Below are 288,358 nucleotides of genomic sequence, written 5' to 3' on the forward strand. Positions count from 1 at the left end.
TTGATATTGAGAGAAATAGAGTGGGAGTAGAAATTGTAAATAATCGACACATTTGATCAAATCGTCATTAGACCAACTCACACTCCCCCCCCCTTACTTTATTTTTAAATGCTAGCGGGTATGATGCCCATAGAGGCCTCAAGGGGCGTTTTAGATAAAGGGGGCGGGAATGGACCCTTTAATTTAAATTTTAGTTTTAAAAATACGAAAAACTTTCTCATTGGTTGATTTATCTTGGGAAGGTAAGGGTTACCTTTCTCAAAATAGTTAAAAACCTTCCCTGGAATAAAGAAGCTTCGCTGTAAAAATAAAACCATATCGGTTTGTCAGTTGGCGGGGCTATTATGTGTTCCACATCAATATAAGGGATGTTTCCAAACTGTAAGAGAGCAAATTCTTAATTTTAAAGAAATGTTTTTACCTAATTTTATAAATGACGCACATTTTTTATACATAGAAAAATTAAAGTCTTATAATAAAACAAGGATGACAACATCTAATAAAGCGAAGATCAATAATCAGACAAAGGGACAAACGGACATTAACCGTAAGAAGAAATGATACATCTATAATAATGTGTCTAATTAAAATGGGAATCGCATTTTTAAAAGTTGCTTAAAGAAGGTGTATCAACTTTTTTTTATGGCTAGCCGGTTCTTTTAGTAAGTAGTAGATGTAAAATTTGTCATAGAATTCAGATATGCAATCGGTTTTTTTTGTAGACCTCTTATTTTTAAAGTAATTTAAGTTTTTTAAAAAAATAATTAAGTCGGTTTTAAGGTACTAAAACGCAACAAAATAAAAGAAGAAAATGGCCAGTAAGAACAAAAATAGTAAGATCTTTAATTTGACACCTTACTTTTAAAATTCTGTTGAGTAATTATTGAAAAAATCTATTTTTTTAACCTCAGTTTAATAAAAACTTTAGACCTAAATATTTTCTCAAACAGACATAAAAAACATGGGTTCATATATACCTTTAGAATCAGAAAAATATTACGAATCCATTGTAAGCAAAATTGAAAAAAAGTAAAAAAATAAAAAAATATAAAAATGGCCAATTGTATTTTTTGTTCTGGCAACACTATCGTCTTCCCTTTTTTACCCCCTCTTTACCCCCTCTATACCCCCTTTCCATTTTTATACCCAATTCAAAAGTTAAGACGTTGCCTGTACAATATAATATGATATTTTCATATAATTCCTTTTATTGTAGTTTATATACTATATTGTAAACTTTTTTTTTCAATTTTGCTTACAATGGATTCGTAATATTTTTCTGATTCTAAAGGTATATATGAACCCATATTTTTTTACTTGTGAAATGATAAAATTGAGTTCAAAGTTTTTATTCTCGTGGGTTTAAAAAAATCGATTTTTTCAATAATTACCTGACAGAATTGAAAAAGTAAGGTGTCAAATTAAAGATCTTACTATTTTTGTTCATAATAGCCATTTTCTTTCTTTTTTTTGTTGCATTTTAGTACCTTAAAATCGACTTAATTTTTTTTTAAAACTTAAATTACTTAAAAAATAAGAGGTCTACAAAAAAAACGATTGCATATCTGAATTCTATGAAAAATTTTACATCTACTACTTACTAAAAGGACCGGCTAGCTATAAAAAAAAAGTTGATACAACTTCTTTGAAGATAATACCTCGTTGTTGTAGGAATCCTCATATAAGTTTTGAATACAATACTTTTACAATTTCATTCTTTAAGAAGGTGGAGGAGGGAAAAAGGAAAACGTCAGAATTATGTGAATTTCTATTTGGATGTGAAAAATAAAATATATCATGTTTACCAACACATAGACGACATCGACAAAGGAAAAGTCGTCAAAAAGTCAGTAAAAATCTCGCAGGAGAGAGAAATCAAAAGTCTGAATACCGTAAAAAATCAATGTGTGTATATGTAAAAAAGTTAACTGTGATAAAAAAGTGTTAAAAGTTAAATTGTTAAAAAATTGTGAATTATTTTGTTATTTGTTATGAATGAAACTTATCCACCAATGGCGAAAATCTACGCGAATTTAAGGTTAGTTATTCCTTTATACATTTTATCCAATAAAAAAGTTCCTTTTGTTTCTTATAATATTGTTGAATACTAGTTACTTCGTCCGAAGGGAGGACCTGGGAGGTCAGTAAAATAGCCTAAAACCATTCATGGACATAGCTTCTAAAGTAGAGAAGCACAAAAGTAATCAAGGATGGTCAATCAGACAAAGTTAACAAGGATGACAACATCCATAAAAGCGAAGCACTGAAACGGTAGGACAAACACTTCTATAGAGTCAGAACTGAATAATCAGAATACAAATGTATAATAGCCGAAGCAAAATTGTAATTACATTTGTTGAAAAACTGCTTGATACAGGATAATGTTTTTGGACATACTTACATTTTTAGGACTTTATTATAGAGTTGCTTCACTTATAATATTGTAGTTTGCTGTCCCAGGAATCAGTATAAGAAAAATAAGACCAATCGGATAATTAGGTCACATAAAAATTTGTTGTTAAAAAAGGAAAAAAATCAACATGTTTAAAATGGACGTACGGACATTCTGGTAATGGTTATAGAGTAATTATAAAAAGATAATGTACCATCAATATTATAAAAAAATGCTAACGAAACTCAGCAGACAGACAGACAAGAAAATAATATAGTGGATGGTCGTTTGAACAGGGAATCATAACCAAAAATTATAGCATTCTTAAATAGCAGCCGAGAAAATCAAACTTGCTTTAGAGCGTTACTGACGGACTGACTGTCGGACGGACAGAAAGAGTATATTATAGAAAAGCTTTAATATTACACAAATTTTGATGTTAAGGTTTCGTGAATATTGAAAATTTTTAATCTTTCAATTTATTCTAACCAACAGAAAATCCATACATCGATATAAATTGATAAAAAAATATAATGTTTTTTAGGCCAGTTGATTATGGTTTGGAGGGGGAGGAAACTTATGATGAGGAGGAGTGGGTGTCCTACACCCCTCCCCCTCCCCCACACTGCTATCCGGAGTACGCCTCGGCTATAGATTATAGGTAGGTCATAGGTAGATAGTTAGATAGGTAGATAGATAGACAGATTAGAGTAAAACAATAGAGGATTAAATAACTTTACCCCATGGACCCTGTGCCGACTTTCAATTGGGTCTTTGAATATCAACCAAAAGCGTCGGGAATAAGCCGAGTAAAGCTAGTAAAAAATTCTGACTTAGATTATGACATAAAAAAATTAACCAATGAGAGGCCACTATAAATTTTACCATTGGTCAATTACAATGTATACTGGCCTCTCATTGGTTAATTTTTTTTTACGTCACAATCTAAGTCAGCCACTTTTACTAGCTTCATATTTATAGATTTATTGATGGACATTTCTATAATACAAAGTAGAATGATGTCCGTCTGTCCGTCCGTCTGTCTGTCTGTTTGTCCGTCCCTTAAGATCTCGGTAACCATTGAACCGATCGGATTCTACTCTTCAGGGAATATACCTACTGGTCTTGTGGTGGTTTTAGGCTATTTTATTAGGGGGTGGGACACCCCCAACCCCCCCAAAAATGAAAAAATTAACCCTTAAATTTTTTTTTATTTTAATTTTTTAAAATTTATGGGTGCATCATCAGAGGTAATTATTTTTTTCTTTAATTACCTCTTGGGGCAAAGCCCCTAGAGGCTAGGGGCGAAGCCGCTAGTGAATATATATTTGAATATAGAAATAGACAGAATGATATAATGTGGTCGAAATTATTGGACACTGCTAGTTTGTACCATCCAATCAAGATTTATTAAAAGTACCCAAAGTTCCCAAAGCTAAGAGACGTGTTTACAAAACTTTGGGGATCAATATGTGTTACATTCTAATGTCCTCTCCTTCCAATTGTTAGAGAGTAAAATAAGGGACATTTATATGCTACATCTAGTACCCAAAGTTTTATTAAGTTGTATTCATTCGTTGGCTTTGAGTACTGTTTTTTGGTACTGATTAGCAGTGTAAAAACTTTTTCAATATACATAAGGGGTTTAATTGTTTTTCGTCATTGGAGGAGTACAGTGTAATAGTATTCATATCATTGTTTTATCCCTTAAGATCTTTGAGTAAAAGATAATCGTTTTGCAATTAAAACTTTTCCTAAAATTTATATACATAAGAAGGTAGATATATCATATACTATTTATTTGTTCAAATACTCGCCTACGTAATTCTTATAAGATTCTTATATTCAAATCATCTTAAATATACTTATGACGCATTTCTTTTAGTAGCGAAGCTGCTCTATACTTTACGTTGTCTGTCCGTCAGTTAGTATGTTTGTCCGTAACGCTATTGGGGAAATTTGACTTCCTCGGTTGTTATTTAAGAGCCATTGTTCTTGGGAGGGTGGTAATACCCTATCAAAATAGTTATAAACCTTGCCAGGACATATGATAAGCAACACTGGAAAGAAGAACCATATCGGTTAAGCAGTTAGCGAGATCTTTTATACACACAGACAGACAGACACAGAATATGATTTTTATAGTTACATACATAGATTCAGACATAGTGAGGGAGGTAAATCAGAACACAATTTTGATAATTATTGTCCTTGTTTATGTAATATTACATATCAAATTTGTAAAGTGGCTCCTAAACACCAAAAATCTTTGAAAAAAATCGTCTTTGAAGACATGAATTGGCTCCCAAAATTCTGGGATTATATATGTAAATTTGCTTATAATCTTTACTATAATACATATGAGATTCGATATTGGGAGCCAGAAAAAAATAGGAGCCGACTCGCGAATTTTGTATGAACTAGATAAAATCATAAAATGTATAATTCGTCAAAAAGTTAATAAAAATTTTTCCAAAAACTAAGTGCGTAAAAATATTAATAATTTTCTTAAGTATCATAGTACTATAATTTCAAAGAAAACCTGAAAGCTCTTATATGAACGTAATAGGATGTGTATCAATCTATCAGTATAGAAGAATCTTACTAACCGCTGAACCTATATGGTGCTCCTTTACAGTAAAGTTTCACATATGTCCAAGGAAGGTTTATAGATATTTTGGAGGATGGTAACGTTAACCCTTAATCAATCAACCAATCAAAGTTCAATAAAAGTCCCCAGTTGTTGATCCAACAAATAAGAAAGGGTTATTATAAAACTTTAAGGACTAGTGTAATAAACTCCCGGTATTTTATGTCACATTTTTAAGTCGACTATATAGAGCGGATTAGTTAAATGTGTATTATTTAGGATAAGCGGTTACTCCCCTAGATGCCTCTAGAAACACTAAAGGGAGGGGGTGTGGGGGGGATTAATCCTTCATTCTTAAATAAAAAATTGACTTTTTAGGGGGTCCTTTGGGCTATTTCCCTTGGGAAGGTAAGCTTCCCTCCCCAAAAATAGTTATACATACACCTTTCCTGGACCTATTTATAAGATGCTGTAAGGTGGGGTTAGCGAGAACCTTATCCATAAACAAACACAAAGACAGAAAGACATTTTGTTGCGTTCATTCATTTAAGGGATACAAAAAAATCGCCAAACCTCTTCTGTTAAAAAATCTCGAAACCTTTCCCCAAAAAATAATTTTGAGTTTATTACCTTCCTTCTTGATTAAAGGATTTAAAAATAATTGAGACCGAAAAATTGTAGTGATCCTCTAATTGTTATATAAAATAGAGTGTTTTATTGACAGTAGCTGCAAAAAAAGTCATCATTATATTTATCAGCATAAATTTTGAAATGAAATTATATAAGGTCATGTATGCAGTCTTATGTCTAAGTTTATTTAAAAACTTGGTAGTTTTTAGCATTCCGATAGACCAACGGACCAATTAGATTACATTCTGAATGCTCAATGGTATAAAGAACCTTCACAAAAATACCAGCCTTTTATTTTGAATATAACCTGAGAAATTCACGTATTTCTTACAGACATATTATAGAGTAGCTTCGCTACTTATAAAAGAGAAAAAACAAAATGCAAATATTAGAAAAAATAAAACAATAAATTCTTTTGGGTATTATGTGGATATGTCCAAAGTTGTTAAAACAAAGTTTAAATATATATTTAGTAGCGCAGCTACTTTATAATTAGGGTATTAACTTTTTATGTATGTAAGTCTGCCAGTTTTGAGGAGAGTTGTGATTTTCTCGGCTTTTATTTGAGTTAGACAAGATAAATTTTTTAGTAATGATTCCCTGTAAACGACTTACTTGATTGGTCGATCTGTTTGTCATGCTTTTTATAACTTACGACCCCTGATCATCTGCTCAAAACCTGCATTACTACTTTACATAAAAGGATGTTATTAAAACATTCACTTCTATTAAAACTACTTTGGCGCATTTGGACTTTGATAGCGCATCTACAAATACTTGCTAAAAAAGTAAAAGTTGGGTTTTAAAAAGGGATTAAAATCAGGAACTTAAAGGGATAAGACGTTAAATGTAATATATAAATATTGTAAAATATCCTTCCTGTAGTTTATTTAATGGCTGAAAAGTTTGGACACCACTAGTTTGAACTAGCCAATCATTAAAAGTAACAAAAGTTTTTAATATAACGAATAAAAGAATGAGTTTTTAACCAGAGAGGTAGATTCTTAAAAAACTTTTTGGCACACATCCTCACCAAAATTAGTGAGGCTCGCAAAAAATTATGAAAAATCCTCCAAATCGTATAAAAAATCTACAAAAATTAAAAAAAAAACATAAAAGGGTTATTAACATAATATTCTTTTAATTTATTTTATTTCTATTTTGATAAATCAATTTCCCCCCTTCCCTGGATTAAAAGGAAGAGAGAGAGAGAGAGATAGAGAGAAAGAGAGAGAGAGAGAGAGAGAGAGAGAGAGAGAGTGGTCAATATTTAAGAGTATTTAAAGGCCCCTTACAGAGTTAGATATTTAAATATTTTAGGATTTTTAGCGATTTATCTGTTTATCATTCTATAATCTTTTATAGCTAGTGCCTATAAAAATTACGCTATACTGGCCCACCATTGGTCAATTAATTTGTATGTTGGCCTGCCATTGGTAATTTACTCTGTGCATTGGCCTATGATTGGTAATTTGTATTATATGACGTCATTTTTTCATAGGCATTACATGGAGCTTCATCTTCTATCAATATCTGTAAAATTATCTATCTAATAGTGGGAACTTTTGTTTTCATTTTATCATTATATCTATATTGTCATAAAAATAGCATAAAACCTCCCTGGAGAGTACAACCCTGGAATTATCAAAACTTTATAAAATAGTTCAAATTATTATCTATCTATTGTTCTCAGTCTTTCAGCAAAAATTGGGTTATCAAAGTCATTGATTTAAAGGGCCAAAAGAAAAGAATAGTTATTTCTCGCTTCGTATTATAAACGACTTTCCGCGGATATAGAATGTACAATTATAAGATTAACACCAGTTTTTTAGCCCCTAGGTGCCGTGGGCACGGGCTACAAAAACTAGTGTTAATCTTATGATTGTACATTTTTATATTCGTAGAAAGCTGGATATAATACGATGCTAGACATAGTTTTTTCGTATGGATGAGAACCGGTTCCTGTCCACCGGATTCGAATGAATACGAGAAATCATTTTCCGAATTTTTTTCTTTCTCTCTCTCTTTCATCATAAAGGTTAACTTCCAATAAAGCAAAAATATTCTGTATACGATCTATATATAGACAAATTGCAAATATATAACAAACCCTCAAATAGCACGATTTTTGACTAAAAGTCTTGAGTCAAAGAGAGTACAACTTTGCAAAGTCAGGCTATTATTAATATTAGCTGTATTGCTTGGACACCATGTAACAGAGTACAACATCGCAAAGTAAGGCTATTATTTTAATTATTAGCTGTATAGTTGGGACACCATATAACAGAGTACAACTTTGCAAAGTCAGGCCATCATTAATGCAGTTGGCTTTACACATATTTGGCAGTGGCCAAGTTGAAATTTTCAGAGCCATTTTTTTAAAGCAGTGACAAGAAAATTCTACATAGCGATCCTTTTTGGCTTAAAGTGTTTTTATGTTAAAATTAATCTCAACGAAGTATATAAATTTTTCCTGTGGATAGCAAAAAACCCTCGGAGCCAACAAAAAAGGAATCGATTCTATTACTTACTTTATTTTTCGTAAAACAATGTCTATAATACGATACAATACACGATTTTTCTGTATGGGTCGGAACCATTTATAATCCAAATTAAACGGTTTCGGATCCATACTGGAAATAAAATAGCCACCTTTAAAACAACTAGCAATTTTTTTTTGGATCGACTTGGCCACTGTAATAGTCAGTGTATCTTATGTACATACATAAAAAGCTGCCTTGTGTTTTTATGCCTTGATAGGGTTAGGGGGAAGGTTACCCAAACCCCCTAGCCCCCTGGGGTCGGGCGATGGGGCAGGGGGGTATGTGGGTAGAGGCCAGACATTAAAAAACTCGCAGACTCACCCACACACACACACACACACAAACACATACACACACAGACACATACACACACACAAAAATACTCATAATAATTTGGTGGGTTGGGTATGTTTTTTCTGGTGCATAAAGTCTCTATTAATGTTATTACTTCTTATTTGCTATAAGTTAGCTTTGTGAATGGCATGTTGATAATATTTCAATTTTTACCTCTTTCATGTATTACTATTATATCATTCTTTAAGCTTTAATACTTGTTAGCGTTCATTTTCTACTACTTATGTATATAATTGTCCTTGTTAAAAGCGAAGCTTTTCTATAATTAGGGTCGGTCCGTCCGTCCGTCCGTCCGTACGTCCGTCCGTCCGTCCGTCCGAGATAGATAGCTTTTATTCGTTAATTTAGGCATGTTAGAATTGTCCTATCGATTTCAAACTTTGCATGATGATTCCTGTAGTAGTTGGGTACGATTTAGAAAGCGTAGCAACTCTATAATCATTACCAGAATGTCCGTACGTCCATTTTAAACATGTTGATTTTTCTACTTTTTTAACAACAAATTTTTAAGTGTTTTAATTATCCGTTTGATCTGATTTTTGGTATATTGATTCCTGGGACAACAAAGAAAAATATTATAAGCGAAGCAACTCTATAATCAAGTCCCAAAATGTAAGTATGTCCATAAACATTATCCTGTTTTTAAGCAGTTTTTCAACAAATTTACCTACAATTTTGATTCGACATTTATACATTTATGTTCCGATTTTTCAGTTCAGATACTATACAAGTGTTAATGTCCGTTTGTCCTACCCTTTCAGTGCTTCGCTTTTATGGATGTTGTCATCCTTGTTTTTACACAACTCCTTCTTAACTTGCAGACGAACATACAAACACAAAAACACAAAATTCTTATACTTTTGCCATTTGCCCAATAATCTCCCTCTACCTTCCTCTCTCTCTCTTTCTTACTCTCTTTTTCTATCTCTCTCTCTTTTTCCTTCTGTCTAGGCCAAAAATTAAGGCCATAGATTTTTAAAAGCGAAGCTTTTCTATAATTAGGGTCGGTCCGTCCGTACGTCCGTCTGAGATAGTTAGCTTTTATTCGTTAATTTCGGCATGTTAGAATTGTCCTATTGATTTCAAACTTTGCATGGGGATTCCTGTAGTAGTTAGGTACGATTTAGAAAGCGTAGCAACTCTATAATCATTACCAGAATGTCCGTACGTCCATTTTAAACATGTTGATTTTTCTACTTTTTTAACAACAAATTTTTATGTGATCTAATTATCCGTTTGATCTGATTTTTGGTAAGTTGATTTCTAGGACAACAAAGAACAATATTTTAAGCGAAACAACTCTATAATCAAGCCCTAAAGATGTAAGTATGTCCGTAAACATTATTCTGTATCAAGCAGTTTTTCAACAAATTTACTTACAATTTTGCTTCGACTCTTGTACTTTTTGATTATTCAGTTCAGAAACTATACAAGTGTTAATGTCCGTTTGCCTTACCGTTTCAGTGTTTCGCTTTTATGGATGTTGTCATCTTAGTTACATTTTTATTTATTTTCCTAAGTTTTTCTGAAATTTCAGCATTTAAAAAGAACATTTTAGTTTTTATTCATTTAATTAAAAAAAAAGTATACATTTATGCAAAAGCATAAAAACACACACAAATAACCAAATAATTTTAAATAAAATCAGAGATCTGAAGGGATGAGACAATGGACGATAATTTGATATTCATCCTAAATGATGATCACCATAATAACCCCATCTTCAGATTAAAATTGTTGGTTTGAACACCATTAGTTTGAAAACAACCAACCAAATTCAATAAAAGTACCCAAGTGTTAGAGCCAACGACGTGGTTATAAAACTTTGGGTACCAGTGTAATTTACATATCCCCTTACTCCCTGCAGAAAATCTAACTCTTGCTTAAGGCAGACATCTAGCCAAAACCCACACACTTACACACACACACACACTCAAACACACACACACACTCAAACACACACACAAACACACACACACACACACAGACATACTTGCTTAACAACCCTACATGCCAAAAAAACCTAGAAAATTAGGACAAAAAATAGGCTAGATATTTTTCACAATAATTTTTTAAAAATTTAAATAAAGTAAATATTTTTGGGAGTGGTTAATTTAGTAACATACAACTTTCCTAGATAAAAAAGCTTTACTGTAAAGGAGAACCATATTGGTTCAGTGGTAATTTATGATTTTGTTGTCAAACATACTTCCTGTTACTTTTAATATATGGATTGATATGTTATTTATTTATCCCTGAATCAAAGAGGTTTGGCCTTTTGCATGATGAGTTTGTATGAGTGTCTGTTTGTCTGTCTGTTTTTTTTTGTATGTGTGTCTCTATGTTTGATTATGTAGAATAATGCAGAATTTTGTGTATTTTTACCATATGTATGATATTTTTAAGTAGCGTAGCTATTCTATAAATAAGATACAGCAGTACGTCCGTCCGTAGGTCAAAATGGATTTTTAATTTGTAAAAACATAATTGCTTAAATCTAAAAGTTCATCTACATCAAAATATGTGTATAATAGAAGTTGAAAAAAGTGTATAAATAAATAGATAGATATATCATAAGTTAAATATATAAAAAAGATAGAAAATTAGATAAATAGATATGTAGATAGATAGAGAGATTGATAATTACCTAACCCCAAAGATAGATAGATAGATAATTAGCTAGCTAGATAGATAATAGCTTAGATAGATAGACAGACATACATTAGATAAAGACTAATGAAGTATAAATTTGCTAAGGGTTATGGGGTCATGGTGAAATTTTTTCCTTTTTTTTTACAATTCTTGTTTTTTATATTGACTACCAATTTCCTAGTAGATTAAGAGATTTTTGTAAAAATAAACCTCTTTTTTGATATATAATGTATATTAAATAGAGTCAGAGAAAATAACAGATTGTAGATAAATAGATAGATGAAAGAAAGAGAGAGTGAGAGAGTGAGAGAGAGAGAGAGTGGGGAGGTGGTCTCAAAGTGGGTGCAAATTGAATTTAAAGGATTTTACTTTTTGGCTAAGGTGCATTTTTTAAAGACCTTAAAATTGGTAAAAAAGAAAAGGGGATTTTTGACGTTTCAACATTTCAACCCTAAAAATATACATCAAATTATTTTCAGAAAGGTCCTAATTTAAATATGGGCAGGGTTTAAGCTATACTTCTTAGGGGAAAGGTCAATCTTTATAAGAAATATTAGGTGTTTGGGGAAAATATCAGATAAAAAAATTAGGTTATATGTTGTTTTGGGAAAAACATCTGTAAAAAAATATACAAGGTATTTTCATTTGCCAATAGATAACGCGGTGACTATTGTTTCAAATACTCAGGGATACAGGGATGAGCCAGTGGAAGCTAAATTAGGCTTTCCATATTAATAGCGTTAGAGGATATATAGGGAGAGAGAATTACGCAATAGGTTTTTTTTTGAAATTAGGAGATTTTCTTTTTATCGTTGGAAGATTGTTTCTTGGTTTAAAAATGAATTTTGGATAAAAAACTATAATGTAAAACACATGTTAATGAAATTTTAAAACACTACAGTGTTTTTCTTAAGTGATGTAGCCTTAATACATTTGTCCCCTAAAAGGTTTGTCTTCTAGTATGTTTGTCGCAATAGTACGTTCGTTTGTCGGTGTACCGTTTTTCTAAAACACGTATTTTCATGACATGGATATGACAGTGGATGATTAATTGATGTGCAACTATCCTAATGATTAACATAATTCCCCTGTTGATTAAAATTAATGTTGGAAAGAGAATGTGTTTCTAAAAACTTTGGGGACCAGTATGATTTACAACCCATTATCCCCTCCCACCCTTGTAAACATAAAAACAGAACACATGAAACAATAGAAAAAATTAGAATTTTAGGGTTCTTTTAAGTTTAAATACATTCTTTAAGGTGGAAAATGGAAGAAAAATAGATAAGTGAGAGAGAGAGAGAGAGAGAGAGAGAGAGAGAGAGAGAGAGAGAGAGAGAGAGAGAGAGAGAGAGAGAGAGAGAGAGAGAGAGAGAGAGAGAGAGAGAGTGGTCAATTCAATATTTCAGAGTATTTAAAGGCCCCTTACTTAGAAAGAGAAAGAGAAAAAGAGAAAATTTATGAATATAATCAAGAAAAAAAAAGAAAATTTAATTTTGCTAAGTATTTGATTTTTTTGTAGATAAAACAAGGTTTCCTTTCTAAGCTTTCACATTCAAAACAATGACAATTATATCCATAATCAGCGCAGCAATAACTAGTTAATCTAATTTTCAAACATATCAACGAAAGTAAATTTGAATTGTGATTGGAAGGCATTTTCCCTCAAATCCCATTTGGACCACTAACGAACTTTTCAAAGAAGAAAACAATTATTATTGTTAGTTATGTTAGGTAAGGTGAAGTTTAAAAGGGCCCTGCAGGAATAGTATCTCGTAGGGATAGAAACCCTTAGAAATAGATAGAACAGGAGCTAGAAATATTTTTTCCTTCAAAATAATTGGGGGGATTAGTAGTCAAGAACATCTTTACTAAACCATCGCACAAAAAAGCACAATGAAGGGCTTGCTCAAAATTTGGAGTAGCATTAAAAGAATTTCCTTTTTATGTAAGTTGTACAGTAACATCGCTATAAATGAAAATCAAAATTAAAAACAGTGACTCTGTAAAAAAAAGTGGATTTAAAAAAACGACATTGTCATTTTTAAAACATATTGTGCCTTCAGTGCATATTTAATATTTATATACAATTTTAATTTGAACATACTCGTATTTCCAGTTTGGCTCCGAATACTATTAATTTCCGCTGGCTTAGAACCGGTTCTGAGTCATGATGAAAAATCGTGTATCGTATCGTATTATAGATATTTTTTACAAATAATAAAAAATCATTAAAAGCATTAATGATGTTAAAAAAATTACTCCATCTTTAGATTAAAATTGTTGGTTGAAAAGTCTGGACACTAATGGTTAAGAACCAACCAATCAATAAAAGTTTAGGGCCTCAAATATACGTAGTTGTAAAACTTTGGGTACCAGTGTAATATACATTCGAATGTCCTCTTCCAACCTAGATACAATATTAGTTATTTCTCGCATTATAAACAGATTTTTGCGGATATAGAATGTACAATTATAAGATTAAAACCAGTTTATTAGCCCCGAAGTGCCGAATGCACGGGCTAAAAAAAACTGGTTTCAATTTTATAATTTTACATTTTTATATTCGTAGAAAGCTGGATATAATACGATGCTAGACATAGTTTTTTCGTATGGATGAGAACCGGTTCCTATCCACCGGATTCGAATGAATACGAGAAATATATTTATTCTTTTTAAAAGCGAAGCTTTTCTATAATTAGGGTCGGTCCGTCCGTACGTCCGTCCGTCCGTCCGTCCGTCCGTCCGTCCGTCCGTCCGTCCGTAACGGATAGCTTTTTTCGTTAATTTAGACATGTTAGAATTGTCCTATCGATTTCAAATTTTGCATGGTGATTCCTTTAGTAGTTAGGTACGATTTAGAAAGCGTAGTAACTCTATAATCATTACCAAAATGTCCGGACGTCCATTTTAAACATGTTGATTTTTTTAACTTTTTAAAATAGTTTTTTTTCGTTAATTTAGGCATGTTAGTATTGTCCTATCGATTTCAAATTTTGCATGGTGATTCCTGTAATAGTTAGGTACGAGTTAGAAAGCGTAGCAACTCTATAATCATTACCAGAATGTCCGTACGTCCATTTTAAACATGTTGATTTTTTTTACATTTTTAACAACAAATTTGTATGTGACCTAATTATTTGATTGGTCTGATTTTTGGTATACTGATTCCTGGGACAACAAAGTACAATATTATAAGCGAAGCAACTCTATAATCAAGTCCTAAAAATGTAAGTATGTCCATAATCATTATCCTGTATCAAGCAGTTTTTCAACAAATTTACTTATAATTTTGCTTTGACTCTTATACATTCGCATTCTGATTATTCAGTTCTGACATTACACAAGTGTTAATGTCCGTTTGTCCTACCGTTTTAGAGCTTCGCTTTTATGGATGTTGTCATCCTTGTTTTTTTAACAATTTGGTTACATGTCTTTTACTAATTTTGAAATATTTTTAACAAAAGGGTTAAATTGCTGATTTTTAAAAATTTACAAAAGAAAAAAATATTTCATAATAATCTCCCGGTATTATTTTAAAAAGTCCTTAGCCTGGAATTTTAAATAAACATCTTTTCTTAAAATTTATTTCAGAAGTTCAGCTTCTATATTACAGAACAACCAGTATTCTACGCAAAGACGTCCATGGGGGGGGGGGGGGTAAAGGGGTGATCACCCCTTCCCAAAATTTTGGATTTTCAAATTTTACCCCCCCCCCCCCCAAATAGAAAAGCTTCCCTCTATGATATAATGATTACCCCCCCCCCTCCCCAAATTTTTATTTTCAAATTTTTACCCCCCCCCCCAAATGAAAAAGCTTGGACGCCCCTGATTCTACGGTTTTATTTGTGATTCCTTACTTGAGATATATAATAATGCTGCTATACATGATTTTTCAGTATGGGGCCGTTTCTAATCCGACGGATATTATTCGGTTTCAAAGCCATACTGGAAAATATTTTAGATGTACTTTGTAATTTACTAAAACAAAGTATGTCATGTGAATATTGAAATCACTTTTTTTAGACAGATATCCAGAAAGATAGACAGGATTAGATAGATATATAATGGTAACAATAGATAGATATTTGGGAATAAAATGTCATTTTTTATATATTCATTATTTGTGAAAATTATACAAGTACAATAAAAACCAAAGGTCTCATAGATAAGGGTGACAGCTACCCAGTAGCTTAAAAATGTTCAAATTCAAATGGTTTATGAGTATATCAAAAAGTATACAACTAGAATACATCCTGTAAAAATTAATTAATAATTAGTGTTAGAAAAATATCTTTTTTAAACACTACAGAAGTATATTTTGTATTGTTCAGAATTTATGCTGTACGAAAAAGGCAATAAATTTGCGTGTCATCTATACGTTTAAATATCTTTTTAATAGATAAAAATCAAATTTGTAGAGTTTCTTCGCTTCCACGAATGTACTCTTTAGAAATTCGACATTGAATTTTGAAAACTTATAATTAGCACTTGAAATAAAATTTTCGCCTGAATCTCTATTTAGACGTGCAACTGCTCTATAACCAGGTTTTTCCGTACGTTTGTCTACCCGACGACAGTAAAATGACTTGTAATCTAAAATACTTTCCTTAAGGAGAGAGACAACAGTCAAATAGCTTAAAACCTTCCTGGGGCCTATTTGAAGATTTCCAAAAATAGAAACTCCATCGGTTCAATGGTTGATGAGATCTAAGCGGACAAACAAAAATCTTACTACTTTATATAATTGACTAGCGGCTTCGCCCCTAGAGGCCTCTAGTGGCACTTTAAATGTTTTTGTTTGTTAAAGTCTCTACGATAATTCTTTATGTTACGTTGAAGTCTCCCAGATATTAAAAAAAATTTAAATTTTTTTGTCATTTCTCTTGGGAGGGTGGTGGTACCCTCCCTCAAAATAGTTAAAAACCTTCCCGGGACATATGAGAATCTACCCTGTTAAGGAGAACCCGATCGGTTCAGCGGTTAGCGAGAATCTTCGGTACACACAGTCAAACAGACAAACATACTGTTACTTTAGTATAAGGATAGATTTTCAAACTATAAGGACATCAATTACCTAAGATAAAATGAGTTAACTAATAAAAAAACACATTTTGTGTTTTATTGACAACTACTAAAAAAGAAATTTGTCATCCTTGATTTTAAGAAAATTACAAAATAAGGAAAAGTGTATTTTTTTCGTGTTACTAGTAATTATATCAAAACTACATGGTTTAAGGAAAGGACAATGTAATATCTATTTTTATCTAAAACGTTTTGATTAATCTATTTCTTTTCTAATCTAATAAAGTCATATTAGGTACAGGGTAGATCCGCAGGGTTAGGCTTCATTAGGAATGAGAGAAAAAAACTCCCCCTCCATCCTTATTTTCAATTTCAATGCTCATTAGGCAACAAAGTTTTAGATATATAGTACGATTCTATCAATTCAAATTCTGTAATAGTTATTTCTCGCATCGTATTATAAAGAGCTCTACGCGTATATAAAATGTACAATTATAATATTAAAAACAGAATTTTAGCCCCGAGATGGCAAAGGCTAAAAAAACTGGTTTTAATCTAAATTTTATGTATATTCGTAGAAAACTGAATATAATACGAATATAATATAATAATGCTGGACATAGTTTTTTCGTATGGATGAGAACCGGTTCTAATCCAGCTGATTTTAATCAGTTTCGTAGCTATAGTTGAAAAAAGTATTATTGTCTTATAAAAGTACTAATTCTAATTTGAATATTTTATATGTATATTGTGAAAATGAAATTTAATTGCGATTTTGTCTTTTTCACATGATTTTAGACGTACACAAAAATAAACATACACACATAAAGGTTAATTTATTTTTATTTCCGACGGGAAAATAGCCTGAAACCTAACCCAATAACAACTCTACGCTTGCCTGATATAAGTAATTATTCGATCAAGGTGTTTTATAAATCTTAAATTTGATATAAGGGCAAAAATGTAATTTCTTAAAATACGAACTCTAAGACACATTGTACTATAGAAAGTAGTAAGGTGTTTTTTTTTCTGTAACAAGATATAATAAACTATTGAACCAATTGAGTTAGGAAGCTTCACATATGTCTGAGGTTGTTTTAAACTATTTTAGTTAGTAGTTCATAAATTACAATTACTATATAAAGGGTGTGCAAAAAAATGCGGACATTTTTAAAATTGAAATTGCGCGGCTTGTGTTAATAGTAGAAAATTCTTATGCATATCGTTAGAACCGTTATGAACTCTAGTTTTTGGAAATATAAGAACGGATCCTGTGCTACGTATAGTTAGGGAGCTACGTGGTGAAATGTTCCTATTGCCTTAAAACTTGAATTGCGAGTAAACCAGATAATTAAAAAAATATTGAAAAAAAATAAACCTATTTTTAAAGCTTTTTAAATATTTGTATTTATTTGTCATACAAATCTTCTAATTGAATATGAAAAAATCTACGAATATTTGTACTGAAATCATTCTTTTACAATGGATCCTTCAACAAGGTATCAAATAAAAGTTGAGATTGAAACTTTTATGAATAAGTACCCTGGAGCAAGCATAAGAGAGTTTAGACAATTTTCATAACGGTTCTAACGATATGCATAAGAATTTTCTACTATTAACACAAGCCGCGCAATTTCAATTTTAAAAATGTCCGCATTTTTTTGCACACCCTTTCATAGAATTGAAATTTTATTTTATCTTTTACAACTATTTCTTATTGATCGATCAATCTTTCATAAAAAATAGGATTGCAGTTAATCTCATTGATTTTGTCGGACGGACATACCTACCACATATTAGGTAGCTGCGCTAATAAAACTGGGAAATGAATTATAAATCAAATTAAGTAGGAAGGGAAAGAGGGCTAGAGAATAAAACAAGATCTAAGACTAATCAAAATTACGAAACCAAAAAATGTAATTATGTCTAAAATATTCACAGTTTTCTTTCTAATACGGGGGGCCAATGGTTAATTATTTTTCATATGCCCAATCCCAGTGGGGGTTATATAACTGTGGTGCCTGAACCCTGCATGGCTACCCAGTACACAATATAACCTAACCCAGACTGACTAAAAGTAGTAAACAAACAAAGTGTGAAGTTGTCTATTTTTTGTTTTTCAGTGCTATAATTTTCAAAAAAAACTCACGACCTACTGACAAAATAAGCTATGGAAATGCTAGCTACTTTGTTAAATAAATGAAAGTAAGAATGTCAAAATAGTGTCTTTGTAAATTTAAGCGAAGCTCCTTTAAAAGCTTTGTATTGTAAATAGGCGTTGGGTAATGGGTTCGAATCTCGGTAACAAAGACGTTTAAAGTTGTTCCTATTGCTGCCATGTCAGATGCGTGACATTGATATAAATAGTAGGGGGGGATGCCTCGCTCAAAATAGGAGCAACATATTACCATGAACAGTTAGGACTTCAAGACATAGGTCGTACAATTAATAGGTTAGCTACTGCGACAGTTGAATGTTAAAGCCTTTGGAGCTCCTATAATTATCTGGCCCTACGTTGTTATCAACCTTATTGTAGATAGTATGTCAAAAGTGTATTGGTTCTTTATTCTAAGATTTTTTGGAGGATTAATTCTTCTCTGTAATTATTTTTACATATTTTACTCTAATTCAATACATTGTGCTTTTATCTATATCTGTCATATGTTATTGCTTAATGCTTGAATTAAAATGACTTATAGCTTCGCTCTCTGTGGATATAACTGTCCTGTGTATCCTAAAATCAACTCTATAAGCTAAGTGTACGTGGTCGCACGTACTCAGTTCAGGAAAAGAGGGATAATACAATGGACAATAATTAAAAATGCCTGCCATGACTACTTTTATTTCGACAGAATTGAGGTTGATAAAGTAATTTGGATGATAACAACTATGGAAGGGATGGGGACATTGGACTGAAAATTACACTGAGCTGGATCTTTAAATCATTTCAATGGTGCGCCAAATCGGGGTGCGCCGAATTTCAGCCAATCACAGCGCGGCATTTCGTATAATGCTGTGCTCTCATTGGTGGAAAGTTGGCTCACTCCGATTTGGCGCACCATTGAAATGATTTAAAGATCCAGCTCTGGTACCCAAAAGGTTTATCTTTTACGTTGGTTTAAAATCTTTGGATACTTTCATTGATTTTTAATTGGTAAGTTCTAAACTAGTATTTTGCAAAGTTCTTAACTAATTTTTTTGTAATTTTGTTAACAATCATTGGGAATGTATTGAATATGAATTTATCGTCCTTTGTCTTATCCATTAGGATCCCTGCACCCATGACAAAATGGGAGAAAGAAAGTATTGTAGATTGAGAATTTTGAAATCCCCGAAATATTGAGGAAAGACTAATTTGATATCCATTTATCTATCCCTTCATCCATACATGTAGAGTAGATGGATGGAAAACGTATATATTGCATTATTGGACGAGTTTCCTAGGCGATTTAATATTATTTCAACGAAAAAAAATCTTCCCCCTTATATTTGATGAAATTAGTAAATAATGGGGAAATTTTTTTAGCAATTTTTCATGGAGGTAGTTGACAATGGACAATATGATTGTATATAGTGGTGATATTATCAAAATTATTCATTATTTGTAAAAAAGAATCTAGTTTTGGTTTAAAATCAACAAGATGACTCTAGCATAACTTTATTTAGGATAATTGCTATCCGTTATTAGTAAATGGACGGACGGACAGACATTGAAATACGATTGATTTTAAATATTGTCACTAATCACCTTCCCAGTTATTACACTAGTCCCCAAAGTTTTATAATAACGTTTTCTTATTCGTTGGCTTAACAACTGTGGGGTATAGAATTTTGATTGGTTGGTTATTTAAGTTGAGTGTTCAAACGTTTCAACCACTAATTTCAATCTACAGAAGGGATAATTTTATGTTTATGTACTTCAATTTATCGGCCATTAACTTATCCCTTTTTATCCGTGGTGGTTACTAATGCAGCAGACAAGAAGAGGGTTATAAACATCGTGGTTTCTTTTTTATTGCCCCACAGATTTTAAATCTAAAGGGATATATATTTTCTCTTATTATAGTAGTTCAGTTGCTTTTTAAAAGTGAAGCTTTTCTATAATTAGGGTAGGTCCGTCCGTACGTCCGTCCGTAACGGATAGCTCTTTTTGTTAATTTAGGCATGTTAAAATTGTCCTATTGATTTCAAACTTTGCATGATGATTCCTTTAGGAGCTAGGTACTAGTTAGAAAGCGAAGCAACTCTATTATATATTTATGTTTTTAAAATTTTTATGTGATAAAATTATCCAATTGGTCTGATGTTTGGAATACTGATTTCTAGGTCAACAAAGTACATTGTTATAAGTGAAGCATCTCTATAATCAAGTCCTAAAAATGTAAGTATGTCCTTAATCAAAATCCTGTATTTAAGCAGTTTTTAAGCTGATTTACGTACAATTTTGTTAAGTTCGACTTTTTTACATTTATATTCTGATTATTCAGTTCTGACTCTATTCAAGTGTTATGTTCGTGTGTCCCACCGTTTTAGAGCTTCGCTTTTATGGATGTTGTCATCCTTGTTTTAATCCTTGGAGTGTCTGTCCATTTGTTATTAGAATTGTCAACGCTACAGCTTTTAACATTTTGAAATCACTACTTGAAACCTAAATAAGAATAAATAGAGTTTTGGGCAGGTGTCATAAATTATTCTTATACATTTGTTTATTAAAACAGTAAGCAAGGAAGTTAAAGAAATGCTTTAAGTAAATGTTGACCACGGTCAGATGGACGTACGGACATACACTACTTATAGAGTAGCTGCTATATTACTAAAATGTTAAAAATAAAAAACCCTGATTTTTTATTATCCTAAAAAAAAACTTGTGAACAGGATACATACGTGTGTACATAGTTTTTCCTTTATTTATTCTCTTTAATTTGCCAAAAATTGTTCTTTTATTTTAAGATATAAAACTGCTAAAATATGGTTGTTTCTTTTTCTAAAAAAAACTATTGTGACCTTTATTTATGGGGAAAAAAATGTTTATCTAAAAAATAGTTCTTTTAAGTTAAGTAATGAAAGTTTTTCAAATATAGGTCAAGAAAACCATAAGAAAATAATTTTTATTAAATCCTGTAATATAAAGTAGCTAGTTTTTTTATGTAGCGAAAGATTTCGATAACTACTTAACCGATTGATTTCTCTATTTTATAGAAGCTTCTTATATGTCCCTGGATGGTTTATGGCTATTCTATTTTAAAATCTGAGTTTGGTTTTAGGCTATTTTCCAACTTTTCATAGGATCAGAAATAATTCATCATCCATTGTCTTATCCATGTATTCAATTCATATTGACATGAGACTAAAGAAAATTAAATGAAATTACATATTATTATCTTAGTGAGAGAAAACAGATAAAAATATGATAAAAGTTTAATAAATACATGTTTAAACACACTTCATACTTATGTATCATAATAAATGTGCGCCCCTAGCATCTAGGGAAGTAAAATAACTAATACAATCCAAAAACTTAAATTTAAATATTTTACTTAAACGAATTCGAGACCTATGTAAAGCTTTATAAATACGGTTCAGTGGTTAATGATATCTCAACGAAAAAAATTAATATGAAATGATATGTTGATCTATCTATCTCTATATTAATATATCCAGTTAATTATATGTCTTTTCTATTTTCTGCCTTTCTATCAGTTTGTCTATTGTCTGTCTGTCTGTTTTCATACTTTCTGTCTGACCGTTATAAAACAGTAAAAGTGTCGAACTATGACGTCAGAAAAAATTAACAATTAACCAATAAGAAGCCAGTATTCACAGTGGTAAAATATATAGCGGCCTCTCATTGGTTAATTGGTAATTTTTTTCTGACGTCATAGTTCGACACTTTTACTGTTTTCGACCGTTATAGCCAACCAAAAATTGCCAATAATACAAAATATGCGATAAAAAAGGGTAGAAAAAAATATTTTTATAATTAGAATTGACAACCATTTAATTGCTTTTTAATATGGTGTTAATACATTGGAGCTTATAATCAGAAATAGCAAGTACTGGTTTTTTATTTTGATAAGTAAGTAAAATTAGTAGAGCAGCAATAGCAACATTTATGTCTGTTCTTTTTAAAAAGTTTTTATCCATCATAATTTGTCCATTAACATATGCAGAACGGCTGATCTTGCAAACTTTCAAAAAGCAGTTTCATAGTATATTCTTTTTAATAAAGTAGTTTATTTTTGTTCTTGTAATGGTTTTATGCTATTTTGTTGCCTTCTCTACCTTTTCAAATACAAAGCCCCAAGAGCCTAAGGGCGCAGCCACTAGTTATCAAGAAAGGTAATATTGATACATAGATAGATGTATAGACATCATTAATGTAGAAAAAGGGTTTAGACGGGCGTAGCAAAAATTTTAAAATGTTGGACACAAAAAAGAGGGGAGAGAACAAAATATTTTTGATAAAATCAAAACTTTTGAAGTTTGTAATTGCAGAGATTTTTGGTCTTTTTCCATTTTTTCATTTCTTTGTTATAATCTTTCTCCTTCTCTCTTTTTGTCTCTCTCGCTCATGTCTCTCTCTATTTCTATCTTTCTCTCTATTTCTCTCTTTTTTTCTCTTTTTTTTTCTCTCTTTTTCTCTCTCTTTTTTTCTATCTTTTTTTGCTCTCTTTTTCTCTCTCTTTTTTTCTCTCTTTATTCTCTCTTTTTCTCTCTCTTTTTTCTATCTTTTTTTCTCTCTCTTTCTCTCTTTTTTCTCTCTCTTCTTTTCTATTTCTCTCCCTCTCTTTAAAAGGATGTCTAATGATCGTCTATTAATTGGAAAAAATACCGTTTTATTAAGTGCGATATAATAACTATGCATTGTTGATTGAATCTTAGTTCAACTTTCAACTATTCTTATTCATCCGTTTTACCGTTACGGCCTTAACAAATTGTCAAGAAAGACCTTCCTTCGAAGTTTTGACTAGGTCCAAATATTCTAAAATGAAAAGTTTCTTGAATGGCATTGAAATTTAGTCCGACTCTCTCACGACAGAGGAGCAAAAAATGGTGCATTTTTGGGAGCGAAGCTAATCTAGAAGTAGAGTAAGTCAGTATTTACGTCTGGCATACTATAAATTACCAAATATTTTAAATGTAAATAAAAGGGATTAGACAATAAAAATTATTATTTTGACTAGTATTTCATAAATATTTCCTTATTAATTTTGACTTTTTATGATCAATGAATTTGTTCAATTATAATTGCAGCGCTACTTATGAAATTGTTTATCTTTGTTAAAATATAATATGACTTGTATTTGGAGAGAGAAGAGATAAAAAGATAGATAGATAATCAAGTCTAAACATGCCAATAGCAAAAAATGATGTTGAAAAAAAACTTTTAATAAGGGGAATGTAATTCAAAAAGGGTTACTTTAGGGGATTAAAAAACAGGGAAAGTTTCAAGGACAATTATATTCATAGAAAGAATAATTATTATGAAATAAATGTTTGAATAACATATAGTAGCACATCTATTGCAAGCGTGTATGTTTGAGTATTAGATCATACAGTTGTTTGTGTGTATGTGACAGTATGAGAGTGCTGTACTTTGTTAACATTTTCATTAGGTATTTAAAGTTAGATAGATTGTTTCTTTGAATCGGTGGAAAAGTTAAAACACTGTTTATTTGCACAACTCAATCAAGATTCAATGAAAGTCCTTAAAATGTTTTAGGCTAACGAATGCGATAATATAAAATACAGTCCAAATGCCCTCTACCTTCGCACAGTGGTCCTCAAGGCAAAAGAAGTTTGACAAAACCTACCATAAAAACGGACTATATGGCCATCAAATATACACATTGGAGGGCCAGGAACTGATTTTCTTAAAGTCATAGCTGTTCCTTCTTGGGGTTTATTCCATTTTAAAGTTAACAGACCAAATTTCCTAAAAAATCAAGGTTGTTTGTCGCGATTTTGTTGCTTTGGATTCAAACCTATATAACTTTGGCTGTATGAAAGACTCATGAAAGCTAAACCTACCATTAGAAAGCCTATTGAATGACAATTTCAAACATAGCTTTAAATTTTTTGTAGCTTTCTTACTTTTTGCTCTACAAGGAAAATTGTAACCAAAGGGAGAAAATTTATTGATAAATCTATTCTCAGAATGGCTTTCACTAGGGTATTTTGATATAAATTTTTCAGGATTTTTCTTATGTTCAGTGATTCTTTTGATGACAAATGCAAAAAATACACTTTCATACATTTAATTTGGTATATTTGCATTTTTTCTACCTTGTGCCAAAAATTTTTTATAAAAATTATAAGTTGGTGTATATTTTTTTGTCCAAAATTGTACATAAATTTCAGGAATAAATATTAAGAACCATCAATTGCTACATTTTACATGTGTAGTTTTAAATTTCCTATATTTATGGTTGTGTAGGAGCCTCAAAAATGCTAAACCTACCATTGTAAAGCTTGTTGAACACTCTATCCAAATAAATCTACGCCTTTAAAAAAAAATTGACATAAAAGGCTTGCACAGGATTTATGTTAGGTGTAATAAATTTCACCAAAAATGTTTTCTTTCCTACAAAATTTGGAGTAGAAGGGAGGTTACAAACCAGTGATAGTTATCACATGTCCTGTTTCAACACCAATCTATGGAGGGGGTGTGCCCCCCCCCCCCAAAAAAAAAGGGTGCAGGGCTTAGGTTCCCCCCCCCCTTTCCCCACCTACAAAGGGAGGGGGGTAACATTTTGATAGTTGAAAATAATGCAAAATTTTAAAATTAAAAAAATTTTTTTTTTTCAAAACTCAACAAGATATAATATACCCCCCATCTGGACCCCCTCCCCTATCCCATATCTATGGGGAATAATTCACAGTTGGGGGAGAGGGGGGGGGGGGTGTAAAAAGTGCATGAAGAGTCATCATCATTGCCTCTTAGGCCATGCACAATGGTTCTCCAATCTTCCTTTGATTGGGCACGTTTTGAGGCAATGCTGAAAGATGGAATTTTTAAATCTTTTAGTTCACTTAAAGGGACTGTAAATGTAAATTTTTCTCATCTTAATATCAAATCTTAACATTATCTCATTCATAATATCTCACAGATAGAGCAAAATGTGCTTTTGTTTGGTTAAGAAACGGCTTTTTCCGACGATTATTATAAGGTACAGGGAAAGGAAGAAATTATAAGTATTATATAAAATGTGCATTAAATTCTTTTTTTCTCCCATTATAGCTAAAATTAAACTTTTTCACATAGTTCTTGATTTTTCCTAACAGTTAAGCTAACTTTTAACATAATCCTTGCTTTAAACCAATGTATAGTTACTTAGAAATTGATGAAATAAGCAATATTTTTTATTGAAAACCAAATACAATAACAAAGCTAGAAACTGTTTTTTTTTAGTATCCAATTAACTTTAGATGGCCCATCTCACGCCCACCATTAATTACAAAATTTGTAAATAATAAAGATGCAATATTTCTTTATAAACAGTCTGATAAAAGTGTAAACTAATTCTCCAAAGTGGGTTGTTTATAGTCCAACACAATAAAAAGGATATTATCACTTCAAATAATCTCTGAGATTAACATTAACAACCCTTTGTAAACAGTAAGGTATTTTTTTGTCAATAATACGAACTTAAAATAAATCTTTATTACTTAATTTCTACGTTATTACAGCATGAATTACCAATTTTATGTCATAAAATAAATGCTTAACAGTAAGTAAATAGTTTAAAGTATATGTTTTAAATATCCCTACAAACATTTTAATAAAGAAAAAAGTTCAGATTTTCCCTGTTTTTCCAGTTTTCCCTCCCAAAATACCAAAAAATCAAGGCTTAAATCCTTGATATTTTTGTTAATACGACGTTTTTAGTTGATCAGTTTATTGAAAGGTGCTTAGAAAATGTTAAGATTTGATAATATGATGAGAAATTTTTACCTTTACACTCCCTTTAAGAGTTCCCTCCTCCAGGTTGTTTTTGGTCTACCTGGTTTCCTCTTTCCTATTTGGGGGTTCTAAGTCAAGGCCTGGATTTATCATCATGCCCTCTCCTTAGTGTGTGCCCCAACCATCACCATTTCCTCTGTTTTATTGTCAGTTTAATGTCTGACATGTCACTGTGCTCTAGAAGCTCAGCATTAGTGATCTTATTTGGCCAAAAGATCTAGTGGATTCTCCTGAGACGTTTATTGATATATGTCTGTAGCTTGGAGACCACTGCTGTGTTTAGGAACTAAGTTTCAGCCCCATACAGCAAAACAGAGAGAACATCTTAACTTGGTCTTTATGGAGATGTTGTTGGAATTCCAAATTTTGTTCAGGCTGGCAAAGGCTGTCCTAGATTTGTTAATTCTAGCTTTAACATCTGTTAAAGTGCATCCAGCTTCATCAATTTTACTTCCAAGATACTCAAAACAATCTACATCCTCAAGAATTTGGTCTCCATTAGTAATTGGTTCTTGGGAATTTGCATTTAATTTGAGTATTTTGGTTTTAGGAACATTAATTTCTAGTCCAATTTTCTTGGAAGTTTCAGCTATCATGTTAGTCCTTCTTTGCATTTGACTTCTATTGCTTGTTAACAAAGCAATATCATCAGCAAAGTCCAAAACTCCTAAATATTTTGGATTGCCAAATAGCTCCCAGCAAATGCCATCATTACTTTCACAGTTCTTCATGATCCAGTCAATGGCAAGGAGGAAAAGGAAGGGAGAAAGAAGGCATCCTTGTCTGACGCCTGTTACAATCTCAAAAAAGGTTGATAGTTTACCTTTATACATTACATTTCCACCTTCTTAATGAAAGATAGCTTTAATGATATTGATTATCTTTACAGGAATGCCATAGTGTCGGCAGATTTTCCAGATAGATCTTCTGTCTAAAGAATCAAATGCTTTTTTGTAGTCAATGAAGTTTACAAAGAGCTCAGAGTTCCATTCCTTGGATTGCTCTATGATGATTCTTAAAGAGGTTACCTGATCAATATTGGAACGGTTTAGTCTAAATCCAGCCTGATTAGGTCTTAGCTTTTCATTAACCTTTTTCTTTATTATATTAAGAAGAATCTTACTAAGGATACGGCTAGGTACTGAAAGAAGCATTATCCCTCTGTAGTTTCCACATTGGGTCAAGTGTCCTTTTTTGGCTAATAATGAGATATGTCCATTCTTCCAGTCCTCTGGGCATAACTCATCATTCCATATCTATGTGATCAAAGGTAGGAATGCCTCAGCTGATGTATCTAGGTCTGCTTTTATGACCTCAGCTGGTATGTTATCAGGTCCAGTGGCCTTGTTATTTTTCAAATTTTTAATGGCCTCTTTGATTTCCAATAGATTTAGCGCTTGACAGTCAATGTCAAGTGCATCTAAGGGTGGAATCTCAGTTTCTTCTTCTGGAACTGGAAGATTTAGCAGTTCAGTGAAGTGCTCTGCCCATCTATTTGGAATATCTTCATCAGTTTTAAGGAGTGAACCATCCTTGTCCCTGATGTGTGATCCTGATTTGTGTACTTTACCTGCAATGCTCTTAGTAATCTAATAGACCTCTTTCATTCTATTTTGATTAGCAGCATTTTCTGCTCGCATAGCAAGGTTTTCCAAGTGTTCTTTTTTGTCAATTCTGACACTTCTTTGGATTTCCCTGCTGAGCATCTTATACAGGTCTTTATCTTCTGGAAAGTTTATAGAAAGTGTCTTTTGTCTTACATCTCTTCTTTGGTCCATGAGATCAATGGATCTTTTAGTGATCCACGGCTTTTGGTTAGCCTTTTTGAAACCTAATTATTCTTGGCTAGTATCATTATAAACTTTTTTGATACTTTGCCCAATATCTTCAACTCCATCTTCCTCTTGAAGAGTCAACAACTCAAATCTGTTCTTTTGAGTGAGCTTAAACTCTTGTAGCTTTTCAGAGTTTTGACGGGTTGTTAAATTATATTTCTTCCTGGGGTTAGGGTTTGAGTCCTGCTTTTTAAATCTAAGCCGAACTTTAGAAGATAGAAAATAATAGTCTGAATGGTCCTCTTTCAACCCTGACATCAAGGAGAGAACCTTTTATACATCTAGATATACAGATGTGGTCTATCTGTTTAAAGGTTCTTTGATCTGGTGATCTCCAGGTGGCAGTATGAATCTTCTTGTGTTTAAAGATGGTTCCACCAATGACAAGTTTGTTTTCAGTACAAAAACTTACAAGTCTATCACCATTGTCATTTTCCTTGCCATTTCTTAAGCCTAGGCCATATTTGCCCATGACTTCTTCTAAATTCTCATTATTACTCCCCTCTTGAGCATTGAAATCTCCTAGGAGCATGGTCAGGTCCTTTTCTTTATGACCATTCTTAAATACAGAGTCAAGCTGGTCATAAAATTCGTTTTTGACCTCTGTATCTGCTTGTTCTGTAAGAGCATATGCTACTATAATTCTCAGATTGATGTTTATATCTGAGGATTTGAAGTAAGCCTCCATGATTCTTGGACCATGGGGTTGGTAACTGATCATGGCCTGCTCTGCTTGCTTGGTCAGCATAAGAGCCACCCCTTGCTTATGTCCTAGATTCTCATTCATATGGCCTGAGTAACGTATTTTCAAGCCAGAATGATGTTTAAACTCTCCATTATTTGTCCACCTTGATTCGGTAGCCAGGATATCAACCCTGGCTTTAAGCATTTCTCAGCAAATGTTTTCTTTCTGGCCTGACTGAAACATTGTCCAAACATTCCAGGTGCAAATCTTTGCTGGTCTGTGGGAATTCAGAATCATCTGCCTGACTAGTCCTTTAGCAGTTTCCCAGCCAAACATCATATTGTTGTTTCCAACCTCTACTTCATCCCTAGCCCAAAGTTAAATTGGTCTTTACTTTGTGCAGATTGAACGTGAGCAGGTTTTTTTCTATGGAAGGATTGTTAGCCCCACCCAAACCCCCTGAACTGGGGGAAGTTACCAGAATTTAGAAGGGGAAGAGTTAAAAAAGATGAAAAAAATTCCCAGAGATGTCTAAGGAGGTGGGGGAAGAGGTTGAAATCACCCCCCCCCCCCCAATTTTTAAAAAAAGATATATGGCAGATAATACCCCCCCACCCCATAAAAGTGTTACCCCTGGGGTAAATATATTTTAGGAAAATAAAATAAATTTCAGCACTTTTCATGCACTTTTTACACCCCCCCCCCCCTCTCCCCCAACTGTGAATTATTCTCCATAGATATGGGGTAGGGGAGGGGGGCCGGGGGGGGGGGGGGAATGTTATATCTTGTTGATTTTTGAAAAAAATTATTTCTTTAAATTTTGCATTATTTTCAACTATCAAAATGTTACCCCCCTCCCTTTTTAGGGGGGGAAAGGGGGAGGGGCACCTAAGCCCTGCACCATTTTTTTTTTTGGGGGGGGGGGGCACACCCCCTCCATAGATTGGTGTTGAAACAGGACATGTGATAACTATTTCTGGTTTGTAACCTCCCTTCTACTCCAAATTTTGTAGGAAAGAAAACATTTTTGGTGAAATTTATTACACCTAACATAAATCCTGTGCAAGCCTTTTAAGTCAATTTTTTTTTTAAAGTCGTAGATTTATTTGGATAGAGTGTTCAACATGCTTTACAATGGTAGGTTTAGCATTTTTGAGGCTCCTACACAACCATAAATATAGGAAATTTAAAACTACACATGTAAAATGTAGCAATTTTTAATATTTATTCCTGAAATTTATTTACAATTTTGGACAAAAAAATATACACCAACTTATAATTTTTATAAAAAATTTTTGGCTCAAGGTAGAAAAAATGCAAATATACCAAATTAAATGTATGAAAGTGTATTTTTTGCATTTGTCATCAAAAGAATCACTGAACATAAGAAAAATCCTGAAAAATTTACATCAAAATACCCTAGTGAAAGCCTTTCTGAGAATAGATTTATCAATAAATTTTCTCCCTTTGGTTACAATTTTCCTTGTAGAGCAAAAAGTAAGAAAGCTACAAAAAATTTAAAGCTATGTCTGAAATTGTCATTCAATAGGCTTTCCAATGGTAGGTTTAGCTTTCATGAGTCTTTCATACAGCCAAAGTTATATAGGTTTGAATCCAAAGCAACAAAATCGCGACAAACAACCTTGATTTTTTAGGGAATTTGGTCTGTTAACTTTAAAATGGAATAAACCCCAAGAAGGAACAGCTATGATTTTAAAAAAATCAGTTCCTGGCCCTCCAATGTGTATATTTGATGGCCATATAGTCCGTTTTTATGGTAGGTTTTGTCAAACTTCTTTTGCCTTGAGGACCACTGTAGCTTCCTTGTAGCGTTGTAATAAAGTTACCTACGGATAAAACCTAGTTATAGAGTAGCTGCGCTACTAAAAAAGGATCATTTTTTTAAATTAGCCTGAAAAAAATGCTTGAGGCGACAAAAACTGTTGGGAAAAAGTTGTGCTAATCAAAATAATTTAGTCAACAATTACATTTAAATATTCATTTTTGAATGCATAGCTATTCTATAACTAATTTGTGGTATGTCCGTACGTTTTCAATATCGTTATAAGATTATATATTTGTTATTTCTGTATTACAGTGAATTGTTATTTTTTGTGATAATCATGGAAATAATTCTCCTTATTTTTTCTTTTCTATTTCTTTCTCTTCCTCCATTAAAATCTCTTTATTTAAAATAAGTAAAACAATAATAGATTTATTATTACTTATCTTACACCATGCTATCATGTTCTAAAGTAAAACTTGTAGCGGGCTGAAATAACGATCCCCTCCCTCCACCCTCTCTACCCCATTCCTCCTCTCCTATTATATAAACTAATAAATAGACCATTAAATAATAGTGGAAATATCAACCTAACTAAATTGACCACAATTTTCCCCCTGACATAACATCCACGTATATTCTACATCCACTGTGACAATGTCCTAAACCTACCTTTATTCGGAGGAGGGGGGGGGGGGGGGGGGGGATGAAAATTCCTATTTTGGCTTTTAGCAAGATAATTATAAACGTCTCTTTGTGTTTGGAACTGAAAGAATGAGATTTATGCACCAAATTATAGAAAAGCTTCGATTTTAGAAATTCTCTCTGTCTTTCTGTCTCTCTCTCTGTCTCTCTCTCTCTCTCTCTGTCTCTGTCTCTCTCTCTGTGTTTGTGTGTCTCTCTCTCTCTTTCTCTGTCTCTCTCTGTCTGTTTATCTATCTATCTTTCTATCTATCTATCTATCTATCTATCTATCTATCTATCTATCTATCTATCTATCTATCTATCTATCTTTCTATCTATCTATCTATCTATTTATCTATCTATCTATCTATCTATCTATCTATCTATCTATCTATCTTTCTATCTATCTATCTATCTATCTATCTATCTATCTATCTATCTATCTATCTATCTATCTATCTATCTATCTATCTATCTATCTATCTATCTATCTATCTATCTATCTATCTATCTATCTATCTATCTATCTATCTATCTATCTCTCTTTCTCTCTCTCTCTCTCTCTCTCTCTCTCTCTCTCTCTCTCTGTCTCTCTCTCTCTCTCTCTCTCTCTCTCTCTCTCTCTTTCAGTCAACCCTATTAAACTGTTAAAATCGCATTTGTAAAATTAGATTGATTTTATCACAAAATTCCATAGAATTAGTTACCCGGAAAATTGATAGATTCATTCACAAATTGTTAGTGATAGACAGGGATAAGACAATGAACAATAAATTGATGTACATCTCAAGAAATAGGAAGTAAAGATATCGGTTAAAAAGTGTGGACACTGCTAGATTGTAACAACCAATCAAGTACCCTGCTTTTTAAATTAACCAAGAAATTATCGTGTTTATAAAACTTTGGGCACCAGTATAACTTTCAATTCAATGTCCCATCCCTCCCGGCCCTGGAAATATAGCAACAATGGATCTTACACCAGATTATCATGTGCTCTAATAAAGTGAAACGTGTAGCTGGCTAGAATAAGGATTCCCCTCTTTACCCCCTCCCCCCCAGCTAGATGAACGAACTGACCAATAAGTTATGTCCATGTTAGAAACATGTATTGACGATTATTTTTCCCCTGCCATAATATCCACGTTTGTTCTATAATCCTTTAGAACAACTAGATTAGAACGTCCAAGACCTAAAAGTCAGTAGTAAAAAACAGACACTACTTAAAAATAAGATATCAAAATGGTTTTTTACTCATTATTTCTTTGTTTTTTAGGTAAGGTTTATTATTTTGAAGAAAGTTTGTGAACTGTGGAGAATGTAAACCTAAAAACGATTATTGAGGTATAAATAACTAGAACCATCAAAAGAAAGAAAAGGAGAACGAGAGAGAGAGAGAGAGAGAGAGAGAGGAGAGAGAGAGAGAGAGAGAGAGAGAGAGAGAGAGAGAGAGAGAGAGAGAGAGAGAGAGAGAGAGAGAGAGAGAGAGAGAGAGAGAGAGAGAGAGAGAGAGAGAGAGAGAGAGAGAGAGAGAGAGAGAGAGAGTAAGAGTGAAAAAATGACAATGAGAGATCATTTTATTTTCTGATTATTTTCAATTTGACACATTTTCAGTGAAAATTTCGATTTCATTGCCTGTTTCATTAATATATATATAAAATTAGTTTGACAATTTGTCAAGTAAGCGCCTAACTAATATATGTATAATTGTGAATTAAGGTTCTAGGACAAACGAAGGGATGACAAACGTCAGAGGACAAACGCAGGAGTGTCTAAAATATTAAGTTGATTAAATATTTCTATACAGGTTAGGTTAAGATATCAATATACAAAAAGCCCCCCGCAGTGGTAAGCTGTTTGTCACTCCTGCGTTTGTCCTAGGGCCCTTTTTACACTAATGGTTAACCTCTATGTTCTAGGGAGGACATTAAAAATATTAGGACCACTGGGATAGCCTAATTGGTTCAGTGGTTAGCGATATCTGAATTAAAGAATATACAAATAAATCTCACATAATGTTTTTTATGCCTACATAACTCGGATTTTAATAATTGCAAAATTGCTTATGAACATTTCAAAATTTATTTAAATAATTTGGTCAAAATACGTTAATAGATACAAATAATATAAAATTTTAATTTCATAAAGAAGAATATGTTTATATTAAAACAAGAATAATTATAACCATAGGTATTGTTGCAATAAAACACAATATATTTGATGAAAAAGATCAATAAAGTCAATTTATATTATCAATTTATACCTTGTTTGTCCATATACTTTAATTGAGAAAAAAGAAAGGCCTACAACCATTTCAAATTCATGTGAAGCTTTCCTAATACTGGGATGTTAATTATTGCTGAAACTAACAAGATCGTAATGGACAAACAGAAAACCTTGCTACTTAATCTATATAACTAGCGGCTTAACTTTAGCTAGCGTACACAAATGGACATACGAACATTCCCCAGCTATAGAGTAGCTACTCTCATAACAAATGTGCATCTAATATATGCTTTGTAAAACTGTCCTTCTTTATAAACTCAAGTAGTGGCTTGATTGACGGGTTTAAAGGTACTTCAAATTATTCATAAAATAAATCTATCTATATAATTCCAATTTTTTATCTATTTTTCTATTTATCTATCTATTCCTCTATCCATCCATCCATCCACCTATCCATCCAACTATCTATTTATCCATCCATCCATCCATCCATCCATCAATCCATCCATCCATCCATCCATCCATCCATCCATCCATCCATCCATCCATCCATCCATCCATCCATCCATCCATCCATCCATCCATCCATCCATCCATCCATCCATCCATCCATCCATCCATCCATCCATCCATCCATCCATCCATCCATCCATCCATCCATCCATCCATTCATCCATCCATCCATCCATCCATCTATCCATCCATCCATCCATCCATCCATCCATCCATCCATCCATCCATCCATCCATCCATCCATCCATCCATCCATCCATCCATCCATCCATCCATCCATCCATCCATCCATCCATCCATCCATCCATCCATCCATCCATCCATCCATCCATCCATCCATCCATCCATCCATCCATTCATCCATCCATCCATCCATCCATTCATCCATCCATCTATCCATCCAACCATTTATCTATCCATCCATCCATCTATCTATTTAAAATGATTGACAGAAAAGTACTTGAGACAAACAAATAACTATTTTTTATTCATAAAAATACAATACATACAATTATGCAGCTTCAGTTTTTATTGTATGCATTTTTACTAGCGAAGCTACACTATAACAAGGGTTAGTGTGTTAATTTTACCCCTTTATCGAAGGATCTCACTAACCGCTGAACCGATATGGTTCTCATTTACAAAGGTACGCTAAAGCGTTATTAAAATTAGTCGATCAAGCCGTAACCTAGATAATAAAGAACACACATTCACAAAGGAATATACGAGGTGAGATAAAAATCGCGTCGTCTTAAACTTTCAAAGATTTTTTTATGTCCACCAAAAATGAATCAGATAACGCGAAAAAAAAGAGAAGAAAAAACAAGGATGACAACATCAATCATTAGCGAAGTACAGAAATATAAAAATGAACTTTTATTTGTTTTGACTTTAAATCTTTCAGTAATTTTATTAAAACATAATTGGTTGGTTCAAACTAGCAGTGTTTAAATTTTTCTACCAATCTACAGTGTTAGGTACATCATCATTGGGGATGTACATCAATTTTTTGTACATTATTTTATACCATTAGAAAACCTACACTTTTCAATTTGGATTGCTGAATTTAAAGATGGACAAAAAAATAAATGTTTTACATAAAAAATGCTTAGGTATTTTTAACAGGAATCTTTTAAATTACATTTCTTTCTAAACTTTATTGACGTACGGACAGACAATGTGAATGAAAGAGAAGCTTCCCTGACAAAGATAAAGAGAGTGAACGCGTAACTATTTTGACCGCAGAGATTATTTTTTTCCAAAAGGGATATTTCATCTGAAAAAAAAATTCTGCCTCCATCTGTGTTACTTTAAAAAAAATAATTATGTCGTTATTTCGATAATAAGTCAGCTATGAACATTTCTATAATCGACATTAGATCTTTTCATGAAAATACCCTTTTTCGAATTTCAATCTTCTGCTAACCTAAAAAGTTACTTTAGGGGCCTAGAAATATATGTACAAAATTTCAGCTCTCTATCTCTACTGGCGACCTAGCGCCAGGCATGTAAAATATCAACAGATAACGGTAGCACGGCGGTTTTAACAATATCTCAGTAATGTGCAGGTTTTCAGCTCTTCTGCATATTTCAATTTAAACACATAAGGCCAAAGATATTTTATCCAAAAAATCTTTTGTCAAAGTCTACTCTAGACCTAGCGCCAGTCAGTTTTCTAAAATCATGCATTTTATACCTGTGAAAAATGAAATCGCCAGCGCTAGGTGTAGAGTAGACTTTGACAAAAGATTTTTGGGATATCATATCTTAGGCCTTACGTGTTTAAGTTGAAATATGCAGAACACCTAAATTCACCTTCCAAGCCATTCTATAAGCATTTTAATTTTTTTTGTTGAAAAAACGGGATTTCAAAACTGCCTTTTGAAAAGGCCTAAAAAATATCTTTTTTTGTACCTTTTTTCACTGTATATAGTTACAACTTATTAAGATATTTCCTCAGTTAAAAAAAAATTGGCGCTTCCAGCACCAAAACCGGCAAAAACAGGCAGTTAAACTTCTGAACCCCTACTTAACCCCCTGACAGACCCCCCCCTCTATCTCGGCTCCTGTTACAGATAGAGACGTAAAACTTTTTTTCTGGTTGTTCATGTGTATTTTTAAAGAATTACTTTTCTAGTCATAGCGGTCAGACCGCTCCTTATCCGCTTTTTAGCGTCAAGCCGCTAAATATTAAAACAGCTGTAGAGCGGCCAAATTTAAAGCTAAGAAAACCAAATTTTATGACAAACTATTATTTTTTATAATAAAAAAATACCTTTTTTGACCATCGCCGAAAAACGACATATAACGGAAACTGGCACTTTTGGCGGTGAACGGCAGTTGGCGGCGCTAAATAATATTTTTATCTGTTTATAGTTACAACTTATTAAGATATTATTCTCAGTTTTAAAAAATTGGCGCTTCTAGCACCCAAACCGGCAAAAACAGGCATTTAAACTTCTGTATCCCTACTTAACCCCATAACGGCCAATTTTAAAGCTAAGAAAACCAAATTTTATGACAAACTATTATTTTTTAACGGCCAATTTTAAAGCTAAGAAACCCAAATTTTATGACAAACTATTATTTTTTATAATAAAAAAATACCTTTTTTGACCATCGCCGAAAAACAACAAATAACGGAAACCGGCAATTTTGGCGGTGAACGGCGGTTGGCGTCGCTAAATAATATTTTTATCTGTTTATAGTTACAACTTATTAAGATATTATTCTCAGTTTTAAAAAATTGGCGCTTCCAGCACCCAAACCGGCAAAAACAGGCATTTAAACTTCTGTATCCCTACTTAACCCCATAACAGACCCCCCTCTATCTCGGCTCCTATTACAGATAGAGACATAAAACTTTTTTCTGTTGGTTCATGTGTATTTTTAGAGAAAATTACTTTTTCTAGTCATAGCAGTCAGACTGCTCCTTATCCGCTTTTTAGCAGCCAGCCGCTAAATATTAACCCTTACAGACTTTTGTGTATAAGGTAGAAACCTAAAATTTTTTTGGTGAATAGATATCAATGAACTTCTAAGAAAAGTGGTGTTATGACCGTTTGACCGCTCCCTGACCGACTTTATGACCGATTTTTGTCCGGCTTTTACTACAGACATATATCATGAATATCGTGGCTTCTATTACAGCTAGAGACCTATAATTTTTTTGGTAAACCCTTGAGCAATAATAAACAGATAAAAATATTAATATGTGCCGCCAACCGCCGTTTTACCGCCGTAACCGCCGAAAATGGCGGTTTCCGTTATTTGCCGTTTTTCGGCGATGATCAGAAAAAGTAATTTTTTTGTTATGAAAAATAAAAGTTCGTCCAAAAATTTGGTCATCCTAGCTGCAAAATTGGCCGCTCTACAGCTGTTTTAAAATTTAGCGGCTGGCCGCTAAAAAGCGGCTAAGGAGCGGTCTGACTGCTATGACTAGAAAAAGTAATTTTCTCTAAAAATACACATGAACCACTAGAAATTTTTTTTACATCTTTATCTGTACCAGGAGCCGAGATAGAGGGGGGGGCTGTCAGGGGGTTAAGTAGGGGTTCAGAAGTTTAACTGCCTGTTTTTGCCGGTTTTGGTGCTGGAAGCGCCAATTTTTTTTTAACTGAGAATAATATCTTAATAAGTTGTAACTATATACAGTGAAAAAAGGGACAAAAAAAGCCCCCCCCCCCCCAATCTATTAAGGTGGGAATTGGGGCCCGATCTGTAAGGGTTAAAAAAGCTGTAGAGTGGCCAATTTTAAAGCTAGGAAAACCAAATTTTATGACTAGCAATTATTTTTCATAACAAAAAAATGCTTTTTCTGACCATCGCCAAAAAACGACAAATAACGGAAACCGCCAATTTGGCGGTAAAATGGCGGTTGGCGGTGCCAATTAATATTTTTTATCTTTTTATGATCACAATAAAAGACTACATACAAAAATTGGCTGATTAAGGTTTGGAAAGGGTCAAGACAGTTAATTGTTTAAACTAATGTAATAGATTTTTATTTTAGTCAGATGCCAGACGCAGACAATTAAAAAAAGTAACATTTAGAAATATTATCAATTTGTCTACAAAGGGTTAACAACAAAATCAAAATATACAAATCTTTTTATTAAAATCATCAAGATGATCTTCTCTATAAATTTTATTTGTAAAGCATTGATATTTTTATCAAATAAAATGACAATGATGACAACATTAATAAGTGATTAAATACAGACAAAAAATAGGATGACAACATCCATAAAGACAAAGCTCTAAGATCAGAAGTAAGGACAACTCTCTTGTAATTACTTTTGTAATATTTAATCAACCTTAGTAAAAAATAAGATGAAAATTAGGTGTTCATGTATGATCCAGCAGGATATAGTCCTCCTAGTCTTCAAATAACTTTGAATGGCTCCAGTAGATTTATTTTTTTACTCATAGACTTAAAATTGTAAAATTAAGCTTATCTTACATGCCTACATGACATATTAAATTTTTTTTAAAATTAGCTGTTGTTTCCAGCTGACCGCAGCCAGTGGCGGCAGTCCATGAAAGCTTCAAATCAATTAAATTTTTTGATAAATATATATTAATTCTTGAGTAATAATAAACTTCCGTGAATAGTAAGGCCATGACCGTTTGGCCACTCCTTGACCGATTTTTAACTGATTTTTTATTTCCTACCTATAGTTTTGCTGTTTTTAAGCTGCCAGTAGCGGAATTCTAAAACAGCTCTAGACCAGCCAATTTTTGTATGTAGTCTTTATTGTGATCATAAACAGATAAAACTAGCGCCGCCAACCGCCGTTTTACCGCTGAAATTGGCGGTTTCAGTTATTTGTCGTTTTTTGGCGATGGTCAGAAAAAGCATTTTTTTGTTATGAAAAATAATTGCTCGTCATAAAATTTGGTTTTCCTAGCTTTAAAATTGGCTGCTCTACAGCTTTTTTAATATTTAGCGGCTGGCTGCTAAAAAGCGGATAAGGAGCATTCTGACCGCTATGACTAGAAAAAGTAATTTTCTCTAAAAATACACATGAACCAACAGAAAAAAGTTTTACGTCTCTATCTGTAACAGGAGCTGAGATAGAGGGGGGTCTGTTATGGGGTTATGTAGGGATACAGAAGTTTAACTGCCTGTTTTTGCCGGTTTTGGTGCTGGAAGCGCCAATTTTTTTTTTAACTGAGAATAATATCCTAATAAGTTGTAACTATAAACAGATAAAAATATTATTTTGTGCCGCCAACCGCCGTTTTACAGCCAAAATTGGCGGTTTCTGTTATATGTCGTTTTTCGGCGATGGTCAAAAAAGGTATTTTTTTACTATAAAAAATAATAGTTTGTCATAAAATTTGGTTTTCTTAGCTTTAAAATTGGCCGCTCTACAGCTGTTTTAATATTTAGCGACTGGCCGCTAAAAAGCGGATAAGGAGTGGTCTGACCGTTATGACTAGAAAAAGCAATTCTGTAAAAATACACATGAACAACCAGAAAAAAGTTTTACGTCTCTATCTGTAACAGGAGCCGAGATAGAGGGGGGGTCTGTCAGGGGGTTAAGTAGGGGTTCAGAAGTTTAACTGCCTGTTTTTGCGGGTTTTGGTGCTGGAAGCGCCAATTTTTTTTTAACTGAGAATAATATCTTAATAAGTTGTAACTATATACAGTGAAAAAAGGGACAAAAAAAGATATTTTTTAGGCCTTTTCAAAAGGCAGTTTTGAAATCCCGTTATTTCAAAAAAAAAATTAAAATGCTTAGAGAATGGCTTGGAAGGTGAATTTAGGTGTTCTGCATATTTCAACTTAAACACATAAGGCCTAAGATATGATATCCCAAAAATCTACACCTAGCGCTGGTGATTTCATTTTTCACAGGTATAAAATGCATGATTTTAGAAAACTGACTGGCGCTAGGTCTAGAGTAGACTTTGACAAAAGATTTTTTGGATATAATATCTTTGGCCTTATGTGTTAAAATTGAAATATGCAGAAGAGCTGAAAACCTGCACATTACTGAGATATTGTTAAAACCACCGTGCTACCGTTATCTGTTGATATTTTACATGCCTGGCGCTAGGTCGCCAGTAGAGATAGAGAGCTGAAATTTTGTACATATATTTCTAGGCCCCTAAAGTAACTTTTTAGGTTAGCAGAAGATTGAAATTCGAAAAAGGGTATTTTCATGAAAAGATCTAATCGACATAAAACATTTACATTTTATATCGACGACAGAATATTATCTATTTTTACAAGAAAAAGATTTTTTTTTAAAATAAGCCCTTCCCAGATTTTTTTTTACATCTTATATGATGCATCTTTTTTTGAAGGGATCTAAAGATTTAAGACAGTGCATGGTAAATTAATATAAGTCCCTAATGATAATAAACAAAATGAACCCTTTGTATATTAAAACTACTGGTTGAACAGTTTGGCCCCTTCAAGTTTGGGACCAACCAACTAAAGTACCAAAAGTTTTTAATCCAACGAATAAAATGTGTATTAAACCCTGTGTGACATTTTAATTTACAGTCCAATGAATAAATGTATTTTAATGTTTAATGTCTCCTCCCTCCCTTATTTTTAAAAAACGGACAATTTTTAAAAGCGAAGCTTTTCTATAATTAGGGTCGGTCCGTCCGTCCGTAACGGATAGCTTTTTTCGTTAATTTAGGCATGTTAGAATTGTTCTATCGATTTCAAACTTTGCATGGTGATTCCTTTAATAGTTAAGTATGATTTAGAAAGCGTAGCAACTCTATAATCATTACCAGAATGTCCGTACGTCCATTTGAAACATGTGGATTTTTTAATTTTTAACAACAAATCTTAATGGGATCTAATAATCCGATTGATCTGATTTTTGGTATATTGACTTCTGGGACAACAAAGTATACTGTTATAAGCGAAGCAACTCTATAATCAAGTCCTAAAAATGGAAGTATGTCCATATACATTATCCTGTATCAAGCAGTTTTTCAACACATTTACTTACAATTTTGCTTCAAATCGTATACATTTATATTCTGATTATTCAGTTCTGACACTATAGAAGTGTCAATGTTCGTTTGTCTTACCGTTTCAGTGCTTTGCTTTTATGGATGTTGTCATCCTTGTTTCCATAAATAGCGCATCTACAACAAAATAACACATTTTTTTAGAAAATAGGAAAAAGACCACAAAATGTCTTCTGTAAATTGCATGATATTTAAAGTTTTAATAGTGAAATGCCTTTGCAGTTACAGTTACAAATTCAAACCAAATCATAAAAGTATTCTAATTTGTTGGCTAGGGTCTTTGAACTATCGGGGCTAACAAAACAGTTACTATTCCTCTAACATAAAGTAACTGGCTTTAAAGATTATGAAAGAAGGTGTATCAACTTTTTCACTTTTTATTTAAGATAGCTAGCCGGTTCTTTTAGTAAGTAGTAGATGTAAAATTTTTCATAGAATTCAGATATGCAATCGTTTTTTTGTAGACCTCTTATTTTTTAAGTAATTTAAGTTTTTTTAAAATTAATTAAGTCGGTTTTAAGGTACTAAAACGCAACAAAATAAAAGAAGAAAATTGCCAGTATGAACAAAAATAGTAAGATCTTTAATTTGACACCTTACTTTTAAAATTATGTTGAGTAATTATTGAAAAAATCAATTTTTTTAACCTTGGTTTAATCAAAACTTTGAAGTAAAATATAATCTTCCACAGGCAAAAAAAATATGGGTTCATATATAACTTTAGAATCAGAAAAATATTATAAATCCATTGTAAGCTAAATTGAAAAAGTTTTATAAAACTATAATAAAAAATTTAAGTTTATTTTTAGAATCATAATTTTCGGCTTTAAAGGGTTGAACAACTTGAAAACTTGAAACTTGAAATAAACCTAAATAAATATACATACAATGTAACAGATATTTTTTAAACACAAGAAACAATAAAGCATTTTTAACTGCATTGTTTTGAATTTTATAAACAGATTGAAGCATATTTGTTCATAATTTTTCGTTCTTTACATGTTATGTAAGTATCACTATATTCATTGTAGTATCTATTGTATATATTCTATGAACATTATCCTTTTTTTTGTCAATTCTATTGGTTGAGGTTTTGAGGTTAAGCTTCCCGATTTGTCAATTTTTGAGACTTGTGATTGGCTAGTTTAATAGTTACAATTAAGTGTTACCTGTAAAAAATAATACGTTAGGCCATTTTTATTATTTTTATTTTTTTACTTTTTTCAATTTTGCTTACAATGGATTCGTAATATTTTTCTGATTCTAAAGGTATATATGAACCCATATTTTTTATGCCTGTGAGAGATTATATTTTACTTCAAAGTTTTGATTAAACCGAGGTTAAAAAAATTGATTTCTTCAATAATTACTCAACAGAATTTTAAAAGTAAGGTGTCAAATTAAAGATCTTACTATTTTTGTTCATACTGGCCATTTTCTTCTTTTATTTTGTTGCGTTTTAGTACCTTAAAACCGACTTAATTATTTTTTTAAAAAACTTAAATTACTTAAAAAATAAGAGGTCTACAAAAAAAACCGATTGCATATCTGAATTCTATGAAAAATTTTACATCTACTACTTACTAAAAGAACCGGCTAGCTATCTTAAATAAAAAGTGAAAAAGTTGATACGCCATCTTTTCAAATAAAATAGGTTTTAAATTGTTAGGAAAATTTCATACAAAAATTGAATTTTTAATAGCTTTACTCTTTTAAAGCATCCAAAAAATAATTTCCCCCCCCCCCTCCCCCCAACCCAATAATATCCCCCTCCCCCAAAATGGCCAAAAATACGAAACTGTGTGCGTCCAACGAAAAAGTGAAAACGGGTTGATTTTTGGAACGGGTTTTGCACTTTTGACTGCGTTCGTGTATTTGTGTGTGTGTGTGTGTGTGTGACGTGTGTGTATGTTTGTGTGTGTGTGTGTGTATATGTTTGTGTGTGTGTGTCCGTCTGTCTGTGTGTCTGCATTTACACATATACACTCCTAAAAAGGGAAAAGCGCTCCATGTATGTATGTATGGGTTTTGATGTTTTGACTAAAAAGATTTTAAAAATATAAATATTGATAAGTGGTCATAACTATTGTATTAAATAAAAGCGGCCATGTCTGACCCATCATCGACATATTCTTGCTCTATTGGCATTGTCATTAAAATATGGTCTTGACTGACATACTACCGACAATTATGTACAAAAAAAATTGCATTCATAACTATGAAATTCTAAAAATGACTTTAAATTAAAGGAGGTTATGACATGTTATCAGTATCATTTTCACTATCGACTAAATGGATTTTTGTATAAGGTGGCCATTGCTAACTATTATTTACACAATTTTATTGAAATGATACAAGCAGCTGCGCTCCTAGCCTAGGGTATTTTTAAAAGGGTCGGTCCGTCCGTCCGTCACGTATAGCTTTTTTCGTTAATTTAGACATGTTAGAATTGTCCTATCGATTTAAAATTTTGCATGGTGATTCCTTTAGTAGTTAGGTACGATTTAGAAAGCGTAGCAACTCTATAATCATTACCAAAATGTCCGTACGTTCATTTTAAACATGATGATTTTTTTACTTTTTTAAATAGCTTTTTTCGTTTTTAAAAGCTAAGCGAAGCTTTTCTATAATTAGGGTCGGTCCGTCCGTCCGTACGTCCGTCACGGATAGCTTTTTCCGTTAATTTGGGCATGTTAGAATTGTCCAATCGATTTCAAATTTTGCATGGTGATGTTAGGTACGAGTTAGAAAGCGTAGCAACTCTATAATCATTACCAGAATGTCCGTACGTCCATTTTTAACATGTTGATTTTTTTTACATTTTTAACAATAAATTTGTATGTGACCTAATTATCCGATTGGTCTGATTTTTGGTATACTGATTCCGGGGACAACAAAGTACAATATTATAAGCGAAGCAACTCTATAATCAAGTCTTAAAAATGTAAATATGTCCATAATCATTATCCTGTATCAAGCAGTTTTTCAACAAATTTACTTACAATTTTGCTTTGACTCTTAGACATTCGCATTCTGATTATTTAGTTCTGACCCTATACAAGTGTTAATGTCCGTTTGTCCTACCGTTTCAGAGCTTCGCTTTTATGGATGTTGTCATCCTTGTTTATTTAGAAATAAATGAATAAAAAAAATACTGAGACCTGTAACAAGCTTCTCTAAAATAAAGAATTAAACCGGTAAAGTAGTTATGGAGATTTTAACGGACAGACTAAAAACCTTACTACTTTTTATTGCAGAACAAGCGACATTGCCTATATCTTGTCTATATTCAAAGGGGTTAGGAATAGCCTAAAGCCATATCAGTCCTTAAATTTAAAGATAAAACAGTCTAAATCCATCCTAGTACCTATCTAAAGCTTCCCAAAATTTGATAACACAATCACTTTAGTAGTTATTGAACTCTTAACCCTTACAGATCGGGCCCCAATTCCCACCTTAATAGATCGGGGGGGGGGTCATATTGACCCCCCCCTCTATCTCAGCTTCTGTTACAGATAAAGACGTAAAATTTTTTTCTGGTGGTTCATGTGTATTTTTAGAAAAAATTACTTTTTCTAGTCATAGCGGCCAGGCCGCTCCTTAGCCGCTTTTTAGCGGCCAGCCGCTAAATTTTAAAACAGCTGTAGAGCGGCCAATTTTGCAGCTAGGATGACCAAATTTTAGGACGAACTTTTATTTTTCATAACAAAAAAATTACTTTTTCTGATCATCGCCGAAAAACGGCAAATAACGGAAACCGCCATTTTCGGCGGTTACGGCGGTAAAACGGCGGTTGGCGGCGCCAATTAATATTTTTATCTGTTTATTGTTCCTCAAGAATTTACCAAAAAAAATTTTAGGTCTCTAGCTGCAATAGAAGCCATGATATTCAGGATATATGTCTGTAGTAAAAGCCGGACAAAAATCGGTCATAAAGTCAGTCAGGGTGCGGTCAAACGGTCATAACACCACTTTTCTCATAAGGTCATTGATATCTTAGTATTCACCAAAAAAATATAGGTTTCTACCTTATACACAAAAGTATTTAGAATTTTTTAAAATTTTGGTGCTACCCAACCGACTTTGACCGGACACCACGACCGACACAGACCAGATATCCTAATAAAATCAACTCTTGCCGACGCATAATTACTAAACTTAAAAAGTCATGAAGTCACAGCTCTCCATCTTACCTACAAAAAAAATGACATTGAAAAAACTAGAGGGGGGGGGGTCAATATGACCCCCCCCCCCCCGATCTGTAAGGGTTAAGCTCCAAACAAGGAATCCTATTACGGGATATTTGAAATGGACTAAAAAACCAAAACTCGAATTGATTAAAACTGCTAAAAAATGAATTATGTAAAAGTGAAAGAAAAAAGAAAGGGAATGCAATTTTAAACTAGGTCCCAGGAATAAAGGAATATACAGCATAAAAAAAACAACCTTTTTCATGAAATAAATCATACTTGAATTAGTGCAGCTACTTTATGATTAGTTTATGACTGTCCCAAACAGTATTTCAGGGAAATAAATAAAGAGCAATGTACTTTATAAACAAAAAGAAAGTAACCAATAAAGGTACGGCCCTGCAGTGTTTAGAAAAAAATTAAATTAGGGGTAGGGATTTCATAAGTTTACCTTTATGTATGCGTTTTATAAAGTAAGGACATCCAAGCTTTTTAGTTTTTTTTTGTTTGGGGGATGTAAGGGGAAATCTTATGTACTTTCAAACTTTTCTTTGGGTGGAGGTTAACAACCCTTTACCTCCCTCCCCCTTTAAACACACTAATTTATTTAGGAGTTACCTTTCCTTACCTCCCTGGGCAAGGTACCGGACTACCATCCAAAAAAACCCACTCAATCATTTTTCAATTAAACTTTAGATAGATATGAGAGAGAGAGAGAGAGAGAGAGAGAGAGAGAGAGAGAGAGAGAGAGAGAGAGAGAGAGAGAGAGAGAGAGAGAGAGAGAGAGAGAGAGAGAGAGAGAGAGAGAGAGAGAGAGAGAGAGAGAGAGAGAGAGAGAGAGAGAGAGATAGAGATAGAGATGAATAGATATTAGTTGGAGAGGAACTGCTAAAATTTGTCTTATAAATTTGTTTCATTTATCCAAAAGTTTCAATTATTTTGCTAGACATACAGGGATTTCAAAGGATAAGACAATGGACGACCCCTAAATTACAAAAGTTGGACTCTGCTAGTTTGTACGATCCAATCAAGATTTAACAAATTATGACTAAATTAAGAATAAGATGATGTGTTTGTTTACATAACATATCATAGTAAAAAGATAATTAGGGAAAATAGATAGATAGATAAAGTGATTATTAGTTTAAAAGTTAGACTTCAAAAGAAATTTTTAATTACGGACGGACAGACAGACCTTACTTATAGAAAAGCTTCTCTTAATATACACAGAAAATACAGACTTTTCGATGGAAATAGGATAAACATTTAGATATATAGACAAACTTCTAAATTGAAATATTTTTAATTTGGATTTGGATGTTGCTCGATGATACTCGAAGCTGGCTAAAATAACGATACCCCCCATCCACCCGTTTTACCCTCATACCTTCCCCTTTTGGAGGAACGAACTGACCAACAAATGAGGTCCATATTAGCAAGCTAAATAGACTACTAATTTCCCTTTTCAATATATTAGATTATATCCTATATACATTAACTTATATAGACAATTGGATAAATGAAACACATCAAATTTCTATCTCCTTCAAGATGTATAATAAAGGGCGGATTTCTCAAAAAAAAACGAAGAAAAAATTAAAGCAAATTTTCCCCCTTCCTTTTGTCCCTTTATCATTATCGCTCATTCTCTCTCTCTCTCTCTCTCTCTTTCTCTCTCTCTTTCTCTCTCTCTCTCTCTCTCTCTCTCTCTCTCTCTCTCTCTCTCTCTCTCTCTTTCTCTCTCTCTTTCTCTCTCTCTCTCTCTCTCTCTCTCTCTCTCTCTCTCCCCCCTCTTTCTATTATTCGTGGTCTTTTAAGCGGTTTTTCTCGCCTTGAGCTATGAACAAGAAAATTAGTTTAAGATGGATTGGTTAGCATTTTCGTTCCTCTTCCTTGCTATCTATCTATCTTTATATGTCTATCTAGATATCTATCTATCATATATTTGCATAAGAAATTCCATTTTTCAATGTTTTCTATAAGATTGTCTAAATACTTGTAACTTGTTGATTATCTATTTTATTTACTTATTTCTATCAATTTGACCCTTTAATTGTAGGTTTTTTTGCATAGACAATTTCTCTTAAGAGGTGGAGGTACCCTCTCCCCTGTAATGTAAACCTTGAACATCGGTTCAGTGGTTAGCGAGATACTTCAGTACACAAAGACAGGCTGATATACTTTTACTTTTATAGAGGCCTCTATAGTGGCACTTTAAATGTTTTTTTATATATATTAAAATATGTCTGTTGCGTTGAACTCTCTTTGTAAAATTGAGAAACGAAATTTTTTTGTGATTTCTCTTGGGAGGGTGGTGGTACCCTCCCTCAAAATAGTTATAAGCCTTCCCGGGACCTATGAAAAGCTACCCTGTTAAGGAGAACCCGATCGGTTCAGCGGTTAGTGAGATCCTTCGGTACAAACAAACAAACAAAAACACATCCTGTTACTTTATTTTAAGGATAAGTCAGCCATTCCATGTTTTTACCCACAAATTAGCTGCCATTAAATCACCTCAATTTATAAAGCAGCTTTTTATCGTTCAGATAACAACTGCTAAGCTCTGACAGCTTTATTGGCCCTAGTAATAGGGTTTATTTTGCAAAATTGATATTTTTAGGAATTTTTATATGTTATTTTTTCTTTAGTTTAGCTTGAAGAATATATATTTAAATAATAAATCTTTTTCTTAATTTCTAAGATTGATGATAATTACAATTGGCTTGAGTTTAATTTCAGATAATGGATTTATTATTACTTGGATCTTACACCAGATTAGCATCATAGCATGTACTCTAATCAAGGTTATATTTGTAGCTGGCTATAATAACAATCATCCCCATCCACCCCTCCCCTTCTTTGAATGAACGAACTGACCAATAAATGATATCTATGTTAGTAACCTAAATTGACGAAATTTTTTCCCGTCATTATATCCATGTATATTCTTTAACCATTTTTCAGATAGATAATAAGAAAATTATGTAATCCTATTATATATTTAGCAAGTTTTTTTTCTGTAGCGAAAGATCTCACTTACCGCTTTTCTGATATGGTTCTCCTTTACATGCAGCTTCATATAGCTTTAGGTCCATGGAAGGTTTATTTATATTTTAGGGAAGAGTATTTCTTTTCTTATGCATAACCAATATAAAAAGAAGGGCAATTATTTTATGGTAGTGATGTTTGAGATGCTCTCCTATATAAATTGTACCTATATATTACAGGAATCATCTTGCATAGTTTGAAAAACAGATCTATAGTATAGATGTATATACAGACAACTACCTCCCTTCATTTTTCAAAGACCTCTTTCGTCTGCTTCTAAACTATTTTCTGCTACTTGGCTGTGTTAATATAAGCGACACCATTGGTTGATTTTTAATGACCCAATAGAAAGATTGCGCAAGTTGGTTGCGATGGGGAGATACAGTTATTTAACCCTTTCTCCCTCTAGTGTTTTACTCCAATGTCTGAAATAAATAAGACGATTTTAACCTGACTAACTTATGTTAAATGAACGTACCTAAATATAGAAAAGCTTCGCTCAAGATAATACAATAGAATCGCTAAAGTGTCCAATTTAAAAATTTCAACAGAAAATATAAAATTTTTATAACATTTGTTGTTATTTTAAAGCGATATGTTCTCAAAATAAAACATTTTTTACCCTTATCTTCAACCCATATCTCATTTTATATAAACAGGGGTTTTTATACTTCTCAAACAAGATTTAATCTTAGTTAATTTAGTCCATAAGTAGCGCAGCAATAACGAGAATATTATCTGATAAGACCTTAGTTCAGAACAGTAAATTGTTGTACAGTAATAATATCTTCTTGAGACTAAAGAGCTTAGAACCTTCCCTCAAACGATGCTAAAATTTCCTCAAAATTGGGGAATGCTCCTTTTAGCCGTTTAAGATGTTTTAGAGAACACACACACAAAATTTAAAATTTTATAGCATAGGATATAAGCGTTTTCGTACATATAGAGCCCTGTTATAGTTTGCTCTAAAAAAATAAAGCCAAAATAATTTTTTACCCTTTTGATCTGACTCTTTTATTCTCTCTCTATCCCTCTCTCTCTCTCTCTCTCTCTCTCTCTCTCTCTCTCTCTCTCTCTCTCTCTCTCTCTCTCTCTCTCTCTCTCCCTTCTCTTTTAAAACCTCTTTATAAACCCTTCTAAATATGATGATAGAGTTTAACTTAAAGTCAAGAAAATAAAACATTATGATAACCTGTTTTACCCCATCCCTTATCCTCTACCCCACTTTTGCTTTCATTACAAAATTCTTCCATCCTAACTTAACAACGCTACTCAATACTGTGGCTCACCAAATTTACACATAAGGTGACGTTAACATGGGAAATACATATAATTAATTATGAAAATAATATATCCAAGTGCGTCTGTCGATAAAAAGAGAAAGACACAATAAATCATTTAGCTCTTTATTTTTAATTTTTTAAGTTTAAAAATATTGTACTCGGCTATTCCTTGGCCGATTTAGGCTTTTAATCATATCCTGGCCGAGACAAATTTAGACCGTTGACTAATCAAAAATCGGTTCAGTTAGAGGGATACCCAACGTCTCAATTTATTGCTACCAAAAGTCTTATAACTACGTTGCAATTATATAAAAACCCGTAAATTGAGTTTAATCAAAGGAGTATACTACATATTTCAATCACGCCCCCATCCCGTGATACAGCGTGGAATTAATTTGTCATCGACCAAATATGATATACCCTTTTTGATTTCTACCCCAACCCACCTCCCGAAAAAATCCGCCGCTAATGCATTATGCTATTTTTTCACCTTTAAAAAAAGGCTTGATTATAAAGAAATGGACTGGGTATAAAAAAGCAATTAATAAAAGAGCAAAAAAGCGTTGTGTATCGTCGTCTTATTACTACACTTTATGACTAAAAAGTTGAAAGGGCAAACAGAAACACTTTCAAAGCAAAAAAATTTACTTTTTAGAAAATTGTTATTTAAAATTTAAATATAGATATTTTTTGTGTAGTAAGACTTTTAAATTTTTTGCTTTGCCATACCCATTTCTAAATTATAAATTGTTAAATCAAAAAATCGAGAGAGAAAGGAGAAAGAGAGAGTTTAGTTGTAAAGGGGGGGGGGGGAGTAACTGCACCATGATTTGAAAAATGGGTTAAAAGATTTTCAAGGCAGTAGAGGGGGTTTTCAAATAAAGGTTTGTTCTAAAGTTATCCATTAATCCTGATGTATTAATAAAATAACAGTTTGAGGTGTTCTGCTTCTCTACTGTTACAATAATGTGAAAAAAGGCTTTTAGGACCACTTTTAGAGTGACTTTGCAAGTGTTTCTTGCATTTTTAATAGTAAAAGGGGTGACTTTATATAGATCTTGAGAGATAGATAGATAGATACATTTTTGATAAAATAGACGAATTCATAGTTAGATGGTTAGATTTTATAAAAACATATAAGGATTTTATAGCTAGATCAAATATAATCGAATCCTCTTGTAGATATATAATAGACGATGGGTTTATTATTACTTGGATCTTACACCAGATTATTATGTACTCTTATAAAGTAGAACTTGTAGCTGGATAAAATAACGAACCCAATTTATTCCATACCCTCCCCTCCTACCGGGTGAATGAACTGACCAGTAAATTATGTCAATGTTAGGTACCTAAATTGACGACAATTTTTACCCTGTCATAATATCCACGTATATTCTATATCCATTATAAACATATAGTTTTGAAAATACATTGAATGTTTTTAAATTTGGGATAAGAACGTTCTTGTAAAAAAAGCTGCATTTAAAATTTTGATTCATTTCACAACAAATCCAAGGCGTTTTTAAGGTAAAGAAAAGGGGTCAGAAGCTTATTAAATATTGGGCCTAAAAACAAAGGGGACGAGACGATTTTTTGAGGGGGTGTAAGGGGTATAAAATGCCCCCCATTGATTCTTTTATTATGTATGAAAAAAGAAGTAGATTAACTTTCATAAGATTTAAAACAAATATTTTGGATTTTTTACAATATTTTTTGACCTCAAAGACCTTTAATTAGTGGGGACCTTTTCAAACTAATTTTTTTTTTTACAAAAGAAGTAGAATGTCTGTCTGTTTTTACCTAAAGATCTCGCCAACCACTGGACCTTATCGGGTATTCTTTAGAATTAAGTGTCTAATAGATCCTAAATCTATTTTAACTTATAAAATAAATAGAAATCAAAATCTTTGCTATTATGAAAAGTAATATATATCTTAATGTTTCTTATTTTTTCAAAACACTTTTTAATGATCCCCAATGCTAACCCTTGCCTAAAACTGCAATGACTCTACGAAAAATAAACAATACTTTTTTTTCTTCCCCTTATTTTAACACCTTATTTTAAGGGGGTTATTTTGATCAGCGCAGCTACTCTATAATTAGGACTTAGACTTGGACGTACACTCACAGAGACTAGTACACAAACGATTATTGCATAAGTGTTTGTTTTCTAAACAAATGTCTAAGTATATGTAGATGTATAATCTAGACAACTATCTGGCCCAAGTGGTTGAGACCCTTTTCGTCTAGCATACTGCTTTCTGGTATTTTTTTAGGGATAAGGCTGTTTTTATATTTCAAACGCTATTTTCTGCTCACAAAGACCCAATACAAAATCGACACAGGGTTCCCACCCCCATGGAAAGTTGCCCGTTTATTCTATTACTTTAATCTTATCTACAAGCTTTTAAAATTATTTTTATGTTCTAGTTTAGTGATTTTAAATTTAAGGGTATTACAGTTGGCTGTTATTTTGTTAGTTACACAACCTATGAACATAACTGTTCTTGTTATAAACATACAATTAACCCTTTTTTATCCCCCTACCCCCTTGTTTCCCCTCCCCCTAATTCTAAAAAAACATTTAACATTTTGGCATCTCAAGTCAACGTTTTTTTTCTCTCATCTAACTCTTTTTCTGGGTCATGGCTTTAGATGGAGGTAAAAAGATTGTAAATAATTTTTTGGAAAGTTCATCTTTACATATAATAGTAATAAGATGTCTGTCCGTCCGTCTGTCTGTCTGTATCGAAGGATCTTGCGAACAGCTGGGCCGATATGGTTCGCCTTTACAGTGAATCTTCTCAATGGTCCAGTAAAGGTTTATAACTATTTGACGGAAGGGTTCCTAGAAAAAATACCCACCTTTAGAAAAAAGTATGTTAAATATTTCTTTTTTAAAACTAATATTAAAGAGGAGGGTCGACCCTACACCCCCCCCCTCTCGCATAGCCGCTAGTAATTCAAAAAGTTCTGTATTTGCCCCTCCCTTTTTCCCTGCATTTTTTCCCGGCCCTCCTGGGGCATTTTTGATTATTTTTTTTGATATTTGCTTTTTTAATAATGGCCAAAAAAAGGGTTTAGGGGCTTTGGTTTTAATTTTGGATTTTTGGGCCTTATTTTATTGGTTGATGATTTTTTTTGTATTTTATAAAATGCCTTTTAGTGTAATATAAATAGTAGTCAGTTTTTTTTGTCAGAAGCATAAGATCTCGGAAACTGCTGGTCCGAATTGATTTTACTTTTGCTAGTTTTAGGCTATTTTCATGATTAACTAATCCATCCCTAAGTGGCTAGGGGCGAAGCAAATTTTTAAATTCATATCGACTTCTTTCAATAATGTTTGATATGTTAAATTATAATATGGGGGGGTTGGCTACATTATAAAAACGGAGATTTTTACTTGGGGGTGGGGGGGGGGGGGTCAGGTATATTCTCCTATTTGTTATGGGTTTTGACCCAACCCCCCAAACATAAAACTTTGGGCACCAGTGTTATATTCAGTCCAATTTCCCCTCCCTCCCTGAGATAGATAGATAGATAGATAGATATATAGATAGATAGATAGATAGATATATAGATAGATAGATAGATAGATAGATAGATAGATAGATAGATAGATAGATAGATAGATAGATAGATAGATATATAGATAGTAGTTAAGTCAACAAAACGCAAAAGGCTAAAAAGAAAATATTGACACAAAAAAATACAAACACAAGAAAAGAAAAAAACATAGAGAGCGAAGCTTATGAGATATTGAAATGGATTTAGTAAAAGATGTTGCACATAATGATAATACTTTATTTCATAATTATAATACGTAACAAATAAACAGACATATGTATTACTGTGATATTTTAGAGATGCTACGATTTTTTATATAAGTTTCATCGCCTCCCTAAAAGTAAACTAAAAAACTTCCTGATTTTGGCGTTAAAGTCAATCTATCTATCTATCTATCTATCTATTTATCTAATCTAATCTATATGTGTCTGACTGTCTATCTATCTATTTATGTGGTTGTCTATTTATTTAAATAATTTAATTTTTTGCCATAACTAACCCAACGTGAAAAATCTGGAAATTTGCCAATCCACTTGTATATAAGCTGGTTCTAAAACATAAATCATCAAACTATGACTATTTAATTACAGCTCCAAACAATCTACAGCAATACTGTCACTCTACTGCTATGAAATAAATTTAGAAATTTTGTGAAATTTGATAAAATTTGCTTCATTTTAAAAGTACAGACTTAAAGATTTTTTTGTCTCCTCTTTTATTGGTGCAATTTTGGCATTTAGAAGTCAGTCAGGCATTTTAGAAATGGACTTTTTAACCAATTTTTGTTTTAATATAAAAAATATTAATGATAACAAAAATGTATCCTAAAAATTGTAGATTAAAAACCACGAAACCTCTTTTAGAAAAAATTTTTGTCTGTCTGTTAAGATATCGCTAACCCCTGAACCGATTAAGTTCTCTAAAAGATCTCTGAAAGATATTCAGATTGTGTGGACTGATAGAGAGAAATATATTTCCTTATATGAAAGTAACAGTAAGTCTATGTGTACGTTTGTCTGTGTTTAGACTCTAACCTTAACAGGGGAGCTTCATCACGGTCCAGAGAAGGTTTATAACCAGAAATCGGCTCGAGAAGGGTGTAGATGCTAGTGGATTAAGAAAATAAAATATCCTTTATAAAAGTAACAGGATCTGTGTATGTCTGTAAAGAGGAGTCTCGCTAACCGCTCAACTGATACGGTGCTCCTTAACAATGTAACTTCTTATTGGTCTTGGGAAGATTTATAACCATTTTGCTAGAGGGTATCTCGACCAACCTCTGAAATGGGGATGTAGCCTCTAGGAGATTAATAGATCAATACATCTATAATACAAAGTAGAACGATGTCTGTCTGTCCGTCTGTCTGTCTGTCTGTCTGTCCCTTAAGATCTCGGTAACCACTGAACCGATCGGATTCTACTCTTCAGGGTATATACCTATTGGTCCTGTGGTGGTTTTAAGCTATTTTCTTGGGGGGTGGGACACCCCCAACCCCCCAAAAACAAAAAAATCCCCCCTACCATTTTTTTCTTTTTCTTAAGATTTCCTTGGTCCTTTAACGAATTTCGACTTAATTTTTTTTATCACCTCTGGGGGCAAAGCCCCTAGAGGCTAGGGGCAAAGCTGCTAGTAAATATATAAAGTTAGAAATATTGATATGTAGTAACCTACAAAATACTTTTAAAACAACTTTTACAAAAGAAAGCTTTTACTTTCAAGAGAGGAAAAGTGAATGTGTGTGTGTGTGTGGGGGGGGGGAGGGGTGTGTTTGTTTGTGTGTGTGTGTTTATTAGTGTAAGTGAGTGTTATAGACATTGTTAGAAGCGAAGCTACTCTCTTATTTATTAGTCTGTCTGCAAAAAATCAAATCAGTTTTCATGAGCAAGAGTTTAGATAGCCTAAAACCTGCTCAGTTGAGCCTGGCCTATAGGAATGTTGTTATCCTTGTTTGTAATTTTGTTAATGCTGCACAACAATGTATATAATGATTCTTGATATTATATTATATTAGCAAACTACTTTTGAGGGTCGGGAAAGAAAATAAGAATTATTGGAGTCCGCTTTTTAATGTTTCTTTTTCTCTTTTAAAACTTACGTTTGGAGGTATAAAACCCCTCTTATAGTGCAAAAGTTGGTCATAATGGCGACAAAATTAGAAGACGAAGAAATTCGCTCAATGTGACGTCATAAAAATGAGGGATTATCCATCTCTTTTTAGTTCCCACTCCTCCTTTCCTCATCCCTCATTTTTATGACGTTTTATTTTTTTGCGTGACTTTCTTCGTATTTCAAAATTACATCACATAAATATTATTATCATAAATTAAAAATATCAGTCTTGTACACTTTAATTGAAACTCAGATATTTGATAGAGATCAATAAAGAAGAAAATGTTGTTAATAATGAAACAAAAAGAAATATCATTATATAAAAGTAACATGATGTCTTCTTTTTCTGTCTTACTGTCTGTCTGTAGAGAAATATCTTTCTAACTGTTGGACGGACCATTACGGCCCTCCTTTACAGTGAAGCTTCTTATAGGTTCTGATTATGAAAAGATCTTTCAAAACAAGTTTGAGGAAGGGCAAAAAACTTAAACCCCTATTTTTGAATAAAATGCCTACAGAGGCCTCTATGGTCGTAGCCGCTAATACTATACATATTATAATAAAGGTCTGAACAAAAGTAAAAGTTATATATTATTTTTTCTTAGAGGGAAAAAACCGCAATAATACTTGTGGGGGGTAAAATGTCACAGGGGAAAATAATTGCAAAAAAAGGGGAGGATTTGTCTAGAGAGGAACTTTCTCGCTCTTGGGAAATATTTTTTTTGCCAAGGTCATTTCTTAACACCACTATGTGTGCAGACAATCAGTACTGTGCGACCACAAGTCTTTAGATAGATAATTAGATATCTTGATGGCAAGATAGAAAATAGAATTACAAGGATGACAACATCTATAATGCGAAGCTTAATATATCATAGTGACACCCATTCGAAAATTAACAAATGTAAAGTAATAACGCTTTTACTATTAAACACGATTTAAAAGTCCAAACGAAAATTGCGTAAATCTATCCTAAAACTAAGTAAATAAATTTGTACCTGTTCAAAAAATCAAAAAAAATCCTCCTGTTAAAAATGGACATACATGCCTATAAGCTATAGTTTTAAGCTATCCGTAACAGACTGAGGGACGTAATAACGGACCAAAAGCAAATGTAGAAACGCTTCGCCTTTAAAAATAGTCCATGAAACCAATACGTTTTAAGGTTCATTAAGATCTCGAAAACGGCTTGACCAAAGAAAGAATTGTTAAATATAATATAAGGTAAATGCCCCATAGTGATTTTTTGGCCTCCGTGGGGTCGGGAATAGGTTAAGCGAAGGGAGAGTGGAGGTGGGGGGGGGGGGGGGGGACGTTTTTTGCAGCTTTTTGAGGATTACACAGTTACAGGTTGGAAAATAAGAAGAATAAATATACTGTATACAACGGGTACTTCGAGGGAGGGGACAAGAGACAGTAAATTATTCAGGTATTCAAGTTTTATTAACAAATTCAATCATTCGTTGTTTACAAAAACTTAATTGTTCAAATAGCTGTGTCCTAATGTTTTAATTGACAGAGGGGTTAATTTTGATAATCTGATCTTTTATTGTATTATCAACTTATTTCCACTATATGGAATGAAAAAGTAGTAATGTTTAGTGATTTTTGAGAACTAAATCTTGACACCCTTATGGCAATATGTTTAGGATTTAACATTATTATCTCTCTCGTTCTATACCTTTCATTTTCACCCATACTCTCTCTCTCTCTCTCTCTCTCTCTCTCTCTCTCTCTCTCTCTCTCTCTCTCTCTCTCTCTCTCTCTTTCTTTCTTTCTCTTATCTATTTTCATTTTCAATGACCTTGTCTTCTTTTCCTGGCGAATATCATTCCAGGAGGAAAATATTTCAAATAAACAATAATAACTTCATGTCCGTACGTCAGTAATTAATTTTTTCGGGTAGAAACTTTAATTACTCCACTGCTATTTTATATAGGCTGTTTTATTGTTGGTCATAACATATATTGTGGTGGTTATTTTTATGAAGATCCACGAGAAGCTTTACTGTAAAGAAGAAGCATATCGGTCCAGCGTTTTCATGGTACTTACACACACACCCAGATAGACAGACTCATAGACATCATGTTACTTGAATATAAATATTATTTATCTAGATAGCTATCAATATGTGTTAAAAACACTTGCTATACCCCAACAATAACTCTAAAACGTCCTTGACTTGTCTAGTAGCAAAAAAAGACAAAAACATTTTTTTGGCAAAAAAAGTATTCCCCATGCTTTCTCATTTTTTCTCATGTCTCTCTCTGTCTCTCTCTCTTTTCTCTCTCTTTTTCTCTCCATGTCTCTTTCTTTCTTTAATTTCTTTTCTTTGGAATCGGCTGCGCCATTATCATCTATGGGAAGGGCAGTAAAATAGCCTGAAACTAACCCAAGACTTTAATATAAATATAAGACAATCACGGGACCTCTGTGAAGCTTCCATAAAATGGTGAACTCAATCGGTTCAGTAGATGTCAGGATATTGACAAAAAAAGACAAATTCTTTCTGTAATAGGATAGATAAATCTAAAATCTATCTTTCTATCTATTTTTTAGTAGCGAAGCTACTCTATAATTCACTTTGTCCGTCCGTCCGTCAGTCCGTCAGTCCGTCCGTCAGTCCGTCAGTCCGTAACGCTATGGGGGAAATGGGATTTACTCAGCTCCTATAAAAGATAAAAGGCTGAAATTTTTTGACAACATTCCCATCATTAAGGAGCACAATTAAGTATAAAACATCGATGGCGCTAGGACCGCTTTTTAGCAAGTTTTAGGCTATTTTTGTATTTTTCACATTTTTCTCATTTTTCTTCATATCTTCAGTGTTTATGGTGCGATTTTCAAAATTTTTTCAGTTATAGATATATAAATTAAATTTCCAGTCGTTTCAAGAAAACAACTATGACGGTCAGACTGCCTTTAAACAGGTTTTAGGCTATTTTTGTATTTTTTACATTTTCTCCATATCTTTGATGTTTATGGTCAGATTTTCAAAAAAAATTTAGTTATAGATATCAAAATTAAATTTCCTGTCCTTTAAAGAAAACAACTATGGACGTCAGACTGCCTTTCAGCAGGTTTTAGGCTATTTTTGTATTTTTCACATTTTTCTCCATATCTTTGGTGTTTATTGTACGATTTCCAAAAAATTTTCAGTTATACATATCAAAATTAAATTTCCTGTTGTTTAAAGAAAACAACCATGACGGTCAGACTTCCTTTTTGCAGGTTTTTGGCTATTTTCATATTCTTTACATTTTCCCCCATATCTTTGGTGTTTTTGGTTCAATTTTAAAACTTTTTTGGGATATCAGTATCAAAATAATTTTTCCCATTGTTATGAGCATCTTTTATGTAATTTACTTTGACCGTCATCATTTACAAAATAAAACAGGGTTTCGTGTTTATTTTCTCCAATAAATCAATTAATAAATACACTTCAAATCTACTTGTACATATTACCATCCATGATTTTATTTTTTGTGCTTCGCTACTTATGGATGTTGTCATCCTTGTTATAATTCATATCTATCAAAAAACAATTTCCTACCTAAAGATCTATATAACTTTCCATCTATATATCAAGTATTTTTATAAATGTATAAACCTCTAAATAAATAGCCTAAAACCGACAGACGTACAGACCAAGTAAGATATATACTTGATTATTGTTGACATGAGAAATCTTGATCAGATTATCTTTAATTCGAAAAAAACCTATATGTGATTTTCAGCTGTCGTTGGGGCCAACACTTTGTACTTAGTTGAATTGGCGAACTTTTATCTGCCCCCCAAATATAATTTTATATTTATTTTGCTTGTTGGCTGTAACTTATTCCTGAACATACATGAAGAATTATGGAGTAGTTTCGCTACTAAAAATTTCTCTTGTTCAAACGAGTGAACAAAATTGCATTAAAAGCAATTGATACAAATTTTTAGCCCTTTCACATCAAATAAACAAGGGTAAGCAGATCTAAAGGTAGCGCAGCAACAATAGAATTCAGAATTTAAGCTAACATTGGACTTTGGTGTAATAGTTGGGAGTGGGACACACAGTTGTTCAAGGACTTTGAGTACTCTTGATGGATTTTAAATGGTTGATTCTTAGTTAGGAGTGTTTAAACTTTTGAACAATAAATTTAATCTACTGAAGGGGTAATTTTATCATCATTTTAGGTGTATATCAATTTATTTTGCACTGCCTTATTCCTTTAGATCCCATATTCTGACGAAAAATTACGCCATATTGGCTTACCATTAGTCAATTGAAATGTATATTGGCCTCCTATTGGTAATTTAGTCTGTATATTGGCCTATTATTGGTCAAATTCTAGCTGCTAAAACTTGTTACACTTTGGAGTATTTATAGAAAAGCGTTGCTTTGGGAAATAGGGTAGCTCGTTTACGCAATTACACACACTCACACATTTAATACTTTTTTAGTAAACTTAGGGATGGGTTTTATAATGGAGGGAGGGGACATTGGACTATAAATCATACTGGACCCCAGAATTTTATAAACACGTTTTTTCATTCGCTGGCTTTGGGTATATTTATCAAATTTTGTTACACATTCAGTGTCCAAATGTAAAGGTGGTTAGTTTTGTTTGTCGTTATTTTTCTTCTATTATCTTATCCCTTTAAGTTCTGGGTTTTAAGTTGTTTTGTGACAGTAGCTGGCCAACATATTAAAAAGCTTACTGTTATACTGAAGCATAAAATATCCATAGAAACCTTAATTTTGTAAATATAGCAGTTTTTTTGGTATAAAACTTCACAAATTGTTATTTTATATGGGAAGATTTTTGGGGGATGGAAAAGGGTTATATTAGAAGCATTTTTGATTGTTAAGTTGATGAAAGTTAAGTGCTGTTAAGTCCGGTTGCCTTGTATAAATATTTTATAGACAATCAATCCTTTTATTTATAGTTAATAAATTCTATTTCTATTTCTATTTACATTCCAAAATTGTAAAGATCTAACGGAATATGCATTGGGACAATACATTGATACATAATTATATCCCCAAAGATGATGCACAAAACTATCCCTTTCGGTAGATTAAAAATATTGGTTGAAAAGTTTAGACACGACTAACCAATCAAAATGCAATAAAAGTACCCAAAGATATACATTATACAAGTTTTGGTACCCTCCTGTAAGTTATAGAGAAGCTGCACATATATAGAATGTCATCAAAATGTCCAAATTTCATGGTGAATTCAACCAATTTTTATAGACCCAAAAAAACTACCCTTTTCAATATCCTTTTTAAAGCCTTAAAATTGGAAAATGGAATAGTTAAATAACAAAAAAACTGGCCAATATTTAAAAAGATTTCGAACATAATACTTCTTGACATAACCAGCCCCTGTATTGGGCAGAAAAATAGCCTGAAACCTTCTTGGTAGCTATTTTAAGCTTTTCTTAAATAGAGATCACAATCGGTTAGGTAGTTGGCGAGATTGGACAAAATATAAAAAAAAAAGTTTTAGGGTAGTTTATCACTTTTTTGCGAATACTATCAGTAAATATTTGAACATATCAATTTAAAGCACTTATGAACAAAGTATATAGTAGCTGCGCTACTAATGTGCTCTTTTTAGACAAACTTACTTATTCTTTTATCATTGTCCAAAAAAAGTGTCATATGGTTTTTTTCGGCAAAGGTTTTGGGATGTTAAAAATCATACTTTGACAGTATGATTTAATGAAGTCAAAACTGTTTTTGTACAGTCATACTGCAGTTTTTATGTCACTCTAGAAACCACCCTTTAAATTCGCAACAGTAGTTTTAGTGTATAAAATTTTATGTGGGAAATTTTTTGAAATAAAAAATTAACAGAAAATTTATTTTTTAGCAGAAATGTATATTTTTAAACAAATAATAGAATATGTTAAACAAATATTTCATGTATGTTTTTTGACATTTCAGGTAAGACGTTTTACTGTACATACATTGAAAGATTTTAGAATATTAGCTAAACAAAGACTTCATTTTTGAAAAAGGATTTTTGCCCAGGTAAGAAATAATTAAATGGAAGGTGTCGTCAACAAATATAAAAATACCTTTGTTTGTCATCATCATCATCGCCATTTATCTCTTCTTTCCAGAGCATGGGCCACGCACAATGGTTCTCTATTTATCTTTGAATTGGGCCTTAGTAGAGGCTGCACTAAAAGATGATAAATTCTCATCTCTCAGTTCATCCAGGAATTCCCTCCTCCAGGTTGTTTTTGGTCTACCTGGTTTCCTCTTTCCCGTGAAGGGCCCTTTGTTTGTAGATATCTAAAATAAATTAAATTTTTTTTAAAATCCGGAACACAGTTAAAGTGTCGGATTGATTATGACGTAAAAAAATAGCCAATGAGAGTCCACTATAAATTTTACCATTGGTCAATAATAGCCTCTCATTGGCTAATTTTTTTTTACGTCATAATCAGTCCGACACTTTTACTGTGTTCAAAATCCGTCAATAAACAAGGTATTACAATACATTTGGAACTTAAATAAATTGAAATTAATAAGATAGGGAGATAGCTTGTTTATTTCTGTAGATCGAGTTAAGTTAGGATATATTTGGGTAAAGGCCCCGCAGGTGTGAAGCATAGGAAAAAAACTAACCCCGCCATTATTTTCAATAGATTAAAATAAGAGGAGGATGTTATCGATGCTCCATTGCCCCTTTGTGTGAAAGCACAATACTTTAAATTAAAAAAATGACTGCCCCAAATTTAAATCTTTATTAGTACCAAAATTCTAATTGTTGTTAATAAAATAGTGCATTTGGTTAATTTACAGACCTAAAACTCCCCAGACTTTATTAATACCCACCCCTGGGGTTGATTTTGAGGAGTGTGGGGATAATTGAACACCCTCCCCTGTCAAATTGTCTGGAAGCTACCCCTCTTGTAAAAAAATACTCCAAAATATCCCCTTTCTCTTTATAAGCCCATAAAATGATTTTTCTTTCTTTTAGCTGTGGCCAAAATCTACACCACACACCCACACACACACACACACACGCGCACACACACTGGCCACGTAATAAAAAAAACTACCCTTGCAATAAAACCACACACACACACACACACAGGCTGCATTTGCGTAGCCGGGCTTCGAAAATGCACCCACAAACGCACACACACTCCCAAACACACATACAGACGCATAACCCTTTGATTGCATGCACCGCGCATCGCGAAGCGCTCTTTTTTCCAACCCCATCCCCTTTTTTTTCACCATACATCCCCCACCCCTAAGTCACCCTTACACTACAGACATTTTTTGGTATTTATAGATTTCTAAAAATCACGCAACCTACGCGGCTTTAAATTCCGTACTATTTATGGGTTTTAAAGGCCAGAAAACGCATTTTTTTACATTGATTCATGTTTTAGGTAGCTCAACTAAAATTAGGGTAAAGGGTACTTATGTAAAAACTGCGTTAGGATCTAAATACATACATAAAACATATCTTATTAGTAATTTTTTTGCTGTTTTAAATTTTAAAAATATTTTCATTGATTTTCTATTTTTAGCAAATTTTAAGTATTGAAACCTCAAAATTTACTAAACCATCATGGTTTAATACTTAACTGCTATTCTTTATAATTGTAAGTTCCCCTGAAATTGGTTTAGCCATTTCCGAGATATTTTGGTACAAACAAAACAAGTTTACTACTCAATATTATTTTGATAAATTTTAAAATATTTTTCAAGAGCATTTTTTCAGTGGTTTAGATACTGAGGATAGACAAAAACCTGCCCAATCCTAGTACCTATGTATAAGAATTTTAGGATTCAAAATATTTAACCTTCTTCTTACATGCAGTATTACTGTACTACAATTTTCTGTTATTTTTTCTAAAATTTTGTTAGCTTGTTATTGCTTCGCTATAATTATTAGTGCAAAAAGTATTAGTGACTTCGCCCCTAGAGATTTTTTGGATGGGTGGAATTTTTTTTGAGTGTGTGGGGGGGGGGTGATGAACCATCACTGGACCCTAAGACACACAACCTTGTAGTTTGAGCGGTTACCGAGATTTTAAGGTCATATTACATTGGGAGTGTGGAGATACCCTCCCCAAAAATAGCAAAAGACCTTTCCTGTACCTATAAGAAGTTTTACTATAAAGGAGAACCATGTCGGTTCAGTGGTTAGCGAGATCTTTTGCTACAGACAAAAATACTTAAAAATACTTACTACTTTATATAATTGGATTTCAGCTTATTATTTAATTTTTTTTATTAATTTTAACCAAAATATTTCATTTATTTTTTATTAATCAATTGTGTATCTTTTAAATTTTAAAATTATAAACAAAGACATTAAGATTAAACATTCATTAGAGTACAGTCAAAGACGGACGGACGGACGGACGGACAGACAGACAGACAGACGCTTATAAACAACACTCAGGTTCACGCAACCCTTTCTTATACATCTTTGCCTAAGTTGCGTGTGCGTGCGTGTCTTTGCTGTATAGACATGCATACACACACACACACACACACACAGTATTTTTTCCTTGCTGATTTCCCCTTGAACTCTAAAAAGAGAGAGAAAGAAAGAGGGTTAAAATGCGAGAGAAAGAGGAGCTTTTTTCAAGCCCCGTGTAGACAGGAAAAAGATTTTAGAGATAGGGCCGCAAAAAAGGAGACGTGGATGTTAAAAAAGTAAGGGGGGGGGGTCGGGCTTGTTTTACTTTAACCCTATCCTTACCCCTTCCCTTCTTTCTCTTTTTTTTAAGTAACAATACACGTAGCCAAAAAAGTTGGAATAGTGAGGGACGATTCAATTTAAAGAGAAAGAAACCCACACACTTACACACACACACACACACACACACACACACATACACACACACAGGGTCTATTTGAAGTGTGGGGGAGGGGTAGACAAGGTAGAAAAAAGGGGGGAGGAAGTTTCTGTGTGCAGCTTTTTTACGTGCAGTCTAGCGGCCTTATAACTATCTCTGCACTCACACACACACACACACACTCACACACATAAAAACACACATACACGCAAAATACATTAAACACTTTACTTTTAGGAAAAATATAGTATCTAAAGGTGGTTCTTTTTAGTTACATCCCAAACCTTAAAAACCTTTTTTTCATTAAAGTGACATTAAAAAAACACTAATTTGCTATTATAGCAATATTATATAAGCGAATTAAAGAAAGAGAGTTTTAAAGTATGTGTGTGTATGTGTTGAGCTATTAAGAGGAGGCCTATCTCCCACCCCTCCCACTCTCTCTCTCTCTATAAATCCCGGAGGTAAATTTGCCCGTGGGTCGGGGCGTACACATAACCTGCCCCTGGGTACGTGTCCCCCCCCCCCCTCCTCCCCACACCCTCTGTCTCTTTTTTTTTCTACCTCTAGCAAAAAATAGAGAGACAAGAAGAGCTAAAAGTAAGCTAGTCAACTTCAGACCTTGTATTGCAACTGCAAAAAAAAATCAACAATTTTTTTCTGAAAAAAAAAATCTTCGAAAAACTTTGTCAAAAATTCACCATAATTGATTTGAAAATGTTAATTTATTTGAATAGTGTTTGATAAACAATTTTAACATAATGTCAGTGATTTTTATAAACTATTATCATAGCAAATAAACTTAATTTGATCATAAAACAATTTTAAAAGTGAAAATTTAATTTAAAAAAAAACTTTGATGGTCCAAAGTGGTCCCTCTCCAATGTTGGGACTCAATCCCGGGCTCCGGGGGATGGGTGTCGATCACCCCCTGCACAGCATGCTGCCAGGGTTCCCCCCGGTCATGACAACCGCGGGTGGGGGGCCGCCCGGCTCCCCCCAGCTGAACCTTCCAGGACCCCCGTCCTCGACTCCAAATATGTGGCCCTTTATCTGGTCACAAATTACAAAGTAAGTAAATAAAAAAACTTAACTTACGGCCTAAAACCGGTTTTCATAATGATCAAATTGGCAAATTAGTGAATTTACGCCTCTCTTCAATGCAAAATTACATAAAAAATACCGAAAAAACCACATGTTTGATTTTTTCCACTTATTTTTCAATGACAATGCGAAAATTTTGTGTTATCTTTTTATGCTGAAAGGCCTGACGTCATTTATGTTTAAAGTCCAAAGCATACTTTTGTTAAAAACTGCTTGAAGAAGCGTAGCAATTCTACAATTGTAATGCAATTTGGACGTAAATTTTAAATGCTGAAAGAATATCTTTTGATATATTATGTTTTGATATGCTTAATATTTATAACAAAGTTATAGTGGCTGCGGTTCTTTGGATTTCAGCTTACTTGTATACATTCGCAATTGATAAGAGAAAAATACAAAAAAATATTTTATATAAATTGAATTTTAAAGTTGGTAATATATTGAATGTTTATAAAATAAGTTTAAATAACTAGTTTGTTCTACCATGTAGTTTTTAAAATCATATTCTCTTAAATGCATCTCTTACTAGATGGAAAAATAGACTACCTAACAAACAATTTTAATACTGTTTAATAAACTAAATCTTTAAAACAATAATATTTAATGATTGACAGTTACCAATTCAAAGCTGTTTTACTGCTTTAAATATATGGCATCTGGCCGCTTTTTCAATATAAAAATATTGCTGCTTTTTAGCGGCTGCTAAGCCATGCAAGTTTTAATATCATTTAATAAAAATTTCTTTGATATGTAAACTAATAGCAATTAAATAAATAAATAGGTCTGGAAATTAATTAACACTTGTATAAAGGAAATCATAGATAATTAGTTACTTTAAATTTAGATTTTTAGGTTAAGTTATTAATATTTTTATCTTTTTTCATATAAATAAATATAGCTGTTAACAACTTAAATTAAGGGAGGGAGGGGACATTAGTCTGTTTATTATACTAGTCACCAAAGTTTTATAATAACGTGTTCTTATTGAATGGCTTAACAACTTTGGGGATAATTTTTGATTTGTTGGTTCATTAAGTGTCCAAACGTTTGAACCACATAATATTCTACAGATAGGATATTTTGGTGTATAATCATTGGTGAAGTACATCAATTCATCGGCCATTGACTTATCCCTTTAGATCCCTAGATAACTAGTTATTTTATCGCTACTTATTGACATAATTGTCTTTTTTTAAAGCGAAGCTTTTCTATAATAAGGGTCGGTCCGTCCGTCCGTCCGAGATAGTTAGCTTTTATTCGTTAATTTAGGCATGTTAGAATTGTCCTATCGATTTCAAACTTTGCATGGTGATTCCTGTAGTAGTTAGGTACGATTTAGAAAGCGTAGCAACTCTATAATCGTTACCAGAATGTCCGTACGTCCATTTTAAACATGTTGATTTTTTTTACTTTTTTAATAATATTATTTTATGTGATAAAATCATCCGATTGATCTGATTTTTTTATTACTGATTCCTATAACAATAAGGTACAATATTATGAGCGAAGCATCTCTATAATCAAGTATCAAAATTACAGTATGTCCTTAAACAGAATTCTGTATTTAAGATGTTTTGCAACAAATTTACGTATAATTTTGTCAAACCTTATATTTTCATATTTTGTATATTCAGTTCTGACACTCAACAAAAGTTAATGTTCGTCTGTCATGTCGTTTCAGAGCTTCGATTTATGGATGTTGTCATCCTTGTTTAAAAGTAAATTTATACTGTAAAATTGGTGAATGAAAGTGTAGACTATCATTAGCGCTGTAATTTCTAAATTTTTACAATACTTTTTCTTATTCTGTACTTTTATTTGTCAATAGCGTAGCTACTCTATAATTAGGTTATTTACGTCACTTTTTTGGTGTAAGGTTTGGTAAATTAGGTTCAACCGCATTGTGTACAAAGTATAGTGCTCTGTATGCAATAGTTGTACATTTGTTTGACTTATCTAAACTTTTTAAATGGCATTTAGCTATATTTATACTGTATTTTAGTTTACTGTTCCTTTTTAGTTATTATTATTGTTATTGTTACTGCGCTACTTTTTAAAATAATCATTCTTGATTATTTAACCTGTTTGTCCGTCTGGCTGTCAGTCTGTGAGGGTTAATAACAATTACCAATGGTTATATATTATCACACACAATATAATCAATGAAAAAAAAATCATTTGAAAATCATCAAAATAAAATTAGTGAATTTTTTGTATGGGATAAATAGATGGATAAATAATTGATGGATAGATTGATATTTTGAAAGAGGAAAATTGATTTTTATAGCATGTCTTTATGTATTAATAAAACAATTTATGAATATTCTTAAATAATCATAAGAATTTTTTAAAAAAACAATTAAGATAATACTATATATCTTTGTTTTCATTAACTTAACTATGTAATTAATTTTCTATATATCCTTTTATATATGTCTATCTATCTTTATATCAAATTATCTATCGAAAGGGTGTTAAAAACTGAAGGTTTTGGTCCTAAAGTTATTAATTTTCTAATTCATGCTTATTTAAGGACAAGAGATAAAATATTTATCTAACTCTATATCAATCTAATTATTCATCTATCTATTTAACTGTCTAGTTATCAAGTTATCTACCTATTTAAATATCTATCTATCAATTTATCTATCTATCTAATAATAAATCTATCAATTTATCTATCTATCTATCTAATTATCTATCTAACCATCTATCTATCCTATAGGAACTGTCAACCAATGGCAGATTATCCCCCCACCTCCCAATGGCTAAGGTTATTATGATTTCAATTTCTTTTAAAAATAGCATAAAGCTTGAATGCAGCAACAATACAAAGTTATTGGTTTGGTAATTTCTAAAAACAAAATTAGCAATCATTAAATAAAAAAAATATTGTGTTATGCATAAGAAAAAGTATTTTTTGACTTCCTAGAATTTAATAATGTAATACTTATTTTTGTATTTTTTGTAATGTTTCACTTTTTTTCTAATTACAAAAGAAGTCAAATATTTGACTTTAATACGCATTCGACATTAAGTAAAAGTAAATTCAACGCTTTTACAGGAAGCATGATTATGTCCATAATAAGCGCAGCAATTAAAAGTTGCTTTATTGATCTTAAATGATAAGTAAAATGTATTGAAACTCATAATTTGGACAAAAGAATTTACTTCATCTGCAATGTTTCAAAATTTGGACGTATAGAAAGACATATTTACAGGATAGCTACGCTTTCAAATAAGCCAGACACACATACTTGATTTAATATGTATATATAAATAGCATAAAAACTATATAGCAAAAAAAGTCACATTCTCTTTAGCTTCTATTGGGAAACAAAATCAACCCCTCCAAAAAAGGGCTTTTTAAATGTAAGCAAAACGAAGATTTTGTCGACATTTAAGTCTTTTGTTGATATAATTAATGCATAAAGATTACCAAACGTTGTGGGGGCGGGGGGAGATTATTTTATAAAGAACTTTCAAGATATTGCGACGATAAAAAGTGGTAAAACAACTTGTATGTTGTACTTGAACTTAATTAAAAGGGAAAGCTAAAAGATAAGGAACAGAAAGTGAGAGAGAGAGAGAGAGAGAGAGAGATTAAGCAAAACTAAATTGTTTATTAATTATTAATTTAGATATTTCAACCTTATCAATTATAGCTATTTAAACTTTTTTCTATTTTTGTATAATTTTATAATTTGTACAAAATTCTATTTGTTTGTGATTTATAATTGTTTTTGTGTGTTCATTTATATCTCTTAAATGTCCTTAGTTGAAATAAAATCGAAAGTAATATCAAAAAAAGGAATCTTTTCTATTTATTAAAACAGGGAAATTTATCCAACCCGTTTTTTGCTCTAATTTTTCATATGACAATACATAGCCCCGTTTTTTTTTCTCACCCCTATTTAAATACAGCAAAAAATGGTGTTCTAACAATCTTGAAAATAAATTTAATAAAACAAGAGCATGTCTGTTGTAGGAATATATAGATTTTAAAATCCATTTGGTCATACATGCCATATCAAGTGATTTATTGGCAATGCCTTCCAAAACTTAACATCCTTCATTTATGAGTTACGTTTTATATTCAAGCTATTGATTTTGGAAGAGCTTTTATGTACTCGAATAAACATTGCAATTTGGCTCGAACGTTCCTAAAAAAAAACTTTGAACAATAGTGTGAAGTATTAACTTACACTTACACCACTTTTTGTAATAATTTTATAAGCGTAGCTACTTTAAATTTGCGTCTGTACGTCTTGTCGTTCATCTATGTAATTATTAGGGAGTGAGAGGCAGAAGTGCCTAAAGTTTTATAGCCACGTTATCTTATTCATTGGCTCAAAAAATTGTGGATACTCTACTTAAATTTTGATTGGTTCGAAAATAGTAGTATTCAAACTTTTAAACAATAAAATGTAATCTACAAAAGGGGTGATTTTGCTCATAAGTATTGTAGATATATTTCAATTCATTTTCATATTGTTATAGTATACTCATTGAGTCAACTTAGCCTTCTTAAGCATTATATCAAATCAAGAACTCTTATCATTTCGCATTGCTTCGCTACTTGTGCATATAATTGTCCTTGTTAAAAAATCCTTAAAAAAACTGTATATTGATATATTACATGTGTTGTTAGATATTTAACCCATTTATTTTTGGTCCTTTTTATATATATATAGATAAATAGTATTATAGAAAAAAGTAAAAGTTATTGGAAAACTATTTTTTTGCATGGCTTCGAAACCGATTAATATCCGCTGGATTAGAACCGGTTTTCAAAATCGTGACAAGCATCGAATTACAGACAAATTTTCCTTTTGGAAAGCTGTTTATAAAACGATGCTATACGTGCCACATGAAGGAAATGTCTAACGGACGTACGTACATATAGAGTAGCTGCGTTGAAAGCATTTGGCAATAAATTATAAATATCTTTATATTGATGTTAAAATTAGTTTGGAAAATATGTCGAGTTTTAAATTAGAAAAATGGCAAATTATAATGTTTTCATAAATATCTCTTTTGATTTGATTTTTAAACAAGGAAGAAAAGTGCCCAATTTGCACCACTTCTGATTCCTGTGCAGACGTCATAAAAATGAGGGATTCTCCATCTCTTTTTTAGAGGTTTTCTTTCCCACTTCTCCTCTAATCTCCCTCATTTTTATGACGTCACAGGAATCAAAAGTGGTACAAAAGTGGTGCAGATTGGGCTTTGTCATTAATTCAGGGTCTTATTTTTACGGTATATATACGAAAATGTATAAAACAAAGAGTTTTAAAGAAGCAAGAATTGTTAAACTTTTAGATGAATTACTTTAGTGTACCTACGTCCACTGAAAAGTGTATTTAGGAGTAGCTTCGCTACTTGTAAAAAAATTGTCATGGTATATGCATTTGTACTTTTTCAGACCAAGCAATTTTGGATTTTGACGAAAATGTGAAAAATTGCACGGACTTTGAAGTACTTAACGCAGTTATCTTAGTTATTTTTTACTTTTTGTATTCAATCCATTCGAATGATGGCAAAAATTACTTTCTATTTCGCTTAGTCTTACTTATATTTTTACTGTAATTTCATAAAAAAAACTTTATTTCATTATAAGTTTAGTCGATGATGTGTAAGCTATGATATATCTTATATTTATTATACAAAGTAGCTTGACGTCTGTCCGTCTGTCCGTCCGTCTTTCTGTCCGTTCCTTAAGATCTCGGTAACCACTGAATTGATTGGATTCTTCTCTTCAGGGCATATACCTACTGGATCTGTGGTAGTTTTAGGCTATTTTCTTGGGGGGTGGGACACCAAAAATAAGAGGGAGGCTAGGGGCGAAGCCGCAAGTATTTCTATGTAGTAGATATGAATAATGATAAAACCATGGTATTTCGATAATATGTCAGCTATGGTCAGCCATTATATTATCCCTAATCCTTGTGGCATAAATAAATTTCCTAGTTTATGATTATATTAACAATAAAAAATATGATTGACATATTAAAATTAAAATGTCATTTAAAATTATAGATAATTTTTTTTTACAATATTAAGTCTGCCATTTTATTTACTGTTTGTTCAATTTGAATTTTTAAAATTGAATATTTTTTTCCAGTATCGCTTTGAAACCGATCACTATCCGGTGGAATAGAACCGGCTCTCAGCCATACCAAAAAATTATGTATAGCATCGTATTATATCCAGTTTTATAGGAATATAAAAATGTACAATCATAAGATTAAAGCAAGGTTTTTAGCCAGTGCATTCGGCATCTCTCGGGGCAAAAAAATCTGGTTTTAATCTTATAATTGTTGATTTTTATATCCGCGGAAAGCTGGTTATAATACGATGCGATAAATAACTATTCTTGTATTGATAATCATTATTGAGACAAAATGTAATTTTTTTCAGAATTTTATTTTTAATGGAAAGGTTAAAAGTTTTGAAACATTAAAATGTATTTTTTTTCTACAACTAAAAAAAATTAGCTTAATGAACGTTTATCTGACTGGTTATTGCTGCGCTACGTATGACCATTACTGAACCATCCTTGTTCTGAAAACAAATTATTATTTAAACAGTGCCAACAAATTAATTTGGCAATTAATAAAAATACATTCGTTTTTTATTTCTGTAATTATAATTAAATTTAATTAAATGTTTTGTAAGCTTTTGATGATTTCCGATTGATTTGCTTGTCTAAACTTATTTTTCCTTATATTTTTCCGCTAGTTAAAATGTCATTTAAAGATTGGATTTTTAAAAATAATAGTTATTTCTCGCATCGTATTAAAAACAGCTTTCCGCGGATATAGAATGTACAATTATTAGATTAAAACCAGTTTTTTAGCCCGTGCCTTCGGCACCTCGGGGCTGGGACTGGTTTTAATCTTATGATTGTATATTTTTATATTCGTAGAAAGCTGGATATAATACGATGCTAGACATAGTTTTTTTCGTATGGATGAAAACCAGTTCCTATCCACCGGATTCGAATGAATACGAGAAAACTAATTCTGTGCTATTTATGAACATATAATCCAAAATTCTCATATTTTTAAATACCCTAATAAACCCTTATTAATTTTTGGATTAAGACTTTCAGGCGAAAGTAATATGCTGCGATTAAATAACATTAATATGTAAACTTGTATACTTCTTTCTATCTATCTATCCATCTTTATGTCTATCTTTTTTTCTATATTTTTCTGTCTATCTATCTTTATACCTATCTACTTATCTGTCTATCTTTCTAGTTTTCTACTTTTTAAATATCTATCTAAATGACTCTCTATTTATCTACCTTTTATCTATCTATCTGAAAACAAATAACTTCTAAATGATTAGGTTCCATCAATGGAATTAAATCTGTTGTTTTTCTTTTAATCCTTAATAGTTTGGGGGGGGGGGGGAGATTGGTGATTTTTTATCATACTGTTTAGGGGGGGGGGGGTATTTCATTGATAATTCTTTTATTTTATGTGTTTTTCAGAATCAAATCAATGAGTTTTATTTATCTACATATTCTATTTGTCTTTCCAGTATGGCTTCAAAACCGATTAGTATCCGCTGGATTATAACCAGTTCTCAGCCATATTGAAAAATCATTTATAGCATTGTTTGTTTTACAAAAAATTTTCCACGAATATTAAAAAAAGTTGAGATTAATACCAATTTTGTTAGCTCGGGCCTTCGACCCCTCGGGGCTAACAATACTGGTTTTAATAATCTTATAATTTTTAAGTTAATATCCGCGGAAAGCTGTCTATAATACGATGAAATACACTTTTCTTATCAGCAATATGTTCTTTTTTACTGTATTTATAAGGAATTGTACGAAAAGATAAAAATAACAATACTTTAAGTATCTTAATTTTATTAAATGATTAATTTAACTAGCAGAAAAGTTAAAAACACATCGTTCTATTACTCGCGTATTGGATTTACTGAAAAGAAGTATTATTTAATAATGTTAATAGTGGGGGAAGGAGGGGGGCATCTCCCCACCCCTTAAATGTTTTATCAACCGCACAGCTATGGTTAAGTAATTGTAAATAATACACCTTAATTAATAAATAAAAGAGAATAGAAACATGTTTATAAGTTTTAATATCTTTCTAATTCCTTAATCAATATTATCAAAATCGTGTGTCCTCCACCCCCCCCCCCCCCCCCACTTCCCAGTTTTATAATTTGCGGGGGTGCGGGGTTAATAGGCCTTAATCCTCCCCCCCCCCTTAATCTTACATATTTCACATAATATAAAAGATTTTTTTTCCACAAAACTGATGCTTAACAATAGTTTCATGAAAACATATTTTGTTTATCAATTAATCTATTAATTTTTAAATTCATCAATATGTTTGTAGGTTTGTCTATCTATCTATCTATCTATCTATCTATCTATCTATCTATCTATCTATCTATCTATCTATCTATCTATCTATCTATCTATCTATCTATCTATCTATCTATCTATCTATCTATCTATCTATCTATCTATCTATCTATCTATCTATCTATCTATCTATCTATCTATCTATCTATCTATCTATCTATCTATCTATCTATCTTTCTTTCTTTCTTTCTATCTATCTATCTATCTATCTATCTATCTATCTATCTATCTATCTATCTATCTATCTATCTATCTATCTATCTATCTATCTATCTATCTATCTATCTATCTATCTATCTATCTATCTATCTATCTATCTATCTATCTATCTATCTATCTATCTATCTATCTATCTATCTATCTATCTATCTATCTATCTATCTATCTATCTATCTATCTATCTCTATATCTATCTATCTATCTATCTATCTATCTATCTATCTATCTATCTATCTATCTATCTATCTATCTATCTATCTATCTATCAATTAATCCATAAGTATATATATAGAACAGAGGAAAAGAACTACCTATTTATTTATGTTTAAAATTTAGCATAATAACCGTGGCTAAAATTATACAAAGCCTTTATTTAGTTTTTTTTTGTATGTTGGTACAAAACTGTCTAACTATTACTGCTAGGTCAGGCGCGTGACAATATAGAATTATGATAAAATGTCGTGCAATAAAAGAGTTTGTTGTTTGGTGGGTGTTTCTTAATTTGGATGTTATCTTAATTGTTGGCTAAAAAACTTTGATTGATTGGTTCCAAACTTGGAGTGTTAAAAATTTTCAACTAATAATTTAATCTACAGAAGCGGTTATTTTGTTAATCATAATCGACCATTGTCTTAACCCTTCAGATTTAAGTTTGGAATGCAAAGGATTGGTTGTTTGGTTGGGTGTTACTGTTCCACGGGAGCACCGATTAAAATTTGATGCCTGGAAAAATTATTCAAACATTGATTTGCTACGTTCAATTGTTACAATGTTTCATATCTTAACAAGGATGAAAATATTAATATGTGGCTCAGCAAAAAAATATTTCAGTATTTTTTTCGCTCAGTGTGTCGTGTTGATCATTGTAACCCTTCAATTTTGAATGTTGAAAATAGCAGAAAAAGCTTTGTTTCAGTATCAACAGTATTGGAATGTTTTTTTTTTAACAACGTTAGCTCAAGGACTTAGGGAACTTTTCTTGATTTTGATTTTGGGTACTTTTCTTGATTTCGATCCAAACTAGTAGTTTCCAAACTTATCAACTAATAATCACAATCTTCAGAAGGGGTAATTTTACTTAACATCAATTTGTCGTCCATTTCCATTGTCTTATCCCTTAGAATCCCTGGTATCAACGGACAAACAAAACAAGCTAAAGAGTAGCTATGCAACCATTACGCATAAAACCAATATATAGTTTAAATATATTGAATATATTATCCAAGTATCGTCATTTTGGGGATTAAGTGATTTCGCTTTTTCTAAACTGATTTTAAATTATGCTTTTTAATTTTAATTGTTATTATGTAGCAAATAACTGCCTGGTTTTTTTTTTATAAAGTAGCGAAGCTACTTCGTTATTTATCTATCGTTAATAGACCTTTATCTGATATTACATTTTTAATTACACCCATGGATTTAAAGGAATAAGACAATGGCCGATAAATTGATATACATCTCCAATAATAACACACAAAATTACCCCTTCTTTAGATTACAATTAGTGGTTGAAAACGTTTTGATACTAAAATTTATGAACCAACTATTTAAAATTCAATTAAAGGTCCCAAAGTTATTAAACCAACGAATATGAAAACTATAAAACTTTGGGGACAAACGTAATAAACAGCCCATTGTCCTCCCCTGCCTGAGCGAAGGTGCTCAAATATTTATCCGCCTGTTTAATACAATTTTAGCAATTAAACCAGGTTGACATAGTTTTGATAAATGCTACTCTGATAATGATAGTAAAATTTCAATTAAACTTTCATTATTGTATTTTTCTCTATCATGTTATAACATTTCTTTTAAATTCTATAAAATAATTTTTACTCAATCCATCAACCATGCTATTGAAATATCAAATTGATTACGCTTTATAAAGTGAATAATAACAAGAAAGATTATGTTCATAAATTAGAGCAGCAATAAATGTAATTAAAATTTATTCCAACCGATGTTTTTAATAGACATTGATCATGAACACATCGAGCAAATTTAAGATTTTTTTTCTTGTCATAAAACCAGCAGACCAAACACAAACCAATAGTAGGGTAGCTTCGCTATTAAAAATTTAATTTAAGGGGGAAATTGGGGTCAGCAAAGGGGGAACAAATTTAAAATCAGTTCGCAGATTTTTATATGAATTATTAATGGACAAAAAATGGTAATTTTTATGAATTGAAATTTTATTAATTTTCACTCCTTCCCGCCTTTCATAATTTATAACCAAAGTAAAACGATTATGAATTGTGGTTTTTATGTACATTAAGATCTAGGAAATGACAATGAAATTCTTAAAAATCAGCCCAGTAATTTTTAAAGATGACAAAACTAAAAAAATCCAACCCTTTCGCGGTTTTTTTGTGTACATTTTATAGTCATGTAGATTTTATATGTTGCCTGAAAATGACAGGATGCAACTGTACTTAAAGGTTGAAAAAATAAATAATATAATAAGTTTAAAATAAAAATTGAGCAATTGAGCTTTAAAATTTGTCAATCCTTAAGTAATATAATGATAGGTATTGCTATACAAACCAAATTTTTATTAACCTTATGGTATAAAAACTCACTAATGCAGCTAAAACGTTGCAACAGGCTTAAAAAATGCGCCAGTCTACAAAAGGGTATGGCATGCAGTAATGGGGGGGGGGGGAGGGATCGGGTTTGCTTAATGAGAAAAGAGTTGACTTAACTCAAAAGTTGTCCTAAAATGCAACCAAAATCGTGACTCCATAGACCACAGACAATCAACCCTTTGATGTCACTACTTTTGTGTTTAAGTTCTAACTATTTTAAGTATGTTCAAATTATTTACCATCTGCTACTACTATTTACAAATATAAGATATTTTAACGTCTCTAGAATAACGAAGTCTGGTTCAATTACATACGATTACCCTTCTAAAGCCTGAGAAAACTTTTGAAAATTTACCTTCGACTGTTTCACTTTTCGGCTGTTTTTCGAGAGCATATAAAATATGATGAATTAAGCCTTTTTAGCCCCTCCATACGTCAAGGCCATAAAAAATGCCTTGCCTATTTTTATACAACCCTTTTTTCATACTTACCATTCCTTCCCTTTTTCTTTGTTAGTTTTCTACCAACTAATAAAGGCTCATTTTTAGTTAGATTGCGATAAAAAAGAAACCTCTCTACCCTTCCTTTATTCTCCCCATTTGTATTTGTAAAAAACGCATCTAAATCCATATATTTAGCCCAATAAACCCTTTTCTATTCCTACCATCATTTTGTGTGAAGCGCTTAAAATTGGTAGAAAATTGACCATTTTTCTGACTGTACAAGCAAATATTCTCTGTAGTTGCTTTATTCCGTGCGTCTGTAGTTTAGATTTATGGTGAAATTATTAGGGAGGAATGGTATATTAGGCTGTTCATTGACTAAACAACTTTGGTGACTTTTATTGAATTTTGATTGATTGGTTCATTAAGTAAAAATCTAAACGTTTCAACAACTAATTGTAATCTACAGAAGGGTAATTGTGTGTATCATGATTGGAGATGTACGTCAATGTGTAAGCCTTTTTCGTATACCTGTAGTTCCCTGTAAAAAATCCTTTAGAGACAGGACTATGGCACTTTAATTAATCTACATACCTTTTATTCCTTAGAAATCATAACAAATATGTTTAAACTAGTATTACAAAAATCATACAATTTTAATCTAAAACCTTTTTAAAAATCACAATATTTGATGAAAAACTGCCTATATATATGAAATGTATGAAAACTGCCCTATTTATGGAAATAATTATCCTAGTTTTTTCTAATCTCAAGTCCATCTTAAAAATGCCGCCTTGGGTTGTTTAACTTTTGATATAAAAAAATGTAGTTGATTAAAGAAAAGGGTATTTTTAGGGTTTAAGTTTTTTTTGCGTAAAATAATATGTATTTTATGATAAAAATTAAAATTATTGTTTAACGAAGTACGAAAAATATTTTAGCTCTTCCTAAAATTATGACGTAAAAAAATATAAACGTTGCCTGTCCGTCTAGCTTTAGATCTCGCCAACCGCTCTATTAGGCTCTATTTTTCAGGGAATATACCAAATGGTCATACTTAGGTTTTAGCCTATTTTCTTTGGTGGCTTAAACACCCTCTTCATCCAAAACAAATAATCCCTAGAGACTAAAATTATAATAATCAATTAATAACCTAACATTAATAGAAAAAAAAATAAAATTACTTACAGACAAACCTACCCTATAAGTTTTAATGTGGTTTTGCTACGATTTATAAAAAAAATGCCTAAAATATGCAAGAAATAGGTAAAAATTTTGGCAGTTTTTCCAAAATTTATCTAAGTTCGTGACTCTTGATAATGGAACTTTTGTTTTTAGCATTTTTAAGAGTTCATACGTTGTAACTTAAAAAGATACGTCTCCACTTTTTGTCAGCGGTACGACAAGAGACGTTAAAAAAACTGCATTGGCCTACAAAATTTCAATTTATTGCTTTTAAAGTTTTTTTAATACTTTCAAATAAAGGTTATGTAATTAAAGGGTTGGTTGTTTATTGTATTGGGAATATATATTCAACTGTGTACTAAGAATTCTTATTCAGCGGTTTTGTATGGCTTCTTTTGTTTTTATTTTTTAGCTAAATTTGGTTATAGATACTATTGCTGATAGTCAATAAACTTTTAGGTCTTTTATATTATTTTCTTTTCAAAATTTAAATCTAATTTATTTTATTTTTTGTAGGTAAGTTGTGTTTAAAGCTAAAGCGATAACCTGTATCATCTGATCTTGGTGATGTTTTCATAACATAATTTGGACATAAATAAAAATAAAAAAATCAGAAGCTTTTGGAACTTTTATTAGACTAAAAGTTTACTAATTCAAAAATCGTGTTTTTTTTTGTAGATCGCACTTTCTTAGGATTGCTATTTTTGACTAAACTTAGCATATCTTAAACTACTTTTATTATTCTTTCTTTCCAATTTATCAAATTTTTAAGTATTTTTCTTTTAAATTTGCATTACATAATTTGTATAATAAGCAATATTGCATGTTAAAAAAATATTGGCTTTATTAAACAAAGGATTTTTTCCGTGATAAAAAGCGCATTTTAGAAGTGTAGTTCTATACATTTGTGTATGTGTTTCTTATGTAACAAAATACAACTGTTTCTTGCTGTATTATACTAAACTATTGTTTTAGTAAAAATTTAGTTATCTTGTTATTGCTGCGCTAAAGAAAAATGAATGGATATGAAGATAAATAGAAAAAAAAGAGGAAAAGCAAAGAATATTTCTGCTTAGAACAATCAATCAATCAACATGGCCTCATTTTTTTGTGGGGTGGGGGAAGATGGTCTCCCCTCCCCCACTCCCAAAATCCTAAATTATGTCCTCTCCCCCCCCCCTCCCGTTGAATTAGTTAAATAGACAAAATTTGACCAATCAAATATTTTTATAACACTGCTTTCTGTTGTAGACTTAACATATCTCAATAAAGATAGCCTAAAACTTGACAAAGACTAGGTAACACTTTCTTTATAAGTGTATACCTAAAGGTTAATATCCGTTATAGAGATATTACTAGACAAACAAACATAGGAGCAGAAACTGTGTATTCTATCTATTTTTGTCTATTGCTGTATAATGTGGCTTGGACAGTAAAATCCCTTTAATGGCTTAGTGGTCCAAATACCCCCCCCCCATATTTTAAATATTTAATTGTCCATCACCTTTAGTAGGTTCAAAGCCTTCCAGGCAAGTCTAAACCTTATTTAACCTAACCTAACCTAAGATTATGGTGTATATTACTGAACTTTATAAGTAACAAATATAAGAGGGATAAGAGTTTGTGGGGGGGGGGTTATGGTTCAATACTTATTTGAGGGATTTTGCCGTCTGGGCAGTATATTCAATTTATTTCGTCTGCAGTTGTCTGCAATTCTCATTTATATCGAGGAGTTTGTGGATATGACAATGAAAGATATTCTAATCCTGTTTCTGTTCAGAGACGTTTCTATATCTAAATTAATATGTGGATATCAATCAATTTATCCATTTGTCTGTTCATATATTGATCTGCAATTGATCTATTTATACCAATTTATCTGTCCACCTTTTATACCTTTTTCTGTATCTATCTGTTTCTTAATTAATCAGTTTGTTAATTTATCTTTTATTCATTTATTTATCCATCTAAATTTGATATTATCTATTTAACTCTTAATACATATATATTATATACTACATCTATACATATGTCTATCAAATAAAGCATATCTTCCTATCTTGCACTTTAATTCTCAATCTATTTATCTATCTATCTACCTTTTATAACATCATAAAAGACCATAATATCACTGCAAAGTATTAGTCTGTAGGATCAGACATTTTTTAATGATCACCACTGCAATCAAAGTGTATATAATACATGTTTTTTTATTTTCTTTAAAAGCGCAGCTACTTTAAAACTCAAGAATGCACGTACGTCCGTACAACTGAAACTAAGCACAATAAATAATTGATTGCCTTTTAATATCTTGAAACAGCGTATAGTATAAGTGGTCAATAAAAATGACGTCAATAACCAAAGATAGGCCAGTATACAATTTACCATTTGTCAATCAAATGTATACTGGCCTATTATTGGTCATTTGTATTGCATGACGTCATTTTTATTGTTTGATATATAAATAGATGGATGATTATGAATGGATGGACCTTTAGATAGACATGAAGCTAGACATACAAATCATTGAAGACGAGACTTCTACCATCAAAATAACAATTGCAACTGCAATTAAAAATATACTGAGATAGAAAATAGATAGATAGTGAGACATCTAGATGGAAAACGACGAGACTTTTTTTCATTACAATTGCAATGAAAATAATTTATTGTTTTGCCCTAAAAAAATAATCATTTGTTATGACTTATAAGAATGATTTATTTTTTATGAAAAATTATTCATTGATAAAACTAAAAGAATAATTTTTTGACGGACTTTCTTAAAGTTTTATAAATTATTCTTCTTAAATTAAAAGTCTTCATAGTATTTTGTCCTAAAACTTTACTTTATTGCTAGAGTTTTATTGTTGTACTTCTTATGGTAAAATTTGTGCTTGTTCTCTAAAATTGTATTATAGAAATAAGGATCTTCTATGTTGTTTCTTATTATTTTATGTGTGTGAGTGTTTTCGTGTGTGTGTGTGATTGTGTGTGTGTGCAATAATGCGATAGAGGGGGTTTCCCGTTTTCACAGACAGAAAAGATGCAATTTTAAATTTTGCGTGACAAGTTAGCGTTCATTCACCCCTTTTTAAATCAGCTTTTATCCTAACCCTTCCCTTTTGATGTACAAAGTTTTAACCCCTTCTCTTTATTAACTTGCAATTAAATCGCAGTACGGTTGTGCAGAGGTCGGACCGCGCCAAAAATTTGCACGTACCGGAACGCCTAACCTTGCAGAGCGAAAATTGTGTGTGTTTATAGAGAGAGGAGGGAGGGGGGAGTTTATTGAACCGTCGCTCTGCAATGCGAAACCGTGCAAAGCTGCTATAGAAAAGAGAGGGGAAGAGGGCAAAACTTTTTGCGCTCTACGCGGAAGAATTAAATTTACATTTAAGTAGGAATTGAGGGGGTGGGGGTGAGGGCAATTGAACTTTTTGCGTGAAGTCTGCACAGTCAATGACCTCGAAAGAATTGCAACACACACACAGACATCCCGACCCCTAGGGGCTCTCAGTGGCGGCACGGTACAACTTGAATTTGCACGCTTTCGCACACACACACACACACTTGAATTTTAGCGAAGGTCGGGACATCCCATTTCTCTCTCTCTCACTGTCTGACAGATTTTGCACAATGAAAGGGGTATCAAGGGGGAATATACCGTAACTTGCAATAAAATTTGCAAAGGGGTTTTCCCAACATTTGTGGGGAATACCTCTGTCTGGCAAAAATGCACAAACTCACAAAATTTTCACAGTGATGTTGCAAATTTTGGGATTTTGCGGATTTTTTCTACAATTTTACATGTCTTGTTTTACAATACATGATTTTATGTTTTGTTTTAGTTATTTTTAATGAATTTTAAAATTCTTGGCTTCTATACTAAAGTTTTTATAAAGAATTTATAATCTTTTTATCATATTTGATTTTGAATTTCAAATAAAATAAGTAGATAAATATATATTTATACTTTTTTATTGTTTTATTGTTTTAAAAGCGTTAAAGGCAATTATAATATTGAGTTGACTAACAGATGTAGTAAATCATAGAATAGTAAAGCTGCGATTATAAAATCTAAATAAAATAAAACAACAAATTATATAAAACCAAAAAAAAACTTGGTACAACAACTGCAAAACAGGTTTATAATATTCCAACATTTTTTGCTGTAATCAAATAAAAAGTTGGAGGGCGAAAAAGGGATTAAATAAATTTTGAATGGCAATGGGATAAAAAGCAAGAGTGTGTGTGTGTGTGTGTGTGAGAGAGAGAGAGAGAGAGAGAGAGAGAGAGAGAGAGAGAGAGAGCAAAAAATTTTAGAGATAAAAGTGGTTTTAAACAACTTTTTTAAACTTTTTGCAGTTTTTCTAATTTTGCCGCCGCTGCCGCTAAATATGTTATTATTATCTTTTCTGTTGGTAAAACGGCTTAAATTATAGACAATCACTTGGGGAGCGAAGCTTATCTATAAAACTAGGGTATGTTCGTCCATCCATCCAGTGGTTCTTTTCAAGAATTTTAGGATAAATTAATTTATCATTATTTGTTTATCAAAGGATTTTAAGAAAAAAAAATGTCGTGCAATCAAAGGTTTTCTTTTCAGTTATGCGTCAACAGTCCAAAAGAACAACTTGACGGGCATACCCACTGACAAAGTATATTTAGAGTTGCTGCGCTACTTGATAACAAATTGTCTACTATGCATCTGGTTGCGATGTCACGAAATGTTTTAAAAATCATAAAAAGGGCTAAAAATATAGATAAATAGAAAAGAAATAGAGACAAAAAATATAGATTTTAGTAAAGTAGAGGTTAAAACTATAAATCAAAGAAAAAAACTAAAATATTAATTAAATAGCACTACGATAGAAAAGTTTTTTTTCCAGAAATAAAATGTAAAATGTAAAAACCCTTGAGCGCTAAAAATTATAGACCATTTTTTTGCTTACTGAAGAAATATTTAAACGGTTTAATGTATATGCTACATTTTTAGACCAAAGTGGTTGGTTGTCTGTCTGTCCTGTAAGATCTCTAAAATGTTTAGAGTCGCTTTCTATTGATTTAATCTTTAGTTTTTTTTTACAGATTTAGGATATTTTACCAAATAATTTGTAAACAATTTTCTCGTATTTATTCGAAACCGGTGGATAGGAACCGGTTCTCATCCATACGAAAAACTATGTCTAGCATCGTATTATATCCAGCTTCTACGAATATAGAAATGTACAATCATAAGATTAAAACTAGTTTTAATCTCATAATTGTACATTCTATATCTGCGGAAAGCCGTTTATAATACGATGCGAGAAATAACTATTCAACTTCATTTATTTTTAAGAAAATTTATTCTTGATTTAACATTTCTTGTTGTGTTTTTGCCATAAAAAGTGCCCGCCCGCCAAAAACATAACAAATCCACTTTTTGCGACCATGGTTCGTTTATCAGTGAGTAAAGGGAATCTTTAATATTGCCAAAAAAGTTTTTGGGTATAGCTTTAAGTAGTAATTTTTTTTAAAATGCAGAGATCTTAAGGGATAAGATAATTACAGAGAATTGATATTAATCCCCAATGATGATTACCCAAGTTATCCCTGTTTTAAATTAAAAGTATTGAAAAGTTTCAACACTACTAGTTTTAAACTGAACAATCAAAACTCAATAAAAGTACCCAAAGTTTTAAGTGGTCAAAATATTAATAAGCCAGTTTAATGTATAGGCCAATGTCCCCTCCCTACTTGATTAAATGCCATATGGTCAGCATTTACATTCTCTCTTAATCCCTGATATTTTTGAGCAAAAGTTAAAAAGAAATAGGATGGGTTAGGTTGTTGTTTCAGGGATGGGACAATGAATGAATAATAAATTTCCCTCCAACCTCTAATAATATGCCAATTTTGACTTTCGTAGCTGACAAATAGTAAGAGGAAAGCATGAGTTGTGGAATAATTTTTCTCGTATTCAATCGAATCCGGTGGATAAGAACCGGTTCTCATCCATACGAAAAAACTATGTCTAGCATAGTATTATATCCAGCTTTCTACAAACATAAAAATGTACAATCATAAGACTAAAGAAAGTTTTATTAGCCCGTGCCTTAGGCACCTCAGAGCTAAAAAAAACTGGTTTTAACCTTATAATTGTACATTCTATATCCGCGGAAAGCTGATTATAATACGATGCGAAAAATAACTATAACATCATTTTCCTGCCCCTCCCTGGAAAATAGCAAAAGCTGTTATTTAAAAGATTTTCAGTGTTTCTATATTTCAAATAAACAATTATTAGTCGATTAAATGACAACGAAAAAAGTGGCTTTAGCTGACATTTTTAAACATTGCTTGCTAAGAGCGCTGTCGTCTAATATTAGCACGTCAATAATGACCAATAGTTATGACAGCTAGAATCAATTATAACGCTATTTTGATAATGGCATTTAAACTTTATTTACACAAAAATTTAAAACACATTTTGCTAAAAATGAAAATTAGTTACATTGTTCGGACACTGCAATGTTTTTATATCAAAACTTGAGTTATAAGTTTTTGCTGGTTTGCTATATTTTGCTGCTTTTTAGACGGTTTTTGAACTTAATTTTGATGTAATGTAACAATCTATTAGCAGTCAAGTATTAGCAGAAAATTTAGGGTAACTATTTGATTTTTAATATCCTTAAACCCGCTAAGGTTAGGTTCGTTGACTATGGGTTTAGGTCAAGCAAGGTTATGTGCAACGTTTATCTATCCATTTCATATTCAGTTTGCTATGCATGTATTATGTCTATTCCTTAGTCTATCAATCTATCAACTTACATCCTACCTATCTTTCTCTCTATCTGTCTTCTATTATATCTACTTACTTTTAATATATCTGTTAATTTGTATAACTATTATATTCTATTTAAAACGTTTAAATGAATCACTTTTATAGAAAATATCTAAGGCAAAAGTAAGTATAGATTGTTGCTATAATTGATAAAATTCATTAAAAGTTGGCTTTAGAAAAGCTGTGCTTTGTAAAGAATGTTTTGAAGGGGGTTATTGTTTCCTTGTGGGCCAAATCACTCAATGAAATTGGAGGGGGGGGGGGGGAGTTAAACATCCACCCTGTGAAATATCCCAAAACCTGCCTTTGAAATATTCTAAACTTCTGGAGCGATCTGTCCAGCTGTTTACGAGAATTAGACCAACATACTTACTACTTTAGAACAGGCGTTAGAAAATAATATTATAGTTATTTAAGAAAGAGATACAAAAAAAAATTATCCATCAGACAGACATAAAAATCCGTTTTTTTGTGAAAAAGTATCAAAAATGAAAAGTGGGCGTATAAAAAAGGATTGTATATGTATAGATTTATAAATAAAATCAATAAAAACTGAATTAATTTATAAACATAAAACTGCATTTACAATTACAATTACATACAAGCGCGTAGCTGTTGTATATTTTGTTTGTGGACGTTTGTCATTTTGTTCTAAAATATTGGAAGAGATGGAGAGTAAATTATACTGGTACCCAAAGTTTTTATAAACGTGTTATTTCTCATTCGTTGGCCTAAAAACTTTTTGAACTTTATCAATGATTGGGTTGTATAAACTAGCAGACTCCACACTTTTCCACAAATAATTTTAATCAATTATTTGTCCTAATACATAATACTTTGTCTTATCCCGTGAGATCCCTGTTAGCATTAAATATATTATTGACAACATTTTATGTATGTTGTCATCCTTGTTTTATAAATCTATCTATGTTTCCAATTCTTTGAAAACTCTACAGCTCAAGTGTACAATACGATAACAAAAAATAATATCTCGGAAATGATTACACCAAATTAAACTTCGTTTTCAGGAAAACTTATGTTGGGTCTTTGGTAAGTTTCAAGCAATTTTTTTGGTTTGGTAGATTTCTTGCATAATACTGTAAATTACACTGGTACCCAAAGTTTTATGAGCAACCAATAATTTTAATAAACAGAAGGGGTAATCTTGTTTATTATTATTGGGGGAGAACATCAATTTATCGTCCATGTCTAAACTATTGAGATTCCTTTTCAAATATGATAAAAGATTTGTCTATTTATGTACCTTTAAAGATAAAAATTCCAACTAAACGGTTTTAGCATTTATATCAAATATTAATGAAATGAAACATGGAATATATTTGTTTTTTAATATCCCCCAAAATACACATATCCATATCTAGACACCGTGTCAGACCCAAAAAACTTCTGTTTTCTGCGATTTACCCCTTTTTTGATAATACCATATTCAGGGGTAGATATTTTTATAATAGCGGCCACGCCCTTAGGTTTTAAGAGCTCTGTATTTAAAAGAAGAAGGAGGGAGTAAAAAAATAGCTTAAAACCATCACACAAATAGTTCTTAAATGTAGAAGTAGGAGGCAATTATTTTCATAGATTTGAGATGTAATAATCCATTTTCTGGATATATTATAGGATTTATAGCTATATTATAATTTACTCTATTTTCCTTTTTATTGCTGCGGTATTTATGGAGATAAAAAATATTTACCCTTTATTTTTTTTTGTATAATTGTAAATTGTAACCCCTCGCGTGCCAAAACTTTTTATTCCATTTCTGTTCAAAATAAATATACAAAAAATGCTGAGGGAGGGGGGAGGGGAGAGGTGGGTAAGAGAGATAGATAGATGGACAGAGAATGAAAGAAAGAGAAAAAAAGAGAAAATTCTGTTTATCTATTTGTCTTTTACATTTATCCTTTTTTAAATTCTCTTTTTTTCTCTTCGATTGCTATTTTTCATCATTTTTCTCTTCTAAATTTTTATGTGTCTTTATTTTTTTCTTCTCTCTCTCTCTAACCTAGCCAATTTGGATCAATATATATTTATATCTGGACATTTTTACAATTTCATGAAAACCATACAAATATATAGAGATTATAAATGATATAATGAGAACAGCTAGATATATTATCTACCGGAATGAATGGGTTCTATATCTTAGGGAAGCTTCACATAGATCCCATGGTGGTTTTAGGCTATTTCATTTCCAGATTTAAGCTGTTTTTCTAGATTGTAGGGTCGCAGCTGCTAGTTCAAATATATATACAAATTATAATTATTTTTTATAGAGACTTACTAATTTATGTAATATCTTACTTTGCTGTCAATCCTTTAAATTTAAAAGAAATTTTTTAACTTATTTACCACCTCAATTATAGCATGTAAAAGTAGGAGATCAAACGTAGAAAATAGGGAATAAGATCTTTTTTTATTTAATAAAATATTCCTTTTACTATTTTATTCTCTTCTTATTGATTTTTTTTACATTTTACGCATTTTTTTCCGAAAAAAAATCAGAAATTTTTGAGAATACTTTTAATAGAAGTGTTTAGATTGACAAAAAAGTTGTTTTAACGAACGTACATAAGCTATTTATAGAGTAGCCTCGCTTTAAAAATAAATTATTTTATCCTTAAAATTTGAATTGAAAATGTAAGTAAGTTAATCAATCTTAAAAAACGTAGGATCACTGTCAAATGACATAAAGGACAAGAAATTGTAAAATTTTTTAGCGTTGTAGCTACTCTTTAATTGAGTTATATGTCCGTACTTACATTAAGTTACTTACTAATTAACATATCTGTTAATATAATAGTTTATATCTCATCGTATTATGGACAGTTTTCCGCGGATGTTAAAATAATTTTTTAAATTTTTTTTTAATTTTCGTGGAAAATTGTCTGTAATACGATTCTGTACATGATTTTTCAGTATGGTTGACAAGCGGTTCTTATTTAGCGGATATTAATCGGTTTCGAATCGAGTATTAAAAATTAAATGCATATGAATATAATTTAAAGTAAATCATAGAAACTTCATACCAATGTTTTTTTTACCACTAAACTTCTTTTATCTTATTTTTTTCTAAAATATTTGAGGATTTGTTATTGCTTTGCTACTTTTGGTTACAATACTCCTAGTTCTAATTTTAATCTGACTTTGATTGAGTCCAAAAAGCTGGAAATCTTTATTAAAGATTATAATCTTATTCATTTCAATTTATACAAAAAAAACTTCATTTCACATAAAAAAGATATCTTGATCTTTGCTAAAATTGACTTAAAATTGACAGAAATGTTCCATTTTATATCTTTATTTAAGAAATATGGACAGTTTTTTTTAAAGTTATGTTACCAACCATTAGAATATTATTTAGGTTCAGTAACATCCAACTGACAAATAACCCCTTTGATTGCAAAAAATTTGTATGGAATTCCTAACAGTGCATGGTAATAAGTTTAACCCGCTTCTGGGCCATAGCATTTCCCCTTCCTTACTTATAGCGCAAAACACTAGATATGCCATAAGTAGATACAATATTACGTCTCTAAAATGAAGCGGTTATCAAAAAGCTATAGCCATTTTTTTAACAAATTAAATAACATTGTACACGGACATCTTATTTTATTAAGGACCTGCATTCCAAAAAAAGGAGATATTTATAGAGTTGATTTTTTTCATGAAGGCTTTTAAAAACATTACATGAATTAAAAAATTTAAATATGTCAGTTTTTTTAGGAATTTCATTATTAAAAAAATTGTATACCTAGTTGATTATTCAAAAAAAAAATTAAATTAGTAAATTTTTTTATTTTGTTTGAAGTAAAATTTGAATTTGAATGGTACTTCAAAACTAAAATTTGCCCCTTTCCCCTCCTCCTAGATTATGTATATTACTTATCAACCACCCCCCTCTTTCTCCACTAAAAAATTCATTTTTTCAAACTCTAGTTCATAGATTAAGCTTTTTTCAATATGTATGCATAAGTAAGTTGGGTGCTGGACAAAATTACCCACCAAAAAAATTTTATTTCTGTTGCCATTTTGACATTCTTTCATTTTGTTGCTCGTATTCATTCGAATCCGGTGGATAGGAACCGGTTCTCATCCATACGAAAAACTATGTCTAGCATCGTATTATATCCAGCTTTCTACAAATATAAAAATGTACAATCATACGATTAAAACCAGTTTTTTTAGCCGGTGCCTTCGGCACCTCGGGTCTAAAAAAAAGGTTTTAATCTTATAATTGTACATTCTATAACCGCGGAAAGCTGTTTATAATACGAGATGCAAGAAATAACTATTATCTATCTTTCTCTTTTCCTTTCTGTAATTTTAAAAGTATTTATCTTTTTCTCTGTCTAACAATTCAAATGTCTATCTTTCTTTCTTTTATATCCACCTAAACATTTATATTGTATGGTTTATCTAGATTTAGTTTTGGCAGTTTTACTGTGGTTCTAATTCCCGCTACTCATCTAAATATCACTAAAAAGACATCTGGGTAGGGGAGGAGGGATTTTTTGGGGGAATAAAATTTGACCAAAAGCGATGCTAAAAAGGGGACAATGTTCCTGAATTTTTTTAGAAGGTGTTGAAAAAAAGTAAACAGCAAAATTTTTGAAGGTAAAGTTTTTAATGTGCAACCTAGAATAAAACTTGAAATAAGAAATTTTTACATAAATTAAGGTTTGAATATGTTATTTTTACTTTTTAATTTTTTTTTAAAAATAAAAAATTATTATTTTCGTTAAAATGTTAGAGCACCCCCAAAAAACTTTTTCTGTGGGACTGAAAAAAATGGAGACACGGGCTGCTAACAAACGTTGATAAAAAATGCAATTGGGGCGGGGAGGGGGGGGGGGGGTTAGATTCTCCTTAAATCCCCCATTTTGGGGGCACAGTGGGATCTTTTGCCAAAAAACGGGACATTTAGAGTAGACAAAAGTAAACTTCAATAAATAAGCTTGTATTTGAAGAAATGATGTAATTTCTTTTGCTTTAACTCGGAAATAACTTAAATTTTGCCTCTGTTAACTTCTAATGTGCATTTGGTAAGTACGTCTTGCTGTTTTGGAGGAGCGAAGCTACCCTATTTTTAAAAAATCTATAAAACTTCATAACTTTAGTTAGGATAGGAATATTTTAACAAAATCAACGTCTATGTAAATATTTCTTCAATGCAAACAATGTTTGTAAACAAAAATATAGCGTCAGGTGCACCCATTTCGAGTCTCGGCATTTTTAGGTGTTGCATGATTTACTAGGAGATGTCGACAAACTGCAGAAATTAATTTTCATTAGATTTATGTATAAAAAATAATATAGTTTATTGCATTAAAATAGTTTATGATAAATTTCTATTGGTTTATAATTACAAAATGTATAAAATAGGCCAAAAAGAGGAGACTCGAATATGTACATTTTGGAAATTTATCGTCAGTCGTTGCTTAGATTCTGTGCTGTGTGGTGGCGTAGATTGTGTCAAAATTGGCATAGTACATATAAGAGAAAATGTACAGTCACAGTGAGGTAAATTATATTTTTGATTAATTAAAATGTAAATGTTATTGATATGCAATAAAATGTATCCAATATGAATTAATATAAATGTCTTGGAAAATGTTTTATTAAAGAAAAGTTTAAGCTGCTTTATTAATCAAGTTTATGGTAATCATATACATTGTTTTATCATGTTTTAAGCCAGTGTGGCTCAGTTACTTTGTTGATAAAGTCCATAGTAATTATATATAATGTTTAATCATGTTTTAGGCCGGTGTGGTCCACAGTGCATAGCTTGACTCCCTTGGATTAGTGATCGGGTAAGTCTTTAATTATTAGAATATACTATAAAATGTCCTTTAGCTTAAATTTAATAAACACCATAGAAAGATGAACTATTTGGACATTTAAATATTTTAGATGTGTTCCATTGTGCACAATGTTATTAGCCTGGTCAGAATTATATAATTTGAAAGTCTTGGCCATAACAGACTTATTAATTGAAATAATAGACTTATTAGCATAGACTACCTTTATAATTGCACTGAAATAAAATTGTTATTATTTTAGGTGCAGCGCCTTGAATCTAGAGAAACTCCTAGATGCCAGCAGTAGAGGTTAACAAGCCAGGATGGCTGTTTCCAAGATTTGTGCTGCTGCTGACAATTGATTGCTGACCTACTCTAATCCCAGGCTTTATAAATACAAATAGTAAGAAAATACTAACAGTATAGTATAAATATACATAGTTTACATATTAGTAGTTTAGCTAGCTACTTGTTGTTATATTAGCTGATAGATTAGTACCTTTAGATATGTTACTTAGTAGGTACTAATAGCAGCTTGTACTTTACATATAACAGTACATAATACTTAATATATACCTAGTACACCCTAGTACTAAAATAGCTACCTAAAGGAGAAGCCCCCCCCTAGATGTTGTGGACGAAGCCTATCCCTGCAATTTAAGTTTCAACAAAGAGTCTCCAGTGCCCCAACTGTTCTGGTGTTGAAGCTATTGAAGAGATGCTCCGGTTCTAGTATGCAGTAAATGATCCTATCAGTCAAGAGTCTACTGATCATCATAGTAAGCTGGTAAAAATAAGACCAGATAGTATATTAAATCAATTCATCCATCATATCACTTGTTTAATGTTCCTAACTGTAAATATATGTTAAATTAATCTATAAATTATTGCATTATTTAGTTTGGTTGAAGCTACTCTGATTATTCTATAAAAATTTGTCCAATTAAACCTAGAATTACTGGATTCATCCAACATTGAAACTTAAAATTGTAAACCACTAGGCATAATATAGAATAAATTAGATATAATTTCATTAGTTCCCATTCGAACCTCATAGGAAGCTGAAACCTTTGACATTAGATAGAACAAAATTCGTTTATTTTGTTAACAAGTTATATGCAATAGTTTCTTAATTGTTAGATATGGAACCCTTGAATAAAAATAGTAATATTCTCCTCAGTGAGTTTGAGGATGATGTGAAAACAATTGCATTAAGATTAGCACAGAGAATAGATAAAATAAAATCCTTCATCCTACCATGCCCCTTTAACAATGGTATGCTTGAAGAGCTTATAGAGTTAAGAAGATTGTTAGTACCCAAAATAATTTATTTACAGAGAGCTGTCATGATTGATATTGAGTTGTTAGAATTTGAGCAACAATATAAAAAATTGCTATTGATGGCCCAACAAGCTTTATTTAATGCATCAAGATTTATATTATGTATTAATGATATGATTTGTAGAATAGAGTTTGGCCAAAGTGTGAATGATGTTCATAAACTTCATGGAAAGCAGTGTGACATCAAACACAAATTAAATTTCTTTTGTTTAGGTTGTCACAGTGAAATTGATGACACAAAAGAGTATACAAATATAGAAACTCAGGTTGAAGAATGTGATTTTGACTGCCCTGCTACAGCTTCAGGTGCAAATCATTTAATTGAAATACCCTCAAATGTTTCCCCTAGCTTTAGTATTAGCTCAGCTGAATTAGTTGATAATGCTGTTACTAATGAGAACACTGAGAATAGCAGTGATAATACTAAAATTGAAAAGGATCCTTTTGCTTCTAAAACAAAAATCAAAAGGCATAGAAAGAGGAGAAAATCCGAGACTGATAGTAATTGTTCTATAGGAAAACCAACTTTAAACAAGACCCAGTTGCCATTACATAGTTTTAGTGTACCACCACCCCATAGATCCAGTTTTGGTACAACACCAATGTATGGACAGCTACCACCACCCCAGTATAATAATTTGTTGCCAACACAGCAGTATAGTTCGTTGCCAACACAGCAGTATAGTTCGTTGCCAACACAGCAGTATAGTTCGTTGCCAACACAGCAGTATAGTTCGTTGCCAACACAGCAGTATAGTTCGTTGCCAACACCCCAGTATAGTTTGTTGCCAACACCCCAGTATAGTTTGTCGCCAACACCCCAGTATAGTTCGTTGCCAACACCCCAGTATAGTTCGTTGCCAACACCCCAGTATAGTTCGTTGCCAACACAGCAGTATAGTTCGTTGCCAACATCTCAGTATGGTTCATTGTTGCCAACATCTCAGTATTGTTCACTGTTGCCAACATCTCAGTATGGACAATTTAGACAAGTGCCTACTCATAGTTATTGCCTATTGCCTAAGCATGACAATCATCATATGTCATGCTTTTCATTTAAACAGTTGCCACAATATGCAAATGAACACAATATTCAATTGCCATTTAGATATCAAGTAAATGATTTATTAAACCTGATACAAAATAGAAATCTTGGTCCATGTCAACAATGTTGCTTAAGACTACAGTATAGTCAAATTATGGATCCAGATTACATGAGTTATGTATAGCAGAATAGATTCAGGTGTACATCAATGCACCTAGACACCAGTGTGTGTCCCCACCCTTAGATACTTGGTGTAAGTCACCGCCCCCAAATACACGGTGTGAGTCATCACCCCCAAATACACGGTGTGAGTCACCACCCCCCAAATACACGGTGTGAGGCACCGCCCTTAAATACACGGTGTGAGGCACCGCCCCCAAATACACGGTGCGAGGCATCGTCCCCAAATACACGGTGTGAGGCACCGCCCCCAAATACATGGTGTGAGGCACCACCCCCAAATACACGGTGTGAGGCACCGCCCCCAAATACACGGTGTGAGGCACCGCCCCCAAATACACAGTGTGAGGCACCGCCCCCAAATACATGGTGTGAGGCACCGCCCCCAAATACACGGTGTGAGGCACCGCCCCAAATGCATGGTGTGAGGCACCACCCCCAAATACACGGTGTGAGGCACCGCCCCCAAATACACGGTGTGAGGCACCACCCCCAAATACACGGTGTGAGGCACCGCCCCCAAATACACGGTGTGAGGCACCGCCCCCAAATACACGGTGTGAGGCACCGCCCCCAAATACATGGTGTGAGGCACCGCCCCCAAATACACGGTGTGAGGCACCGCCCCAAATGCATGGTGTGAGGCACCGCCCCCAAATAAACGGTGTGAGGCACCACCCCAAAATACACGGTGTGAGTCACCGCCCCCAAATACACAGTGTGTCACCACTATAAATAGTAATTGTTATTTATGTTAGATCAAATTGTTCTAAAAATAGTAAATAGCATTAATTTCTGCATCTCAAAGTGGCGCAGTGTTGCATGATTTACTAGGAGATGTCGACAAACTGCAGAAATTAATTTTCATTAGATTTATGTATAAAAAATAATATAGTTTATTGCATTAAAATAGTTTATGATAAATTTCTATTGGTTTATAATTACAAAATGTATAAAATAGGCCAAAAAGAGGAGACTCGAATATGTACATTTTGGAAATTTATCGTCAGTCGTTGCTTAGATTCTGTGCTGTGTGGTGGCGTAGATTGTGTCAAAATTGGCATAGTACATATAAGAGAAAATGTACAGTCACAGTGAGGTAAATTATATTTTTGATTAATTAAAATGTAAATGTTATTGATATGCAATAAAATGTATCCAATATGAATTAATATAAATGTCTTGGAAAATGTTTTATTAAAGAAAAGTTTAAGCTGCTTTATTAATCAAGTTTATGGTAATCATATACATTGTTTTATCATGTTTTAAGCCAGTGTGGCTCAGTTACTTTGTTGATAAAGTCCATAGTAATTATATATAATGTTTAATCATGTTTTAGGCCGGTGTGGTCCACAGTGCATAGCTTGACTCCCTTGGATTAGTGATCGGGTAAGTCTTTAATTATTAGAATATACTATAAAATGTCCTTTAGCTTAAATTTAATAAACACCATAGAAAGATGAACTATTTGGACATTTAAATATTTTAGATGTGTTCCATTGTGCACAATGTTATTAGCCTGGTCAGAATTATATAATTTGAAAGTCTTGGCCATAACAGACTTATTAATTGAAATAATAGACTTATTAGCATAGACTACCTTTATAATTGCACTGAAATAAAATTGTTATTATTTTAGGTGCAGCGCCTTGAATCTAGAGAAACTCCTAGATGCCAGCAGTAGAGGTTAACAAGCCAGGATGGCTGTTTCCAAGATTTGTGCTGCTGCTGACAATTGATTGCTGACCTACTCTAATCCCAGGCTTTATAAATACAAATAGTAAGAAAATACTAACAGTATAGTATAAATATACATAGTTTACATATTAGTAGTTTAGCTAGCTACTTGTTGTTATATTAGCTGATAGATTAGTACCTTTAGATATGTTACTTAGTAGGTACTAATAGCAGCTTGTACTTTACATATAACAGTACATAATACTTAATATATACCTAGTACACCCTAGTACTAAAATAGCTACCTAAAGGAGAAGCCCCCCCCTAGATGTTGTGGACGAAGCCTATCCCTGCAATTTAAGTTTCAACAAAGAGTCTCCAGTGCCCCAACTGTTCTGGTGTTGAAGCTATTGAAGAGATGCTCCGGTTCTAGTATGCAGTAAATGATCCTATCAGTCAAGAGTCTACTGATCATCATAGTAAGCTGGTAAAAATAAGACCAGATAGTATATTAAATCAATTCATCCATCATATCACTTGTTTAATGTTCCTAACTGTAAATATATGTTAAATTAATCTATAAATTATTGCATTATTTAGTTTGGTTGAAGCTACTCTGATTATTCTATAAAAATTTGTCCAATTAAACCTAGAATTACTGGATTCATCCAACATTAGGTAGGTCCAGTATAAGTAAAATAGGACACTTATAAGGCATGTTTTCAAATATTTTTTTTTACAGATATAAACAACAATAATATAATTTTCAAAACACTTTTGATTTTGTGTTATTACCTTTATTCTAGGTCTAGCTATCTTCATTTAAAGTTTGTATAAGAATATAAGCATAATTACTTAAATTATATTCTCTCTCAAACGTATATTTCTTTCTCTCTCTGATGCGTATATAATGTTTTTGCAATATTATAATTAATCTCCAAATTTGAATTTCAGCTGGACCAAAACCAGTTAGAACTACAAATTTTTTAGAACACATGAAATTTAGCAAATTTAATTGCTAAAATAAAAGTATTTTTAAGTCATCTTTATTTAATGACTCCTTTATCCCTTAAATGTCCATTAAAACCGCTAGAACGGCAAAAATCGTTAAAAATCACGCCAACGGCGGCAAATAACGGCGAAACGGTTCGCCAGAGGCAAATGATGCATAAGTCAAGAAAGATCCGCCTTAATAAGTTTGAAAATATTGCAGAGATGACTTTGGGCTCTAAAATGACTCCTTCCCCCTCTAACGGGGGAAAATTTGAAATTAACAAGAACGAAATTGTTCAAACCATGCAATGTAAAATGCTCAATTACTCAAAAACGGACAAGAGGCCCCAGGTTGTGAAAACTGTTTTATACACAATACATGTTGTATTTTGATATTATTATTGCAAAACCCGGGGCCTCCTGTCCGTTTTTGGGTAAAATGGAGAAAACTGATTTTTTGGGGTTAAAAATCTTAATATTTTTGGTGAAATTTTCTCACAAAATGTCAATTTACACCACCAAAAAAATATTTTTTTAAAAATTTTTCTTTAATTAGACATTGGTACAGGTATCTGAAAAGTACCTCTATAAATTTTTTTTTTCATAAGATGAACATAAATGTATTTTTTGTTGCCTTGAAAAAATTGTGTAAAAAAATCTGGAAAATCATCAAAACTGAAAAGAAATTTTTCACTACCTTTTTTAAAAATGGCATAAACCCGCCAAAAATTAATATTTTTTAAAAATTTCTTTTCTAGCTGTCTATTTACAGCCATTATTAGGTCCTAGGATAGATAAAAGTCGATTTTAGATTTTTTGGATGTCCCGATTTTTTTCAAAAGATCCCACTGTGGGGGTTACACAAGAGAATGAAAGGGGTATTTTTGAAATAAAGTTTTATAAAAATTGAATATTTTTTGAATGATTAATAAGCTTGAATTCTAGTTAAAATGTGTCGCAGTTGTGCTGCTAGGAAAGGGTTACAGCGGATTTTATTTTATAATTTCCTACTCCTTCTACTTCTGAACTAATTATCACATTAATTCTACTTCAGTGCAAATATTATCTATTTTTGCGCTACTTTTGTAAAATAGAATTGATACTAATTGTTTTTGTTTTATTTTAGGTATGTTGATTGTTTGAAGATTTTTATAAAATTATAATGTTTGTTTTCTCTTTAACTCTCTCAATTTTAATCTAAAATAATCGCCGCAACCCTATAGATATGTATATGTACTTGTGTGTATGTATATAAGGCGTACGTCCAATCAATAATTTCCTATATTTTTTATGCATATCAATAGCTAAAGAGTTGCTACGATGCAACATGAAATTTTGAAAAAGCAAAATTAAAAAAAAATTATATACCTAAATAGCTATTCATCTATCTATTTATCAATATGTCTATCTAGTAATCAATTCATCCATCTATCATCCATCAATCCATATATCAGTCTATCTTACTCTTTTTATATAAATTTATTGCTACTTTAAAATTTGTCTACATGATATAAACACCCTTCAAATACTGAATATATGTAAATTGAGAAATTTGAAATAACAAGATCTAGAAAAATTTTAAATATATTCCAAAATGACGAATTCAAACCAGGGGAATAACTTTTTGGTGATTGGTTTTGTCTCGCTTTTTAAAATTAAATTTAAGGGTTAGAAATTTAACTTTTTGGCAAAAAGTACGCTATTTTTAGTAGCGTAGCTACTCTATGATTAGCGTTTGTCTTTAATGAGTTTTTAACAACAGATCTATGTATATACAGATAACTGCCTCCCCCCTTTTCCAATGACCTTTTTCGTCTGCTAGCAAACTGTTTTCTGCTACTTGGCTGTGTTAATATTCCCAACACCATTGGTTGATTTTAAAAGACCCAATTGAGAGTCGACACAAGGTCATTGTGAAAGGGAAATTCAGTTATTTAACCCCTCCCCCCTCTAGTGTTTTACTCTAATCTTCCAACAAAGTTTTGTCATGTTTTTTGAATAATTTATAAAATCATAAATCATTAATTGCTGCGCTACCTATGGACACAGTTATTTAATTGACCTAAAGGAAAAGTAGAAATTACGTCAGAACCGATCCATCAATAATTGGATAGGTTTTAAATGAGTTTTTTTTTCGCCAGTATATCATATATGTACATATATGAATTTTAGACTATATACATTTTCATTCGTTTTCTGTCTTTAATGATCCTCTATTTTTTTTCTTTTCTTCTAAGCTGGATCTTTAAATCATTTCAATGGTGCGCCTAATCGGGGTGCGACGAATTTCAGCCAATCACAGCGCGGCATTTCGTAAAATGCTGTGCTCTCATTGGTGTAAAGTTGGCTCACCCCGATTTGGCGCACCATTGAAATGATTTAAAGATCCAGCTCTAATATTTTTTCTAGGAATTTTAAAGGGATATAACATTGGGTGATCAAGTGATGTAAATTCATTCTGGAGATAATATTATTGGTTGAAAAGTTTAGAAACTGCTAGTTTGAACCAACCATTTAGGGGTAGCGGGACAAAGTGTCTCAAAAATCAGCCATGTGACGTCATAAAGATGAGGGAGATCAGAGGGAGAAATGGGAAAGAAAACCACCAAAAAAGAGATGGATAATCACTCATTTTTATGACGTCACATGGCTGATTTTGAGACACTTTGTACCTCTACCATTTAGGATTTAATAAAAATATCTAAAGTTAATAAGCCAACCAATAAATTAACGTGATTATAATACTTACCAGTATAATATACGTCTAATATCCCCTTTCTTTCTCTAAATATTTTTCTTTTTTTTCTTTTTAATCTTTTTTTCTAGTTAGTACAAATTTAAAGTACTGTATATGAATAAAATATTCTTATCTTCTTGTTATTTTCAAATATCTACTTTCAAAATTTAGCGTAGCTTTTCTTTAATTTAAATTTTCTTAAAGTATGTTTACTTTTCAACAGAGGGTCTTACCTATTATCTAAAGAATAAGTTTTTTTTTGTCTGTAACTGAAGATATTGATAACTACTGAACCGATTGAGTTCTCCATTTAAGGCTTCACATAGGTTCTGGGGGGGGGGGGAGGGATAAGGCTAAGGTATAGTTTTAGGCAATTTTTCTGCCCAACCCAAGCCATTTAAATACGGAAAACTTAACTTTATCTATAGAGGTATTAATAATGAATTCGCCGGATTATATGCAAAGGCAACCTCCACTATTATTATGATATTTACCAATAGAAGCCTTTGTTTAACTTCTTTAGTATGAATTAAATTTTCAAGTTTTATAACATTAAATTTCTTGTTATTTTGTTTTAAATGATAAGAACTTTAATGCAAAGGAGTTTTTAACTTTTTATTACTGATAAGAAATTTATGCAATATTTGAAAATTAAAATATCATTAAAGTTTTAAATTGATTTTTAAATTATTGATTAGCGCAACAGTAAAGAATTTTAGAATATATCAACCAAAAATTCCTATAATTTTATTTTGTCAACATTCGCAGATCAGAATGTACGGACATTTCCAAGTTGGAGCTACGCCTACCAAAAAGGTATTTTGATTTATGACTTTTAAGAAATCTTATATATTCAAAAAAATACATTGAGAAAAAAACAATGTATTTTGTTTTTTTGAATAATAATCAAAATTTTGGCAAGAATATACTTTGTAGACTTTTTAGAGATGGCTATTTTTAAAAGGGTCCTTTTTTCTTTTATTTAGTTTAAGACACTCAAAGCCAAATTTTTACTCATTTTAAGCACGTTACTGTACATAATTTTGGCGAATTTTAAAACGTTTAACATGATTTTTGTTATTAGATTAATTATGTTGCAAAGAAGTCATTTTTCATGATTTATTGACAACACTACTATATTTTTGCCCTTGCTTCGAAATCTGTTAATTTACACTAGATTAGAACTGGTTTTGAGCGATACTGAAAAATCATGTATCGTATTACTGACTAATTTCTACAACAAACTGGTATTTTCCTATCTGCGGAAAGCTGTCTAGGATACAATAGGATAAAAAACTAAACATTCTTTTTAATAAAAATATCCCAACTCAAAGTGTCCCTTTTAAGGCGTGTGTGTATTTTGTTAAGATTTTTACATATTTCTGTATAATGTGTCAGGGCTTAATGGATGTTCTTCAAAAAAATTATCATTGTTTAGGCAAAATGCATTATTTTTGATATTCAATCAGACAATTAATCGCTAAATTTTCAAACAACTAAGATTGGAGGAAGATATTTTTTCTTCAATTGTCCATTCTCTTTAGTCCATGATAATGTTTTTTTTTCTAAACTAACTATTCATCAAAAAAGGCATTTTCTATAAAGTAAAGCATGTGAATTATAAACGCATTTTGGTTCAAATACCCGTTCGAGCTATCTTACTTAAATTTTAGATATATTTTAGTATGATTTAAAATTAATCATGATAGAAATATCAAATAATGAAAAATTTTAAGAATCAAACTCAATATTTTACTACCTGTTCTACTTATACTTACTTATAAAAGAATCTAATTTTAATTGTTAACAATCCAAACAATCGTAAATTTAAGTAACGAACCACGACAATTTGAAGTATCGAACCGAAAGTTTAACCATCTATCTTATGAGTGAATCTTTATGCTAACACGTTGGCCTTAAACAAACGCCAAATTTGGAATCGAATCTTAGAGTTTTTTGTTTCCGAGAAATTAAAGAATTAGCTGAAAAATGTTAAACGTACAAAAAGACAGAAAACATACCATCATATCTAACCAATAATGGATAATTGTATAATATAAAGTAGTAAACGTTTTGTCTGAAGCGAAGGAACTGATATTGTCCTCCTTTACAGTGAAGCTTCTCATAGGTCCCGGGATGGTTTTAAGCTATTTTTCTGCACGTCCATATCCTTTCGAATATAGAGCCCTTAGATGCTTCGGTCAAAGCTGCTAGTCTATAATATAGCATAAAACCATGATTCTGAGTTATTCTCCCATTAAAGTCTGTCAACAATAAGATATTTAATTTTGATTATTTGTGTCGACTAAATAGCATATAAAATTGGTCGCTTATGACATCCACGATATCAACTAATTGGCTGTTTTTCGGCCACACCAATGATTTTCGCTTAAAATATGCAATTCAATCTTTTAAACACGCTTTTACATAAAGCGGATGTAATATTTATGGATGTGTGGATGTTAGTTGCGTTACTTGTTAGATTATTAGAGAATGCCATGGCTTTTAACAGTGCAACGAATTTGAGACTTGAAGACAAAGGTCATGCACTCAAATCTTAAGCATTCATAGTTTGTTGTACATGGTAAGGAGCTTTGCCTGTTAATGGTCAAGGCATTTCCCCTTCTACTATTATAGTTTGTTTATTTTTTGAAAATCATCTATCCATATACATTAATTTTAAAAAAAATCTATACATATGTATTTTTTTGGGCAAAGCCATACGCTTTTTTAACCGATCAATCAAGAAAGATAGATACAGCGATTTTTTAAGGACTTTTCTTTTACGAATTTATTAACAATTCCTGCTAAAATATCTTCCCCCCAAAAAGCATGGAATGTTGCGTAATAGATTCATTTATTGACGATTGTCTCCTCCCTGCAAGGGACATACAGACAAAGTGAGATGTAAGGTAGCCACGCTTACTAGGCCTATTGAAAAAATGATGAAACATTTAAAAATTTTCATTAATTATTCATATTTACTGTTTTTAAAGAAGGATAAAAATTCTTAAATATGAGTCTATTTTATACTAAAGATCTTAAAAGTTAATTATCGCATCGTATTTTAAACAGCTTTCTGTTTTCCTGGGCTAACAAAACTGGTATTAATTTTATGATTTTGTAATGTATTAATCATAGAAAATTGTCTGAAACACGATACGATATATGATTTTTAAGTATGGCTTAAAACCAGTTATTATCCAGCGGTACTGGAAAAAGGTTTCCATCCTATGCTGATATGTCAGAAAAAATAAGGGGAAATGTCTTGATCCATGAAAAGGCACATTTACTTAGCATATAAAGTATAGCTTAATGAAATGTATTGGTTATCCATTGGATGTTAATCAGAAAAATTGTCAATGCACACGAAAATTTTATAATTTGATCATGAAATCATTGAATAATATTAAAAAAAAATAATTGACGAAAATTTTAAATTATTAATTCTATTTTCTTTTTCAATTTACTGTATGCATATAAAATGTCAAAAACTCGAGGATAAATAAAAGTTTTATTGAAATAAAATGGTTAAAAATTATGCTTTAGAGTTCGTATAGGGGCACTCCCTATACGAACTCCACTGGTTTAAAGGCATGGAATATTTCCACTAATCAAAAGGGATCAATATTAAAGACAAATATGTTTTTTGTTATCGTTATCATTAAGTAAAAGCATAAAAAATGCATTTTTTGTAAAACCAATATTTTTTATTATTGTAGGAATAAATTTCCACTATTGTGAATATTTTTATTCAAAATACATTAAATTTTTACACTTGCCCTTTTAATTTCATTTCATAGATATTTTCATACATGAAAAAAACAGCATAACTTTTGTTAAAAAAAACGCAGCTATTTTCCAACAAATCTAGCTCTTATACCAAATGATCAATTTTCATTGGTCCAGGGCAGGTTTTAGTCCATTTTTAGTAGAGAATGTGGAATGGATGTACATATGGAAAGCCGGAAATATATAGGGAGGGAGAGGTACATTTGTACTGGTACTCAAAGTTTTATCGTTATTCGTTGGCTCAAAAACTCTTGGTACTTTTATTGAAAAATGATTCATTGGCTTCCAATACTTAGTGTCCATTTTCAACTACAGAAGGGATAATTTTGTTTATCAACATAGGGGGCATAATCAACTTATCGTCCATTGTCTTATCCCTTAAGATCTCTTGAACTAACTAAGATATTAAATAGCTTTGCGCTTATTAATAAATTAATACTTAAGTAGGGTAATAAGTATATGACGTAATCAAGTGTAAGGTTTAATTAAAGTTGATGGTACAATTGCGATGCTGCTCTATAAATAGGGCAAGTATGTCTGTTCTCTTGTTCTTTTGGTCCGTTACAACCTTCTAAAAGTCCACCGCCCTAAATAATCTTTATACTAAAAAGTGTGAGGGGTGTAGGGGAGTGGTGGGTAGATTCACTCCCCCCCCCCCATTTGCACGCCTCTGGTTGTAAGATATTATTTTTGGAAATATTTGTTCTTGTCCCTATGTAAATATATTACGTATTTAAACATTAAACAAAATGGTAATACGTTTTTACTATAATTGTACATTAAACACATTTTTGCTAGTTTTTCCTGTAGTGAAAATTATCTTTTTTCTCTCTCTTTCTTTTACAATAAATGTAAATATTTACATAAGAAAAACTTCGCATTCGATTTTCCTGTCGTTTTAACGCTCTCTCTTATTTTTTCTTTTTTTCTTTATCTCTCTCTCTCTCTCTTTTTTATTTTGATGTAAACTAATAAATATATATTTCTTTAGGTAAGTTTCAAAGAGTTTTTTTTCCTTTCTAGTAACTAAGTATTTTATTTCTTTACCTACACATATAAATATACATATCAAAATAAATTTATATATTTTTCTATTTATCTAACTATCTATCTATCTATCTAGTATCTACCTATCTATCTAAACCCTATTACTAGCCTTCTTGTATATACAGAAGTCTGCATTCCTATTTCACTATATATATATTGTGTCTGTCCGTCTGTCTGTCTGTCTTTCTGTCCTGTTTTCGCATACCCGGTGTCCTCCCAATGGAAATTGAGAGAAAAAAAGGAAGGCCAAATTGTTGACCCTAAAAAAGATGTACCTACAAAAACAGCAAAAACAATGGGAAAAGAGTTGATACTGCGCATAATTACAGATTTTAGGAATAAACATTACTTGTAGCTAAAGTGCTATATTTTTACTTTGGAAATTTTGGGTGAACTGTTAGAACACCACCCCGTCTGCAGTCCCAATGTTATAGAAAGGGAAAATAGAAGCTGTTTATTGGGTTTTTGGGGAGGGGGTGGATAGGTACGTATTGGGGAGGGGGGGGGGGATATATAAATGGGGAGAAAAGAGGCCGTAGTCTGCATACTGGGCATATTATTGAGGTCGGCTTTCTTACAGTGTAACAAAATTTTTGAAAATTGCAAAACTTAACATTCGTCGAATTTAAGTGTTTGTTTTGATATAAAAAATTACGCGAAAATTTAATAGATATATTAGTTAAAAATACTAACAGATAAATAAAACAAACACATGACTTAGAAGTTTTGCTATTAAAAAATATTTGCACTTGTTAGAAGTTTTGCTTGCACTCTTTTTGAGGCCAGTTTGGTGTGCTAATAATATCTAAGAAACGGATAAATTTTATAAAACTTTTAAGGTAATTTGAAATTAAATTGATAGTTCTTTCTTAAAAATGAAATTAAATTAAGTATACAATTTTTAAAAATGATCTGTTTTTAATGGCGGAAAAGTTTGGGATAATTATTTTTTTTTCTGCTGGTGACAATTCCCTGTCCTTATAGCTGACCCAGACATAAAGCATTAGCCTCAGGGAGATACTGGGATAGGACAATGGGGGACAAATTAATCCTTCTCCAAATAAAAAAGTACTAGATTTTTACCTTCCTTTTAAGGGATATTCTATTTTTGTTGGGATATAAGTTTATTTTCTATTTTTCTATCTCTGCATTCATGATTAGCAGACTTACTTTAGCAATAGAAAGAAAGCAAGAAAAAAAAGAGAGAAAGAGAGAGATAAAGATAGGGAGAGAGATAAGGAGAAAGAATAATTTGCCACGAATTTTTTTATATAATGTACATAGCTTATGAAATTTGAACAAATATTATAACAGGACAGTTAAAATTTAAAGAAAAATGGCTTAAAGGTTTTTTTTTTTTTTAAATTGGTTTTCCAACAATTTATTTTAAAGGTTAACTATCCCTCTCCCTGACAAATAGTTGGTAAGTCTGCAAGAAAAAAAAAAATAATTCCCTTGGGGGGGTTGGGTAGGCTTTGAGGGTGGGCCTAGACTGGCCCCACAGACGCCCCCCCCCCCCCACCATCCTCCCCAAATGAAAGGTTTTTGTGCATGTCAATTATAGGAATGTTGTTTGTCGGAACTGGGGGGGGGGGGGGGAGTGATGGGGTTCCTCCCAACCTATTAAAAAGAGAAGGCGTCTGCGGTCTTTGCAAAAAAGGGAAAGTGGGGAAGTACGGCTGAAAAAAAGAGTTTCTGGCCAAAATAACTTTCTTGCCCATTATATACATATATGTACATACTTTTCTTCTATCTTTACAAAAAATATAGATTTTGTCGCAATTTTCATTTATTTTAAAAATTAAAATTACTCAAATAGAGCTTTCCTGATTATAATTTGCTTTGCTTCTTGCCCCTCAACTTCATGGGGGAATAGCATAAAACCATCCATAAGACCTATATATAAGTATACAAATTATTTTGCATGATGTGTTATTTTAAATTAAAAAGAATCACTAAAAATTTCATTTTCTGCTGTTTAGAGCATATTAAGTAACAAACAGACAGACAGACAGACAGACATGGAGAGGACAAAGAAAGAAAAATGCGTATTAGTTGTAAAAATTTCTGAAATTTTGTTGTAACTTTTTCCAGACAGACAAGAAGGACTGTTTTTAGCATGAAAAAGTACGAAAAAACAGGCCTACACCTCTGTTAACCATGGATGCTTGTATTGACATAAACATATTTGGGTCTTAATATGCCTAATAAAAATAAATTATAGTAATTAAACAAAAGTAATCCTTGACTAAATGACTAAAACTATCATAACAGTATTATAATAATCATATTATGACAACAGACTTTTATGTCGATATAACAACAACACAAAAGTCTAACAGAAATTGCTCTGTAGGGAAAATATGTAAAGGTCCATTTAGCTAATCTTTTTTCTTGTTGTTAGGTTAAATTTTTTTCTGTCTGTCTTTGTGGTTATTCATTATACTGTGTATCTTTATGTTATCCCAGTCTACCTTTTTTTCTATCATTTTATTGATGCAGGCATAGAATAATGATTGGTCAATTAGCCCCCCCCCCCCTCCCAATTATTTATTTTATTTTGCATTTGCTATATAATTATAGGAGGAGAAACGGGTTTTTACCCTCCCCCCTGATTCAAAATTTTCTTCAAATACTGTCAATAAGCATGATAATGAAAATAATTTTGCATGACATTAATGGACGTGATCGTTCTTGTTTTTGCTAGCAAAGTTCTCATTGAAAGAAACTCGGCAATGTTAACCCCCCCCCCCCTCCTCCATACCTCCAAGCATTTTTGTTCTCCATTTGCCAGTCTGCATTTTTCTTCCAGCCCTCTTTTTTTTTACCACTCTATGTATATGTCTGCAATTATGTCCCTTCCCTTTTTATGCCATAACCTCTTGTAGTGGAAATAACAAGGATGATAACATACATAAACAACAAAGCTAAATAATACAATTTATTGATAGACACTAGGAGAGCCAAGTTAGTTTTAGATTAGATGCTTTTTAGCCAAGGAAACTTCAAATTGATTTTTTGTCACCCATCTTTAATAACAGCCAAGAAAATCCCATTTTAAAACAGTCAAGTGGATTATTGATACACATTGATACACAAATATATCTTTAAATCGGACATCCATATTTATTAGAATCCGATTTACTGTTTCTTGAAAGAGATATAAGAAGGGAATTATGGAGCAGCTTCGCCTCTAAAAAGGGAAGGTTATTTTTCGCCTTAACTTCTTGCTAAAGAAATAAGTCTGCAAAGTTACCCTTCCCCATTTCCCATCCCTACTTCTCCTTCTCAAATCTTTGCAAAGAATAAGAGGGGAATACAAAAAGGGGAGTGGGTTCACTTCACTGGGCCTCACTGAAGGGTCTGGGACTGTAGAGGTTGTGTCACAGTGCATTAATAGGCTATTTTAGGCTTTTTATACTGTTATTATAAGCTTATAAAGACTACAGAACCGACATAGACTCTTGAGAGCACGGCCTCTTAGTATACACACAGATAGATAGAAAGATAGCAAGGAGGATAGATAGATGGCTGGCTATCTAAAGAGCAGCAACCTGAATAAAGTTTGTTAACCTCGCAAAGCTTTTCAAGGACATCAGACTAACCCGCGGGGTCGGGGAGTGGAAAAAAGGAGAAGTAGAGAGGAAAAATGATAAAAGAAGAGAAAAGGGAAGAAAAAAGGATAATGAGGTCTCTGCAAGAAAAAAAGTAAAACTTGCAGACCTGCTAAAAAGTGACAGGAGAGAGGGAAAAAAGCAGAGAAGGAAAGAAAGAAAGAAAGAGAAAGAAAAATATATTACAAAAAGGAAAAATATTATTATTACATAGCAAAACTTATTGTACTGTTGGACCTAAAAATAAAGTAAAATTGAATAAAAAAAAGTATTTAGAAAAATAGCCAAAAACCTTCTGTAAATTTGTAATTTAGCTTTTATAGAGATTTTATTCAACAAAAGCGACAAATTATCACCTAATAGAATAAAGATCTGCTAAAAAATATAAATATTATAATGAATTATTATTTTATTTTCTCTTTAATACATTTTGCCTTTGGTAACTCTTTTGTATTGGTAGGAAGAAAGAGTCGTAAATCAATTTATCCATTATTGCCCCATTTTCCACAGCATTTATTACAAAACTAATTAATTATGTAACTAACTTTTTTTTTATTAAAAAAGGTTTTTTAAACAAAGTATCGAAGAAAACGTGAATATCTTGGCTGCTATCATAGATAACGAGCTTGAATTATTTGTGAATATTTCTCCGAGTATTTAACATCTTTACTTTACTTTGTCTGTCTGACTGTCTGTCTAAATTGTTATTTTTATGCTACTATTTAAAATTGGCTTCTGACTTTTCTTATAAAATAAGATTCTCATTATAAAAAAGCATCATTCATATGACCTGCTTACCAGCCATTTGAAAAATTGTTTTATATAATACTATGATAGAGCCCCTAGCATCTAGAGGCTCTGTGTTAAAAGGGGTAAGGTAATGCCCGAAAAATAGCTTAAAACCATCCCGGGACCTATGTGAAGCTTCCCTCAAAAACTTAACAACTTTTTAATGATAGTTGTAACTAATGGATGTTTTGATTCTTGTATTTTCTGTGAGTGCAATATTAAAGTTAATAAAAATGTCTAGACTTCAAATAACAAAGTTCATGCCAATTCCCTTGCTAACCATCAAACTATCTATCTAGCTATCCTACTATCTATCTATCTATACTACTATCTATCTATCTATCTGGCTGGCTGGCTAAAAAGTTATTAATAAATAACTTTCAAGACTTGTTTGTAAGTTTTAATTAGCAATAAAAAGTACAGGAAAAGGTACTTAATTATTATCTATTTGTCTATCTATCTATCTGTTACTAAACTATTAATCTATAATTATAGTTTTCCATGTATTCTAAATGTCCTATATACCTATACTAGCGGCTACGCCCCCTAAAAGCCTCTAGGGGCACTTAAGGTAGGAGGGGGAAAAGTCGACCTCATCCCATTTTAAATTTGAGTTTCAAAAGAGTAAATAAATATTTTTTGGGGGGGAGGGGGGTTAAGACACCCTCCCCAAAAATAGTTTAAAACCTTCCCAGGACCTATAAGAAGCTTCACTGTAAAGGAACAATATCGGTTCAGCGGTTAGCGAGATCCTTCGGGACAGACAAAAAATGCTTACTACTTTATATAATAGGATATCCAACTATAAATTTATCCAGTAATGTATTTTTATTATATATATATATCCATTAGTGCAGTGTATGTATTAATTCATTATCTATTTAGTATTTATCTATCTTTCCATCTAACATATATTTATCTATTTTAGTTTACTGCCTCAGTTGTCTATAGCCCGTGCAGACCCGCTATCCCAAGTATTTTCTCTGAAATGGAATAATCATCGAAGCAACATGATCAATGTGTTTGAACGCTTACTGTCCACCGAGGTAATGTATTGGTTAGGGGCGCAGCTACTACACAATTAGGGTCTGTCCATACGTCCTTCTAGACCCGTGGATTACTTATTATGTATTTTTTGTTATTAATTTATGTTAAAATTTTAATTTTACAATAGTTTAGTTTCAGTCAGTCTGTATGTCTATCTTTCTCTCAGTAAATTATTAATTTTTCTAATATTTTCAAAGTTCCCAAGGTTTATCCCTCTAGAGTTATAGCTTTAATTTTTTGTGGCCAATCTTATGGTTCAAATAAAAATTTATTAATTATGACCGTTTGTCGGTCCTTGACCGTTTTATGACCATTTTTACTATTTAGGCATTCTGTGATGTGACACTGGCCTGTGAGGGTGGTTCAATAAAATGCCATAGAATAGTTCTCTCTGCATCTTCAGTTTATTTTGAGAAATTATTTCTGGAGAACACGTGTGACCATCCTATAGTCTTCCTCAAGGTAGGTTAATCTTGTATGGTGTCTTTAAAAAAGAGGCCATAACTGAAATAATTTCACTTATAATTTTATCGTTTTAATTAGAAAAAAAGGGAAATAAAATTCTTTCAGTTTTTTTTCAATTATCTTAATAATAAAGTTGATTTTTGTCTGTTAATATATCTCTAACCAATTAACTGAGTTTGTTCTTCGTTGTAGAGCAACTTCACAGAGGTCTTACAATGTTTTAGACTGTTTTTAGCCCCCCTAGCTCGATCCTCCTTAAAATATAGAGCCTCTAAGTATAATGCGACCACAAATGGTATCATATAACATAAAGTATGAAGCTAAAGATCTCAGAACACACTGGTCCGAATTGGATGAACTTTCATTAAAGCTTTATTGATGTCTTTGGATGCCTTTAGGCTATTTTTCTAACCTCCTCCGCACTCCCCCAGAGTCTATGGTCGAAAGAACTAGTAATATAAAAAAAAACTAATATTTAATTTGATTCTAGGATGTGAAAGAGCATCAAATGAGAGCAATAATCGAGTATATGTACAGGAAAGGCGCAAACTCATGGATTATTTGTATTAATAATCTCTGAAACTATTTAAGAACACGTTCTTGTTATATTTTTAATATTTTTTCCAAAAAATATTAATTTTTATTTTAAGGATCGAAAGGGATTAGACAATGGACGATAAATTAGTGTACATATCACATGATAATACACAAAATTACCCCCTTCTTTAGATTACAATTAGAGGTTAAAAACGTTTGGACAGTCAGCTTTATGAACCAACCAATCAAAATTCATTAATAGTCCTCAAAGTTGTTGAGCTAACGAATAGAAAATTTTGGGGACTATTGTAATAAACAGCCCATTGTTCCCTTCCTTCCTGTTTTTATTTGGTATTTTATTCATTACTATTTTTGATATTTTAAATATTATATAACTGTTTTATTTACGATTTTTTTAGATAAAATATTAAATTCTAAATATATTTGATCTTGAAATAATTACCTACTTACTTGGTCAAGGACTTTTTACATTATTAAAAAAAAATATTTAATTTTTTGTTTAATATTTGAAGTATATTATATTAAAAACATTATTTTGTCATTAAAGATCATCTTATTAAACACGCTAAAGAAATAAGCTTGAATTTGCGCTTTACCTATCAGGGGCGATGTGAACATATCCCAAGAAGAGCTGCCGGCTTTATTGCGCGTTGCTGAGCTGCTGCGCGTGAAGGGCATGCAGGAGGAGCCATCCGCGCTTCTCTCTCGCTCCAGTCGCGATCATGATTCGCGCAGCAGTCGGGTGAGCCTCAAGGAAGGCGGTATGTCATCATCAACCTGCACGACGCCTACTCCAGGCAGCGCTACAATCAAACCACCGGGCACACCTGAACCCAATCGGTCATCAACCCCGCGGTCAAGGGATGCGGATCGGGAGCGCTCATCCCCGACACCCACTACCCGCTCCTCATCCCCGATGCTCCATCACCCGCTGAATGGCGGAGGACGGTCACTTGACCGCCAGATGAGCGGCAACCGTAGCCGCACTCCACCCCTGCTCCCCGGCATACCACACCTCCCGCCAAACGTAAGCAGCACCAGTTCTCTTCTGCCCCGCCCGCCCTCAGCTTCAACCATTCCTGTCAGCGGTCTGCCGCCCAATTTTAGGCCCTTTTTAACGCCGCCCGGCGGGCATGGTGGGCATGGTGGCGGACCACAAGGCACAACTGCGCCGTTCCCTATGTGGCCCCTGCCAGGTCTGTTCCCCGGACATCCTGCAGCCCTGTTTAATCCTGTCAGGGATATGCAGGATATTAAACCACTTAGTCCAGGTGAGCATACATTGATAGATAGATGGCTTAATATAGATATATAGATAATTATAGATAATATTTAATTCTTTTTTTATGTTTCTATATAGTTATTTTATCATATATTTTTTTCAGTAACAAAGGATCGCAGTAAACTCGGCGATAAAGGCGACATGCCGCCATTGATGCCCCGTGAAAACGGCGACAAAGATGGCTATGAACGACACAACGGCGATCACATGGATCCTTACGGGCCTGACGGGCCGCTGGGCCATCACAAGTCGCCTAAAATGCCGCCGTACCCGAACAGCGGTAAAAACGGCGGAGCTGGCGATATCGCGGGCTATGTGCCCACCCAGAGGTTGGAGTGGAAGCGGTACAAACAGTACACTCGGTCAGACATTATGGCTGCAATTGAAGAGGTTAAGAAAGGTAAGATTATTTTAGTTGCAGAGCTTCTATATAAATCAGCGATTAGCAAGATCTTTTGTTACAGACACAAAGACAGACAAACACCCTGATACTTTTATATAAGGATTAATACTTATTCCAGAAGGAGTACAACAAAATTAGGGTATATATTATCCAAAAAATCGCTTAAACTAAGCAAATTATTGCTGTACAAAAAATCTAAATAATTAGAATTTGTTTAGTCTGAAAAATACTTGTTTTTTCACCCTTTTCCCTAATGATATTTTATAAATTGGCATATTTACAAAAACTGATTGATTGATATGTTGAAAATTAAACTAAACAAGGGCAATTATGTTCATCAGTAAAGCAGAAATAATTAAAAGATTTAAAAGGCAGTCATTATCTTTAAAAATTATAAGGACTTTTTTTTTATAAATCTCCCTATGAACAAAGAATTTCTTTTTTTACCTACCCTACATGAACATACATGAAGGGGGGAGGGTAAAAATTAAAAATTCATTTGGGGGGGGGGGGGTAATCTTTATATCATATATTGTAAGGACGTCCAAGCTTTTTAATATTTTTTTGGGGGGGGTTTGTAAAAATATTAACTTCAATATTTTGTGGGTACCTCCGAATTTATTTGGAGGGGATAATCATCCCATTACTCCCCCCCCCTAAGACAGACAGACAGACTGACATACCCTAGTTATATAGCAGCCACTCGCTCTGTCTGAACGTGCAATGCTACACAGTGTATTGGGTTACAGAGTTATGTCTCAACAGTTTTCTAAATTTGATACTTTTTATACAACATTTAAGCCTTTTTTCATTTTTTAAAAATTTTAACATTAAATCTTTCTATCTTATTGGCTAGTATGACATTTATTTGAAATGTAATTTTCCATGAGTACCCAAAGTTTTAAGTCAATAAGAATGAGATATCTGTTTATAAAACTTTGGGTACCAGTTATATTGAAATATTTGTTGCAGTTGTTTCTTGAATTAAGCAATAAAAACACGCCAAACCTTTCCGAAATAAAACTAGTATGACAAAAAAATTTTTTTGGCAGAGTTCAAAGTTGCATGATGGGTTGGAAATTTATCATTATTGATTCCATTTTGGATTACAGACGTACTGACATACGGACAGACGGACACACAAAATATGTGACTCACGATTAACATGGAGTTAGAGAGAGAGAGAGAGAGAGAAAGAGAGAGAGAGAGAGAGAGTTTAAGTCAAGTTTTGCCAATTTAGATTTGAAAGGGCATAGCAGGGAAATATCCTCCCCGTAAGTATAAAAGCTTATGAAAATAATACTATTATCAATCTGGGTATATTTCTCCATTATCTATCTGTATCTATGTAGAACAACATAATTATGTATCTAATTAGGACAGACCATATTTTGCCCTGAATTTAAATGTCTAGTCGGTTTTTTAAACATGTCTCACACTTTTGTAATAGGCAGATAGATAGATAGATGGATGGATGGATGGATAATTTGGTGAGAAAAAGGGAGAGGGGGACAAAATTTGCTACCCACATATTTTAGTTAAGCTAGCGGGGACGGGGGAGGGGGGTTGGAGAGAACAATGGCAAAAACATTAATCTACAAACTTATTTCCCCTCAATTACAAACAATCATCAACGGCAAAATATAAAACTGAATAATTGTGGCAATTTTTATTCTATTGTCCTCTCCCTTTATCCCTGAGATGAATTGTATATTGACTGCAGGGCAAGGCATTAAGTTATGCAGCTTGCCAGGGAACCAGGGATAGGATAATGCAAGAAAAAATAATCTGATCTCCTATTGCAAACGAATTAGTTATATTATACCAATTTGGTACATCAACAAATTTTTTTTTGTATACCTTTATCTTTATACAACTAGGCAAAAAATGCACAATTCTTTCTAGAATTAATTTACATTGTTCAAAATTTTATTGTTTTTAAAAATTTTTACTTTTTATTCAGATTATATTTAAACATAGCTTGCTATCTATTCTGTATGCATCTTTCTATCTATCTGCTTGTCCATATTTCTATCTATCTATCTGTCTCTCTATCTATTTGGCTATATATCTTTCTATCTATCTATCTGTCTGTCTATCTATCTTTCAGCACCCACATAAAAATTATGTAAAATGTCAAAGTGCATTTACCCAATTTGCTAGTTTGTGTGTGTGTGTGTGTGTGTGTGTGTGTGTGTGTGTGTGTGTGTATGTGCGTGCATTTGTCGGTTGTTGTGTGGGACTAATAATGTCTGAAATTTCATAGAACATTAAACAAGAATTAAATGATAAAAATGACTAACTATCTATCTATTTATCTAACTATTCATCAATCTAATTATCTATCTACCAATGAACAGATCTTTCTACTTTTCTAAATATTCTTATTTCTAATTCTATTTGACTATCTATCTATCTGTCCACCTGTCTGTCTATCTACTATATTAATCTATGGGATGCATAAACATTCGTCTGACAATCTTAATATGCACACATTTCAAATTTAGCTCTAAAATTATTCAATTTAAAATAACATGAATTTTTTGTATTTTTCAGTACAACTTAGCCAAAATGTCAAAAACAACTGTTTATTTTTTTTGTCTATTTATCTAATTATTATCTATAATCTATCAGTCTATTTATCTATTGATTATTCATCTATGTATCTAGCAATCTATTCCATCTATCCTATGTATTAAATCTACCCTTTGGTCCATCTATTTATCAATCTATTCAACACATTAGTTATTGGGATAAAGCTATGTTGATTTCAATTTAAAAATATTTTTTTTTGTAATATAAGGTATAGAAAAAGAAAAAATTTTGACTTTTAGAAAAACTTGATTTTTACCTTATATAATCTATTAATTCAATGCGTTATGAAAAAGCAAAAATCTTTTGATAAAAAAAACATCTGTTTTATTGATAATTTTATAATTTGTATTAAAAACATTTGAAAAATCAAAAAAGGAACGATAATGTCTTTTTTAAAGCATAGCTACTAACAAAATAGTTCCATTAAAACTTCTTTTAGTAGCACAGCTACTCTATAGCTGCAATATAATGCGACAACCTAAACCTAACAACCTCAAAACTTAAATTTATGTTGCATAACATTGTATAAATATTCATTGCTGGGGTGTTTATGGCTATAATTGTTCTCCTTGCTTCGCCCCTAGAGGTCTCTAGGGGCACTTAAGGAGGGGGGAGGGTCTCCCCCCAACCCCATTTTTAATTTAAAAATTTATTATTTTATCTATTTAAAAAAAAATTTGGGAGAGGAGGTAATTTTTTCTAGGGGCGATTTCTCTTGGGAAAGAGGTGGTAACCTTCCTCAAAATAGTAATAAATCTTCCCGGGACCTATGAGAAGCTACCATGTTAAGGAGAACCCGATCTGTTCATCGGTTAGCGAGATCCTTCAGTACAAACAGACAGACAGGCATTGTTCTACTTTGTATTATAGATTGCTGCGCTACTTATAAAGATAATTATGCTTGTATAAAAATAAATATGTGTATAAGCTGCTGATTTTTACCAATGATAAGATTGTTACACCTGTATAATTGTGTCAGGGAAATAAAGGAATAAGACAAGGGCCGATAAATTGATGTACATCCCCAATGATGATACACAAAATTACTCTTTCTGTAGATTACAATTCGTGGTTGAAAAATTTGAACGCTCAACTTGATGAATCAACCAATTAAAATTCACTAAAGTCCCCGAAGTTGTTAAACTTAAAACTTTGGGGACTAGTGTAATAAACAGTTCATATCCCCTCTCTCTCTCTAATAGGGTATACTGGGTTAATATTAAAATAAAGTATTATAATGGTCTTCAAAGTTTTTAAACACGTTACATTATTAGTTGGCTTTAAAAACTTTGGGTACTTTTATCAATGTGATATTAACTACGATTAGGGGTTGCTTCATACATTTTTAGAAATGACTAAATAAGTATGAAAAAATATCTACTATTTCAATTCAAATAACAATTAAGGTTTATATAGAAAAAAAGATTTTTATCTATAATTTAAATACTTAATTGTAGTATTAAAACTTTCATTTTTTTGTAAAAAAAAAGAAAAAATAATATTAATAGTAATCTTAAAAGTGGTATTATCTTTTAGCGAAGCTACTCAATAAATATGATTTGTCGTACCGACTGAATAACTTAACTTTATTAAACACTGTATCAAAATTGCTGTGAATCTCTACTATTTTAAATCCTTTCCTTGACTTTTACTATATTACAGTCTACTGTTTGTTTTACATTTAAATATTGACAGCTTGTTGATGTTTTGCTTTTAATTGTCCTTGTTTTTAGTTATTTGTACAGAAAAGATTTTATACATTTCCTCTCTCTCTCTTTCTCTCTCTTCTTTCTTTCTCTCTCTCTTTCTCTCTCTTCTTTCTTTCTCTCTCTCTTTCTCTCTCTCTCTCTCTCTCTCTCTCTCTCTCTCTCTCTCTCTCTCTCTCTCTCTCTCTCTTTTCTTTCTTTCTATCTCTTTCTATGTATGTATGTATCTATCGCCCTTAGTTTTCTAAAATTGCGTGATTTGTGAAAAAAAGGAATTATTGATTTTTTTGCGATTTTTAAAGGTCTTGCATGTTTTCTCTCTCTCTCCTTGTATCTCCTCTATCTCTCTCTTTCTCATTTTCTATCTCCCTCTTTATCTCTTTCACTTTCTTTCTTCTTTGAAGTCAGGAAATCGAGAAAAAAAACTATGATTAAATTTTTAATATTCATAGAATTTTTAAAAAGTTTAAAAGCTATCACATAAATGAAAAATATAATTAAAAATCAATATTAGTAGAGAATTAAATATGACCAAACTGCGCATTATAGATAAAAGACCATATATAATTTGTTAATACTGCTGTTATGTCAGAAGTTTGACATAATTATACAAGCCTAGGTCCATAAATAAATGCATACCACACTGAAAGGTTTGAAAATAATAAAACAATTCTTTTTTTAGGAAAATCAGCTCTGCAAGTCAGTAAGAAATTTAACATTCCCAGCAGAACTTTATACGATAAGGTAAAACTTTAGATAGATAGATAGATTGATAGATAGATAAATAGATTGATAGATTAGTTGAAAAATAGATAGATGGATAGATCGACTTATAGTTAGCTAGATATATTGGTAGATTAGTAGTTTATTGAATTAATTAAACAAATGGAGCAAATTGCCTTTTGCTTTTTTTGTAGCGACTTGGCTGTATTTACATTTCAAATACCCAAATTGAAAGTTGGTACAGGGTTCCAATCCCGTTGGTACAAAGAGCTCGTGCCCCCTCTATTTTATTACTAAAATCTTACTAAAAATTCGTGTACCTTGATGATATAGTTTCGATACTATGCATTTATTAAATATTTTTTTCCATTATTTTATCCTCACGGCTGGTTTTTTATTAAATGAATAAGTTAGGGTACAATGTTTGGCACTTTCGATATAAGTAAATGATAATGAAAAACCCATAGAATACGATAATACCTTCAGAAAAATCGATAAAAATAGTTTTCATACTAAATTTTGATTTTTAAATTTTTTTTCTTAAATGTCATAGCAGAAGATGCAAAATGTCGTCTTAGTTTTTGAGGGTTTTCATATTCTCTGAAATCTAAATTATCAAAATATTTTTTTTGGTAAATGATTATATGATATATGTCAAACATTTTATCAGAAAAAAAATATTTAAAATTATAAAGTAGAAACCTGAATAATTTTTCTTGTGGAAATACTTTTCTTTAATTTTGATAAACATATGACTGCTAGCATGAAGATGTTTGTACTGCCAATACACGTTGGGTTTTATTTAAAGAATTTCTTTAAAATGTTGTTTTTTTACCTTGTATACCAATAACGCAAATTGCTATCAGAAAACCCCCGTACCCCCCAATCGACCAAGACTTGCCTACGGCCCGATCTTTTAGGATTGCTTTGTAATTCACATTTTTGAAAGTCTTTCAACAGTATACACAGCAAATGCTCTCTTTTTTAACTAACTTTCCGAATAATATACCTAAAGCATTTGAATTAACAAAGGATATGCTAATATTTTTACCATTCAAGTTTATTTAATATTCTAACAAATAGTGCAACCCTCCAAGTTATGGCTACTTTTCATGAACATATGATCTAAAGAATAAGCTCTGACGCAATGTCATATAAGGATATTATAATATTCATTAAAAAAATTGTTATTTTTGCATATATGTTACATTTTACAGTATTTTGTGGCTCAAAAGAAAGACAATTAAAATTTATTTCATATTATATAGTTTAAATTGCATAAGATAACCTAGAAATAGTAAAAAAGTCCCTTTCTTTTTTTGTCGTAAAACAGAAATTAACAAAGATTTTTATTAAAAAACACCTTAGTGTAAAAATTAAAAATTTTAAATATGGTCACAAAAAGATTCAATTAGTTTATTAAATGTTTCATTTTCAGCAAATTACGATTAATCTCTATTACAAAGAATAAAGTGTAAAAAGATATTCTCGTTATAATTTTAAGCAACTTAAAATGCATTTTAATACCTTTTAATGATTTATTTTTTAAAACATCATTTTATAAAATGTTATTGATTTTTAAAGTTATATATTAGAATGATTTTAAATTTTGTTAACAGTTTGTTTTAAATGTAGAAAATTGGTAATTCTAAACATTCAAAAAATGATTTTATTAAATTTTCATCACTTAAATTGCATGTTTGATGAAATTTTCAACTGATAATTCAAGAAAAATCGTTTAAGTTTTATTATATTTTACTTTGAAATGTTAAAAAATATAATTATTGTCAAAAATGTGGAAGTTATACTTTCCTCAAAAAAAGACCTAAAACATGCAAATTAACACGTGTAATGAGATTTCTTTTCTTTCAGGTTTAATTTTAAGTAATTATTGATATTTTTTGTAAAAAGGATTTTATATAAAAAGTTTTAAAACTCGAGTTATGTAGTGGTTCTAAAAAAGGTTGCAAATTTATGCAATTTTCTTGCAAAAAAAATTTTCTAGGATTTTAAAAATAGCATAGGGTGTTATTAGACGTACTTACAGATACAATTGCTAAGTCATTTTGGCCAAACACTAAAATAAAGTTTTGACATCTGAGGGACCATACGTGTCCTAGGTAAAAAAGATAGGAATAACCACTGGGAGATAACAACAACTATATCCATTATTTTATCCTAGGTAAAAAATATGGGAATAACCACTGGGAGATAACAACAACTATATCCATTATTTTATTCTAGGTAAAAAAAGATGGAAATAACCACTAGGAGATAACAACAACTATATCCATTTTTTTATCCTAGGTAAAAAAGATGGGAATAACCACTGGGAGACACTAACAACTATATCCATTATTTTATCCTAGGTAAAAAAGATGGGAATAGCCACTGGGAGACACTAACAACTATATCCATTATTTTATCCTAGGTAAAAAAGAAGGGAATAACCACTGGGAGACACTAACAACTATATCCATTATTTTATCCTAGGTAAAAATGAAGGGAATAACCACTGGTAGATAACAACAACTATATCCATTATTTTATCCTAGGTAAAAAAGAAGGGAAAAACCACTGGGAGATAACAACAACTATATCCATTATTTTATCCTAGGTAAAAAAGAAGGGAATAACCACTGGGAGATAACAACAACTATATCCATTATTTTATCCTAGGTAAAAAAGATGGGAATAACCACTGGGAGACAACAACAACGAAAATCTATGGGCAGCAACTTTAATGGTAAGGAAATTTTAAAAATAACTGCTCGGTGGTCTTCCTTCAATGTACCCAGTCGAGCATAGAAACCCTCCAACTTATTTTAAAATAAATAGAAATAAGGGAGTTGGGTAGTTTTTTTGTTTGCCACTCCAGGTTAGGTTAGGTAATATTGGACATATTCATAATACTAGGTAGCACCACAGGGTTAGGGCATTATGTTAATACATCTATTTCAAAACATAGATTATGGGGGGAGGGGTTTATTGCTTAGCTTTATGTGTTTAAGGACTTTTAGACAAAGGTCAAAAATCAAAATTTTATACAATTAACTGTACCTTGCATTTTTATGGTTTCACTCATTATATTATAAAGCAAAGTTTTATATCATTAGGACAATTCTATTTTTTCAGCATACACCGCGGCGTTCCCAGGAATGAATATGATGTCACCCCTCTCCAGGCTTGACTCTATCAATCTAGACAATCCATATAAGGTAAATAGATAAATATGTAGATAGGTAGATAGATAGTGCCTGTAAAAAATTACACCATATTGGCCTACCATTGGTCAATCAAGATGTATATTGGCCTGCCATTGATAATTTAGTCTAATTATAATTGGCCTATCATTGGTCATTTGTATTGCATGACGTCATTTTTTGGTGCCACTTTCCGCTATCTCGATGACTCGATGGATAGATAGGTAGATTGATAGATTAAAAGATAGATTTATAGATAGATTTGGAGAGTTGCTTATTCTATTCTATTACAGACGATTGACAAAAACATTGTCAGACAGACAAACATAAATGTACACATTTTTAACAATTTATACCTATATGAATACATAGATAGATAACAAATAATCTATTTTTGATTATTCGCTATCACAATAACCACAAAAAAATGCTTACATAAAAAATGAATATTTTGGTATATTTGTATTTCTTTAGTAGCGCAGCTACTCTATATTTAGGATATGTTTCTACGTCTGTTCGTCTGAATTGGCTGACGTTTTTTTTGTGAAATTAACTTTATTATATCAAAGCTTACTGTTGCTACGTTACTAATAGATAGAATTGTCCTTTTTTAATGTAAATTTTGTTATCTTTTGTTTACATTGCCAACCTAGCTCAGACCCAACCTAGCTCAGACCGTAAACAAACCAACAGCAAACTTGTGAGGAGCGCAGCTGATATACAATTAGTATCAGTATGTATGTCAATACAATTAATCATTACTGATATATGATCTGAAAAGTAAAAATTGATTGAAAACCGAATAAAAGATTCCTAAATATTAAATAGATATCTATCTGAAAAAGTAATAAAACTTTTAGTTTCCACAGATAGATTCTTAGGTGTCTAGAAAGATAGCTAAAATGTTGCTAAAAATATAACTAGATAGATAGATAGATATCTAGAAAGATAGATAAAATGTTGCTAAAAAGATAAATAAATAGATAGATAGATAGAAAGATAGCTAAAATTGTTGCTAAAAAAGAGTGGAGAAGCCATAAAATTTACCATAGTTTAGGAAATTATCTACTTTATGCGGTTTCCTTATTCAGCTACCATACAATACAGCCAAGAAAAAGGTTTCCTTATTCAGCTACCATACAATACAGCCAAGATAAACCCCAATGATATAGCTTAAGTGGCTCTATCTGATAGAATAGACTCCATTTTACAATTCCAAAAATGCTAAAGCAATTTAACATACAGACAGACGAACAAACACTAGCTTGTAATTAGTTTCGATACAAAAATACAAACGTTCTTTTTGTTTTAATGACAATTTGCTGAGATATCAAATAACTTTTTTGTATATATGTAAATATACAAACTCGGAAAGAGTGATCTATATTCGGAAATTTTAATCTTCATATATGTAGTTTATTTTACTACCTTATTTCTCGGGAATCCTAAAGGTGAAGGCAGTGGACTACAAATTAATGTAATTAACTCTTCTGTAGTTCAAGAGTATTGGTTAAAAAGTTTAGAACACTGCTAGTTTGACAAAAAGTTTTTAAGCCAACAAATGGGATAACGTGATTATAAAACTTTGGGAACCAGTAATGAAATTTACATTCCATTGTCCTCTCCCTCCCTGAATTGTAAAGAAACATAATCTTGACCTGATTAGAAAATACTGAAATAACATCCCTCTCCCAGCCTATATTCAAATTAACCTTAACCTTCACAAACATTAAAGTTTAGGATAGATAAATAGATAGCTGGATGGACCGATAGATAGATAAATAGATGGATAGCTAGCTAGCTAGATGGATAGCTAGCTAGCCAGATGGATAGCTAGATAGCAGGGCCCTGGGTGGATCGATCGATAGATAGATACATGGATTGATAGCTAGATAGTCAGACAAATTTTGAAATCCATAAGAACGTACAAACACTATTTATACAGTAGCTTCGCTTCTGAAAAAAAATAAAAACATTTATAGAAATATCATTGTTTCATTATTGGAAAAATTAAATATTCAAAAGTCTATTGACTTAAAATGTTATGCTATTGATATTATTGAGTACCTTTTCCTTAAAGCACCAAAAAACGGTTAAAATAACATCATGCAATACAAATGACCAGTGACAGGACAATATACAAACTTTAATTACCAATAGTAGGCCAGTATAGATATTAATTGACCAATGGTAGGACAGTAAGACGTCATTTTTAAAGGCACTTCCTGTTTGATATATAGATAGATACGTAATTAAAGATATATAAATAAATCCATGGTTTTTTAGGACCTTATGGAGCGCATGCGCGAAGCGCGTGATGAAGAGGACCGCGATAGCCGCGAGAGTGAGGGCCTTCCCGCCGCAGGTCCCCTCTCCCACCACCCGCACTCTGGAAATGCACCCCCGCCATTCAGCATTCTCTCCCCCCAGATGCTGAACATGATGGACAGAATGAAGGCGGATCTGCCGCCGCGGCCCCACTCTGTGGGCGAGGGGCGACAGAGCAGCGGGGAGGGCGAAAGGACTAGCGGTGACGGCGGGGATACTAGCCCCATGAATTTGAGCAGCGAGAGGGAGGATAAACAACGGGCTTCGGAGGGAAGGTGAGTAAAACATTTTTTTTATGTTTAATATCGCAGTTACTTTATAATTATGGATTGCCCATAAGTACGTAGACAAGGAGAAAAATCTGAAAAAGGCTGTATCCTCCATTTTGATCAACGAATACTTGACTATATTATTTTTCATCAAAACTACCGTTTCCCTTTTTTATTTTTTCACTACTTCATATATTTTTTTTTTATAAATTAATAATTTTTTTCCTTTTTCAGTATCCCCCAATCCCCCAGCCCTGGATCTACTGAGCTCACCTCCCCCTCCAACCCGCACACTTCTCCATCAGGCGGCGACTACCGCCACTCCCGCCGCTCACCACCACCTCATCCTGCACCGATCGACATCCGCGCCCAATTTCTTGCCGACCTGCGGCACAACCTAAGTATGTCCGCACATTCGCCGCACTCCCTGCACCACCACCCCATGGTTTCCGCGCATCTTCCGCACGCAGCACGCGGTCTAGTTGCTCCCGCGTATCACCATCGCCGCCACCGAAGTGATTCGCCGATTCATGCTGATGAAACAGAAGACGAGCGGGGTGTGAGTATTGATGAACGAGCTGATAATGAGGACACACGAGCTTCGTCCCCTGATGATAATGACCGTGGTTCAACATCAACACCCAATAATGGTCATGATTTGAGCAGTAAATCACCTGTGGCAGATTCGTTGCCGCCAAGAAAACGGCGGCTGTCAGGAAGCTTGGCTGCTGATAGTTCTACTGGCGCTGCTGCCAAACTTGGAGCTCCAGGATTGAATGGATTACACGGGCTGGGCCATCCGGAGGATAGTCAGCCATCCGCTACTCAGGTCAACTGACACACATTCAACGGTCATGACCGCCAATACAACAATCCCGGTCATCACCCTGCACCTCCTCCCCACCATGTAGCTGACTATCATCACCCGCACGTCCAGCAAGCACCACAGGATTCATATGACAACACCCGACCTCCACCAATGCCCTATCCTCCGCAAATGGAGGGTCCAGAACGGGAGGTAGTTTACCCCAATTTACCTCCAAGAAGGGTTGTTACTGTTAATGATGGTAACAACAGGGGGGTAGGAGGTGGACCATCACCCCAGTATTCGTTACAGGACGACTATGAACGCCCGCTAAATCTTAGGGTAGTAAGGGGCCACAACCCTCATGAGACATCATGTAATTAATAACAAAAGAAAATCCGCAAATTTTCAGAAAAAATCTTCTACAAAAAATGGGAAAATTTGTCAAATGTAAATCTAAATTTGAAAAAATTGCTCTACAGAAATGAAATCTATATATGATGCACACGATTGTTTAAACAAATAAACAATATCAATGTTTTAGAAGTAAAGACAGAAAAATTAAATGTTGAAAAATGTATGAAAATTCAAAATATATAGAGAAATAATCTGATATAAAATTTCATGTATATAACTACAATAGATTCTAGCTATTGTAAAAGATGTCAATTTTGTAATATTTAAGACTGATGAAAAATAACCTATTTAAATTGAAAGACTTATTATATGACTTGCTTATTACAATTAGTAAAGGTCTCATTCCAAAATAATTGAAATAAAATATTTATATATTTGTAAATGTATGTATATAAGTTGCATAAAAATTAAAAATTTTATATTAATATGCTTAAAACAATAATATTAATTAAAGTTTGATAATTGTTTATCAAGGCTTTATAGGCAGAAACAAAAGACTGAAAACTTAATAAATTGAAATAAAACTATGTAAATTTTTAACAAGAAAAATAATATCTAAATACCTTAACTAATTAGAGAAATTAAATTTCAATTAAACTTTTAAAATGTGAAACATTTGATGTAAAATATATTTAGTAAAGTTTGTGTAAAATGTAGTTTAAACCCCAATAATATAAAGGAAATAAGTAGTGTATATTAAATTTGATTTTCACTGAAAGTTTTAGTCAAAATATTCAGACTGATTTGTTAACCAATAACCTGATTTATGTAAAATATCTTTTGAAATAGTCATAATTTTTATCATATAAGACTGATTAATTTAATATTCAAAGAAACTTATTGAAAATAGTCATAACTTTAATTAAAAGACTGAATAATACAAAAAATATAATATAATAGCCAATTATTGAAAAATTAAGACTGAAAAAAATATCTTTTATCTCATTTTTAAAATAAAAATAATAGTTATATATATTTCTGTGATTTTGAGTTTAGTTATAAATGTCAATAATGTGTAGTTTATATATGTTTCATGTATGTAATAATGTATTTTTAAAAATGTTACACATATTAAAGTTATCATAAAAGGTTAAATTTAAAGATAACATAATGATTAAAGTAAAATTTCTGAAATGTACCAAATTCAACCTTTGATGACTTTTAATATGTGGCTTATAAGACTGATTCAAATATTATAAGACTGATGAATAACTTGTTATCTTAAATAACCTATCACAATTCTAAAGACTGAATGATTAGATGAATAGTTTATATAATAAAGTATAATTATAAATAGAAAATTATTTTGAGCTTAAAACTTACCATTTTTATTAACATTTGCTTAATATTTAGACATATAAATAGTTTTTTTTTTTAAACCAACATAAGTTTTAATAATATTTATACACATTCCTAATGTTTTTTTTTTACCTGAATTTAAAATTAAACTTCCTTTTTTGGTATGTTTTTTTTTTAATACGAAAACTTTTTTTTAAAATTGTGTTGTTTCGCTAGAAAAAAATGCTAGTCGAATAAAAATGATGAAAAATTCCTGGTGAGTAATTTTTATAACTGCAAAAATACCAAAATTCAGTTTTTAGATTGGACCTTTTTTTTCATTTCTGGTGATTTTTTTGCTTTCATCAATTAATTTTTGTTTTTTTTTCCCCAACCCTTACAGCACAGAATTACCCCAATGTAGCCCCCAAATTATAAATTTTAGCAGCTAATTTTTTTGTTGCTTATTTTTGTCGCACTTTTTATGTTTTTGCAAAAAAAATCTTTTTGTTTATTATTTTTTTTTTCATAATCTTTTGCTCATTACAGAGTGTGGCAATTTTTTTGGCTTGTTTTTTCAAACCTGTGTGTATTTTTTTATTGTTATTAATGTTTAATTTCTGGATGAATTGTAAGTAATGGTGAAAATATAAATTGTAGATGGATATATGATATATATCTATCTATGTTATTAATTAATAAATATAGTTTTTTGTGTATAAATGTCTTATATAGATAGATACAAATACATAGTTGTATTTTCAAAAAAAGTTTTTTCTTTCTTTCTTTTAGCATCATAGCAACTCTATAACTATAGATATGTACATACGTAAGTTAAATAGACAAGAATGAAAATCGAAGATTTTTACTTGGATAAAGTGATGCTCGTAGCGGGCTAAATTAATTTCCCCCCATCACCTAAGTAGATGAACGAACTGCTCAATGAGATCCATGTTAGAAGCCTAAATTGACTGCATTATTTCCCCTGTCATAACATCCACGTATATTCTATAATATCCATCTTTTCATCCTTATAATAAAGTAACAGGGTGTCTGTATGTTTGTACCGAAGGATCTCGGTAACCGCTGAACTAATCGGGGTCTCCTTTGCAGGGTAGCTTCGGGTACATGGCAGATTTACCACTAGCAAAAATACAGAGGCAATACTGTCATTAACACAGCGATTTAAAGTCATAAACACAGTTTTACTGTCAAATTCACACCTGCATTTTTTAGGGGTATGACACAATTTTGCTGTCAATTATACACCTACATATTGACAATAATACATCCATTTAATTTATGATTTGTCAATTATACATCTACTTTTTGACAAAAATACATCTATTAAATTTATACTTATTTATACTCAATATTTAATCCTTATAATAAAGTATTATTATATTATTATTATTATTATTTAATAAAGTAACAGGGTGTTTGTGTGTTTGTATCGAAGTATCTCGCTAACCGCTGAACCGATCGGGTTCTCCTTAACAGGGTAGATTCTCACATGACCCGGGAAGGTTTATAACTATTTTGGGGGAGGGTACCACCACCCTCGCTAGAGAAATTAAATATTTTTAATTTCTCGATTTTAGAAAGAGAGTTCAACGAAAAATAAACGTCAAACGCAAAATAGCCATATTTTAAATATAAGAAAAAACATTTAAAGTCCCACTAGAGGCCTCTAGGGGCGTAGCCGCTAGTAATAATATAACACAGTTAAGAGGTTGAAATCATATTTATAAAAGCAGAAATATAATCTATGATTATGGTTTTGTCCCAATAAAAAAGGTAATGTATAATTTCATTTCCCCAGCTTGGTAATGATATCATAATGGCCGATATGATTTTTGTAATGTACCATTCCACTTTCAAAAGAGGCGAAACTGGAATGGTACATTCATGTTTACATGTCCCGGGAAGGTTTATAGCCTTTTTGTGGAAGGTATACCACCAAGAGAAAACGTACCAATAAAAATTACCGTTGATCGTTGATTGTCCACTTTTCATTTTAATTTTAAAATAAAAAAGTAAAAAAATATTTTTCAGGGGTGATTTCTCTTTCGAGGGTGAAGGTAAACTCACTAAGATATATAAGTTGGAAAGAATTTTAATGTTAGAGGGAGATTTGAAATCTGCATCAAATTTTGAGGATTTTTTATAAAATTCTTTTTTTGTATAATTCTTTATCTAAAAGCGGAAATACAATTTAAGTTAATAATAATAATAATAATAAGAACTTTTATTCAATAACTCTTTCAACCCTGTTATGAGATAATCACATAGACATTTTAATTATTACATTATGACATGGCGATTTAATAAATCAGTATATTCATATTTATCTAATAATTATACAGTTTTAATTATTACGGGTGAACATTGCTTGATTAATTTGGATAAACTAGGTGATTTCTCTTTGGCGGCCCAGGTGAGGCAGAGCCGCTGCTGGCTGGACTGTGATTGGTGTTGGTACCACTTTAGCCTGCCGGTACCGCCAATTGGCGGATTAAATAAGTTATCCGCTGCGTGGTTCCACTGCTTTAAATCTGCTGCAAGCTCGCCTTCTCCGCTGCTTCTGCTACGCCTCCGCATCCCCGACTCTCCATAACAACCTTTACAACAATGTTAATACGTGGCCGATCAACGAGTTGATCGGCTAGCGGTTAGTCGGGCAGAGGATAATCAGGGCTTTAGTGGGCGTCTCAACTATAATTGTGATCAATGGACATACTGTGTGACTACAAGATAAGAATAAAAAAAAAGAGTAAAGTAAAGAAAAAGAACAAAAGAAAAAATGAAAAAATGAAAGGATCGGTTTTAGGTTAAAGTTAAGATTTTTTTAATTTAAGTTTTAAGATTCAAGTGAATATTTTAACATTAGTTTCTACATTAGGAGTAAATCCAACAGTTTTTCGAGGAGCTTTCCTCTGCCGGATTAAATAAATTAGATTTGATAAGTTAATTTGAAAAGAATTATGGAATTAAAATATCTAAGATATCTAAGAGAAAGAAAAATTGTACAAAGAAATCGAAAGAAGATTTGAGTTTAATTTAGGATTAATTTAGAATTTGATTAAATAAATAAATGTCGGAAAGGGAATTGAAAATTAATGGAAAATTTGCTTTGATTTTTGATTTTGACGGCAGAGGTCAGCCCCTTGTAAGGAACTTATTTTGACGTAACATCTAATTCCAGGGATGTAGGTACGTGGATTGGACTCTAAGGACACAATGTAATCCCGACAGGAGGCTATGGCCGCAGGGAATCTCGCACTTAGTCCATACTGATAACAAAAATACAATCAAAAACTTCGTCATTTGAGGTTTACAGTTAAAGGTATCAAGAAAATTTAAAGAAAATTTCAAGGAAAATTTCAAGGAAAAAATTTCAAGGAAAAAATTTCATTGTATGTCCCTGACTCCCTGTAAAAAAGACTTATGTTCCGGACAAAACTTGAGGGCTAAGACAAAAAAGGCAAAAACTTTCAAGGATGAAGAAACTGATAAAAACTGGTAAAAAACTGATGCCTTGTCAGTTATGTGTCAAGGGTTGATGAAAAGCTGTCATTTTTTAAGATTTGAGAGTTGAAATTACTAAGAATACCATTTCCCGCCTCACAAATGAAAGAAAGGATAAGGATAAGAATAAACGAAAAGAATTGACTTGTTAAACTGCTTTTAGGTGGTGATTATGAATATGAGTATGATGTCATGTGTGTCTTTCTGTAAAATCAATAATATCGATAATATACAAGGTGTTAATATTAATAATAAACATACTATTGGTCGAACTAGATGGTATTTAAAATATGAAGGAATGCTTTCCTTTTAAACTCTAGGTATGTAGGAATGGTTTTTAAATTTTCTGGTAAAGAATTCCATATTCTTGGAAAATAATGAAGTGGGGAGTTAAATATAAAATTCCTATTAGTTTGATCTATTGTGAAATCATACCTAAATCTAGTTTCGTAACCATGTATCGAGTTACGGGTGTTCCATGTGTTGTCAAATACTTTTGGTTGGAGATTGTTTTTATATTTATACATAAATAAAAGGACATCATAGTCCATTTGTTTTTTAATTGGTAATATTTCCAACTGTTTGAATAGAATCCTTGACGGAGTCCGACGTGGTTTTTTTAATATTATGCGACAACACTCTTTTTGAAGCTTTAATATAGGCTCAAGTAAAATGTTTGGAACAGCCGTAAATACTATTAAGCAGTAACCTATTATTGATTTTACATAGGACGAATAAAGCAGTTTAAGATGTCTTGAATCTAATAGATTTTTCATTTGTTTTAGCGAGAATACTATCCTTAGTAACCGTTTATGCATCATATTAAAATGAATCTTAAAGGACAGCTTTTCATCCACCTGGACACCCAGGTGTCTTGCTGCACGTTCACTAGGCTCCTCCCTACTTAATGATATATGATCTAGCTTGCTGATTTTTTCTGGAAGGTTTTCTCCTTCATGATTTGTGTTAATATATACTGGGAACTGAGCGATAAGATTTCTTTCCTCTTCTGTAAAGTTTTGCTTTGGTGATTGAAATAAAACTACTTTGGTTTTTTTGCTGTTAATAATTAAACGATTGCTATTATACCAATCTGTGATCTGGGGAAGAGTAGTTTCAATCTTATTAAACAGTTCCCGTATATTATTTGCAGTTATCAACACAAAAGTGTCATCTGCAAATAAGCTCAGAAGTGCATCCCTAGTGGCAGAGTCTAGATCATTTACCATAAGGAGGAAGAGTAATACGCCAAGTGTCGAGCCCTGGAGAACACCTATAACAATATAAAGAATATCAGAAAATTCTCCCCCAAAAGCCACCTGTTGAGCCCTACCCTCAAAGTAACTCTCAAACCATCGCAAGACCACTCCACGGCAGCCATAATGCTCAAGTTTTTTCAACAGTATTGTACGATCAACTAAGTCAAAACATTTTTTTATATCTATTAATATCCCGGCGCACACTTTCTTTTCAGAAAGTGCGGCCGTGATACGATTGACAAGATCAAGAACATTATGTGCCGTGGAGATATTAGGTCTGAAACCAAACTGCCGTGGGGAAAAAAAAGATCTTTCATCCAGGAAGGTATATAGTGTCCTATACATAATCTTTTCTAAGGGTTTGCTGAACGTATTAATAATTGAAACCCCCCTCCATGCCTCTAAGCTACTTACTGGCCCTGATTTGTAAACAACGACATTTTTGCTTATTTTCATTTCTGAGGGAAAAATTCCCTTTGAAAAACTAAGATTATATATATGGGTAAGCGGCTTACAGATGTTGGCGGCGCATTGAACCAAAAGTTTGCATGATATATCATTCACATCCTTTGCAGTTTTAGGTATGCAACTCGTTATCGCATTAAATACCTGGAGTTCATCCAGGGGAGGAACGAATACACTATCGTTTATTGGGGGGGGTAAATAATCACGAAAATCCTTGGAAGTGTTGGGTATTTCAGGGGTGAGATTCTCACCTAATTTTGCAAAATGCTGATTAAAGGAATTTGCAATGTCTTTTTTGTTATGGATTTTTTTCCCATCAATTTCCAAATATTCTATCTCATTTTGAAATCTAGATTTACCCATCACTTCCCTCAAAACTTGCCATATTTGTCGTCCATTTTTACCCGCTTTTTCAAGTTCAGACTGATAGTGTAAACGTTTTTTTTCCCTACATGCTCTCTGGTAGTTATTGCGGTAGCGGCTATAGTTATCCCAATTTTCTTCTGTTGGTCTATTTAAGGCTTTTCTATACAACTTATCGCGGAAACGATTGCACAGCAGAAGATGTTGATTCATCCACGGCGACTGTGGCATAGTGCGACGGTTATTGCGTATTTGTTCCTTTGGACAACAGCTGTTGTACAATGAAATAAACACAGAAAAGAATTTCGCATAGGCTAAATCAACATCTTCCGTGCCAAGAACTTCTTCCCAATCTTGTAATGATAGTTCATGATTTAAATTATCAATGTTTGCTTCCTCAAGGAATCTTTTTTCAAAATATTGTGGTCTTTTTGCGGGTTTGGGAATGATGTGGGAAAATGAACTACTAAGTACAAGATGGTCAGACAGATCTGTTACAATTACATTAGAATCTACAAAGTTGTCTAGAAAATCCTTACAAAAAATCGAATCGATAAGAGAAAATGAAAAATTTTGGATTCTGGTTGCTCTTAATGTTAGAGATAAATAGCCGCTACTTATCATGATATTGAGAAAACGAGAGGCAGGCCCTAAAACGTCATAGGATGTGAACATATTAAGATTGAAGTCGCCCATAAAGAATGTTGGAAGATTACAATCATCAATAACGTCCAGAAAGTCAGCAAGAACATTAAAAAAAGTTTCAAGATCCTCTGGGTTTTTATGTGGGGGCCTATAAACATTTACAATTAGGGCTTTAAAGTTGCCAAATGAAATCTTAACACACATAGTCTCAAATATGTGTGGTATAAAAAAATTCTTGAATAAAATTTTTGTTTGATATTTGCTATCTACATATAACCCAACCCCTCCCCCCCTCCCTTCCGGTCGTGGGGCAGAGATAAAGTTATAATTATTTAATTTTAGACTATCTGTGTTTGACTCCTCTGACAACCATACCTCCTGCAGGGATATAATCGACGGGCCCATCCCCTCTAACGAAGCCTTGTCAATTAAGTTCCTTAGCTGTTGGACTTTACTGTTTAAACTCTGGATATTTATAGAAAATATTTTAAATAATTGATTACTTGAAGACTTGAATTTATTAAAAAGAGAATCTATATCAATATAGTCACACTTTATGTTAAAGTCACTAGAGTACTCTCTAAATGTATCATCATAGAGAATACTACAGAGATCATAATTGATGTTCCCATTAAGCCCCTCAATATCATCTACCTGACTAGAACCCGTTGCTTGTGGATGCGTCTGGAGGCCAAGGACACGGGGGAGCAGCTTCAGCTTTGGTTCCAACTATGCAGGCAGCATCTCTTGGCATGTGTTCCACTAAAAAAAACATAAATAATAATCGTGATATGTCTCTACGAGTCTTTTTCCCCCCCCCCCCCCCCCACCCCATTAGTTAGAGAAGATTTAGAGATTAATTAGAGAGAAAATTTAGAGAAAAAAGTTAAAGAAAAATTAAATATGATTAATGGCTAAAGATTAGAAGAGAAAAAGAATGCTCACGTAATAATTTACTTACTTAATCTTACTTAATCAGTCTTTTTTTATTAGTTTACGGCATTGACAGATTATTTAACAATAATATATGGAAAATTAACACAAAATTAACACAATAAGAATAATTGTATAAAAACGGCTAAGCGTATAATTGTGTTAGTTGTGTTACATGTAAAATTACATGTGAAATTTGTATAATATGTATACCAGTAGCATTACGACAATATTTTCAATGCTAATATTAGGAATCCTGGAGTCTTTGGTAGACTGTTTAGATTTTGGTGGCTGTAGACCTTGTCGAAACTGTGGTCGTTGTTGATGTTGTCGTACCTGTGGGAGCAGTAGCAGCTGTTGCTGTACCTGAGGCCGGTGCTGTCCTGGACTTGGATGGTGCTGGAACCTCGGCACCGCTGTCTGGGAGGGCAGGAAATTCGGCGGTGTCAGCGTTAGTAACGCCGATAGGATCCATGGTAGGTTGATCCTCATTGTCCCTCTCTATCTGGATACTGGGCAGCTTGTTGGCTTTCAGGTCCTGGAGTAGAGATTTAATCTCTGACTCGAAACCTTTAAAAAAGACATCTTTGTTAGACTGGCCGTTTTCTCGCATGAATTTAACGATTAGGTTGTCTGTCTCAATAATGTCCTTCAGTGGCGGCAGCGGGGTAATCAGGCCTATATGTGATCTGGCCATGCTGTTGAGTACTTTTACCCATTTCTGTGGCCCGTCTGCGGGCATAAAGGCCACGCTAGTGCCTGACAGCTTAGTTTTGGACGCAAGTCCGCAACTGTGCAAGTAAGTCATTAGGCTACGGTTTGTGTCTGCTAAATCGTGCGAACACTTGATGTATTTCTTACCGTCAAATGAGACTGCTGCGCTACTACACCACTGTGTCTTGTCCCTGGCACGTTGATCGATGGATTGGAGATGTTTCCGCTTGTTTATCATGAAACTGAAAAGTAGATGTCTTGAGTAAAAGCGAAAAATGTAATTTCTAGGTCCCTTCACCCTTTGGCTCAGTGGATGACTATATTCGATCGTATTTTCATAGTGTATGTCCTTCTCCGGATTCTGGGCCTGTAAAACAGGTTTGATAATTATATTAAACACTTCATGACTTGTCGGGGTTTTTTCCAGCCAGGGACATTGAACATTGTTTACCCGAATAGACCAGAGACGGTCACGTTGCTCTCTATGAGCTAGCTGGGACAGGACATAATCGTTTAACATTGTTTGACATTTTTCGCGAGCCGATGCGTTATCAATGTAATTGTGAAAATCCTTCGTTAAAGACACTATTCGAATGGCAATTTCTTGTTCAGTTGACAATGTTTCACCTTCAATAATCGATCGAATATCATTCATTTCATCACGGTGTTTTATGTTCAGAGCTTCTATGCTCTCTTTGAGGCCGCGCATTTCGCTCAAAAATGTTTTATTAAATTTGTCGCTGCTTACCTGTTGTAGCTTCTCAAATGCTTGCACTGACTGACTAACAGCTTGGCTTACTGCCGACTTGATGTCTTCTTGCAAAAAAGACCGCACCTGATGAAGGGCGTCCTGTGAAAGCAGGCCCTTTGGAGGCGGCATTTTATTTTATATAGCAAGCGACAATATATAATATTAGATGTGTATTAGAGCGTGGTCAAGTAAAAACTGGACTAAAGAAATGCGCGGGTTAGTTAATCTCTGTTGATCAACCAATAGCCTAAAGATAATTGGTGCGTTGGACCAATGAGATTTCTTTCTTGTCGGTAGAAATTGTTTCAGCCAATGAGCGGGCTAGTTTGCCGGTAGCTCCTCCAATGAGGGGCCCGTACAAAAGTACGCCTTTTCGAGTGTGTGTGGCTGAGGGGTATGGTGATCAAAGGGAAGGGGGTACGAGTGTACGCCTTCCGAGTGTGTGTAGCTGAGGGGTGTGATGACTGAGGGATGGGGGTATCTTGGGGAAGTTAAAAAAAGGGTAGAGTGTCTACTCTGTGCTAGGCATAGGTGTTGCTAGCTGAAGGGTAGACTAAAGACTAAAGACTAAAGACTAAAGACTAAAGACTAAAGACTAAAGACTAAAGACTAAAGACTAAAGTTAATTAATTTTGACATCTGTGATTGGTGGATTGAAAATTATCTGCGCTCTGATTGGAGAAGCTTAAGTGTCGCACATCATTCAACCAATTAGAGCGCAGGTAGTTTCCAATCCACCTATCCTATTGGTCAAAATTTATGAACTTAATTGTATTTCCGCTTTTAGATTAAGAATTATACAAAAAACGAATTTTATTTAAAAAAATCCTTAAAATTTGATGCAGATTTCAAATCTCCCTCTAACATTAAAATTCCTTCTCCCTGGAATAATCAAAAATCATTCCATGACCTTTACGAAGTTGCACTAAAGAAGAACTACATCGGTCGAGATTTTAAGCTCTACACACTCATAAACATCCTGAGCTGGATCTTTAAATAATTTTAGTGGTGAGCCAGATCGGGATAAGCCGAATTTCAGCCAATCACAGCGCGGCATTTCATAAAATGCTGTGCTCTTATTGGTGGAAAGTTGGCTCACCCCGATCTGGCTCACCACTAAAATGATTTAAAGATCCAGCTCTGGCAATTTTAATAGGGATGGCTGAGCTACTAAAAAGTCTAATTAGAGAAAGGTTGGTAGATAGATAGAAAGATTGATACATAGGTAGATAGCTGGATATATAATTATGCTATTGAATTAGCAACTTAAAAATGTCCTACGGCAAAAATAACGCACACACAAAATATAAATTTCTATAGTCCTTCTATGACAACTAAATGAGAGCAGAGTATGGACCTGGCATAGGCATAATACAGTAATGTCATACTATGTCATAATAGGACTATAGGATCTTTTAAATACCGGTGATCTAAAAGGAAACTCAACAATAAGTTTTTATCAATGGATATAGATCATTTATTGGACAGATCGTTCATCCAGTAAGAGGAGAGAGGAAAGGTTAAAGTGGTTAGTTGGGGGTATCATTATTTTAGCCAGCTTCGAGTTTCACTTCATCAGAAAATCTGGTGTAACATCCAAGTTTGATATATACATTTTTATATCAAATATCCATGCAGGGAGGGGATAATGGACTGAAAATTTTTTTTATCACAAAAAGATGCTTTAAAATATTCTGTCATTTACTGGCTTAAAAGGTCCCACGACAAACATTGGAGGCCCAAACGTCGGAGTGGAAACTTAACCTAACCTAACCTATTTTAGACCATCTTATAGGTTTTTTATATGCCTAACCCCTGCGGGGGGCTTATTTGTTCATTCATATCTTAACCTAACCTAATCTGTATAGAAATACTTAATAAAATTAATATTCTAATACTCCTGCGTTTGTCCACTCCGACGTTTGGGACTCCTGCGATTGTCCACTCCGACGTTTGGGACTCCTGCGTTTGTCCTGGAACTGCTTAAAAGCGTAAGGAGCATAATACATTGTTATCCTTTTATAAAAATAACAGGATGTATCTGTGTGTGTATGTGTGTAGCAAAGGATTTCGCTAACCACTGAACCGATAAGGTTACATTAGAGTTTTCAGGGAAGGTTTATAACTATTTTTGGGGGAGGAATAAAAAAACCTCCCTGTAGAAATCGCCCAGAAAAAAAACCCTAAAACACTTTTATTCTCATTTAAAACTAAAATTAAAAGTTCAGGGTTAACTTAACTGTATTGAAGTGCCCCTAGAGGCCTTCAGGGGGGAGTATCATATAGTTCATATATAGGACTCTCCGTTTAAGCTCTGTGGGAAATTTATGCTCTGTGAAAAATATTGTGCCTTAAAATATCTTATAATTAACTACAAATTATCTTTTAGATATCATTCTATCTATCTAAATACTTTACTTATTCTATAATTTCTACATATCTAATCCTATAAGGGTTTAAAACAGAGAGAGAGTATAGTATATTGCTCTAGTTCCCAAAGTTTTATAATGACACTTTCTCATTCGTTGGCTTAAAAACTTTAGGGACTTTAGTGAATTTTGATTAAATGGTTCATTATGTTAAGTGTTCAAATGTTTCAGCCACTATTTTAATCTACAGAAGGGGAAATTTTGTGTATCATCAATGGGGATGTACAACAATTTAGCGGCCATTGTCTTATTCCTTTATATACCTGGGCTTAAAATGTCTTAGAAGTATCTGTATTACAAGTGTATACTGTTAAAAAGCGATTAGGTGCTATGTATTTGAAAGTGTAAGAAAGTGTAGAAATATAGCATAAAACCTTTCTTAGACAAAAATCTAAACATAAAATCATTGCGGGACCTATGTAAAGCTTCCGCACAATGGGTAAGTCAATGGGTTCCGTAGTTATCGAAATCTTAAGAATAGGCAAAAAAACTTACTTTCTACAACTGCAGGGTAATAATAGACACCTTGATTGCAGGACATTTTTCTTTAAGTGTATGAAAATGAGTTGAGCCTACAGCAAGAAACAATCTATTAATCTATCCGGATAGATAGATAATAGATAATAATTATATACTTAAAAAGAGTTCCAACTGTTAAAATGTCTAAATTGGAATTGAAAATTGCATATCAATAAAAATCAACAAGAATGACAATATTAAAAGATTCGTAGCTATCCAGGATCTAAAAGTAATTTGACGTGAATGATGTGTCGATTATTATATGTCATTCAGCCACTTTTATTTAATGCTATATATAACACTATCGGCTCCGCCCCTAGAGTCTTCAAGGGGCACTTGTGGAAGCAGGGAGAGAGGATAAGTCTACCATTTACTTTAAATTTTAGTTTTTGATTGGAGTTATTTTTTCCAGGGACGGCTTCTCTTGGGTGAGTGGAGGTACTTCACCTAAAAATAGTTATAAACCTTCTATTAAACAATAAATACCTTCACTTTAAAGGAGAACCATATCGGAGCAGCTAGCGATTCTTAAGCTGCACACATACTATTACTTTTTAAAAAGAAAAGATGTAGATTTTTTACAGCAAGATAAGATTTTGAGAAAATATAATTTATTGTCAATTGTAATATCCTTACATTTTTAGCAAAATCCCCCAAAAATGAATTGGGGGTTTAAAGGTAGATATTAACATTTATAGAGTAGCTTTCATCTTAATTATATACATTACATACGCGTTTTTATTTTATCTGTGTGTTTTAAAATATTCAGAACAGTTTTTGCTGCTTAAAATCTATCATTAATGCTAATTTAATGCTTAACAGGGAAGAATTATGTCCATGAGAAGCGCAGCAATAATTATCTTCTAATATTTGTGATGGAAGCAGAACAATAACTGGTAATTCAAATTAAACAAAATAATAACAGTAGACTCTAACACAGAAATTATTCCTGGAGGCATGCTTGTATGTTTGTACTAGTCTGTACAGGCATTACCGTGCATACGGAAATTATCTGGATTTTGTAAGAAGTTGTTTTAACGGACGGACTGATCCTTATTATTGAGTAGCTGCGCTGTTAAAAAGTAGCTAAGATTTGGTATGTAAAATAGAATATAAAAAGTTTTATTTAAACAACTATTCTAATATTATTTTTAAAAATAATTGAAAATAATGAAGGGGGGGGGGGTAGTATTTTTGATGGGACCCTAACCTCAGAGGATCTTTACTTGCAGTTTCCTAACTCTGCAGGGCTACCCTATGCCCAATATAACCTAACCTAACCTTGAAACCCCCATCCCCCCAATTTCAATTCAACTTAAAATAAGAATGGGGGTTTCTATGCTCGATTGGGCTCTTTAATGGAAACTACCTCTATTAGAATTATGGCTGCACTACTTATTATGAACAAAATTATCCCTGTCTTTATAATTTTTGAATAGTTATCAAAAATTTGAATCAAATCAAACAATGCGACAGTTAAATTGGCATTTTTAGTATATGATTGCACCGCGGAATAAAAAGGATATTTTAATATTAAAACACAATGGTATAATAATCAATAATACTTGCGTTTTTAATATAATAATTGCACTATGAGATAATATGGATATTAAATAGAATAGACATTTATTACATAAAATAAAAGATCTGTGTGTGCACCGAAGGATCTAGCTATTCGCTGAACCGATATGATTCTCCTTTACAATGTACTTTCTCATAGTGAAGGTACTGAAAAGAACTATAACTATTTAAGGCATAGGATACCAACAACCTCTCAAGAGAAATCACCCCTATGCTAGAAACAATCACACCGAACAAAAGAATGTTTAAATTTTTAAAAACTGAATTGAAAATCAGCAGGATTCGACTACCCCCTCCCTTCACTTCAAGTGCCCCTATCTAGGGGCTTAGCCGCTAGTTAAGGTATATAATAGTTAATGGTTAAAAATATCCATATTGAAGCTTTGGTACATAACAAATATTGTTAAAAAACTGAAATATGAATATAAGCTAGACAATCCAAAACAAATTAAAATCGTCTACAACTGAATGAAATGAACAAAAATAACAAGGATAATAACATTCACTAAAGTACATCCTTCTTTATTATACTCTAAAGGCTACGCCCCGAGAGGCCTTTAAATAGGAGTGTGGTGGGAGAAGAATTTATATCACATTTTTATTTTAGTTTTAAAATAAAAACTAAATTAAGGGGGAACGAGATAGTTTTTTCTAAGGGCGATTTCTCTTTGGAGATTGTTTTCAGCCTTCACTCAAAATAGTTAAAAACCTTCCCGTAAGTTTTACTAAAGGGAAGTCTAAAAAATCTGTTAAACAGACAAACAAACAGGCAACTAGTTACTTTTATATAAGGAATATGACAATTTAAATTTAGATTGTGATTTTAATTTAAAGTAATTTTTTATTCTAATCGGCCAAAAATGGAAAAGTTTAATCAGATCACTCTTTTACATCTATGACGCATTGACTTTTAAATATAGGAAAGCTTCGCTTTGAAAAAATGTATTGATAAAATTTGGCAAACGAATGAAATAATTTTAACTGTAATTTAATTTAAACTTATCAGCAAATCAAAACTAATATTTTTCCCAAAACAGCCAAAAAAAAATCTACTTCGTGAATCGCAGTTTTTATAAATTATGCATTTTTCCAGTTATGTCAATAAAGCATAAAATTTTTACTTTCTTTTTCGTTTGCTTAAAAGCTTTTGGGACTTTTTTTCATTTTCATTGGTTGGTTCAATAAGTAAGGTGTCAAAATTTTCAACAACTAATTTCTTTAGGGAAGCTTCATATTGGTCCTAGGTATTTTGTCTTTAAGTTTAGAGGGTAAATCAATCTCCTGCAAGAAATTTATTTACTTTCTAGTATGGTTTTGAAACCGATTAATATCCGCTTGATTAGAAACGGTTTCAACCAAACTGAAAAATCATGTATAGCATCGTATTTCAGACAACTTTCCACTAATATTAAAATATTTTGACTGACTAAAACAAAAAAATATTTTGGTAATATTATTTGAGACCTTTTAAAAATAATTGTGAATGTAATCTAATAATTTTTATGAGAATTCTGCCAAATATAATTCAATTGTTTAATTCATTTGCTAGTATGTCTGTTGATTTGTTTATAGTCGCTCTATATGTTTGTTATTGTTTGTCATTATGTACTTATATGTTATAGCTATTTATCTCTTTATCTATATTTACTAGCGCCTACGCCCCCCTAGAAGCCTCTAGTGGCACTTTTAATGTTTTTTTTTAAATAATACGATACCAATCTATGTTGCTTTCAATTTTCTACGATACCTAGCTCTGTTGCGCAGGAGTCTCTATACATAAAAAAAATTTGATTTTTTGTGATTTCTCTTGGGAGGGTTGTGGTACCCTTCCTTTAAATAAAATAGTTATAAACCTTCCCGGGTCCTATGGGAAGCTACCCTGTTATTGAGAACCAGATCAGTTCAGCGGTTAGCGAAATCCTTCGGTACAAACATACAGACAAACAGACGAACAGGCATCCTGTTACTTTAGTATAAGGATATTTACAATATGATTAATTTATGTTTTATAGTTATGCTATCTTATTCGTTGGTTTAGAAAATAATTGGGTATTTTATTTAAATTTTTATTAATTAGTTGAAAACTAGTTGTATGATTATATATATTTTTATTTTCAACCATACAGGGGTGATTTTGTTCATCACCATTGGAGATGTCAATAAATTTTTGGGTATTGTCCCTTTCGTGGCAACGCACCTTAATGGGCGATTCTTCATATTTTCAGCAGTACATTTCTCCTTTTTCTAGATCCTGCGGGGGGCTCTAACCCTGCGGGGCCAATTGCCTAACCCCTTTGGTGCAATCACCTAACCCAATATAACCTAACCTAACCTAAAATAACCTATAAAAAGCCATTTTAAAAATACGACTAATCGCCCCTTAAAGGACTATTCCCAAATTTTTTTCTAGGGGCGATTTAATTTGGCAGGTTTGTGGTACCCCCCTCCACTAAAATTGAATGAACCTTTCTTGGACCTAGTTATACACCGTAACAGAAAACCAAATCGGTTCAGCAGTAAGCGAGATCCTTCAGGACAGTAACTAAAGTAACAGGATGTCTGTGTGTTTGTACCGAAGGATCTCCCTAACCGCTGAACCGATCGGGTTCTCCTTTACAGGGTAGCTTCTCATAGGTCCCGGGAAGGTTTATAACTATTTTGGGGGAGGGTACCACCACCCTCCCAAGAGAAATCGCCCCTAGAAAAAATTACCCCTCCCGAAAAAGAGACTTGAACGAAACATAAACCAATTATTTCTCTAATTAGATATTTTAAATAAAAAAAACATTCAAAGTGCCACTAGAGGCCTCTCGGGGCGTAGCCGCTAGTATTACAATAAAACAAGAACTAATAAGACGATAAGTAGCGCAGGAGCTAAAAGTTAAAATCTGCAATATGAAATTATGATATAATGAAAGCAGAAAGGTTTACTTGTCTGTTAAGATCTCACTGACGACTGCACTGAGTAAGTTCTCTAATTTGAGTAAGCTTCAAAAGATCCTGGGATGGTTTAAGTCTATGTTCTACGCTATGTTAGGGATGCATCAGCTAGTCCCTAGACTAACATTCATTATAATCAAAATGAGGATGTACCCCTACTTATAGAGTAGCTGCGCTAAAAAAAACAACAATTAAATTTTAATAAATTAAAAACATGTTTTATCCCTTTTATTTTATTATTGAATTGATTAAAACCATTCAACCGAGATATTTATTAAAAACAAGGATGACAACATCCACAAGTAGGGAAGAATGAATAAATTCCTAAAAGTATTTATAGTGGCCTCTCATTGGCTAATTTTTTTACGTCATAATCAGAGTCAGACACTTTTACTAGGTTCATTTAATAGTAAATTATTTATAAAATTTAAAATAAAAAAAAACGAGTTATAGAATAGCTAAACAAATAACAATGTTAATTGTTTATAAATGTAATTTTTTTTATTAGCGTGGCCAATCTACAAGTAATCCATGCTTATCTGTCTGTCTGTATGTCTACTAATATCATCTAAACACATGTAACAAATGAAATTTAAAAATCTAACTGCAAATTGTAATAACCAAGTCATCTTATTTGTTGGCTCATTTGGATAGTTTTATTATTTGATTAGTCAGTTCCAAGCTATTAGTGTTTTATATTTCAAACAATAACTTTAATTTACAGACGTTTTTTTGTTTTTAATATTTTGAGTTTGTTCATCAGTTTCTCCCTTTAGATCTTTAGTGTGGGGTACCCTCCATTTTAAACTATGTGGTTTAAAAGCTTTCTATCTACATGCAAAATTGTTCTTGTCAATTTAATAATATGTATTTTTCTACCGGGTTAAGTTAGACATTTGGCTTTTAAAGATTTAATTTAATTGATTTCAAATGATTCATAAAATGTAAAGCTTTTTTTAATTAAGGCATGTATGTGTTTTCATAAGATTAGTCTGATTTATACATAACCATTTTGTCCAAATAGTAACAGTAACAAGCCGTTTTCACTCCACAGGGGGGGCATAGGCCGCTGACAATTTGTCAGTGTTTCTGTAACAATGTGGCTTTTTATGGATATGGGATAGGGTTGTCAGTACTAAGCCCTATGATTGCGGTGTAAAGCGTCCATTTGCCCATCAGACAACCAACCCTTTGATTGCACGACCTTTGTCTGAGAAGTACCTGCATGGTAGTGAGTTGTGCCTATTTTTTGGGCCAAGGCATTCCCCAAACTCTAACTATTCATGTCGCGCACCTGACATAGCAGCAGTAGGAACCATTTTTAACGTCTGTAGTTATGACGCGGTGTTAAACCGAGATTCGAACCTATCACCTTCCCGACGACGAGCGGATGCGCTACGTGTTGAGCCACGGTCGCGGTCCAAATAGCAGCTCCTATTATTCTATACTTTTGACAAGTACATATAGAATGTAAAGGATATAACTATGGAATATGGATGATAAACAAAATTACCCCTTCTGGAGATTAAGATAGTGGTGTAAAATTACGGACATTAACCCTTTTGTACAACCCAATCATAAATGATTTTTTAGGAAGGCTAAGAATCTTTGAAAACAATGTCATTCATAGTGATTTATTGACAATTCCTTTCAAAGTCGTTACCTTACATTATTATTGCGCTTCATATTGAAACAAGGATGAAAGCATCCATAAAAGTAAAGCTCTAAAATTAGAAGGAAGGACAAACGAATAATAACTTTTGTTGAAAATTAATCACAAGTCTGAACAAGATTGTACATAATTTTTTTTGCCAAACACAGGATATAGTATTTCATTTTTTTGGAATCGATTAAAGAGATCCCTCGCTTTTTTGTCCAAGGAATCATTATTCCAAAAATCAGACGGATAGGATAATTATTTCATACAAAAAGTTGTTGTCAAATTTTTTTTTAAATCAGCATGTCTAAAATGGACGTACGTAATTTCTGGTAAAAATTGTAGAATTGCTACGCTTCCTAATCGTACCCAACTGTCATCATGAAAAGTTTGAAATCGATATGACAGTTCTAACTGTTCTTACCTACGGACGGACCGAACCTAATTATAGAAAAGCTTCGCTTGTTTTTTTATTCATCTATTATACATAAAAAGAGTAAAAGATACATATCAATATTTAGTTACATTATGCAAATTTAACTTTTTTGTTTATACATTACATACATTAAAAAAGTTTTTAAAAAGAGTCCATCTGTTTCTACCAAAAATTATTTTAGCGATTTTTTTACTACTGATTTAGATGAAACAAATAAAATCAAAATATTTTGTATATCTAAGTTTAGATCAAATGGCAGAGGCATTCATCGCGTGAGAAGTGGTTGATAACGTTGCCACTAACTGCACAGCCTTTATCTGAAGGTTCTAACTTTGTATTGTTATAAGCTGTGCCTGTTTAATAGCCAAGGCATTCAACACATTCTAAGCCTGTATGAAATATGAATAAGGCTCAAGTTTTCGGATGACGTAGTTTTAGCTTATAGTGTTTTTTGCTTTATTGAAGGGACACATAAAAAATAAGAATAAAAAGGAAGTCAATATATTTTTTGTGGGGGTTATTACTATCCCCCCCCCCCACAAATCCAATCCTTCCTTAAAAAGTCCTCTTTGTGTATTTTTGTAATTACATACGCTAATACCTTTTTTGCATAATTGGTTGGAGCAAAGCTACTCTATAACGTATAAGTCTATAGTTTGAAATGTCTGCCAGTTAGATAAATAAATGCGTGAATTCCTCGGCTCCTGTTTAAGATAGACTGCTGAAATTTCTTGACAATACTCCCATCATTATGGAGAAAATTGAAGTATTTCTTTGCTCTGTTATTTCAATAAGTTTCATATTGGTCCTTGCCAGAGAGGGAGGGTGGGCATTGGACTGTAAATATTACAGGCACTCAAAGTTTTATGGATGCTTGAAAATTTTGGGTGCTCTTTTTAAATATTGATTGGCTGGTTCAATCAGTGTCAAATATGTTTATCATCATTGGGAATGTACATCAATTTATCGTCTACTGTCTTATCCTGTAGGATCTCTGAGTTAATTTGTTGGATTTTTAAAAACTTAGAAATGAATATAATTGTCCTTGTTTACTAATTGCAAAACATTTCCTTTAAATGTTTGACAATTTTAGTTTCTTTTTTAAGCGATGTTTTTCTATAATTAGGGTTAAACTTTTACTTCCGACCGTAAGGGATAGCTCGTATCGTTAACTTTCAAATGTATTTAAGTATTTCATAAAACAGTTTTACAACTTTATAAACAATTTCCGATTATTAAACTTTAATGTTCGTATGTCCTAACGTCACATTTAAAAGCTTTGCTTTAATGGATGTTGTCGTCCTTGTTTTACCAAAGACTTTAAAATGCGAAGCTTAGGGTCTAAAAGAGTCTAAAAATAATACATTCTCAAATAATAATGGTTATTTATTTAATGATTAAACACATGTCTCAATTTTATAAAAAAAAATCTAACACATTCTAAAATTTAGATTTTTTCGAACCAATCAAAATTACAAATCTTTTTCCTCATGTATATACATACATATATATATTTCAAAATATTCAACCAGGGATGGAGACTATAATGGCAGTTGAATAAACCTTAACCACCCCCCCCCCACACCTTTTTAGCAAGCAGAGTTGAAAACATAGAAATTGGGGGACGTTTTATTTCTCATCCAATGTCCTACCCCTGTATCCCTGACATATAATTTTGTTTTAAAGATCATTTGCTGGTTTTAGCGCTACATAATTTGCGGTAATCATCTATCTATCTATCTATCTATCTATCTATCTATCTATCTATCTATCTATCTATCTATCTATCTATCTATCTATCTATCTATCTATCTATCTATCTATCTATCTATCTATCTATATATCTATCTATCTATCTATCTATCTATCTATCTATCTATCTATCTATCTATCTATCTATCTATCTATCTATCTATCTATCTATCTATCTATCTATCTATCTATCTATCTATCTATCTATCTATCTATCTATCTATCTATCTATCTATCTATCTATCTATCTATCTATCTATCTATCTATCTATCTATCTATCTATCTATCTATCTATCTATCTATCTATCTATCTATCTATCTATCTATCTATCTATCTATCTATCTATCTATCTATCTATCTATCTATCTATCTATCTATCTATCTATCTATCTATCTATCTATCTATCTATCTATCTATCTATCTATCTATCTATCTATCTATCTATCTATCTATCTATCTATCTATCTATCTATCTATCTATCTATCTATCTATCTATCTATCTATCTATCTATCTATCTATCTATCTATCTATCTATCTATCTATCTATCTATCTATCTATCTATCTATCTATCTATCTATCTATCTATCTATCTATCTATCTATCTATCTATCTATCTATCTATCTATCTATCTATCTATCTATCTATCTATCTATCTATCTATCTATCTATCTATCTATCTATCTATCTATCTATCTATCTATCTATCTATCTATCTAATGCTTATAACAAAACATAATTTGTGGTAGAATTACGGTTAATTTTGCCAATAGAAACACTCACACACACACATACACACACACACACACATAAACAATTTTATCTATATCTAGCGCAGCAATAGTAAGCTAATAATATGTTAAGGCAAAGATTGAACACTTTTAATAACACCACACACAAAGTTTCAGGGATTTTAAGGGATAAGACAATCTGTTATGGTCAACAAAATACCTTTTATGTAGACTAAATTATTGGTTAAAAAGTTTGGTCACTGTAAATTTATACAACCAATAAACATAATTTTAAAATATTATGTGTTGTTGTAACGGAAGGACGTGCAAACATACCCCTAGCTATAGAGTAGGTACAAAAATTAGTAGTATTTATATAAATGATATATTTGCGTTTTTATTATTGCTTGGATCTTACACCAGATTATCATGTATTCTAATAAAGTGAAACACGCAACCGGCTAAAAAACGATTCAACCAGCTTTCACCCCCTTACCATATCCCCTTTTCTTCTATTGGATGAACGAACTGACTAATAAAAGAATTTCATTATAGCAACATAAATTGACGATAATTTTTACATGTCATGATATCCACGTATATTCTACATCCATTTGTTGTGTGATTTCCTAGACGCACTAACAACATTTAACCAGATATTTCTTTAACAACATATATTTACAATAACCACTCCAATACATGTAACGAATCAATGATGATGTTCATGGATCTAAAATAATGACAATTAGACTATTTAAAAGATAATTAGATCAAAATGAAATAAACCAAATTAAATAAAGAAACTCTTACTTTTTGGTGGGCTTCTAGTAAATTAACATAACACAAAGATATCACAAAATATATGTAGTTATGCACATTCAATTATAAAAAATGTGTAACCTATGTTTAAAATACCCTTTCCCTGTCTAATTCTGGGTTGATATATTTACCCCTGAAATAGACTGGATGAACGGCTATTCAGGTAGAGAATCCCTGAATATAAAAGCCTTAAACTATAATTAAGATATCAGACGAGATTCTGATAAAAGTAAATTGAGTGTGCATTCTACTCACTGGTACAAAAGAGTTAGCAACACTGATTTAAAGGTGTGTACGATAGTACTTTATATAGCCAGCCAATGTTTTGATTAGAACTGGTTTTGAATAACTTAAATAATTAGATAAAATACTATAATCAAAATATGAAATATACATAAAATGATACACTGCAAATTACTTACAGTTTTACGTAAAATGACGTTAAAATTAACTTTAAATATAAAAATAATATGTACAATTTCATAGACTAAAATCATAGACAATGTATAAGAAACATAGCTCGGAAATTGTACAACACTCCCAGCCCAGGGTAGTGGACTCATTTTATGGATATGACCATTGTTGGTAAAGGTAGTTAACATCACTGCAAAACAGGAAAACAGGTTAGTATCAACTGTCACAACAGAATCACAGGGTAGTGTCCCCTGAAAAGCAGAATCACAGAGTAGTATCCCCTGAAAAGAAATATCATAGGGTAGTATCCCCTGAAAAGAAGAATCATAGGGTAGTATCCCCTGAAAAGAAGAATCATAGGGTAGTATCCCCTGAAAAGAAGAATCATAGGGTAATATCCCCTGAAAAGAAGAATCATAGGGTAGTTTTCCCCCCAAGAAATTATGGTTTAAATACTCAGTACAGTTGAAATATGCAAATGTGTTTTGTTGGTAATGTCTTTGAAATTCAATTAATGAATTTGAACTAGTAGGCTGATAAACTACTTTGTTTAAAAAGAACTTTACATTTTCAGTGCTAATTGTTTGAGAACAATTAAGAAATTTGGAGCTATGCATTGTGCTTTCTAAACTATTCGCATATTGACTTAAACAACATAAAATCATAAATGAATATAATAGATTATTAAAAGGAATGTAAGGCTTGAACTTTTTAGAATAAGAAAAATGTTTTGTAAATTCCTTTGAAGAATCAGATGCTTGTTTGACTTTTGTCTTTCTCTTTGCAGGTTTTTTAACCTTAGGTAGTTCTTCACTTTGAAAGTCTATGTGATTAAAACTAAAATCTGAAGAATTATTGATATTCAAATTAATTTGATTTCCTGGTTTGAAACCTTTAAAATAACTAAGACAGGGAAAAATATTCTTCTCAGCCTTAGCATGCTTAGAACAAATTAAAACATTTGTTGGTCTCAAAGGATTCTCTTGCTTACATTCAAAGCAAATGAGATTTGATGGGACTAAATCAATATTAAGACATTTATTGTTCTTTTTACCACACCAATCCTCAAGACAGGTAGGACAAAGTTGATAGGAATGAACTCTTTCAAATCTCAGCTGTGGTGTAGCAGAGCAAAAATCTAAGCAGCTACCTACAGGGTGAGCATAACAATCAGGGAGGAGATCATGCATAGGACATTTAACCCATACCCTTTTCTTTTTATTCTCAGCAGAAAAGTTCTTTTCCCTTTCAGACAAGCTGACATCAGAATTATCTTGTACAACATGAACACTAGATTTAACATTAACATTGTCTGTAGCTGTATTATGTTTAGACACTAAGATAGGACACTTAGCTATTGTGTACTCAAGGTCACTGTACTCATCAGAAATATATCTTTTAATGATTAAATATTCTTCTTTATCAGAAAGAGGCGTGCGTTTTTGCCTTTCTGCCTTTGCTAGTTCTTTGAGAACTTTCTTACAATGAAACTCTGGCAACACTTGTGTAAGCTCTTGAATAAAGCTTTGATTGTAAATCTCATTCTCTAAATCTTTCAGAGTATTCTGATTATTTATGAGAAGAGTTTCAAGGTTTAAAAGAATCTGATAAAATGATTTAAAATACGTTAACTGTATTTCAATATCTTTAACATTATACTTCAGGCTTTGTAATTTAGATTTCTTTGCCTTGACAATATACCTAATATTGCCATATTTGGAAATAAGATAAGAAATTATGCCATCATAGTCATTGACTGAATAAAGATGACTGACTTCAGTTGCAATATCACTAGAGAGATAGTTTTTGTATAAAGCTAAACATCTTGTAGTTTCACTTGAAAAACAATATACCTTATCAAAGTCATTTAGAAATTCATAAATGGTTTCACTAGACTTCCAACCATTAAAAGGTTTAAGTTTTATTGTATCTTTACTAATGTGACTCTCATTGACTATATCTAACTGTTTTGATTTAAATAATATTATAAACTCATGAATCCAACTATTTGCTTTACAAGTTGCATGAGCCATTTTGCAAATAATACTTCCATAACGAAACTCATCCTTTGAGAAATCATTACTTAATTTATCCAAGATTTCAATCCTTTTTTCCAAGAAAGGGATATCAGTTTTGTAAATTGATTGCAACTTAGATTCAGAAGTAAGACTGGCAATTTCAACATTTGTAATATGCTCAATTGAATTGATATAAGATTCAGCTTTTGCAATATTAGCATTGAAAACTTGACTACTACCATCCAACTTATCTAGATTAAGTTTAAGAGGCTTGTGTTCATTCATAAAACTAAGTAAACTTTTGGCCTTATCTAAGAGTTCAGCTGATCTTTCTTGTAGTTCTATATGGCATGAAGTAAAACCAAAATCTAATAGATCACTAATGTATTTTACTTGGCAGTCAATAAATTTCAAACGTTTTTCAAAATCAACAGGAGAAAGTTTTGACAAATAATCACTATTACACTTGTTAAAGTATATATCAATTAGTCTTATTTTACCATTCAATTTAGACATGGCAGTATTAACATCAAGTTCATTTAAATCTAGGACACTAATATTAGACAAATTAGTAGCACTAACAGCTCTATTTATAGGAGATTCAAAACTTTCAACACGAGACATTATGAGTGTTGACAGAAAAGTATAACTTAAATTCAAATATAAATGTCTTTAAGTTAAAAGTCTTATTTACTTTCAGCTAATGTATATATGTTGCTCTGGTTGTTGCAAACAAAAAATCCATGAATGTTGTGTGATTTCCTAGACGCACTAACAACATTTAACCAGATATTTCTTTAACAACATATATTTACAATAACCACTCCAATACATGTAACGAATCAATGATGATGTTCATGGATCTAAAATAATGACAATTAGACTATTTAAAAGATAATTAGATCAAAATGAAATAAACCAAATTAAATAAAGAAACTCTTACTTTTTGGTGGGCTTCTAGTAAATTAACATAACACAAAGATATCACAAAATATATGTAGTTATGCACATTCAATTATAAAAAATGTGTAACCTATATTTAAAATACCCTTTCCCTGTCTAATTCTGGGTTGATATATTTACCCCTGAAATAGACTGGATGAACGGCTATTCAGGTAGAGAATCCCTGAATATAAAAGCCTTAAACTATAATTAAGATATCAGACGAGATTCTGATAAAAGTAAATTGAGTGTGCATTCTACTCACTGGTACAAAAGAGTTAGCAACACTGATTTAAAGGTGTGTACGATAGTACTTTATATAGCCAGCCAATGTTTTGATTAGAACTGGTTTTGAATAACTTAAATAATTAGATAAAATACTATAATCAAAATATAAAATATACATAAAATGATACACTGCAAATTACTTACAGTTTTACGTAAAATGACGTTAAAATTAACTTTAAATATAAAAATAATATGTACAATTTCTTAGACTAAAATCATAGACAATGTATAAGAAACATAGCTCGGAAATTGTACAACACCATTGGTTTTATACTGTTTATTCTAAATTAAAAAAAAACTGAACTTTATCATCTGCGTTCTTATTTAAATGAGGAATAGTAGTTTTCCCTTCAGTACGGACAGGCATACAGAATCTTATAGAGACGCTTTTCTATTAAAAAAGTCTATAAAATCAAAATATATATTTTAAATAACAATTATTTTGTTGATAAGACATATTTTATTTATAAAAATATAATGTAATTTTACAAAAAAATAAAGCAACATAATTGTTTAATATAGCAACGTATTTTTGACAGCTTTCCATGGATATTAAAATAAAAAATTACAGTTTGGTTAGTCCCGATGGACTGGACTTAGCTAACAAATTTGAAATTGTAAAAAAAATTTGATTTTTTAAATTAATATTCGTGGAAGATTGTCTATTGTACGATGCTATACATGATTTTTCAGTATGGCTTAGAACCGGTTTTAGTACAGCAGATAATCATCAGTTTCAAAGCAATACTGGAAAGGTAAGATAAGTCTAAAGGTTCTTTTTATATAAAATTGGTGTTATTGGTGTTGTTTTGTTTTATGATTATTAAAAGCGAAGCTTTTCTATAATTAGGGTCGGTCCGTCCGTCCGTACGTCCGTACGTCCGTACGTCCGTCCGTCCGTCCGTAACGGATAGCTTTTTTCGTTAATTTAGACATGTTAGAATTGTCCTATCGATTTCAAATTTTGCATGGTGATTCCTGTAATAGTTAGGTACGATTTAGAAAGCGTAGCAACTCTATAATCTTTACCAAAATGTCCGTACGTCCATTTTAAACATGTTGATTTTTTAACTTTTTAAAATAGCTTTTTTCGTTAATTTAGGCATGTTATAATTGTCCTATCGATTTAAAATTTTGCATGGTGATTCCTGTAATAGTTAGGTACGATTTAGAAAGCGTAGCAACTCTATAATCATTACCAAAATGTCCGTACGTCCATTTTAAACATGTTGATTTTTTTACTTTTTTAAATAGCTTTTTTCGTTAATTTAGGCATGTTATAATTGTCCTATCGATTTCAAATTTTGCATGGTGATTCCTGTAATAGTTAGGTACGAGTTAGAAAGCGTAGCAACTCTATAATCATTACCAGAATGTCCGTACGTCCATTTTAAACATGTTGATTTTTTTTACATTTTTAACAACAAATTTGTATGTGACCTAATTATCTGATTGGTCTGATTTTTGGTATACTGATTCCTAGGATAACAAAGTACAATATTAAAAGCGAAGCAACTCTATAATCAAGTCCTAAAAATGTAAGTATGTCCATAATCATTGTCCTGTATCAAGCAGTTTTTCAACAAATTTACTTACAATTTTGCTTTGATTCTTATACATTCGCATTCTGATTATTCAGTTCTGACATTATACAAGTCTTAATGTCCGTTTGTCCTTCCATTTCAGAGCTTCGCTTTTATGGATGTTGTCATCCTTGTTTTTACAAAATTAAATTGAAAATTACTGTACATTATTTTTTTCTGTATTTTAAACAAGCAAAATTTAAAAAGCACAATGACTTAATTACATTTTAGTTATACGAAAAACTATGTTTAGCATCGTATTATGTCCAGTTTTCTACGAATATAAAAATGTACACTCTTATATTATCACAGTTTTTATAATTGTACATTTTATATTCGCGGAAAGCTGTTTATAATACGTTGCGAGAAATTTTTAATTTTTACTCCCCCCCCCCACCCAAATAAAAAAATGCCTCTATGAAATAAAGATAACCCCTCCCCCCCCCTAAAATATGCTTGGGGGTGCCGTAGCCCCCAAAATAAAAAAGCTTGGACACCCCTGATTATTACATCTTAAATAATTGAGATATTACTAGCGGTTACGCCCCTAGTTGCCTCTATTTATTTATTATTTTTAAAATTTAAAAGTAAAAAAACTGTTTTTTCTATAGGCATATGCAAAGCTTCACTGTAAAGGATAACGGTTTGCGAGATACTTTAATACACACAGACAAACTCACATACATTTTGATACTTTTAAGAATTTTTATTAAAATTGTATATTACTTACTATTACAACTTTTCCACTATTCAAAACAAAACAAAAATAAATGTTAGTTATTTCTTTTTATTGTTAAGGTGAAATCACTTCCCTTTAATAGAAATATTGCTCCCTTTTTAGGACAGAGTTTTTTTATTCAAAAGAAAAATAGTACGAGATGTTATATAGTATTTCTTTTAGGTGTTAAAAACAAACACGGACTGCCAACAATTGGTTCAGTGGTATGCTCAAGAGAAAATAATAAAAATTAACCTTCAATTCCTTTGTTCATCTTAGGATGAAACGGATGCAGTTCTGGTGTTATTTTTCTTAATGAAAAAGTAGCAAAGTAAAAACTCAAACCTTAAATAAAATATGTGTCACTGCCACTGACACGATGTTTGGTTAATGTTTTTATTTTTGGGTGGAAACGAGGATGAATCCCGGGTGAAGTTCGAACCTTAAGCGAAAAACGAAACTCTAACAAACAACCAATATTCTGTGTGAAAAAAAAGAAATATCTTCAATACTTTCTACGCCAGATATTTAAATTAATCAACAAGGTATTTATTCAATGGTTTTTTTCTGATCTTTATTTATCTCATCAGTTATGCAAGTTAAATTACTAAACGAGTTAAATTGATATAAAAATAAGCAATAGGTATTTTCATACAAAAACTCAATATTACTACAACTACGATTATGATCAATATTACAATGGAGATACAAATTAACATATATTGTAATGATGCCTTATAACTAAAGTTCGATACTTAAAAATAAATCTAAATCGACTACGTAATTTATGAACTTAAAAAAAGGATGTTTTCAGAGGCTATGGCCAATGAAATTAAAGTATATTAATACTAAAATCAATACAAGAGGATTCTACTAAATTATAAAAAAGATCAAACTTAAGTAAAAAAAAAATAATTGTTTGATTATATTTTTAGAAAAGAGTATGTTTTTGGTAAAAGAAGAAAAACGAAAGTTTAGAAGGAAAGATCTCGTGGACAAGATAAAATAACTATACAAATTGGAAAAATGTGAAATTAAGAAAAGAGTGAAAAAAGTCAACACAAAAAGATACTTATATTGAACCTAAAATTTTCTAACATGTGGAAAACGCTGTTAACCAATTGACTAAGCTGAATAAACTAGTAGTAATACTAAGCGTATTTCCCCCTTTTATACTTTTGGAAAATGCAGAATCGTTTTTATGCTTTTGCATGAAGAGAAAACGTTTTTCACTGTATATATAGAGAACCCTATCTATTCTTTTAAGTATAATAAATTTTCATTATGCTCCCTCTAGTTTATAGAGGTAAACAAGACTGCTACTATTTTGAAATCATAAAATAAATGTTATAGTGATAAAAATGAGATGTTTTGTAGATTTTTCTTCTTTATTGTTCTTGTTCTATTTTGTCTTCAATGTATAGTATTCGTCGTTGTCTTTTTTTATCCACTCGTTATCCATGGTATAGCCATCTTGTCTAAAAAAATATTTGATATTTATTATTGTTTATATTTATGTTGGTTTAGTATATCTCTATTGTCTTTACTTCGTCCTGTCAGAATATTTTACCAAAATATAAATGTTTCCTTTTAAAAGTTATTTTCTTTTTTTATATTTTGTAGTGGTAGCGTAGTTACTTTATAAGATCTCTGTGATTGGTCGTTTTATGCTTAAAAAAAAGCATAACATTATATTTCATCATTTTAATTCATTTTCATTTTTTACATATTAAGAATAAAAATTTTTAGAATTGTTTTATAAAGAATTAATTTCAAACATATTAAATGACAACAAATTAAATCTTAAAATAGAAAATTATAAAATTGTGAAACATTTTAACACAAATTTAGATTTAAATTTTATTTCGTATTATGTTGGTTCTTTTTCACAAATAGATTTAATTTTTTTTATTTCATCACATATTAAAGTTTTAAAGATATTTTGTAATTGAACTTATAGGTTTCTTGTATTGTAACTGATTTTAATAGTCTTTTAAACTTCTAGCTTTGGGTTTAAGTTGCCGCAGACTGAAGAATTTTAGCACGGCAAATATTTGGGAGCGCTCTGCCAAATGTTTTTTTGCAGGTATTTCAAGGAGTAAGAGAGACGGTGAGAGGAAAAAGAGAAGGGGTGAGGATGACAGAGAGCGTAAAAGAGAGAGAGAGAGAGAGAATAGGAGGGAGAGAGAGAGAGTAGGAGGGAGAGAGAGAGAGAGAGTAGGAGGGAGAGAGAGAAATATTGCATTGATGTGCCAATAGTTTTAGCAGTGTTTTAGAGAAAACTAAAAGTAATAGAGAAAATGGGAAAGAGAGAGAGAGAGAGAGAGAGAGAGAGAGAGAGAGAAAGAGAGAGAGAGAGAGAGTGAGAGAGAGAAAGAGAGAGAAATAACAAAAATGCGCTAAAAGATTTTGCAGGGTTTAATATTACGAAAAAGAAAGAGAGAAAGAGAGAGAGAGAGAGATTGATAAATTGGAATTGAAAAAGGGCCTAAAACCATCCCGAGACCTATATGGAGCTTCACTAAAGTGAAGAAATCATCAGTTCTGTAGTTATTAAAAGCTTTAGACAAAAATCAATTAACTGCTTTGTACAATACTAACGGCTTCGCCCCTGGCCTCCAGCGGCTTTGCCCCAAGAGGTTTGATCAACCTAATTTTTCGTATTTTAGATTTAAATGAAAAATAAAAAAATAAAATTGGGGGGGGGGGGGTAGTCAAAAAAAATTATTTGGGGGGATGGGGGTGTCTAACCCCCTAAGAAAATAGCTATAAACCTTCCTGGAACCTATGAGAAGCTACCCTGTAAAGGAGACTCCGATCGGTTCAGCGGTTAGCGAGATCATTCGGTACAGACAAACAAACAGACAGACAGACATCGTTCTACTTTGTATTATTAATGATAAACCTATTTTCCTTATACTGTGTCTGTGTCTGTGTGTTTGTATGTTTGTGTGTTTGTTTGTACCGAAGGATCTCGCTAACCGCTGAACCGATCGGGTTCTCCTTATTAGGGTAGCTTCTCATAGGTCCCGGGAAGGTTTGTAACTATTTTCTTGGGGGGTGAGACACCCCCAACCCCCCAAAAAATGAAAACCCCCCCCCCTCCCCCCAAAAAAACAAAAATAAGAAATTGGGTTATCAAATTCGACTCTCCCCTCCTCAAGTGCCCCTAGAGGCCTCTAGGGGCGTAGCCGCTAGTTGAAACATACAGACATACAACAAGAACTACAGAGAAGCTTCTAAAAGCGTAGGATGTACACGAGTAAATAAAATCACTTTGCATATTTCAAAGAAAATCAGAGGTTGGACATTAAAGAGAAACAAGGATGACAATGTCCAGAGAAGTGAAGATATTTTTGTACAAAATATGGAAAAAGTAAAGAATAGTTACTTATTAGTCAATATGTTCCTTTAAGAAAATTTAAATATAAATAGCATGAAAATCATACATCATTATTTAATATTTAGACACATCCGAGCAGATTACAGTAGCATTAAAGGCTGACTTTAAGACAGACATTATCAGTTGTTGAATTGCCTGGCTTTTAAAAAAAGAGGAAGAAAGAGAGATAGAAAGAAAGAGAGAGAGAGAGAGAAAGAGATAGATAGAGAGAGAGATATTATAAGAGCTAAAAACAAGAGAAAATTTTAGAGAGAGAAAAAAAACAATTATTGATTTTCCACCAAAATGTGCAATTTGTTCAGAATATGTTATTATTCATATTATATATGAGGAGCGCAGCTACTTAATAACTAGGGTATGTCTGTACGTCCGTTTGTCTGTAGTAAGGTAAAATAAGCTTTTTTAGTTTAATGACTAATTTGAGTGTCCAAACATTTTAACCACTGATTGTAATCTACAGAAGGGCTAATTTTGTGTATCATCATTAGGGATGTACATCAATATACCGGCCCTGCTTTCTAATCATTATTTATTCAAGAATTTTTTTTCTGTTTTAATTTTGGACATAACTGTTCTTGTTCAATAATTACTAATAGCTCAGCAATAGTTAGATTTAAAATTATATTTAATTTAATTTGGTATACAGTCATTCTTGTTTTTAAGAGAAATTTATATTATTTTCTTCAATACATCCTTCAAAGAATCAAACAATAAGAGTTTATTAGAAGGGAAGCTTTAGTACATTTAAAGTATGTCCTTATGTTAACGGATAGCTCGTAGTACATTTTGATTTTTTAATAAGAACAAAGCCTTAATAGTGTCAGATTAAATTGTGTCAGAAATTATCCATGTGACGTCATAAAAATGACGTCACATGTCTGATTTTTACACAATTTGTTCTTTGTCACTATTTTCATTACCAAAAAGTCCGTTTGTCCATTTTAAGCATTTAGTAGGCCTTCTTATGCCGCTTAAAACAGTGTGCGGGCATGATCTGTACGTTCAGCCGTTTGGCAGCTAGCAGCCTTTAAAATTCATAGATTTTTGTAAATATTGCTTATACCAGCAATATTTTACCGTGAACTACAGTAGATCCCTTTTTTTCTTTTTTAACATTAAATTTTATGTGATCTATTTATCCGATTGATCTGATTTTTGGTACACAGATTCCCGGGACAACAAAGTACAATGTTATAAGCGAAGCAACTCTATATTCAAGTTCTAACAATGTAAGTATGTCCATAAACATTATCCTGTATCAAGAAGTTTTTCAACAAATTTATTTACAATTTTGCTTCGACTCGTATGTATTTACATTCTGATTATTCAGTTCTTACACTATACAAATGTTAATGTCCGTTTGTCCTACCGTTTCAGAGCTTTGCTTTTATGGATGTTGTCATTCTTGTTTTATATAGAAATGAATAGATGACGGTTTATAAATAGATTTTAATATGTATTATGTAGTTTCTCTTTACCTAAATATAAATTTCCAATTTTACTATATTTATATACTATTTAGTGATAAAAAATCATCCATTAATTAATCCAACTACATATCCATATACCAATCAATCTATCTATTCATGCATCTACCTATATATATAATATATATACATATATACAGTGTGTATTGTATATATGCATCTATCCATTTATTTAAATATCCATTTATCAAATCATATACACATCCATTTAACTATTAATTTATCTATTCATTATTCCTGCATCTATCTAAATTTATTGTACATCCCCAATGATTACCCTTTGTGTACTTTCCAACTTATGTTTGAAAAATTCTAAATCTACAAAGCGAGAGGTAGGTTTCGGGTAGAATCCGTAAAGGTGTGTGTTTTAAGGCTTAAAAATAATAGTAGAACGATAATATTCACTAAATATGTGTATTTCTTATTGAAAAGAACTATAGACAATTTTTTTTTTTTAAGTTGACATAAATTTTTATCGTTCTACTACTGTTTTTAACTGAAAACACATAACCTTTACGGATTTTACCCGAAACCTACCTCTCCCTTTGTAACCAAATTTTAACATTATTATTAACTACGGAATGACGGACATTTTGAAAGAAAGAGTAGCGGGGCAGCAAAACTTTTTGAAATAAGATATTTGATTGGTCTAAAAACATGTTCATCAAACAATAACAAAAAGACTTTTATAAATCAAACTTACAATTCCATTTAAACCTAGAATTTGTACAAAATTAACTCAATAGACAAAAAAGTAAAATAAATGAAACATTTTTGCCTAAAAATGGCGAATTTTAAACATCCGGTGTTTTTTGTGTTGTTTTAGAGCGACTAAAATACGGCTTCTTTTATTTTAAACTATAAAACGTATTTTTTATTTATTTTCATCTCACTCTCTCCCTTTCTCCACTTCCCCTCTCTTTCTATCATCTCTCTCTCTCTCTCTCTCTCTCTCTCTCTCTCTCTCTCTCTCTCTCTCTCTCTTTCTCTCTCTCTCTCTCTCTCTCTCCCTCTCTCTCTCTCTCTCTCTCTCTCTCTCTCTCTCTCTCTCTCTCTCTCTCTCCCTCTTTCTCTCCCTCTCTCTCTCTCTCTCTCTCTCTCTCTCTCTCTCTCTCTCTCTCTCTCTTTAAAACGTAATTTCTTAGTAGCTATTTGGGTTCTGTATGTTGTTACTTAATTCATAGATAAACGGAAATATACAAATATATAAGTTAAATTTTGTTATACCATTATTTTAGATTGGATGGAACATTTATACTGGTACCCAAAGTTTAATTAAACACAATCATATTTGGCTTATTTGTTTAATGGGGGAGGAATACCTACGTTCACCCTGTTTAAATAAATCTACAATCATTTTGTTCCCCCATCCATCATAAGCACTACAGATATAATAGATAGTTTTATTGGGAGAAAGCAAATTTTATCTCTCATTTACATTTCACTGTATCCTGTACTTTGTAAACATTTTGTACCAACTTTAATTTCCTGTTATTTTTAAAACTACAACAAAAAAATTGGCATTTTTTATATCTTGCTATCTGATTATCTATCTGTCTATCTATCTTTTTTATCTATCTATTCACTATTTTTATAAGCGACGCTTTTCTATAATTATGGTCGGTCCGTATGTCCGTAACTGTTAGCTTTTTTCGTTAATTTAGACATATTAGAACTATCATATAGATTTTGCAGAATGATTCCTACAACAGTTAGGTACAATTTAGAAAGCGTAGCAAATATATAATCGATGGGATTAGACAAAAAAACACAATCACAACTTAAAAATAGGAAGGTGGGGATTCAGTGCTTGATAGGGACTTTTGAGGGAAAGCAACCATCTTTATACATATCTATCTATCTATCAAGTTTCCTAATTAAACATTGTATTATTTTATTGAATTATAATGTAATATTAATATATAATTAATACAGGGTATAAATTGCCAAAAGGAAACAAGAATAGTTTGCTTCAAAGCTTTTTGAAAAATAATATAAGAATTGTTGAAAGCAAAGGAGGTTTCCCATAAATTGTCTAGTTAAGCACAGAAACGGTCCCAAACGGTTTTTAAACTAAATTAAAAAAGAGAAAAGGGGTTGTTTTTTTGTGTGTTTTTACTTTAGGTTAGGCTTGGATAGGTTATGATGGGTACAGAATAGCCCTGCCGGTATAAGCCCTACAAGTTTAGAGCCCCCGAAGGATTTAGGGAAAAATAACATCAATTGTTTCTACCGTTTTCGCCATTTTTAACAATTAATAAAAGAGCTTTGGCATTAGAAATAATTCAAATATTCATAATTTATATTTCTTTGCAACTTTTCTTTTTATTTTGTCTTGATATCTCTAATAGTTTCCGAGAAAGCAGGAGGGGCTAAATAGCCCCACCCCCCCCCCCAAAAAAAATAATGAATAGTTTCTAGGAGCAAACCCCACCCCAAAAACGACGAAGCCCAATCTGTCCCACTGTGAGGAAGACGATTACCTTTTCTCCCATCTCTTTTGAAGAGATTTTCTTTCTCCCCTTCCCTTTTTCTTTTCCCTTTATAAGACGTGATATAGGAATCGTCTTCCTCACAGTGTGGGTCAGATTGGGCTTCGTCCCCAAAAACATAAAAGATAGTTGTGGAGCAGATTCGCTACTAACAAAAGGAAAAGACAATAAAAAATCAGAATTAGTAAAAAAGTAATCAAAAATAAATTAGTTGACTTAAACAAGTCTAGAAGTCTCGGTTCTAAGATTTTTTAAAATAGCAGTATTACAGTAAAATATATGGCTGGCTAAGTCAGTAATTATATTGTGATACTGTAGAATGAAAAATCATGAAAATCGTCCAAAAATAAGAAAGGAAAGGGGGGTAATGTAAAAAAAAATGCAGTTTCAAACTTAATTGGCGTAGCATGTAGTTTTATGCTAGGGTAAAGTTTATTTCTTATGGATTTATTTGTAGTCTATTTTTCTATCCCTCTTTCTTTCTCTCTCTCTCTCTCTCTCTCTCTCTCTCTCTCTCTCTCTCTCTCTCTCTCTCTCTCTCTCTCTCTCTCTCTCTCTCTCTCTCTCTTTCTCTATCTCTACTTCTCTCTGTCTCTCTATCTCTCTCTCAATCACTCTCTTCTCTCTCTTTCTCCTTATCTCACTCTATGAATAAGTCAATTTTTGTCATTTTTTCTGTTTGTTATCATATTCTTTCTCTCTTTTACGATTTATTTTTCTATAGATCTATAGTGTAGACGAATATGCAGACATCTACCTCCCCTTAAATTTCAAAGACCTTTTTCGTCTGCTTCTAAGTTATTTTCTGCTACTTGGCTGTGTTAATATAAGCGACACCATTGGTTAATTTTCAATGACCCAATAGAAAGGTTGCACAAGACGGTTGCGATAGGGAGATACCGTTATTTAATCCTTTTTCCCTCTAGTGTTTTACTCAAATTTTAAAAAAATACATTAGGGGGGGGGGGGAATAACCCCCTAAACCCACCAAAAACGCCTATGTTTTATACAAGAGTAGTTGCAGTTTCCTATTCCCATTATAAAAAATCACACTTCAAAGCTTTCTAATAAAAGTATGACTTTTATCATTGCGCTGTTAATCAATAGGAGAGGGACAATGGAGGCTAAAATTTAATCTTCACCCCTTTTTTGCTCCAATATTTTTCAGGTATCATCAAAAATGGTTAGATTAATTTATTATTCATTATTCTAATTCTGTTTTTAAGTGCTTTTGATTAAAAAATTGTGGATATTGTAATAATAGGTTTGTAGATTTTTTATTAGCTGTTACCTTACCTATATAGTGTTTATCTCTAAGAATGCAATAAAAACATTATTTTATAAGGCGCATTTTAAAATTTGACTACTTATATATATTATAACATTGAAAATTTTATTCTTTGGTAAGGCTATATGATTTTTGAGAATTACATTTACACGGGATTCCACCCGTTTACCAAAATAGACAATAAATAGGATCTCAATCCCCCGTCCTTCTTAAATTTGAAATTGGTAATGCCTGCCTTCCATATTTCGCCCCCCCCCCCCCCCCCCTCAAGAAATACAGCCTCCATGCAAAACCCCCCTGTTCACACCACAGGATACGTTGACCTGTGGTCTATGTCGACATAAAAGTTGTCATGACTGTCATTATTTGTGGTACCCTCCTACAATATACCTTTATAAACCTACACTGGACTGGACCAATGAGAAGATACATTGTAACTGAGAACCATATCGGTTCAGCGGTTAGCGAGATCCTTTACTACAGACCAAAAAACTTGGAATACAATTGTTTTACTAATTAAACAGTTATATTCCAATTGAGATGTTAACAAATCCATTAAAATTTATGTCTTTGCAGTTTGAAGCAAGATTCTAATAATAGCATAGTTAAAAATTGGTGAAATGCAGAATAGGTGCAATTTCAATGGAACCTATTTTTTTATGGTATGTCTTTTCGTGTTTTTTTTTGACAAATGGCCGCCATTTTTTTTATGTCGGCTATTTTTTATTTTCCTGGTTTCCTGTGGTTGGTTATACTTTCTTAATGCACTTTTAGAGAGAAAGAGAGAGAGAGAGAGAGAGAAAGAGAAATCTCTCTCTCTCTCTCTCTCTCTCTCTCTTTCTCTCTTATCTATCCTTCTTTCTCTCTCTCTCTCTCTCTCTCTCTCTTATCTATCTTTCTGTCTCTAACCATTTCTTTCTCTCTATTACTCTTTCTCACCTTTATCAATTCTAAAATCTGACTGATTTTTCTCAAAATACTAAATTCAACCCTTTTCTTTGATTTTAAACAAATTGTCCTATTTTTTAAAGGATGGAGAAAAAAATTCATAAATTCAAATCAATTTGAATTTGTTTGAAGCATCTTTAACATTATCCTAAGTAAGTATCGTGCACTGGAACCTAGTAAAAGTGTCTGACTCTGATTATGACGTAAAAAAAAAAATAGCCAATGAGTGGCCAGTATACACTGTAATTGACCAATGGTAAAATTTATAGTGGCCTCTCATTGGCAATTTTTTTTAAATTTGAAGAAAACAAAATAAGTAGCCTGATATGGGGAGACCTAACCCTGCGTGGCCTTTACCTGCGGTATCCCTACCCTACAGAACTACCAAGTTATCAATATAACAAAATAAACGACATACAAAAGAACTAGCATTGCCCTATCACTGTCTATTTTATTTCCTAAACTTTCACCCCCCTAAAAAGACATTTGACTAATAGGCATTGGGGGGTCAGAGTGGGATTTAAATTTAACAATAAAGTTTAAAATCTCTGAAACAGAATGTCTGTCTGTCCGTCTTGTGTATGTACCTTAAGATCTCGCTAACTGCTTGGTCGATATGGTTCTCCTTGAAACCTTTTGCATGCGGTTAAAATTGTCACAGATCAAAATATAATATTTTCTACGAAATGGACTGAATTTGAATTTTAAGGATTTAACTATTTCATATACCTGTATAATTTAAACAACTCTTTTTTACATTTTTTTAGTAGCGCAGCTAACATATAAGTAGGGCATATCCGACTGACCATCAACTATCGTAAATTATACTATAGAATAATATACGATCATAAAGTAGTGTTTTATTAATTTACTAGTAGCTACGCCCCTAAAGGCCATTACGGAAACTTGAAGGTTGGAACTCCCTATTTTCAATTCTAATCAAATGACCAATTATAGGCCAGTATAATTTGTAATTGACCAATGGTAAATTGTATCTCATTGGTTATCTATACGCTGTTTGGCAATTTCTCTTAAGAGGTTGGTGGTACCCTCCCCCCTCATAGTTATAAACCTTCCCAGTACCTATGAGAAGCCACCCTGTTAAGGGGAACCCGATCGGTTCCGCGGTTAGCAAGATCATTTGGTACAGAGAGACACACAGACACTGATCTTGTTACTTTATATACTTCGTCCCTAGCCTCTAGGGGCTTTGGCCCAAGAGGTGATAAAAAAAAATTTTGGCGAAATTTGTAAAAGGACCAAGAAAATCCTCTACAAAAAAAATGGGGGGGATTTTTTATTTTTTAGGGGTTTAGGGTGTCCCAAAAATAGCCTAAAAACACCACAGGACCAGTAGGTATACAGTACCCTGAAGAGTAGAATCCGATAGGTTCAGTGGTTACCGAGATCTTAAGGGACGGACGGACGGACGGACGGACAGACAGACAGACAGACAGACAGACAGACAGACGGACAGACAGACATCATTCTACTTTGTATTATTGATAGCAATTTCTTTTTTTTTTGTAAGAGTGAGGATTTGTGTATGTTTTAGTGTCGAAAAAAAAACAATACTGATAAAAGCAATATATCAGCCTGACAGCCATGACAATATAAACAGAAAAGCTTCGCTACTGTCTGATACAATTGTCCTTTCGTACCCCCCAAAAAGATGTCCCAAAATTTTGAATAAAGAAAATTCTTATTTACTTTGATTTTTACAGTTTTTACTTATTTAAACAAGAATATTAATATCTACTAAAAGTGTAACTGTGTCAATAAATCACTGAATTACCCCTTCTATATCTCTATTGATCTACCTATCTATCTATTAATCTACCTATCTATCTATCATTCTTTCTCTCTTTCTCTTTATAAAACAACTAGCAGCTACGCCCCCTAGAGGCCTCTAGTGGCACTTTAAATGTTTTTTTTATATTTAAAATATGTCTATGCTATGTTTGACGTTTATGTTTGCGTTGAACTCTCTTTCTATAATCAAGAAACGTAAAAAAAATTCGATTTTTTGTGATTTCTCTTGAGAGGGTGGTGGTACCCTCCACCAAAATAGTTAAAAAAAAACCTTTTAAAGAAGTTGTATCAACTTTTTTGCTTTTTATTTAAGATAGCTAGCCGGTTCTTTCAGTAAGTAGTAGATGTAAAATTTTTCATAGAATTCAGATATGCAATCGGTTTTTTTGTAGACCTCTTATTTTTTAAGTAATTTAAGTTTTTTAAAAAAATAATTAAGTCGGTTTTAAGGTACTAAAACGCAACAAAATAAAAGAAGAAATTAGCCAGTATGAACAAAAATAGTAAGATCTTTAATTTGACACCTTACTTTTAAAATTCTGTTGAGTAATTGTTGAAAAAATCTATTTTTTTAACCTCGGTTTAATCAAAACATTAAACCTAAATATTTTCTCATACAGACATAAAAAATATGGGTTCATATATACCATTAGAATAAGAAAAATAATATGAATACATTCTAAGCAAAATTGAAAAAGTTTAAAAAAATTGTAATAAAAAATAGAAAAAAATAAAAAGTTTATTTTAAGAATTGTAACTACTAAATTAGCCAATCACAAATCGCAAAAATTGACGAATCGGGAAGCTTAACCTATAAAATTAACCTATGGAATTGCCAGAAAAAAAGGAGAACGTTCATACAATATATACAATAGATACTACAATAAATATAGTGATATTAAAGAACATGTAAAGAATGAAAAATTATGAACAAATATGCATCAGTCTGTTTATAAACTTCAAAACAATGCAGTTAAAAATACATTATTGTTTCTTGTGTTTAAAAAATATCTGCTACATTGCATTGTCTTTTGTTTAGGTTTTGTTCAGGTTTGGTTCAAGCTATCCCTTTAAAGCCGAAAATTATGATTCTTAAAATATACTTATTTTTTTTTTATAGTTTTATAAAACTTTTTCAATTTTGCTTAGAATAGATTCGTAATATTTTTCTGATTCTAAATGTATATATTAACCCATGTTTTTTATTTGAGAAAATATTTAGGTCTAAAGTTTTTATTAAACCAAGGTTAAAAAAATAGATTTTTTCAATAATTACTCAACAGAATTTTAAAAGTAAGGTGTCAAATTAAAGATCTTACTATTTTTGTTCATACTGGCCATTTTCTTCTTTTATTTTGTTGCGTTTTAGTACCTTAAAACCGACTTAATTATTTTTTTAAAAAACTTAAATTACTTAAAAAATAAGAGGTCTACAAAAAAACCGATTGCATATCTGAATTCTATGAAAAATTTTACATCTACTACTTACTGAAAGAACCGGCTAGCTATCTTAAATAAAAAGCAAAAAAGTTGATACAACTTCTTTAGATTAAAAATAGTAAAATATTTTCCATAAAAACGTATCAGCATAAGTAGGATTAAAACACCTACTTATATTTTTAGTAACTAATTTTTCTCTCTTTTTCTCTCTTTTTCTATATTTTTTTTTTATCATCTTTCTCTTATTTTCTCTCTCTCACGCTCTATTCTTCTCCTTTATTATCTATTTGTCTTCTCTCTCTTTGTATGTCTCTTTTTTTTCTTCTTTCTCCATCTCTCGCATTTAAAAATCTATCATTTTTAAAAGATAATTTAATTTAGCTATCCTATTTAAATCGATTTACATGATATACTTGGATTGATCCCCTCTCCTTCCCACTAATTGAACGAACTGACCAATGACAGAGGTCCATATTAGTAAGCTAAGTTGACGACAAATTTCCACGTGTATCCACTTAAAAGCTACGCAGTTTAAACATCTTACGATCGATTTATTTTCGTTTTTTCTTCAAAATTTCCATCTTATTAAAAATTGTATTGTCACGATAAACAAGGGTAGATACATCCGTAATTAGCAGGGAGATTGAGGGATAAGATATTGGAATATGAATTTAGATACATCCACATTATGAATGATGTACAAAAACAAAACACCCCCTTTGTACACATAAGGATGAACATACAACTCTTCAAAAGTTTCTAATGATTTAATCCAACGAATGCAAGAAGGTGTTTATAAAACTTTGGGGACGGGTATTTACACTTTATTATTATTTATTATGATTGTGCAACCTTCAATAAAAGTCTCAATTGTGTACGGAAATAGATTAGGCCAGTTTTTAAGCAAAGTCATCTCTCCCCCCTATACTAATCATAATACTAATATAAAGATGATTGATTACCTTTTTAATGTCTCTGGTTATGACACAGCGTCAAACGAGCTCTGAAAGACACCTGGTAAAATTATAGACTGACAGACCGACATAATTGTAGAGTATAGCTGCGTTAACAAAAAAAATCTCTTACTCAGAAGGATTTAATAAAAAAAATATACACAAAAGAAATTTTACGCTTACAAAATTTTTTTCTTATGAGTTTAAAAAGCGAAGCTTTTATTTAATTATGGTATGTCTGTACGCACGTCCGTATTTATCGGTTAGCACTTTAATTTAGGTAGCATAGAATTGTATTTTATACTTTGCATGCTAATTCCTTTAATAGTACGGTAAGATCTTAGAGCTTAGCTTTTATGGATGTTGTCATCCTTGTTTTAACAAATTTCTCTCTTTTAAAGATTTTATACTCTATACAAAGTATCTGAATGTATAAAATATTTATGTATGTGTTTGTCTATTAAGATCTCGAAACCGCAGTGTCTTTAAGGCCACGATTTTCAGTAAAAACATATAAAAGGAAGATCTTCATAGTGCATATAATACTAACGACCAATGATAGGCCAATACCATGACTAAATGACCAATGATAGGCCAATACCATTACTAAATGACCAATGGCAGGCCAGTATAAATTTTAATTGACCAATAGTAGGTTAGTATGACGTCATTTTTTATTTGCACTATAAAAAGCTTCTTTTGAAAGCATTGATGTTTGGGTAGAAAGGGGCAAATTCGAAAAGAATCTTCACTGTAAAGGATAACCACATTGACACTGACATAAATATAGACATCCTGTTACTTTTGAATTTGATCTATTTATACAGCGGAGAGTACTCAATAGAAAGCAGCCTTAGAGGCACTGTTAGTAAGAAAAGACGGATTCTAACACTATTAGAGTAGCTTCCCTACTGAAATTGAATGTATAAATAGTATGGCCATGAATATAGATAGAGTTACGAATATGCTCTAGTTATAGAGTAATTTCGCTACTAAAAATGAATGTATGAATAGTATGGCTATGAAAAAAGATAGAGTTACGAATATGCTCTAGTTATAGAGTAGTTTTGCTACTAAAAATGAATGTATGAATAGTATGGCTATGAAAAAAGATAGAGTTACGAATATGCTCTAGTTATAGAGTAATTTCGCTACTAAAAATGAATGTATGAAGAGTATGGCTATGAAAAAAGATAGAGTTACGAATATGCTCTAGTTATAGAATAGTTTCGCTACTAAAAATGAATGTATGAATAGTATGGCTATGAAAAAAGATAGAGTTACGAATATGCTCTAGTTATAGAGTAATTTCGCTACTAAAAATGAATGTATGAAGAGTATGGCTATGAAAAAAGATAGAGTTACGAATATGCTCTAGTTATAGAATAGTTTCGCTACTAAAAATGAATGTATGAATAGTATGGCCATCAATATAGATAGAAATACAGTTATACTCTAGTTATAGAGTAGCTTCGCTAAATAAAAATTAATATAGAGAGGGGTACGGATAATCTCTAGTTATAGAGTAGTTTCGCTACTAAAAATGAATGTATGAATAGTATGGTCATGAAAATAGTTAGAGTTACGAATATGCTCTAGTTATAGAGTAGCTTCGCTACAAAAATAGATAGAGGTACGTTATACTCTAGTTATAGAGAAGTTTCGCTACTAAGATGAATGTATAAATAGTATGGCCATGAATAAAAAAGAGAGAGAAAAAAGTTGTTTAAGAGCAAAATCCTCCTTCTGATAACTTACTACGCTTAATCCACTATTGAACAAGGAAAATTAGGTCCATAGGTAAGTAGCGCAACAATAACAATGTAACTCAATTTTACGGAATGTACGCTCACAAAGATTATAAATTATTGGTGGAAAAGTTTGAACACTGCTGGTTTGTACCAACCAATCAAAAATAGATAAAAGAATAAGCCAACAAGTAAAACACGAGTTCTTAAAACCTTGAGTACTGGTTAAATAGACAGTCCAATGTCCCCTCCCTCCCTCCGGCATCTCGGGGCTAAAAAAACTAGTTTTAATCTTATAATTGTACACTCTATATCCGCGGAAAGCCGTTTATAATACGATACGAGAAATAACTATTCTCGTATTCATTCGAATCCGGTGGATTAGAACCGGTTCTCATCCATACGAAAAAACTATGTCTAGCATCGTATTATATCCAGTTTTCTACGAATATAAAAATGTACAATTAAAAGATTAAAACCAGTTTTGTACATTTTATATCCGCGGAAAGCTATTTATTATACAATGCGAGAAATAATTATTATGTTTTCTATAATACAAGTAACATAATGTTTTCTGTCTGTCTGTCTGTCTTAAGCTTTAGAACTCAGTAACTCAGCAACAAGGTTGCGCTTCTCAGGGAATTAATCTACTGGTCTTGTGGTGGATTTAGGCTATTTTTATAAGGGGGGCTCCCCCCCCCCCCCTCCAATTTTACTTAAATTAAAAGTTAATCCTAATAAATTTTTGAGATCTTACGTACATAATACATATATCCTACTTTAAAAATATAAGAGATATAAATAGATAGATAGATAAAGAGAGAGAGAGCAAATTTTTTAAGAGCAAATCCTCGTTTATAATTACGACTTGAATAACTACTCTAAAACAAAATATACAATATATAAACAAGGATGACAGCATCCAAAATAGCGAAGCTCATAAATAATCAAAATAAGAGTGGCTATTACTATTTTTGGTTGTAGTTTTATTTCGATGAACAACTTGGTGCTATCATACATAGGGGGGAGGTAATCTTAAGTGCTTTAACCCTACAGTACCTATGATAACCTAACCTAACCTACAGTAATAAGCAAACAAAACAAAAACTCCACCCCTCTTCTCTTATTTTCAGGGTATTTTTAGAAAAGCACCAACTCTTATTTATGCTCTGTAATTGTAGAAAAGCTTCGCAGTCTAAAATCTGCAATTATGTAATGAGGGAGGTAGAGAGAGATAGAGAGAAGGGTAGAAAAGAGAGAGAGGAAGAGAGAGAGAGGGGTAGAGGAGAGGAAGAGGGAGAGAGAGAGAGAGAGAAGAGAGAGAGAGAGGGAGAGAGAGAGAGAGAGAGAGAGAGAGAGAGAGAGAGAGAGAGAGAGAGAGAGAGAGAGAGAGAGAGAGAGAGAAGAAAATTGATAAATCTTGAAAAGAAGAGAGAAAAAAGAATGCTATTATCCAAAGTATCGGAGTAGAAACATTTAAACGGTTAATATATAGCAAATAAGAAAATATAAAGCATTACTCATAGATATCCGGACAAAGATATTTATAGAGTATTTAAAGTTAACATAACATTGCTCTCGGGTGGACGTACTAACATACATACATTCACATTGTAGAGTAGCTTCGCTACTAAAAACTAGAGAGAGAGAGAGAGAAGATAATTCTGCACTTGGGTGACATAAAAATCCTCTCTAAAATTTTCTCTCATTGTGCAATCACTAACGCACGTGTATCTTATTAACATGTCAGAACTGTCCTATCGATTTCAAACTTGGCATGATGATTCCTGTAACAGTGTGGTCCGATATGAAAATTGTAAGAACTCTATAATCGTTACAAGAACTTCCTAAGGTAAATTGAAAGAATGTTTTTGATTAAAAATTAATAATAATTCTATTCTTCTGCTTTTTAAAAATTATAATTCCTAGGACAACAAAGTAGAAAGTTTTAAGCAAAGCATTTCTATAATTAAGTCACTTATATTAAATGTCCTTAAACAGAGTCCCGTATGTAAGCATTTTTGCAACAAATTTACATACAATTTTGTTTAGACATTGTGCATATTTATTTCTACAAGTGATACTGTTCGTTTGTCCTACCTTCTTTTTTTAGATCTTTGCTTTAATGGATGTTGTAATCCTTGTTACATATACTTTTTTTTTATAACATACGGAATTGAATTTATTCCTTCTCTCTCTTACGTTTAATAGCATACTATATTAAGAAAAAGGTTGATATCTAATATTGCTAATCATTAATTTTAATAAATAAAACATATATCTTTAATGGCTACATAGAAAATAATATTTTTTCTCGTATTCATTCGAATCCGGTGGATAAGAACCGGTTCTCATCCATACGAAAAAACTATGTCTAGCATCGTATTATATCCAGCTTTCTACGAATATAAAAATGTACAATCATAAGATTAAAACCAGTTTTTTTTTAGCCGGTGCCTTCGGCTAAAAAACTAATTTTAATCTTATAACTTTACATTCTATATCCGCGGAAAGCGGTTTATAATACGATGCGAGAAATAACTATTCTCGTATTCATTCGAATCCGTTGGATAGGAACCGGTTCTCATCCATACGAAAAAACTATGTCTAGCATCATATTATATCCAGCTTTCTACGAATATAAAAATGTACAATCATAAGATTAAAACCAGTTTTTTTTAGCCGGTGCCTTCGGCACCTCAGGGCTAAAAAACTGATTTTAACCTATAACTTTACATTCTATATCCGCGGAAAGCGGTTTATAATACGATGAAAGAAATAACTATTAAAGGCTCCAATATTTTTCCAGTATGGCTTCGAAACTGTTCAATAACCGGTGGATTAGAATCGGTTATCAGCCATACTTTTAAAAAATGACAAACCCCAAACTGTCTAGTTTTGAGCAAGACGATTCCTGTGACGTCATATAAAAAGGGAAGAGGGAAAGAAAATCTCTTCCCTTTTCTCCCATCTCTTTTGAAGAGATTTTCTTCCCCCCTTCCCTTTTTCTTTCCCGAAACGTATATGACATAACTGGAATCGTCTTGCTCAAACTGGGACAGTTTGGGGTTTGTCTAAAAAAATACACAATTTTCCACAAATATTAAATGAAATCATAAGATTGACAGCTCGGGATTTCGGTTCCCAAGAACTAACAAAACTGGTTTTCATTTTCCATATCCACGTAAAACTGTTAATTCTAAAGATTTTGATAAAAAATTAGAAATAGAAAAATAAAACTAAATAAATTGATAATAATAAAAGATAGATGTTTAAATTAAGAAGAAAGACTGAGAGTAAAAGTAATTTTACAGAAAGGAAAACTTTAAATAAAAGTTTGGTAAAAATACAAAAAAAGTTTTATTTTTTCAATTAGTTTTTTTGTACAAAGTTTGCTTTCAATTTAGCTTACCATTAAAAGACATTAAATATTTAACATAAAACAAGGATGACAACATCCATAAAAGGGAAACTTATTATGAGGTAAAATAAGTTTGAACATAGACGTGCTTCCTCTCATTTACTAAGTATATTTGCAATTACTTTTATTTAATGAAATCTTCTAATTTTTAACATGTACAAAATGGCCTGCTGTATTGCATCAAGATCCATGACAGATCTATATAGGAAATAAACGTCTATAATCGAGCTCGAATTCTCCAAGTAAAGAATGTTAAAAACTCATAGTGCTCCAATAATCCCTATTAAATTCTCATTGACCAGAACGAAAAGACCCATTATTCTACGTTTAGAATCATAAATTCAGTTATTTTAATTCATGTTGCTATTTGAATAACATTGAAGTATTTGATTTCTATTCATAACACAGAAAATTTAAATTTATAATATAGTAAATCAAAGAAAACTTTAATATAAATTGATTCGTGCGACACTCCCGTAATGTGGTCTGATATTAAACTAAACATTTTAACCCTTACAGGACGAAAATTTGAAATGAAAAATATTAGGTGTATATTCTTTTAAAAAATGTTAAAAAAATGAAGCAAAACGTTATATCGTGTATTGTTACATTAAATATAGATAAAACAAAAAATTACTGAATAAATCAGTTAAACAGATATTATAAAATAAGACGTCAAAGTCGTAATCTTTATGTGCAACTTAATATTTTAAAAAGAAAGAGAGAGAACGGGTCGATAGAGAGAGAGAGGGAGAACGAGGGGATAGAGAAAAAAGAGAGAGAGAGAACGGGGGGATATATATAGAGAGAGCACAGGGGGATAGAGAGAGAGAGAGAGAGAGAGAGAGAGAGAACGGGGGGGATAGAGAGAGAAAGGAAGAGAGAGAACAAGAGAGAATTAGGGGAGAGAGAGAGAGAGAGAGAGAGAGAGAGAGAGAGAGAGAGAGAAAGAAAGAGAGAGAACGAGAGAGAATTAGGGGATCCATTATACACTTGATAAAAAATTTAATCCAAAACAAATATTTTAGCTATAGTTGGACAGAAGTGCATTGCTTTCAAAAAATTAAACCTTCTATATTAAATAGCAGAAGGGAAAATAAACATTTCTCCTACAGTAATTTATTTATTTCAGAGCACTTAAGACAGAAAGTAAAACTTTTTAAATTTAAATTTATTGACTTCGCTACTAACACTTAACAGATAAATAAGGATGACAAAATCCATAACTATAGAAGCTCTTGAATTAAAAAAATAAAAGGCAAAGCAAATGAAAGCAAAAAGGGTGCTCAAAAGACAGACATACTGAGTAATGTTACTTAGTGGTATTTGAATCTTTACACAAAAAATATCTTCGATAAAAGCTGGGAAAATTATTTAAGAGCATTACCGATAGACCGACAGACAATATTATTCTTAGAGTGTACATGCATTGGTCAGCCAACATAAAATAAGCATTCTATCTTAACCCTGAAAGATGGGGCCCTCTACAAATTCTTAATACATCGGATTTTATACCTTAATATTTGCATCAGCCTTCTACCTTTCCAGTACGGATATTTAATATTCTCAAGAACATTACAGACCAGTGAACAACGTGAGCTGTAGGCTAGTAGTTACATATGTATGAAACATCTGATCCACTCTCCTTTTTTTTTAATCTCCCTCTCTCTTTCGCTCTCCCCCCACCCCAAACCTCTCCCTCTCTCTCTCTCTCTTTCTCTTTCACTCTCTCTCTCTCTCTCTCTCTATCTATCTATCTATCTATCTATCTCTCTCACACTCTCTCTCTCTCTCTCTCTCTCTCTCTCTCTCTCTCTCTCTCTCTCTCTCTCTCTCTCTCTCTCTCTCTCTCTCTCTCTCTCTCTCTCTCTCTCTCTCTTTCTTTTTTCTTAATCTGTCGCAAAATTCACGGACGTGACGATAATATTTATAAGATTACTCCTAATTCTTATTAGCAGCGAGGCTACATTACAGTGTATAATTTTGGTATGTCCGTCTTTTTAAGCCCGGCTATCCGGGCATAGCTAGGTTATTTGCATCTTATTCAAGCCAATGACTTAACGATAAATTGATAAACATAAAACTCCAGTAATGATAAACAAAATTAACCCTTCTGTTCTGTAGATAGAAATTATTGGTGGAGGAAAAGTGTCAAAACTAAGAATTTTGAACCAACATTCAAAATTCGATAAAAGTATCTAAAGTTGTTAAGCCAACGAATATGATTACATGGTTAAAAAACTTTAGACACCCATTAACTTACAATTAAGGTCTAAGCGACATTGATTGGTCAACCAGCATATCACTCCCCGAAAATTACAGATAACCCTTTTTATAATATCCAAACTATCCAAATGCACCAGACATAACAGCAGTAGGCTCCCCCAAAACGGCAGAGATGCTATTCTTGATTTTAGCTAACATTGACAAATTCATTATTTGAATACTAATTATCAAAACATACAATTTATAGTGGTGATAAATAGATAAGTAGAGAGAAAGAGTGACTGAGACAGAAAGAGAGAGTAAGACGAAAAAGAGAGAGAGAGAGAGAGAGAGGGGGGGGGAGAGAGATAGGGAGAGAAAGAGAGCGAATTAGAAAGAAAAGAGAGAAAGAAAGATAAGGAGATAATTAGAAAGAAGAAAGAGAAAGATAGAGATAAATAGAGAGAAATCGGGAGAGAAAGAAAGAAATAGAAAAGGGATGGAGAGATATAGAGGGAAAAGGATAAATAGAGGATAAAAAGAAAGATAGAAAGAGAGAAAGAGAGAATGAAAAGACAGAGAGTGAAAGAGAATGAAAAGAGAGTGAGAGAGAGAGAGAGAGAGAAAAAAACAAAAATTGGAGAGGTAAAAGAGAGAGAGATGTAAAGTTGAAAGAAAGAGAGAGAGAGAGAAAGCAAGATAGATAGATAGAGAGAGAGAGAAGAGAGAGAGAGAGAGAGAGAGAGAGAGAGAGAGAGAGAGAGAGAGAGAGAAAGAGAGAAGAGAGAGAAAAAGAGCGAGCAAGGAGAAAAAAACCGCGAGATAAAACTAAATATAGAGCAGCATTACCGGAGGATAGACAACAGGACAAACAGACAAAACTGTTTATATAACAGCTTTTCTGTTGAAATCGTTTTTGGTGACATCTAGGTAAACTTTTTAGGAATACAAATGTAAATTTAATCAGGGAGGGAGGGAACATTGGACTGTAAATTAAACTATTACCCAAAGTTTTATAATTACGTTATCTTATTGGTTGATTCAAAAACTTAAGGCACTTTCATTGAATTTTAATTGGTTGGTTCCATTTACCAAATTGTTCAACAAAGGGGTAATTTTGTTTATCATCATAAAAGAAGTATAACAATACATCATCCATTGTCTTATCCATTAGATCCCTGATTTTTAATCCTTTCTGGGCGTGAGTGGAAATTTTTAAAAAGAAACTCTACATTTTTAAACGTTTGTTCGTTTGATGTTGAAGACAATGGACTATATAAATTGATATACAAAACAAATTATGACAATCAAGGCATCCCTTCAATTTATAAATTACTGGTTTAAAAGTTTGGAAACTACAGGTTGGGAAGTTTTTGAGTACGAATAAGATACAGTAGTTACAAAACTTTGTTCACCAGTATAAATTACAGTCCAATGTTCCCATCCCTTCCTAATTAAAATTACATAATGAAAATTTTTCCATCTTAGTATAAAAAGAAATTTAGATGTGTACCTTTATTCTTTAATCTGCGCGCAATTTTTTTTGGCGCTTGTAACAAAACTGTGTAATAGAAGAAGCCAAAAAAATATTCTTTAAAAATTAGTTATCAAAGTTAAATGTAAAGATTTACAGCCCTTTCTTCTACCAAAATAAACCCAAAATAACTTAACTGAGAATATAGTAAATTTAAATGTATGCAATTTTTTGCTTTTTCGTATGCACATAAAAATGGAATTTTTAGCATTAATAGCACGTTCTACTAATAGGCGGACCAATTTTTTAAACTATGCCAATTCTAGCTTCAAACAACGATGATAATATCCATAAAAAGCAAAGATTACCAAATCATACTCAGAGAATAATTTGCGCGCTTCGCGTGTCATTTTACCTTAAAAGTAGGCTTGTTTCAATATAAAGTATGTTGATTATATAAGAGAGTGGACAAAATGTGTGTAGAATTCAAGCAGGGTTCGGAAGCCGCAGCCGCAGCCTCAGCCTTAGCCACCATCAGCCGCGCAGCTTACGAGAAGCCTCAAAATCAGCCGCGCGGCTTCCTCAGCCACCCAATAAGCCTCAGCCTTAGTCGCAGCCGCGCGGCTTAAAGAAAACATAAGCCACTGTAAGCCTCAGCCGCATTCAGCCACTGTAAGCCTCAGCCACTGTAAGCCTCAGCCACAAAACTCCAATTCAGCCACATTAAGCCTCAGCCGCACTAAGCCTCATTCAGCCAACGCCCCTCTAAGCCTCAGCCGCAATCAGCCGCGCGGCTTATAGTTGGGGAAGCCTCAGCCACACTCAGCCGCGCGGCTGTTAATGATTTGAAGCCTCAGCCGCGCGGCTTCAAGAAAGCCTCATCCGCAGCTGCAAAGTTATGATTATGCCGCAGCCGCGCGGCTTGATATTTATAAGCCGCAGCCTCAGCCGCAGCTTAATGCTTTTAATTCAGCCGCAGCTTTGACACAGCCGCGCGGCTGAGATATTGTAAGCCCCAGCCGCAGCCGCAGGTGCTAAATTAGTACAAGCCTCAGCCGTCAATTCAGCCGCGGGGCTTAATTTTCATTTCATTTTGTCTGTCTGAAGCTTAAGATCTCAGCAACCACTGAACTGACAAGGTTGTCCTTCTCAGAAAATATATATATGGTCATTGGATGGTTTTGAGCTAATTTTGGAGTGGGGGTCAGACATTTTCATCGCCCAAAAATAATTTCTTAAAATGTTTTTTTTTAAATGTTATACTTTTAAATTTTTTTTATATTCTTTTATAAAAGTTTTTTTGGAAACTACCATCTCGAACAACTACAAAAGTTTGAACCTGTAATGTAAGAGCTCCAGTGGCGCAATCGGTTAGCGCACGGTTCTTATAGACTGTTATGCAGGGGTTATAAGTTCGAATTTCACCAGGAGCAATACCTTTTTGAACGTTGATACTTATGAATATTATTGAATACTATTTATAGGGTAACTGCCCTACTGACGTTTGCCTAATTTTATTGGTTTTAAAAAATACAATCAACTTTTGTAATACTCAAGTTATATCGTAGCTTCTCTATTATTTTTCTGTTTAGGTACGCAATACATGTTCTATATAATTTAGCTTCTCCTACTTAGATATTTCTTCAATTTTAAATGTATTTAATACTTTGTGGTTGATGAGAGACACTAAAAAAGTTATGCAAAAAAAAGATTTATACATATTTAATTTTTTGCAAGTGTACATAATACATATGATAAGCATTTTAAAGAGGATTATTTTTAAGACAAATGTAACCTGCGTACCATGGCTCAACATGTAGCGCATCTGCTTGTCATCATGGAGGTAATAGGTTCGAATCTTGGCCAGACACTGCGTTAAAACTGAAGACATTAAATGGTTCCTACTGCTGCTATGCCAGGTGTGCAACATGTAAAGTTGGAGTAGGAGGATTTCCTTGGCTCGTAAACATGCGTAACTCATTGCCATAGGACTTTCCGGCAGGTAGTTGGTTGCTGGAAAGATGTCACTTGAATTATAACCATAAAACTTTCAGGCAGGTAGTTCAATAAAAAAAAGTTGGTTGCTGGATAACTGAAGACATTAATTGGTTCCTAGGTGCTAGGTGTGCAACATAAAAAGTTAGAGTAGGAGGAATTCCTTGGCTCATAAACAGGCACAAAGGAAAGATATAATCCCCTTAGTTATCCAAGGTTATTGGACCTTAAGTTAATGTCATAGAAACCCTTGACCGTGGCTCAACATGTATAAAACTTTGAGTACCAAAATAAATTTTTGTCTATTAGTAAAAAATTTTGGGTACCAGTATAAAACTTTGGGTACCAGTATGCAACTTCGGGTACCAGTATAAAACTTTGGGTACCAGTATAAAACTTTGGGTACCAGTATAAAACTTTGGGTACCAGAATAAATTTTTGGCTATTAGTATAAAATTTTGGCTACTAGTATAAAACTTTGGGTACCAGTATAAAACTTTAGGTACCAATATAAAATTTGGGTACCAGTATAAAACTTTGGGTACCCGTATAAAACTTAAGGTACCAGTATAAAATTTTGGGTACCAGAATAAAACTTTGGGTTCCAGAATAAAACTTTGGGTACCAGTATAAAATTTTGGGTACCAGTATAAAACTTTGGGTACCAGTATAAAACTTAATGTACCAGTATAAAACTTTGGTTACCAGTAAAATTTGGGTACCAGTATAAAACTTTGGGTACCAGTATAAAACTTTGGGTTCCAGTATAAAACTTTTGGTACCAGTATAAAACTTTGGGTACCAGAATAAAACTTGAGTATGAGTCTAAATTTTTGGGTACCAGTATAAAACTTTGGGTACCGGACTAAAACTTTGGGTACCAGTGTAAAACTTTGGGTACCAGTATAAAACTTTGGGTACCAGACTAAAACTTTGGGTACCAGTGTAAAACTTTGGGTACCAGTATAAAACTTTGGGTACCAGTATAAAACTTTGGGTACCAGTATAAAACTTTGGGTTCCAGTATAAAACTTTTGGTACCAGTATAAAACTTTGGGTACCAGAATAAAATTTGAGTACGAGTCTAAATTTTTGGGTACCAGTATAAAACTTTGGGTACCAGTGTAAACCTTTGAGTACCAGTATAAAACTTTGGGTACTAGTTTAAAACTTTGGGTACTAGTTTAAAACTTTGGGTACTAGTTTAAAACTTTGGGTACCAGTATAATATTTGGGTACTAATTCTGAATCAAACATTTGAAAAAATCCTGCTGTCCTCCCCCCTCTTCCCTCCACTCCCATTCTCACAACCTCAACCACCCTCAACTCTCCAAAAAATGTCCTAGAATGCATTTAAAAATCTAATTTAGCCGAAGCCTCAGCTGCAAAGCTTATTTTATAATCAGCCATAAGATCAGCCTCAAGGCTTAATATTGTATTCAGCCGCAGCCGCATTCAGCTGCGCGGCTGAATTTATTTCAGCCACAGCCTCAGCCGCACGGCTTTTAGTAAGCCGCAGCCTCAGAATCAGCCGCGAGGCTTAATTATGTAATCAGCCACTCTCAGCCTCAGCCTCACTCAGCCGCGCGGCTTAATTTTCCAATCAGCCACTCTCAGCCGCAGCCACTCTCAGCCGCACTAAGCCTCAGCCACTCTCAGCCTCAGCCACTTCCATAACTATAAGCCTCAGCCACGTCAGCCGCAGCCGCAAATTAGGATTCAGCCGCAGCCGCAGCCGCGCGGCTGATAGCGCGGCTTCTGTACCCTGAATTCAAGTATATATTATAGTCATTTAATGGTCAGTTCGTTCATCCAGTAGGAGGGGAGGTGATAGGGCAACATGAGATAACATGAAAATCTTTTGTAAGATCCAAGTAATAATATATATCCATTGTGGACATCCAGGGTGGTGTATTTATCTCCATCCCCCCCCCCTTTACCAAAAAAATAACATATCTCTAGTTGTATGTAAAACACTTTACTAAAGCTCGCACTATTTTAGTTTAAGAGGGTGTCAAAATTTATTTATTTGAATTAATCCTTATACTAAAGTAACAGGATGTTTGTCTGTGTGTTTGTACCGATCAGGTTCTCTGAACAGGTTAGCTTCTCAAAGGTCCCGGGAAGGTTTATAACTATTTTTGGGGAGAGTACCACCACCCTCCCAAAAGAAATCACAAAATTAAAAAAAAAAACTTACTTATAGAGACTTGAACGTAACATAGATAGGTACCGTAGAGACTTAAACGCAACACATATATATATAGGTAACGTATTATTTTTAAAAAACATTTAAAGTGCCACTTGAGAACTTTAGGGGTCGTAGCCGCAAGTTTGAAATAAAACATTATTTGAGAATTTAATATATACTATTACCCCATACCCTCCTCTCCTACTTGATGAACGAAATGACCAATAAATGAGTGTCATGTTAGCAACCCAAATTTACAACAATTTCCCCTTGTCATAATATCCACGTATATTCTACATCTATTAAAAGCCATAGAAGCCATATGAAGTTATATAGCAAGCTACATAAATCTAAAGATTATTGTATCGTTCTGAAGACTTACTTTAAACTGAATTTGATAGTACAACAGATTTAACTTATTACATAAAGTAGTAAGGTTTTTATCTGAAGCTGAAGATTGCAAGAACTACAAAACCGATTGAGTTCTTCTTTTTAGGGAAGCTCCCGGGGTGGTTTTAGGCTTTTTATATTTAATCCTTAGGTTATTTTTTTGCTCTATTCTTGCCTCTTTGAATACAGATCCCATAGATTCTAGGGGAGCACTTGCTATTAACGTTAAATAGAAGCAAAGCATTTTAAAACGATAATTAAATTGCACATAAATAAAAAAATCTACTGTAACATAAAATATTTAAACAACTATAGACCTGAATTTTTATTCAGTTAATCTGATTATTAACTTGTAATAGAAAATAATAAATATAAATCATATGCAATAAAAACAAGGAAAATTATGGCCGTAAGTAGCGCAGCAATGACAAGTTTGCATTATTTTTATTCTTTTGAGAATATTTATACAAAGTCTGCTTGAAACTAAAAGAAAATCTTCAGGCAAATTTAGAAAATGTAAAATAAACATATTTTTCTCGCCCCTAGAGACCTAGAGGTAGGGGAGAAGTCACCATCCCAATGGTCTGGACCAATGAGAAGCTTTCCTGGCTTCCCTGTAAAGTAAAACCATATCGGTTCAGCGGTTTATCGATATCCTTCGGTACACGGAATCAGAGATTGGTCGTTACCTGTTTTTTACAGACCGCGTAACTCACTAACACATACAGACGGACAGACAAATTATGGAAAGCTTCGCTTCCACAAATCAATATTAGTAAAATTATTCAGAGAGAGAGGGAACAATGGGCTGTTTATTACCCTAGTTCCCAAAGTTTTATAATAACGTTTACTTATTATTTGGCTTGTTAACTTTTGGGACTTTGGTGAATTTTGATTTGTTGGTTTATTTAGTAGAGTATTTTGTTTCAACCACTATTTTTAATCCTCAGAAGGGGTAATTTGTCTATCATCATTGGGGATGTACATCAATTTATCGGCCATTGTCTTATCTCTTTAGATCCCTGGAAATAATTAATATGTATTTGTTAATTATAATCTGTGATCAAGGACATGCTATGCTAATTTGTGTTAGAATATTGCATAAAAATTATACAACAAGCATAATTATTAAGATATATAGGTTGGAAGGAATTTTAATGTTAGAGGGAGATTTGAAATCTGCATCAAATTTTAAGGATTTTTTATAAAATTCTTTTTTTTGTATAATTCTTCATCTAAAAGCGGAAACACAATTTAAGTTAATAAATTTTGACCAATAGGATAGGTGCATTGGAAACTACCTTCGCTCTAATAGGTTGAATGATGTGCAGAGTGCAGATAATTTTCAATCCACCAATCACAGATGTCAAAATTAATTAACTTAAATTATATTTCCGCTTTTAGATAAAGAATTATACAAAAAACGAATTTTATAAAAAATCCTTAAAATTTAATGCAGATTTCAAATCTCTCTCTAACATTAAAATTATTTCCAACTTATATATCTTAATAATTATGTCCACATGTAGCGCAACATAATAGTTAAAGAAAAAAGGATGAGGATTGCATTTGGGTTTATGAATATTAGCCAATAGCGTTGGGAAAATATTAGCACATCCAAGTCGCTAAAAAAAAGAGCAGAAAGCAATTTGCTAGCAGAAGAAAAAGGTCTCCACCACTTGGGCCGGGTAGTTGTCTGGGTTATACATCTATACTTGTACATTTATTGGCGCAACAAATATCTTTATAAAAAAAAGTCAGTTTGTGGACGTTTTGAATCAAATTTTTGGAAGTTGAACCCAAAATCTGGATTATTTTGATATCCTCATATAAAAGTAATATGTTGTTTGTCTGTATGTCTGTGGGTCTGTACCGAGGTTTCGCTAACCGCTGAGCCGATGTGGTTCTCCTTTAAAATGTCACTTCTTCTGATCCTGAGAAGGTTTACAACTATTTTTAGGAGGGAACAATCGCCTTTTTAAGATGATCACCCCTAGAAAAATAGGACACCCCCCCCCTCCCAAAAAAATTAGTTTACTTTTTAAAAAAAAAAATTGATAATGGTGGAACCCCTCCCCTCCCCCTATTAGGGAGGCTACACATCATTTTAGGCTGTTTTATTCTTAGATTATGATGGATTTAGGCTATTTTTTCCACCCCACCCCTTCCCAAGCTCTTTGAATAGATGGTATTTCAAAATTAAATATAATTAAAAATCCACAAATGACATCAGTATTGTACCTTTTGTATTAAAAAATTAAATGATATTTAATTCTCATGAAATCTTTTTATTTTGATATATCAAAAATTTTTAATTAGCTAATTTTTTTAAAATTTCAATGAAAAGATCAAATTTAATTTGAATTTCGAAAAAGTAGATTTTTTAATGAATTAAAATTTTGAACGTAATTTTTTTGTAATAAAATAGGAAGGTTTTAAAAGCAAAGCTTTTCAACGCTTATGTATCCGTTCGTACAACAAATCGTAATTTGTAAAATTAGCAATGTAAGAATTGTCCTTTCAGTTTCAAACTTTAATAGCATAGCAACTCTACAAACATAAGTGCAGTAAGTTATATGCGTTCAATTCAAACATGGTAGCATATCGCAGAGAGTTTTTAAAATAGTGATTCCTATAGTGATAAGCCATAATTTAATAGGTGTAGCATAAAAATATCTCTATATTAATGTTGTTCTTTGTTGAGCTACGCTTTTATCGATATTGTCATCCTTGTTCAAGTATAAAAGTAGAAATATTTTTAATTAAATATTTATAGTAAAATTACTTTTTTAAGAGCACACGAATATAAGGTTTCTGTAATTATTCAGGGATCTAAAGAGATAAGACAATGGCCGATAAATTCATATACATCCTTATTGATAAACCACAAAATTACCCCATCTATAGATTAGAATTTGTGCTTGAAACGTTTGAACGCTCATTTTAATAAACCATCAAATCAAAAATAACTTAAGTCCTCAAAGTTGTTAAGCCAACGAATAAGAAAATGTTATTACAAAACTTTAGGGACTAGTGTAATTAACAGCCCATTGTCCCCTCTCTCTCTGGTAATTATTACATAGGTAGATAAGTATATAGACAGATTTATCTTGGGATGGTGAAGATACCCAACCCCAAAATATTTAAGAACTTTTTCTGAACCACAGTAAAGGAGAATCATATCGGTTCAGTGGTTAACAAGATCCTTTGGTACAGACATAAAAATAGACACCCTGTTACCTTAGTATAAGTATTAATAATATTATAATTTTATCTATACTTGAAAATTAATAAAATTCAAGAATAGGTAGTTAAAAAGTAATTAGGTAGATAGATTGTATTTTTAAATTAATTATTAAATAATTGAACCAAAGTAATTGATAGATAGATATTTAGACAAAAAGGGACGTCCAAGCTTTATATTTAGAGGGGGGGTAAAATAAGGGGGTTTCAAAGGTTTTAGGGGGGTCATCTATTTATTGTTTGAAGTTTTAAGAGGGGTAAAATGAGGTGTTTGAGGTGGTAAACACCCACTTAACCCCCACCTTTGCACGCCAATGTTAGACAGATCGATATAAATATTTATAGATAAATAGATAGATAGATAGGCAGTGTAGATGGATATATTTTTGGCACACAACTCCAATTTCTTAAGCACAGGTTATAAACTAATTTTGGCAAAGTTCATTTATTGTCCTTCCGTCGTTTTTAAAAGCGAAGCTTTTCTATAATTAGGGTCGGTCCGTACGTCCGTCCGTCCGTCCGTCCGAGATAGATAGCTTATATTCGTTAATTTAGGCATGTTAGAATTGTTCTATCGATTTCAAACTTTGCATGATGATTCCTGTAGTAGTTAATACGATTTAGAAAGAGTAGCAACTCTATAATCATTACCAGACTGTCCGTATGTCCATTTTAAACATATCATTTTTTTACTTTTTTAACAACAAATTTTTATGTGATCTAATTATCCGTTTGATCTGATTTTTGGTATATTGATTCCTGGGACAACAAAGAACAATAGTATAAGCAAAGCAACTCTATAATCAAGTCCTAAAAATGTAAGTATGTCCAAAACATTATCCTGTATCAAGCAGTTTTTCAACAAATTTACTTAGAATTTTGCTTCGACTCTTATATATTTATATTCTGATTATTTAGTTCTGACAATATATAAGTGTTAATGTCTGTTTGTCCTACCGTTTTAGTGCTTTGCTTTTATGGATGTTGTCATCCTTGTTTTTATATATTTTTACACGTCTTTCCAAGGGAGTGAGATAGGTTTTAAGAAAAAAAAAACATTTCTGAAGATATTTGGCTCCAATCCATTCAAGAGATCTTACTTTACAAACACATTTAACTTACTACTTTGAATAAAGGATTTTTGAAAAGAACGTGTTCTAACTTTTGTGATTTTTTTAAAAATAGCTAGTCGGTGCTTTTAGTAAGTAGTAGATGTAAAATGATCCTTAGAATTTAGATAAGCAATTTTTTTTGTAGACCTCTTATTTTTGAAGTAATTTAAGTATTTAAAATAATTACTAAAACGCAACAAAGAAGAAGAAAATTGCCACTATGAACAAAATAGTACGATCTTTAATTTGACACCTTACTTTTGAATTATGTTGAGTAATTTTTGAAAAAATCTATTTGTTGAACACCGTTGAATCAAAACTTTGAAATTTGGGAGCTCGTCACGAATGGGTTAAAGAAAAATCACAAAAGTTAGGACACGTTCTTTACTGCCAGACTCAAAGTTTAAAAGCAGCTATAAGATAGGTTATTTTCGAATAGATTACCAGGGTCTAACACCAACAGATACCAAAGCTTAAGGAGAGAAAATAATTGTATAAATTTTGGATGAAAACACAAAAAAAACATAGATGACAGCATTCATGGAAGGACAAACAGACAATATAAATTATAAAAAAGATGTTCAGTTGATAAATATGCAATAAATCATAGAACTCACGAAACCCTTCTAACAGACAACGTGAAATATATACTTAATTGATGCTTATTGTTAAATAGAATCTTTACCAGTCTATCTTTACTACAACCGAGAAAATACCAGTTCCCCCATAGCAGTACGGATTGACGGACTGACGAACTCACGGACACACAAAGTAAATCATAAAGTAGATTCTCTACTGAAAATACTAAATGTAATAAGTAAATTTTTTTTCCTACCCCTTTGAACTATCCTAAATTTGTTATTTTTTAAGGATTTGTAAAGTAATTAACCCTGCAAGGCTTGTCTTCCTTGCACTAATAAAGGCTTAAAACCAGGGAGTAGGGGATAAGATATTTACTGCAAAACTTTGCCCTAGTTAAACTTTACAATTTGTCTCAAAAATCAGCCATATGACGTCATAAAAATAAGGGAGATGAGAGGAGAAGTGGTAAAGAAAAACCACTAAAACGATATGGTAATCCCTCATTTTTATGACGTCATACGATTTTTGATACACTTTGTAAAGTTACGTTAATAAGGAATAAAGAATTATAAATTTAATTGATAGCAATTGTCCCCTCCCTCCCTGGGCTTGTCTTGCACTAATAAAGGCTTAAAAATTTAGTTTTTGGCAAGCACAACTTTCAAGGTTGTCTCATTCATAAATAAATAGATAGATAGATAGATTGATGGATAGATGAATGGATGAATGATGGATAGATAAATAGAATGATGGATAATTATTTGGGTAACAGACACAACCTAATTTAAGCAATGGATGTAGTTTATATATATGGATATATTGACTAGGAAAATTTGTTGTCAAATTAGAGCGCCAATAAGGACCTCATTTATTCGTCAGTTCGTTCAACCAGCATCGTTATTTTAGCCAGCTGTAATATCCAAGTAGTTATTGATTAATAAATCATATATTTTGGATAGAAAGAACAAAAAAAGATTAATATAACGAAAAAACATTTTTAAAAATAGAGAAGCAGGTATTTTACACTATTAAATAGATAGATAAATAGGTAAAAATAAGTTTTAGGTTGAAAAATGATAAATGACAAAGATACATAAGTTTATAAACCTATTAACTGGGACAAAGCTGTTTGAAATGGTTTGATATGATATATATATAAAGGAATACATTATTAGACAAACTTACAGAGTGGCTTCACTATCTAAAAACAAAATAAATATCAAAAACATTTATTTACATCACATAATAATAAAACAAACTTCTAAAATACACTTTAAAAAAAAAGTTAATTTTGAGTAAAATTCATTTTCTGGAGAAGTAATATTTTAATAGTAAACATGAAATTAAAATTATTTAGAATTACAAACAAAATCTTAAATTTATCAAAAACTCAAATTTTTGTAATTTTGTTCTAGTTGTGCAACCTTGAATTATATAAGTGGTGTTACAAATTAAGTAATAGTTATTTCTGGCATCGTTTTATGAACAGCTTTTTGTATATGTAAAATTAACAATTACAAGATTAAAACCAGAGGTGAATTCTTAAAAAAACTCTTGCCTCACAAAAATTTTAGTGAATTTTTAGCGAGCCTTACGGATTTAAGTGGGGCAAACTGATTTTAGTGAGGCAAATTTTTTTAAGAATTCATCTCAGTTTTTTTTATAGCCCTGAGATGCCGAATGTTACTTATTTACTTCTTGCCTTCTCAAGGTTTTAAACAAAAAGATAAAAATCTATTTCCTGATAAAGGCAATACTGTGCTCAAGAATATCATAAAGGCTTAGCATTGATAATCCAAGCCAAAGGCCCAAGGAACTTCCTGTGTCAATTATAAACTGAAACAGATTGAAGTTGAATACAGTTTCCATTACTTTTACTTTCTCATCAAAGTTAATTTGCACTCCAAGAAAAGCACCTTTAGAAACTGTGTGTAGGTTTATTGTAGATGTTGTTGTCAAACATGATTTTCTACAAAGTTTTTCAATATCAGTCCTGCCCAGAGAAAGTACGGGGTTAGTAAATTCAGTATGAAACTTACGTGTACCAAAAGATTCATAAAAATTGCTATTTTAGATATCATTGCATTGATTTAAAGAAGACAGCCATGGAGGTACACATCCCAGAGGTATGCCAATCTCCTTCTGTATTTCATCATCAACACACTTTTCAAAGTCATCTTTACCCATGCTTGAAATTTGACACCTTGAATAGATATTTACATTTACGTCTACTATTCCTTTCATGACATTGGAACTGATTTCTGCCCCTTGATGAGATGCAAAATCCAATGAATAATAATTTTTATATCTTGGATCAGTAATAAAGATTGATGACGGAATACTTTGGGTATTAATAAACATTGTCTTTAAAGGACTGTATCCTGATAACTCCTTTCAATATCCAAATGATGGCATATAGATTATTTTCTCGTGATATCCTGTTTTTTTACCTCCATTTATATAGGTTATTTCATTGGCTAAGTTGTCATCAAATACTTGTTCAAGAATTTCATCAAATGTCATATTTACACTGTTACCCCAGGAGACGCATGGCTTTTCCTCACACTTTGTATACCCTCTAATCAATTACTGAACAGATTTATATCCTACTTCCTTAAGTCTTGTATTGTTGGTTTGCTCTAATGGACAGATAGTAATAAGAGGTAAATCAAATTTGTTCAATTAAAAGACAAAAAATAAGATAATATAGTTGACCCCTAGGGAGCTTTGAATCGCTTTGGATTTAGACCACTTCATGCACCTTGAAACATTGCTATTTAAAGCATCCATTTACCCTATATACAACAAACACATTGATTTCATGACCTTTGTCCTAGTAGTTCTAACTGTGCATGGTAATGAGTTGCACCTGTATTGGAAAAAGGCATTTTCCCTTCTCTAACTATTTGTGTCATGCACCTGTCATAGCATCTGTAGGAACCAATTCTAACATCTATTGTTATGATGCCGTGTTTAGCCATGATTCAAACCTATCACATCTGCAATGATGAGCAGATGTGCTATGCATTCAGCCAAACATAATTTTTACGTTTCACAATAGACAAGAATTGAATAATTGTAAACCCTTACAGATCGGGCCCCAATTCCCACCTTAATAGATTGGGGGGGGGGGTCATATTGAACTCCCCTCTATCTTGGCTTCTGTTACAGATAAAGACGTAAATTTTTTTTTCTGGTGGTTCATGTGTATTTTTAGAGAAAATTACATTTTCTAGTCATAGCAGTCAGGTCGCTCCTTAGCCGCTTTTTGGCGGCCAGCCGCTAAATTTTAAAACAGCTGTAGAGCAGCCAATTTTGCAGCTAGGATGACCAAATTTTAGGAATTTTATTTTTCATAACAAAAAAATTACTTTTTCTGATCATTGCAGAAAAACAGCAAATAACGGAAAACGCCATTTTCTGGGGTTACGGTAGTAAAACGGTGGTTGGCGGCGCCAATTAATATTTTTATTTGTTTATTGTTGCTCAAGGATTTACCAAAAAAATTTATAGGTCTCTAGCTTTAATAAAAGCCACGATATTCATGATATATGTCTGTAGTAAAAGCTGGACAAAAATCGGTCATGAAGTTGGTCAGGGTGCGGTCAAACGGCCATAACACCACTTTTCTCATAAGGTCATTGATATCTCAGTATTCACCAAAAAAATTTAGGTTTCTACCTTATACACAAAAGTTATAATGTAGAAATTAAGATTTATTTAGAATTTTTTTAAAATTTTGGTGCTACCCAACCAACTTTGACCGGACACCACGACCGACACAGACCAGATATCCTAATAAAATCAACTCTTGCCGACGTATAATTACTAAACTTAAAAAGTCATGAAGTCACAACTCTCTATCTTACCTACAAAAAAAATGACATTGAAAAAACTAGAGGATGAATCTGTAACACCGTAACTTAGACTGTTACCTTTTCTCAAATGAAAAATCAAACATCACACAAATGCTATAGAGTTCTAAAGTCACTTAGTGTCAAATTATCACAGAACATTTGTATATGAATTAATTGTAATCGTGTTGTTAACTGTACACATTTACATGTACTGGGAATACGCGTGAATGCCACGTAAGAATATTGTCAAAACAGAGTTGCCACTTTGAAACTTTTGAATATTTTCATAAATATTTCAATATTTTTTTACATGTGGTTTCATCCTCCTTTCTTAGACTTTGGAATATATATATATTTTTTAAATTCACCCCCCCCCAAAAAAGAAAAAAAAATATTTAAATGTTTTTTTAAATCCTAATGTTACAGATTCCTTCTTTATAATATTCAAATGAAGATAAATTTAAAAAAATAATATAAAAATAAAATTACAAATAAAAAATAGCTTGGACGTCATTGCCTCTATGTTATAAAGATTACCCCCAAAGTTTTAATTTACAATTCCACCCCCTCCCCCCCCCCATAAAAAAATGAAAAAGCTTGGATGTCCATGTATAACTCTGTTTTAAGAGCACTTTAACTTATTTCTAAAGCACAAATTAAAACTTTAAATATGACTGTGTCAGTGTGTAAATCCATGTCTGACCATAAGATATCAAGCTATACTATGTGCGGTAGTGGTTAGTACCGTCTTACCCGTAATTTCAGCCTTCCTTCTTAGCTCAAAGCAATGGATTGGTTTCTACTTTAGGCTTGCTTATCTCAGTTATACTTGGGTCCAACTAGGACATTGATTTTACTTGTTTAGCCTTAAAGTTTTACAAAATTGTCTGATTAAGTAAGAACAAGCAAAATTTTTGGGGGGGATAAACAGTTTTTGGCGGCAACAGCAGTTTTGCAGCCATTTCTTCACAATTTCAATACTTTTTGTAGGGAGTTGGGGTCAAAAACGAAAGTGTACAAAACAGGGTGTAGGAAGGTATATCAATCCCCTGGCAAATTTCGATATGAAAATTTGATATAAGGGGTGGTTTCAATAAAATTTCTTCACAGTTCAACATTTTACCATATTAGAGCAACTTCCATGCCAAGTTTTAGTGTTCTATTCATGTTTTAAAGTCTTGAAGAACACATACCTTATGGAAAATAATTACATAAATGACCCCATTTTTAAAAAGTGTTAAGATAATTGGTTTTAGTTATCAGAATGAAAAGAAATTGCTAGGGTATATTTAAAAATGTATTTTCTTTTAAATATTTTCAAAATAATGAGTGTAAAAGCTCTATTTTAAAGATTATCAGACTTTAAAATTCTTAAACTTTAGTCGTCATTTTTGAGAAATTTTATGTATAAAGCAGTTAATTTAAGAATTAATATAAATAAATAAACTAGTTTTCTTTATCTTAAGCTATAATTTAACTTCAAAAATTGTTTTATTACATGTAAAAAATCACTATAAACTTTGGGAAAATATATCGACAAAATGTGGCAACCCTGATTTTTATTGGATAAATTTCTTACATAGCAGAAATCCAATTAGTAGTGATTTAACTCGCCGTGGTAAGGGTTAAATAGGAAAATGTACTTGTTTCATATTATAATCAGTTCATTTTAAATTTCTATTCAAAAGTTTGGGTTATATCCACCCACTTGGCTAAATTCAATTGGGTGAACACATCCTTCTAACTTAACTGGGGTCTATACCCTCCAGATACACCCCCTTCTTGTCTGAATTACTTCCCTCCCCCCCCCCCCAACTTTTTATTTTCAGAGGAATAGTAAAAATTTTAAGTTTGTTTACATAATCCCTCCCCTTCCCTTCTAGTAAAACCCTGTGCATGCGCTACTGCAACATGAACATTGACTACAGTAGTAGCTATTGTTATAGTGACAACTAAAAAAAACAGCAGAAATCAATACTAAAATACTAGTAAATCTAAGTAGATTTATTATGATAATAATATGAAAAATAACATTGGTTGTTTTCTTTAATGCTTTCTTTCAAATGGGGGGGGGGGGAATTTAAGGAGGGCATTTCTCTTGATACATGAAACAAATATTTAAAATTTATCTAGCTTTATTTGTAGCACTCCTAAATTTGAAGTATCCAATTTCTGAGACAGAGACCAAAAAACAAGTCAAATTTAACCCTTTTATTAGCACAAACACAAACAGACACCCACACCCACATACACAGACACATCAACATGTAATTATTAAGTTGTTTTGTCATGAAGGGAGTGGACACACATTTTATTTTTGGGGAAGATAAATTTATCTTTTATTTATCTATCCCTGAATATTTAAAAGAGAAACATTTGCATATGGAGAGTGCCCTTACCCCTCCTCCCAATCCAACTTCCCCCACCCCAGGGGCAAAACTTTTTTATATAAAATTCTGAATTCAAACATTTTAGCTAATCTTATAAATAAGTTTGGAAACAAATCAACCAGACATATTACAGATTATCAACCCTTTAACTGCATCAAAGGCACGCGAAAGTTAGGGGGTAGATACCTAAAATAAAGAACCCCATCGGTCTAGTAGATATTGAGATTTTAAGCTTCAGACAAAAATCCATTACTACTCTATTTATAAAACTTCCCTGAAAAATATATAATGTTCCAAAATTATTTTTGAGTGGGGATAAAATATCCCCATTAGAACACTATTTTGAAATTTGGAAGATTTTTTGTCTTTGTTTTTTTTGGCATATTTTTTATGCTTAATTTAAATATTTGAAAATTTGAAAAATCTCTGAATTAAAAAAAAAAATATTCCAAATTTAATTGTGACTACCCCACTCGGTCTTTTGGAACATTATTTTGGCCCACTAATTTTTTCAATAAAATTTTTTTTTTAAGAATGACATTTGCATTTCCCCCATTTGATGTTAAAAAAAAACAAGGGAGCAATTGAGTGTTCTAAATGAGTGTTCCAAAGTTCAGTGCGGTAAGGTTTTTTAAGAACCCACCTAAGAAGTCTTTCGAGATCTTTAGCTTAAGAAAAAGACATCTTCTACGTACTTATATCCTATCCTATTATATAAAGTAATAAGCGTTTTTTGTCTGTCCTGAAGGATCTCTATAACCGCTAAACCAATGTTGTTCTCCTTTATAGTGAAGCTTCTTCTATTTCCTGGGAAGGTTTTAAACTATTTTTGGGGAGGGTGTCTTCACCCCCCTCCCTCCCCCCAAAAAAATATTTTTTTACCCTTTTGAAACTCAAATTTAAATGGGACGAGGTCGACTTTTCCCCCTTCTTACCTTTAGTGCCCCTAGAGGCTTCTAGGGGGCGTAGCCGCTAGTAATAGGATAATTCACTTTGTTCTTCGCAACATCTAGATCTTATCATCCTTGTTTTTTTTTGACATTTTAAATAGAACACCAATTTTAAACTATTACAAGGTGTACTTTAAGAAACCAGGACTGAGGAAAGTCCCTAAAAAGTTCCTGTTGAGCATAGATACCCCCTCCCAATTTTTTAAATAAATTGAAAATAAGTGAGGGGGCTAGTATTTTTTTTTATTCCTAACTCCTGCAGGGCTTGACAGTACCGAATATAACCTAACCTAACCTGACCGTAAGAAATAACGAAGAAAGGAAAAACTACCCCTCACCCTTTATTAATTTACTAGCGGCTACGCCCCTAGAGGCTTCTAGGGATACCTTAGGTAATGGGGAGTAAAAATAGTAGACCCTTCACTTTCAATTTTTAGATCTAAAACTTAAAAAAATTTATATTTTTTTTTGGAGGGGTTAATTTTCTCTAGGGGGTATTTCTCTTCGGATGGTGGAGATAACCTCCCCCAAAATAGTTAAAAACCTTCCCTGGACCTAAAAGAAGCTTCATTGTAAAGGAGAACCATATCAGTTTAGCGGTTAGCGAGATCCTTCGCTACAGACAAAAAAAAACTTACTACTTTATATAATAGGATTCCAAAAATAAGAGGGGAGGAAATTTTTGTTTAACAAGCCATTTTTAGGAATACTGCCTGAAAGGGTAAACAAAAAAAGGGGTGTGGGTAGGAATTGGATAAAAAAATCAAGTTTTAGCATCTGATGTCAAAAAGTCGGCGAGACAGTATTTTTAGAGCATAGCTTTTCTAAAGGTCAATTCCATATACGCGCACCACAAAGACTGAAAACTAAAAATAAGAATTGCCTTAAATTCTCATAAATGGAAACAATTAACCGAGATTGTAATGGACAAACAAAAAACTGTATTACACTATATAAAAGGAAATATTTAAAGGATAACCTAGCTCATGTGTGGTACTTTTATCCAAGATCCCTATCTAAAAGAAATATGAAAAAATACATTTACATGCCAATTCATGGATTTTAAAATTTTATAAAATAATTTGAAATATTTTTTTTAATGGATTCTGTTATCCTTGTTTTATAGATAGATACATTTTTAGCATCTAATATAGTGTGCGATTTCACCCGTACATGTAAAACAATATAAATATTATTGGAACTGTATACTATTTAACAATTGCAAACTACCAATTTATTTCCAACCAGCTGTTACGCCCCCTAGAGGCCTCTAGGAGCATATAAGGAAGGGGTGGGGACGACCATACCCTTTTAACCAATTTTATAATGAAAAAACGTTTGGTAAGGGAATATTTATTTTCTATGGGGTGGTTGTACCCTCCCCCAAAATAGTTATAAACCTTCACAGGACCTATAAGAAGCTACATTGTAATGGAAAACTATCGATCCAGCGGTTAGAAAGATCGAAAGATCCTTCGATTCACACAAACAGACATCCTGTTACTTTAGCGAAGAGGAAACATGTTAATGTAATAATATGCGCAAATGAATGCACACCTAAAATGTTCAGATGCTGCCAGACAGTTTTTATTGCATTTGAACAAGAAACAATGATAACAACATCCATAAGTAGCGAAGCAAAAACAAATCACGTATGGAATCAGAAAAATTGAGTTTTAAAACAACATATGTATCTATAGTATAGATGTATATGCAGACAGCTACCTCTCTTCCTTTTTCAAAGACCTCTTTTGTCTGCTTCTAAATTATTTTCTGCTACTTAGCTGTGTTAAAATAAGCGACACTATTGGTTGATTTTCAATGACCCAATAGAAAGGTTGCACAAATCGGTTGCGATGGGGAGATACAGATATTTAACCATTTCCCCCTCTAGTGTTTTACTCTAATAATAAAACAGATGTACATTTGTATTAAAACCAAGAATAAATATGTAAAAAAATAGCCACGAAACCTTTAACACATTCATGTTTCTTAGCATGACTGGCAGACCGACGGACCAAGCAAATTACATAATGGATGCTTATTAGTATACGATATACGATAGATCATAGATAGATAGATAAATAGAGAGATTAAACGGGAAAAAAGGAGGAGAAAGATATAAATGATAAAAGAAAAGAAACAAAAAATCTACGGAAAAAAAGATAGTAGGCGTAAGTTCTAGACTATCATGCAATTTTTTGGCCTATTTTTCTTTGTGCTTTTTATGTATAATACAAAGTAGAACGATGTCTGTTTGTTTGTTTGTATGTTTGTTTGTTTGTACCGAAGGATCTCGCTGAACCGATCGGGTTCTCCTTAACAGGGTAGCTTTTCATAGCTCCCGGGAAGGTTTATAACTATTTTCTTGGATGTGGGACACCCCCAACCTCCCCCAAAAAAACTGAAAAATACCCCTCCAAAATAATATTTTTTTTAAAATTTTTCTTTTAAATTTTCTAAAATACGAAAAATTAGGTTGATCAAACCTCTTGGGGCAAAGCCCCTAGATGCTAGGGGCGAAGCCGCTGGTACTTTTATATGAGAGTAGCTTTTGTTTAGTAAAGATCGCCTGTCGGTCCGTTTGCCCAAACGTCTTTTGCTGTAGCTGACATCGGCAAGTCTTGATGATTCCTGTGACAGTAAGGTACAATTTTACAAATTTCGACAAATTTTTTATTGCCAGTTTTAATATAGTAGGGAAATTATTAATAGCACCTTTCTACATAAATAGTATTTGTATTTAATAAACTAATTCATAGAAATGATAATAAAAAATTTGTATTATATCTATTGAATTGTAAATAATATGATGTATTAATATCATCTTCTCATAGCAAAGTTGGGTAGTTAAGCTGATTTAAGCCCCAGAGTGGAAGGGGACATTGGACTGTAAATTACACTGGTACTCAAAGTTTTGTAACCGCTTTTTCTTATTAGTTGGCTCAAACACTTTGATTAAATTGTGTCCACCCTTCACAACCAATAATTTTAATCTACAAAATGGGTAATTTTGTTTATAATCATTAATGCATGTATATCAATTTATAGTTTAATGTCTGATCCCTTAACCCTTACAGATCGGGGGAGGGGGGGCTCAAAGAGCCCCCCCTCTAGTTTTTTCAATCTCTTTTTTTTTTGTAGGTAAGATGGAGAGCTGTAACTTCATGACTTTTTAAGTTTAGTAATTATACGTCGGCAAGAGTTGATTTTATTAGGATATCTGGTCTGTGTCGGTCGTGGTGTCCGGTCAAAGTCGGTTGGGTAGAAAAAAAATTAGAAAAAATTCTAAATAAATCTTAATTTCTACATTATGACTTTTGTGTATAAGGTAAAACCTAAAATTTTTTTGGTGAATACTTAGATATCTATGACCATCTGAGAAAAGTGGTGTTATGACTGTTTGACCGCTCCCTGACCGACTTTATGACCGATTTTTGTCCGGCTTTTACTACAGACATATATCATGAATATCGTGGCTTCTATTACAGCTAGAGACCTATATTTTTTTTTGGTAAATCCTTGAGCAATAATAAACAGATAAAAATATTAATTTGCGCCGCCAACCGCCGTTTTACCGCCGTAACCGCCGAAAATGGCGGTTTCCGTTATTTGCCGTTTTTCGGCGATGATCAGAAAAAGTAATTTTTTTGTTATGAAAAATAAAAGTTCGTCCTAAAATTTGGTCATCCTAGCTGCAAAATTGGCCGCTCTACAGCTGTTTTAAAATTTAGCGGCTGGCCGCTAAAAAGCGGCTAAGGAGCGGTCTGACTGCTATGACTACAAAAAGTAATTTTCTCTAAAAATACACATGAGCCCCCCCCCCCCCCCCCCGATCTATTAAGGTGGGAATTGGGGCCCGATCTGTAAGGGTTAAGATCCCAGCATAAACCATTTTTTCGTTTTCGTTAAACCAATTCTTAACAAAATATTGTTTTTTGTAGTCCATGTGCAATAAGAACCATCAAATATTTATCTTTGAAAGCAACACTACGTTAGATTATTTCATATACCCAACTACATGACAAATATCAATAGATTTATTATTACTTGGATCTTACACCAGATTATCATTTACTCTAATAAAGTGAAACTTGTAGCTAGCTAAAACACTATTCACCTCCTTTACTCCATCCCCTCCTCTCCTACTGGATGAATGAAATGACCGATAAGTAATGTCCATGTTAGCAACTTAAGTTGACGACAATTTTTTCCCTGTCATAATATCCCCGTATATTTCTAAATCCATTGAAAAATGCTTTCAAGTTGAATTAATCTCTTGTTTATTACAATTCATATGAAATTATATTATTTATATGAATTGCTTAATTCCCCCTATTAATATATGCTAGGTCACAGGGATCTGAAGGGATAGGACAAATGACGATAAATTCCCAATGATAAAAAAAATTACCCCTTGTGTATATCAAAACTATTGGTTAAAAAGTTTTGACACTGCTAGTTTGAATCAACCAATTAGAATACCAAAAGTTTTCAGCTAATGAATAAGGAAAAGACCTACGAGAAGCTACATTATAAAGGAGAACTAAACCGGTTCAGCGGTTAGCAAGAACTTCAGACACACAGGGACCTTGTTACTTTCTTATAGAAATATTGCATTTATTCAAATGCATGTACTGTACGTACATCCCCGATCTATGACTCTTTTCGGTCTTGTTATTAAACATTTTTAAAAGCGAAGCTTTTTTATAATCCGGAACGGGTGGCTTTTTTCGTTAATTTAGGCATGCTATATAATTGTCCTATCGATTTTAAACTTTGCATGATAATTCCTGCAGTAGTTAAGTACGATTTAGAAAGCGTAGCAACTCTATAATCGTTACTAGAATGGCCGTACGTCCAGTTTAAACATGTTGATTTTCAACTTTTTTAACAACAAAATGTGTATCAGATAAAATTATCCGATTGATCTTATTATTTAATAAAGATTCCTAGGATAACAAAGTACAATATTATAAGTGAAGCATCTCTATAATCAAGTCCTAAAATGTAAGTATGTCCATAAACATTTTCCTGTATCTAGCATTTTTTCAACAAATTTACTTATAATTTTTCTTCGACTCTTATATATTTATATTCTGATTATTCAGTTCTGACAATATACAAGTGTTAATCTCCGTTTGTCCTACCGTTTCAGTGCTTCGCTTTTATGGATGTTGTCATCCTTGTTACTTCATATGTTTTTTTTCTATTAATATCATGTTGTTTAATAAATTGGGATTAATTTTGATGAACATTTTGTACATTATGTTCTGTTTATCATAGGGACCTCATGAAGTCAGGGATCTAAGTGATAAGACAATGGCTGATGAATTGATGTACATCCCTGATGATGAAAAATAATATTACCCTACTGCAGATTAAAATTAGTGGTGGAAAGGTTGGAACACACAGCATAATGAATCCACCAATTAAGATTCACAAAAGTCCCCAAAATTGTAACGCCAACCAATAAGAAAATGTTTTTATAAAACTTTGGGGACTACTGTAATAAACATCCCATTGTCCCCTCTCTCTGTGTGAAGAAGTAGAGATGTTCCAAAATTATGATATTCTGTGCGTCTGCACAAACATATACGCAAGATACTGCCTTGTTTGTTAATTTATTCAAATGTTTATTGATTGCCAGGAGAAATGCATTGGCCCAAAATTTATTACCATGTAGACTTTTGATTTCCAGCAAAGGTCGTGAAGTCACAGAATTGATTGTTGGGTGTTACTCTACCTAATACACCGAGTTTTTGCCTCCCCTTAGTTATGCTTGGTTATTAGACCAGACGTTAAAATGTCATGGGCATCAGCCTCGTCTGAAATAGGTAATTGATTTAAATATATCTTATTTATATCTATCTATTTATCTATATATCTATCTTTCTATCTATAAAGCTACCCATAAAACTACATATTCAAGTTAAAAAAAAGTAAACTAAATTATATTAGACATCTATCTATCTATTTATTTATCTATCCATCTATCTAACTACCTAAAATAGAAAAACTAAATTACATTAGACAACTGTAATTCTTTAACTTATTCAGGCTAAAATACCTTTATCTGATAACAGATAACCAGCCACTAGGGATATAGGGATAATACAATGGATTGTTAAATTGATTTTCCACTAATATTTATGGATAATGTTTTTTTATGCCTGGTAAATATTGGAGTGAAGAAAGGGCTGTAGATTCATTAGGGGGTAAGGGAAATAAACTATAAATTATACTGGTACCCAAATTTTTTTTTCTCCATATTCTTTGGCTTAAAAACTTTGGATACTTTTATTAAATCTTGGGTGATTGGAAGTGTCTAAACTTTTCAACCTTTAATTTCTACTGATAGGTTAGGCTAGTTTATCAATTCTACGTCCATTGTCTTATCCCTTAAGACTCCCTTCTAAAAATGACATTGGAAGTATGGGGTGTAAAAACCTACTGTGACAGCAGAAGAGAAAGGCTAACTAAAGTATTAAATATACTGTAATACTGTGGTTTAATATAACTGTAGAAATCTGATAATGTAAAGGTACTATGCTGTTTTTAAAAGCGAAGCTTTTCTATAGTTAGAGTCTGTCCGTCCGTCCGTAACGGTTATCTCTTTTAGGTAATTTATATATGTTAGAATTATCCTATCGATTTCAAACTTTGTATAGCGATTTCTATAACCGATATAGGTACGATTTAGAAAGCGTAGCAACTCTATAATCGTTACCAGAATGTCCATTTAAAACATGTTGCTTTTTAAGCTTTTTCACAACAAATTTTTGTATGTTATTTTTGGAAAACTGATTCCTATTTCAACAAGTACAATTTTACAAGCGAATTTCTATAATCAAGTCCTAAAAATGTAAGTATGTTATCTTTGATAGTATTCTGTATTTGGGCAGTTTTGCAACAAGTTTACTGACAAATTTGTTTAGAGCTATGCATTATGCATTAATTTATTACACTCTACAAGTGTTAACTTTCGTTTTTCCTACTGTCTAGTTGAGAGCTTCGTTTCTATGGGTGTTGTCATCCTTGTATTAACAATGTATCCCTTCCCGTTATATTTTACTATGGAAATGTTATTTACTTCAAAATATCAATGTGTCAAAACATAGTTTTATTAGTTTTTTTTGTCGACTTTAACATGTTGATTGCTGACATATTATCGACTTTTCTAACATATTTTATATCGAAATAATATTATATTGAAATTTTGATAGTTTTTTATAGTGATGTTGTCATTTTTGAAAAAGCTTTATAAAAAATATTCATTTAAGTTGTTATAATTTGCCGTATATATAAAAAGAAAAAGTAAAAAATAATTTTTTTAGGGGAGGGGGGGGCTGAGGGTTCTGAAGTAAATTCTTAAAAAAAAATTGCCCCACTAATAGCTTAGTGAGGCAAAATTGTTTTCGTGAAAAATCCTCCAAAATTACCTCAAAAATCTACAAAAATTTTAAAAAACATAGAAGGGTTATTAAAATAAGATTTTATTTAATTTTTGTAGACTTTTATGTGATTTTGGAGGATTTTTCACGAAAACAATTTTGCCCCACTAGTGGGGCAAACATTTTTAAGAATCTACCTCAGATCTACCATCCCTACATCATTTTTTTTTAAAAAGGAAAAATTAAACAAAAAAAAATTTTTGGGCAATTTATCTTTGGAGGATTGTGGTACCCCCTCCACCTCCCCCCCAGAACCTATGAAAAGCTACACTGTGAAGGAGAACCATATTGGTTCAGCAGTTAGCGAGATCCTTCAGTGCAAAAAGACATACAAATAGACAGAGAGAAATCCTGTTACTTTATTATAAGGACTAGCGGCTACGCCCCTAGAGGCCTCTAGTGGCACTTTAAATGTTTTTGTTTGTTAAAGTCTCTAAGTTAATTCTTTACGTACGATACCTCTTTATGTTACGTTGAAGTCTCCCATATATAAAGGAAAATTTAGATTTTTTGTCATTTCTCTTGGGAGGGTGGTGGTACCCTCCCCAAAAATAGTTAAAAACCTTCCTGGGACCCATGAAAATCTACCCTGTTAAGGAGAACCCAATCGGTTCAGCGGTTAGCGAGATCCTTCGGTACAGACACACAGACAAACAAACATCCTGTTACTTTAGTATAAGGATAGTCGACATAATTTAAAATATCCATGAAATCACCACGGTTATTCCCATTCTCTTTCCCATCCTTTCTAAATTTAAAAACCATTATTTTTTGGCTACTTAAACCAATAAAATGGTCAAAAAATTAACACTCTTAAAATATATGTACATACATAAAATAAAAAAGATCGTACGCTTTACATTTTAATACAGTTCTAATATATGTTTTAAAAGTATTCATATTGGAGTAAAACACTAGAGGGAGAAAGGGTTAAATAACTGTATCTCCCCATCACAACCGCCTTCTGCAACCTTTCTATTGGGTTATTGAAAATCAACCAATGGTGTCGCTTATATTACACAGCCAAGTAGCAGAAAATAATTTAGAAGCAGACAAAAGAGGTCTTTGAAAAAAGAATGGAGGTAGTTGTCTGTATATACATCTATATTACAGATCTGTTGTATCGATAGTAAATGAGGGAAGGGACAATGGACTGTAAGTTATATGGTACCCAAAGTTCTTATTTATTGGCTTAAAAACTTTGAGTACTTTTATTTTATCTTATACTAGCGGATACGCCCTCTAGAAGCCTCTAGGGGCACTGGTAGGGGGGAGAAAAGACGACCTCATCCCATATTAAATTTGAGTTTCAAAAGAGTTTTAAAAATATTTTTTTTTTGAGGGGGGGAGGGGGGTAAAGACAACCTCTCCAAAAATAGTTTAAAACCTTCCATGGACCTATAAGAAGCTTCACTGTAAAGAAGAACAATATCGGTTCAGCGGCTAGCGAGATCCTTCGGGACAGACAAAAAACGCTTACTACTTTATATAATATTTAAATAAATTTGAGTTTCAAAAGAGTTTTAAAAATATTTTTTTTTGAGGGGGGGAGGGGGGTAAAGACAACCTCTCCAAAAATAGTTTAAAACCTTCCAAGGACCCATAAGAAGCTTCACTGTAAAGAAGAACAATATCGGTTCAGCGGCTAGCGAGATCCTTCGGGACAGACAAAAAACGCTTACTACTTTATATAATAGGATTATTGGGGTATTTAAAAAAACATCATTTTGATTTTACATCAATTTATCCACCGTTGTCTTATAGACTAAAATAAACTAAAACCAGCTTAGACCAATACCCAGTTGTTTATATACTGCGCCCCTAGCATCTAGGGTTCTGTATACGTAAAATAGCCTGAAACCATTCCAACCTGAAAGTAAAATAGCCTAAAATTATCCCGGATTTATTTTACATTTATAATGAACAGACCTTTTATTTAAAGATGAGTTTAAAACCTATATATATCCACTTCCTTTACAAAATTAAGCAAATACCTTTCTGTATAGCTATTCTAAAAATATATAAATCCGTTTGTCTGAATTAATTTGTAAACAAGGATGACAACATCCATAAAAACGAAGCACTAAAACGGTAGGACAAGCGGACATTAACACTTGAAGCAAAATTGTAAGTAAATTTGTTAAAAATGTGCTTAATACAGGATAATGTTTATGGACATAATTACATTTTTAGGACTTTATTATAGTGTTGCTTCGCTTAAAATATTGTACTTTGATGTCCCATTGATCAGTACATCAAAAATCAGATCAATCGGATAATTAGATCACATAAAAATTTGTTGTTAAAAAAGTAAAAAAATCAACATGTTTAAAATGGACGTACGGACATTCTAGTAACGATTATAGAGTTGCTACGCTTTCTAAATCGTACCTAACTACTACAGTAATCACCATGAAAAGTATGAAATTGATAGGACAATTCTAACATGCCTAAATTAGTGAAAGCTATTCGTTACGGACGGACGGACTGACCAACCATAAATATAGAATGCTTTGCTTTTAAAAATTGATGAGAATGAGATACAAGGCGACTTTATCATTGAAATTGAAAAAAGAACTACCCACCTACAACCTCATTTCAAATTTTCAAAAATAAAGGAGGGGGGGCACTGCTCGACAGAATCCGTGTGGGAAATCACTCAAAATCCACCCCAACAACTAGCGGACGCATAATTGATTGATATCATGCTTGTTTTAGAATTACTTGAAATAAATTTGTCCAAAATACACAATTCGACTTTTATGCTTTTTTAATAGTAGACTTCAAAATATAGCTTTCCAGGGGTCTTAAGGGATAAGACAATGGACAATAAAATGATGAACACCACCAATTATGGTTAAAAAAATTACTCCTTCTGTATAATAAATTACTGGTTGAAATTTTTGAACCAAGCAACCAGGAACACAAATGAAAACAAATAAAAGAGCCAAAGCCGTTAATCGGTACTAGAATTGTTTAACAAAGTGCATAATAATGTAGCCAGCTAGGTGGTGTTCCCGTAAAGCAGCAGACATACTTTTTTGTAGCAAACACAATAGCTTTATGAAAACCTGTAAAACTGTCTCTTAATAAAAGGCATATAAATCCAATAGCAATACTTGAAAATGAGCAGAGGGGCAGTTTTTTCTTTATGACAAACGGGGGGCCCTAGCACACTGCGGGACTACTATGTTCCCAATATAACCTAACCTAACCTAAGGAGATAGGGTAAAACACTAACAAACAAATAAAACTCCCCCTCTTTATTTTTTATTTACTACGATTTAAAGGGGTGGTGAGGGGGGGGGGAATAGTTCTCGACTAGGCATTTTGAGGAAACCGCCCAATAATCTGATTTACTATCTAGAATCCTCGATTTTTTGTAGTTTTGTTAGCTAACTTTACAAAGTGCATAATTGTGAAGGGAAAAAAGGAAATTCACCTCTCCATGAAAAAAAAGCACATTTTAATTTCAGGGGTAAATATATTTTTTTACTTTTCTACACTGTTAAAAATAATTTTTTTTTTTAGCATCAGATGATACTCTATATTCTTCACATTAATGTATAGTATCAATCCGTACGTAGTAGGAAAAAAACCTCTTTACGATACAAGGAAGTTTTCAATGCTGAATTAAGTATTAGGTAATGTTCTGTAAAGTAACACGTAGTACTAAATAATGTATTTGTCTGTATAGTATTGTCTAATACGCTCTTGGGAATATAATTCAATACGGTAGAAGTAATTTTTCATTGCCCTCCTTCGCAATTGTTGTTACCCTCTATCATAATTTTTGATACTTTGTAGGGAATGAAACTGTTTACTTAGTATGAAAGATCAGTTTATAATATATGATTATTATATGTACATATACATTTTGTTATATCAACAAACATACCAAGCAGAGCCATAAAACATTAATTTAAATGTAAATTTAGTAAAAAAATTACTTTAAAGATGTTTAGGACTAAACATTATCCTTAAAAATAAAAACTATGGTCAGTCATAATTACAAAAAACAAAACTATAAATCTGAGCATAAATAGTAACATTTCATCTTTGTCTAAAATGACCAAGCATTGAAACACTTCCATGAGAGGTGTGCACGAATGGTGCCTGTTTCAATTATTCTTTACAGTACAGATTCGTACCCTAGAACGAATGAATAGTTACTATTTTAATAAACCATTCTCTTGCGTATTGTCTGATACGCTACAGCGTATGAAATAGTACTAAATCAAGAAACTTTTCTACAGCGTATTTTCCGATACCCAACGTATAAAATATTACTATTTTTATAAACTTTTCTACAGCGTATCCTATAGTACCCTAGAGCGTATCAATCGATACTAAAAAAATGTATGGGTTCTGTATAGTAATAATTATTGTGTTATATAGTATTACATAGTGTTATATATTAATTATATAGTTGTAGGGTACTTACGGGTCCAATACTCTCCAGAGTATCAATTGATACTAAATAAAAAAATTATTTTTAACAGTGTACCTATGAATGATTATTATTAAGACCAAATGTATTATTGTAATGCAAAATTCTGAAAAATAAAGGAAACAATTAAAAAAAAACTTTCATTTTTCATTAAAGAAAGTATACAAATTGAAACTAATAGGCCTTAAAAAAGGTTACCTACTGCTGCTATTTCTGATGCATGATGATTATAGTAAATAGAAGGCAAATGTCATGATCTTCAAACAGGTGGAACTTCATAATTTGCACTGTAAGGACTTTCAGACAAAGGTAAAGTAATCATATGGTAATTTGTGTTTATGAAACGCATATTTGTCGCTTAACATCTAACTTATCTAAGTAAAATACAAATTTACATAAATTTACAGCTTTTTACATAATATTAATTATAGAAATCCGCAAAACTATAAGTGAGAAAAAATCTACTTATTAAGTTAATTGTAGTCATTAAATCATGTCGATTTTAAGCAATGGCAAAGTTCAATTTATTTACTATCATTATATAACTGTAACGAAGGATCTCGTTACCACTAAACCGATATGGTTCTGCTTTACAATCTAAATTCTGTCTTGGGATGTTTTTTAGGAAGGTACCACCACAATCCCAATAGAAATTGACAATAGAAAAAAAAACCTCACCTCTCCAAACATTTTCTGTTCTTTTTAAAACTAAAATTCAAATTAAGAGGCCTCTAGGGGCGTAGCCGGTTTAAAACATTTATACAATAGATATTATATGTTGACAAAAATATATTTCCTAGTTATACTGTGCTGTTAATACTGACTCATATTTAGCCCTGAATTAAAAGTCAGCATGCATTAGTAGGTATTTTTAGGGACTGCGGCTCAGTTTTAGGGGTAGGTAAATTGGTCAAAAATAAGTATTAATTTAGTCCGTATTGGACCAGCAGTTACCGAGATATTAGGCTTTAGAAGGACAGGCATCGTTTTACTTTGTTTCATTGATAAAATGGATGTAGAATATACGTGGATATTAAGACTTTAGATTGCTAACATGGAATGGTAAGTTCATTTATTTAGTAGGAGGGGAGGGGATGGGGTAAAGAAGGTGTAAGAGAAAATCGTTATTTTAGCCCGCTGCAATTTTTTCTTAATTAGAGAACATAGAAAAATGGTGTAAGATATAAATCATAATATACCTATTTTGATAAATTTTACAGAAGCTTATCTTTACACATTTAATTTGCTTAACCCTTTATTGCTGAGTTGCAGTCTGTTAGTTTTTTAACCCCTTTAACCGGAAGTGCACTGCTGTGTGTGTGTGTGTGTGAGGGTGGGTTTGTGTGTCTTTGTGTGTAAGGGTGTGTGACTTTTTTCAGAAAGGGTTACTTTTTTATTTATCCCTTCACGGAAGAACATTACAATTTGGTATTTTCATATACTAAATTAGCTTGATGTTTAAACTCTTTTAACAGTTATAAATCTATCTCAACCATAACATTTATAAATTAGTAACTACTGCTGCTTCATAACGAAATATATTTCAAAGAAAAAAATCTTCATTATCAATCGCATCTCTTGTAGTGTTTAAATGTGTTTTGGGGTACTTCACACTTCCGAAGTTCGAGGCCATTTTTTGGGGGAGAGGGGGGGGGTTGAACTGAGGGTTTTATATGTTTTGGGGGTAATTTAAAGTATTTTCATAAGCTTCGGGGACAACCAATTTTTCTTTTTCTTTTTTTTGGGGGGGGGGGAGAAGTCTAAACCCTCTATTACCTTCCCTTGAATGCGCTGGGTAAACTTATCCCCAATCTGAAAATAACACCCCAACCCCTACCACCTCCTATGATTTGCATTTATATCATATTATAATTTCATACATACTTCGTCAGTAAGGGGTTAAAACTGCAAGGTATTGTAGATTTTACTCACATTAAAACAAAACAGCTAATTGGGGAAGGAAGGGGAAAAGATGAAGCTATGTGGTAGGAAGGAAAGGGTTGCAATTTAAAGAATTAAAATACATACAAGTAATTAATATCTTTCATTTAGATACATAGATAACAAGAATTAAAGCATCCATAAGTAGGGAATACACACAAAAAATCATGGATTGACACTAGAGCCGGATCGGGGAGAGCCGGATGGGCGAGCCAGATCGGGGTGAGGCAGATCGGTTTAGCTCACCTCGATCTGGCCCACCACTAAATGATTTAAAGATCAAGCTTAGGACAAAGTCACGAAACCTTTATAAAAAAGTATCTAATTTGTCTTTAGAAGCCTGACTGGTTGACCAAGTAAATCAAAAATTTGATGATCAAAGGAGCAGGAAATCATTACCTAACATTTCAGCTGTCTATCCTGAATAATATTCGAGAAAATTTGTTTATGAGCCAACAAGTAAGATAACGTTTTAATAAAACTTTGGGTACCAGTGTAATTAACAGTCCAATGTTTCCTGCCTCCTTGAAAAAGAAAAGAAATGATTTACTTACAAAAACTTGTGTATATTTTTAAAAGCACAGCATTTCTATAATTAGGGTCGGTTTGTTCGTTCGTTTGTGCGTAACAGATATCTTTTTTCGTTAATTTAGGCACGTTAGAATTGTCCTATCGATTTCAAACTTTGCAATTGCATAATGATTCCTGTAGTAGTTAGGCACGACTTAGAAATCATAGCAATTCTATTATAATCATTACTAGAATGTCCGTACGTCCATTTTAAACATGTTAATTTTTAAATTTTTAACAACAGCTTTTAAGTGATAAAATAATCCAATGGATCTGATTTTTGGAGTACTGATTCCTATTACAATAAGGTATAATATAAGCGAAACATCTCTACAATAAAGTCCTAAAAATATGTCCTTATACAGTATTCTGTATTTAGGAAGTTTTGCAACAAATTTACGTATAATTTTGTCAAAACTAGTATATTCATTTGTTGTTTATTCAGTTTTGACACTCTACTGGAGTTAATGATCGTCAGTCAACCGGTTTCAGAGCTTCGCTTTTATGGATGTTGCCATCCTTGTTTTTTTTCTGTAAATTAATAGCACACACTAAAAAAGAATTATTCATTAAGATTTTTTTTATTTTGTTTTTGACATTTTTTTCTCTTATTATTTTTATTCACTTATTTAATGATTAATTAGGAAAAAAGCTTTTTTGTGTTAGTTAATTAACATTTTTAGAAACTTATGCGTACGAAATAAAAAAGTAAACTTTTGAGAATGTTATTTTCTTTTTTAAGTCTCTCATTAAGTATAACGTAGCAAAGCTATTCTATATTTATGATGATATGATAGTGAGTTCGACAATAATATAATTCCAAAGAGTTTCGACCATTAGCCGTGCGGAAGGGGGGTGAATTGAATTTTAGAAGGCCTAGCTCCCCTCATGAAATAGAAATAGTTATTTTAAGGACTTTTTGTTCATTTAACACATACGAAATTTTTTTTCAATGGCGGATTTTAGATAATAAATAACTGAAATGATTTGGGATATCTATTGAAAATTTGATTTTAAAGAAAGAAGTATTTGTTTTAGTATCTTCTGAAAAATTTGTTCTTGTTAACTTTTAAATATAGTTATGTCCCAATAATTAGCATTCAAACGACAATTATATCAAAAATATTTCCTCTCTCTCTCTCTCTCTCTCTCTCTCTCTCTCTCTCTCTCTCTCTCTCTCTCTCTCTCACTCACTCACTCACTCACTCACTCACTCACTCTCTCTCTCTCTCTCTTACTCTCTTTCTTGAAAATCCTAATTTTGTAATAGTTTCCTCTTAGCTAAAAAGCAGCTACTCTAAAAGTTTAAACAAGGATGACAACATCCAGAAAATTGAATCTAAAATTGAATTGAGTATTTATCATGTCAAGTTTGAAGTCGATAATTCTTACATGACCAAATTTTAAAAAAGAGCTGACCATTCCGGACATATATAGTACAAAGTAACTTGATGTCTGTCCGTCCCTTAAGATCTCGGTAACCACTGAACCGATCGGATTCTACTCTTCAGGTATATACCTATTGGTCCTGTGGTGGTTTTAAGCTATTTTCTTGGAGGGTTGGACACCCCCAACCCCCCAAAAAATGAAAATTCTCCCCCCTCAAAAAAAATTTTTTAATTACCTCATGGGGCTTCGCCCCTAGAGGCTAGGGGCGAAGCCGCTAGTAACTTTAAAAACAATAGCTAGAAATAGGACAGTGAAAGAAAAATATCTCTGTAAAACCAGGTATTGGGTAAAACGAGGGTTGTAGATTAATCTTACTATCATTGTCCTACCCCTGCCAGCTAATATTGCATGCACGGAAGAAAACTGAAAAGAAAAATATCATAATATGTAATTTTCTTTAAAATTCAGGGATTTGTAGGGATAAACCATTTATTCCCCCAATTATAATAGACAATGTTCCCCACTTTTAAACATTTCAATTGGAGTTCGAAAGATTTTAGTATAACAAATGGCAGAACGAGTTCATAAACTCTGGGGGAAGAATTATTTCCAATCCATTGTCCTCTCCCTTCCTTCCTGTGAGAAAATAGATAAGAAGGGAGAATTAAATAGATAGATAATTTTTGCCAATTGTGGATAATTATTGGAATAATTTCTTTTTAAAAGCGAAGCTTTTCTATAATTAGGGCCGGTTCGTCCGTACGTCCGTCCGTCCGCCCGTAACGGATAGCTTTTTTCGCTAATTTAGGCATATTAGAATTGTCCTATTGATTTCAAACTTTGCATGGTGATTCCTGTAGTAGTTAGGTACGATTTAAAAAGCATAACAACTCTATAATCATTACCAGAATGTCCGTACGTCCATTTTAAACATGATGATTTTTTTACTTTTTAACAACAAATTTTTATGGGGTCTAATAATCCGATTTATCTGATTTTTGGTATACTGATTCCTGGGACAACAAAGTACAATATCATAGGCGAAGCAACTCTATAATCAAGTCCTAAAAATGTAAGTATGTCCATAAAAATTATTCTGTATCAAGCAGTTTTTCAACAATCTTACTTACAATTTTGCTTCGACATTTATACATTTATATTCTGATTATTCAGTTATGACACTATACAAGTGTTAATGTCCGTTTGTCCTACCGTTTCAGTGCTTCGCTTTTATGGATGTTGTCATCCTTGTTATAATTATATATTTTAAGAAAACTGTTACTAATACAAATAGATAGATAGAAATGGGGTATCTGTAAAAGAGGGGGGGGGGTGCATTAACAGTTTATTACACTAGTTCCCAAAGATATAAAATAACGTTTTCTTATTCGTTGGTTCAACAACTTTGGGGACTTTTATTAAATTTTGATTGGTTGGTTTATTAAATTGAGTGTCCAAACGTTTCAAGTTTTCAACCACTAATTAAACAGAAAGGGTAATTTTGTAAATCATCAAGTTTTATGTACATCAATTTTTAAATCACTGGATATCTGAACTAGTTTAGGCACCGCAAGTTATAGAATAGCCGCGCTAATAAATAGAAATTAGGTTACCGGAAAGAAATATTTGTCGTATTAATTACCATTTTTCTCTTTGCCTTTTATGATCTTAAAATATCCACATTTTTTAAGCAAAGCTTTTCTATCTTTATACTCTATGTATGTGTGTCTGTTTTGCGTATCGGTCAAAATCAATTTTAATTGTTACCCATTACGATATAATAAACTCTTAAGTCATCATCAGTTCCCAAAGTTTTTAAGCTAACAAATAAGAGAACGTGTTTATGAAACTTTGGGGACCAGCACAATTAAAAAATAAATTACCCCCCCCCCCGCACCTTCCATCCTGGTTTTTCTGTTCATTTAAGCTTCGCTTTTATGGTTGTTTTATATTTATTTTAATAATTGTTATTAAATCTTAAAAAGGATGCATTTTTGGATTTCTGAAATTTTATTTCCCTTGTAATTATAACTTTTAAGTGGTATTGTGATATTTTAAGCGATCTAAAGGAATAAGACAATGGCCGATAAATTGATTTACATTCCCAATAATAATACACAAAATTACTCATTTTGTAGATTACATTTAGTGGTTAAAACGTTTGGACACTCAACTTAATGAACTAACAAATCAAATTCAATAAAAGTCCCGAAAGTTGTCAAACTAACGAATAAGGAAACGTCATTATAAAACTTTGGGGACTAGTGTAATAAATAGCCACCCTTGATATTTTGAAATGTCATACAAGAAAATAGTTGCTCATAAAATTGCAGAAGGGGGACTAGGGTGGTTTCATATGAGTATAAAACCTTTTAATCTAATATTAAGGAGGGTGTCGCAACCCACTTGCAAAACCTGTGTATTTGCTTTTAAGATAGTGGAAATACGAATAATCTCTTTAAGTAAATGCAGGATACTGTTTAAGGACATACTTACAATTTTAGGACTTGATTATATAGATGCTTTGCTTATAACATTTTATCTAGTATTTCAAAATCAGATGAATAGGATAATTCTATCACATAAAAAATTGATGTTATAAGGTTAAAAAGTAACATGTTTAAAATGGACATTTTGGTAACGATTATAGAGTTGCTATGTTTTTTCAAAAGTATCACAATTCTTCAGAAAAATAACATATAAATCTAAAAGAGGATATGAAAAGAAAGTAAATTAAGACAAAATTTAATTATAGAGTTACAACTTTCATGAGGGGTGGGGGGGGGGAGGTATAGAAATCACGCGATGTAATTAGCAAATATTCAGGGATTTAAAAGGATAAGACAATTGACGGTACATTCTTATATATATCTCCTATAATGATAAACAAAATGACTCCTTCTGTAGATCAAAAAATTGGTCTAAAAGTTTGGACACACTAGGTTTTAACCAACCAACCAAAATTTAATAAATGTATCGAAAGTTTTCAGCCAATGTCCCCTCCCTCCATGGCAAATATCAGGGTAACCTTTTAACATCAAAAATAGAAAATTTTAATCAGTACTTTTCTGTAGTCAAATTTTAGTAATTATGTAGAAGAGAAGAAGATTTTGGGTTTTTTTCTCCAAAAACTTTGGCGCTGTCACACTTAGCACCTTGTTGAGCATTGAACCCCCTTTTCCCTCCGCCTACTCTCTAAATCAATTAAAAAAAGGGAAAGTAGTTTTTGTTTATTTTATACAAGCGGCTACGCGGCTATCGGTTTTAGTACCTTAAATTCGATTTAATTATTTTTTTAAAAAACTTAAATTACTTCAAAAATAAGAGGTCTACAAAAAAAAACGATTGCATATCTGAATTCTATGGAAAATTTTACATCTACTACGTACTAAAAGCACCGGCTAGCTATTCTAAATTAAAAGCAAAAAAGTTAAGACGCCTTCTTTCTAAAAATATCCACAGGGCAGTTTTTTATTTTTATTATTTTTGGTGATTTATCTAGAGGGGGGGGGGGTGAAACACTCCCAAATAATAGATATAAACCTTCCCGGGACCTTCACTTTAGGTCAATTTATAGGCTAGGTTATATTTTGTACTGGTTTAGGGAACCTTAGGTATAGGCCCCGCAGGTTCAGAACCCCTGGTAGGGATAAGACATAGAAAAAATACCCACTCTTCCCTACTTATTAAAAAGAAGGGTGGGTAATCAGTGCTCAACTGGCACTTTGTGGTAAATCACCGAAGATTTTCAACATTCAGTTTGTTTGATTTTCCTCTTATAGTCAGGGACAAGGGATGGTTCATCTAAAGAATCTTACCCAAACTTTGCTCGAATTGACAGGAGAAAATTTGTCGTCAATTAGCTTGCTCATATGAACCGCATTTATTGGTTAGTTTGTTCATCCAGGAGGAGGGTAGAGAATTGGGTAAAGGGGGTAGATTGGGGTTATTTTTTTTCTGGCCATTTGCGAGCATTACCTTATCAGAGTACATTAAAATATGATGCAACATCCAAGTATTAAAATATCAATTCATTTATATGAGATAGTAAGGTTTATTTGTCTGAAGATTTCAAAAATCACTGAACCGATTGAAGGGAATCTTGACATAGATCCTAGGGGTTTCAGGCTATATTAGTTTTAGATTTTATTGTCCTTGGTTAAAATCCTATCATATCCAGAGTTCAAATTACATAATTTAATATCTTAAAAATATTGATAAACAAAAAAGCAGACCGCACTTATTTGAAATTTGAGACTTAAAAAACACCGATAAATAGTTTGTTACATCTATCTATCTACTTATCTATCTTTCTATCTATTTACTGATATAATTATTTCTAAATATGAGAATATCTTACAATAACACTTTTAAACTAAATTTTAGTGTTTTTAACAAATAACAAAAAAAAATGGAAAATAAATGTCAAAATAATTAATGATAGTTTTGCTGGCCCCGAAAAGGGTCAAAGGCCCTGGTCAACTAAACTGTTATTGGTGTAATGATTTTTTATTTTACTAGTCGTGGAAAATTGTCTAAAATAAGATCCTTTGGGGGGGGGGGGGGGGGTTATATTCTTGTGTTGCCCTTTAACTGCAGGAATCTTTTACCTTTAACTATAAACATAAAAATAAATATCTTTTATCTGAAAAAGTTGGATTTAAGTCCATATGCTATAAAAGGGATGCCGCGAAATTGACTGTAATGTAAGATCATACAGGATATTTCTGATAGAGCAGCTACTCTATAATCAAATATTTCATGTTCATATGTCTTGTCTTCGGGAACCTTAAAAAACTTTGGGTACTACCAGTATAATGTTCAATCCAATGTACCCTTCCTCCCTGTGAGTTACATATAATGAAATTTTAAAATCATCTTTAATTTTACTGTTTGATAATTTACTTTTCTTCTTTTTTGCTTATTGCTGCTGCGCTACAGTAGGCATGATTGTTCTTAGTTTTGATATAATCACTAATTTTAATATCACAATATTTTTAGCAAAATTTTAATTGGGGGGTGTATGGGAATTTTTACAGACAATTCCAAGCAGGGAAATCAGGGAGGGAGGGGACATTAGGCTGTTTATTACACAAGTCCCCAAAAAAAATTCTTATTCGTTAACTTAACAACTTTAGGGACTTCTAATCAATTTTGATTGGTTGGTTTTTTTAATTGAGTGCCAGAACGTTTCAACAAATAATTTTGATGTTTTGTATATCATCATTAAGGTAGTATATTAATTTATCGGAAATTGTCTTATCCCTGAAGATACCTGAGGGAAATAAAATATATATGGAAAAACAAGGACAAATATATCAATAAATTGCGCAATTATATTAAGCGAACTTTATTTTTTGATGAAAAAAGACGGTCACTAAATAGTACAGGAAATAGTGAAAAAGCTGGGTTTTAAAACTTTTCTCAGGAACTCAAAAAGAAAGTTTGGATCTACTGCAGTTCATGGTAAAATATTGCTGGTAACGAAAATTGCCAAAAATCTATAAATTTTAAAGGCTGCTAGCTGCCAAACGGCTGAACGTACAGATAATGCCCCCACACTGTTTTTAGCGGTTTAGGAAGGCCTTCAAATAATCTGGAATAGCCACAAATCAATAATGCATAATTATCTTGCAGTGCAGAGAAATGCGCCTATTTTACGCGTTTTTTCTTCAGTGAAGCTTTCCCTGTGCATCATTATATTTAGGCTATTCCAGATTATTTGTAGGCCTTATTATATTACTAGCAGCCTTTAAAATTCATAGATTTTTGGCAATATTCGTTACCAGCAATATTTTACCGTGAACTGCAATAGAGCCGAAAGTTTTACTTTTAATCATACTCATAGGCGTTCAAAGGGGGGGGTGTAATGGGGCGATTACCCCCCCCCCCCCAAACTAATTTTTTTCATTTTAACCCCCCCCCCCCCCATTTAAAAATTACCCCTACCCTGGGGGTGCCGTAGGCACCCCCAACCAATTAGGAGGGGGTATTTACCCCCCCCAAAATAGAAAATCTCTAACAAAAAAAATTTTTGCGCGCTTCGCGCGCTTTTTTAATACTAAATTTTTGATAAAATTTAAATTACCCCCCCAAAAAATTTTACCCTGGGAGTAAATTTGGGGGGGGGGGGGGGTAAACAAATTTTACCCCTGCCAACAGATTTCAGATTTTTACCCCCCCCCCCCAAGCAAATTTTACCCCCGGGGTAAAAATTTTGAGGGGGGTAAAAAAATTTGCGGCGCAATTTTACCCCCCCCAAAACCAAATTACCCCCCCTTAAAAAAATTTTACCCCCCCCCAAAATAAAAAGCTTGGACGCCCCTGATCATACTTGCCAAATCTTTGAAATAAACTATTTGGCATTTAGAAAACCTTTATCTGGTAGTCTTAAATCTTCCTAGATATTAAAAGTATTCCTATAATTGGAATCTCTATCAGTAAGTTAATTTTTTAGGTGGTTTGAACGCTTACCCATCTCCTCTCTATGACAAAAAAAAACAAAATTTAAATCTAATGATAATGCCATATTTTTTTCATAAATTGTCTAAATTGCCTAAAATTGCTTAATTTTCTGGCCATTAATAAGTTAGCTCGTTATTACTGCGCTACTTATAAACATAATTATCTTTATTTTTTATATATATTTTTTAAGCACAATATAAAAAATTATATTCATAAATACATAAAGAAAAACATTATAATAAGACCTTTAAGGAAAGTAAAAGCAAATAAAGTAATAACCCCTTTCCCCACATTTAAATATAACAAGGACATTTAAGTTATTGTGGTGCGAAGCAATCAATTAACAAGGATGGCAACATCCATATTTAATGCATCATGGAAATATCAAAGAAATTATGGAAGAACAAACAGACAAAGTAAGTTGTAAAGCAGATGCTCGTTGGTCATAAAATTAAAGATCAAAAGATTTTTTCTAAGGAGGGAGGAAATAGTTAAAAACAGCATGACCAATGAGAAGCTTAACTGAAGGGAGAAACATACAGGTTTGGCTATTAGCAAGATTCCTCACTAAGATAGATAGACTTTTATATAAGGACAATCAACTTTAATAGCAAAAACAAAAAGTATACAAACAAACATAATACCAGTAGTTACGCCCCTAGAGGCTTTTAGAGGCCCCGAAGGGGTGGCCCCTACACTTTAAATTTCAGTTTTTAAATGATAAAGTATTTTTTGGAGGGGGGTTATTTTATTCTAGGGGTGATTCCCCTTCGGGAGGTGAAACTCCCCCAAAATATTTATAAACCTTCCCTGGAACTATAATAAACATTACAACTACTGACAAGCAGACATCATTTTACTTTATATTGAATTACTAGAGTTGGCTCGATATAATTATCTCCCTATTGGCTAGTTTTCTATATGCATATCTATTTCTCAATAAATCTATTTTCCTCACCCGGCATTACTATCTAAAACAAAGTAAATATTTAATAATCTAAATGATTTTAAAAAGATTTTTTAAATTATATTTTTTTCTTTACATTACCATCACCAAAGGGTTAATGATGATGATTACAATTTTAGTTTAATATTTGAACACACAAAGTGTCGCCACAATCGAATTCTTTTAAAACAGAGTTTTCTTAAATTTATTATATTATAAATTTAAATTTTCTTTTTTATGATTAGAAATTAAATACATTGATATAAGGTAAATAGCATAATGAAATTAAAAAAAGGAATTTATTTTTAATAAAGTAAAATAATGGGTCTTATCGTTCTGGGCAGTAAGAGTTTATTATGGATTATTGGAGCACTATGAGTTTAAAACAAATATTCCTTGGAAAACTTGAGCTCGTTAATAGACATTTATTTCCTATATAGATCTGACATGGATCTTGAAGCAATCAAGCAGGCCGTTTTGTACATGTTAAAAATTGGAAGATTTCATTAAATAAAAGTTAAAGCAAATATACTTTGTAAATAAACTTGTATATTAACTTTTCTATATACTAAAAAACATATTTATATCTATTACAATAAACCATAAAATATACTTTAGAAGATTTTACCATGAGTACATGGTAACTATTGGGGGAGAAATGGTTGTAGATTAATCACACCGAACAATTATTAGCCCATGAAGGAAAAGTGTTGATATCATAGAGTAGGTCTCCAATAGTGTACATATACCCCACTACAAAAGAAAATCTATTCCAGTATGGCTTCAAAACCGATTAATATCCAGTGGATTGGAACTGGTTCTCAGCCTTATTGAAAAATCATGTATAGTATCGAATTACAGACAATTTTCCACGAATATTAAAATAAAATTTAATACCAGTTTTGTTACACCGGGTCTTAGGTCATTCAGTGCTAACAAAACTGATCTTAATCTTACAGTTTTTTAATTTTATATCCACGGAAAGCTGTCTATAATACGATGCGATAAGTAACTATTTGAATCTGTTAAGGGACCCAGAAAGGCATAAAAATTTTCTTGATTTCCTTATATTATATGTAACAGATTCAAAATTTACAAATATATGGCGTTGCTACAAAAGATCTAACCCTACAAAAGGTCTAATGCTACAAATGGTCTAATGTTACAAAAGATCTAATCGTACAAAAGACCTAATCCTACAAAAGGTCTAATGATACAAAAGACCTAACCCTACTAAAGACCTTTTGTAGCATTAAACCTTTTGTAGCATTAGACCTTTGTAAATTAGAACTTATGTATGTAGATCTTTTGTAGCAGCGCCCAATCATTAAGGGTTCCAGAACAAACGCAGGAGTCCCAAACGTCGGAGTGGACAAACACAAAAGTGTTAATTTAATTAAGTATGTTTATACAGATAAGGTTAGGTTAAGATATGAATGTACAAATAAGGCCCCCCGCAGGGGATAGGCAGTTAAAAAACTTATAAGATGGTCTAAACTAGGTTAGGTTAGGTTAAGTGTCCACTCCGACGTTTGGGACTCCTGCGTTTGTCCTAGGACCTTATCAAGTTTTCTAATACTTACAAGTAGAGACCAAAGTCAAAATGTTAAGGCCGAGCCCAGCCTAAAATTGTTTTTCTTTTATGAAATGGGATTTTAGTAATTTTAATGAACATTGATGTCAGTTTTTAATTTACTAATATTTCTACCTTCATCATGTCAAATGTTGTCATTTCAGATGCTTCATAAACTAAATCAAATTTCACTGATTAAATTTTGTTGACACAACCCAATCTGTCCCGATTTTGTATCACTTTTGAAAAGTGCGATTCCTGTGACGTCATATAAAAAGGGAAGGGGGAATAAAATCTCTTCCCTTTTCTCCCATCTCTTTTGAAGAGATTTTCTTCCCCCCTTCCCTTTTTCTTTCCCGAAACGTATATGACGTAACTGGAATCGCACTTTTTCAGTATGACTTCAAAATCGATTTATATCTGCTGGATTGGAACCGGTTCTTAGCTATTCGGAAAAATCATATATAGCATCGTATTACAGACAATTTTCTATAAATACTAAAAAAATTAACTTAATAGTTTTGTTAGTCCGGGCCTTCCGTTTTAATATCCGCGTAAAACTGTCTATATTACGATGTGATAAATAACTATTAATGATAGAGAAACAATATTTAAAAAATCAACCAAAACTTCAAATGAATAATTACCTAGTGTATTAGAGGGGGTAGATACAGGTAGAATAAAAGCAAATGTACACGTCAAGCAATTAGGTATTAACAACAGCAATGGATTTATCTGAAAAGTTTGTCTTTTATTTTATGACTAGTGGCTACACCTCTAGAAGCCTCTAGTGGCCCTTACGGTGGCGGGGGAGGGGGAAGTCAACCAACTTTCAATTGTGATGAAAAAAGAAAAAGTTTCAGTACCCTTGTGACAGGAAAAACCCAGGGTTTTGAGAAGCTACACTGTATAGGATAATCATATTGGTTCAGCTGTTATCGAGATCCTTTGGTACAGACAGACAGAGTTCCTATTACTTTTCTATAAAGATTTTACAGGTTAATATTTGTAGGTTTGTTTGCTAGTAAGACAACCAACCCTTTGAATTTATTATCTTTGACTGAAAATCTCACTTATATTCTAGTTTTGCCACTGATAGTTTGCTCGAACCAATCAAACCAACCAAAAGTCTCCAAAATTTGTAATCCAACGAATGAGAGAACATATTTATTAAACTTTGGGTACCAGTATGATCTATAATTCAATGAAACCTCACCCTTCCCTGAATGTAATAACAATAGAATCTTGTAGAAAAAAAATGATACCTTCAAAGAAATGGCCAAATCTCTTAGGACAGGTAATAAGATGCTGGCTGTTGCTGAATTACTAGCTACCTAATAAAAGATAGAATCAGTAATCAAACTTTAAAAGTACAAAAACTAGAATGTCTAAGAAAAATTGTGATGAAATAAAGAAAGACCAATAACATGTAGTAGCTTAGACCTCTTTACTATATTACTAAGTAGCTGTCTATAGTGCCCTAGCAAAATGGGGATAGATGTCACTGCTCTTGGCATACCTATTCTATTGACGTCAGCTAATACCCTATACCCCATCTCTTTTTAAAGGGGTTTCTTTTCCCCATCCTTTTCTTTTTCCCCTACAATGACGTCAACAGAATGGGTAGGCCAAAAGCTTTCCCCATTTTCATGGGCACTAAACACAGCTATCTTTACTATATTACAACTATAAAATTTCTAGTCTTCAATACCTGAGTAATTATCATTGTGAAAAGCATTATCATTGTTAGAAGTAGAAATGTATTCCAATCCTGAAAATATTCAAAATCATATTGTCCATTTACTATGTATTCACACAATTAAAGGTATTTTTTACCTTCAGTGGTTCAAATCTAGCCCCAATCCAATCATTTAATCCACTTCTACAAAATAATAGTATTAAAAAGTGTTAGAGTTAAAGTACTCTCTTTATTTTATATTCTTGAAGTGTTCATATGAATTTCAAATAACTTACTTTGACATTCCCTCAGCCAGAGCAAATCCACCACCAACAATTATAACAACATTCCAGTTTAGCCTTCCTTGTACAACCTTAGAATTCTATTTTTTAACTACTTTTCAGCAGTTACCAAGAATTTTAGTAAAATTTGGAAATTATCTATTCTTCAAATTTTTTACTATTGATTTGTAACTAAAAGATTATTAATCTATCTGGAAGAGACTCAATAATAACTACACAGACAGTGAAATTATTTTTTGCAGTCTAGATTATATTGTCTTTGTGTAGTTTTGACTCTATAGTCTATTTGCAGTCAAGGATCATTCTTGACTCAACAATAAGAGATATAAGTTTTCCGGAATTTTAATGTAGGGAGTAGATTTGAAATCTGCATCAAATTTTAAGGTTTTTTTATAAAATTCATTTTTTGTATAATTCTTTATCTAAAAGCGGAAATACAAATTAAGTTAATTAATTTTGGCATCCGTGATTGGTGGATTTAAAAAATCTGCGCTCTGATTGGATGTCGTACATCATTCAACCAATTAAAGCGCAGGTAGTTTAAAATCCAACTATTGAACTATCCTATTGGTCAAAATTAATTAACTTAAAATGTATTTCCGCTTTTAGATAAAGAATTATACAAAAAACGAATTTTATAAAAAAATCCTTAAAATTTGATGCAGATTTCAAATCTCCTCCCTACATTAAAATTCCGGAAAACTTATATCTCTTACTCAACAATCTCACATTGGTCTTTTATCTACAATTTCAATGCTGTCTAGACTCTGTAGTTTCTGTGTAGTCTACACTCTACAGTAGCTATGCAGTCTAGAATCTAATAAATATTTCCAGTCTTCAAGCAGATATTTTATGCAATCTACACTGTTTACAGCTATTAATTCCTAACCAACTTTTGAAATTACCTTCCAAGGTAAAAATGGCTCTCCAGAAGACAATGGAACAGCTTAACAAGAATTATTTCAACATTTTTTTGTATTAAGGATGACAATACTAATTCAAGCAAAGCTCAACACATCAGACAAACAAACAAAAACAAACTTGAAGTGACATTAAATCCAGAATTTTATAAATCTAATAATTCAATTTGAATCTTTTGCACAATTAATCATTCAATATTTAAGTTAGAAGTTAATATAAAGATACTAACAATCATGATTAAACTATCCAAGCCACAGGATAACAAAACTACATTTAATGTGGATAAGCTTTATTTGATAATAATTTCAATGTTTCAAGAATGAAGTATACCTAAGAGTAGGACACAGATAATTATTGCTGGAGTAGCATCATCAATTTCCACATTACTGTGATAAATGAAAGATTTTGATTAATTGAAGTTCTTTAGATTATTCAACTGAAGTGTAAATTTAAGAAGGATATGACAGAGCTTTAAACAAATTGAATGCAAATTTTATATTGACGATACTATTAAATGGACCTAAGTGTGTTTAGGATTGGTATGAATAAGATGAAACTAAGGTTTTTAAAGCACTAAAATTCCTACCTTATTGTTTTCCATCCTTCCATGAAATCAGGATCCCTGATAGATAATTAAGAATTATATCATGGTAATTATAAAGGCACTAGACCTGCATAATATTATACTAGAACATATTTTAGAATAGTAGCTGTACTCTAGGCAATTAGGAGCTTGTATTTAAAAGGGTTTGGAAGGATATCAATTTATATAACCTTAAACTATCTCAAGACCTATTTGATACTTCCCTAAAATGGTGAACCCAGTTAATTCAGAAGTTTGTGCCATCCCAAGCTGCAAACAAAACAACCTTACTACTTTAAATAATAGAATGTAACCTTTAATTCTTTTATTACAGATTATGTCCCGCTTATACCAACAACTAAATTAATTTTTTAAAAAGATCATGCAACCTATACATGATTTTCAGCTGTAGTTGGGGGGCAACACTTCTTTTCATTTGAAATTCTTTTTATCTGCTCACCTTATTCCTGTATTATGTTTAGTTATTTACCTGAAAAACCATAATCCCAAAGCCATAACAAATGAACACAATACAATGATTTCATATCTTGATAATGGTCCCAGCTCCTTTAGCTAAATTTCAAATTCATATGAAATTATTTCATCGTATGGATTAGCTGAATTAAGCATATTGTTTTAGCATACCTTTACTTTCAGCATTGCTGTTACATTATCTTTACTCTCTTGTGAAATAGCTTTATTCTTTGATGGAAGACCAATAAATAAAATCTAAATATGCATTCTTCTATGATAATACAATACAAATTTATACTATTTTACTCAAAAACAAAATAACCTGTAACCATAACCAAGTGATAATTAGATTTATCAAAAGCAAAGGAACTGCAAAGTACATCCAAGATAAAAATCTAAGAATTCAGAATAAAATTAGAGTTGGCTAAGAGTTAAAGTTCTTTCATCATTGAATTTACCTTATTGGTTGTTCATCTCCACAAACTTTAAGAGTCTCATATAAAACTAAATACATTTAATTATTACAAAGGTTTGCAAATATATTTTCTAAAATATACAACACATGGTGCTAGTAAAAGACATTATAACATACTTAGAATAGTTCCAGAGCCAATAAGAGATCCTGATCCTCCACAGTTTGCTGCATATGCCAAAGACAGAAACATCATTATACTGTGAGGATGAAATATTAAGAAATATAATCTAACAATATAATAATAGTTATTTCTTGCATTGTATTATAAACAGCTTTCCTTTGGCATTTTAAGGCTAAAAAAAGTGTTTTAATTCTTATTCTTGTACATTCTTATATTTGTATAAAGCTGGATATAATATGATGTTAGACATAATTTTTTCCTATGGATGAAAAACTGGTTCTTATCCACCAGATATCTATTGTTTTTGCATAAATACGAGAATAGTTATTTCTCACATTGTATTATAAACAGCTTTCTGCGGATATAGAATGTACAATTATAGAATTAAAACTGGTTTTAATCTTATGATTGTACATTTCTATATTCGTAGAAAGGTGGATATAATAAGATGCTAGACATAGTTTTTTCGTATGGATGAGAACTGGTTCTTATCTACCGGCTTCGAATGAATACGAGAAATATGTTTCTTTCACTGGACGACTTTTAATTTAGCATGATTTTTCTCGTATTCATTCGAATCCGGTGGATAGGAACCGGTTCTCATCCATACGAAAAAACTATGTCTAGCATCGTATTATATCCAGCTTTCTACGAATATAAAAATGTACAATCATAAGATTAAAACTAGTTTTTTTAGCCCGTGCCTTCAGCATCTCGGGGCTAAAAAAACTAGTTTTAATCTTATAATTGTACATTCTATATCCGCGGAAAGCCGTTTACGTGTTTGACAGTACATTTGTTTGTCTGTGTGTCATTATAGAAATCTTTGTTTATTTTTTAAGGCATGGGAGAATTGTCAAATGAATTTCAAACTTTGCTGGATGATTTCTGTTAAAGTTACATTATGACAAATAAAAACAAAATACTATGATAATACCAGAATAACTTATTTAGGTTTGAATTTAAAATAACCTGGATTTCTTATCTGCCCCCATTTCAATTAACACAGACTTAAATAGAAATTAGCTATAATTCTATAATTTTGTGTAAGCTAAAAAGTTTTACCTTTAGAATTGGTATCATCATTGCAGTTGTTGCTGTGTTACTGAAAGAAATATGTAATAATTGTTTAAAATTAATGGATATCTTACAATTATCACTCTAATGAAGTTTTACATACTCAGGATTACATGTTAAGAAAAGAAAACAAACAATGCTAATATTTATTACATTACTTACCTGGATAATATATTTCCAACATATCAAGAGAAAGGGGAAGATTAAATTGAATTTGTCTTTTAATAGAATGTTATTGAATCGTGTCCTATTGGGAAGGGTTTAATACAAATTGTAATAGACGAGTTAAATTCTTCAAACAATCACTTTAATGATATTATTCCATCCCTTTATCCCAGATAATAAATCAAATTCATACCTAATCCACATTGACAGAAATGCAGTTGGTATCATAAAGCCTAACATGAGTAGACGTGGAGATATTCCCACTATCCCTAAGATTACCATTGCTATTCTCCTTAAAAATAAGTTTTTTTAAGCAGAGCTTTACTTATTGTTTTATACATTCTGATTTTTGGAGATTTGTGAAAACATTTGTGATGAAGTTTCCTCTAGTAACATGAGTTTTTATTAGCAAAGCTACCCTAAATATCACTACAAAGCAAAATAGAGAAAGAAAATAATTTTTATTCAAAATTTAGTATGTAGCAAATTTAAAAATTGCATGACTAATTAAAACACTGCAGTTCTAACCCCTCCAATCAAAAAGTCTATAATATAATATAAAATTACTTATGTAAATTTGACTGTTCAAAGCTGACAGCAATTATGAGACTTCCAAAGAACATCATGACAGTTCCCTTGAAGTAGACCCTGCAAACTGCATCTGTCTAAGTAAATAGATTCATTAAAGGAAGCCTGCAAGAAATACCACGCTTTAACTGCTGAAAGACTGCCACAAGTAGACCAAATACCCCAAATTTGAAGCCTTCAGCTTCTATAACAAAAAAGTTCTAGGCATTTTAAAATGACATTTTATGTACAATGGAAATTTTGAAAGAATTGCAATGCTCATGTTGAAAACTTTAAAATTAAACTACGTGGCCTAGAAACAAAATTATAAGCTTATTTTTGTCATAAATTTAGGTTTTAGTAACTAATTATATTTTTACAATAAAAATACCCATTTTTATAGTCAAAATAATTTTAAAAAATTAAGTTTTACTTGCGTTGTACCGTAGCCAATCAGAAGGCTGAATCGGCTTAACAACCAATCACAGCTAAGCTTGTATTAGTTTACCCCTTTGTTTCCGCTATGATTTTCGTTTAAAAATGCAATTTAAATCGAATTTTTTTCATAGATTTTGACTATGAAATGTGGTGTTTTTATTGTAAAAATGTAATCAGTTACAGGCAATCTAAGTTTCTGACAACGATAAGGTTATAATTTTATGTCTAGGCAACGTAATTTAATATTGTTTTTTCTTTTATGAGCATTGGAAATCTTTCAAAAATTCCATTGTACATAAAATGCTATTTTGAAATGCCTAGAACTTTTTTGTTATTGAAGCTGAAGGCTTATAACTTGGGGTATTGGGTCTTCTTGTGGCAGTCTTTTAGCAGTTAAAGCGTGTTATTTCTTGCAGGCGTCCTTTAATAACATTGGCTGTATTTGCTGATGGATGACAAAAATTGGAAATGGTGGCTTAGATCCACAAATATTTAGTCTTTAAATTAGGTTTTTATTTAAAACAATATTCTTCTGATAATAAATATATACATTATTTGTTGGAACTGTAAATAAAACAGAATTACACATTAACTATTTGCAAAAAAATATATTGTAAGCATGAGGATTTGAAGGTAGTATTTACTGTTGGCCTATTCTTTGGGAATATTTGCTATGTCTTGGTGGTACGTATAGCCACTTCTTATGCTAAACAGCTTGTTGCATTGTTGGCAATTAACAGTGAATATTCCTTTTTCTTAGTTTCTGGCAGACCTGAGATATATGTGTCTTGCCAATGAGCAGATTGATGACATCATTGCATCACAATTATGGCACATGTATACAACTTTAATTGTTCGTTTTCTTGTTTCCTTCTTCTTATTATCAGCAGCACAAGCATAGGCACACTTTTATCTTTACATTTCTTTGAGCTTGCCTGTAATCATAGCACTTTTGTCAATTATAATTCTCTGCCTATTAGTTACGGCAGGCATTGGTTTACACAGTTATTAGCTAGACAGTCTTCAAACATTACGTCTATTGCTTAATCTTTCTTCTTTTTCTCTTTTAAGTGATCAGCATTATTACCTTGAGCATTTATCATATCTGTTATAGCTTATATTGGTCCACAATATTTAAACAAGATGGGATTTTTAACTGATAAAAGTTTCCACTTTGGAACACTTAAAACCAATTATGGATAGTATTAATTGTAGAGGAAGGTTTCTTGTTCTTTAGAACATGACAAAATGCTATAATCTATAGTGCTCTTTGATTTCTCAAAAGTTTTTAGGAGTGAGGTACATCTTGTGGTTTCATTAATGATGAATATTCAATTGAAAGACATAAAAGAAATTAAATAAAGAAACAAAAAAACAATATAAAATGCATATTTTTATTCTGCAGTACCAGGGGCGTCCAAGCTTTTTCATTGGGGGGGGGGGGGTAAAAATTTTAAAATGAAAGTTTTGGGGGGGTGTAATCTTTATATCATAGAGGGAAGCTTTTTTATTTGGGGGGGGGGGGTAAAATTTGAAAATCCAAAATTTTGGGGGTGCCTACGGCACCCCCAAATTCACCCTTGGACGTCTATGTGCAGTACCTCATCAGGCAAGCTTCTACTGAACATATGTGAACACCTATCCTTGGACATGGACCTTGGCTAGGGGTCGCTAGTGTGTTGCTGGACTACTGGGGGGAGCTGGAGGTCTGCAGGGGTACTCTATTATCTTGGGCTATTTCTTTATCTGCTAATTCTAAATATGGTATATATATATAAAACATAACAATCTCACTTCAATCAACAACAAAAAAGCCCTTATAAACTTATCAAAGAAGTAATAATTGTCACTTCTGATCTGAATTATTTGTTCCATGTCCTATGATGGTTATAACCTTACTGGCGATTTTTAGTTAGCTACAATTTATAAGTTTGCCCTGAGAAATTCGATTTGTTATTTCATAAAGACTTATTGACAACTTTAAATATGCAATATTGTGTATAAAAAATACATGTTTAATTTAATGTATGGAAGAGAACTATGCCTAAACAATTTGTCGTAAATTCTAAGTGGGTTAAAAAAGTAAATACCATAATTCTACACATCTGTAAACAGGATTCTTAATTTTGATCTAATCATGGCATGGCAGGTTCTGTGATCTTTGACAAATGTACAAATACTACTTTCTTCTGGACTCTTTTTATTAAGTTTATAACCAGCTTTTCATAACCATTGCAATTGGAGCTTAAACTCTACTTAGTGTCAGTCTTCATACATCTCTGTTTTAGTGGTGCTTGCTGTCTGCGATACTTGCCCCATTATAATTTAATGCCTAACTTCTAACTCACAAACTTCCTCAAAGGATATATCTATTGGTGTTCCTGGACATCACTTGATCCTGGCCAACATCCCCTGGCTGCTGGTTGATCAACATGTGGGGCATAGTGCCTAACATTTTGACTTGGACAATCTGCCAGAACTGAACAAACAAACAGCAGCAGCTGCATGAGGTGGAAGGCTAACTCAATCTCCACGTTAGTATGGCCCAAATGAAGGTCTAAATCGCTTTTCAATGTGCATAGTGTAATATTAGGTTATGTATTGTTTGGAGATTTTAGTCCTATAAGTGACTTAAACTGTTTTTAACCTATTTTTGAATGGGGGGTCAAAAATATACTAGGACACCTATAGAATCAGACTGCAGAGCCCAAATTTGAATTAAGTCCCCAATAAACTTTTTTGGGGGGATTTGAAAATTAATTTTTAGTGTTGCTGAAATCATTTTGACCGAAGCAAAAGCTCTTTTTTTACTTCGGGTAATATTGTGGCTTACAGAACATTTTTATATAATTCACTTTATATTGATACTAGCGGCTTCGCCTCTAGCCTCTAGGGGCTTCGCCCTTTATAGTTTTGGGAAGTCAACCCTCCTTAATAGAATTATTCAAAAAAATATTCTTTGTTTAATTACTTTGATAAAATTAAACCCAGGTTGTGCGCTTTATGCACAAAAATTTTAATTTGTACACATTACACCCAGGTTGTTTGCCGTATACAAAAAAATTTCAATTCGTAAAAATTAGACCTAGGTTGTTGTTCTCATACACAAAAATTAAAATTAAAAAAATATTTAGATTTTTTTTTGGGGGGGGGGGATTCATGAGGGCTTCGCCCCAGGTTGCAGTGGGTTTCCCCCACCCAAATTACTGGTTTTTGTTTAAAAAAAAATAAAAAATTTTGGAAGTGGGGATTTTTTCATTTTTGGGGGGGTTGGGGTGTCCCACCTCCCAAGAAAATAGCTTAAAACCACCAGAGGACCAGTAGGTATATTCCCTGAAGAGTAGAATCCGATCTGTTCAGTGGTTACCAAGATCTTAAGTGACAGACAGACAGACGGACAGACATCAAGCTACTTTGTATTATAGATACAATAAAAAAACATTACTCTGTTCATTGGAAATAATTTTTTTTTCCAAAACAATTAATTTCATTGAAAAATCTAACATTTACAATAAAACAAATAATTCTGAAATCTAACCAATAAGAAGTCTTGTTTTATATAATTCTTTACAATTCAAAAAAAAGAGTGTTTCTAATGTAGTTAAATATTTTTTATTTAATTAAAATGAAAAGAATGAAAACCATACACATAAAAGATACATACTTTTTAAAATTATTTTAAAAGATAAGTTTGAATAATCTTATTTTATAACACATTTGTATATGTGACAAAAATAAATTTGTTGTATTGCATAAACATTTGTTGTCATTTAACCCTTTACAGCCATTTTTTATGTTTTTAAAATAAGTGAGAGAACACAAACATGTTAATGTTAATTCGTTGATATATTATAAAGAATTAACTTTTTAGTGAATTTTTATTGTAAAATCATAAGGCCTAATTTTACTTTATACCAGAATACAATATTTATGAAGCAAAACACTCTAAAAGCTACGAATTTTACCCAAATAAAAAAAAGACCTTTTGCTTCAGTCAAAATGATCACGGCAACAGTAAAAATTAATATTTTAATCCCCCCAAAAGTTTATTGGGGACTTAAAACAGCTTTCCGCGGTTATAAAATGTACAATTATATGATTAAAACTAGTTTTTTTATCCCTGAGGTGCCGAAGGCACAGGCTATAAAATGGTATTAATCTTAAGATTAATCCACCGGATTCGAATGAATATAAGAAAAACATTTTTTATATTACCGAAAGTATATCCATTAGTGGAAAGAATATGATTGGTAGAAGGGCTGTTCCTATGATAATCAAGTTGAGTTATACTAAATTATTTGATTACATAAATATCATTAAAAATTATGGGTAATGTTATAGGAATCTTTTGAACTCTTTGGGGTTAGGGCTTGTCAATTCACAAATAAGATTAAATTCCAAAGATGAGGGATAAGGGTTAATCCATATACACCATTTTTTAAATAAAACAAACACTGTCCTAACAGATCAGCCAATAAACAACAATATGTTGTCAATCCCTGTTTATGATAAACTAAATTTGTAAACTAAATTTATTAAGGAAATGTTTGGACTCTTAGAGTGTGTATAACCCAATCAAGATTTAAATATAACTCCAGTAATCTAAGCCAAGAAATGAAAGATTTATAAAACTTTAGAATTATCTAGCCAATGGTCTTTCCCTCCTAGGTTTACATGGATTAAATAAATTGTCAACTATAATGATTATCATCCCTGCCATGGGCAAAAGTTCAAGTCCCCAGAAACTACCCATCAACAGCACAACATAACCAGCACTTGCTTCCTTAGTACCTATAATAAGATAGAGTTTGTCCAATGTAAGCAGAATTTGATTTCTGCACTATAAAGCTTCATTCCATTATTTTCAATTTATTGCAAAACTAAGGAGTGGTGGGCATTTTAGGGTAAGCTCTCTCCTACATTTGGATATTTGTCATCATCATTGAAAATGGAATGTGTTTCTTACAAACAATTCTATGAGAAAATCCCCCCTCCCCTTTCTTACCCACTTCCCTTCAATTACATAAAACAAGTTTTGCGCCAACTCTTATTATCAGAAATTTCAAATGGAATTAATTGGCTGAATAGCAGCCCCTGGTCATTAGATTTGTGGAAATAAAAATTAAATTTTGTTTATTAACTTCAGATGTTTTTACTCAGTATGACTTCAAAAATGGTTATTATTAACAGGATTAGAACCTGTTCTGAGCAATACTAAAAAAATATATAACATATTGTATTATAGACAATTTTTTAAAAATTTTGTTGACCAAGACCTTTGGTCTCTCGGGGCCACAAAAACTGGAATTGATCTTAAATTCTAAAATTTTACTAACTGTGTTTTATAACAGGATGCGATAAAAAAAAACTACAAAATTGCTTTTAAAAATGTTGTCATAATTGTGTTTTAACTATACATATTACCTATTGTCAAAGGAAGAGGTAAAAAGGCAATTAGCAACAAAATTGCCAATATCAATTTCCAAAACTTTTTTATTGTCTTCATTTTCCTAAAATATGTTCAACTACACATTTTTAGTTTTCACTTAGCTAGCCATGTTTGATTGCATGGACTGCTAGGGATAAGACAATGGCCAATATATATCGATATACAATTCATCCCCAACAATGATAAATATAATTGCTTCTCCTATAAATAAAAATTTTGGATCAACTGCAGTTCACGGTAAAATATTCCTGGTAACGAATATTCAAGAATCTATTCATTGTAAAGGCTTCTAGCTGCCAAACGGCTGAACGTACAGATCATGCCCGCACACTTTCTTAAGTGGCATAAGAAGGCCTACAAATAATCTGAAATAGCCAAGATCCAATGATGCTCAAGGAAAGCTTCACTGAAGAAAAACGCCTAAAATAGGTCTTTTTTCGCGCATTTCTTTGCACTGCGAGATAATTGTGCATTATTGATTTATGGCTATTTAAGATCATTTGTAGGCCATCTTATGCTGCTTAAAATGGTGTGCGAGAATGATCTGTACGTTCAGCCGTTTGGCAGCTAGCATCCTTTAAAATTCATAGATTTTTGGAAATATTCGTTACCGTGAACTGCAGTTGAACCAAAATTTTTGTTTTAAAGTTTGGACACTTATAGTTTGGTAACGAATCAAAATTTAACAAAAGTACTTAAGTTAAGAGTCATAAAATATAAGAACTTTGGAGGTCTAATGTCCCCTCCCTCCCAGGAACTTAGTCACTTATAGAGTAGCTTTGTACAAATATTAATTCACTAAAGATGATTAAATTATTTGAAATAAAAGATAAACATTATTGTTTCTTTACTCACTGAAGTCAAAACTGTACTGTATCAAAGATAACTAAAAATTTTGCACTATAAAATTATCTCTTTTGTTGGAACTTTCACACAAAGGGACTGTTGAGTAACAATAACCCCCCATCCTTTTTTTCAATCATAGTTTTAGTTTATAGTATTTTTCAAAATATACTCAAAATCTTAAACGATGGGTGATTTCGTAGAGAAATGTTACTGTTTTCAATATTTTCAAAATACTAAAAAAACCCTAAAAATATACAAATTCCCCAATAAATTCGAACGACAGGAAATTGAGACTTCGCACATTTGTTGATATTTTCATACGGATATAATGGGTCAACTTATGCTAGATTTGGGATGTATTTGTAAGATACTACATATGTTCACATATCTTTACAATCAAACATGGTCAGAAAATCATAAAAATTACGGAAAATATTATTAAACGAATAAGGTTTTATGGCTTCACCAGGATTTTATGACTTGGAATAATAAGGTTTGGTGAATAGATTTTTTTTCTATCATCACGCAAGCTCGTAGCAAGATTATCAAGATAGTTAAGCTTTAGTTCTTATTGCTAATTTCGCTTGTTTTTTTATTTTCATTTTGGCAGCATTTCATGCTTAATAAACCAACCAATCAAAATTAAAGAAAAAAAGTCTCCAAAGTTGTTATTTGCAACTCTAAATGTGTTAATGTTCGTTTTGGAGCTTTGCTTTTATGTATGTTGTCATCCTTGTCAAATAACATATTACAGAGTAGCTTTGTAACTAAAAATTCAAAAAATCAAAATGTTTAAAATGGAGTAGCTTTGGTTCCGCTCTGAATGTAACTAAACAAGTATGATAACACCCTTAAAGGCGAAGCTCAGTGAATATAAAGTCAGACAAACAAATATAGAGTTAACAGCGCATTTAATATTAAAAATCATGTTGAACAAATTTTAGTATAAATCTAACCAAAAAATAATAAACATTCAAATTCTCAGAGACTCAGTCATACTTACAATTAATATAAACCGCTTTCTAGGATATAGAATGTACAATTATAAGAATGCTTAAATTAAATGAAATAATCAAAATTATCATGCATTTTAAATTGTTTCGCTTTTATGGATTTTGACAATTTGTGTATTGTAACTTATAAAAAAATTGCTCATTTGTAAACATCATATTCATGACCAACTTCCTATCATAAAGGGGAGGGGGAGGACTATATACTGTTAAAGTTTAATAAACGTATGTCTAAGCTAAGCGAGGTTTTTTCTATAATTTGTGTTGGTTCTTGAGACTTGATGCGTCGGTCTGTGCATCATTAATTAAATGTTAGTATTGTCTGTGCATCATTAATTTAATGTTAGTATTGTATAGATTTAGAAAGCGTTGCAACTATATAATACTTACTTATAATTTTGATTATACTTATACATTTATGCTTATGTTAATGTTTGATTGTACTACCATTTCGCTTTTATGGATGTTGTGATCCTTGTTGATATAATTAAACCTTTAAAATATTCCTCACCCCCCCCCCCCTTCATATTCATATTTGACTTGCAACTTTGGATGGAAGGAAATAATACCCTTTAAGATTTAACTTTCACTTGACCTATACTGAACTCCCCCCCCCCCCCCCCCCATCTCTTTTAGCAAAAGTTGACCGATGATCATTCATCATATATCATACATCATAATAGGGGGAGGGGAGGGATCTTTTACTTACAACGAGACTTAAATAAATATTAGAAGAGTATAAGTATTTAGAAAAAAAACCCATATATAATAGGATACTAGTTCAGATATTTTTTAAGCTACTGACCCAAAAAAAAAAAAAAATAACAACACGGCACAAATTTTGCCGTTGAATGTGTGCCTCTGTTTTGATCTAGCTGAACTTTACAGGTTAGCTTCTAATAGGTAAAACCCTCTCAATATTTTTTAACATTCTTACATAAAGATCATAACAGAAATTCTTTAATATCCCCAGGGAGGAGGGTGTATTAGACTGTAAATTAAATTGGTACCCAAAGTTTTAGAATTACTTTATTTTATTGGTTGGCGCAAAACTTTGGGTACTTTTATTGTATTTTCATTGGTTGGTTTAAGACTATCAGTGTCCACACTTTTCAACCAATAATCTTAATCTACATATGGGGTAATTTTGTTTATCATTACTGGGGATGTACCAGGGGCATCCAAGCTTATTTTTTTTGGGGGGGGGGGAAGGGTAAATTTTTTTTAATGGGAGGTTATTTTTTGAGTGGGGGGGGGGGGGTAATCAACCTTTCCCCCCCCCCCCCTTGGACGTCCTTGGGATATTATTTATTGTCCATTGTCTTATCCCTTAAGATCCCTGACCAACCCTCAACATTTTGATCATAACTTAGACAGGGAGTTGTAGTATTAACATAGTTTTAAACATATGGTTTTGTTTTCAATTCTAAAGGTACTACAAACTACGCTTGAAGTTAACCAGTATTTCTTGTAAAAAAAAGTAACAGGATGTCTTTATAACTTATTGTTTCTTTGGATCGATATGATTTTAACCCCATTTTATGGGGGGGGGGGTTGAAAATGTATGAAATCTGAGTACTAAGCTTATTGAACTAGCAGAGTCACGGAGGGAGTGGACATTGGACTGTAAATTATATTAGCTTAAAAACTTTGGGTATAAAATGTATTTATCAACTCTGTGATCGTTGCTTAAAGATTATGTGACAATTTAAAACACAATAAAGTTAAGTGTCCAGACATTTTAAACTTAAATTGTAATCTAATGAGGGGTATTTTTGTTTATCATCAAAGTTCCCTTGTTGGTCGGGATGGAAGGGAAGGGATAAAGAAGAGGAATGGGGGAGATATAAATTTTAGCCCGCCGAATAGTTCACTTTTTAATAGAACATGAAAATCTGATGTAATATCCAAGTAATTATAAATCCATTTTAAAGTCGATACTATCCCAAAAAAGGACCACTGCACTGTTAAGGACATTTGATAATTAATGACACAAGACTCAAAGTTGAACCCGGTATTAGTGTCGGACTGATTATGACGTAACAAAAAAAATTTGCCAATGAGAGGACATTATTGACCAATGGTAAAATTCATAGTAGCCTCTCATTGGCTAATTTTTTTTGTTATAATCAGTCCGACACTAATACCGGGTTCCTCAAAGTTTTATTAATAAGTTTTTTTACTCGTAGGTTAAAAAAATTAAATTGTGATTGGTAGGGTCCGAACTTGTAGTGCCCAATCTTTTCAACCAATGTTTTATATTGTATAGATTTTTATTTATAATTTTTGGTGATGTACATCAATGCAAAGTCCATTTTCTAATCCCCTCAGATTCCTGCACACTTTTCCTCAACAGTTTAGCGGATTTAAAACCGACACGCAACAAGCGGTCAATGGATCCTAAAAATAGACACATTTGCAAAAACAAAACTGGTTTTACCTAAATTGTATCTGATCCTTCTTCAGGTCTGTAGTGTTTCAAAGATCTGAACTAAAAATGTGTGATGGTTTGACTTTAAAATAGCATTTGATGTAAAATTTAGATGCTGAATATTACCTTTAACACATGAAAGCAGTAGTTCTTTTAAACCCTTTTTTTGTAGATTAATTATAACAGATAAAATAGTCGACGTTGGTACCTTCTGGCTTTAATTAATGCTTTTTCCTTCAAATTGCCTTCAAATCTTAAACTTAGAAAGAAAAAACAGTAATAAAAAATTAACATATTATTTAACTAAAAAATATTGACACAATTGACTTACATTACATGCTTTTTCAAATAGAAACAATTAGAAACATTACACTTAAATTTTCTAAGAAAAAAATGCCCAATAGTAATAAACATTAAGTTATCAACAACATAAACAATAGGTTGTTGACGAAATTATGCATTTGATTCAATATATCAATTACATAACATGCTTTTTATATAGAAACAATTAGAAACATTACACGTAAATTTTCTAAGAAAAAAATGCCCAATAGTATTAAACATTAAGTTATCAAACACATAAACAATAGATTGTTGATGAAATTATGCGTTTGATTTAATATATCAAAGGACTATTATTAAATAGTTAACAACTGAATAGTTCATTATACATTTAATAGCTTTACTGTTTTTACATATAACTTATAATTTTAGGTCATTGTATTTCACATATAGTGTGTCATTTTTGTCAATTGTCACTGGGTAACCATGAAAGATTATTAGGTTAGATGATAACTAGAATATTAAGTTGTACAGAAATTACATATAACATAATTTCTTTGGATATAATTGAAGTCTGATTAATTTACACATGTCTTGATGAGAACTCTACCACAGCTCTATGCAGTCTCTCAGGGTAGGAAGGATCTGATACAACATTGATTTTATACCTGTTCCAGTAGGTCAGGAATACTCTATGGATTGATTCTCCTGCCTGCTCGGATACCATCCCAAGACCTCTGTTGTCTGTTATGTGACTTAAACATTGCTCTAGGTGATGTAGGACAACATGAATCTTTAGAGTTTCGTTAAGTTCAGTTCCCTTGTAAAGCCTGTTTAGTTCTATAACATCGTCAGTTAGAGATTTTGAAACTTTACCAGTAGAAAAACAATCATTAACTACTTTGTTCATACCCTTGAAGGCCATTATTATAGGCTGTACAGCAAGAGGACTAATTTCTCCCAGAACATCAGGATCGTTGATTAAATCAGGGTTCTTAAGCATCTTCCTGCATGCATTGCCCTCAAACACATCCCCATGGTAACTTTTGGGAATAGCTTTTAATTTTAGGGGCCAATTCAGAGCTCTTTCTCTGCCTACGATAGGAACTAGCCCTTTAAAGAATAAATGGTTTGTAAAACCTTGTTGCATATGAAGCTCAGGGGCAGGACATTTGTCTATAACAGCAACATCATCGGCTTCATCAAATAGGGAAGGATTTACAACACTTTCAGCAAGTTTGCCATGCTTCTTTCTGTCCCCTCCAAGACTTAGAAATCTAAAAAATAATTAAAATTATACCTTGCCTCTCAACACTTTTTTAAAGTGATGTACAAACTCTAATTATAGAAAAGCTTTGCAATTTAAGAAATTGGTGTACAAAGCAAGTGGATAACAAAATTATGGCCAGCTTCCTAATCTTATAAGTTATATTATTGCAGTGCATTACACAATTAATACACACTTATCATAATTAGATCTTACTTGTCATAGCTTCGCCTCAGATCACCATAGGTCCTCTGTCCATTGCAAAGCTTGTCTGATTCTGTATTATCAACTTCTCCCTCACTCTCCACAGACTCATCTTCATTGTTTTCATCAACTGTCTTTCTGAGGGTTTTAAGTTTAACATAACAGTAAGGGCTAGGCCAGGTGGAAGATGCTGTCTGCATTCCATTGACTATTAAAATCAATTTGTAATCAGCAATGAATTTGAAAGGAATATTGTTGATTTTAATCAAATCAAACAAAATTTTCATGTTGTCATAAGTTTCTGCAACGTCAGGAACAATACAAAACATTATCATTCTATTCACACCTGTTAATTTTCCTGCTTTGGAAGCTGTTCCACCATCTTTATAGAGAGTTCTTTTTTTGATGTGCTCATTGTCATCAACTTCCATAGCTTCTTTTTCCTCACTGGTAACAACTCTGTCTAGTTCAGGATGATAGTTTTCTGGTAGGAATATACCACAGATTTTCAGGAAGCCCTGTCCACCATCTGCCATAATGTTTATCTTTGTAATTCCAGTGTATCCTCTGGCATCCTCTACAGCATTCAGGACTTCCTGACAATCTGCCTATATAATAGGCCTGTTGCCTTTTTCTCCTTCACCTATATCCATAATAGTACTAGAAGTATGGTAAATATCTTTTAATTGTTTGGCTCTTTTAGAGGCATGGTCTCTGTAATGGCTAGGTATGGCTTTTTTACCAGCCCCTACTCTTATGAAATTTGTCATTTTCTTCATAAAATTTGATGAAGTACCTGTATGTTCTTGGAAATTATCCAGACATTCTTTGGAGTAGAAAGGTTTCTTTTCTTCAGGTGGGTTTAAAGTGACCGTGGCTTTGGAACCTCTAGTTGTTAGTGCAGTCTCCCCTGATCTATTGCCAATTGAGTCTTTAAGCTTGGAATAAATAATCTGGTCTTGTTGCTTTTTTGGAAGAGTATCAATAATTTTTAGTACATTAGCCACATTTTCAGATTTATTACAGGGATGGTTTATTCCTACACTAACCTTGTTTTTACAGTGAGCACAAATCTTTATTGTATTTGAGGTAACTTTGTTATTGCTTTTGACTTTGGGGACTTTTGGTTTACTAGCTGCCAACAAACCGTTTTGTATTGTAATTGATGCTGAAAGCTTAGTTGATCCTCTTTCTAACTTTGAATGACATTTAGATCTACCAGTTTGACAAATATAACAATTGCAATCTTTATCTGTATTTGATTTTCTTGTCTCTTTTAGAAGCTGAATTTGGTCATAGTTTGGGATTGAAAAGTTGATAGGCTTTAATCCTGAAAAATATATAAATATTTTAAATTTTAATACTTTGTATAGTAATAGTTGTTCCCCCCCAAGCAGCATTATGGGCGCTGGAGGTCAGAAAAATAAAATAAAACCACATTTGTAAAGCTTCCCTGCAGACCAGTATATGCAAAGATATTCAAACAAGAAATATTACTATTGGATAAATGATAGGGATAAACCTATATAAAGAACCTTTGGAGTAAATCTGCATTTTTTAAATTGTATTATTGTAAAACAAGTTGACAATATCCATAAAAGCGAATATCTAAAATAGTAAAACCAACAAACATTAACAATTGTCATAACTGTATAAGCATGTATATATGAATAAGTCTAAACAAAATTGTAAGTAAATTTCTTAGAAAATACAGGATAATGTTTAATGACATTCTCACATTTTTAGCATTACATTGTTGAGATGATTCTCTTTTAACATTGTACCTTGTTGTAGTAGGAATCGATATTCCAAAAATGAGATGAATATATAACATTAAATTTTTGTTAAAAACGTAAAATTAACATGTTTTAAATGGACGTACGGACATTCTGTTAACAATTATACAGTTGCTATGCTTTCTTAGACGTACTTTACTAATAAAGGAATTGCCATGCCAGATATGAAATGGTTAGGACAATTATAACATATCAAAATTAATGATAAGAGCTATCCGCTATGGAACAGACTAACCCTAATTATAAAAAAGCTTCATTTTTAAAACCAAAAGTATCAGAAATAAGATGTAAAGGTTTTCTAGTCTAACATAAATAAACACTAACCTTTATCAGCTTGTGAAAGTAAAATCCGGCATCTATTACAGATACTCGTTGGATATACTGGATTTTCTAGGTTGTATTCTGGAGAAAGCAGTTTCTTAATATGGACCAAGCTTTTATCCTTTATTCTATAACTTGAAAGAGTCTTGTTTTTTGAAATTACAATTTTAGATCCACAAGGACCACAAACCTTTGACCTGTTTTGCTCATGATCACATTTTGAAAAAGGTTTTGCCATGTCTTAAATAAGATACAAAATTAAATAAAAATAGTTTTCAATTGCTAACAAATCTCAATTACACAAGGTATTAATTTGATGTTAAATTTGAATATACTGGTTCTATATAAAAAAATAGCGGCTGCCCCCCTAGCATATAGTGGGTCTGTTTTCTAAGGAGTAAGATGGGGACAAAAATAGCATAAAATCTTCCTAAGACTTAAATCTAAAAATAATATAGTCTAAAACCATCCTGGAACCTATGTGAAGCTTTCCTAAAATGTAGAACTTAATCAGTTAGTCAGCTATCGAAGTCTGAAGCTACAGATAAAATACCTTACTACTTTATGCACTAGGAAATCACTTATAATACAGATCTATGTGTGATAATAGAATAACACTAAATAATCAATCCATCAAATAAAACACAACAATATTAATATAAAAGCAGACAATTGTTTACATACAGTACGTATCAGATGATCATTAAAACATGGTTGCCGAATTGTAATCAATTTATAGAAAATTAAAAAAGCATTTACTGTAATAACTATTATGTAATAAATGGCAAATGAAATGCATTTAAGTATATTTTTTCAATAATGTTTTTTAAAGAACCTTTTATGTTATATATTACCCTACCTACTTTTTTATTATATCAATTGTTTAATCCATATAAAATTCAAAATAGTTTTGAACAGAAAGTTAATACTTTTGTGTAATAAACGGCTAATTATTTAAACAATTAAGATTTAAATATATAATGTACTTTTTTACATGACTTTCCATGACAAAAATACATAAAATAACCACCGTTATTTATCCTAAAAATGTAATGTTGAATTGTCTATAGAAATGTTGTTTTAAAGCCTCAACAAATATGATAAAACTATATTATTAAGCTATAAACCGTAAGGGAATTTTATATTAAATGTTATTTTAAAGTCAAACTATCACACATTTTTAGTTAACATCTTTGAAATACTACAGACCTGAAGAAGGATCAGATACAATTTAGGTAAAACCAGTTTTGATTCAGAAAATATGTCTATTTATAGGATCCATTGACCGCTTGCTGCGTGTTGGTCTTAAATCCGTTAAACTGTTGAGGAATAGCGTGCCTGGGTATGAATCATAGATTATTTGTGTGTGTGTCCATTCCATTTTAGAGGCGCTACTACAACGGAAATATTATTACTTGGATGCTGCATCATATTTTCATGTATTCTGATAAAGTTAAACTCATAGCTGGCTAAAATAACCATACCCCCCACCCCCCAATCTACCCACTCCCCTTCTACTAGATGAACTAATGAACAATAAACGAGTTCTATGTTAGCAAGCTAAATTAACTACAAATTTTCTTTCTCAATATATCCATGTATATTTCATATTATTTCTTTGGATAAACCCTCCGATTTCCTTTATTTGGCTAAAGTTAAACAGAGTTGCCCCCCCCCCCCCATGTCCAATTGAATATGATTTACTACTATTTTCTGCCAAAATAAAGGTAAAAGATGGACAATAATAGTTATTTCTTTCATTGTATTATAAACGGCTTTCCGCGGATATAGAATGTACAATTATAAGATTAAAACCAGTTTTTTAGCCCCGAGGTGCCGAAGAAAAAAACTAATTCTATATTCTAATCTCCCTCCCCCCCCCATAAAAAAGTTGCTCTTAACCCTTACAGATCGGGGGGGGGGGGGCTCAAAGAGCCCCCCCCTCTAGTTTTTTCAATCTCATTTTTTTTGTAGGTAAGATGGAGAGCTGTAACTTCATGACTTTTTAAGTTTAGTAATTATACGTCGGCAAGAGTTGATTTTATTTGGATATCTGCTCTGTGTCGGTCGTGGTGTCCGGTCAAAGTCGGTTGGGTAGCAAAAAAAATTAGAAAAAATTCTAAATAAATCTTAATTTCTACATTATGACTTTTGTGTATAAGGTAGAAACCTAAAATTTTTTTGGTGAATGACCATCTGAGAAAAGTGGTGTTATGACCGTTTGACCGCTCCCTGACCGACTTTATGACCGATTTTTGTCCGGCTTTACTACAGACATATATCATGAATATCGTGGCTTCTATTACAGCTAGAGACCTATAATTTTTTTTGGTAAATCTTGAGCAATAATAAACAGATAAAAATATTAATTTGCGCCGCCAACCGACGTTTTACCGCCGTAACCGCCGAAAATGGCGGTTTCCGTTATTTGCCGTTTTTCGGCGATGATCAGAAAAAGTAATTTTTTTGTTATGAAAAATAAAAGTTCGTCCTAAAATTTGGTCATCCTAGCTGCAAAATTGGCCGCTCTACAGCTGTTTTAAAATTTAGCGGCTGGCCGCTAAAAAGCGGCTAAGGAGCGGTCTGACTGCTATGACTAGAAAAAGTAATTTTCTCTAAAAATACACATGAACCACCAGAAAAAAACTTTACGTCTTTATCTGTACCAGGAGCCGAGATAGAGAGGGGGCTCTTTGAGCCCCCCCCCCCCCCCCGATCTATCAAGGTGGGAATTGGGGCCCGATCTGTAAGGGTTAAGAATTCATTTGTAGTTCAGGAAGGGAGCAGAGAAAATAAGAACGGCTTGTTTTTTCCCTATGCCTTGTAAAGTAAATCATATTCAATTGAATATGGGGGGGGGGGGGTAAAAAACCCTGTGAACACACCCCACCCCCCATAATCCTATACAATAGGAAGTTTAAATATGAGCATTTATAGAAACAACAAGGATGACAACATCCATAAAAGCGAAGCGCTGAACTGGTAGGACAAACGGACCTTAACACTTGTATAGTGTCAAAATTAAATAAACTGATTATAAATGTATAAGAGTCAATGCAAAATTTATTATAGAGTTGCTACGCTTTCTAAATATTACCTAATTACTGCAGGAATCACCATGCAAAGTTTGAAATCGATAGGACAATTCTAACATGCCTAAATTAACGAAAAAAGCTATCCGTTACGGACGGACGTACGGAGTGACGGACGGACGTATGGACGGACCGACCCTAATTATAGAAAAGCTTCGGTTTTAAAAATTAACTTATATGTGAGACAATGTTAGATATACCTTTGTAAGAATGTGTTTCTAAGGACCAATTTTTAAAAGCGAAGCTTTTCTATAATCAAGGCCACTCCGTCCTTTACTGATATCTCTTATCATAATTTTCTTTTCTATAATTGGGGTTGGTTGCACGTCCGTCCGTCTGTACATCTGGAACAGATAGATTTTTTAGAATTTAGGCATGTTAGTATTGTTCTATTGTACAATTTAGAAAGCATAGCAACTCTATAATATTCACTTATAATTTTGTTTTTACTTAAACATTTATAGTCTGATTATTCAGTTATAACAACAGACAAAATACAAGTGTTAATGTTTGTTTGTACTACTATTTTGCTTTTAAGGAAGTTGTCATCCTTGTTTTTTATCTCTCATTTTATTCTTAATCCTCTTCCTCTCCCATATGTTGACCCGTTTAAGATGACCCCATCTTAAGTTACAAACCCCTTCCCCCTATAATCCTATAGTCAATTTCATCATCGATTCGTGGGATAACTGTTAAAGAGGGGGGGGGGTGAAGTATTATCATAAGAACCTCATAAAAAGGAGGGAAATTTTAACTGAAGATAAATTTATTTTCTGCAGTGCAGCTACTTTATAAATACGAACTGTAAAATTACAAGTCAAACAAGATAAAGTGGTTCTTTGACAATCACTATTTAATCTGGACAACATTTTGCTTCAGTAAACAATGTTTATACTTTATAATGACGTGCATATTAAGTAAATATAGTAAAAAAACCTTTCAGTGTTAAAAATCTTATCTATTATACAAATTTTATATCTATTTAAATTTTTTTCATGTATATTTCAACAAAAAAAAACTTTTGCTAGAAAATTTTTTTTGTAATATGCGAAGGTTCTGTGATCATATGAACATGCTATTTTATTTGAGAAATCCAATATTTTTTTAAAAACTCAAATTGCCCAATAAAATTAAACGGTCTAGCTAAGATTTGGAAAGGGATAATTAGTGATTTACAACGATATCCTGGCCGTATGAAAATGTATAGCTATTTCAATATTTATCATATACCCATTTAACCCCTTCATTTCACACGTTTAACCCCCAGTATGAAAATTAGGGAATTTAGCAATATTTGGCACCAATTTTAATATTTTGAAGCCTTAAATTAGTTTTTGAAACTAACGATATGACTGCTTTTTTTAAAATAAAGTATAGATAAGACGGGAAGTTTTTCTCTATACCTAAACCCTGCACGGTCCCTAGCACTGTCGGGAATATACCTGCGAGATCCCCTAACTTTGGTTTCCCAAAACTCACCTGAACTAAAGTTATTAATAGCCTTATTTGTTCGTCTATGCATTCTTGGATTTTGTCATCCCTGGTATTAAAAACTTGGAAATGTGATGCATAACTGTTTTTAATAGATATTTTATGGTTGTTAAAAGCAAAGCTTTTCTATAATTAGATATTTCTATTACATCTGATTTTTTAAAATACTGATTCCTATTACAATAAGGTACATTGTAATAAGCTAAGCATCTCTATAATCAAATAAAAATGGAAGTATATCCTTAAACAGTATTCTGTATTAAAGCAGTTTTGCAACAAAATTACTTACAATTTTGTTTAGACTTTAACATTTATATTCTGTTTTTTTTATTTCTGACACTCTACAAATGTTAATGCTCGTTTGTCCTACCATTTCAGATCTTCGCTTTTATTGAAGTTGTCATCCTTATTAAAATATGTCTGACTGTACTACAGTAATTACAGACGGACGTACGGATATAACTTAGTTATAGAGTAGCTTCGATACTATCAAAGTTGGCCAAATATTAATTAGTCAAAATTTTTATCCTTTTTTCAAAGTCACGTGTTTTTCTCTAGACATGACATAATAGATAGATAGACAGAGAGATATATAGATACAGTATATACACAGTCAAGACTCTACTGTCAATTTGCAGTTTTTCCAACCCAATAGTTTTCTAATATAATTTTATAAATAATTGTTGCTTTATTGATTAAGGACATTTTTTAGAATCTTAACTTATTTATTAATTAAATTATCCCATGGTTTTCAGCTTCATTTTTTAGCAAGTTTTAGGCTATTTTTAAGGAAAAATAAAAAGTGATGTTAAATTATATACTAGCACCTACCCCGGGCTATTTCTCTTGGGAGGGTGAAGGTACCCTTCCTCACAATAGTTATAAATCTTCCCCAGATATATAAAAAGCTTTACTTTAAAGGAGAACCTTATCGGTCCAGCAGTTAGCAAGATCCTTTGGTACAGACATACAAATAAGTATCCTGTTACTTTTATATAAGGATTAGTATGCCTTTCTTGTAAACTAGATATACCTAATTTCAATATGATTTCATCTATCTTACCTAAATTAGTATTACTCTATCCAAATTTAAAAGTTAGGTCAGTAGACATAAAACGATTCCTATAGTCAACACATTATAGGAGTATAACACTACAATAGCAGCTATAAGAAGTTGATTTTCTGCTGTCATAGGGTGATTTTAGTCGAATACAAGAATAATCTTGAAATGTTTGTGTTTTGTGGCCTAGCAATTCTCACTCCTTCCAACTCTCTCTCTCTCTCTTTCTCTCTCTCTCTCTCTCTCTCTCTCTCTCCTCTTTCTCCTACACTGTCTTGAAAATTCATTAGACTAATCAGTAGTAGACCAATCTGAATTCTTAATTAAGTTCAAACATTGATCCAAAGGGGCAAGACAATGAACAATGAATTGATGTACATCCCCAAAATAGAGATAGAAATATAAATACTAGCAGACTATTTGAAAAAAATTCAAAACAAGTTTTTAAACAAAACAGTTTTCTTCTAAGAAAGGGTGGGATAAACCAGATATTCTACTGTGATACTTCTGTAACTATCCATTCTAATCAACCCCTTGTCAAATATGAAAACAAACCCCAATTATGGAATTATTTTGTAAGAAACTGCCAGTACTAAGGTCATACCTTTTATGATAAATTACAGACTATTCACAGGAAAATAAGACAGGATAACCTAATGTTAAATACTTTACTTTCAGTGTTTAATAATTTCTTATTATACAAATCTAATAAAAATTGCTATACCTAAATTTTTAATTTTCCAGATATATCTGGTCTTGAAGATATTGAGTTAGAACTCTAAAATTGAATTAATTGTCCATTGTCCCCTCCCTTACTCCCTGGATAGTCTAGAGGTTTTGTTGAGAAAGGGTTATAAAACTTTGGGCACCAATTTAATATACAGTCCAATGTTCCCAATGTTTTCTGTCTTATTTCAAAACTGGAAGAAGATACTTACAGAGTTGGTCTACTTTGGGCTCAGGAGGGGAGGAGACACTTGTACCCAAACTTTTACAATTATGTTTTCCGTTTTGTTGGTGGGTTCCAAACTAGTGTTGTAAAAACTTCGGATCTACAAACAGAGGTAATTTTGCTTCTAATCATTAAGGATGTATATCAATGTATCTTTTATTGTCTTATCCCTTAATATCCCTGCTTTGCGCTAAAAAATTGTTCCTCTAAGTTTCCTCTAATAGTTTAACCTAGCAAATGTGTGTCTGAAGTTTTTGTCTAAAAATGCAGGCGCAGAGTTCTTTAGGCTTGTAGTAAAATTAAGATTTTTATGGCTTTTAGTAATTTGTAGTAATTATTTTACAGAAAATAGTTCTTTCTCGCATTGTATTATAAACAGCTATCCGCGGATATAAAATGTACAGTTATAAGATTAAAACCTGTGTTTTAGCCCTAAAAATAACGAATTTTAATCTTAATTCGTAAAAAAATGGATTTAATTCGATGCTTATAGTTTTTTAATTGTTTATTGTTTAAACTTAAGTAAAACTTTACACCTAATATTAAAATATTTGATTATAAAGAGGGAGGGAACAATGTTAGATTAATTAATCTTCACCCCTTTCTTTCTACTAAGTTATAGAAGCAAAAAGAAGGCAAGAAGATTCTCAAATAAGAAGTTCTATCTTTACCCCAATATAAAAATCATAGATATGATAATTGGTGATGGGGTCGGGTTAGGGGGGGGGGGGATTATTTCAGACAGGGTAGGCCGAGTCAGGGCACCGCAAATATAGGCCCTTCAGGATTAAGGTTTCCCGCAAGGGTTAGCCATAAGAGTACCTACCCCTCTAATTTTTAATCTATTTAAAAAAACAATGAGGGGGAGGTAGTGGTACAAGTGTTCAAAAAGCATTTGGTGTGTAAGCACCAAAACTATCAAAAATATTCTGACGACTAATGAACCCGCCCGCCCAAGATTTTGTGTCTGAAAAATGTGAAAGAGTTAAAAACTGTTTGCTTATAATCTGATCCTAGAGCTTGTCAAGCTAGCTGTGTGTGTGTGTGTTTTCAAAGACGTGTTATAAAAAATCTTACTAGAAAATTTTGCTTTCATGATTTTTATAAGGTTTATAAGGTTGGGAATTCCTGAAGTAACTGAGTGATGAGAATCTATCATCTTTCAGTGATGCCTCTACTGAGGCCGAATTCAAAGATAAATGGAGAACCATTGTGCGTGGCCTATGCTCTGGAAAGAAGAGATAAATGGCGATGATGATGATAAGGTTGGCCTAAAAAGTTAACATTTTAACTATTAATTAATGTGTTTTGAAAACAATATTTTTAAAATTTTCTAAACTTGGATGTTAAACCAGATTTTCATCTACTCTAATAAAGTGATATACGCAGCAGGCTAAAATAAAGATACTATTCAACCCCATCCTTATCCCTCCTTCTGAATGAACGAACTGACCAATAACAAAGGTTCATATTAGCAACCTAAATTGAGTACAATTTTTCACCTGTTAATATATCCACGTATTCTATTTCATTTGTTGTTAATTAAATCGGGTTTTTTTATAACACGTCTTTGACCTTGTAGATTAAGTTTCTTTAAAAGATGCCTAAAATGTGTGTATTGTAAACTAGAAAGAGAGAGAGAGAAAGAGGGAGAGAGAGAGAGAGAGAGAGAGAGAGAGAGAGAGAGAGAGAGAGAGAGAGAGAGAGAGAGAGATAGTCTGGGAACTTTTATTGTACGCTTCAAATATTCTAATTTTATTTGATAAAGGCTTTTTAGAACTTTTTTGTTAAACATCAAAATAAACTTTTTCGTCACGGGGCTTATAAATGTATTTTTTTCATCAAATTTAAAAACTGCGATGACAACATCCTTAAAAGCGTAGCCCAATAAATCATACTAATAAAGAGTAGATGTTTTCTTTTAAAATACCGGAATATCGGGCTAACAAAACTGGTATTTATTTCATGTTTTTTTACCTTGATATTTGAGGAAAATTATCTGTTGTATGATGCCATACTGCACTGGAACAGAGTTTCTAAAATGTTTATATTTCAATATTTTGAATAACTAAATAATAAATGATTTTCTCTATTTTGTAAAAATAATATATTTTTTCCAAATATTATTGACACGTTTTTAGCATATTTATAATTACATTTTCAACATATTTTGTATTAACAAAAATATGCCAATTATTTGTATTTACCAAGGATGACAACACCCACAACATCCAAAAAACATTAAACTAAAAAATCACAATACCTTGTAAAATTTATAACGTGAAAATCTAGGAATCGATCTAGCACCTCAGCAAATAAGCAAATCTTAATGAAACTTTTTGAGGATATGTAAATTGTGAACTTATTTAATCCTTAAAAATATCAGCAGTCTATCTCAGATAGGAGTACAGAAAATCATGAAAACCTAAAAATCTAGAAATCGAACTAGCACCCCAACCAATAAGCAAATCTCAATAAACTTAATAAAAGTATGCAGAATATGAAAACATTCAATCCCTGAAAATTTTAGCAGTCTATGTTGAATAGGAGTTGAGATAATTATAAAACTTAAAAATTTAGGGATCGATCAAGCACCCTAACCAATTGACGAATCTTAATGAAACTTGGTAAAAATTTGAAGACTTTTAACATAATAAATCCCTAAAAATTTCAGCTCTCTATCTTTTATAGAAGTCGAGAAAATCACGTTTCCCCCTTTCTGTCTCAGACGGACGAACGGACATTTCGAATTATAGAGTAGCTTTGCTACTAATAAGGATGATTTTGTCCTTCAGTAGCGCAGCAATAACAAGCTAATGTAATTCAGATTAGAGGGAATAGAATCCCTAATATTCATATTGTAAAGTAAAACACTAGATGGGGGAAAGGTTAAATAAATGTCCCCATCCCAAGGACCATGTGCCGTCTCTCTAATCAAGGTTCTTTAAGAATCAACCAATAGTGTCGGAAATATTAAGACAGCCAGGAAGCAGAAAACAATTTTCTGGCAGACGAAAAAGGTCCTTGGAAAAGTGGGGCGAAGTTAGTTTTCTACATCCATACTATAGATCTATATTAGTTTATATTCTGTCAGTCTGCTATAATATCATACCAACCACTGGACCTATAATGGAAAGCCTTTAGACGTGTTTTATACGGACGTACAGACATACCTGTGTTATAGAGTAGCGTGCTACAAATAGATATTGGGAGATTTTTGTTATATTTACATACTTCATAAAATCGTATGAGGATTTTTTCTCTAATTTTTCTTATTTGTTTATTTTAAGAAAGAAAAGCTTTAAGCATGTCTTTTAAATCTCATCAAAACATGGAATCATAACTAAAGACATTAAAAGTGGTTCCTAGGGCTGTTATGTCAGGTGCGCGACAGATTTTTTAGCCCCGGCCCTGGCCCAAAGGGGTATTAATTTTATCATTTATATTATAATAATTGTAGAACATTATATTATGGTATACATGAATTTTCAGTATGGCTAAGAACCTGTTCTAATTCAGCGGATATTAATCGGTTTCGAAGCATTACTGGAATATACCTTCTATAACCCAAAAATGGTTTTATTTAAATTCAATTATGCCATCGTTATTTTTTTGGCATTTAGAGGTTTAGTGATTTTTATAATATTTTTTATCCAATATGAATTACAATTATACTTGCGTATGTTACTCAATTAAATACTTTACTTGTATAAATTATTTTTAAAATGATTTAAGTGCCTTTTCTTATTTGTAAACAAGGGCGACAACGGTCAAAAGTAACACACCTTAAAAAAATTAAGCTTAGAACGCCAAATTAAAAAAAACTTCCTTATTGACTTTTTTACCCCCTCCCCTCTACAAATAATAAATATTAAGGACAAACATACACACTTACTTATAATAGCATAGCTTTGCTACTAAAAAAAACTATGGAAATAATAATTCTAAAATTACTTTATTTAGACAAAACATTGAATCCCAAGGGTAAAATTATTAATTTTAAAAAGTAATCTTATAAATCAAACTTCTATAGAATCAAAAATGATTTAAATGTTTTTAAAAATTGACTTTCTCTCTCTCTCTCTCTCTCTCTCTCTCTCTCTATCTATCTATCTATCTATCTATCTCTCTATCTATCTATCTATCTATCTATCTATCTATCGATCCATCTATCTATCTATCAAATCTATATCTATCTATCTATATATCTATATCTATCTATCTATCTATCTATCTTTGTATCTATCTATTTATCTCATTTTCTCCTCTATTCTTTCCCAAAATTGTAAAGCAGTCAAAAATGACAGAAATCTGCATTTTTTGGACATTTTTACTGGACTATAAAACTTTTAAAAATGCAAAGTTGAACCCTTTAAAGAGAAACTATTTCTAACTTTTTTTTATAAAGAATGAGATGAAACTATCCTTATATAAAAGTAACAGGATCTATGTCTGTGTGTGTGTACTGAAGGAGCTCGCTAACCGCTGAATAAATATCGTTCTCCTTTAAGCTTCTCATGGGTCCTGTGAAGGTTTATAATCATTTTGGAGAAAAGTGTCACCACCCTAACAATCGCCAATATTTAAAAGTGTTGCTAGGTGGCGCATCTATATGACTTACTGGACTTCCCTTTGAACAAGGTAGCCGCTAATAATGACTGCAATAATGGCTTTCAATGACTGCAAACTATTCATAAGATCTTTCGAAACATACAAACACATACAAACAACTTACTATTTTGTAGAATAAGATTTACATACATTATTTCCGTCATTGTCTGTATTGTTTTCCGTTGAAGAATAGTTAACTATCTTATTCTATTATAGACAGCTATCCGCGGATAGTAATATGAACAATTGTAAGATTATTAGTCCTGGCCTTCGGTCCCTCAGTCACAACAAAACACGTATTATTACATCGTCTTATTTGTGGAAAATTGTGTATAATACGATACGATACATAGTTTTACAGTATAGCCAAGAACCAGTTCTAATCCAGCGGATATTAATTGGTTTCGAAGCCATACTGGAAAATCCTTTCTTAGAACATCACTTTTTTGTGATTTCTCTTGGGAGGGTGGTGGTACCCTCCCCCAAAATAGTTATAAACCTGCCCAGGACCTATAATAAGCTACACTGTAAAAGAGAACCGCATCGGTCTAGCGGTTTGTAAGATCCTTTGGTACAAATAGACTCGCAGGGATCCTGTTACTTTTTTAAAGACATTGTATAATAGGATTTCTCGTATTCATTCGAATCCGGTGGATAAGAACCGGTTCTCATTCATACATCTAGCATCATATTATATCCAGCTTTCTACGAATATAAAAATGTACAATCATAAGATGAAAGCCATTTTTTTAAACCCGTGCCTTCGGCACCTCGGGACTAAAAAACTGGTTATAATCATATAATTGTACATTCTCTATCCGCGGAAAGTTGTTTATAATAAGATGCGAGAAATAACTATTAAAACATGAGTAATGAGTTTCCCTTTAAACTAATTTTTAGCTAAACTTTTCCAAATTTTAAGTTTTCTTGGGGGGTAAACAGTAAAAATTTTACGAGACAAACTTGCATAAAAGAGACAAAAAATAGTTATTAGCAGCGAAGTTCTGTATGTTCGTCCGTAAGTCTGTCAGTCGTAAATTTCTCGGCTTCAATTTAAGATAGGCATTTTATATTTTTGTGAATATTGCCCATACCAATGATCATCCAGTTTAAAATATAATTGGTCTGTATATTTATGCTCTGACATTATACATATTTATCTGTAAAGGGATAAGATAATGTCGACAAATTGATGCATATCTCCGTTGATATTGCACAAAATTAACTCGTCTGTAAATTATAATTAGTGGTTGAAACCTTTGGACACTCGCCTTAAAAAACCAACCAATCAAAATTCCATAAGTTTTAAGCCAATTATAATTAGGAAATGTTTTTATAAAACTTTGGGGACCAGTGTAATGAACAACCCAATGTCCCTGCCTCCCTGGGTAACGAGCTAATCCCTGCTGAACCTATTCCTGCGGTGCCCAGTAACTTATATAACCTAACCTAACCTGAATAAAAAAAGGAGGGGATGGGGTATTATTACTCCACAAGTAACTTTGTGTGAAAGAGCTCTCTTATCTTTAAGGGAGTAGTTTTTCTGTCTTAACTAGTTAAATTTAGTGGCCTTGTTTTGGGCAATTTTATCTTTAAAGTATTTACTCAGAAAGGGAGGGGACATTGGGATGTTTATTACACTAGTCCCCAAAGTTTTATAATAACGTTTTCTCATTCGCAGCCTCAACAACTTTGGGGATTTTTATGAATTTTGATTGGTTGGTTCATTCAGCTCAGTTTCTAAACGTTTCAACCACTAATTGTAATCTACAAGAGGGCTAATTTTGTGTATCACCTTTGTGGATATATATCAATTTATCGGCCCTTATCTTATCCCCCGAGATCCCTGGTATTTACTATAGTATAGCTACTCTATAACTTTTTAAAAAATTATGTTTATTTGTAATTTCAATATTTTTTTTAAAATCCTCTAAATTTTATCTTAAAACTCTGTGAATGCTAATGTTATTGTCAGTATATAAAAGATAGTTGAAGGTTGCTTTAATGCATGAAACATGGTGTTTTACAAATAATCTTTTGTTATTCATTCTATGTGGACTATACTGTATAACTAGGGTTTGTCCGTACCTTTGTTTATATTCTTGTGTAGTCAGGATCTTAAGAGATAAGACAATGGATGATAAATTGATGTTTGTCTTAAATAACTATAAAAAAGTTGCCTATTCTATATATATTTATAGATCTAAAAGTCCCCAAAGTTTTCCTTATACCCTAAGTATAAGGAAAATATTTATTTATCGAATCATATTATATCAGATTTCCGCCGATGATAAAATAATAGATCATAATATCAATTCAAATTTTGTTGTATGATTTTTTATTCGTTGAAAATTGTCCATAATACAATGCGATACATGAATTTCAAGTATAGCTCAGAAATGGTTCTAATCAAGCGTATAGGTTTCAAAGCCATGCTAGAGAAGTTATTTATTGTATCGTATTTAGGACAGCTTTTGCGGAAAGTAAACTGAAAAAAGTATTGACTAATTCCAGTTCTTTTGTAAAGTTAAAATTTAGATTGTTCAAGGTTCTGTGATTATTTTATAATATCTATAATACAAATTAGCTTGATGTCTGTCCGTCTGTCCGTCTGTCTGTCCCTTAAGATCTCGGTAACCACTGAACCGATTGGATTCTACTCTTTAGGGTATATACCTATTGGTCCTGTGGTGGTTTTAAGCTATTTTCTTGGAAGGTGGGACACCCCCAACCCCCCCAAAAACAAAAAAAATCCCCCCCCATTTTTTTTTTTTTTTTTTGTAAGAAATATCCTTGGTCCTTTGTAGAAGATTTCCTTTGTAGAAGATTTCTTTTGTGGAATATTTTTTTTTTACAAATTTCACCTTACACTTTTTTTACCATCTCTTGGGGGCAAAGCCCCTAGAGGCTAGGGGCGAAACCGCTAGTATATCTATAGAGTACTGGATGTCAGGGATCGGAAGCCGCGTGTAAGCCTCAGTGAAATCTTCATGTTATCACTATAAATTCAGCTGGATGTATAAAACTGCTCTTTAGCTGACAATCCTTCTTTTTTTATGCTCACAAGCAGGTTTAAAACTGAGGCTTATGCGCGGATGAGGCGCGGCTTCCGAACCCTGCTGGATGTTCATTGGTGAAGTATAAAAAATCTAACGTCTGTTTTGAAAATCTAGCAAGAAAATCAAACTTCCCCATAAGTGAATTATAGAGTAGTTTTCGCTAATAAAAACATACAGAAAGAAAATTTCTCAAAATTGCTTTACTGAATATGAACATAATTGTCATAGTAAAAATTTTAAAAATCTAAAAGCAAGGATGACAACATCCATAATAATAAACATTAACCCGGAGATATGTCTAAGGACCTATTTATGTTTTTAGGACATGTTGTAGTTTTGCTTCGCTTAGAATTTTGTACGTAGTTGTCCTAGGAATCCTTTTTTGTCAAAACATTAAATGGACGTACTAACATTTTAGTAGCGATTTTAGAGTTGCTAAATTGTACCTGACCATCAAAGGAATAACCAAGCCAAGTTTGAAATAACTTACCTTAACGAACGAACGGACGGACCGACCGTTATTATAAAAAAAACTTTGCTTTAAATAATGAATAAAAACTAATTTTAAAAGCACTAATTTTATCATATTTTGCGTGTGAACATTTTTATAAAAACACGTAATAAAAAAAGCTTTAATTATAATTAAAAATTTTTACATAAAATTATAATATTTAAAAAGTTTGAACAAGGGTATTTCATTACATAACTAGTATGAATAATATTACACATTTTAGTAGCAAAGCTACTTTATAATTCCAATATTCGGATGTCCGTCTGTTAGAAACAAAGTAGGGGAAATTTTATTTACTTGGGTCCTATTTGAGATAGAAACTTTTTAAACATTCTCATCACTATTGAGCATAATTAACTATAAAACATCCATGGCGATCGGACTGCTTTTCAGCAGGTTTTTTGTGTATTTGGACAGACGGACAGAAAGTCGGAGAGGCAGTCTGATGGACAGACTAATGGATGCGCAGACGGAAGGATGAATCAAAGTTTAGCTTCGTTACTTATTATAGTTTAGACGGAAGATTAAAGCGAAATGGCGAGAGGAAAATATTTGGGGAAGAATTGAAAGAAAGTGAGAGGGAGGTGAAAAGGAAAAGAGATATAAACGAAGAAGAGAGAGACAGAGAAGATAAATGAGAGAGAAAAAAAAGACAAAAATAGATGGAAAGAAAAAGAAAAATTTAAATAATAAAGATGATAATTTAAGAAAGACAAAAAAAGGAAATAAGCTAGAGTAAGAAAGAAAGAGAGAAGAGAGAGAGAGAGAGAGAGAGAGAGAGAGAGAGAGAGAGAGAGAGAGAGAGAGAGAGAGAGAGAGAGAGAGAGAGAGAGAGAGAGAGAGAGAGAGAGAAAGAGAAAATGAGAGAGAGTCAGAGAAAGGAGGAGAGATAAATTAGATAGAGAGAGTTGAGAGAGAGAGAGATAGATAGATAGAGAGAGATAGATAGAGAGATAAATAGATAGATAGATAGAGAGACAGAGAAAGGAGGAGAGATAAATTAGATAGAGAGAGTTGAGAGAGAGAGAGATAGATAGATAGAGAGAAATAGATAGAGAGATAAATAGATAGATAGAGAGACAGAGAAAGGAGGAGAGATAAATTAGATAGAGAAAGAGATAGAAAGAGAGATAAATAGATAGATAAATAGAAAGATAGAGATAGAGTTAAAGAAAGAGATAGAGAGAAAGAAAGATGAAGAGAGAAAGAAAGAGAAAGAAAGAAAGAAAGAAAGAGGAAGAGAGAAAGAAAGAGAAAGAAAGAAAGAAAGAAAGAGGAAGAGAGAAAGAAAGAGAGAGAGGAAGAAATTAAGAAACAAGGATGACAACATCCATAAGTAGCGAAGCACAAACAATTAAATAAGAATTTAGATATTAGTTGTTAAAGGCATGTATATTAGGAAAAAAATCACGAAACCTTATTAACATTTGTTTTTAATTTCTTAAAATTTATATTTCAGTACTATGACTAACAGACTGACGGTCAAAGTAAATTACATACTGGATGCTCAAAACAACTGGAAATTTAATTTTTTATTTTAACTACAAAAATTTTACAAAACGGACCATAAACACCAAAGATATGAGGAAAAATGTGAAAAATATAAAAATAGCCAAAAACCTGCAAAAAGGCAGTCTGACCACCATTGATGTTTACTTGAAACAACAGGATATTTAATTTTGATATCTAAAACTGAAAATCTTTGGAAATCTGGTTATAAACATTAAAGGTATGGAGAAAAATGTGAAAAATACAAAAATAGCCTAAAACCTGCTTAAAGGCAGTCTGACCATCATAGTTGTTTTCTTGAAACGACAGGAAATTTAATTTTGATACTATAACTGAAAAAATTTTGGAAATCGGACCATAAACACCAAAGATATGGAGAAAAATGTGAAAAATACAAAAATAGCCTTAAACCTGCTAAAAAGTGGTCCTACTGCCATTGATGTTTTATAGTTAATTGTGCTCCTAAATAATGGAAATGTTGTCAAAAAATTTCAGCCTTTTATCTTTTACAGGAGCCGAGAAAATCACGTTTCCCCCAAACTAAGACGGACAGACGGACATACGGACAGACGGACAGACGGACTAAAAAGAGAGAACGAAAGAAAGAAAAGGACTGACAAAGAAACAAGGATGACAACATCCATAAGTAGCGAAGCATAAACAATTAAATAAGAATTTAGATATTAGTTGACAAAAGCATGTATATTAGGGAAAAAATCACGAAACCTTTTCAAAATTTGTTTTTAATTTCTTAATATTTATTTATATTTCATTACTATGACTAACACACTGATGGTCAAAGTAAATTACTTACTGGATGCGGAACAACGGGAAATTTAATTTTGATATTTTTAACTACAAAAATTTAAAAAAAAACGGATCATAAACACCAAAGATATGAGGAAAAGTGTGAAAAATATAAAAATAGCCAAAAACCTGCAAAAAGGCAGTCTGACCGCCATTGATATGTTCTTGAAACGACAGGAAATTTAATTTTGATATCTATAACTGAAAACTTTGGAAATTTAGCCATAAACACCAAAGGTATGGAGAAAAATGTGAAAAATACAAAAATAGCCTAAAACCTGCTTAAAGGCAGTCTGACCGTCATAGTTGTTTTCTTGAAACGACAGGAAATTTAATTTTGATTTATAACTGAAAAAATTTTGGAAATCGGGCCATAAACACCAAAGGTATGGAGAAAAATGTGAAAAATCAAAAATAGCCTAAAACCTGCTTAAAGGCAGTCTGACCGTCATAGTTATTTTCTTGAAACGACAGGAAATTTAATTTTGATTCTATAACTGAAAAAAGTTTGGAAATCGGACCATAAACACCAAAGATATGGAGAAAAATGTGAAAAATACAAAAATAGCCTAAAACCTGCTAAAAAGCGGTCCTATCGCCATTGATGTTTTATAGTTAATTGGGCTCCTTGATAATGGGAATGTTGTCAAAAAATTTCAGCCTTTTATCTTTTATAGGAGCCGAGAAAATCACGTTTCCCCCAAACTAAGACGGACAGACGGACAGACGGACATACGGACAGACGGACAGACGGACAGACGGACAGACGGACATTTCAAATTATAGAGTAGCTTCGCTACTAAAAAGGGGAGGAATACTAAACAGGCGTTGCTAATATAAAATCGGAACTATGACTTTATTCATTTTACATAAATCAAAAATAGTGCAGCTTCTGTACATGTTTTTTTGTTTTTCTTACATCAAACTTAAGGCATGACCATAAAATAACATATTTTTTAGTATTTTTAGTATTTTTTTTCAGTATGGCTTCGAAACCAATTAATATCCGCTAGATTAGAACCGATTCTAGCGATACTGAAAATAATCAAATATAGCATTGTTTTACAGACAATTTTCCACGCAAATTAAAATAAAAATCATGAAAATAATAATACTTGTTTTTTAGCACAAGCCTTCGGTACCTTAGGTTTAACAAAACTGGTTTTAGTTTTATAATTTTATAATATCCGCGGAGAGCTGTCTATAAAACAATGTATAAATAATGGACACAATTTATCCTTGTTTATAATAATTGTATTGACATTAAAATTTATGTATATGGTATGCTTTTTAGTATAGCAATGAAACTCTATAAACTCTATTATTTACTTTTTCTTTCTGTCCTTTCGTAATGCTTTTGGGGAACTTTTATTTCCTTGACTGCTAAAAACTGCAGCTATTTTTTGTGAAGATTTCTTAAACCAAAAAGTATCACATGTATAATATACTTAGTAGGTCGTTCTATCAGTCATGCTACAAAAAACATAAAAATTAAACAAAAGAGGTTTTAAATAAATTGATTTTTTATTTGTGACAACTGAAAACATACTCATTAAATCTCGGTATTCGTTTCTGCACCAAAGATGCTTATGGATGTAATTATTCTTGTTAAAATGTATAGGAGTATTAAAGGTTGTAGTAGTTGTTTTTTACACCCATTCCAAACAGAAAGAAGTAAGGTTTTTTTGTTTGCCTTTAAGATATCGATATTCAAACAATTGAGTCCTCTAGTTTAGAGAAGCTTCAAATAGGTTCCAAGATGAATTTTTTCCAAGCCCTCCCCCCCCCCTTTAAATACAACTTTTTCATATGCTAGGGGCGCTAGTAAGATATATGTTTGTATAAGACATGAAATTAATAATTTACATTTTTTATATTATCCCCGATTAAAATGTACTTACATGCCCTAAATTTAAAAGTTAGGTTAACCATTATTATTGAATCATATTCACGAATATAGGGATAGGTTTATAGAGATTAATTTTACTCTCCATTAAAATTAAACAAACTCTCCAAAAATAAAATCTTAATGAATAAAATTAATATCAGGCAAACACTGATAATTCTATAAATTGCTTGAATTTAATAAAGTCGTAGTAGTAATAATAAGTAAATTGTGCCTTGTCATCTGAAAAATCAATCCTTAAAATTTCTCCATTACTGCATCCCTGTATCTCTGAGTGAATGGAATTATGGCTGTCAAATATTAAATGTAGCAGTTTATAAATCATATTCATAAGCAAAACAAGGACAACCATATGTCCATAAATAGCGCAGCAACAACAAGCCAAATAAATAATACATATTTCCCTACTCTATCCCCGAAGAGAGTGTTATTTTTATTTTAGCCAGCTACAAGTTTCATTTTATTAGAGTACATGATAATCTGGTGTAAGATCCAAGTAATGATAAATCCATTTCTGTCCTAATATTTATTAAGTTTAATTTTTTTGTTTTTCCGTTAATATCTCGTTAACTGCTGAACTAATCTAATAGTTTTTTATTGTAGGTAAGCTTTACATAGGTCCTGGGATGGCTTGAAGCTATTATAATTTAAGATTTAAGTGTCAAGTTGGTTTAAAGCCATTTTTCCGTCCTATTGAACCAGCTGAGAAAATCTTAATTTTATTGTGCGACTTGGATAGTCAAACAAACCAGGGATCAAAAGGATAAGACAATGGCTAATAAATTGACATCCCCAATGGTTATACACAAAATTACACTTTTAGAATTACAATTATCGGTTGAAACGTTTGGACACTCAACTTAATGTACCAAACAATCAAAATTCCATAAAGGTCCCAGAAGTTATTAAGCCTACAAATAAGAAAACGTTATTACAAAACTTTGAGGACTAGTGTATTAAACAGCTCATTGTCCCATACCTTCCTCCAAACAGACAATAGTTATAGGGTAGCTACGCTATAGGGATGCAACAAAACTGACGCACAGACACACATCATGCTACTTTACCATTCATAAATAATTATATGTATATACACTATTATAATATTATTTAATTTAGTGTATAAATTTAGCTTGACAACTATTTTATTAAACCGTCAATATTGATTTAAATTTATGTAAATAACAAATACTGATTGACCCCTTTTTTTTAGTAACAAAGCTACTCTGTAAATATAAAGGTCCGAAACATTTATTAAGGGGGGGTATCCCCCCCCCCACGCCCCTAAAAAAATGTTGGTTGATGGGGGGGGGGGGGTTAAATACCCTAAGTAGAGGTAAATTTACTAAGGGTGGGGGGTAAAAATTAAATAAATATTCTAAAAATTTTGGGGGTGCCTAGCGTTTGAAGGGGGCAATCAAACTTTTAACCTCCCCCCCTTTTAGTTTAAAAATAATCTGGCTTTCAAAATGTGGCCAATGAACAAGATTTGGTTTTAGAAAGATAGGATAAATCCTTTTTGACGTAAAAAAAAGATAAGAGCATTGTAGAAGGATATATAGATAGATTTCTCTAAATCTACTACTGACGGACTAAGTAAGTCAAATAAAGGATGCTCATTGATATATATCGATAATCAGTGGTCCATCTTAAATAGCAGCTGAGAAAAGGATGTTCTCATAAAACGAACATACGACAGACATTTCGAATTGTAGAGTAACTTCGCTCCTAATAAAAATCGCTATAACCTAAAACTTAATGTCATACCCCTTACTAACAATATTGTAACCCTTTTTAATTCAAAGCCATACTAAATTAAGCAATAAATGCAGTCGAACAAGGACAATTATGTTTATAAGCAGCTAAGTTATCATAACTTATGAATATTTTATATTAAAAAGGAAAAGAAACAGTTATTTAATTGAAATACAGTTTTAATCTAGTTATAGAAATGGATGTAGAATATACTTAATTATTATGACAGGTAAAAAAATGTCGTCAATTTAGGTTGCTATTTTAATTTTCCCCTATCATTTATTTGTCAATTCATTAATCCAGTAGGAGGGAAGGGGTCGGTGCAAAGGAAGGGAGTAAGAAAAGATCAATTTTTTAGCCCGCTACAAATTTCACCTTATTAGAGTACATGATAATCTGGTGTAGTATCCATGTAATTATAAATCCATAGTTTTAGAGTAGCTGCGCTACTGAAAACAGTGTCAATCACTAAATATTTAAGCAATAGGCATTCTATTAATATTATATGCGTTATATTTGGGACTACTGTGTTATAGACTGATCTTAAACGAGTGTTTGTCTGTCTGATTGTCTGTTTGTCTGTCTGTCTGATTGTTTGTCTGTTTGTCTCTCTGTTTGTCTGTCTGTCTGTTTGTCTGTTTATCTGTCTGTCTGTTTGTCTGATTCCTTGTAAATCTGCTTGCCTGTTTGTCTTATTTCATACTTTCTAGTATATATCTAATGTCTTAAATTATGCGACATCAATTGTTTGATTGAAACCGTAACTGTATTTATTTATATCCTTTTTATATGCTTATTAGCACTGAAGCTACTCTGTAAAATAAGTAGTTAGTTAAAAGTATTATAGGGATATACTAATTATTTATCGCATCGTATTAAAGACAGCTTTCCGTGGATATTAAAGAAAAATTATAGGAACAAAACTGTTATTAATTCTATCATTTTTATCTTAATATTCATGAAAAAAATGCTTTTTAATACTATGATATAATTGATTTTTCAGTATGTTTGAGAACTGGTTCCAATCCATAGGATATTAATTGGTTTCGAAGCAAAACTGGAAAATCAATTATCTTGTATTTCTTAATAAAAGAGAGTCCTTTTGAAAGAAAATGATATAATGATGATGGTATAAAAATAACTCTATCTTAAAAACAAGACTTTATGCAGTCATAACAGCGAAGCGTAAAAAAGCGTAAAAAGCTGTAAAAAAAATCAAAACCTACCTTTTACGAATTAAAGCCTTTCCAAAAACTTTTTTTGATTAGAGTTCACCACATTTTGAAAAAACAAGGGTGACAACTTCCATAAAAGCGAAGCTCTGAAACGGTAGGACAAACGAAAATTAACACTTGTAGAGTCAGAACTGACTAGTCAGAATATAAAGTCGAAAAAAAATTAAAGTAAATTCTTGAAAAACTGCTTAAATACAGGATAATGTTAAAGGACATACTTACATTTTTAGGACATGATTATAGAAATGATTCGCTTAAAACATTGTACTTTGTTGTTCTTGGAATCGGTATTCCAAAAATCAGATCAATCAGACTATTATATCACATAAAAATTTGTTGTCAAAAAAGTCAAAAATCAACATGTTTAAAATGGACGTACGGACATTCTGGTAACTATTATAGAGTTGCTTCGCTTTCTAAATCATGCCTAAAAATTAAAGGAAACAACAAACAAAGTTTGAAATCGATAGGATAATTTTAACATGCCTAAATTAACGAAAAAAAGATATCCGCTACGGACGGACCGACCGACCCTAATTATAGAAGTGGCCGCACTGTACCATCATAAAAAAAACTACAAAAAGTTTTAGGATTTTGATTTCTGACATAAGCTAATGTTTATTATAGAAGCATGGCGTTAACATTAGCAAAATAATTCAAATAAAAATCATTAAATAATTCTTTTTAACCATTAATTTTTAACAATTATCTTAGACGAAATATTTAGTATAGCAAGGACATACAAGCTTTTTAGTAATAATATGTATTTTTAAAGGATGTAAGTGTACCCCCCAAAAAATTAGGGGGGTGGGATAAACCTCTTTACAACCCCCCCCCCCCCCCTATGGTATAAGCACCGTAAAGAGCTTCATCTATTTTCTATAAGTTTTCTCTTTCTTAAGAAAATAATGACCGGTCTATATTAATATTATTAATCAATGTATAATTTTATTATTATTATTGAGGAGCCTAAGCTATATATTTTTTGAGTTAGCTATCTTTCAGTGCCTTAAGTCTTAGGTTCTTTATACAACTACTAGTGGCTTCGCCCCTAGCCTCTATGGGCTTTGCCCCAAGAGGTAATGAACTGGATCTGACGAACTCAATTTTTCTATTTTAGATTTATAATAAGTAAAAGTAAAAAGAAAATTTTAAGGGGAGGGAATTTTTTTTTGGGGGGGGGAGGATTGGTTATAGATATATTTGAACAAAGTTGACAACATCCCAAAGTAGCGAAGCACAGTGGATTGGTAAACCGACAAAGTAAGTTATACAGAGCAGATATCTGTTTAAGACGGTGTGACAGACATACAGACAGGTATGAATTATAGAGTAGATACGTTAGTTTAAAAAGAAAAATAGAGAGATTTATAGAAGTGGCGTGAACAGGATTTTTACCAAGGAGGGGTATAAAACCTTTAGGGTATGAAAAAATGGTTACGCAGTTCTTCATAATATCTTGTTTTATGAGGGGGGGCAGTTATAGAGTAGCTGCACTCCTGAAAATGGACAATAGTATTTGGACGTCTTACTGAAAATGACTATGACAATCATACAGACATGATAGATCCGTAGAATAGCTGCGCTCCTAAAAATGGACAATAGTATTTTCGATATCATTTGGTATCATCTTTGCAATTATTTTATTGTGAAAAAAAATTACTGTTCTTTCAAAACAACAAAAAACTTGATGTATGTTGTTTAAGATCTGTAAACCAGTCTGCCAAGTAAATAGACCATATTGCCTATTCCCCTTCATGAATAAAATTTTGTCAAATGTAGCACGACAGTAGAATAGAACAAAAGAGGGGAAAGGGGTCAAATAACTGTATGTCCCCACCACTTGGACCCTGTGCCGACTTTCAATTGGGTCTTTTAATATCAGCCAATAGCGTCGCAAATATAGCACAGCCAAGTCGATACAAAAGTGAAGATTGCATTTGCTAGCAGACGAAAAAGGTCCCCAACACTGAATCCAGATATTATATATCTATACTTATACATTTATTATCACGACTTTATTACAATTTATTACAAAAAGTATTGTTTCTTAATACTGCGGCGCTGCTTATGGTCATAATTGTTCTAGTTTTTTAAAATATCTGCAGTATCAATAAAACATTTTTATATTGTTGTCGTCGCCTAAACGTCCCCACAAGGACTTCAAAAGAAAATGCTTGTCTATATAAAAGTAGATTAATTTTTAAAAACGCAAGGCATACATGTTTATTGGTCTTATCTTATTTATCTTATCCTTACAAATTGCATCTCTTTGATGGCCAATGTATTGCCTATACTTTTACTAGAATTTTCACGCATCTGGCATAGCAGCAATGGGAATTTTTTAACATTGGTAAATAAACATTAGTCTAATAAATAAGGATGTTAAGTTTTAAGAATTTCTTTGGTTTGTACATTGAAAAACTTATTTGTCAAATTCTAGAAAACGCAATAAGTACAAAATTAGATCATGAATTTACGCTACTACAATTTTTCAACTAAATTGTTTCTACTTTGGAGTAACTTTTTTAATGATTTTATCTATAAAGGATATTTTATAGAGTTATGAGTTTTCTAAAAAGAAACCTAAAAAGGCTTTAGAATTCTAGATTTTTAAAAGCGTAGTTACTCAATGGTTAATTATTTAAGATTTTATATTTCAAACAAGGATGACAATAATCACAAAAATCTAAGAAGGACGATCGGGCAAAGTGTTTTAAAGAGTTCACGTTCAGAGGTCATACATCAAGAATAAATTTATTGGAAAGTAGTCACGTAACCTTTAATATGTATTTAAATATATATGTTTTGATATCATATTATTTCATCGCGACTGACAGACTATTGTTTTAGGGAATTTTCAGAAAAAAAATAGCCATCTATCATGAATAGCAGTTAAGTAAATTACATTTCATTAAAGACTTACGGACTGATGGACTTTAAAAAAAATTATAGAGTAGCTTCGATAAGATTATCACCGTTTTGTGAAGGAAAGAGAGGAAAAGAAAAACATATATATTATAACCAAAGACAATTAGAGTAAAGGAAGAGAGAGAGAGAGAGAGAGAGAGAGAGAGAGAGAGAGAGAGAGAGAGAGAGAGAGAGAGAGAGAGAGAGAGAGTGAAAAATATATTTATAGATAAATAGTCAAAAGAGGTTTTGTGTTTTTCCAAAAACCATAAAAGTTTGCTTTAAAATTAAATTTTTTTCACTACTCCATCCCTTCTCTTTCTTAAAGACAAAAAGTTAATGAAACAGACCTCCATAGGACTAGTAGGGGTACTTCATTTCAGCTGTAATCAGAATTAGGCTAACCCTGGGGGTGGGGGGGAGTAGTGTGGTTCACTAGCTGCTAACTGGGATATTATATTCAAAGTGCATTTTAAACAATTCAGCTGCATTTTTCAAAAAAAAAAACAATTGATGCATATTTAGGACTTTGCGTCTAGAATATTAATAAAGATCGACTAGACGGAAAAAAAAGAGTTTTTAGTATTAATGCTACTATAAGTAACCTATCTATTTTCTTGCTTTAAGTTTCTCTAATCGCTGGTTCTCCTTTGCAATGAAGCTTCTTATAGATCCACGGGAGGTGTTGGGATAGGTACTTATATCCTCCCAAGAAAAATCACGGCTCAATACCAGCTGAGTATCCACAAATTCCTCAATAGTAGCTGAGTATCCACGCATATTTTCTAAGAGTAGTTTAATATCCACACTTTTCCCTTTAGAAGTTGAATATCCACGATAGTTTCCTATTGGTATTTTCATTATATCCTTTCATAATGCTGATTCCCATGACAATAAAGCACATTAATGCAATCAATTCACACCTATCATTTAACTTTAATACAGATTTAGGAACCAAATATTGAAAATCCATAAAAGCGAAGGTCTGAAATAAAAGGACAAACTAACATTAACAGGATAATAATGCATAAGTCTATATAAAATTATTGTAATTATAGTAAATTTGTTGCAAAACTGCTTAAGTATATGCTACTGTTTAAGGACATACTGAAATTTTTAGGACTTGATTATTGAGATGTTTCGCTTATAACATTGTACCTTATCGTAATGAGAATCAGTATTCCATGAATTAGATATCCTCAAACTTGTAGGGTCGACTTACCTCCCTTTAATCACGTGCCTCTATACTCCTCTGTTATCACATAAACAAGGATGACAACATCCATAAAAGCGAAGCACTAAAACGGTAGGACAAACGGACATTAACACTTGTATAGTTTAATTATCATAATATAAATAAGAGTCAAAGCAAAATTGTAAGTAAATTTGTTGAAAACTGCTTGATACAGGATAATTTTTATGGACATACTTACATTTTTAGGACTTGATTATAGAGTTGCATCGCTTATTACATTATACTTTGTTGTCCCAGGAATCAATATACCAAAAATCAGATCAATCCGATGATTAGATCACATAAAAATTTGTTGTGAAAAAAGTAAAAAAATCAACATGTTTAAAATGGACGTACGGACATTTTGGTAATGATTATAGATTTGCTACGCTTTCTAAATCGTACCTAACTACTAAAGGAATCACCATGCAAAATTTAAAATCGATAGGACAATTCTAACATGCCTAAATTAACGGAAAAAGCTATCCGTTACGGACGTACGGACTGACGTACGGACGGACCGACCCTAATTATAGAAAATCTTCGCTTTTAAAAATATATAGCCAATACAGAAATATAGTTGCCAAAGAAACGTACAGACAGACAAATAGAGTTAAAGAGTAGCTGCACATATAAAAATGTAAAAAAAACACTCTAAAATATGTCTATTATGCATAAAAAATAGGTAGATAGATATGTCTTTAAGACACTTTAAGTCTAGAATTCTAAACACAGTCTAAACAGTACACGGTTTTATCTATGCTTTTTTCATAGACTTGTTATTTCATAGATTAGTATAGAAATCGAAAGTGCTTTGAAAACATAGAAAAACAAGAGGAAAAATAGCCAAAAAGGGGAGTATCATTATGAAAAAAATAATAGAAAAAAAGTGATAAAATTAGATAATGAAAGGAATAGAACTAAATAATATATGAATAAGAAAGAGAAAGAAAGCAAAAAGAAGAAAGAAATAGAGAGAGAGAGAGGGATAGGGGGGGGGGAGAAATGGGGACAGCCAAAAAATAAAATTTAGAAAATTTAGAATATTTATAAATGTATAAAGTAAAATTCTGAGTTAAAAATATTTTTTGTCTTAGCTTGATTTTCTAGGTCAATATTATTAAAATGCAACAAATGCAAGTTTTTGTTTATTGTTTCTTTTAAATGTTTTTCCTTCTGGTATATTATGCCTGTAATGGAGGTTTAACTCCCCCAACCCTCCACTTCCCCAAACCCAAACCTAAGTAAACAGCCAAAAACCTTTCGTCGATTGCTGTAATTGGTTCAGTGGTTTGCAAAATCAAATTAGGCAAAATAGCCCAAAGCATGACAAAAACTAATCTAATAACCTCAAAATTCATAGACCAACTTGTATAGAAGTTTTTCATATCTTATCTCACATCTACATATATTGGTTGCGCCTCAAGTTTTTAGGGGCGTTTTCTGAGGGGGTCTTTAATTGTAAATCAAAGACCAGGTAGCTTTATTGCAGTATCAAATATGCTTCTGAAATCATTGCAGACATTTCATCTAATTTATTAGCATTTTCCTTTGTTTTCCTGGTTGTTTTCTAGACATCTTTTTATAATTTTGTGCTTCGCTACTTATAGATGTTGTCATCCTTGTTTGTTTCGAAACATCGCTTATTTTGGATATTTTTATCATTTTTAACAAAAATAGCATCTTTGAAAATGGTATGTAAAAAACGTTAGAAATATTAAATTATTTTTAAAAGAATTATTGTATACTATAATATTTTTCCATATTTTTGTCAGGGGTAAAGGGATGTCATAATGGTATGTAAATTATTCTACATGCCTTTCTTTCCCCATAAATTGTTGGATCTTTATAAGGTAGAATTTTATATAAAATTTGGGAAAATAATAATTTATTCCATTCCCATATCCCTGTTATTTAGTCAGTTATAAATTGCAGTCGAAGTTTCTACTCCCTCCCTCCCTTTCCCTTTCCTCTATCTCTCTCTCTCTCTCTCTCTCTCTCTCTCTCTCTCTCTCTCTCTCTCTCTCTCTCTCTCCCTCTCTCTTTTACTCACTCTCTCTCTCGCTTTTAGAGTTATAAATTGGCAAAGCAGGTTTTTTAAAATTTAATGATTAATGATTTTAAAAAACCTCAAACATAAGCCTTTCGGTGTCCACAATAAATTTGTTAAATTTTCACTTTTTTCCAAAAATTTAAGAATGAAAATAACTTTAAGACTTAAATTTGAAATCCTTAATCTAACTAATAATCATTTCAACAATCTCTGTGTTTGTCTGTTGCAAAGAATCTAACCAACCGCTGAACCGATATGATTCTCCTTTATGTGATGCTTCAAAAAGGATAATTTTTTTTATAGGGATGGGTTCCTCTACCATCCTAAAAGAAATAACCTCTTTAACAACCTCCCTTCCCCCCCAAATAAAAAAAATACTGTTTAAAACTAAAAAAATAAGTAGTGGGTCGCCTTCAATACAAACAATCAGACATATAAATAGACATACATCGTGTTACTTTTATTTAAAAATACATAAACAAGAATAACAACATCCATAAAAGTGAAGGTCTAAAACGGTATTACAAACGGACATTAACACTTGTATAGTGTCAGAACTGAATAAGCAGAATATAGATTAATAAGAGTCAAATCAAAATTGTGAGTAAATTTGTTGAAAAACTTCTTGATACAGGATAATCTTTATGGAAATACTTACATTTTTAGGACTTGATTATAGATTTCCTTTGTTTATTATATTGTACTTTGTTCTCCTAGGAATCAGTATACCAAAAATCAGAACAATCGGATAATTAGATCGAATAAAAAATCAACATGTTTAAAATGGACGTACGGACATTCTGGTAATGATTATAGAGTTGCTACGCTTTCTAAATCGTACCTAACTACTACAGGAATCACCATGCAAAGTTTGAATACGATAGGACAATTCTAACATGCCTAAATTAATGAAAAAAGCTATCCGTCTCGGACGTACGGACGGACCTACCCTAATTATAGAAAAGCTTCGCTTTTAAAAAGTATGTACGTTTAATTTTTTGTGGACCTAAAGTGCAGCTAAAATCAAGGAATTCAGTTGAAAAAAATAACTTTCTCGAGGGGATAGAAATGAGAGAGAGAAAGAAAGAAAGAAATACAAAGAAAGAGAAAGATGATAGATAAACCCTTTTTAAAAAGAATTTTGAGTATTATTATTTTTGGACGCTGAACGATGGTCTTTTATGTAAAGGTGCCTTTTTACAAATATAACATAATTCAATTTTTTTCAGTGGCGGGAACAGGATTTTGCCAAGGGGTGTATTTCTCTTGAGGATGAAAAAAGGGAAGGTAGGCCTTATCAAATTCAACAAACGATTATACCGCAAATATATTTTATTGTCCTTGTTCAATGTTTATTTGATTTTTAACAGAATTTAAAAACATTAAAATATAAATGAAAATGATGGGGCAGGGGTTAAATAAATAGCTGCCAGCAGACAAAAAAGGTCCCCACCAATGGAAACAGGTAGTCGTTATTATTGCAGACAATCAACCCTTTGATTATACGACCTTTGTCTGTGAATAGTATAATAGTAATGATATAGATAGATAGATAGATGGATAGATATAAAATTATAAATCATTGTACTCATGCAAAGGGGTGGTTTTTACTTTTTTTTAAAAGAATGATAATCTCTATGAAAGCGGATCTAAAATATCAATTTTGTCTTCTATTTGACAATTCTTTAAATTGATTTTTAACACCAGTAGCGTACAGAAAGGGGTGTATTAAACCTCCTTCCCCCAGGCAGAATTAAAGGTTTTTATTTTAGGGGGATGGGAAAACCCAGTGCACGCCAATTAATAATCATAGAATTGACAAGGAATGATCTATTTCAAGTCTGTGTTTGGCATAAATAAGATGATTCCATTAACTGTTAAATTAAAAAAAAACTAATACAAACCAATAATAGATAAGTTTTGCCTCTAAAAAAATGAAACTTTCTTTTTTAGATGAAAAATTGACTGCATTCGCCCTGCAACGTTAATATGGGTGTCAATTTTTTTAAATAAAAATCCGTAATAAAGAATTACATAAATTAGAAGATATATGTATTAATTATAAAAAAAATTTATAAGAACAGCGATTGAAGTGTAAACAAAGTATATTAAATAAATATTTTTTTTTCTTGATTATTTAAGAGTTGAAATCTGATATAATTTAAAACAGGACTTTAAACAATCGGGGTGCAATCAAAGGGTTGTTTGTTTCTGTTTATTATTGACAAGTTGACACGAACCTTTGTCCTTTGTAGACAGTAATGCAACGTTTAACAAAAGCTTATTTATATTACGGAAAATGTTCAAAAAAATATGGCACCCCTTTTCCAACTGCAACCCTATGATACTTATTACAGTTATTTCCACAATAGCAAGGCTACTCTATATTATTTATATCTGTATGTCTTTTGATAAACAATATTAAAAGAAAGAGAGGAGGGAATGCCTTGACAAGTTACTAATGACAAAATGACAGTTAAGAACTGTTGAAATAAATTATGAATACGGGGCTGGGGTAATTTTTTTCCTAAGTCATGTGGGCACGGATGCCCTAACTTTGCAGTCTCTATACCTGCGGGCTACCTTTTTATTAAAATAACCTAACCTAACCTCAACTGTAACAATAAATAGCACAACCCTTTCAATTTATTTCAAAAGATGGGGGGGGGGTGTCAGTGCCTTATATAAATTACTTAGTTAGGAAATTCATAATAGTGCCATACAATCAAAGGATTGTTTGGTATATATCATCAAACTTAGGACATGTGTCAATAATCAATAATTTTATATGTCCCGGAAAGATTTAAAACTATTTTGGAGGAAGGCACCTTCAAGAAATCGCCTCAAGAAACCCCTAACACCAACTAACTTATTCAACGTTCACTCAAAGCCCCAAAAATAATGGACTTAAAAGTGTATTAAACTGTATATAAGACATTTGCGAATATATTGATACCATTAATTTGCCTCTTAAATCAAAAAAAGTATGTTTTTTTAATATTTTTCTCTTGCTACAAATCAAATTTCAAATTTGAGTCACCAAAAATCCTAAACTAATTTTTGCTCTAGAAGAATCAATTTTTGGAGTTAGAAAGTGCTTAATACCTCATTTTAATCGCCTGGCATTGCTTTATAATATATAGGAAATAACTTGGTTGTTTATAGAACAGCTGACTAAAAAATTGAGGTTTTGTGATAAACCCACTTTAGTTGTTGCTCCATAAATGATATTTTTTTCCCCAATTTTTTTGGCTGTAAAGAAGCTTTATATATTCATATAACATCCACCTAAATTTGACTTTTGGTATTTTATTTATAACATCACCAGAGGGAATTGAATTTTGGAAAAAAAATATCAATTTATATTTTACACTGCTATGCATTGTTCTTGTTCTTGTTTCTAAAAAAAATTTTATATTATTAAAAAGAGAATTATTTAACGCTTCTATAGGTATGTTTATCATTTTTCTAGGCTAAATATAACTATAATTACACCATTTTAAAGTTAGACATCATAACATATTAACACAATTATTGAATCGGTCTGTATTATTAAGCTGGCAACCCTTAAAACAGCTGCATTTCATTATCCTATTATATAAAGTAGTAAGCTTTCTTGTCTTCAGCTTAAAATTTCGACAATTACAGTACCTATTGAGTTCTCTGTTTTATGGAAGCTTCTTATAGGTCCCTGGATAGTTTTGGAATTTTGAAAAAAATATCAATTTATATTTTACACTGCTATGCATTGTTCTCGTTCTTGTTTCTAAAAAATATTTTATAATTAAAAAGAGAATTATTTAACCCTTACAGATCGGGGGGGGGGGCTCCAAGAGCCCCCCCCTCTAGTTTTTTCGATCTCATTTTTTTTGTAGGTAAGATGGAGTGCTGTGACTTTATGACTTTTTAAGTTTAGTAATTATACGTCAGCAAGAGTTGATTTTATTAGGATATCTGGTCTGTGTTGGTCGTGGTGTCCGGTCAAAGTCGGTTGGGTAGCACCAAAATTAGAAACAAATTCTAAAAAAATCTTAATTTCTACATTATGACTTTTGTGTATAAGGAGAAACCTAAAATTTTTTTGGTGAATACTTAGATATCAATGACCTTCTGAGAAAAAATGTGTTATGACCGTTTGACCGCTCCCTGGCCGACTTTATAACCGATTTTTGTCTGGCTTTTACTACAGACATATAAACCCCGAACAAACATATTATGCGAATCTGAATTTTCAAAATAGCAGCGTTATTATTCATTTAGGATGATTTTACAATAAATATGAAATGTAGATGCCTCCTTTGGTTACAAAATTCCACTGTTATTTTTTTTATTAATCTGCACCAATAAAGCACAAGATCTCAAAAACCGCATTTGGGGGAAGTACTGGTGAACAAAGATAATATGCAAATCCAAAACAAAGCAATAAAAAAAAGGTCTTTTGGCACTTTTCTCCACTTTTAAAAATTGATTCTGATAAATTAATAATTTTTTAGGGGATTTATGCATTAATTATTATGAAATAAAGTATAAGGTAGAAATTAATGATTTTTCTAAATAAGAAATATTTGAAAAAAATAACTTCGATCCCTATCACTTTAGAGGACAGCTGCTGACCCCCAGTTTTATGGATGAACCTAAATACATGTTGAAGATAAAAATTACCCTGAAAAGTATACAAAAAAGTTTTTTTATGTGTTAAAAAAATTCATTTTAAAATCTTGATTTTGAGGATGATGACCTTTCAGATGCTCCTGTTGGTGGTGATGGTGAGCCAAATGTTATCCAAGTGCATGCCCATTACAACAACTTGTCTTTTAACCTATGTACAATTTTTTGTAGTCATAGCAGCCTCTAATGGAGCCTTCCGACAAGAAATACAACCATCTTCTAAAAACTACAGTATTCACCTTATAAATTAGAGTAAATAAAATTGCAATTCTTTTCTTTTTTAATAATGCTGGGCTGGAGGCTGCTCCGTCTACAAAAATTTGATCATAGTTTAATATATAAGTTGTCATCATGGACATGCACTTGGATAACATTTGGCTCACCACCACCACCAACAGGAGCATCTGAAAGGTCATCATCCTCAAAATCAAGATTTTAAAATGAATTTTTTTAACACATAAAAAAAACATTTTTAAATACTTTTCAGGGTAATTTTTATCTTTAAAATGTATTTAGGCTCATCCATAAAACTGGGGGTCCGCAGCTGTCCTCTAAAGTGAAAGGGATCAAATTTATTTTTTTCAAACATTTCTTATTTAGAAAAATCATTAATTTCTACCCTATACTATATTTCATAATAATTAATGCATAAATCCCTTAAAAATTATTAATTTTTTCAGAATCAATCTTTAAAAGTGGAGAAAAGTGCCAAAAAACCTTTTTTTTATTGCTTTGTTTTGGATTTGCATATTATCTTTGTTCACCAGTATTTCCCCAAAATGCTGTTTTTGAGATCTTGTGCTTTTTTGGTGCTGATTAATAAAAAAATAACAGTGGAATTTTGTAACCAAAGGAGGCATCTACATTTCATATTTATTTTAAATCATCCTAAATTAATAGTAAGGCTGCTATTTTGAAAATTCAGATTTGCATAATATGTTTGTTCGGGGTTTATCATGAATATCGTGGCTTCTATTACAGCTAAAGTCCTATAATTTTTTTTGGTAAATTCTTGAGCAACATCAAACAGATAAAAATATTAATCGGCGCCGCCAACCACAGTTTTACCGCCGTAACCGCGGAAATTGATATGAAAAATAAAAGTTCGTCCTAAAATTTGGTCATCCTAGCTGCAAAATTGGCCGCTCTATAGCTGTTTTAAAATTTAGCAGCTGGCTGCTAAAAAGCGGCTAAGGAGAGGCCTGGCTGCTATGGCTAGAAAAAGTAATTTTCTCTAAAAATACACATGAACCACCAGAAAAATTTTTTACATCTTTATCTGTAACAGGAGCCGAGATAGAGGGGGGGGGGCTCTTGGAGCCCCCCCCCCCCCCCAATCTATTAAGGTGGGAATTGGGGCCCGAGCTGTAAGGGTTAATGCTTCTATAGGTATGTTTATCATTTTTCTAGTCTAAATATAACTATAATTTCAGTATTTGTTAAACATCATTATATTCAAGTTATTGTAATTTTAAATAAAATATCAATATCAAGAACTATTGGAACAATTTTTACCTTGCAAAACAAGGTGTTATAAAGTGTAAGATCCCTCACAATACCTATCTGTCTGTCTATAATGCATTACACATGTAATGCTAATAAAGAGGATGCTATAAGAGTTCTATTATAATGTGAACTTCTCATAATTGAATGGGCTTCCTGAAACCAGAGACCATGAAGTTGGCCTAGTCACTACAAGGGGGAGTGCAGGAATATCCAGGGGGAGGTGCTTGCAAAAGGGTAATTTTTTTAGGGATCGGGGTAATCACCCCCTATAATATATTATGGGGGGTATAAACCCAGCCGAACGCTGCAGCCATAGTCATTATTTTGTAGACAGAGGTATAAAAAATTTCAAAATTGTAATATTATTAAAATAGTAGTCACTCCTAGGTTTTATTTAAGCAATGTCCACTCCAATGTTTTTTACTCCGACGTTTGTCCACCTCAATGTTTGTCCACTCTGACGTTTGTCCCATTCCTACGTTTGTCCACTCCGATGTTTGGGACTCCTGCATTTGTTCACTCCGATGTTTGTCCCACTCCTGCGTTTGTTCCACTCTGACTTTTGGGACTCATGCATTTGTCCCTCCAATGTTTTTCAACTCCTACATTTGGCATGGAATCGATTATTGGTTGGGGTGCTAGTTTGATTCTTAGATTTTTAAGTTTTCAGGATTTTTTACTTCAATTAAAAAAAATTTAAAAGGCTGGGTTTATACCCCCCATAATATATTATAGGGGGTGATTACCCCCATCCCTAAAAAAATTACCCTTTTACAAGCACCTCCCCCTGGATATTCCTGCACTCCCCCTTGTAGTGACTAGGCCAACTTCATGGTCTCTGGTTTCAGGAAGCCCATTCAATTATGAGAAGTTCACATTATAATAGAACTCTTATAGCATCCTCTCTATTAGCATTACATGTGTAATGCATTATAGACAGACAGATAGGTATTGTGAGGGATCCTACACTTTATAACACCTTGTTTTGCAAGGTAAAAATTGTTCCAATAGTTCTTGATATTGATATTTTATTTAAAATTACAATAACTTGAATATAATGATGTTTAACAAATACTGAAATTATAGTTATATTTAGACTAGAAAAATGATAAACATACCTATAGAAGCATTAAATAATTATCTTTTTAATTATAAAATATTTTTTAGAAACAAGAATGAGAACAATGCATAGCAGTGTAAAATATAAATTGATATTTTTTTCAAAATTCCAAAACTATCCAGGGACCTATAAGAAGCTTCCATAAAACAGAGAACTCAATAGGTACTGTAATTGTCGAAATCTTAAGCTGAAGACAAGAAAGCTTACTACTTTATATAATAGGATAATGAAATGCAGCTGTTTTAAGGGTTGCCAGCTTAATAATACAGACCGATTCAATAATTGTGTTAATATGTTATGATGTCTAACTTTAAAATGGTGTAATTATAGTTATATTTAGCCTAGAAAAATGATAAACATACCTATAGAAGCATTAAATAATTCTCTTTTTAATTATAAAATATTTTTTAGAAACAAGAACGAGAACAATGCATAGCAGTGTAAAATATAAATTGATATTTTTTTCAAAATTCCAAAACTATCCAGGGACCTATAAGAAGCTTCCATAAAACAGAGAACTCAATAGGTACTGTAATTGTTGAAATCTTAAGCTGAAGACAAGAAAGCTTACTACTTTATATAATAGGATAATGAAATGCAGCTGTTTTAAGGGTTGCCAGCTTAATAATACAGACCGATTCAATAATTGTGTTAATATGTTATGATGTCTAACTTTAAAATGGTGTAATTATAGTTATATTTAGCCTAGAAAAATGATAAACATACCTATAGAAGCGTTAAATAATTCTCTTTTTAATAATATAAATATTTTTTAGAAACAAGAACAAGAACAATGCATAGCAGTGTAAAATATAAATTGATATTTTTTTCCAAAATTCAATTCCCTCTGGTGATGTTATAAATAAAATACCAAAAGTCAAATTTAGGTGGATGTTATATGAATATATAAAGCTTCTTTACAGCCAAAAAAATTGGGGAAAAAAATATCATTTATGGAGCAACAACTAAAGTGGGTTTATCACAAAACCTCGATTTTTTAGTCAGCTGTTCTATAAACAACCAAGTTATTTCCTATATATTATAAAGCAATGTCAGGCGATTAAAATGAGGTATTAAGCACTTTCTAACTCCAAAAATTGATTCTTCTAGAGCAAAAATTAGTTTAGGATTTTTGGTGACTCAAATTTGAAATTTGATTTGTATCAAGATAAAAATATTAAAAAAACATACTTTTTTTGATTTAAGAGGCAAATTAATGGTATCAATATATTCGCAAATGTCTTATATACAGTTTAATACACTTTTAAGTCCATTATTTTTGGGGCTTTGAGTGAACGTCGAATAAGGTTGATTTTATCTCAGAGCCGACTTAACCCCCTACCATCTAGGGGCGTAAACGCTATTGAATACTAATGTACTTGTTTCTTGATATATTATGCTTTTCAAAATGAAGCAATGTTATTTTTGGCTTGGCTTTTAATCAAATTTTGTATTTATAGTAACGCAGCTACTCGACATAAATGTCAATGTTTATTTATTGGTAAGGAGCCAAGGCCAGGTTTAAGGCTATTTTTAGGGTTTTGCGTCAACCCCTCTCCTCTTTTGGAGATTTGGTTTAGAGAGCACAAGTGTTAATAATCCACTGGATTAGAACCAGTTCTCAGCCATACTGAAAAATCACGTAAAATAAAATTTATTATTGCCAGTTTTGTTCGCCCGGCCTATGACTCCTCCGGACTAACAAAACTAGAATAAATCTTATTATTTCTAATTTTACTATCCGCGGAAAGCTGTTTATAATACGATGAAATAATAGTTATTTCTCGCATCGTATTATATCCAACTTTCTACGAATATAAAAATGTACAATCATAAGATTAAAACCATTATATTTCATCGTATTATTAACAGCTTTCTGTGGATATTAAAATATCCATTAGTAGCGAAGAAAAAAAATCATGGATGGACAAACGGACAAAGTGAGTTATAGTGCAGGTGTTCAGTTGTCATAACAAAGAGAGAATATGTCATTAATATTTTTTAAACTAAGTATTTCATATCCTGGTATATAAAATCATCACCAAAAATTTCAGCTTTGTTAGCAGCGGAGAAAATAACACTTCAAATTTAGCATTAAGGACGTACGGACAGTCTAATTGAATTACAGAGTATACTCGCTGCTTAAACAAGGATGACAACATTCATAAAAGCGAGGCTCTGAAACGGTATTACAGACGAACATTAACTCTTATTCTGGTAACGATTAAAGAGTTGCTACGCTTTCCAAATCGTACCCAACAGGAATCATCATGCAAATTTGAAACTTATAGGACAATTCTAACATGCCTAAATTAACGAAAAAAGCTATCCGTTACGTACGGACGGGCGGACCGACCATAATTATAGAAAAGCCTCGCTTCAAAAAGAATTGTAAGTCTGGACACAAAAATATCAAAAAAATCCAGACAATCAAAATTCAGGGCAAAATATGATATTTAAAAATAGGACAGAAAAAAAACATTATTTCCACTTTGACTTTAAAACCTGGATTAGATCCAGTTCTTAGACGTGCTGAAATATTATGTATAGTATTATATTATAAATGACTCTGGGGAGACTTAAGGTAAGGGAAAGTGTGGTTATTTCTTTTCTTATTTGTCTAGAACGATTTTTCTAGAGAGGGTGGAGGTACCACCCTACCAAAAAAATTTATAAAACTTCCCAGGATATATAAGAAGCTTTACTGTGAAGGAAAACCAGCAAGGTCCAGTAGTGTACAGATAGGCTATAGACGGATAGATATCATGTTCATGTTAGTATTACTTTATAAAAGGATTTTCTTTTTGAGGAGATATAAATTTTAAAAATCCCTGAAAATTTTGATGCAATTTGGAACTGTCTTAGGATATAAAATATATTTCTAAGGTGCCTATATGATTGTAATGTGACTGTACAGAAGTAGGAATATAAGCTTGGAATCATACTGTCATTTCATAGCATAAATAACATGAAATCCGCCGAATATGCTTTTTCTAGACACAAAGGAGGCGGGGCTGGGGACGTGCAAACGGGGCGGGGCTTGGCTGCATTTTGGGCGGTTGCACACTCATTTTATATCTTTTGTTGACAGCTAGGAAATTCTATATTTTGATATATATCTATCTATCGAAGCATTTTATACCTCGCTAATTTAAGAATTAGTAATTAGTCGGATTGTAAATTACACTGGTACCCAAAGTTTTGTAACCACATTATCATGTTCTTTGGCTAAAAAATGTTTGGAATTATTGAATTTTGATTGGCTGGTTTCAAATTAATAGTGCACACACTTTTACAATATGTATTCATTTATCCTTAAATTTTATTTACATTAAGTTTCAATAATAGAGAAAAATGAAAAAAGATAAAAACATTTTTTTTTTAAATAACCATTTAATAGTACAAAAAAGGCAGTTATTTTACTATAAGATGCTCTTTTAACCCCTTTCATATTATTGCCATTCAAATGCAACTGTAATAAAAGTTTATGTCTGCATTTTTTCCCTCCAATTTTGATTTATAAAAAAATCTAGACAACAACTGAAATGAAATGAAATAAAAACGTATTTTATGAAATTGTTTATATGTAACAAGATGGACAAAGTCATTATCTTATGGTCAGGGTTGTCAACTTATTAATTGATTAAAAAGGCAATTTTTTGCTTTTTACCTCAAGGAATAATGACATTCCTTATATAAAAGTAACAGGGTGTCTGTCTGTCTTTGAGTTTTTGTGCAAGGAAAAGGATTATGCTAACCAATATAGTTCTCCTATACAGAAAACCTTTTCATAGGTCCAACAGTGTTTACAGCTTTTTGTGGGAGGGTACATCGACTCTTGTAATAGAAATAGCCTCTAAATTAGTCCCTCTCTCCCCTCTAAAAAAAATTTAAGTTAAGGTTGACTTACTCCTCCCTGCTCAAGTGTCTCCAGGGGTCTTTATGGCTTTAGCTGCTGGTAGTAAATACATACATTATACTTTTGAATACGTACATTATGACCTTTCCATTAATATAGAAAATATTTTATCATTTAAAATTTACCATCCCAACCCTTCCACATCTCCCTTAGTTTTTGCCATACTCAAATCAAGATGATAATATTTTTATGGGCAAGGGGTGGGCGGTACCCTATTTATCCTTCTAAATTGCAAAAATACCAAATTCCCTAAAACTTCCCTAAAAATTGTCGAGTGATCAATTAAGCCATTTACAAGATCTTAACCAACATTAATACAGGCAGACAGATATACATGCTATTACTTTAGCATAGAGGATTTGATTATAGTTCAAATCAAACTAAATCATTTTCAAATAATGGTACACATTATAATATATAAGATACAATATTTACTTATTATCAATTATCTTAAGCAAATAAATTAAGTAAATGTTATTCATTTCACATATGCCCTGGTGCTCATGTGAAAAACCAATTAAACAATTTGATTGTTCCCTGGCCCAAAGTTTATAAAGAATAACTTTATTTTTTCTAAATTCTAATACCTTATGTTTGTAGTTTAATGTTATTGAAAATCTTTAGTCAAGAAAAAATGAAGAAAACTTACATTACCTCCAGTAATGCAATTTATAGGCTAGTATTAGAAAATCAGCAATTGTCAGAAACCTTAAAGTTTTACTTGTGTGTTTGTAACATATTTTTTATGAAAACTGAATGTATAGTATTAAATACCTTAAATAAACAATGTATTCTTTATTCAAACATATGGCTACAGTAAATACGTAAGTTAGTCTGTACAAGTCTATTACATTATCAACATACTGAGTTCAAATGAAAATGATAACAAAGTTTAAACTTTTATTTACACTAGCAGCACTTTGCATGTTCATGTATCAAATAACATCCTCAGTTCAAAAATACCAAAATCCTCCAATTATTCAAGCAACCACAACTAAAATTTTATCTGACAAGGAAAAACCTTTGTTTTATGTATGTGAACAGAGCCAATTCAATGTCAAAGAACAAAATAGATATGGATATCACCAAATACAGTATCTAATTATGGGACTAGTCAACTCCAGGAACACACCCACATGGAAAGGATTGTATGGAAATCTTACATTTATGGACCTAATGAACACAGTTTCTGAATTCAATTATACAGATCTAAATGTCCTTTATGGTACTGCAAATGAAGAACCAGAATTCAGATTCCCTTATGGGTTTTGCAAAAAATTATCATTTTACAAGATTACTAAGTTTGGAAAATTCTTAACTTCTAATCAGGTAAAATTTCTTGCATTAGATCCAGTTACAGAAAATGCAATCAAATTAGATGAGAGGGCAAGTTCTGTCTATTCCCTGAACAAAGATGCAACTGAGACAACCTATGAATGGGCTCGAATCAAGATAACTATAGAAGTTCATGATGCATCACTTAGAGAAGGACAAGTGTGTACAAATTATGAGAACAAAAATTCTAGGTAAATTAAGAGATTACCATGCATAAATATTGCTTAAAGATAATATTTTAGGAAAAAAAGTATATACATTTTTAGTTACGGGCAGTGCATATTGGCAGCAATTGAAGATAACATGCTTTCGATCTATGGATGCTTACCTCCTTGGGTAAACAAAAACAAAGTTTCTTTTTTATGTGAAGAGTCTCTTGATGTAAAGACTAATGCATCTGATGTTGAATACTACATGGATGATATTGTAGAACTTCTGGCTAATGGTAATCCAACTTTCCTTGCTTCATGCCTACCTCCATGTGTAACCAATAATATAAAATTTGAAACTCTAGCAAGTGGTCAGCTAACAAATTCACCCCTAGGTATGATAAGATTCAATGTAGTGGAAAAAGTAACAGTACTGACAGATATTTACAGCTATGATGGATCCAGTCTAATTGTTGACTTTGGAAGCTTATTAGGATTATGGCTTGGCCTGAGCGTGATCAGCTTTTTGGACTTGGGTATTGAGGTTGGACAGATCATGAGACAAGGATGTAAAGTTTTTAAGTAAGACAATATTTAGTCAATAGTCTTCATCATAGTCTTAAAGTTTAAACTGAATTAATTACTGTCTAAACACTTTTTTTTAATATTCAATAAAATAGTTAATTATCAGTTCTAAACTTTGTTGTTTTAATTCATATAAGAATTATTAGATTAATTACATTTTAAGTAAGGCTTTGAAATTTATTAATATCCAAAAGATTAGAACTGGTTCTAAGCTATTCTGTTTACATGTAACATATGGTACTACATGCATCTTTTTGGCCGATTTTAGAAAAAATCTTAAATCAATCATATAATCTTTCATTTTACTATCTGATAAGAACTGTCTATAATATAATGCAATAAATAACTATTCTGCACTTTTTGAATTGTTGATTTATAAAAATATGAAACATTATCTTTTTAAATAAAAAAATGAGTTAAAAATCATGCATTTTTAATTTTATATTACATGTTTTCAAAAATATAAATCAAGTTTTTGATATTCTAAAAAATATAAAAAATAATGAAAAAATAAAAGCTTTTTAACCTCTGGGACACCAGCACTTTTAGTTTGTCTAACCTAACCCCAAAAAAAGCATGAAAAATACATATACAAAATACAAGGACAAAGACCGATTGTGTAAAATCATCCATGTGACGTTATAAAAAAGAGAGGGATAATCCTTCATTTCTATGACATCACATGGATCATTTCTAACAAAATAAGCAATGAAATAAATAATCTGACAACCCTAAAAAATTGTTAAGGGTTGTGTGTATCAAATAATGAGAAGAAAAGTGCAATGCCTTTTTTTCAGACAGAAACATTCATATACATAAAATATATATAAACCTGCATATTACAGACATACACTGTCTGAAAAAGGGGTTGCACACACACACACACACACACAATGCTTTTTTAAGACATGTTAAACCACAAAAAGGATTAAAAAGGGGGTGGGGCAAGGGGGAGGAATGGGAAATGCAGTTTTTTTAGACATTATTTTTCTTTTCTTACAACTATACAAGGGTGGGTTTCTGCGTAAGAAGGAGGAAAAATGGGAAGGAGGGTAGATTATTATTAATTGCCTGTAACAAAGGCATGGAGCGCAGGGGAGGTTCTCCTGAAAAGGGGTAGGGAACACACCTGTTATGCTGCACAATGCAACTCTACCCCCCAAATTTCCCTTTTTTTTCTTTCTTAACCCTTTTTCCATCCCTAGCACTTTTCTTATGCTGTGTTACATACAAAACAACAAATTTTAAGATGATGATAATAAAAATATTTTACACATTGAATTATTAATATCTTGCGGTTACGCCCCTAGCATCTAGGGACTTTGTATTGGAAGAATCGAATAGGAAGAGAGGGTATGTAAAAAATAGATTACATTTGAAAATAAAATAGCCTAAAACTATTTCAGGACCTATGCGGAGATTACCTAAAATAAAAAGCCAATTGTAGTAATAAGATCTTATACTTCAAAAAAAAACTTTATATATCAAAATTGTGAGAGAAAAAATCAACTATATTATGTCAATGAGAAGCGCAGCAATAATAAATAAGCAAGATTTTTCTACAGAATAATTAATATATTTGGTAGGTATAGTCAATAAATCACTGGATATGACAATAACTGTTTCATTTTTTATTATTTTCAACATAAAAGTTTTTATTTAACCTGGACATAATATTAATTATCATCAAGTTTTGCTAAATTTTACCTTAAGTTCTGTTGGAATAACTGAACACTTTCTTTAGATTAGGCCATGATTCAAAAAAGCCCTAACGTCATTTTAACGCCCTTAAGGTTCAACCCTTTTTTTGATACATTCTTATATACATTCATATATATAAGTATATTATGATATACTAGCGGCTTCGCCTCTAGCCTCTAGGGGCTTTGCCCCAAGAGGTAATCAATTATAAAAAAAATTAATTAGAAGTATTTTTTGGTTTTTTTTGGAGGGGGGTTTGTGGTGTCCCACCTTTAAGAAAATAGCCTAAGACCACCACAGGACCAGTAGGTCTATTCCCTGAAGGGTAGAATCCAATCGGTTCAGTGGTTACCGAGATCTTAAGGGAAAGACGGACGGACAGACGTCAAGCTACTTTGTATTATAGATAAAATAGAATTTAGATGTCTGTTTGTATGTTACTTAAGAGATATAAAACCGCCCAAATTTGAGAAAGTTTTGTACTGGTCTTTTTATTGTTTAAGATATTTAAAAACTGTAAAAATATTTAAATTCAAGATTTCTTGCTTTTTTTTGGAGGACAGGACAAACGAACATTAACACTTTTAAAGACATTGTACTTTGTTGTCCTAACCATATTAAATTGTTGTTAAAACGTTTTAATAGGACTTAAAGACGTTCTGGTATTAAATATATAGTTGCTACGCGTTTAAAGCTAATGAATCATCACGCCAAGTTGGAAACGATAGGACAATTCTAATATGCCCCAAGTAACGATAACAGCTATCAGTTATGGACGGATGGACAGCCCTAATTATAAAAAAGCTTGTAAAAATAAAATATTCAGTCGAATGTACTATTGTATTTAAAAAGTTTTTTTGTTGAAATAGAATATTTTCACGGCTTCTTTTTTGCACATTACGATTCTTGTTCAAATTCATTTTATTTGAAATAAAAATTTTGTTATTTTTTTCTGAACAAATTAATTAAACAATGTGCAACGATTCTAAAAAAAAGGGTGTAGGTTTATTTTTTAAACATCAGATAAAAAAGGGGTTACCCCCCCCCCCCCCCCACCACGAAAACTCGTAACAATGTTATGTGGTTACACCCAGAAAGGAAGAAAATAACTTATTCTGAGTTTTCTCAAAGTTAGGGAATATATCCGCAAAAGATAAATATAATTCACCGACTTTATTATTTACTAGTCTCTACGCCACTCAAGAGGCCTCTAGAAGCACTTGAGGCAAGTGGTGTGGGGGGAGGGGTTAGGGTAAATCCGCTGTCCACATTTTATTAAAAGTAAAAAAATTTTAATTATGGGGAGGGGGGGGGGGGTTATCTTGTGAGGATAGAGATTGCCTACTCTTAAACAGTTACAAACCTTACCCTGGACCCATAATAGGCTTCACTGACATATGGAGAAACCTATCGGTTCAGCAAATTGCCATATATCATATACATGATGATTAATATATGCTTAAGGCCCCTGGTTGATGGCTGGTGGCGCCTTTCAAAAACATAGGCTAGAAAATAAATCAGGATATACATATTACATATATCATCCAATAGACAACCAACCATTTTATTGCACAAACTTTTTCTGGAAGTCCTAACTATTTGTAGGTTCCTGGGATCAAGTATTTTTTCTCTGAATTTTGAATAACTTTGGTTTCAATTTATAATTTTCCTTTTTCCATAATCAAAATATTTTTCGTTTTCTTTGTATTACTAATTTTGGGCATAGTCCCTTTCATGGCAACGCACCTTAAGGGGCGATTCTTCGTGTTCCTCACAGTAGCTTTTCTCCTATTTATAGCACCTGTGGGGTCAATTGCCTAACCCTTTGGGGCGATCACCTAACCCAATATAACCTAACATAACAAAAAAAACCTATAAAAAGCCATTTTAAAAGTACGACGAATCGGCTCTTAATGGGCGTTGCCATGAAAGAGACTATTCCCCTAATTTTAATCAGGGCTCGGCAGGCACGTCTAAGCAAATTTAAATCTGTTTGTTTGCCTTAAAATAATTTTGAAAAGAGGGATTGCTATATTTTTTTCATATTTAGACTTCCAGCTGATGTTTAAAATCGTAAAAGGTTTAATTCCCCTAGGCTTACAGAAGGCTGATGCGCGGCTGCCGAACCCTGATTATACTGCTTTTCAAAATATTTTTTTTGTTTTTAGCTACTTTATTCCCACTATACTTTCTTTTTTTTCAACCCTTTCTTATGCTGAAAAAAATAATTCAAGATAAGAAAAAACCTGCTTAAAATTTTTACTCTTTTCCCCTTCCCTTTTCTAGCCCTATCCTTCCCTATCCCATTATAGTGCATCCTAAAATCTTTCTTTCTCTTTCTTTAATATCTATCTATCTTTCAGTCTTTCCTTAAATATACAAATACACTTTACTATTTTAATTCTTTATTCTTGATGGCATAAATAATGATATGTTACGGGAAGAAAAGGTTGCATACTGTGTGTTCTATGTGGTTCGGGTCCCTAATTCAATTCCAAATCGTTACTTTAACTCTTTTACCTTTTATTTTTAATCTTTTTTACGCCTATTGAAGGGGGTTCATTTGTTATTGGGAGGGTGGAAAAAATCTCTCCAAAATAGTTTTAAAAAAGACTTCACTGGACATATAAGAAGCTTCGCTGTAAAGGAAAACAATATCGGTTCAGCAGTTAGCGTGATCCTTCGCTTCAGAAAAAAAAGCTTTCTACTTTATATAATAGGATGATATAATTATCTCATAAATGCTAAATGTTAAAAGCAAGGCATCTCTATAATCATGTGTCAAGCTAGTTTGTCTTTTTAATCTCTAGAATTGGTGTTTTAGCCATTTGAATTTGAGTCCCCTTTTTACTAAGATTTTCATTTCTTCCAATTTTTTTTATGATTGACAGACCGACGAACCAAGAAAGTTAGATAAAGTTTAGCCATAGGAATCAAAATAATCAGCTTTCACCTTAAATAGCAGCTGAGATAATCACGTATATAATGCGTGAATTAGTAAATGAAAGTTGTATCCACCCGTGCATCTGGTTTAAAAGCCCAACCATACAGGGAAGAATTTATCATGTTAATGGGCTGCATTTCTATGTCTCAAGTATACAGGGTGATCCATAACCAACATTAGAGGAGATAATTTATCATGTTAATGGACTGCATTTCTATGTCTTAAGTGTAAAGGGTGATCCATAAACAACCATAAAGGGGAGAATTTATCATGTTAATTGGGCTGCATTTCTATGTCTCAAGTGTACAGAGTGATTTATAACCAACTATACAGGGGGGAATTTATCATGTTAATGGGCTGCATTTCTAAGTCTCAACTATACATGGTGATCCATATCTAACCATAAAGGAGAGAATTTATCATGTTAATGGGCTGCATTTCTAAGTCTCAAGTGTACAGGGTGAACCATAAACAAACATAGAGGGAGGAATTTATCATGTTAATGGGCTGCATTTCTACGTCTCAAATGTACAGGGTGTTCAATAAACAACCATAAAGGGTAGAATTTATCATGATAATAGGCTGCATTTCCCAAATATACAGGGTGATCCATAAACAAACATAGAGGAAAGAATTTATCATGTTAATAGGCTGCATCTCTATGTCTCAACTATACAGGGTGATCCATAAACAACCATAAAGGGGAGAATTTATCATGTTAATTGGGCTGCATTTCTATGTCTCAAGTGTACAGAGTGATCCATAACCAACTATACAGGGGGGAATTTATCATGTTAATGGGCTGCATTTCTATGTCTCAACTATACATGGTGATCCATAACTAACCATAAAGGAGAGAATTTATCATGTTAATGGGCTGCATTTCTAAGTCTCAAGTGTACAGGGTGAACCATAAACAAACATAGAGGGAGGAATTTATCATGTTAATGGGCTGCATTTCTATGTCTCAAGTGTACAGGGTGATCCATAACCAACCTAGAGAGGAGAATTTATCATGTTAATGGGCTGCATTTCTACGTCTCAACTATACAGGGTGATTCATAACTAACCATAAAGGGGAGATTTTTTTTATGTTAATTGGTTGCATTTCTTTTTTGTTAGCTTTTTCTTTTTGAAACAAAAATTGAAAAAAAGGGTCGACTTACAACCAACTCCCTTTCCTCGAGTGCCCCTTTAGGCATCTTTTAAATTCCATTATTTGGGAATTTTTACGATCACCCTGTATAAAAACTGGGCAATCAAAGGCAGAGGAAAGATGCAATCAAGAATTAGAAAAATTACCCCAGACACCCAAAAACGTTATTTCAATATTTTTAGTGGTTTTGCCTTTTTAGGGAGGGTTGGAGGGGAGGGGGTTGTTTATTATTATCATTTCCACCCCCTTTTATCTTTCTGTCTGTTATTTTTACCCCCTCCCCACCCTATCATTGATAGTTTTTGATCAATTAAGAAAAATTGTAAATGGGTAGATTTTCTTCATTGGAAAAGTGTCCGACCGTATGTTTATTTTTCCTTACTGCATAGTAATTTTAGGCATATGAAACTAATTCTATTGAGTTTGAATATTAATGGGAAAGTTAATTGACTAATTATAACTTATAGATATATAAATAGAGATACTTATAGATAGATAGAAAGAACGATATATAGAACGATATATAGATAGAATTATTGATAGTTAGATGGACAAATGGATAGAACAGATATTGGTAGGTAGATGTATGTATATTTAGATAGTTAGTTAGACAGATAGATAGTTAGATAGACAGATAGATAGTTAGATAGACAGATAGATAGTTTGATAGACAAATAGATAGGTAGAAATATACTTAGACATCTGTAGAGAGCAAACATGCTCGAAAAAATTTGCAATGTCTTAATAAATATGTAAAATTCATATTTACATATCATATAAATAGATTGATAAATAGATAGATATACCTAGCAAAGTACATAAGTTCAAGAAATTTGGATAGATAGATAGATAAAAGGGGTTAAATAAGGCTAAATAAAAAAGATGCTAGATACAGTATGTCCAAGATTCACAAAGATTGTCTGGAAAAACTCGGCCTGATTGTGTCTAAAAAACATTTTGGAGGGCTCTTTTTCAAGGGACACTCTGTATCTTTTATTTTAGATAATTTGCATCAGGGGGGAATGGACAATCGAATGTTATTTCAACTGGTACCCAAAGTTTTGATTGGTGGGTTGTAGTATCCACACTTTTCCACCAATAATTATAATCTACAGAAGAGGTATTTTGTTTATCATCACTGGTGACGCTTGTCCCTTTCTCGTCAATTGTCTTATCCCTTAAGATCCCTGAATATATTAAAGATAAAAGGATAGAAGGAAAATGTTTAGAATAGCAATACAATTTTCATTGACCAATGTGACGCTATTTTGCTAATTTTACCTAAACAAGGATGACACCATCTACAAAAGCGAAATCCTGAAACGTTAGGACAAACAAACATTAACACTTGCAGAGTGTCAGAACTAAATAAACATACTATTGCACAAGTCTAAACAAAATTGTAAGTAAATATGTTGCATAACTTCTTAAATACTGTTTAAGAACATACTTACATTTATAAGACTTGATTATAGAGATGCTTAGCTTATAACGTTGTACCATGGGGTTTAAGGAATCAGTATTCTGAAATTCAGATGAATAGAATAATTATAACATACAAAAATGTTAAAATAAGCATGTTTTCGATGAATGTATGGACTTTTTGGTATCGAGTTGCTACGCTTCCTAAATCATATCTAATTGTTATAGAAATCGTTATGCAAAGTTTGAAATCGATAGGACAATTTCTAATTATATTAAAAATGCGAGTACTATAAGTCTTACTATTGGACTGTATCTTTAATCTAACACACACACACACAAATTACACACACACACAAACAAATGTCTGAAAGATTTTGGCGGTGTCTAAAAATTTTCAAAAGAAATTGAATTATGGGGGGCACAGCATTTTATTATTTTTATATCAGTCCAATGCCCAATAAAATTAGGTTTAGATATCTACATAGATAACAGAATAATTAATCCATCGATCTAGCTACCCTATTACATAAAGTAGTAAGATTTTTTTTGTCTAAAGCTTAAGATTTCGTTAATTGATGATCCGATTAAATTCTCCATTTTAACATCACATATGTCAAGGGGTAGATTTAGGCTATTTCATTTTAAGATTTAGGTCTTGGTATGGTTTTATGCTATTTTTCTGCTCCTCGATCCCTCCCTGCCCCTTCGAATACAGAGCCCCTAGATGCTAGGGGTGAAGTCATTAGTCCTAATACTTCTAATAATTTATTTATCTATTATCCTTTAGGTTTTGCTATTCTAGGGTACTTAACCCCAACCCGTAAATTTATTTTATTTATGAAAAAGATATTTATTTTTCTTTCTCGTATTCATTCCCATCCGGTGGATAGGAACCGGTTCTCATTCATACGAAAAAACTATGTCTAGCATCGTATTATATCCAGCTTTCTACGAATATAAAAATGTACAATCATATGGTTTTAATCTTATAATTGTACATTCTATATCCGCGGAAAGCTGTTTATTATACGATGCGAGAAATAACTATTCTTTCTCTTAATGGAGTGAATTTCTCAAAACCACCCCCAAAAATTTGTGACTTTTGTTGTGAGTTTATTTACTTATCAAACTATCTATTCCTTTGTCTATAACCAGGAATAGGTATAGCCATCAAGCGAAATAAATCTAGAATAATATTTGGGGGGCAGATATAAAGGTCGTCAATTCTACTATGTGATGCCCCCCCCTAAGACAAATCACTTATAGGTTTCGTAATTTTTTCCCAAGGTAATTTCATTGTTGGTATAAGCTGGTCTATAACAATTCTTAGTATCCTAATTGAAGTAAACTAAAGAAGATATAATATTATTGCATTACAAGAATAATTAATGCATATTCAATTTAATAACGATGCATGTTTTTTCATTATAATTTAATCAACACCAGTAGATATTATATTATCTCTCCTTATATAATATGTAAAAGGTTTCGTGATTTTTTGTGTGGATATATTTTATTTTTACCAAGGATGACAACATCCATAAAAGCGAAGCTTTAAAATCAAACGGTAGAACAAACAAACATGAACATTAATTGAACAAAATAGTATATAATCTTGTTGCAAAATTACGTAAATGTAAGATTCTGTTAAGACAGACTTACATTATGGGACTTGATTAGAGATGCTTCGCTTAAAATATTGTTATCTTATTATATTCGCGTGCTCTAAGCACATCGCTAAGCACTAAGCACCCCCAACATTTTACCCTCCCCCCCCATTTAAAATTTACCCCTACCCTGGGGGTGCCGTAGACACCCCCAACCATTAAGGAGGAGGTATTTACCCCCCCCCCCAAAAAAAAACAACCAAATTTTACCCCCGGGGTAAAAATGTTAAGGGTAAAAAAAAAAATTCGGCACGCTTCGCGCGCCATTTTACCCCCCCCCACTCCCAAATACAAATTACCCCCACCCTTAAAATTTTTTACCACCCCAAAAAAAAGCTTGGACGTCTATATGTGACAACATCCATAAAAGCGAATTTTTAAAATGGTAGGAGAAAGGAACATTAACACTGGTAGTGTCAGAACTGAAAAGCAGACTAAAAATGTATAGTTTAAACAAATTGTAAGTAAAATTGTTACAAAACTGATACGCTTATATCATTATAACTTGATGAAATAGAAATCAGATGTAAAGAATTGTAAAAAAAAAGAGTTAAACTCAACATGTTTCAATTGGACGCACAGACTGGAAACGAATATAGAGTTGCTGCGCTTCCACAATTAAACCTAACTCATCATGCGAAATTTTTAATCGATGCAATTCTAAGCTAACATGTCTAAATTAAAGAGCTAATCGTTACGGACGGACGGACCCTCAATATTAAGCTATAAAAATTGGAAAGAATTTTAATGAATATAATAGATTTGAAATCTGCATAAAATTTTAAGGATTTTTTATAAAATTCGTTTTTTATATATTTCATTATTTAAAAGCGCAAATCCAATTTAAGTTTATAAATTTTGACCAATAGGATAGGTGGATTGGAAACTACCTGCGCTCTAATTGGTTGAATGATGTACGTCACTTAAGCTTCTCCAATCAGAGCGCAGATAGTTTTCAATCCACCAATCACAGATGTCAAAATTATTTAACTTAATTTGTATTTGCGCTTGTAGATAAAGAATTATACAAAAAACGAATTTTATAAAAATTCCTTAAAATATGCAGATTTCAAATCTATTATTCATTCAAATCCTTTCCAATTTTTATAGCTTACTCAATATAGAAAAGCTTCGCTTTTAAAATAAAATAAA

At 32.1% G+C, this 288,358-nt stretch overlaps 4 protein-coding genes across 5 annotated transcripts; 1 reads left to right on the forward strand and 3 right to left on the reverse strand.

The window, feature by feature from the left end:
* Nucleotides 1–1,727: 1,727 nt before the first annotated feature.
* LOC145334138 (uncharacterized) lies at nt 1,728–123,647 on the forward strand. Of its 2 annotated transcripts, XM_080179441.1 has the most exons (12): nt 1,728–2,038; nt 2,937–3,053; nt 108,631–108,748; nt 109,077–109,211; nt 109,705–109,748; nt 110,373–111,043; nt 111,158–111,454; nt 116,441–116,502; nt 119,161–119,227; nt 119,617–119,699; nt 121,971–122,287; nt 122,516–123,647. In XM_080179441.1, the coding sequence occupies exons 1-12, from the start codon at nt 1,992–1,994 to the stop codon at nt 123,117–123,119; spliced, it is 2,562 nt and encodes an 853-aa protein (XP_080035567.1). In that variant the 5' UTR covers nt 1,728–1,991; the 3' UTR covers nt 123,120–123,647. The 2 variants fall into 2 exon arrangements, with proteins under 2 accessions (XP_080035567.1, XP_080035566.1); XM_080179440.1 differs by lacking the exons at nt 1,728–2,038; nt 2,937–3,053 and adding an exon at nt 64,646–64,976.
* Nucleotides 123,648–131,913: 8,266 nt separating this feature from the next.
* On the reverse strand, nt 131,914–133,421 carry LOC145333838 (uncharacterized). Its single transcript, XM_080179092.1, has 2 exons — nt 132,836–133,421; nt 131,914–132,544 (listed from the first exon to the last, which is right to left on the reverse strand). Exons 1-2 carry the CDS (start codon nt 133,395–133,397, stop codon nt 132,252–132,254), a joined length of 855 nt encoding a protein of 284 aa, XP_080035218.1. The 5' UTR covers nt 133,398–133,421; the 3' UTR covers nt 131,914–132,251.
* An 82,002-nt stretch (nt 133,422–215,423) lies between these two features.
* Nucleotides 215,424–227,502, reverse strand: LOC145333229 (Na(+)/citrate cotransporter-like). The gene is made up of 21 exons (XM_080178369.1): nt 227,456–227,502; nt 222,803–222,900; nt 222,429–222,527; nt 222,059–222,098; nt 221,966–222,003; nt 220,990–221,069; nt 220,856–220,901; nt 220,720–220,792; nt 220,569–220,652; nt 220,414–220,496; nt 219,927–219,962; nt 219,671–219,726; nt 219,325–219,365; nt 218,414–218,490; nt 218,276–218,321; nt 218,151–218,210; nt 217,705–217,773; nt 217,087–217,174; nt 216,575–216,615; nt 216,450–216,489; nt 215,424–215,619 (listed from the first exon to the last, which is right to left on the reverse strand). Exons 1-21 carry the CDS (start codon nt 227,468–227,470, stop codon nt 215,540–215,542), a joined length of 1,290 nt encoding a protein of 429 aa, XP_080034495.1. The 5' UTR covers nt 227,471–227,502; the 3' UTR covers nt 215,424–215,539.
* A 5,908-nt stretch (nt 227,503–233,410) lies between these two features.
* LOC145334217 (uncharacterized) lies at nt 233,411–235,715 on the reverse strand. The gene is made up of 2 exons (XM_080179594.1): nt 234,742–235,715; nt 233,411–234,535 (listed from the first exon to the last, which is right to left on the reverse strand). The coding sequence occupies exons 1-2, from the start codon at nt 235,263–235,265 to the stop codon at nt 233,842–233,844; spliced, it is 1,218 nt and encodes a 405-aa protein (XP_080035720.1). The 5' UTR covers nt 235,266–235,715; the 3' UTR covers nt 233,411–233,841.
* Nucleotides 235,716–288,358: the final 52,643 nt, after the last annotated feature.

The sequence above is a fragment of the Acartia tonsa genome, chromosome 12 (genome assembly GCF_053477335.1).
Source record: "Acartia tonsa isolate MP-2025a chromosome 12, ASM5347733v1, whole genome shotgun sequence".
Classification (NCBI taxonomy): Eukaryota; Metazoa; Arthropoda; class Copepoda; order Calanoida; family Acartiidae; genus Acartia; species Acartia tonsa.

What these genes read in the sequence shown, in the direction of transcription:
- LOC145334138 (XM_080179440.1), top strand. Translation starts at nt 64,765, where the DNA reads ATGGTCCAAAGTGGTCCCTCTCCAATGTTGGGACTCAATCCCGGGCTC. An exon ending in ATCTGGTCACAAATTACAAA is followed by an intron (nt 64,977 to 108,630) that starts GTAAGTAAATAA and finishes TATCTATTTTAG; the next exon opens with TTTACTGCCTCAGTTGTCTA. An exon ending in AACGCTTACTGTCCACCGAG is followed by an intron (nt 108,749 to 109,076) that starts GTAATGTATTGG and finishes TTTACTATTTAG; the next exon opens with GCATTCTGTGATGTGACACT.
- LOC145333838 (XM_080179092.1), bottom strand. Translation starts at nt 133,397, where the DNA reads ATGCGCGGCCTCAAAGAGAGCATAGAAGCTCTGAACATAAAACACCGT. An exon ending in CGCAGCAGTCTCATTTGACG is followed by an intron (nt 132,545 to 132,835) that starts GTAAGAAATACA and finishes TCTTTTTTAAAG; the next exon opens with GTTTCGAGTCAGAGATTAAA.
- LOC145333229 (XM_080178369.1), bottom strand. An exon ending in TCACTTGGTTATGGTTACAG is followed by an intron (nt 220,653 to 220,719) that starts GTTATTTTGTTT and finishes ATGCATATTTAG; the next exon opens with ATTTTATTTATTGGTCTTCC. An exon ending in CAGCAATGCTGAAAGTAAAG is followed by an intron (nt 220,497 to 220,568) that starts GTATGCTAAAAC and finishes TTTGAAATTTAG; the next exon opens with CTAAAGGAGCTGGGACCATT.
- LOC145334217 (XM_080179594.1), bottom strand. Translation starts at nt 235,265, where the DNA reads ATGGCAGATGGTGGACAGGGCTTCCTGAAAATCTGTGGTATATTCCTA. An exon ending in CTGAGGCGAAGCTATGACAA is followed by an intron (nt 234,536 to 234,741) that starts GTAAGATCTAAT and finishes ATTATTTTTTAG; the next exon opens with ATTTCTAAGTCTTGGAGGGG.